This window comes from Mobula birostris, chromosome 5 (genome assembly GCF_030028105.1).
Source record: "Mobula birostris isolate sMobBir1 chromosome 5, sMobBir1.hap1, whole genome shotgun sequence".
NCBI classification, from domain to species: domain Eukaryota; kingdom Metazoa; phylum Chordata; class Chondrichthyes; order Myliobatiformes; family Myliobatidae; genus Mobula; species Mobula birostris.
The window spans coordinates 102,233,173-102,498,613 of NC_092374.1; the positions used below are offsets into that span (position 1 = coordinate 102,233,173).

The following is a 265,441-nucleotide window of genomic DNA, read 5'->3' on the forward strand; positions in this document are numbered from 1 at the left end:
ACTACCGTTAGCATTAATGAGTTACCACATGCAGACTAATCGGATGACGTGTCTAACACCACATGAAATGCTAACCAGAAGGCCCATGCCAGTGCCCCAGTGGAGAGGACCATATAAAGGGCCTAGTTTGGAACAATTGGAGTTGGAATTAAAATAATACATGCGGCAATTAACTATGATACATAAGTCTATTTATGCAGAGGAAAAACAGAAAGAGCCAGAGATTGATCAAGGGGAAGGACCGATCAAGCCAGGCGATCAGGTCTACGTGCGAGCATTTTGAAGAAAGTGGAACGAACCCAGAAGGGAAGAGCCCTTTACAGTAACCAAAGCATCACCCACCGCAGTTCAAGTGGAAGGACGCTCCACCTGGTATCATCTCACTCACTGCTAGAGCAGTCCCGCAGGTACAGTCAGGTGGGCCACCTGAGGTAAGTGGTGAAGAGGAACAAACAGTAGGGGGCAGGCAAGAGCAACAAGAAGCTGACACTGAACCGCAGGAACTTGACCAAGTAATAAGGGAAATTTTTGATCCTGAGGACAGGCCCGAAGACCCTAAGGGTGGGGTTATGGATGGTAGTACTCTTTCAGATAATGGGGACGACTTGGGGGCGACCAGTCTCGCCCCTCGGGATGATACACTCAGATACTCTCGTGCAGATTTGGAGACCATTAATTTGGCAGATGTGGCATGGGACTGTTAGGATTCCACAAAACCTGAGAGAAAGGAGTAAGAGGAGCACAACGGATACCTCCGTACCATGGTACCAGGACATGTGGTACCAATGGGCAAATTATACAGCAGGGATGATGAAGAGACAGAATTGTTATCTATGCTCAAGGGCAAGTCCGGTGCAACACATAGCCCCCATGCCTTATAACTCTTCCACCTGCACGCAGTGGTGAAAGGAGCGGAGGGGGCAGTGTGCGCAGCAGTGTCCAAGTGTAGTCAAGACCTACAGCATGGGAATTTGTAGCAAGATGGATCCTTGCTATCAGAAATGTATTGATAACACACCAATGTGCCCTTATTGGTGTATGTTATACCAGGCTTCCTCACAGTTTGATCAAAACAAGCTTGCCTCTAACTGTAATTACAGCAGACCGTGGGCTATAAATAAAAGAAGCCAGACACCCACAATGGGAAAGCTTAAAATGCAGGAACATTTGAGTTATGAATGTTTCACGCGGACGGGTGACCTCTCGGTTAGGCATTTCAGCGGCAACTGTGTTAAGATTTGGGATGTAACCCCAGGCCGAAGATACCAGACAGGTACCCCTCTGCCTGAGGGTGCACTGAACTCCCAGACCATCCCGTTAGCAGATACCTGGTGGCTGTGTGGACAGGAGGGGGGTCTGAGATCCACACTTCCCCTTAACTGGGTAGGTACATGTACGCGTGTTATGCTGATTCAAGAAGTTGTAGTATCCCCTGAAATACAGTTTGACACCTCGAGGCAACAGACACTAAAATGGAGCAAGAGAAAATATGAGCCCGATCTGACGATTCGGATCGACAGTATAGGACAGCCGAGGGGTATACCTAATGAATTTAAGGCAAGAAATGAGATTGCTGCGGGCTGGGAAGCACTTATACCCGTGATAGGGGTTAGCAAAAATGTTGAATGGATAAATTATATATATTATAATCAACAAAGATTCATTAACTACACCGATGATGCACTAGAGGCTTTGGGACAGCAGCTAGATGCAACCAGTAGAGTGGCGTGGCAGAATAGACAGGTACTAGACTGGCTATTGGCGGAGAAAGGAGGGGTTTGTGTAATGTTTGGGGAACAGTGCTGTACTTTTATACCGAATAACACTAGTCCGGAGGGATCGTTTACCAGAGCAATGAATAAACTGAAAAATCTGAGAAAGGAAGTTAAACAAAATGCAGGGTTCAGACACCAATTCTTTGACTGGTTAGGTAGTAAACTAGGAGGATGGGGAGCATGGCTGACCAAGATTGCAGTAACCATTGGTATGGTATTGCTAAGCTGTGCGGTCATTCTGTGCTGTTTTTTTCCATGCCTCAAGTCGCTTGCAGTGTGTGCTGCAATGAAACGGTTTCCGATGCTGCTGGAAATTGTTGGGTCGAGCCCTACGGAGAAAGAAGCACCGATGATGTATTCATACAGTCTACGAGACACGCAAGACAAACAGGAGAGAGATGAAATATGTGGGGATTAGGCTGTGAAGGCTCCTGAGTCTTTTTTCCTGTCTCAGATACGAAGGGATGGGTTTTTGGCTCAGTGGCCTAGGGAGGTAGGGAGAGAACACTTTGAGTCCTAAGCGCAGGAAACTATAGTTTAACCCAAATTTGGGAGTAAATGCGTGGCTTTATTTGAGCTTTTGTGCATAGACTCTCAGTCCTCTCTCTCTCTGTATGAGACCCTGTGGGTCTCAAAGGGAGAGATTATATTGGAAAATGTAAACGCATACATTGTATTTTCTATGTATTACAGTATTTACTCAACAGTGTTTCAGTATACAGTATTTACTCAACAGTATTTCAGTATATGGGGTGTATGGGGTGTATGGGAGGGGTAGCATCTCTGGTGGGGGAACATGTCGTGTCCTTTTCAGGGCGGTTAGTCCACCTTTGGTCCCCACCTGGCACTCAGCTCTCACCTGTGGCTCCCCGTAGCTGTTTGCATGCGACAGCGGCCACACCCTGGGCAACGGCTTCGACAAGCCGGCTAAACCAGGTGAGGGTAGCGATGGGTCTCAAACCCTCGGTGAGATAGGGAGTTGTCTATCCCAGCATGTGAAGACAGACTCTGGAGGACTGAGCGGACGAGACCAGCGGAAGGTCCAACGGTCAAGAAGGCGGTCTCTGCAAGCATCGTGGAACGTGTAGAGCAGGACAAGACACAGAAGACGTCCTGGTCATCCACTGCGCCTAGTCCCATCTCCAGCCGTCTCGACTCTGTCTTGCCACTGGATCCAGAAGGGAATTGGGAAGAGAGAGTGAGGCTGACGCTGCGCAACTCTCCCTCACTTAAATCCAAATCACGCGCTAGTCTCAACACCATCATTATGGTGTCGAGGTCCTCATCGATGTCAACGATGGACGAACAACCAACCAACCATTTCAGTGTACAGTATTTACTCAACAGTATTTCAGTATTTACTCAAATGCATACATTGTATTTTCTATATTTACTATGTAACCACTGCTAGCTGAATAGAGGGTATTCACTATGTAGCCATGACTTTTGACCTAATCACTATTAATTCATGAAGAGAACTAGAATGAAACCAAGTAGGAAGATAACGGTGGCGAGTAAGGTGATGAAATATGTGGCAGTATTTCAACACAAGACTAATTAAGAAATAACTGGTTAGGGACGAGAGGACACCTGGTCTAAAATGTAAACTAGAACATAATTAAGTTGGGGAGTAAAACAATAGTGGAAAGTCGAGAGCGGATATATTGATGATATGTAATCACAGGCCGACTGGATATGATAATGTAGCTAAGATAGGAAATTGCTATAAAAAGTGTTGTATACAAGCCTCGATGGGCAGTCAGCAACTAGCTTTCTGATTGTCTCAACTTTGATTTGCAAATTAAAGTTTAAAACTTCTTGAAGGATTTTCTGCGTCTCCTTGTCGTTTGTGAGAAACGAGAAACCACGACACTACCTACAAGAAAGATGTAAATAAGGTTGAAAGAGCACAGAGAATATTTACAAGGATGTAGACAGGACTGGAGGACCTGAAGTACAAGGAAAGATTGAATAGGTTTGAACTTTAATCTCGAGAACATAGAGGATTGATGGGACACTGGAGAGAGTTATAACAAATTACGATGGGTGAGTGCAAGCAAGCGTTTTCCAGTGAGGTTGGGTGGCACTACAGCTAGAGGCCATGGGTTAAGAGTGAAAGGTAGAGGGTTCCGGTGACATCATCATCCAGAACGGCAGCTTAAATCAACAGCCCCTCTGGAAAAACGCATATTTTGCCCCGTTAATCCATCAAGTATAAGATCTTTTGATGATTATGAAGACACGCAGTCCTCTTTTATTGTCATTTAGTAATGCATGCATTAGGAAATGATACAATATTTCCTCCAGTGTGATATCACAAAACTCAGGACAGACCAAGACTGAAAAATACTAACAAAACCACATAATTATAACATATAGTTACAACAGTGCAACAATACCATAACTTGAAGAAGTCCATGAGCACAGTAAAAAGTTCAAAGTCTCTCAAATATCCCACATCTCACGCAGACGGGAGAAGGAAGAAAATCTCTCCCTGCCATGCCCGGCCACAGTCCGACTCTGAGTCATCCGAAAACTTCGAGCCTCTGATCAGCTCTCCAACACTGACTACTGAGCACCATCTCTGTCTGAACGATTTGACCTCAATCGGTCGTCAACAGCAGGCAAAGCCGGGGATTTTGAGGCCTTCCCTCCGGAAGATTCCCGACTGCGCAGTAACAACAGCAGCGAACTGGCATTTCAGAAATTTCTCCAGATGTTCCCCTGTACTTTCACGTCTGTCTCCATCAAATCAGAGTTGTCCACGGCCCCTATTTAATGGATGCGATATCATTTTTCACCGGAGGGCTACACACTGCTCATGTGCGCTGCTCTCTCTCCTCCTGCCGTTCAGATCTTTCAAAAATACCTGAATTGATAAGGGGGGCAAGAATGGGGAAAAAGAATGGAGATTTAAAAAAAGCACCACTGCGGAGCCTATGGAAGAGAGAAGTGCAACGTGCGCGTGGCGGCGAGGCTGACGCTGGGCCTCATTCAGGCGAAGCGGCAAATATGATAAGGATTCTGGAAGAGATAAGGGCAGTCCAAAAGGATATAAAGCAGCAACTCAATGATATAAAGTCAGAGCTTGCCAACATCAATCAGAAAATAGCGGTGGCAGAGACTCGAATTGAGAAGATGGAAGATCACGTCCAAAACGTGGAACAGATACTAAGTAAGACGATAAAAATATTAAATCAACAGGAAAGTAAATTGCTTGACCAGGAGGGAAGATCGCGACGGAAAAATGTCCGGATTTATAATGTTCCTGAAGGAGCGGAGGGATTGTCGATGATGGACTTTGTAGACAAGCTGCTGCAGGAAGCACTGCAGATTCCCCAGACTATGGAGATTGAAATCGAGAGGGCGCATCGTTCGCTCGTTCCAAGGCCTCCCGGAGACAGAGAAAGTAAGCCGTGCTCAATAGTACTTAAATTCCTTCGATTCAAGAGCAAGGCGGAGATTCTATGAAGGGTCTGGGGTAAGAAGAGGGTGTTTTGGAATGGGAAGTTAATATACTTCGATCATGATTACCCCTCGGCGGTCCTACAGAAACGGAAGGAATATTCCGAAGCAAAACGAATATTAAAACAAGAAAAGATTAAATTCCAAACCCCGTACCCTGCTAAACTGAGGGTATTTTACCAAGTGATACAGCTATATCAGATGGTGTAAGAGGCGACTACAGACATGAAGAACAGAGGACTGCCCATTAGCGTGGTCAAACAAAAGGAAAGTCTGGCTGAGCAGTTGTCCCAATCTGCTTGGAAGATAGTAAGAGAACTGAGAAAACAGGGGACAGGAACAGGACGAGAGAAGGATATTAGGAAGAGACTGTGAGTTCTCTGAGGACAGCCCTCACCTCCTCCAGAAGAGCAATAAGATTTGGCTAACTTTAAAAGTGCTGAGAAACTAAATGGAAGCAAAAATAGATGGTGATATACCTATATTGAGAAATACGTATTATATTGTGGATTTTATATTACTCAATTTTTAAAAAATTCATTCATTCATTCCTTTTTCCCCACCTAAATGAGAATATATACATGGGAGGAATACACAGGGAAATCATTTCTGTGTAATGGACATAGATTTTTTAACTTACTTTTATAGGTACTGCAGCGGGGGCCCTCAACTCACAGGTAGGAGGGGCTATACCCCATGGCTAGACCCTTCTTCTAGCTCAACCCAGGGTCATCTGGAGACCCCAGCCTTGGAATCACACCTTCGTTACCTTGTTTTTATTATTCATGCTTCGTGGCTCTTATTTGTTCAGGGAGTAGATCAATTAAATTATATTCTGCAAATTTCAATGATATACTAACAGATAAATACACATAGCGAAGAACAAAGTAAAATTCATTTCTTTTAATGTCAATAGGCTGTTGAATCCAGTCAAGCGCAGTAAAATTCTATCAAAAATGGAAAAAGAACAAGTCCATGTAGTATAATAGGGACCAGGGGAACCCTATTCCTAGTGGGGTGATTGGAATAGGGTTCCCCTGGTCCTCACCTACTACCCCACCAGCCTCCGGGTCCAACATATTATTCTCCGTGACTTCTGCCACCTCCAACAGGATCCCACCACTAAGCACATCTTTCCCTCCCCCCCCCACTTGCTGCAGGGATCGCTCCCTACGCGACTCCCTTGTCCATTCGTCCCCCCCATCCCTCCCCACTGACCTCCCTCCTGGCACTTATCCTTGTAAGCGGAACAAGTGCTACACATGCCCTTACACTTCCTCCCTTATCACCATTCAGGGCCCCAAACAGTCCTTCCAGGTGAGGCGACACTTCACCTGTGAGTCGGCTGTGGTGATATACTGCGTCCGGTGCTCCGGATGTGGCCTTCTATATATTGGCGAGACCCGACGCAGACTGGGAGATCGTTTTGCTGAACACCCACGCTCTGTCCGCCAGAGAAAGCAAGATCTCCCAGTGGCCACACATTTTAATTCCACATCCCATTCCCATTCTGATATGTCTATCCACGGCCTCCTCTACTGTAAAGATGAAGCCACACTCAGGTTGGAGGAGCAACACCTTATATTCCGTCTGGGTAGCCTCCAACCTGATGGCATGAACATTGACTTCTCTAACTTCCGCTAATGCCCCACCTCCCCCTCGTACCCCATCCGTTATTTATTTATATACACACATTCTTTCTCCCTCTCTCCTTTTTCTCCCTCTGTCCCACTGACTATACCCCTTGCCCATCCTCTGGGTTTTATTCCCCCCTCCCCCTTTTCTTTCTCCCTGGGCCTCCTCTCCCATGATCCTCTCATATCCCTTTTGCCAATCACCTGTCCAGCTCTTGGCTCCATCCCTCCCCTCCTATCTTCTCCTATTATTTTGGATCTCCCCCTCCCCCTCCCACTTTCAAATCTCTTACTAGCTCTTCCTTCGACGAAGGGTCTCGGCCCGAAACGTTGACTGTACCTCTTGCTAGAGAAGCTGCCTGGCCTGCTGCGTTCACCAGCAACTTTGATGTGTATTGAGTGAAAGGTGGAAAGTTTAAGGGAAATATAAGGGGAGACTTCTTCACTCAGAGGGCTGTGAGAGTGTGGAATGAGCTGCCAGCACAAGTGGAGGATGAGATTCAATTTCAGAGTTTAAGAGAGTTTGGATAGTGTACAAGGATGGCAGCCTACGGTCTGGGTGCAGTTTGACGGGACTAGGCAATTTAAATGGTTTGGCATGGATTAGATGGGCTGAAGGGCCTGTTTCTGTGCTGTAGTTTTCTAAGACTCAGCCACCCAAATTTAAGCAACATTCTGGTAAATCTTTTCTGCACTCTTTCCGCTTTGATAGCCTCCTTCACAGGGTGACCAGAACACATGTTCCTGTGACCAGAGAAAGTGCCTTAGAGTTGTCAGCACCAGGTGCATCATAGAAAGCTTCCTATCTGGATTATCATGGTTTGTTATGGCAACTGCTCTGCCACGACCACAAAATCAGCTGCTAAAAAAATCAGCAGCTCAGTTACAGTAAGTGTCAGTGTCAGAGTCCTACTGAAGGTTGGAAGAGAGAGCGTAAAAAAGGAGCTGCTTCAGGTAAGGCCGGTCTTTTTTTGGTGGCTCAGGTATGGTAAGTGATGGTGTCAGAGGCCTAAACTGAGTAGCAAATAAAAGGAAGGTAGAGTCAAACAGAGTGGCCGTTGTTGGAGAGTGCTAGTGTTAGAGTGGGAAGGCTTTGGCTTAACAGGCTTCAGCGAGAACAGGGAGGAATAAGAAAAGGTAAGCTTTTGTTTAGTCAGGATGGAATGCTCCTCCTGCCAGATGTGGGAATTCGGAATACCTGACAGTTTCCCTAATGATTACATCTGTGGAATGTGCACCAAACTTTAGCTCCAGACTGACCGGATCATGTAGTTGTTGCTGGAGTTGGAAGTACTTAGGATCATCCAGGAGGCTGAAGATATTATACATGAGTCTTTTGAAGAGGTGGTCACAGCCAAAGTACAGGCTTCAAACAGTAGATGGGTGACCACCAGGAAAGGTAAGGGGATTAAGCAATCATTGTAGGCTTCTCCTTGGCAACAACTAATAACCCAGCTGAAAAGTTTGCTAATACTACTCAGGAGGGTTTAAACTAGTTTTACAAGGGGCTGGGAACCAGAGCCCCAGGTCAGCATTGGACCGGAAGGTAGATGTCAGGGAATGTACTGAAAAGCAAAATCAAAGTAACCAGTATGATGGGATGGATAGTTTGAAGTGTGTATGCTTTTTAATGCTGGAAGCATTATGAATAAAGGTGTTGAACTTGGAGCATGGACAGTTCATGGAACTTCGATGTGGTGGCCATTATGAAGACTTGGTTGAGAGAGTGACAGGAGTGGGTGATTAATATGCCTGGCTTTCAAAGTTTTATAAAAGATAGAGAAGGAGGTGAAAAGGTTGGGGGGGCATTGCGGTGGGAGAATTGCACTACTAATCAGGGACAATATCATTTCAGGGGAGATATATAGAACATAGAATATTACAGCACAGTACAGGCCCTTCGGCCCACAGTGTTGTGCCGAATAATGGAGGGGTCAGACACTGAGTTCATTTGGGCAGAACTCAGGGACAGGAAGGGTGCAATCACACTGATGGGGTTGTACTACAGACCTAATAGCCACTGGGACATTGAGGAACAAATATGTAATCAGATTGAGGAAATGTATAATAATAATAATAATAATAGGGTTGCTGTCATGGGGGTACTTTAACTTCCTGAATATCAATTGGTATCTTCTTAGTGCAGGGGGTTTAGGTGGGGCAGAATTTGTTAAGTGTATCCAGGAAGGAATCAGTGTACAGATGGTCCAACAAGAGGAGAGGCTGTACTGGACCGGGTGTTGGGTAATCAGCTTGGCCAAGTGACTGACCTTTCAGTGGGTAAACAGTTAGGGAACAGTGACCACAACTCCTTAACTTTCAGGCTAGAACCATAGAACATTACAGCACAGGAACAGGCCTTTTGGCCTTTCTTGGCTGTGCCAAACCATTTTTCTGCCTAGTCCCACTGACCTACACTTGAACCATATCCTTCCATACATCTCTCATCCATGTACCTGTCCAAGTTTTTCTTAAATGTTAAAAGTGAGCCCACATTTACCACTTCATCTGGCAGCTCTATCCACACTCCCACCACTCTCTGTGTGAAGAAGCCCCACCTAATGTTGCCTTTAAACTTTTCTCCGTTCAACCTTAACCCATATTCTCTATTTTTTTTCTCCCCTATCCTCAGTAGAAAAAGACTGCTTGCATTTACTCTATCTATACCCATCATAATTTTATATACCTCTATCAAATCTCCCCTCATTCTTCTACGCTCCAGGGAATAAAGTCCTAACCTATTCAACCTTTCTCTGTAACTGAGTTTCTCAAGTCCCGGCAACATCCTTGTGAACCCTCTCTGCACTCCTTCAATCTTATTAATATCCTTCCTGTAATTTATAGGATAGCCCTAGATGAGGATAGGTATTGTTATTGAGGGACAGTCTCAAATTGGAATAGGGCAAGTTGTGAGGGTGTTAGACAGAAAAATAAGCAGAGCTAATTGGGATTGCCTTATTTTTCTGGCAAAGTCCACATCAGACAAGTAGAGGGTGTTTAAAGAGCACAGGAAGGGTAACATAGATAGAAGGACAGGGATCCCAGATCCCATTCAACCCCATACATCTGCCTTCTAGCCATAACCTTTGATGCCCTGACCAATCAGGAACTACCAATTTTCGCTTTAAGTATACTCACAGTCTTGGTCTCTACCGCAGTCTGTGGCAAAGCATTCCAGAGGTTCACTACTGTCTGGCTAAAATAAATTCCTCCTTACCTCTGTTCGAAAGGGTCACCCCTCAATTTTGAGGCTGTGCCCTCCAGTTCTGGATACCCCCACCAGAGGAAACATCCTCTGCGCATTCACCCAGACTCACCCTTTCAACATTCGGTAGGTTTCAATGAGATCCCTCCACATTCTTCTAAATTCCAGAGAGTAGAGACCCAAAGATGCCAAATGCTTCTCATATGTTAACCCCTTCATTCCAGGAATCATCCTCGTGAACCTCCTCTGGACTCTCTCCAATGACATCTCATCCTTTCTGAGATATGGGGTCCAAAACTGTTGACAGTACTCCAATTATGGCTTGACTAGTGTCTTATAAAGTTTTATCTCCTTGCTTTAATATTCTATTCTCCTTGAAATAAATGCCAACATTGCTTTTGCCTTCTTTACCACACACTCCACCTGTAAATTAAACTTCTGGGAGTCTTGCACAAGGACTCCTAAGTCCCTTTGCACCTCTGATGTTTGAATTTAGATAATAGTTTGCACTATTGTTCCTGTTACCAAAATGCATTAAACATTTCCCAACACTGTATTCCACCTATCACTTTTTTGCCCATTCTTCCAAGTTGTCTAAGTCTTGCTGCAGTAACATTGCTTCCTCAGCACTACCTACTCCCTCCATCTATCTTTATATCATCTGCAAACTTTGCCACAAAGCCATCAATTCCATTATCTAAATCATTAACAAACACCACTAGTCACTGGTAGCCAACCAGAAAAGACTCCTTTTATTGCCACTCACTGCCTCCTGCCTGTCAGCCATTCCTCTATCCATGCCAGTATCTTTCCTGTAATGCCATGGGATTTTCCACCCTGCTTGTTATTTCCTCAAAGAACCCTAACAGATTTGTCAGGCAAGATTTGCTTTTACAGAAACCATGCTGACTTTGACTTATTTTATCATTAGTCTCCAAATACCCAGAAACCTCATCCTTAATAATAGACTCCAACACTTTCCCAACCACTGAGGTTAAGCTAACGGGCCTATAATTTCCTTTCTTTTGCCTTCCTCCCTTCTTGAAGAGTGGAGTGACACTTGCAATTTTCCAGTCCTCCAGGACTATCCCAGAACTGGGTGATTCTTGAAAGATCATGACAGATGCATCTGTTACCTCTTTAGCAATCTCTCTCAGGACTCTGGGATGTAGTCCATCTGGTCCAGGTGTCTTATCCACCTTATGATCTTTGAGTTTGCCTAGCACATTATCCTTTGCAATAGCAATGGCACTCACTCCTGCTCCCTGACACTCACGGACCTCTGGCACACTGCTAGTGTCTTCCACAGTGAAGGCTGATGCAAAGTACCCATTAAACTCATCTGCCATTTCTTTGTGCCCCGTTAGTACCTCACCAGCATCATTTTCCTGTGGTCCAACTCTCACCTCCCTTTTACTCTTTATATAACTGAACAAACTTGCGGCATCCTGCTTTATATTATCGGCTAATTTACCCTCGTATTTCATCTTTTCCCTTCTTAAAGCTTTTTAGTTGCCTTTTTTTGATTTAAAAAAACTTTCCAATCATCCAACTTCCCACTCACTTTTGCTACCTCATATTCCCTTTCCTTGGCTTTTATGCATCCTTAACTTCCTTTGTCAGCCAAGGTTGCCTATCCCTGCCATTTGAGAACACCTTCTTCTGTGGGACACATCTATCCTGCACCTTGTGAGCTATTCCTAGAAACTCCAGTCACCTCTGCCCTGCCGTCATCCCCATGTGTCCCCCTCCAATCCACCTGGGAAAGCTCCTCTCTCATCCCTCTGTAATTCTCTTTATTGCATTGCAATACTAATACATGTGACTTCTGGATCTCCCTCTCTTATTGCAGTGTGAATTCAATCATATTATGATCACTGTCTCCTAAGGGTTCCTTCACCTTAAGCTCCGTAATAAAATCTAGATTATTACACAATACCTAATCTAAGATGGACTTTTCCCAAGTAAACTCAAGCACAAGCTGCTCTAAAAAGCCATCTCGTAGGCATTCAACAAATTCCCTCTCTTGCGATCCGACACCAACCTGATTTCCCAATTCCCTTACATATTGAAGTCCCCATTACAATTGTGACATTACCTTTATTACATCCCCTTTCCAGCTCCCTTTGCAATCTCAACCCTGCATCTTGGCAACTACTTGAAGGCCTATATATGATTCCCATAATGTTTTTTTTAACCTTTGCAGTTCCTTAACTCCATCCACAAAGATTCGACATTCTCTGACCCTATGTCACCTCTTCCTGAAGATGAAATTCCATCCTTCACCAACAGAGCCACACCACCACCTATGTCTTCCTGTCTGAGCTTTTGATACAATGTATATCCTTTGATATTAAGCTCCCAATTATGGCCCTCTTTCAGTCATGACTCAGTGACTCATACTGACTAATCTCTAACTGTGCCAAGAGTATTATTCTGAATACTATGTGCATTTAAGTACAGCACCTTCAGTCCTGCCTTCTCAGCCCTTTTCAATTTTGCTTTTGTGGTACAATTTAACTCTTTGCTCCCTCTGTATTTGTACCCAGTCATTGGCTTATATTTCCTTTCATTCATGTTACATCCACCATCTACTTGTAAACCTGCTGGCTGACCCTCAGCTCTACTGTCCTCGTTGCCATCACCCTGCCATATTAGTTTAAACCACTGCAGACACCTGCCCACAAAGTAATGAGTACTTTGCTTCAGTATTTACTAAATCAAAGGACACAGAGGACAAGGAGATCAGAGCTGAATACCTAAATATGTTTGGGCGTTTAGAGGTTGAGGAGGAAGTGTTGGGTCTCCTCATGAGATATGTCCCCAGGTCCTGATGGGATTTCCCCAGGTTATTGAAGGAGGCGTGAAACAAGATTGCTGGGGCCTTGTTTAGTATCTTTGTGTCCTCTCCTGACACAGATGAGGTCCTGTATGACTGGTCAGCAGCTAATCTCTATTTAAGGGGGGTACAAAGGAAAATTCTGGGACTATAGACCAGTGAGTCTCACGTCAGTTGTTGCGAAATTGCTAAAGAAAATTATGAGGAATAGGATAGGTGAGCACTTGGAAACCCAGGCCTAATTAGGGAGAGCCAGCATAGCTTTGTGTGGAGCAAATCATGTCTTACCAACTTGACTGAGTTTTTTTTACAAGATGACAAGAGATATTTATGAAAGTAGAGCAGTAGATATTGTCTACATAGATTTTAGAGAGGTGTTTGACAAAATCCGTCATGGGAGACAAAAGTGCATCGGGTCCATGGCGGATTTGCTGTTTGGATTCGGAACTGGCTTGCTCATAGAAGTCAGAGGATAATGGTTGAAGGGACTTATTTGAGCTGGAAGTCTGTAATTAGTGGTGTTCCATGGGGATCTGTGCTGGACCCTCTGCTATTTGTGATGTATATTAATGACCTCGGTGAAAATGTAGATGGGTGTGTCAGTAAATTAGCATACAATACAAAGATTGGTGAAATGGTAGATAGCACTGAGGACTGGCAAAAATTATAGCTGAATCAATCAAAGATATGGGCAAAGAAATGCAGACAGAGTTTAACCCAGGTAAATACAGTGTTGCCCTTCAAGTAGGACAAATGCAAGGAGGCAGTACACTGATAAAGGCAACACTTGAGCGTTGCTGAGCAGAGAGATCTTGGGGTCCAAGTTCACAGCTGCTTGAAAGTGGTCAATAGGGTGGTTAAGAAGGCTTATGGAATTCTTGCTTTGATTCATCGAGGCATTGAGTTAAGAAGTCAAGAGGTTATGTTACAACTTTATAAAAGTCTGGTTGGGCCACATCTGGAGTACTGCACACTGTTCTGGTCACTCCACTATAGGATGGATGTGAGACTCTGGAGAAAGTGCAGAAAGGTTTACCGGGATGCTGCCTTGGTTTAGAAGGCATTTGTTATCAGGAGAAGCTAGACAAACTTGTGCTGTTTTCTCTGGAGCGGTGGAGGCTGAGGGGAGATCTGACAGAGGTTTATAAGATTATGAGAGGCACAGATACAGTAGACAATGACTACAGTAGAAATGTCTACGGTAGGGCATGCATTGAAGGTGAGGGAGGTAGGTTCAAAGGGGATGTCAGGGGTCAGTTTTTCACTCAAAGTGGTGGATGCCTGGAATGTTCTGCCTGGCACGGTGGTAGAGGCAAATACATCGAGAGGTGTTTAGCCAGGCACATGACTATGAAGAAGATGGAGAGATATGGATGTTGTGGGGATTCGTTTTCAGGTTTTTAAAAAATTTACTTTCTAGCTGTTTCAACACAGTATTGTGGGCCAAAGGGCCTGTACCTGTGCTAAACTGTTTCATGTTCTATAAGTTGTGCACACAGGTCAGCACATCACAGGAACCGGTCTTCCCTCTGTGGACTCTGTCAACATTTCTCACTGCCTCGTAGAGCAGCTAGCATGATCAAAGACCCCACCCACCCCAGAGATTCTCTCTTCTCGCCCTTCCTGTTGGGCAGAAGATACAAAAGTCTGAAAGCATGTATCCAGCAGACTCAAGAACAGCTTCTAATCCACCGCTATAAGACTCTTGACCAGACCTCCAGGATGATAAAATGCACTCTTAACCCCACAATTTGCCTCATTATGGCCTTGCACCTCATTGTCTACTTGCACTGAACCTTCTCTGTAGCATTCTGCATTCAGTTATTGTTTTGCCTTGTTCTACCTCAATGCACCTTAGTACATGTGAAAACAGTAAGCCAATTTCAATTCACCAATATCATACATAACAAAGTAAGGTGACAATGCCCTTTGAATTGAAGTCAACAAGTAACCTCCTGAATTAACTGCAGAGCATGACAAGACCCCACAGGGATCTACTGATCAGTGTGCAAGTGCAGGAGTTGTGTAGAAACAAATTATTTGTGCACAGCAGGTTCTCACCAGAGCACTTGTTTTGTGGGATTGGTTGAAATATCGATCCCTGGATATGGGGCAGACTTCATCAGAGTAGCAGCTTCTGTGAAGTAGTAGGTCTGCAGTATACCCTCCCCAAAAGTACATAGTCCCTCACAGTATGTACTCCCACAGTGGGGAGAGAGCACCCTGTGTCTGTGTACAGCTACATATCAATGAAATAAAAGTACAGTGATGGGAGATGGCTTTAACTGGTGTATTCACGTTGCAGCGAGAGAGAAATAAAACAATGGCTGTACATAGACAACAGATCAATACATTGTGCCAAGGCGGGGTGGGGGGGGTGTGGTCATTGACCTAAAAGAAATAGATCCATACATTACACTTCATCCCCCTTCAGATCAATGCAACATAAAACTGTATATGTACAAAGTATTCAATTTCCCTTTCAGAAACACATATTCCATAAACGTGTTAGAAGGGGTCATCAACAGAGCTATCATGCAACACCTATCGGCAATAACCTGCTTACGGATGCCCAGTTCAGCATCAAGGTGCCCTAGCTAAAGTGGAGTCAATGGGAATTAGGGGGAAACCCTCCACTGGTTGGAATCATACCTGACACAAAGGAAGATGGCTGTGGTGGTTGGAGGTCAATCATCTCATCCTCAGGACATCACTGCAGGATTTCCTCAGGGAAGTGTCCTAGGACCAACCATCTTCAGCTGCTTCATCAATGACTTTTGTTCCGTCATAAGTGTTTGTAGATGACTGCACAATGTTCTGCGCCATTTGTGACTCCTCAGTTAGTGAAGCAGTTCATACCCAAATGCAGCAGGACCCGGACAATATCTAGGCTTGGGCTGACAAGTGACCAGTAACATTCAAGCCAGGCAATGACCATCTCCAACAAGAGAAATTCTAACCATCGTCCCTTGACATTCAATGGCATCGCCATCACTGAATCCCCTACTATCAACATCCTGGAGGTTACTATTGACAGGAAACTGAACTGGTCTAGCCATATAAACACTGTGGCTACCAGAGCAGGTCAAAGGCTAGGGATCCTGTGGTGTATAACTCACCTCCTGACTCCCCAAAGCCTGGCCACCATCTACAAGGCTCAGGTCAGGAGTGTAATGGAATACTCACCACTCCCCTGGATGAGTGAAGCTCCATCAGCACTCAAGAAGCTTGACGCCATCCAGTACAAGGCAGCCCACTTGATTGGTACCCCTTCCACAAGCATCCAATCCCTCCACCATCAATGAACAGTTGCAGCAGTGTGTACTATCTACAAGGTGCACTGCAACAACACGCCAAAGTTCCTAAGGCAGCACCTTCCAGACCCACGACCACTACCATCTAGAAGGACAAGAACAGCAGATACCTGAGAACACCACCACTTGGAAATCCCTCTCCAAGTCAATCACCATCCTGACTTGGAAACATATCACCATTCCTTCATTGTCACTGGGTCAAAATCATGGAACTCCCTCCCTAACAGCACTGTGGGTGTACCTACACCTCAGGGACTGCAGCATTTCAAGAAGGCAGCTCATCACCACCTTCTCAAGGACAACCAGGGATGGGCAATAAATGCTGGCTTAGCTGGTGATGCCCACATACCATAAGTGAATAAACAAAAAAAATTCCAAATAAACATGTTTCCGCACTAACAGTCCATAACAACTTCACAGTTCTAAAAGTTAGTCTTTCGGGTGGCACTCTGTGTCTTTCAGGATAGCACCTCTGGACCTGTGGAGTGGCATCAGGTCATGCAGGTGTCTTGTCTAAGACAACGTTCTCAGTTTCCGGTGTCACTTTGCTGTCAGTGACATGATCATTACTGAGTTGCAAGTCTGATGGCTGTAGTGGGTCTGTCTTGTTGGACGCAGTCAACTCAGGTCTGTTCTTCGGTTGAGCATGCAGTATCTGGTCCACATGACGTCTCCATGTCTGATCTCCAACATCTACTGTCGTCCAGTTTTTGTAGCTATCCTACCAGGTGTCCACTTGTCTTCTCAGTAATCACATGCTAGGACTTCCTGCCCAACCTCGAAGCTCCTTGCCGCTTCACTTGGCTACTGGCCAAACTGTTTATTCTGCATTTCCCTCCATTCCATGTGACATCTCAGATTCCTGTTCATGAACAACACTGCAGATATTTGATTTGTTGTCACATGAACAGAGTTCCGAGACACAAAAAGGAAGTTGTCCACCTTGTGCTGTAGAGAAATGTCCTCCTTGTCCATCGCTTTAATGGACTTTTCAAGATTTGGAAAAACCTTTCAGCTAATCCATTCGCTGCTTGGTGGAGATAGCTGACTTGAAATGTCTGATGCCATTTTACTTCATGAACAGTTGGAATTCTTCTGATGTGTATTGTGGTCCGTTGTCACTCACAATTTGTTCTGGTAAACTGTTTCTGGCGAGGATAGTCCTCAGAGTGGAGACAGTCTTTGCTGAGGTGGTTGACTTCATTGGTATAACCTCCGTCCACTTTGAATGAGCATCCACAGCAATCAGAAACATGGAATCCGTGAATAGCCCAGCAAAGTCAGTATGTACTCTTTGCCATGGTGACAAGGGTGCCTGTGGGGTGCATTTTGAACTTTTTGGCATCCTGAACAGCTTTTGGTCAAGTCTTCAATCCATTTATCTATTCTCAGCCACCATAGGCTCCAGGTAAGGCTCTTCATCTTGACTAAACCCAGGTGTCCTTCATGCAGATTCTCTAACACTCTGGTGTGCAGGTTAGAGGGAACTACAACACAAGATCCACACATCAGCATTCATTGACATGGTGAAGTTGGTTTCATCTTGCTGCGAACTCTGGAACCACAGGATTACCATGAGCTGGCCATCCTTGCACGGTGATTTCATAGACTTTTGAGAGTGTCGGGCCATTCCTGGTTTCTCTTTGTATTTCTGAATCTGTTACAGGCAACTGGCCCATTAATGCTGTGTGGAACACTTCTGCTGGGCCACAAAATGAAGATTTTTCTTCAGTTGCTAACAGTGGAAGATGTGACAAGCCATCAGTGGTGGTACCCTTGAACTCTGCATCACAAGAGTGGGCTCCTCGGAACAGTGCCAATGTTATAACTGGATAGCAGACATCACTGCAATTCCCTTCCTGGATTGAAAATGGACGCAAGGGGCTGGTGATCTGTCACTGGCATAAACTTTTGTCCGTAGAGGTAGTGGTGAAACTTCTTTATTCCCCTTAATAGACTAAGGGCCTCTTGTTGATCTGTGTGTAGTTGCGTTCTGGGCTCATCAGTGATCATGAAGCAAACACAATTGGACATCCAGATCCATCTTTCATAATGTGTGACAAAACCTCTCCAATGCCATAAAAGGACATATTTCACACCAGTCTAATGGGCAGAGATGGGTCATAATGAAATGAGTGAGCAGTTCTTTGGATGTTATTAGCCTCTTTGTTTCCTTGCATGCTCTGTCACATCTGTCTGACCATTCCCGCTTTGTTCTTGCCTGTAACAGTGCATTCGATGGATGCAGTACTGTAGCAATGTTTGGGAGAAACCGGTTGTAGTGGCTTACAAGGCCCAAGAGTGACCTGAATTGTGTCACATTTTCCAGTTTGAGTGTCTGCAGCACTGCTTCAATCTTCTCTGGTGACTTATGTAAGCTGTGCTTGTCAATGACATGTCCACAATATGAGATTTTACTCTTGAGAAGCTCGCATTTCTCTCTCTTTGCGCACAGACCATACTCACTCAGCCTGGTAAGCACTTTACTGAGGTTCTGGAGGTGCTCTTCATCACTCTTGCCATTCATGATGATGTCATTGTGTTCTTGGGCTGTGTACTTGGTCCATTGATCTTTGCCAAGTTACTGGAAATGGAAAAATGCCAAAGACGAGACAATTATACTGGAACAGTCCCTTGTGAGTGTTGATTGTGAGGAATTTCCTGCTTGACTCCTCAATCTCCATTTGCAGATAGCCTTGTGACAAGTCAATCTTTGAAAACCTCTCTCTGCCCACCAAGGTGCAAAAACCTGTTCTGTTTATGGCAGGGATACTGCATGGTAGGCAGCACTGGGTTGATGCTCACCTTGAAATCCCCACATATGCAAATGGCTCCAGCCCTCCCTTTCTTGATCACTGGGACAATGGGCATGGCCCAATCGCTCAACATTGAGAGAATTTCAGATGTCTCCAGGCTTTGAAGTTCAGCATCCACTTTAGGAGATAGTGTGTAAGGTTCTAGATGCACTTTATGGAATCTTGGTGTTGCTGTTTCATCCAGTTCAGTTCTGGCCTTCATGCCTTTGAGCTTACCAATCCCCTTCTCAAACACCTTATTAGTGTTAAGCAGCTGTGCCAGTTTCTGGTTATTGCTCCCATTTGGGCTGCCATTGAGAGATTTGATTGTGTGCCAGTCTAGTTGGATTTTTCTCAATCATTCACATCTGGCCTTCTACAACACATAAAGCTCTAACTGCTGTGTTCGGCCTCCAAATGTCACGCTCACTTTCAGTTTGCCTTTGGAAGACACTTTTTCAGCAGTTGGTCTTTAGCATCACTGAGGTCTTCTCTAATAGTACTTTAGAAAGTAATCTGTTGTAGTCAGCCTCTGGAATTATAAACAAAGCTGTCCCTGTATCCAGCTCCATTTTCAGTTTGACACCAGACACATCTATTATGATCCAGACGATTTTGTAATACTATGCAGTTCTGGGCATGACAGCTCACCTTTGTCAGTCTGTATTGTCTGATTCTGTTTCACATTCAGTCACTTTATGCATTTGCTTAGTTTTGTCTTTAAAACTTTTCACTCAGTTGTGCTTCTCATCTGCCTTGCACATTCTTTCTGTGTGACCTTGTCTGTGACACTTCCTGCAGTTCTTTTCTTTGAATTAATAGTTATTTCCATCATGAGAGGATTTGCACCATTCAGGGACATTCTGTGTGTTTCACATTCCAACTACTTTTCTCTAGTTTTGCTTCATCCTTTGCTGTATTCTCCAATGGTATTGAAATGGTCAATGTCTGTTCTAAGGTTAGGTCTCTTTCGGGTAGCAGCCTCATTTGAATGCTTTGTCTATGAATGCCACATACAAGCCTATCCCTTAATGCATAAGAAAGTCCATTTCTAAAGTCACAGTACTGGGAAAGTTTGTAATGTATTCAGACAGGCTTTCTTCTTTCGACTGATCCCTTTTGTAAAATCTAAATATCTCAGCTATTACCTGCGGTTTAGGGCTCAAATAATTTTATAAAATTGGAACAATTTCGTCGAACTTCCTGCTTACAGGTTGTGTAAGAGTGTACATTCTTGGGCCCACCAAGCTGAGAAGTGTAGGGCTTTCTTCTGTTGCTCCACGTTGTTCGCTTTACCATATAATTCAACTCTCTTGATGTACTGTCTCCATTAGCACGATCAAATTTTCCAACTTTTCTGACTGAGGGCATCACTATGTTAATTTCACTAAATTCAACATGCCTTCCACTGTTACCATGCAGTGTACTCATGCATTTGTAAGTGTCTGTGATGGCTTTCTCATGTCGTTTAACTCTTGTTTTGTCCCGTGACTGTTGGTGCAGTCGGTGACATTTTCCAACATTCAGTTTCGAACTCGTCTCCCATTTGTCGTGTTTATGCCCAGCTACATATCAATTAAACAAAAGCACGCACGTGGGAGACGGCTTTAACTGGTCTATTCACTTGGCAACCAGAGAAAAAACAAATGCACCTGCACAGACAACACATCAACATGTAGTAACAAGGGCGGGAGATATTGATCTAAAAGAAATAGATCAATATATTACAGGACCTTCACCTGCGTCTGACCCCAGGAGTGTGTGATGGGATAGGTAGGAGGAAACTTCACTTGGTGACAGACCCCAGGAGTGTGCAATGGAATGGTATGAAAGGAGGTTCATCCTGTGACTCAGCATAGAAGTGTGTGATGGGACGGTATACAGGGAGCCGCACTTTGTGCCCAAGGACTGTGTGATGGTTCAGTGTACAGGGAGCTACACTCTGTACACAGACTGTGTGATGGGACGGTACACAGGGAGCTACACTCTGTACCCAGGCAGTGCGTGATGGGACGGTATACAAGGATCTACACTCTGTACCCAGGGACTGTGTGATGGGATGGTATACAGGGATCTACACTCTGTGCCCAGGGACGGTGTGATGGGAGGGTATGCAGGGATCCATACTCTGTACACAGAGACTGTGTGATGGGATGGTATAGAGGGAGCTACACTCTGTGCCCAGGGAGTGTGTGATGGGAGGGTATACAGGGATCTACACTCTGTGCCCAGAGACTGTGTGATGGGAGGGTATATAGGGAGCTACTTGCTGTGTCCAGGGACTGTGTGATGGGAGGGTATACAGGGATCTACACTCTGTGCCCAGGGACTGTGTGATGGGAGGGTATACAGGGATCTACACTCTGTACACAGAGACTGTGTGATGGGATGGTATACAGGGAGCTACACTCTGTGCCCAGGGACTGTGTGATGGGACGGTATACCGTGAGCTACACTCTGTGCCCAGGGTGTGTATGATCTCTCAGCCTGGTCAATACCACAATTCCTGACACAATCACCACTCAGTATAAAATCCCTGATGTAAACAGGAAGGACTCTCTATTTGCGGGTCACTTACTCTCGGTGATGTATTCCTCTTCAAAAGTGGGCTTCACCACGGGGGCTGCCACTGCTGTAGAGGAAGCAAGGTGTTCATTTGAAAGTTCAAAGTAAATTTATTATCAAAGTGTGTATATCTCACCGCATAGAACCCTGAGATTCATTTTCTTGCAGGGAAAAACAGATGCACAATAGAATTGATGAAAAAACATGCACAAATAAAGATTGATAATATTCAGAGGACAAAGTTTGCAAATGGAAAATAGTGGAAACATGAAGTATAAAGATCCTGTCAGCTGTATAATCAGTTCGACATGGTGACGATTGATGTTCTCCCTGGTTCAGAAGCCTGATGTTTATTGGTAATGACTGTTTCTGAATATGTTGATATGGGACCCCAGGCTCTTGTACCTCCCGCCCGACGGGAACAGTGAGAAGAGACCATGGGTGATAACAGCAACAAAAAACAACAGCTAGAGAAGTTCCTTTTTCCCTCCTTCCTACCCGCCCACCCACCCACCCACACTCAGGGTGTTCGGCTCCTCAATCCATTTCAACATTCATCAGTATCCGTAATGACCATTTTCCAGCAGGATCCTATTGTCCGGAATTTTATCACTCTTTGTTCGGAATGCAGATCCCATTATTCTTTCGCAGAGAAATCTCTGCACCACTCTCACCTCAATCCCAACAGCTCTGCCCTTACTCCAGTGACCCAACAGTCCTCAGACAAGAAGGGACAAAACTTCCAACTCTTCAGTCTCTTGAGGAATATTGCCCATGAGACATAGGAGCAGAATGAGACCATTCAGCCCACTGAGTCATGCTGTGCGTACGATCAAGGCAGATTGATTTTCCTTGTCAACCTTATTCTCCTGTCTTCTCCCCATAACCCTTGACACCCTCACTAATCAATAACCTATCAACGTATACTGTACCTCCACTTCCATCTATGGCAGTGAATTCCACAGATTCTCCGCCCTCTGGCTAAAGTAAGGTTGACAAAGGTAATGGCAGATGGCAAGAAAATGAGGTTGAGGGGGAGAATAAGTCAGCCATGATCGAATGGCATAGCACTCAATGGGCCAAATAGCCTCATTCTGTTTCTGTTTTGTGACTGAGATCAGGGTTTGTTGGTTGAATGGAATAAAAGTTTCAACTATTTACTTCCCCTCTATAGATGTTGCCTGACTTGCTGAGTTCCCCCACCATTTTGAGCGTGTGCTTAAATTCTGTGAAGGGTTACAAGGCATCATTAGTCAGTAAGTTGACCAAAACCCCTCAAACCTACCACACCCTTCAACGAGACCACGACCATTTCATTCCTGCTCCTTTTCCAATACTTTCTCCATATCCACCAATTTCTCCAACATCTGCAAATGTTTGGATGTGTCTGCAATGAGCTCCATGTCACTCTGAAACACAGAATCTAAACCGAAAATGGCTCATTCATGGGAGCATAACTTTAAGGTGCTTGGAGGAAAGTATAGACGAGATATCAGAGAAAACAATGATGGAGATTGAAGCATCAAAGTGAGTGAAGAGGGTGAATGCCATCTGCCTGCCTACAGATCGGTTGCTCTGTACCGGAGAGGGGAGAGCCTGAGAGTGTTATCCAGGATTTTTCTGCATTTCGGGTGTGGGCTTGGTCTATAGACTCTTCCTTTCAGTCTTATTATCTTTATTTCTGTGTTTTTTCACCTGATCTTTTCATTTTTTTTGTGTGGGAGGAAGGCTTTGGGGGTCGATGTGTCTGATCCGTTTTGCTCAGTTTTTGTGTGGAAGGAGAAGTTAGGGGGTTGGTGTGCTTGGCATAAATGGCGTAATTGTGTGATCAACACAGAAGCCTACAGCACCTTCAACTCGGTCAGTTCTGACCACAGAGTAGCGTCAATGCAAGTGAGACTGAGCCTGCGACAACCCAAAGCCACAGGTCCCAAGGAGAAGATAGACTTGAAGGCATTCTCCTCACAACCTATTCTTCAGCCCAGTACACAGTGGAAGTGAGAAATCGCTTCGGCTCACTGGAAAGGGAGGAGGAAGACACTGCCACTGACCGCTATCGACGGCTCATAGACGCACACATAGATGCAACAAAGAGTTTGCCTACTGTGAAGTGAATCTAGAAGAGCTGGATCTCGAAACATCCTGACATTGTCGCAGCAAAAAGTGTGGTCAATGCTTGTCATGCTGAACTTAGAAGGAGCAAAACAGAAGAGCTAAGAGACAAGTTCAAGACAACAAAGAAGAATCTCTTTGCTACCTATGACCGACTGAAGGAAGAGGGACTAGCTGAGAGGATTAGAGAGGTAGAGGCTGCTAATGAAGACAAGCAGCATGGAGAAGCATGGCACCTAGTCAACGAGATCAGCATATGGAAAAGGCCCATCAGGTCAAATAAGTGGTAAAACAGCAGAGGACCGTGTCCTGACATGCTTTGGACAGCATCCATGGAAACGATCAGTCAACATTTCAGGCTGGAACCCTTCGTCAGGACTGAAGAGGGAAGGGGTAGAGGCCCTATAAAGAAGGTGGGGGGAGGGTGGGAAGGAGAAGGCTGGTAGGTGCCAGGTGAAAAACCAATAAGGGGAAAGATAAAGGGGTGGGGTGGGGAAGCAGGGAGGGGACCCCTCCCTTCCCCCATCCCAGTTTCACTCTACCCCCTTCCCCCAGCTGCCTATCACCTACCTCATGGTTCCACCTCCTTCCACTACCTATTCCTTCTTCACCTTTCCTGCCTATCACCTCCCTGCTTCCCCTCCCCCACCCCTTTATCTTTCCCCTTACTGGTCTCCTTATCCCTGATTATTATTTCTCTAGCCTCATTTCTAATAATCCTATATCCACTTTCATCTCTTCAATTATTTTTTACATACTTCAGAAAGCTTTTACTGTCCATTTTGAGCAACACACACAAAAAATGCCGGTGAACGCAGCAGGCCAGGAGCATCTATAGGAAAAGGTATAGTCGACGTTTCAGGCCGGGACCCTTCGTTAGGACTAACTGAAAGAAGAGCTAGTATGAGATTTAAAAGTGGCGGGGGAGAGGGAGATCCGAAATGAGAGGAGAAGACAGGAGGGAAGGGGTGGATCTAAGAGCTGAGAAGTTGATTGGCCAAAGGGATACCAGGCTGGAGAAGGGAGAAGATCATGGGATGGGAAGCACGGGGAGAGAGAGAAGGGGGGAAGGGGAGCCCAGAGGGTGGAGAGCAGACAAGGAGTTATAGTGAGAGGGACAGAGGGAGAAAAAAGAGAGGAAAAAAGGGGAAAAAGTAAAAAATATATTTAAAAAATTAAATAAACAAATAAGGGATGGGGTGTGAAGAGGAGGAGGGGCATTAACGGAAGTTAGAGAAGTCAGTATTCATGCCATAAGATTGGAGGCTACCCAGATAGAAATATAAGGTGCTGTTCCTCCAACCTGAGTGTGGCTTCATCTTGACGGTAGAGGCGGCCGTGGATAGACATATCAGAATGGGAATGGGACATGGAATTAAAATGTGTGGCCACTGGGAGATCCTGCTTTCTCTGGCAGACAGAGCATAGGTGTTCAGCGAAATGGTCTCTCAGCCTGCGTCAGGTCTTGCCAATATATAGAAGGCCACACTGGGAGCACTGGACACAGTATATCACCCCAGCCGACTCACAGGTGAAGTGTCGTCTCCTTCGTCCTGGAATGAAAAGCCTCATCCTGAGAGCAGATGCGGCAGAGATGGTGGAATTGCGAGAATGTCTACTATAAGCCTACGGACTCTCACAGCTACCTGGACTATTCCTGTTCCCACCCTGTCTCTTGCAAAAATGCCATCTCCTTCTCGCAATTCCTCCATCTCCGCCGCATCTGCTCTCAGGATGAGGCTTTTCATTCCAGGACGAAGGAAATGTCTTCCTTTTTTAAATAAAGGGGCTTCCCTTCCTCCACCATCAACTCTGCTCTCAAATGCATCTCCCCCATTTCATGCACTTCTGCCCTCACCCCATCCTTCCGCTACCCCACTAGGAATAGGATTCCCCTTGTCCTCACCTACCACCCCACGAGCCTCCAGGTCCAACATATAATTCTCCGTAACTTCCACCACCTCCATCGGGATCCCACCACCAAGCACATCTTTGCCTCCCCCACTCTTTCTGCTTTCCGCAGGGATCACTCTCTACGCGACTCCCTTGTCCATTCGTCCCCCCCATCCTCCCCACCGATCTCCCTCCTGGCACTTATCCTTGTAAGCAGAACAAGTGCTACACATGCCCTTACACTTCCTCCCTCACCACCATTCAGGGCCCCAGACAGTCCTTCCAGGTGAGGCGACACTTCACCTGTGAGTCGGCTGGGGTGATATACTGCGTCCGGTGCTCCCGGTGCGGCCTTCTATCATATTTATACTTTATTGATCCCGGGGGATATTGGTTTTTGTTACAGTTGCACCATAAATAATAAATAGTAATAACACCATAAATAGTTAAATAGTAATATGTAAATTACGCCAGGAAATAAGTCCAGGACCAGCCTATTGGCTCAGGATGTCTGACCCTCCAAGGGAGGAGTTGTAAAGTTTGATGGCCACAGGCAGGAATGTCTTCCTATGACGCTCTGTGTTGCATCTCGGTGGAATGAGTCTCTGGCTGAATGTACTCCTGTGCCCACTCAGTACATTATGTAGTGGATGGGAGACATTGTCCAAGATGGCATGCAACTTAGACAGCATCCTCTTTTCAGACACCACCGTCAGAGAGTCCAGTTCCATCCCCACAACATCACTGGCCTTACGAATGAGTTTGTTGATTCTGTTGGTGTCTGCTATCCTCAGCCTGCTGCCCCAGCACACAACAGCAAACATGATAGCATTGGCCACCACAGACTCGTAGAACATCCTCAGCATCGTCCAGCAGATGTTAAAGGACCTCAGTCTCTTCAGGAAATAGGGACGGCCCTGACCCTAGACAGCCTCAGTGTTCTTTGACCAGTCCAGTTTATTGTCAATTCGTATCCCCAGGTATTTGTAATCCTCCACCATGTCCACCCTGACCCCCTGGATGGAAAGAGGGGTCACCGGTACCTTAGCTCTCCTCAGGTCTACCACCAGCTCCTTAGTCTTTTTCACATTAAGCTGCAGATAATTCTGCTCACACCATGTGACAAAGTTTCCTACTGTAGCCCTGTACTCAGCCTCATCTCCCTTGCTGATGCATCCAACTATGGCAGAGTCATCAGAGAACTTCTGAAGATGACAAGACTCTGTGCAGTATTGGTGAGACCCAACGCAGACTGGGAGACTGTTTCGCTGAACACCTACGCTCTGTCCACCAGAGAAAGCAGGATCTCCCAGTGGCCACACATTTTAATTCCACATCCCATTCCCATTCTGATATGTCTATCCACAGCCTCCTCTACTGTCAAAATGAACCCACACTCAGGTTGGAGGAACAACACCTTATATTCCGTTTGGGTAGCCTCCAACCTGATGGCATGAACATTGACTTCTCTAACTTCCGTTAATGCCCCTCCTCCCATTCTCACCCCATCCATTATTTGTTTATTTAATATTTTTTAGTATATTCTTTATTTTTTCCCCCTTTTTTTCTCTTTCACTTTTTTCTCCCTCTATCCCTCTCACTCTAACTCCTTGCCTGCTCTCCACCCTCTCGCTTGAATTTCCAGCATCTGCAGATTTCCTCGTGACTGTCCATTTTGATATTGCTTGCTAGTTTGCTTTCATATGTCATCTTCTCCTTTCTAATGATTCTTTTAGTTGCTCTTTGTAGGTTTTTAAAAGCTTCCTAATTCTCTATCTTACCGCTAATTTTTGCTCTGTTGTATGCCCTCTCTCTTGCTTTTACATTAACCTTGACTTCTCTTGTCAGCCACAGTTATATTATTTTGCCATTTGAGTATTTCTTCATTTTTGCAGAACATGTGTCCTGCAACCTTCCTCATTTTTCCCAGAAGCTCACACCATTGCTGCTCTGCTATCATCCCTGCCAGCATCTCCTTCCAGTTTACTTTGGCCAGCTCCTCTCATACCACTGTAATTTCCTTTTCTCAACTGAAATACTGCCATTTCAGACTTTACTTTCAAATTTCAAGTTGAACTCAATCATATTGTGATCATTGTCTCCTAATGGTCCCTTTACCTAAAGCTCCCTAATCGCCTCTGGTTCATTAAATAACACCCAATCCAGTATAACTGATCCCCTAGTAGACTGGACAATAATCTGCTCTAAAAAGCCATCTCATAGGTATTCGACAAACTCACGCTCTTGAGATCCATTACTAACCTGATTTTCTCAATCGACCAGCATGTTAAAATCTCCCATGACGACCATAATATTGCCCTTTTGACATACCTTTTCTATTTCCCGTTGTAATTTGTGGTCCACCTCCCAGCTGGTGGGAGGCCTGTATATAACTGCCATCAGGGTTCTTTTACCCTTCCAGTTTCTTAGCTTAACCCATAAGGATTCAACATCTTCTGATCCTAAATTACATCTTTCTAATAATTTGATGCCATTCTTTACCAGACAAGTCATGTCACCCCATCTGTCTACCTTCCCATCCCTCTGATACAATGTGTAACCTTGGACATTCAGCTCCCAACTTCAACCATCCTTCAGCCACGATTCAGTGATGGCCACATCATACCTGGCCATCTGTAATAGTGCAACAAGATCATCCACCTTATTTCTTACACTCCGTGCATTGATATATAACACTTCGAGTACTGTATTTGCTACCCTTTTGATTTTGCATCCCTAATCTACTGGTATTCACCCTGCTGGCTGCAATTTGTTCTATCATCTGCCTGCCTATCCTGACAGGCGGACTGCATGCGAACTTTGCTTTTTTACCATACGTCCTATCCTGAGTTCATTCACTCCCGTTCCCACCCTCCCTGCCAAATTAGTTTAAACCCTCCCCAATAGCTCTAACAAACCTGCCCACGAGAATATTGGTTCCCCTTGGGTTCAGGTACAACCGATCTCTTTTGAGCAGGTCATATCTCCCCCAGAAGAGATCCAAGAACTTGAAGCCCTGCCCCTGGCACCAGCTTCTTAACCACGCATTAATCTGCAAAATCATTCTGTTTCTACCCTCACTGGTGCATGGCACAGGCAGCAATCCAGAAGTTACTACCTGGGAGGTCCTGCTTCTCAACTTTCTGCCTAGCTCTCCAAATTCTCTCTTAGAACTTCTTTGCTTTTCCTTCCTATGTCATTGTTACCAATATGTACCAATATATCTAGCATGCTGTCCCTCCCCCTCCAAAATGCTGTGGATGCAATCTGAGATGTCCCTGACCCTGACACCTGAGAGGTAACATACCATCCAGGTGTCCCGTTCATGCCCACTGAACCTCCTGTCTGTTGCCCTCACTATTGAGTCCCCCATCACTACCGTTCCCCCCTTCTCCCTCTTTCCCTTCTGCACCACAGACCTACGCTCAGTGCCAGTAACCCAGTCACCATGGCATTCCCCTGGGAGGTCATTCTCCACAACAGTATCCAAAATGGTATACTTGTTTTTGAGGGCAATGGCCACAGGGGTGCTCTGCACTAACTGCCTCTTCACATTTCCATTTCTCTCCCATACAAGCTGAAAGTCATCCAGTTGCTACTCCGGATCCCTAACACGGTCTTCGAGGAGCTGCAGCCGGATGCACTTCACACAGATGTAGTTTCCTGGGAGACTCTGGGTCTCCAGGCTCCAACATCCAGCAGGAAGCACACACAACAGCCATTTACTACACTGGTTACAGCAAGAGAGAAAAAAAAGGAACCTTAACAGAAGCATACCCAGATCCAACACCTCTTTCGGGCTGAAGTCCCTTGGAGCCAAAGCCTGACACTGCTACTCTTAACGCTGGCCTACTCCCAACAATGGCCGACCTGCCTGTCCCTTCTGTACTTCTATTTAATTCACTAAGCTCTGCTCCTGTCGCCGATTGAGCCTCTAGAATGTCCGAATACCCGCAAAGCTCGCCTTTCAAACAAGCGTCGCTGACCTGCGAGAAACCGCGTCGCTGACCTGCGAGAAACCTCGTCGCTGTGCTCTGGCCCACTGCTGACTGGGCTCCATTAATTATTGACACAGTTTGTTGTTTTCTGCACTCTGGTTTATCTGTCATTGAGTTACTATTCTATAGACATGCTGAGTGTGCACAAAGACAATGAATCTCAGGGTTGTACATGGTGACATACTGTATATGTAACTTTGATAATAAAATTTACTTTGAACTTTGAAATGCCTTACTAAAGTCCGTGTAGACAAACAACATCCACTGCCTTGCCTTCATCAAATTTCCTAGTAACTTCCTTGAAAAACTTCATAGGATTGATTAGACAAGACCTACCATGCACAAAGCCATACTGACTTTCCCTAATCAGTCCACGTCTATCCAAATATTCACATATCCAGTCTCTTAGAATATCTTTAATAACTTTCCCAGTACTGATATCAGGCTCACTGGCCTATAATTTCCCGGTTTTTAGAACCTTTCTTGAACAACAGAACAACTTTGGCTATCCTCCAATCCTCTGGCACCTCATCTGTTGCTAAGAATGATTTAAATATCTCCGCTAGGGCCCTGGCAATTTCTGCAGGTGCCTCCTGCAGGGTCCGAGGGAACAGCTCGTCAGGCTCTGGGGATTTATCCACCCTAATTTGCCTCAAGATAGCAAACACTTCTTCCTCTGTAATCTGTATGGGGTCCATGACCTTGCTGCTGTTTTGCCTCACTTCGACAGACTCTGTCTGTCTCCTGAGTAAATAGAGATACAAAAAGTCCACTTAAGACCTCTTCTGGCTCCATGCATAGATTACCATCCTGATCTTCCAGTTTTGTCCCTTGCAATCTTTTTCTTCTTAACATATCCTTTAGGATTCTCCTTCGCCTTGTCTGCTAGGGCAACATCATACCTTCTTTTAGCCCTCCTGATTTCTTAAGTGTTCTGCATAAGTACCTCATTTGTTCCTACCTGCTATGCTCCTCCCCTTTTCTCTTAACCAGGGCCTCAATATCTCTTGAAAATGAAGGTTCCCTTCACTTGTTATCTTTACTTATTGTTTTGACAAACTTTGTACTCTCAAAATTTCACTTTTGAAGACCTCGCACTTACCAAGTACACCTTTGCCAGAAAACAGCCCGTCCCAATCCACACTTGCCAGATCTTTTCTGATGCCATCAAAGTTGGCCTTTCTCCAATTTAGAATCTCAACCCACAGACCAGACCTATCTTTTTCCATATTTACATTGAAACTAATGACATTATGATCACCAGATACAAAGTGTTCCCAAAAACATACTTCTGTCACCTTTCCTATCTCATTCCCTAACAGGAGATCAAGTATTACACTATCTCATTGGGACTTCTATGTACTGATCAGAAAATTTTCCTGAACACATTTGACAAACACTATCCCATCTAGTCATTTTACAGTGTGGCAGTGCAGTGGAGCTTTAAAAACCCGGTCTCTATAAAAGAGAGGTACCACTCAGCAGAGTGGTCATCGTGGGAGCAGTCGTCGTCGGAGGAGGAGTCTGAAGCAGAGTAGTAAGGCTTTGGGTCAACAGGTGGAGGCAAGCTAAGTAGGTAAGTTCATTCCTTATTTCTTATTTAACTCTTGAGAGTGGGTAGGTCTACTGAGCCAGTGTTCTGTTGTGTGTGTCAGATCTAAATTTCTGGGAGACTTCCAGCCTCCCTGATGGCAACATCTGCACCAGGTGCATCGAGATACAGCTTCTTAGAGACCGAGTTAGGGAACTGGAGATGCAGCTTGATGACCTTCAGCTTGTTAGGGAAAGTGAAGCAGTGATATTCAGGAGTTACAGGGAGGTAGTCACCCCAAGGCTTCAGGAGACAGATAAATGAAGAGGGAAGGGAGAACATCAGATGGTGAAGAACACCCCTGTAGGTTGTCCCTCTCAAAGACAAGTACTCCATTTTGAGAACGGTTGTGGGGGAGGGGGGGAACCTACCTGGCTGTGCCTCTGGCACTGAGTCTGGCCCTGCGGGTCAGAAGGGCAGGGGACTAAAGAGGATGACAGCAGTGATGGAGGACTCTATAGTCAGGGGGACAGACAGGTGATTCTGTGGATGCAAAAAGGAAACACGGATGGTAGTTTGCCTCCCAGGTGCCAGGGTCTGTGATATTTCTGAACACGTCCACAATATCCTGAAAAGGAAGGGTGAGCAGCCAGAAGTCGTGGTACATATTGGTACCAATGACATAGGTAGAAAAAAGGAGGAGGTCCTGAAAAAAAGAAAACAGGAAGCTGAGAAGTTGGGCCTTAAAGGTAGTAATCTCAGGATTGCCGCCTGCTGCCTGCTGCCTGAGAAAGATTGCTGAAGAGATAACAGATGCATTGGTCATGATCTTTCAAGAATTACTTGATTCTGGAATGGTCCCAATGGACTGGAAGATTTCAGATGTCACTCCACTCTATAAGAAGGGAGGAAGACAAAAAACAGAAATTATAGGCTAGTAAGCCGAACCTCAGAGGTTGGGAAAGTGTTGGAGTCTATTATTAAGGATGATGTTTCTGGGTACTTGGAGACTAATGATAAAATAAGTCAAAGTCAGCATGATTTCTGTAAAGGGAAATCTTGCCTGACAAATCTGTTCTTTCAGGAGGTAACAAGCAGGGTGGACAAAGGAGAGGCAGTGGATGTCATTTACTTGGATTTTCAGAAGGCGTTTGATAAGGTGTCACACATGAGGCTGCTTAACAAGATAAAATCCTATGATGTTACAGGAAAGATACTGGCATGGATAGAGGAACGGCTGACAGGCAGGAGGCAGTGAGTGGGAATAAAAGGGCCTTTTCTGTTTGGCTGCCGGTGACTATTGGTGGTCCTCAGGGATCAGTATTGGGACCGCTACTTTTCACATTGTTTCTCAATAATTTGGATAGGGAATTGGTGGCTTTGTGGCAAAGTTTGTGGATGATATGAAGACAGGTGGAGGGGTAGGTAGTGCTGAGCAAGTAAAGCGATAGTAGCAGGACTTAGACAAATTGAAAGAATGGGCAAAAAAGTGGCATATGGAATAGTGCTGCGAAATGTGTGATAATGCATTTTGGTAAAGGGAACAATAGTGCAAACTATTATCTAAATTCAAACATCAGAGGTGCAAAGGGACTTAGGAGTCCTCGTGCAGGACTTCCAGATAATCCAAATACTATTCTTCTTAAAAACCCTGTCTCTTGCAAAAATACCATCCCCTTCTCGCAATTCCTCCGTCTCCACCGCATCTGCTCTCAGGATGAGGCTTTTCATTCCAGGACGAGGGAGATGTCTTCCTTTTTTAAAGAAAGGGGCTTCCCTTCCTCCACCCTCAACTCTGCTCTCAAACGCATCTCCCCCATTTCACGTACATCTGCTCTCACTCCATCCTCCCGCCACCCCACCAGGAATAGGGTCCCCCTGGTCCTCACCTACCACCTCACCATCCTCCGGATCCAACATATTATTCTCCGTAACTTCCGCCACCTCCAACGGGATCCCGCCACTAAGCACATCTTTCCCTCCCCCAGCTCTCTGCTTTCCGCAGGGATCGCTCCCTACGCGACTCCCTTGTCCACTCGTCCCCCCCATCCCTCCCCACTGATCTCCCTCCTGGCACTTATCCTTGTAAGCGGAACAAGTGCTACACATGCCCTTACACTTCCTCCCTTACCACCATTCAGGGCCCCAGACAGTCCTTCCAGGTGAGGCGACACTTCACCTGTGAGTCGGCTGGGGTGATATACTGCGTCCGGTGCTCCCAATGTGGCCTTCTATATATTGGCGAGACCCGACGCAGACTGGGAGACCGCTTTGCTGAACATCTACGCTCTGTCCGCCAGAGAAAGCAGGATCTCCCAGTGGCCACACATTTTAATTCCACATCCCATTCCCATTCTGATATGTCTATCCACGGCCTCCTCTACTGTAAAGATGAAGCCACACTCAGGTTGGAGGAAAAACACCTTATAGTCCGTCTGGGTAGCCTCCAACCTGATGGCATGAACATTGACTTCTCTAACTTCCGCTAATGCCCCTCCTCCCCCTTGTACCCCATCCATTATTTATTTTTATACACACATTCTTTCTCTCTCACTCTCCTTTTTCTCCCTCTGTCCCTCTGACTATACCCCTTGCCCATCCTCTGGGTTCCCCCCCCCCTTGTCTCTCTCCCCGGGCCTCCTGTCCCATAATCCTCTCATATCCCCTTTGCCAATCAACTGTCCAGCTCTTGGCTCCATCTCTCCCCCTCCTGTCTTCTCCTATCATTTTGGATCTCCCCTCCTCCTCCCACTTTCAAATCTCTCACTAACTCTTCCTTCAGTTAGTCCTGACGAAGGGTCTCAGCCTGAAACGTCAACTGTACCTCTTCCTAGAGATGCTGCCCGGCCTGCTGCGTTCACCAGCAACTTTGATGTGTGTTGCCTCAATCGGCCTGTGTTTGACCATAACCCTCTACCCGTGGTGACTATGTTTACCATTGGCCTGCGTTTGACCATAGCCCTCTACCCATGTACATATTGAGATGGCTTTTAAATATTATTAATGTCTCTGGCTCAACCACTGTTTCTAACAGCTCATTCGAAATACTCACCAGCCTTTGTGTGAGAATGCTGCCCATGATTTCCTTTTAGATCTCTTGCCCCTGATCTTAAACTGATGCCCTCATTTTTAGTGCCCTCTGTCAGGGAAATTTACTGTATTCTTTCACCTTGTCTATGCTCCGTGTGATCCTCTGTCTGTCAGGTCACCAACTTTCCAGGGAACAAAGTTCTAAACTACAAGGTGAAAGAGAATCCCGAGGAATTTTATAGATATCTTAAGAGCAAAAGGATTTCAAGTGACAAAGCTGGTCCACTGGAAGATCCGAACGGTAATCCATGGGTGATGCCAAAAGAGATGGGGGAGAGCTTCAATAGATTATTTTTTCATCTGTATTTACTCAGGAGACAGACACAGTCTATCGAAGTGAGGCAAAGCAGCAGCGAGGTTCTATGAGATAACAGAACTGTGTGCCGTACTCCAGACACGGCCTGACCAGAGTTTTATAAAGTTGCAACATAACCTCTTGACTTTTGAACTCAAAGCCTCGACTAGTAAAAACAAGCATTCTATAAGCCTTCTTAACCACCCCATTGACCCGTGTAGCAGCTTTCATGGAGCTATGACCTTGGACCCAAAAATCCCTTTGCTCAACCACTGGTAAGGATCTTGCCCATATTTGCCCTACCAAGGCGCAACACCTCACATTTAGCTGGGTTAAGCTCTACCTGCTATTTCTCTGCCCATATCTGCAACGGATCTATATCATGCTGTATTCCTTGCCAATCCTCAATGCTATCTATAACTCCACCAATCTTGATACCATATGCAAACTTATTAACCCACCCATCTCCTTTTTTATCCAGGTCATCGCAAACAGCAGAGGTCCCAGCACAGGTCCCTGCAGAACTCTACTCATTATAGTCCTCCAGCTCAAATAAGTCCCTTCAACCACTATCCTCTGACTTCTATGCGTGAGCCAGTTCCAAAACCACGCAGCCAATACACCACGGACATGATGCATCATAACTTTTTTGGATTAGTTCTCATAAAGGACTTTGTCAAATGCTAGACTAAAATCCAAGTAGATAAGATCCCCCGCTCTACCCTCATCAATTTCTCTCTTCACCTTGTCAAAAAAACTCAATTAAGTTGGTTCTTACTGCCTCGTAGAGCAGCTAGCATGATCAAAGACCCCACCTACCTCAAAGATTCTCTCTTCTCGCCCCTCCTGTTGGGCAGAAGACAGAAAAGTCTGAAAGCATGTATCCAGCAGACTCAAGAACAGCTTCTAATCCACTACTATAAGACTCTTGACCAGACCTCCAGAATGATAAGATGCACTCTTTCTTTCTTTTTAAATCTTTTTATTAATTTTCCCAAGATTATAAACAAAATAACAATGTTGATACAAAGAGAATGGAATAATTAATAAAAAGATTAATTATTTAACATATACAGAAAAGATTTCAGATAACACAAGTATAGTAGACTTCCAAACTCATGATGTAATTAATCATAGAAAAAAAGTAATAAAAAGAAAAAAAATAATAAGAAACCTTCCCCCCAAAAAAAACAAAAAAAAACTAAATACTAAACCCAAAAGAGCAAACAGAACAAAACAAGGCTAGACCAATATCTTAAATCAAACAGGTTCAGTAATGTCGTCAACTCCACTCCTCCATTCATATATTTAAAGTTAATACGAAGGATTCGGAAAGGTCAAATTACATCATATGAAAATGTTGAATAAATGGTTTCCAAGTCTCTTCAAATTTAACTGAAGGATGAAAAATATCACTTCTAATTTTTTCTAAATTTAAACATAATATAGTTTGGGGAAACCATTGGAATGTAGTAGGAGGATTGGTCTCCTTCCAGTTCAATAAAATAGATCTTCTGGCCATTAAAGTAACAAATGCTATCATCCGACAGGCTGCAGAAGATGAAGATCTATGTTCTACCATTGGCAATCCAAAAATTGCTGTAATAGAATGGGGTTAAGATGCACTCTTAACCCCACAATTTGCCTCATTATAGCCTTGCACCTCATTGTCTACTTGCACTGAACTTTCTCTGTAGCTGTTACACCTTTTTTTATAGATTATTCTGCATTCAGTTATTGTTTTGCCTTGTTCTACCTCAATGCACCTTAGTACATGTGAAAACAGTAAGCCAATTTCAATTCACCAATATCATACATAACAAAGTAAGGTGACAATGCCCTTTGAATTGAAGTCAACAGGTAACCTCCTGAATTAACTGCAGAGCATGACAAGACCCCACAGGGATCTACTGATCAGTGTGCAAGTGCAGGAGTTGTGTAGAAACAAATTATTTGTGCACAGCAGGTTCTCACCAGAGCACTTGTTTTGTGGGATTGGTTGAAATATCGATCCCTGGATATGGGGCAGACTTCATCAAAGTAGCAGCTTCTGTGAAGTAGTAGGTCTGCAGTATACCCTCCCCAAAAGTACATAGTCCCTCACAGTATGTACTCCCACAGTGGGGAGAGAGCACCCTGTGTCTGACGCCGGAAGTGTGTGTTGGACGGTGTGAAGGAAGTTTCACTCTTTGTCTGACCACAGGAGTGTGTGATGGGACGGGATACAGGGAACTACACGCTGTACCCAGGGAGTGTGTGATGGGACGGTATACAGGGAGCTACACGATGTACCCAGGGAGTGTGTGATGGGACGGTATACAGGGATCTACACTCTGTGCCCAGGGACGGTGTGATGGGAGGGTATGCAGGGATCTATACTCTGTACACAGAGACTGTGTGATGGGATGGTATAGAGGGAGCTACACTCTGTGCCCAGGGAGTGTGTGATGGGAGGGTATACAGGGATCTACACTCTGTACACAGAGACTGTGTGATGGGATGGTATACAGGGAGCTACACTCTGTGCCCAGGGACTGTGTGATGGGACGGTATAGAGGGAGCTACACTCTGTGCCCAGGGAGTGTGTGATGGGAGGGTATACAGGGATCTACACTCTGTACACAGAGACTGTGTGATGGGATGGTATACAGGGAGCTACACTCTGTGCCCAGGGACTGTGTGATGGGACGGTATACCGTGAGCTACACTCTGTGCCCAGGGTGTGTATGATCTCTCAGCCTGGTCAATACCACAATTCCCGACACAATCACCACTCAGTATAAAATCCCTGATGTAAACAGGAAGGACTCTCTATTTGCGGGTCACTTACTCTCGGTGATGTATTCCTCTTCAAAAGGCATGGGCTTCACCACGGGGGCTGCCACTGCTGTAGAGGAAGCAAGATGTTCATTTGAAAGTTCAAAGTAAATTTATTATCAAAGTGTATATATCTCACCGCATAGAACCCTGAGATTCATTTTCTTGCAGGGAAAAACAGATGCACAATAGAATTGATGAAAAAACATGCACAAATAAAGACTGATAATATTCAGAGGACAAAGTTTGCAAATGGAAAATAGTGGAAACATGAAGTATAAAGATCCTGTCGGCTGTATAATCAGTTCGACATGGTGACGATTGATGTTCTCCCTGGTTCAGAAGCCTGATGTTTATTGGTAATGACTGTTTCTGAATATGTTGATATGGGACCCCAGGCTCTTGTACCTCCCGCCCGACGGGAACAGTGAGAAGAGACCATGGGTGATAACAGCAACAAAAAACAACAGCTAGAGAAGTTCCTTTTTCCCTCCCTCCTACCTGCCCACCCACCCACCCACCCTCAGGGTGTTCGGCTCCTCAACCCATTTCAACATTCATCAGTATCCGTAATGACCATTTTCCAGCAGGATCCTATTGCCCAGAATTTTATCACTCTTTGTTTGGAATGAAGATCCCACTATTCTTTGGCAGAGAAATCTCTGCACAACTCTCACCTCAATCCCAACAGCTCTGCCCTTACTCCAGTGACCCAACAGTCCTCAGACAAGAAGGGAAAAAAACTTCTAACTCTTCAATCTTTTGTAGAATATTGCCCATGAGACATAGGAGCAGAATGAGGCCATTTACCCCATTGCGTCATGCTCTGCCGTTCGATCAAGGCAGATTGATTTTCCTTGTCAACCCTATTCTCCTGTCTTCTCCCCATAACCCTTGACACCCTTACTAATCAATAACTTATCAACGTATACTGTACACCCAATGACATGGCCTCCACATCCATGAATTCCACAGATTCACTACTCTTTAGCTAAATCAATATCTCTTCATCTCTGTTCTAAAGGGATTCCCTTCTATACCGAGATTGGGCCCTCTGGTCCTAGACTCTTGCACTACTGAAAAGATCCTCCGCACGTCCACCCTATCTAGGCCTTTCAACAGGACTAACTGAAAGAAGAAATAGTAGAGATTTGAAAGTGGGAGGAGGAGGGGGAGATCTGAAATGATAGAAGACTGGAGTGGGAGGGATGGAGCCAAGAGCTGGAAAGTTGATTGGCAAAAGGGATACAGAGCTGGAGAAGGGGGAGGATCATGGGACAGGAAGCCAAGGGAGAAAGAAAGGGGGAGGGGAGCCCAGAGGAAGTTGGAGAGCAGGCAAGGAGTGATTGTGAGAGGGACAGAGAGAGAAGGAAAAAAAAGGGAGGGTATAAAAATAAATAAATAAATGATGGATGGGGTACGAAGGGGAGGAGGGGCATTAACAGAAGTTAGAGAAGTCAATGTTCATGCCATCAGGTTGGAGGCTACCCAGATGGAATATAAAGTGTTGCTCCTCCAACCTGAGTGTGGCTTCATCTTGACAGTAGAGGAGGCCATGGATAGACATATCAGAATGGGAATGGGATTTGGAATTAAAATGTGTGGCCACTGGGAGATCCTGCTTTCTCTGGCAGACAGAGCATAGGTGTTCAGTGAAATGGTCTCCCAGTCTGCGTCGGGTCTCGCCAATATATAGAAGGCTACACTGGGAGCACCGGATGCAGTATATCACCCTAGCCGACTCACAGGTGAAGTGTCACCCCACCTGGTCTGGGGCCCTGAATGGTGGTGAGGGAGGAAGTGTAAGGGCATGTGTAGCACTTGTTCCGCTTACAAGGATAAGTGCTGGGTGGGAGATCGGTGGGAAGGGATGGGGGGGACGAATGGACAAGGGAGTCGACCCCTGTGGAAAGCAGAGGCGGGGGGAGGGAAAGATGTGCTTGGTGGTGGGATCCTGTTGGAGGTGGCGCAAGTTACTGAGAATTTTATGTTGGACCCGGAGGCTGGTGGGGTGGTAGCTGAGGACAAGGGGAACCCTATCCCTAGTGGGTTGGCCGGAGGATGGGGTGAGAGCAGATGTGCGTGAAATGGGAGAGATGTGTTTGAGAGCAGAGTTGATGGCGGAGGTAGGGAAGCCCCTTTCTTTAAAAAAGGAAGACATCGCCTTTGTCCTGGACAAAGTGGAGATGGAGGAATTGCGAGAAGGGGATGGCATTTTTGCAAGAGACAGGGTGAGAACAGGAATAGTCCAGGTAGCTGTGAGAATCCGTAGGCTTGCAGTAGACATCAGTAGGTAGGCTGTCTCCAGAGACAGAGACAGAAAGATCAAGAAAGGGGAGGAAGGTGTCCGAAATGGACCAGGTAAATTTGAGGGCAGGGTGAAAGTCGGATGTAAAGTTAATGAAGTCAACGAGCTCAGCATGTGTGCAGGAAGCAGCGCCAATGCAGTCGTCGATGTAGCGAAGGAAAAATGGGGGACAGATACCAGAATAGGTTTAGAACATAGATTGTTCCACAAAGCCAACAAAAAGGCAGGCTTAGCTGGAACCCATACGGGTGCCCATGGCTACACCTTTAGTTTGGAGGAAGTGGGAGGAGCCAAAGGAGAAATTATTAAGAGTAAGGACTAATTCCGCTGGACGGAGGAGAGTGGCAGTAGAGGGGAACTGGTTAGGTCTGGAATCCAAACAGAAGCGGGGAGCTTTGAGACCTTCCTGGTGGGGGATGGAGGTATATAGGGACTGGTATCCATGGTGAAAATAAGGCGGTGGGGGCCAGGGAACTTAAAATCATTGAAGAAATCCGGAGCGTGAGAAGTGTCACAAATATAGGTAGGAAGGGATTGAACAAGGGGGGATAAAACAGTGTCGAGCTTTGCAGAAATGAGTTCGGTGGGGCAGGAGCAAGTTGAGACAATGGGTCTACCTGGACAGGCAGGTTTGTGGATCTTGGGTAGGAGGTTGAAACGGGAGGTGCGGGGTATGGGAACTATGAGGTTGGTGGCATTGGATGGGAGATCCCCAGAGCTAATAAGGTCAATGATGGTGTGGGAGACAATGGCCTGGTTCTCCTTAGTGGGGTCATGATCGAGGGGGAAATAAGGGGTATCCGCGAGTTGTCGCTGTGCCTCAGCAAAGTAGAGGTCAGTGCGCCAGACTACAACAGCGGCGGGTTTTATAGTAAGGTTAGGATTAGTGCGGAGGGAGTGGAGAGCAGAGCGTTCGGAAGGAGTGAGGTTGGAATAGGAACAAGGTGCGGTGAGTTCGAGACGGTTGATGTCGCGTCGGCAGTTAGCGATAAAGAGATCCAGAGCAGGCAGAAGACCAGAGCGAGGTGTCCAGGAAGAGGTGGAGGGTTGAAAACAGGAGAAGGAGTCATCGGTGGGGGTAGGAGAGTCCTTGCCGAAGAAGTAGGCTCGGAGAGGGCGGAAGTGGAGTTCCGCGTCATGGTGAACGCGGAGCTCGCTGAGGTGTGGGCGAAGGAGGACAAAAGTAAGACCCTTATTGAGGACAGAGCGTTCTTACTAGCTCCTCTTTCAGTTAGTCCTGACGAAGGGTCTCGGCCCGAAACGTCGACTGTACTTCTTCCTATAGATGCTGCCTGGCCTGCTGCGATTCACCAGCATTTTGTGTGTGTTGCTTTAATTTCCAGCATTTGCAGATTTTCTCATGTAGGCCTTTCAATAGTCGGTAGGTTTCAATGAACTCCTCCCTCCCACCTCCCATTCTTCCTAGCTCCAGCGAGTACAGGTCCAGAGTTACAAGTTAACATGCCTCAGCCCTAGCCCTCCCATCCTCCCTACAAGCAACTGACACCCACAGCTGGCCAAAGCCCCGATAATCTTGTTTGGACCCCCATTAGTTCGGAATGGGAGCACCGGTCGCCGGCACTGCAGATATGGCCGGGCCCCTGACAGTGGACTTGTTACTTAATCAGGAGCCAGGAATATCCCGTTTCACTGAGAAACTTTCCTGAGTAACATACACAAACTGCTGGAGGAACAAAGCAGGTTAGGCAGCATCTATGGAATGGAATATACTTTCCCGGCCGAAACCCTTCATCAGTTTTGGTCCAAAACATCTTGTATATTTTGCTCTGGATTTCCAGCATCTTGGGCACCGGAAACCCGAAACCCAAGAGGCAGACCTCTCGCTGAAGTTTACATTGCACCCACCTCCTTCGGTACCCACTTATTTTCGAAAGAGATCACATTAGAAGAGGGCGCCCGTTCCCGAACCGAGCTCCCACCTGAGTCTCGCCGAGGGTCCTTACCTAGAGGGGGGCTGAAGACGAAGTTGAACAAGACGAGAATGGGAAGGGGACCGGTGGCCCACGCCGAAGGATTAAACATTGCCCCTTGCCCGTCCCGATTTGAAAAGAAAGCGGAATTCTGAGAATGGGTGGTCTTGATCTTACCCACGCCCCTGCCTTCTCCCAAAGATTTGGCTAAACTATGTTGGTGGGATCGCTGGGCATCTCACAATGGGACAGGAAGCGTCACAAGGCCGTCTCCAGGGGGGAGCAACTATTCGTCACTTAACTTTTCACAAAACAAACTTTTGTCTATTTGACGTCACCCCAACCCCTCGTGGCTTTTTTTTTCTCTGTTCTGACACGGGAATGCCCTCTTACCCCCAAAGTCGAGTCCTGAAAAGGGTCTCGGCCGAAAACGTCGACTATCTATTCATTTCCATAGCTGCTACATGACCTGCTGAATTCCTCCAACATTTTGTGTGTGTTACTTTGGATTTCCAGCATCTGTTGGAAATTTCTGGTGTTTATCGCTCTGCTAAACCATGGAATTATCTGCAGATGATAAGGCATCTGGAATAAAAATCAAACTACTGGCATAGAAGAGGGCGCCCGTTTCCGAACCGCAGCGGAATTCTGAAAATGGGTGTTCTTGACCTTACCCACGCCCTCTTCTAACGTGATCCCTTTCGAAAACCTTTGTGTCGTCTGCAAACTTGCCAACACACCCTTCTACCCCCACATCCAGGTTGTTAATAAAAATCACGAAAAGTAGAGGTCCCAGAACAGATGCTTGTGGGTAACCACTAGTCACAATCCTCCAATCCGAATGTACTCCCTCCACCACCACCCTCTGCCTTCTGCAGGCAAGCCAATTCTGAATCCACCTGGCCAAACTTCCCTGGATCCCATGCCTTCTGACTTTCTGAATAAGCCTACTGTGTGGAACCTTGTCAAATGCCTTACTAAAATCCATATAGATCACATCCACTGCACTACCCTCATCTATATGCCTGGTCACTTCCTCAAAGAACTCTATCAGGCTTGTTAGACACGATCTGCCCTTCACAAAGCTATGCTGACTGTTCCTGATCAGACCATGATTCTCTCAATGCCCATAGATCCTATCTCTAAGAATCTTTTCCAACAGCTTTCTCACCACAGACGTAAGGCTCACTGGTCTATAATTACCCAGACTATCCCTACTACCTTTTTTGAACAAGGGGACAACATTCGCCTCCCTCCAATCCGCTGGTATCATTCCTGTGGACGAGGACATAAAGATCCTAGCCAGAGGCTCAGCAATCTCTTCCCTTGCCTCGTGGAGCAGCCTGGGGAATATTCCATCAGGCCCCAGGGACTTAGCCGTCCTAATGTATTTTAACAACTCCAACACCTTCTCTCCCTTAATATCAACATGCTCCATAACATCAACCTCACTCATATTGTCCTCACCATCATCAAGTTCCCTCTCATTGGTGAATACCGAAGAGAAGTATTCACTGAGGACCTCGCTCACTTCTACAGCCTCCAGGCACATCATCTTCCCGCCTTTATCTCTAATCGGTCCTACCTTCACTCCTGTCATCCTTTTTTTCTTCACATAATTGAAGAATGCCTTGGGGTTTTCCTTTACCCTATTCGCCAAGGCCTTCTCATGCTCTCTTCTTGCTCTTCTCAGCCTCTTAAGCTCCTTTCTTGCTTCTCTATATTCCTCAATAGATCCATCGCTGCCAAGAGATATTTGCAGTAGCAGAGGGTGTAGATTCAGCATCTCCTTCATGAACACTAACCTTCCCACCATCAGGACAATTTCAAAAGCCAATGCCTAAAGGCGGCAGCACCTCTCATGAAGGACCATCACCACCCAGGACATGCCCTTTTCTCATTACTACCATCAGGGAGGAGGTACAATAGCCAGAAGACTCACTCAGCAGTTCAGGAACAGTCCTTCCCCTCTACCAGCAGATTTTTGAACAATGAACCCATGAGTACCACCTATTTCACTTTTTAAAAAACATTATTTAGCTGTTTAAAATATTTTATTGTTTGGTAATTTTTTTATGCATTTCACTGCTACTGTCACAACACGTCAGTGATGATCCTGACTAGCTTTTAACTGTATCCCTGTGACAATAAAATAATACTTTTTAAAAATAAAAAATTACACTAGTGAATGGAATGACAAGACATTGTAATTATTTTCACTTTCTTCGTGTATTTATATCATGATTTTGTTTTTGAATCAGAACTCCCACACCTTGCTGCTCCACGAGGGGCAGTCATCACCAGAATGGGAGTCAACAATCTGCCCTTCGTTGCCTGCACCTAAAACCACCCCTCAGTCTGTTGCTATTTCTAATCTCCCGTCTATCTGACCACCACTACTACTCACCTGGATCCACCCATCACCACTCCCCAGGCTCTCCCACAATTCCCTCCTCTATCTGGATCTATCAATCACCATTCCACAATCCTCCCCTCTTCCCAGTGCAAGTGGTCTGGACCCCCGCTTCCCTCCAGATGCAGCCTGACCCGCTGAGCTCCTCCAGTAGTTTTTTATTTTTGCTCTAGAGGGCCCCTCTTTCTCCAGTTGTACACTGTATGATCAGTATTGACCGAATCTGCCCTTAGTCACACACTGTAATGCTTTGGCTGAGCTCCAAGCTTTGTAATTCTACAAGACATGGGAGCAGAATTAGGCTATCAGGCTCATCAAATCCTGCTCCACCACTCAATCATGACTATTATCCCTTTCAACCCCATTCTGCCTTCTCCCTGTAACCTTGGATGCTGCAACTAATCAAAAACCTATTCACCTGTGTTTTGAAATATACCCAATGACTTGGCCTCCACAGCCATCTGTGGCAATGAATTCCACAAATTCACCACCTTCTAGCTACAGAAATTCCTTGTTTTGGAGGGACGTCTTCTACCCTGGAGCCATGCCTCCCCCCCCCCCCAGTGCTAGACTAGACTCTTCCATTATTATTGGAAGCAGCCTCTGTGTGTCTACTCTAAGCCTTTCAAGGATTGGTCTTTTATCAATCTCTCAATTCTATCTCCAGTCCTGCCTCCCCCCTCAATCTTTCCGCCCCAGCCAGTTACAACATGGTATGCTATCTAGACCTCTTTTTAGATGCTTCTTAGAACTTACCTCCTTAATCACAGGTATGTACTGCAGCTTCACTGAAACGTTGAACATCACCACACAGGTATTAGGAATGCTGCTGAGTTTACAGCCCTGTAATCCCAGAGAGGCTCCCTGGTTCTATTTTGGAAAAAAGGGGGAGGCACAGCAGCATGAAGGTTAGCACAATGCTTTACGGTACAGATGACCCAGGTTCATTCGCTGCTGCTGCCTGCAAGGAGTTTTGTGTTCTTCCTGTGTCTGTGTGGGTTTGCTCCCACAGTTCAAAGACGTACTGGTTGGTAGGTTAATTGGTCATTGTAAATTGTCCCGTGATTAGGCTAGGACTAAATCAGGGTGTTACTGAGTGGCTTGTCTTGCAGAGCCAGAATGGCCTATTCTGTGTTGCAGCTCTTAATTACAAAAAACAGGCCTTTTTTATTGCATTGAATTTACAGGAAGACATATACATAATAGCCACTTCATTAGGTACACATGCTTGTTAATGCAAATATCTAATCAGCCAATCATGTGGCAGCAACTTGATGCACAAACAAATGCAGACATGGTCAAGAGCTTCGGTTGTTCAAATCAAACATCAGAATGGGGAAGAAATGTAATTTAAGTGACTTGACTATGGAATAATTGGTGCCCCATTGTGGCTTGAGTGCATCAGAAACTGCTGATCTTCTGGTGTACGGTGTATTGGCCTTCATCAATCGTGAAATTGAATTTAGGAGCCGAGAGGTAATGTTGCAGCTATATAGGACCCTGGTCAGACCCCACTTGGAGCACTGTGCTCAGTTGTGGTTGCTTCAGTACAAGAAGGATGTGGAAGCCATAGAAAGGGTGCAGAGGAGATTTACAAGGATGTTCCCTGGATTGGGGAGCATGCCTTATGAGGAATAGCTTGAGTGAACTCGGCCTTTTCTCCTTGGAGCGATGGAGGATGAGAGGTGACCTGATTGAAGTGTGTGAGATGACAAGAGGCATTGATTGTGTGGATAGTCAGAGGCTTTTTCCAGGGCTGAAATGGTTGCCACAAGAGGACACAGGTTTAAGGTGCTGGGGGGGGGGGGGGTAGGTACTGAGGAGATGTCAGGGGTAAGTTTTTTTTTAAAACTCAGAGTGATGAGTGCGTGGAATGGGCTGCCGTCAACGGTGGTGGAGGTGGATACGATAGGGTCTTTTAAGAGACTTTTGGATAGGCACATGGAGCTTAGAAAAATAGAGGGCTATAGGTAAGCCTAGTAATTTCCAGGTAGGGACATGTTCGGCACAACTCTGTGGGCTGAAGGGCCTGTATTGTGCTGTAGGTTTTCTATGTGTGTGTGTTTCTGGGATTTTCACACACAAGACTCAGGAGTTTACAGAGAATAGTGTGGATAAACAAAAAGCACCTTGTGAGCAGCAGTTCTCTGGGTGAAATTACCTTGTTAATGAGAGAGGTCAGAAGAAAATGGCCGGACTAGTTCTCTGACAGGAGTGCAACAGTAACTCAAATAACCACGCATTACAACAGTGGTGTGCAGGAGAGCATCTCTGAATGCATACAGTGGTTGTGGGCCTGAGTTCTTGAGTACCATAAGGCTAGATCTCTTGGTGAGGTCCAGCTTTATCCATCACTGCTTCTAGAATACGGAATGCATTAACTAAACCACATTCTCATGAGGTATGGGCTGAGGTACCAGATTGCATCTAATTACATAGCAAAACACCTAATTGCAAGCTCAATAAAAATTGAAGAACCGTCAGCCTTTTAGAAGATGGAAGATCACACTTTATTTCTGAACTACTTGCATACAAAAAAACATATTGCACATCAACCAAAGAAAATAAAAAAAATAGAAAAACAAAACTAAAAGACAAACATAGTTTGGGATCTCATACACAAGACAGTTGGAGACAGGAAACCTGCGGCTCAGATGACTTCTGGGTTTCCAAGTGTTTAAAACAGCCAGAGTGTACAGAACAGATCCAAACCAACACCACAGAGCAGGCTCACACATCCTTTGAACTGTCCAAGATGCACAGTGGGTGAAATAAAACAAAGGAACTTGGACACTGAGAAAGAAAATTACTTCATTTGTGGTTCCAACCTTGCCACCCAGACCACACAGGTGGGAAGGTCGTAATATGGGCCATACCCACCCAAAATCAACGTGACCCACTCCTGTCTCTCTGGGCAGCCGGTCACTCGGCAGACAACTGCCCAATGGGCGAGGCACCAAGTACAAGCTGCACACTCCCTCCTCTCGAACCTCAGACTCCAGACCACAGCCAGCATCGTTCATCACCTCAAGGCAATGCCAGTAACAGATCTCTCGACAGTCAAGTGGTTTACTCCTGCTAGATGGTGGCGGTCTCAATACCAGAGTCATGCACAGCTGTCCTTGGGGTCTTTTGTAAGTAGGGTCGGGTTCATGAAGTAATTTATAAAGGAAAATGGGGAAAAAAGTTTTAAAATTAGAAGTTTTTTTTGCTGCTTATGACGGTCTCATGTTCACACACACCCCCATCTGTCCACCCCTGCAGACATAGTGGGTTAACAGTATCAAAAACTGCTGCAGCTCACAGTTATACATCTCTACCAGACACTGGGCGTTAGGTTAGTGTGATGAAAACAGCTAGGCTTAGAGTGTGTTCTTTTAAATACTGACCTTTTAAATGAAGCTGCTTTGTCCTACCTCTGACGTCCCAGATAATCTCCTTTCTGCTGCTGTCCCTGGAGCCCTTGTCGATCCATTCATCTCTCTCTCTCTCTCTCTCTCTCTCTGCATCCCTTCTTTCCAGTGTTTCTACAGTTCTAACCAGCAATGATCTGACTCACATTTTACCATTATGATTCCCCCCTTGTTTATATTAGTTGTTTTTTTGATTTACTAATCAGTGCAAGTAATACAGACTGCATTGGTTTTTTTTTCCAGTGTCTCCTCACCACAAGTGTTGCATACTCATTTCCTATGTTGCTTTTCTTTTTTAAAAAAGTTTATTTTGTCTTAAACAGTTTTAAGTAACTGACATCTTTCCCTCCACTCTCTACCAAGACTTTATTTTTTTTAAAAACTGATCTATCCACCTTCTAGAACCAAACCTCTGAAGATATCTATCAGTCACTGACCTCTGCCATCGAAACTTCGGAAAACAAAACCCCACTTTTCGTTCATACTGTCAGAAGGCACAACATCTTTATTTAAATGTGTTTTTTTGTGTGTGTTTTTTTTTAATTTCCTCGAACTTTTTAATTAAATCTCAAAAAACAGATACACATATACGTCAGAACTCCTCCCCTCAAACCTCCGTCCGGTGCGGAGCTAAGGAGCGGGCCAGTGATGTGTCGAGTCGGGTAGTAAGTAGTATTCAATTTCTATCTTTGGCAAGCTTTGACAAGCACTATTGAATAAACATGATGCAAGCGGGACTGAGATTCACGGATGGAGGCTGCGGCGTTTTACGAAACACCGTTGACCACAGCCTGCTGCTTCATGGTGGGGCCAGCTTGCTCGTGCTCCTTGGTTGCGCTGCCGTTTGGGCTAGTGACAGGGCCATTGGGGACAGCGTTGGACTCCTCTCCAGGGTCTGCTCGCTCCTGGGGGGGGGGGGGCGGGGGGGGAGAAGAGGGGAAGGGTCCAAGCACAAACATACCAGGACTGAATGTCAGCTTCCACTCCCCACTTTCCGGCACCTTCTTTCTTCCCCACCAGTGAGCAAAAACTCATCACTCACGAGAACAAGATCTGCCTTGCTCACCACCCAATACTGTTACTTATTCAGCACCCCTGTAACCCAAGCTAGTACCATTTACCCAAGTCTGGACCACATCGCTCTAAGCATTTTCCATCCACATATTTGCTCAAATGTCTTAAATGTAATTGTATCTTCCTGGACCACTTTCGCTAGAAGCTTGTTTATTAAACGCCCAATACTCTGTGTGGTAAAAGTCCCCCTTAAATCTTTCCTCTCTCACCTTTAACCTATGCCCTCTAGTTCATGATCCCCAACCCTGACCTTATCTACGCCTCGTGATTTTCAATACCTCTAAGGTCACCCCTCAGCCTCCTGTGTTCTAGGATAAAAACTCCAGCCTATCCAGTCTCTCCATCATCCCGGTATTTTTCTATACCTTCCAGCTTCATACATAGAACATTACAGTAAAGACACTTCAGCTTACGACGTACTGACCTTTCAACCTATGCTAATCAATCTAACCCTTCCCTCCTACATAACTCTCGATTTTTCTTTCATTGATGTGCCTAAGAGTTTCTAAAATATTCCTAATGTATCTGCCTCTACCCCATCCTAGCAAGGTATTCCATGCGCCCCCACTCTGGAAAAAATTCCCATGCTTTCCTCCAATCAACAAATACGCCCTCAGATATTAGACATTGCCACCCTGGGTAAAAGGCACTGGCCGTCCTCTCAATCTATGCCTATTATCTTGTACATCTCTATCAAATAGCCTGTCACCCTGCGTTGCTCCAAAGAGAAGAGCCTTAGCTCTCTCAACCTATCCTAATAAGACATGCTTTCTAATCCAGGCCGCATCCTGGTAAATCTCCTCTGCACCCTCTCTAAAGCTTCCACATCTCTCCTATTATGAGGCAGCCAGAACTGAACACAATACTCCAAGTATGGTCTAAACAGAGTTTTATAGAGCTGCAACATTACCTCATGGCTCTTGAACTCAATCTCCAACTAATGAAGGCCAACATACCATACGCTGTCTTAAACACCCTGTCAACTTGTACAGCAACTTTGAGGGATGTGTGGTTGTTGATCCCAGATCCTTCTGTTCCTCCACACTGCCAACAACCTTGCCATTAATCTTGTATTCTGTCTTTAAGTTCAACCTTCCAAAGTGAATCACGTCACACTTTTCTGGGTTGAACTCCATTTCCAACTTCTCAACACAACTCTGAATCCTGTCAATGTCCCGTGTAACATATGATAACCTTCTACACTATTCACAGCACCGTCAACCTTCAGGTCATCTGCAAACTTACTAACTCACCCTTCTACTTCCTCATTCAAATCATTTATAAAAATCACAAAGAGCAGAGGTCACAGAAGGGATCTCTGGAACACAATGGTCTCCAAACTCCAGGCAGAATACGTGCCATTTACTATCACCCCCTCCTGTGTAATCCATTAAGGAATCCTTCCTTTAGAAAGGTGATCAGGGTAGCTGACTGGAGTCTTGTATAGTTGTAACCTGACAGTCCAACTCCTGTACTCACTGACCCAAATAGATGAAGGTAACTGTGCCAGACACCACTTTCTCCACCCTGTCTCGGTTGCATGTTATAGGAGGCAAGTTTGGATGCTGTCCAGCTCCGTCTGCCAGTGCAGGTAGTTTCCAGTTAACCTCAAGGCTCCACAAGCTCTGCAATCTTAGCTCACATTAACACTGACCACTGCTTGGTACAAAAAATGCATATTCATGCATCCATCTGACAGCCTCTATCATGTCTGCTTCCATCACTACCCCAGAAACCTGCTCCACTCACCTATCACTACAACACAAAAATTACCACTTACATCTCCCTGAAACTTTCCCCCACTCACTTGAAAACTATGCCCTTTAGTATTTGACAATTCTACCCTGCAAACAAGGCCATCTACCCCAGTCACTTTTATAAACTTCAGTCAGGTCTCCCCTCGGCCTATGAAACTCCAGAGAAAATAACTCAAGTTTGCCCAACCTCTCCTTATAGCACGCACCCTCTAATCCAGGTAGAACCTCTTCTGCATCCCTCTGAAGCTTTCACGTCCTTCCTGTAATGTGGTGAACTGAAATTTTATTTTTCCTGACTCTGCTGCTTAGTGCCGTGATCGATGAAGGTGTGCCATACACCCTCTTTACCACCTTTTCCTTACCAGTTGTTTCTCCGACTCTGGCTGGGGAGTTTTCTCTGATCGTTCCTTCTGCGAGATGCGTTGTCGGCTTTGAGACTCAGCACGGGAAATGTAATCGGCCACTGTAACTGAGGTAACAAACACGTCAAGGACTGGGGTGCAGTCGATGCCCAGTGCTGGCACAGACTCTGAGCAGGACAGGAATGGAGCTTTTGTCAGTGGCCACCCACTCTAATTTGACTTCTGTTTCCCATTATGACATGTTTGCCAATGAGGCCACACACAGGTAGGAGGCGTAGTACCTCATATTCCAACTTGATGGTGTGAACACCAATTTCACCAACTTATGGTCAGTTCTCCCCTCCACTTTCTCCTTTTTCAGTCCCCATTCTGGTTCCCCTTCCACCCCCTCTCTTCTCCTCACCTGCCCCATCATCTCCCTCTGATTCCCTTATTATCATTTGTTTTGTTTGTATTTGAACAATTTGTCTTCTTTTGCATATTGGTTGGTTGTCAGTCTTGGTTTGTGTGTAGTTTTTCATTGATTCTATTATATTTCCTTGTTCCACCATGAATGCAAGAAAATGAATCTCCAGGCAGTATATAGTGACTTTGATATGTCCTTTAGTAAATTTACTTTGAACCTCCTCCCTTTTGGCCCACTCTCCTCCCCCATCAGATTCCTTTTCTTTCAGCTCTTTACCTCTTCCACCTATTCCATCCCAACTTCTTAATTCACCCCCCACCAATCCTGGTCTCACCATTCACCTGCCAGCTTGTGCTCCCCCCACTCCTGCCCACCATCATATTCTGGCTTCTGCTCCCTTCCTTTCCAGCCCTGATGAAGGGTCTTGGCCCAAAATATTGACTGCTTATTCCCCTCCATAGGTGCTACCTGACCTGCTGAGTTCTCCAGCATTGTGTGTCTGTTGCTCTAGATTTTCAGCATCTACAGAATAAGACTGTAAAACATAGAGGCAGAATTATGTCATTTAGCCCATCAAGTCTGGTCCACTATTCCATCTTGGTTGATAAATTATACCTCTTAACCCCATTTCCTGCCTTCTTCCCGTAACCTTTGACACCCTTACTAATCAAGAACCTGACAACTTCCACTTTAAAAATACCCACTTATTCTCCACAGCTAGCTGTGGCAGTGAATTCCCACAGATTCACATGTTCTACCTAAGGAAATTCTTCATCTCTGCTCTAAAGGGCTGTCCTTGTATTCTGAGGCTGTGCCCTCTGGTCTTAAGACTACTCCCACTCCTGTAGAAAACTCACTCCATGTTCACCCTGTCTAGGCCTCCGATTATCTGTACACAACTTGTTCAGAGGTCAGAGGCCTGATGTCGGTGAGTCTGGGGCTGAAGATTGGAGGCTTATAGGCAGCACGTCCTGGGGTTGAAGGCCTGCATGTGAGAGTCGACGGTGGGAAATGGGCTTGATTTGCTGTTCATCTTTTGTTCAATATAAAAATCAGAGAATGTTTACAATATGCAACCTGAATTTCTTACATTTGGTGCTTGTTGTGTTATCTTTTTTGCTGGTCTTGTTCTGTGGCATGCTATGTCATCATTGTAATGTGTGGTAACACTTGTGCACTGTCCCAGCACACCCTTAGGTGTTTTGGTGTTAAAACAAATGATACATTTCACTGTACATGATAAACGTTAACCTGTACTGCCAGGCAGAGGAACCAGAGGGGAGAGGTGGGACAGCTGGATGATCGGAAATGCTGCTGGAGGGGCCAGGGGAGCCAGGTCAACACGACCTTGATGAAAAGAACTGGAAAAGTTCAGGCAGCCAGTGCCTTTTTCCCAGAGCAGGAATGGCTAATGTGAAGGGGCACAATTTTAAGGTGACTGGAGGGAAGTATTGGGGGGGGGGGGGGGGGGAGTGATGTGGGGAGAGATGTCAGAGGTAAGTGCGTGGAACATGCTGCCAAAGGCAGATACATGAAGGACATTTAAGAGACTCTTGAATGAAAGAAAAATGGGAGACTATGGGGGAGAGATGGGTTGGACTGGAGTAGGTTAAAACGTTGCCAGCACTGTGGGCTGGAAGGGCCTGTTCTATGCTGTTGTGAAGGATGCCCAGTGGTATTAAGACTGTGTGTAGCTCCAGCACTGTAGCTGATGGGAGTGACTGTATGTATTCACAGGAGGTCTCCGGATACATCCTGCCCCATTCTGCCACCAGACACCTCACCTGGTTGCCGGTCTCGGCTCAGTGAACTGTCCAGTCTGCTACCACGGTTGCGACGTCGCCGACTTCTGTTACGTCGTGGGGGTCTCCCCTCGATCTCATCTTCGGGAAGGAAAAGAGAGCAATGTCTTCACTCTGGGTTTATTCCATCACAGAAAGCCTATTATATGGGGGGGGGGGGGGAGGAACTAAACAGCTTTAACAGCTGAAAACTGATAAATTGTCAATAGATTACTTAATTTGTCATGTCAGTAAAACTCCTTAGAGAATGCAGCAGCAATTGAAGCCCAACTTTATGCTAAATGCCTTGCATTTACAGAAATAAGCAGGATTTCAATTATTATTGTGAATTGCTTAGCACAGATAGTTTTGATTTCTATATCCAAGTACAGGTTGGTACACCGGAGGGTGGAGATCACTGTTACTTTGAAAGCAGATGCAAATAACTCATACTGCTAAAATAATGCCCTCAACATCTCTGGTAGAGAAGGAAACTTTTCATTAATGCAATATAACACTTGTGAAATGGATGATGCTTCTGAAGATCACCCAAGGGTAGAAATAAGGATTTTTACCACCCTTCTCATGCTGTTTCAAGAAGGCATTGTCTAAAGAGCCCCAGCATCCGGGTCACGTTCTCACAGCTACCATTGGGCAAGAGGTACAGATACCTGAAGTCCCACACCGGGCTCAGGAACAGCTATTTTCCCTTCAACTATTCAGTTCTTGAACCAACCGGCACAACCGTCACTTTAGTTAAGCAGCACTTAGCGCTAAAATGCAGTTTTTTGTTGTAATTGTTTTCTCTGGTTAAAAAAAAAGTATAAATTCTACACAAATGATGCATTTGATGTACATTTTCATAAATGAATCAGGAGATACAGGCTGTGAAGCTGCTGCAAATAAGTTTTTCACTGTGCTTGTGTTCAGAATCAAGTTTATTATCTCCGGCATGTGCTGTGAAATTTGTTAACTTAGCAGCAGCAGTTCAATGCAATACATAATATAGAAAGAAAAAAAGATAAACTCAACTTTGACCTCAATTAATGTAGAATTCTTACTAAGTTCCCCCCACCCCTCACACGGTCAACACTCTACATGAGATGTCCATCAGGAGATGTGGAAAGGATGTTTCCCGTGGTGGGGGAAGTCTAGGACAAGATGGCACAGCCTCAGGATAGAGGGGTGTCCATTTAAAACAGATGCGGAGACATTTCTTTAGCCAGAGGGTGGTGAATTTGTGGAATTTATTACCACAGGCAGCTGTGGAGGACAGGTCATTGGGTGTATTTAAGGCAGAGCTTGATAGGTTCTTGATTGGACACGGCATCAAAGGTTATGGGGAGAAGGCTGGTGAGTGGGGCTGGGGGGGATGGGAAAACAATCAACCATGATTGAACTCAGCAGACTTGATGGGCCAAATGGCCTAACTGCTCCTATGTCTTTATGGTCACCTACCCAAACCATTCTCATTGATGGATGCACTGTCAGACTCTACAACCCCGTCCATCATCGTGACATCGTCATCAGTGCGTCGGCGGCGGGACCGCCGGCGCCGGCTGGTGTTAGCATGGGAGTCACTGGCGTCCGTGTCCCCCGTTTGATCCGTTTCTGCATTCTCCAGCAGGCTGTAGGGGTTGCTGTCTGGGTCCTTCAGCACTGGAATGTAATCAGACAACTAATTACCAATAAGAACAGTACTCGGGGTACAGGGGTATATTGGTCAGGTTATTACGTTAAGCGGCACAACCTGATTTGGGGTGTAAAGTCTAGTACAGACCAAATTATCAGCTCCAGAGCTTGCCAGCATCAAGCCACAAATGGTCACTACTCTGACCAAAAGCACTGCAGTATGAGGGGAGAAATGCTACAAGTATAAATTTGGGGCACACACAGGGTAGAAATGTTAAATTCTAGATGACATGAGAAAGGGAACATTTAAAGGCAGATTGTGGTGCAAGTTTCTATTTTGACAAGAGTGGTGGGTGCCTGGATTGGGCTGTTGAGGAATGGTAGTGGAAACATATGCAATAGTGGTGTTTAACAAACTGTTGGACATGTGAGTGTAGAGAACTACAGTGCAGAACTGGCCTTTTGGCCCATCTTGTCCATGCCAAACTTATTCTGCCTGGTTCCATCAATCTGCACCTGGACCATTGTCCTCCATACCCCTCCCATCCATGTACTTATTCAAACTTCTCTTAAATGTTGAACCAGATCCACCATTTCCACTGTCAGCTTGTATTACACCTGCACCACCTTCTGAGTGAAAATGACCCCCCTTAAATATTTCACCCTTAATCTATGACCTCTAGTTCTTACCTGAACAGAAAGCCTGCTTGCATTAACCCTATCTGCGTCCCTCACAACTTTGTTTCCCTACACTCCATGGAATAAAGTCCTAACCTATTCAACCTTTCCCTATAGCTCAGGTCCTCAAGTCCTGGGCAAATCCTTGTAAAGGTAAGGGCCTCACCTTTGTCCCCCTGCGTCCACACCTCAGTGAATTCCGTGCCCGCCACGACGTTGAGCTCTTCTTCTGCCACCTTTGTTTCCAAGCCTATTTCTTTGGCAAGGATTCCCTACACCACACCAACAACCCTTTCTCTTCCTGGATACCTCACCCTGGTCTTCTGCCTGCTCTGGACCTTTTCATTGCTAACTGCTGATGAGACATTAACAGTCTAAACTTTAACACTTCTCTCTCCCATTCCAACCTCACTCCATCCGAATGCTCTGCTCTCTATTCCCTCCGCACTAATCCTAACATCACAATCAAACCTGTAGACAAGGGAGGTACTGTAATAGCCTGGCATGCTGACCTCTGCCTTGCCGAGGCCCAGCGCCAACTCTCAGACACCTCCTCTTACAGGATCCACTAAGGAACACCAGGCCATCATCTCCCACACGATCACCAACCTTACTGACCCTGGGGATCTCTCATCCACTGCCACCAAACTCAGTTACTGCACTCCGCATCTCCCGTTTCTACCTCCTACCCAAGGTCCACAAACTCACTTGTCCAAGTAGACCCATTGTCTCAGCTGCCCCACTGAACTCATATCATGGACTGTCTTATTCCCCCCTAGTTCAGCCCCTCCCTAACTACATCTGTGACACCTCACATGCTCTGGATCCCTTCAATGATTTCAGGTTCCCTGGCCCCCATCATCTTATTTTTACTATGGATATCCAGTCCCTATACACCTCCATCCCCCACGAGGAAGGTCTCAAAGCTCTCCATTATGTTCTGAACACCAGACTTAACCAGTTCCCCTCCACCACCACTCTCCTCTGCCTCGCAGAATTGTCCTCACTCTCAATAATTTCTCCTTTGGCTCCTCCCACTTCCTTCAAACAAAAGGGGTAGTCATGGGCACCCAGCTCTGCCTGCCTGTTTGTCAGCTACGTGGAACAGTTTATGTTCTAAGCCTACTCTGGTGACCATCCTGCACTTTTCCTACCCTATATCCTACCACTTTTCCTTTCTGCACCTGTGCTGAACTTGTCGACTTCATCCACTTTGCCTCCAACTTCCACCTTGCTCTCAAATTCACCTGGTCCATTTCTTTCCTTTCTCAATCTCACTGTCTATCTCTGGAGACAGCTTATCCACCATTGTCCCACTGACTCTCACAGCTACTTAGACTACACCTTGACCCACCCTACCACTTGTAAAAACACCATCCCCTTTTCTCAATTCCTCCATCGCCACCATATCTGCTCTCAGGATGAGGCTTTTCATTCTAGAACAAAGGAGACGTCCTCCTTTTTCAAAGAAAGAAGCTTCCTTTCCTCCACCATCTCTTCCATTTCACTCACATCCGCTCTTACCCCCATTCTCCTGCCACCCTACGAGGGATAGAGTTCCTCTTTTCCTCACCTACCACCCAACCAGCCTCTGCATCCAGCACAGAATTCTCTGAAACTGCTGCCACCTCCAATGGGATCCTACCACCCCCCACCCAATTTCTGCTTACCGCAGGACTCCCTTGTCCATTCGTCCCGCCCAACTGATCTCCCTCCTGGTACTGAATTGAAATGAATTGAATTGACTTTATTTCTTACATCCTTCACATACATGAGTAAAAATCTTTACATTACGCCTCTGTCTGAATGTGCAATGTGCAATCATAGTAATATATAATAATCTATAAATAGAACAGTCAATGTAACATAGAAATACACTCAGATCAGCGTGAATTAATCAGTCTGATGGCTTGGTGGAAGAAACTGTCCCAGTGCCTGTTAGTGCTGGCTTTTAAGCTGTGATACCATTTCCCATTTGGTAGCAGCTGGAATAGATTGTGGTTGGGGTGACTTGGGTCCCCAAAGATCCTTTCACACCTGTCTTTGTAAATATCCTGAATCACGGGAAGTTCAACCACAGATGCACTGGGTTGTCCGCACCACTCTCTGCAGAATCCTGCAATTAAGGGAGGTACAGTTCCCATACCAGGCAGTGATGCAGCTAGTCAGGATGCTCTCAATTGTGCCCCTGTAGAAAGTTCTTAGGATTTGGGGGCCCATACCAAACCTCCTCAACCGTCTTGAGGTGAAGGAGGTGCTGTTGTGCTTTTTTCACCACACAGCTAGTGTGTACAGACCACGAGGTCCTCTATGATGTGGATCCTTGCAAGCAAAACAAGTGCTAAACTAGCACCTACATCTCCTCCCTCACTACCATCCAGGGCCCTAAACAGTCCTTCAAGGTGAGGCAACACTTCACCTGTGAGTCTGTTGGGGTCATTTACTGTGTTTGGTGCTCCCAGTGTGACCTCCTGTACATTGGCGAGACCCGATATAGACTGGGAGACCACTTCGCTGAGCATCTACGCTTCTTCCGCCACAACAAATGGGATCTCCCAGTGGCCACTCATTTCAATTCCGCTTCCCATTTCATTATGTCCATCCATGGCCTCCACTGTCAGGATAAGGCCATACTTAGTTTGGAAGAACAGCACCCTATATTCCGTTTGGGTAGCCTCCAACCCGATGGCATGAACATTGATTTCTCTAACTTCTGGTAAAGCCCCCTACTCTTCCTCCCACCCCACTAACTTCTTCTCCATTTGCCATCTCCTTTTTCCTCTCACTTCATCAATCAACTTCCCATCTCTTTACTTCATCCTTCCCCCTCCAAGTTTCACCTTGTGTTTCTCTCCTTCCAAATCTTCTCAGCTTTTTTCTCTCCAGTCCTGCTGAAGGGTTTCAGGCCGAAATGTAGACTGTACTTTTTCCCCATAGATGCTGCCTGGCCTGCTGAGTTCCTCCAGCATTTTGTGTGTTGTTCGGATTTCCAGCATCTGCAGATTTTCTTTGCACTATTTCAATCTAATCAACATCTTTCTTAGGTAAGTGACCAGAACTTCACAAACATGCCACATTTGGCTTCAACATAACATAGCAACTCCTGAATATGCAAGGAATTGAGGAATGCAGATCATGCGCAAGCAGAAGAGATTTAGAGATGTTTCACACAGGCATCATGAAGGGCCTATTCCTGACTGTTCTAAGTACTCAAATATCAAATCCACAAAAACCTTGGACGCCCCTGTCCAACTGATTAAAATCCAACTCATGCTTCTTTTTGAATCTCTCTGACAATCTGCCCACCTGGCCCTCTGGTCATGGGCTCTGGCCTCCAGCTCCCTCTGTTTCTGTCATAATCAGATCCACGGGCCTGTAACTCAGAAGGTCATCAGCTTGAAACTAACGTTTTCTCTGCAGAGATCGGGCAGCAACAAGGACATCTTCAAAATGTGACCCCACAAAAAGGTGCCATCCATTATGAAGGACCCCAGTCACCTTGGACTTGCTCTCTTCTCATGAGAGAGGAGATACAGGAGCCTGAAGAGAGACCCATGAAGCTTCTTCCCTTCCATCATCAGATTTCTAAACAGACAATGAATCAACCTATCTTTGCTTTTTTTTGCACTAATTTAATGTTTTAATTGTAATTCATAGTATTATGTATTACACTGAAGTGCTGTTGCTAAATAACAAATCTCATGACATGTTAGTGTATTAAAGCTGATTCTGAGATGCTGCCTGCTTCCAACATTTCATATATACAGTGGGTTATTGTTAATTCGATTATTTGGGCACCCGTTTATTTGGGATATGATGCCACTTAATTGAGATAGGAGACTTGCTGAACAGTTTCTACCTAGTGTCAGTCATGCACACTTGCGTGGCTGTTAAGACACTACACCGTCCTTATAGTGAACAGTTTTTAAATAGCATCAGTTGTGTGTTTGTGTTTAAGTAGCAGTGATTTTTGTCGCTGATGGCTGCCAAGAAATAAACAGCAAGACAATTCAGAACTATTTGCTCACTGCAAAACAGCATTCAGTCTTCAAGATGCCAGAAACAGCTGGCAGTGAAAATGAAATGATTTCACTACTTCAGCAAGTTAGGAGGTACAAAGAATTTGAAGGTATAAAGTACTGTATGAAGGCAGAACATTATTTGCACTAGGTGCCTGCATTGATCATCTTCCTTTAATCAAAAGAACACATCAAAAGTGCAATAGATAAATTTCTCTGTGAATATCTTTTTTTTTTTGGCATCCGTTAGTCTTGCGAGACCATGGATCTGCGCCTGGAAAGTCTTCACTCTCCAGGGCGCAGGCCTGGGCAAGGTTGTATGGAAGACCAGCAGTTGCCCATGCTGCAAGTCTCCCCTCTCCACGACACCAATGTTGTCCAAGGGAAGGGCATTAGGACCCATACAGCTTGGCACCAGTGTCATCGCAGAGTCTGATTAAGTGCCTTGCTCAAGGACACAACACGTTCCCTTGGCTGGGGCTGTGAATATCTATAAGGAACTAAGACTGTTTTATACTACTGTGGTAGTATTAGTAGTGTTTCAATTCATTCTGTATTTTATTTAAATACATAATTTGCTTCTCATCAGTTAAACTGCAGTTTGTTTTTTTTTTAAATATACCTTTTTAACTATTTCCATGAAACTTTGGCTAATTGGGGCAGCCAAAATGCACTGGTACTGATGTGTCTCAATGAACCAGAATCCACTATTTCAGAATTCCAACTGGCTGCCATTGTTGTTTGTGGGAAGTTGAGTGTGCATCAGCTTCTAACATGGCAACTGGATACATGCCAAGATGTCCTTGCAAAAATTTTATACATTTCAATAAAACCACACACATTTCACGGTTTAAAAAAAATGCTGACAGGTGTTTGAGTTGGAAGCCAGAACCACTGGTTTTCCTTATAAAAGAGGGTTACAATGAAATTACCTGCACTGATTGAGGAAGTGCCCCCTCGCCCTGCACCGCGACCCCTCGGGTTCGGGGCACCCCCTCGTCCACGACCTCCAGTTGGCCTCCTGCGGTTGGTATCCGAGCCCTGCCGGCGTTCCCGGTCTTCCTCTGCCTGGCCAAGTGACCAATCGCTCGTCTCATCCCGACGCTCCGATTCCGTTTCGGAAGCATTGGAGAAGTCAGAGTTGTTGTCTGGAGCAAGGAAAGCACCAACATTAGGGAAGAATGTCCTGTTGTGATGGTAATTACAGCAAGTATTGAACTGGGATATTTATATCATATCTGTCATCTCTATGCTTGGTGGGTCAAGGACACCAGTGATCAGGGTTCAATTCCTGCCACTATCTGTGAAGAGTTTGTATACCCTCCCCATGACTGTGAGAGTTCCCTCCACGTGCTCCAGTCTCCACCCACATTCCAAAGATGTACAGGTTAGGGCTAGCAAGTTGTGGGCACGATTGGAGTTAGTCTGAGAAAAGTTATAGGTACTCAGGCTGTCTGTGGTATATTTTATTTTTCATCCAAGCAGACTCTTAGGTCAAGCAGTAGAATTCAGATTTACATCTTGCCTTCTCCTTCCATTGTGACTCAGAAAGTGGCACTCACAGCCCAGAGGCAGGCCAAGTTCAAGTTTCAAGGGGTTTTGTGTGTGTAAGCCAGACCCACATACCAGTGCAGCTTCTTTATGTGAAATGCATTCAGCCACATCAAGCTGTTGTGCAAATCGATCGGGCTGTTAAGTAGGTGTATTCTTCATTAGGCAGGAAACCGAGTTCAAGAGCTGTGAGCGAATGCTGCAGCTCTATAAAACCTTGGTTATATCTGAGTGTTGTGTCCAGTACTGGGGTATTGGAGGAGATGAGGGATTAATACCAGAATCTGAATGCAGAACCACAAATAGCACAGCAAGGAAACACAAAACTAATCGATAAGCTTCTTGACCTTGGCTTCAATACCTTCTTGTGCGCCTGGATGTTTGGTTCCCTCATTTACAGACCCCAGTCAGTTTGGATTAGCAACAACATCACCACCACAATCTCCATCAACACAGGTGCACGACAAGTCAGTCTGCTTAGCCCCCTGCTCTACTGGCTTTACACTGATGACTGTGTGGCTAAGCACAGCTCCAACGCCATATTCAAGTTTGCCGACATCAGCACTGTGGTAGGCCAAATCAGCATATGGAAGGGTGATTGAGAATCTGGCTGAGTGGTGCCACAACAACAACCCGTACTCAGTGTCAGCAAGTCAAAGGAGCTGATTATTGACTTCAGGAGGAGGAAACCAGAGGTCCTTGAGCCAGTCCTCAAAGGTGGGGAGAGTCAGCAACTTTAATTTTCTCGGTGTTATAATTTCAGGAAGATCTGTATCTGGCCCAGCATGCAAGTGCAATGACAAAAGAAAGCATCGCATCTCTACCTCCTACTCTCCGTGTGGTGGAGAGCAAATTAACTGGCTGTATTACCGCCTGGTATGGTGTGGCCCAGCTCTCCTCACCATTGAGCACATCTACATGGAGCATTGTCACAGGAAAGCAGCAGCCAGCATCAGGGACCCCACCACATAAGACATCCTCTCTTCTTGCTGAGCCATCAGGAAGGTGGTGCAGGAGTCTCAGCACTCATACCACCAAGTTCAGGAACAGTTATTACCCCTAAACCATCAGGCTGTTGAACTCACTCAACTTCACTTGCCCAATCATTGAACTGTTCCCATACCTATGGACTCACTTTCCAGGACTCTTCATCTCTTCCCCTTGATATTTATTGCTTATTTATTATCTTTCTTTTTGTATTTGTACAGCTTGTCATCTTTTGCACACTGTTTGTACACCCAGTTGGTGTGGTCTTTTATTAATTCTATTGTGGTTATCGAGTATGCCTGCAAAAAATGCATTTGAAGGTTGTATATGCTGACATACATGTACTTTGATAATATATTTACTTTGAACTTTGAGTTCACAAGTAGCGAATAATGAATACCTGTATTAATCTATTAACAAAGCTGAATTTGACTGTAAATGTTTGGAATGATAAACAGCAGCAAGCTGGAGGACACAAACCTCGCCGGCCTCTCCCCCGGCCACTGTAAGAGCGCGAGCTATGCATGGAGGAAGCAGTGCTGTCATCTGTGGCATATCCACGCTCCTTGTCAGCGCGACTGGACAGTGGCCGGTACCCCACGCCGATCTGACGGAGCTGCTCGTCGATCTGCAGCCTCTCCAAACGCAGCTGCTCTACCTCCTGGTTTGGGGAAGGAGAGACAGGAAGGGATTAGGCTTCTACCACACTGTTCCATCATTTTCCCTCTTTTCCTAAATGCAAGGTACCACAGGGCAGCAAAGAACTCACACATTGCCCTCCCCACCCCCCAGCTTCACCTATCAGATATAAAAAAACAAAGCCTTTGACCTCAGGACCCTAGGCACTGTAACACCAGTCCTTTCTGAAGTCAGTCTGTTTGGGTCCTCACAAAGAAAACTAGGGCAGTGTTGGATCCAACCAAGGAATAAAACCTGTTGTGGCTGATGAAAGGGTATGGGACATCCTGAATCTGTCCCATTGAAACTACATAACGGAAGACAATAGGTGAGGCAAAAGTCTGAGGCACATATATAGAGCTGGGGCTGGGGGAGGGCTAAGACTTTTGCACAGTACTATAGTAATTTATGCATTACACTATATTGCTACTGTAAAAAAATGTGAGTGATGATGTGAGTGAATCACCTGATTCTGATATGGTTCTCTACTATGGACTACTACTATGGGAAGGGGGCAGGGAGAGGGGAGGGAGTGCGAAGCAGCAGAGAGACATTCTGTAATGATCAATAAATGGAATCGAATGACCTTGGCTGATGTCTCAGGGCTGGGTGTGTCTGCACCTGAGACCTCACCCCCCACACTCCTCCTCTGCCACCTGACCCACATCCCTCCCATGGTGCTCCACCTCACTATTCCCAACAACCTTGGTTCCTGCCAGATTTACAAACTCACTCCTCACTTCATGTTAACAAATGTGCAAAGGTTGTGGGCATCCTAGCTATGTGCCTGAAACTTTTGCACTGTATGGTATATTGTTCCTCAGCAGCTCCAGCACGCCTACTGGGACACAGGTCGCCAACAGTAGCTTGCCAGAGTATTCTGCCCTGGACTAGTTTTTCATGTTGTCTCAAGGTGTAGCCCATCATCTTCCTTCCTCTGACAAGGACGAGGTCTTTTGAGCTTCTGTTGGTGTTTCTGTAGGCTCTGGATTTTTACTATGCTAGCCCCATACCGAACCCTCCTCTTTTGGTGGTCAGGTTTGGGACCGTCCATGGTGGAGATGTTTGTTAAAGGTGCATTCCTGTCATTGAAGGCACATATCAAGAAAGATCTATTTCGTCCCTTAACCTTCTGGTTAGTTGTACATCCATGGAGCCATCCTTCAACACTAACAGGGAGCTATATATTGGATATCTGGAGTTTGGAACAGACACCAATATTGAATATTCAAAGCAGTTCTGCTAGTTGAGATGTGCTGCCATGTAAATCTGTCAATTTCGCTGACTTTATTCCCAATGTCAATGTAGATGAGCATAGCAATTGAAGCTATATTTAATAATTTATTGTTTTCTTTGAGGTTGAAGTATAAAACATTGTGTCAGGAGAGTGAGATTCTCTTGGACTCTCTCTCTCCTGGTGGTTTGCTGTGTAAATAACTTTTATATTTTCCCTTTACAGTTTGTGTGGGGCTCAGTTACAATCTGGTTGAATTCCCTTCACTCTCAGGCTGTTACATTGGATCCTGGCAATTCTTGTATAGCATTTACCCATCCAAGCAAACAAAATTCTGGTATTCTAGCAAGATGGTGGCGTGCTTGGTCGCAGTGGCCTCTCTGGGCCCAACAAATGGTGCAAATGTGTGACTCTGTTGAATAGTGGCAATAAAAAAATATTTCATTGATGAGAACACCAGAGGGGGAGCTGCATCACCTCAGTGTTGCATGGTCCAGACCCCAATGCTGCTGCGTCGCCTGCTGCAGCCACCCAGTGGAGGAAGTACCAGAGGCAGGGTGAGAGCAGAGGTGCAGTGGGCATACTGGAATCCATGCTAGGTTGGGGGATTAACCTCTGCAGGCCAGCCCTCCCACCGGTACTGCTCTCCAGTGTTTGCTCCCAGGCAGACAAGTTGGATTGCCTTCATCTGTAGCTGACTACATGAGTTGAGCTACTGCAGTGTGCTGCTTCTTGCAGAAACATGGCTCCAGGACATATCCCATGCCATGCCACTCAGGGACTGGTGCTGATATTATTTTGCAACTGTACGTGCTATCATAACTATGTGCTGTGTGTGACTATATATACTGTGTTTTTTTTTCTACCTTGGCCTGGGAAGAACACTGGTTCATTTAGCCGTATATGCATACGGTTGGATGACAATTAAACCTGAACACCCTAGGTAAGGGTCTCAAACTGAAACATCGACTGTTTCTTCCCTTCAGTTGCCTAACCTGCTGAGTTTCTCTAGTACTTTTGTGTATTGTTACACAATATTTACTGGAGGCATTAACATATGGCCTGTGCTGAGTAAAATTTCACATATTTTGTTTTGTATAGTGGTGAACCTCTGTCCCAGAGGTTGGAGAGACTGGATAACTAAAAGTATAATGGTGGAGGTAGGTGACTCCTTGGAGGATTGGAGAACTGAAAGCAATTGGGTCAATCATGACCATACTGAATGGTGGATCAGGCTTGAGGGGCCGAGTGGCCTCCTCCTGCTCCTATTTTAAAGATTAGTTTTATTTGTCATGTGTACATCCAGTGAAGCAACCTACAGCCTGAGGATGTACTGGGGCAGCCCACAAATGTTGCTGTGCTTCCAGCACCAACATAGCATGCCCACAACTCACTAACCCTAACCCTTAGGAATGTAGGAGGATACCAGAGCACATGGAGGAAAACCAGAGGGTCATGGGGAGAGTGTACAAACTTCTTACAGGTATTTGAACCTGATCTTCAGATTGCCGGCACTATAAAGTGTTATGCAATGCATTATCCTACTGTGCTACTCCCACTTTCTTTTGCACAGCAAGATTGCACACTGCTAAACTGGCTGCATTGTGATGACACTTCAGCACGCAGTTCTCTTGGATTCTGTAGCATGAAGCAGGCTGTAGCATTGGTAGATGATTAGGACCCACGATGTGAAGTACAGACAAAGCCACAGGGCATTGCACTAGGTTAAAGTCCAAGCAAAGTTTGCTGGCAAAGCATAATCCCAGAATTTACAGGTGTGATTAACTGGCTCAAGCCACCATGTAGGGAGAGTGAGACCAAGCTGTCAGCGAATGCTGAACTATAGGAGCAGCTGAATGCTTAAAATACCTCAGCCTTACAGGGACTGGCAGAAGGCTGCATGCCTGCAGTTCAGTGTTGTCAGGAGGGTGGGTGAAGATGTGACTTCCTGAGGGGCTGCACAAAGCAGCGCGCTCTCCCTGCAGAGCTTGGCCAGAACAAGACACTTCACCACCGCTGGCAGCACAGCTAAGGGTCATGACATCAGGACAAATTTAGACAAGTGATGAGCTCGGAAAAATCTATTCCCAGGGTAAGAAAGTGCCAATAATTAAATTAACAAATGTCACAAAAGATATGCATGTGGAGTGGACAGCTGTACGTTATGACCTCTGCCCACCAATACATGGTCAAGAGACATTGCTAGCCTCTTGTACAAGCTGGATTCTCTTGAGCATGTATAATCCACACCATGTAATCTCACTGCTGCAGTGTCTGTCCCTTGGAGTTGTGTTCCAAGACTAACCAGCCCTACAGCTCACCAGAACACACCATTTCTCAGAGGGGTCAGAAGTAGAAAGGGTGAGCAGCTTCAAGTTCCTGGGTGTCAACATCTCTGAAGATCTATCCTGGGCCAACATATTGATGAATTTAAGGTGGCATGCCAGTAGCTACGTTTCACTGAGTTTGAGGAGATTTGAAATGTCACCAAATTTCTACAGATACAACATTGAGAGCATTCTGACTATTCCATCACTGTCTGGTATGGAGGCTCCAATGCACAGAATCGGAAAGGGTTGCAAACTCAGCCAGATCCATCATTGATTTTAGCCTCCACAATATCAATGACATCTTCAAGATACAATGCCTCATGATGGTGACATCCATCATTAAGGGCCCTCAGTATCCAGAATGTCCTCTTCTCATTGCCACCAGCAGGGAGAAGGTACAGGAGCTTGAAGACACATTCAATGCTTCTTCCTCTCCAAATTTCTGAAAGGTTCCTGAACCCAAAAACACTACCTACCCAATTTGCACTCCTTTTCCATTATTTAAAATGTATTTCTTGCTGTAGCTTCTAGTTTTTAATGTATTGCACTATACAGCCGCACAAAAGAAGTCAGGACAAATGTCAGTGATAGTAAACAAGGTCATTAGGCCCACCAGTTCAGCGATGGACTAATGTCCCCTCTCTGCTTCCCTTTTTTGTGAAGATATCAATAACTTTTCAGAAGTACTCAATTTTTATCACCAATGCTCTTTTACACGCTAACTCTCCTGTTAAGGTTCTGACTGTTGCAGGTTACATTCATTGTAGTTATAAATACATGTATGATTCTGCATAGAAGAGCACACTGGTTACTGTTTGGCTCCCCACATAGCGGCAATAACATATCCCAAAGGCAGAAAACCACATGACCCCTCCCCTGCTCTGCCTCCCCCCACACTGCCAGCCCCATAAGGTGAGATCAACCCATGGCCAAAAATGCGTTACCGTCAGATAGGACAGGTGATACTCCAGGAGTACTTGTGCATTGATGAGATTCTCCTTAGTGCCAACGAATGTGAACGGAACCATTCCCTGTGGAAACGAGAGACACATTACAGATGACCTGTTGCCTCTCACGCAAAGCGAGGATGCAGGGATGTGTGCGTGACCACAACCAACCCAAAACCCAGATTAATGGTGTTCCGCAGGGATCTGTTGTGTGATTTTTATAAATGGCATGGATGAGGAAGTGGTTTACAGATGACACCAATGTTGGGGGTGTTGTGGATAGTGTACAGGTTGCCATATGTCTATCAGGAAATTGACAGGCATTAAGCTGAGCAGCAGCAGCGGATGGAGTTCAGTCTGGAAAAGTGTGAAGTGATGTGATTCACTTTGGAAGGTTGAACCAGAAGACAGGTTACAGGATTAGTAGCAGGATTCTTAACAGTATAGAGGAACAGAGGGATTGTAGGTCCATGTCCATAAATCCATATGCCTTAACCACCCTGCAAATTAGCAAGGTGGTTAAGGCGTATGGTGTGTGAGTCTCATTTAGTGTGGGGATTGAGTTCAAGAGTCATGAAGTAATGTTACAGCTCTATAACACTCTGGCTAGACCATATTTGGAATATTAAATTTTGGTCACTTCATTATAGAAAGAATGTGGAACCTTTAGAGAAGGTGCAGAGGAGATTTACCAAGAATTTGTCTGCATTACAAAGCATGTCTAATGAGGAATGGCTGAGCGAGCTAGGGCTTTTCTCTTTGGAGTGAAGGAGGATGACAGGTGGCTTGTCAGAGGTGTACAAGATGACAAGAGCCATAGATTGAGTGGATAGCCAGAGATATTGTTCCCCCTCTCCAGAGCAGAAATGTCTAATACAAAGGTCACTAAGGTGTTTGAGAAAAAATATGGGGGCGAGAGGGTAGTGATGTCAGAGGTGCTTTTTCAAAAACCAGAGTATGTGGAACACATTGCCAGTGGTGGCGGTAGAGTGGGCCAGGTAGTGGTTAGGATGGATCTATCCAGGATCTATCCACGGAGGCTGGTGGGGTGGTAGCTGAAGACAAAAGGAACCCTTTCCCTGCTGGAACAAGGGTAGTGAGACGACAGAATATTGGTTCTGCATCTGGATCTAGAAAAAGAACACAACTTAAGAGTCAGAAAAGTACAGCACAGAAACAGGTCCTTTGGCCCAACTAGTCCATGCCGAAACATTTTAAACTGCCTACTCCCATTGACCTGCATTAGGACCATAGCTTTCCATATTCCTACTATCCATGTACCTATCCAAATCTCACTTAAACGTTGAAATCGAGCTTGCATGCACCACTTGTACTGGCAGCTCATTCCACACCCACAAACCTATGTGCAGAAGTTTCCTCTCGTTCCCCTTAAGCTTTTTGCCTTTAATCCATGATCTCTGCTTGTAGTGGAATTCAAATGGGTGGCCACTGCGAGATCCCACTTGGTCTGGCGAACAGAACGTAGATGCTCGGTGAAGCAGTCTTCCAATCTGCATCGGGTCTCACCGATATACACAAGGCCGCACCGGAAGCACCAAACACAGTAAATGACCTCAAAAGACTCACAGGTGAAGTGTCACTTCACCTGGAAGGACCGTTTAGGGCCCTGAATGGTAGTGAGGGAAGTGGAGGGGCAGGTATAGCACTTGTTCCGCTTGCAAGGATAAGTACAGGAGGGAGATCGGTGGGGAGGGATGAACGGACAAGGGAGTCATGTAGGGAGCAATCCCTGTGGAAAGCAGAAAGTGGGGGGGGGGGGGGGGAGGGAAAAATGTGCTTAGTGGTGGGATCCTGTTGGAGGTGGAGAGAATTATGTGCTGGACACGGAGGCTGGTGGGGTGGTAGGTGAGGACAAGAAGAACCCTTTCCCTGGTGGTGTGGCAGGAGGATGGGGTAAGAACAGACGTGCATGAAATGGAAGAAATGCAGCTGAGGGTAGTGAGATGGTAGATGGTGGAGGAAGAGAAGTCCCTTTCTTTGAAAAAGGAGGACATCTCCCTCATTCTAAAATGAAAAACCTCATCCTGACAGCAGATCCTTCTAAATTTTCTCTGTACTGTCAATTTTATTTACATCTTTTCTGCAGGTAAGTGACCAAAACTGCACACAAAACTCCAAACTAAGCCTCACCAACGTCTTATACAACTTCAACATCCCATCTCTTGTACTCAGTATGTTGATTTATGAAGACCAATATACCAAAAGCTTTCTTTTCGACCATACCTACCTGTATGCCACTTTCAATGAATTATGGACCCCTATTCCCAGATCCCTTTGTTCAGCCGCACTCCTCAGTTCCCTACTGTTCACTGTGTAAGATCCATCCTGGTTGGTCCTACTGAAGTACAACAACTCACACCCTTCAGCAATAAATTTCAGCTGCCAATTTTCGGCCCATTTTTCCCAGCTCATCCAGATCCTGCTGCAAGCTGCAATAGTTTTCGTCACTGTCCAATACACCTAATCCTGGTGTCATCCGCATATTTGCTGATCCAGTTAATCACATTATCATCGATTGTTGCTACAGATGACAAACAACAACGAGCCCAGCACTGATCCCTGCAGCACCCTAGTTACAGGACTTCAGTCAGAGAGGCAACCATCCACTACCACCCTCTGGCTTCTTCTACAAAGCCAATGTCCAATCCAATTTACTACTTCATATCATCCTGAATGCTGAGCAACTGAACCTCCTTGACCAACCTCCCATGCAGGACCTTGTCAAATGTTTTACTGAAGTTCACATCCACAGCCTTGCCTTGCATCAACTTTCCTGGTAACTTCCTTGAAAAACTAAGATTGATTATACATAATCTGCCACGCACGAAGCCATGCTGACTATTCTTAATCAGTCTATGGCTATTCAAGTACTCATATCTGGGCCATAGAAAACGTAGGAAACCTACAGCACAATACAGGCCCTTCGGCCTACAATGCTGTGCCGAACATGAACTTACTTTAGAAATTACCTAGGGTTACCCATAGCCCTCTATTTTTCTGAGCTCCATGTACCTATCCAGGAGTCTCTTAAAAGACCCTATTGTATCTACCTCCACCACTGTTGCTGCCAGCCCATTCTATGCACTCACCACTCTGTGTAAAAAAAAAAAAAAAAATTACCCCTAACATCTCCTCTGTACCTACTTCCAAGCACCTTAAAACTGTTCCCTCTTGTGCTAGCCATTTCAGCCCTGGGAGAAAGCCTCTGATTATCTACATGATGAATGCCTCTCATCTTATACACCTCTATCAGGTTACCTCTCATCCTCTGTCGCTCCAAGGAGAAAAGGCCAAGTTCACTCAACCTATTCTCGTAAGGCACGCTCCCCAATCCATAGTAGTGGGAAAGTTATTGGATGGTATTCCGATGTCAGACTCACTGCCGATAATGTCCTAGTTTATTTTTAGAACCTTTCTTAACAGTGGAACATCACTGGCTAGCCTCCAATCCTCTGGTACCTCACCTGTTGCCAAGGATGATTTAAATATCTCCACTAAGGCCTCTGCAATTTCTGCACTTGCTTCCTGTAGGGTCCAAGGTAACACCTTGAGGGGCCCTGGGGATTTATCCATCCTATTTGCCTCAGGATGGCAAACACCTCTTCCTCTAATCTGGAAAGGGTCCACGAAGTCGATGCCGCTTTGCCTCACTTCTATAGACTATGTCAGTCTTCTGCGTAAATACAGAAGCAAAAATTCATTCTAGATCTCTCCCACCTCATTTGGCTCCACACAAGAATTACCATTTTGATCCTCTGAACTTATTTTGCCTATAATTAGACCAGTTCCTGAACCTGGCACCTGTTGGTCATACTGGACAGAACTTTTGAGGCGAAGCACTACCCAAGAGTTCTGAGGAGGCCTTCAACAAGCAACGAGCTAACTAACACTGCTTTATCGTAATTTCACTGTTTCCCTTTAGACTCAGAGTACTCACCTCCTCCCGGGGCAATTTCTTATCATTGTCTCCTTCAATTCGAACCCTCACGACACCGGACTTATCCACAATCTCCTGAATCACTTTCCCGTTCTTACCGATAACTTTGCCTGTATTGCAGACAGTACAGACACATATGAATGGTTAGCTAGGATAGAGGCATGTAGCACAGAAAAAGAACCTTCACCCACTGAACCATGCCAGCTATCAAACACTTTATTTGCCATGTACATTTACATGTATTAGGAATTTGCTGTGGTGTGTTGGTCAGGGTGTGACATGCAAAAAAGTTCAAAAATTATAAAAAATATTAAAATTAAGATTAAAGTACAAATGCACCAACACATAAATACCAGCATGTAACAATATAAACAGCAAGGTAACAAACCAGGTAAGGTCACAGATCTCTCAGTGGGTGAGCATCTGGGGGACAGTGACCACCGGTCCCTGGCCTTTAGCATTATCATGGAAAAGGATAGAATCAGAGAGGCCAGGAAAATTTTTAATTGGGGAAGGGCAAATTATGAGGCTATAAGGCTGGAACTTGCGGGTGTGAATTGGGATGAAGTTTTTGCAGGGAAATGTTCTATGGATATGTGGTCGATGTTTAGAAATCTCTTGCAGGACGTTAGGGATACATTTGTCACGGTGAGGAAGATAAAGAATGGTAGGGTGAAGGAACCATGGGTGACAAGTGAAGTGGAGAATCTAGTCAGGTGGAAGAAGGCAGCATACATGAGGTTTAGGAAGCAAGGTTCAGATGGATCTATTGAGGAATATAGGGTAGCAAGAAAGGAGCTTAAGAAGGGGCTGAGAGCAAGAAGGGGGCACGAGAAGTCCTTGGCGAATAGGGTAAAGGAAAACCCCAATGCATTCTTCAATTATGTGAAGAAAAAAAGGATAACAGGAGTGAAGGTAGGACCGATTAGAGATAAAGGTGGGAAGATGTGCCTGGAGGCTGTGGAAGTGAGCGAGGTCCTCAATGAATACTTCTCTTTGGTATTCACCAATGAGAGGGAACTTGATGACGGTGAGGACAATATGAGTGAGGTTGATGTTCTGGAGCATGTTGATATTAAGGGAGAGGAGGTGTTGGAGTTGTTAAAATACATTAGGATGGATAAGTCCCCTGGGCCTGACGGAATATTCCCCAAGCTGCTCCATGAGGCAAGGGAAGAGATTGCTCAGCCTCTGGCTAGGATCTTTTATGTCCTCGTTGTCCATGGGAATGGTACCGGAGGATTGGAGGGAGGCGAATATTGTCCCCTTGTTCAAAAGGTTTCAGACAGTAGGCTTATTCAGAAAGTCAGAAGGCATGGGATCCAGGGAAGTCTGGCCAGGTGGATTCAGAATTGGCTTGCCTGCAGAAAGCAGAGGGTCATGGTGGAGGGAGTACATTCAGATTGGAGGGTTGTGACTAGTGGTGTCCCACAAGGATCTGTTCTGGGACCTCTACTTTTTGTGATTTTTATTAATGACCTGGATGTGGGGGTAGAAGGGTGGGTTAGCAAGTTTGCAGATGACACAAAGGTTGGTGTTGTGGATAGTGTACAGGATTGTTGCAGATTGCAGTGAGACATTGATAAGATGCAGAAGTGGGCTGAGAAGTGGCAGATGGAGTTCAACCCGGAGAAGTGTGAGCTGGTACACTTTGGAAGGACAAACTCCAAGGCAGAGTACAAAGTAAATGGCAGGATACTTGGTAGTGTGGAGGAGCAGAGGGATCTGGGGGTACATGTCCACAGATCCCTGAAAGTTGCCTCACAGGTGGCTAGGGTAGTTAAGAAAGCTTATGGAGTGTTTGCTTTCATAAGTCGAGGGATAGAGTTTAAGAGTCACGGGGTAATGATGCAGCTCTATGAAACTCTGGTTAGGCCACACTTGGAGCACTGTGTCCAGTTCTGGTCGCCTCACTATAGGAAGGACGTAGAAGTATTGGGAAGGGTACAGAGGAGATTTACCAAAATGCTGCCTGGTTTAGAGAGTATGCATTATGATCAGAGATTAAGGGAGCAAGGGCTTTACTCTTTGGAGAGAAGGAGGATGAGAGGAGACATGATACAGGTATACAAGATATTAAGAGGAATAGATAGAGTGGACAGCCAGCGCCACTTCCCCAGGGCACCACGGCTCAGTACAAGAGGACATGGCTTTAAGGTAAGGGGTGGGAAGTTCAAGGGGGATATTAGAGGAAGGTTTTTTACTCAGAGAGTGGTTGGTGCGTGGAATGCACTGCCTGAGTCAGTGGTGGAGGCAGATACACTAGTGAAATTTAAGAGACTACTAGACAGGTGAAGGAGTAATGCGGGGATTGGCTGAGAAGGAGCAGCTGATTTAAAAAGCCGGTCGTGAGCATCGAGGAAAACAGACCTTCCAGGTCAGAGGAGGCGTGGCAGGTGAAGCTAATTACTCAAGTTATCAGCTAATATAAACAAGGTTTGCTGTAAGGGAGCGGCCTTGTCGAGGGAAGTGCCTTGTGAGAAAAGTGCAAGTCTTTGGCTCAAGAGTCTTCCGCCAGGAGGCGGAGAGAGGAGAGTACACCACAGTTGGAGATGGTGAGAAGTGGTGAAGAGATGACCGCTAGGTTGATTCAGTGTGCTGTGTGCATGATGTGGGAGGTCAGGGACACTGATAGTGCCTCTGGCTCCTACACCTGTGGAAAATGTGTCCAGATTCAGCTTCTGAAGGATCGTGTTGCAGCACTGGAGAGGCAAATGGATGACCTTAGGTTCATCCGGGAAAACAAGAGTTTTCTGGACAGGACCTACAGTGAGGTTGTTACACCGAGGATACTGGAAGAGAGAAGAGGGGGCGACGATGAGCAAGGAAAGGATGCTTGAAGTACAGGAGACCCCGGGGGATGTGCCTCTCATAAACAGGTTCACCCTCTTGGAAGCTGTTGGGACAGAAGATGATGCCAGCCTGAGAGGCGGTCAGGTCTGCGAGTCAACAATTGGCGCTGAAGCAAAGCCCAGGAGACAGACGTCAGGGAGAGCTGTGGTAGTAGGGGACTCCATAGTGAAAGGTACAGAAAGGAGATTCTGTGGCAACAGGTGAGATTTAAGGATGGTGTGTTGCCTTCCTGGTGCTGGGATCCAGGATGTCACGGACCCATTGCAGGGAATCCTCAAGAGTGAAGGTGAACATCTGGAAGCGGTGGTGCATGTCGGCACAAATGACGTGTGGAAGAAGAGGAAAGACATTCTACAGTGTGACTTCAGAGAACTCAGAAGAAGGCTGAAAAGCAGGACTTCCAGGGTGGTTATCTCCGGTTTGCTTCCAGTTCCTCGTGCTGGAGTGGGCAAGAACAGGGAGATAATGGATCTGAATGTGTGGCTGAGGAACTGGTGCAGGAAGCAAGGATTTACATTCTTGGACTATTGGGGTATGTTTCAGGGTAAGGATGAATTGTACAAAAGGGACGGGTTGCACCTTAATAAGTGGGGCACCAGCATTCTGGCAGGCAGGTTTGCCTCTGCAACACGGGTGTGTTTAAACTAAGTAGTGAGGGGACGGGGACAAACTGGAAATATAAGGATGGAGATAAAGGGAAAGTGAGAATAAGAAAAGTTAAGAAAGACAGCAGAATCAACAGAGCAGAAAGCTCAAGAAGGGATCGTACAGTATGGCCAAGTGAAATAGGAATTGATATGGGAGGTGAGGGGAGTAATGAATTAAAAGTATTGTATATGAATGCATGGAGTATAAGAAATAAAGTAGATGAGCTTGAGGTACAGTTGGAAATTGGTAAGTATGATGTTGTGGGAATAACAGAGACATGGCTTCAAGTGGACAGGGCCTGGGAAATGAATATTCAAGGGTATACGTCCTATCGAAAGGATAGACTGATGGGCAGAGGGGATGGGGTGGCTCTGTTGATGAGGAATGATATTCAGTACCTTGCAAGGGGGGACATGGAATCAGGAGACGTAGAGGCAGTATGGATAGAACTGAGAAATTCTAAGGGTAGAAAGACTCTAATGGGAGTTATCTACAGGCCCCCAAACAGTAGTCTGGATGTAGGGTGTAAGTTGAATCAAGAGTTAAAATTGGCATGTCGCAAAGGTAATGCTACAGTTGTTATGGGGGATTTCAACATGCAGGTAGACTGGAGGAATCAGGTTGGTACTTGACCCCAAGAAAGGACGTTTGTGGAGTCCCTCCGAGATGGATTCTTTGAACAACTTGTACTGGAGCCTACTAGAGAGTATGCAATTCGAGATTTAGTGTTGTGCAATGAACCGTATTTGATCAGGAACCTCAAGGTAAAGGAGCCATTAGGAGGTAGTGCCCATAATAAGTTTTAATCTACAATTTGAGAGGGAGAAGGGAAACTCGGAAGTGTCAGTATTACAGTTGAACAAAGGGAACTATGGTGCTATGTGTGAGGAGCTGGCCAATGTTCAATGGAACAATACCCTAGCAGGGATGACAGTGGAACAGCAATGGCAAGTGTTTCTGGGAATAATGCGGAAGGTGCAGGATCAGTTCATTCCAAAGAGGAAGAAAGATCCTAAAGGGAGTAAGGGGAGGCTGTGGCTGACAAGGGAAGTAATGGACAGTATAAAAATAAAAGAGAAGTATAACATAGCAAAGACGAGTGGAAAGCCAGAGGACTGGGAAACTTTTAAAGAGCAACAGAAGGTAACTAAAAAGGCAATACGCGGAGAAAAAAATGAGGTACGAAGGTAAGGTAGCCAAGAATATAAAGGAGGATAGTAGAAGCTTCTTTAGGTATGTGAAAAGGAAAAAAATAGTTAAGACCAAAACTGGGCCCTTGAAGACAGAAACAGGTGAATTTATTATGAGGAACAAGGAAATGGCAGATGAGTTGAACAGGTACTTTGGATCTGTCTTCACTAGGGAAAACACAAACAATGTCCCAGATATAATAGTGGCCAAAGGACCTAGGGTAATGGATGAACTGAAGGAAATTTATATTAGGCAGGAAATGGTGTTGGATAGACTGTTGGGTCTGAAGGCTGATAAGTCCCCGGGACCTGATGGTCTGCATCCCAGGGTACTTAAGGAGGTGGCTTTTCGTGGACGCATTGGTAATCATTTTCCAACGTTCTATAGATTCAGGATCAGTTCCTGTGGATTGGAGGCTGGCTAACATTGTCTCTCTCTTCAAGAAGGGAGGAAGAGAGAAAACGGAATTATAGACCTGTTAGCCTGATGTCGGTAGTGGGAAAGATGCTGGAGTCAATTATAAAAGATGAAATTACAATACATCTGGATAGCAGTAATAGGATCGGTCCAAATCAGCATGGATTTACGAAGGGGAAATCGTGCTTGACTAATCTTCTGGAATTTTTTGAGGATGTAACTGTGAAAATGGACAAGGGAGAGCCAGTGGATGTAGTGTACCTGGACTTTCAGAAAGCCTTTGATAAAGTCCCACATAGGAGATTAGTGGACAAAATTAGGGCACATGGTATTGGGGGTACAGTACTGACATGGATTGAAAATTGGCTGGCTGACAGAAAACAAAGAGTAGCGATTAACGGGTCCCTTTCGGAATGGCAGGCGGTGACCAGTGGGGTACTGCAGGGTTCAGTGCCGGGACCGCAGCTGTTTACAATATATATTAATGATTTAGATGAGGGAATTAAAAGTAACATTAGCAAATTTGCCGATGACACAAAGCTGGGTGGCAGTGTGAAATGTGAGGAGGACGTTATGAGAATGCAGGGTGACTTGGACAGGCTGGGTGAGTGGGCAGATGCAGTTTAATGTGAGGTTATCCACTTTACATAGAACATAGAATAGTACAGCACAGTACAGGCCCTTCGGCCCACAATGTTGTGCCGACACTCAAACCCTGCCTCCCATATATGCCCCACCTTAAATTCCTCCATATACCTGTCTAGTAGTCTCTTAAACTTCACTAGTGTATCTGCCTCCACCACTGACTCAGGCAGTGCATTCCACGCACTAACCACTGAGTAAAAAAAACCTTCCTCTAATATCCCCCTTGAACTTCCCACCCCTTACCTTAAAGCCATGTCCTCTTGTATTGAGCAGTGGTGCCCTGGGGAAGAAGCGCTGGCTATCCACTCTATCTATTCCTCTTATTATCTTGTACACCTCTATCATGTCTCCTCTATCCTCCTTCTCTCCAAAGAGTAAAGCCCTAGCTCCCTTAATCTCTGATCATAATGCATACTTCCTAAACCAGGCAGCATCCTGGTAAATCTCCTCTGCACCCTTTCCAATGCTTCCACATCCTTCCTATAGTGAGGTGACCAGAACTGGACACAGTACTCCAAGTGTGGCCTAACCAGAGTTTTATAGAGCTGCTTCGCGACTCTTAAAGTATATCCCTCGACTTATGAAAGCTAACATCCCATAATCTTTCTTAACTACCCTATCCACCTGTGAGGCAACTTTCAGGGATCTGCGGACATGTACCCCCAGATCCCTCTGCTCTTCCACACTACCAAGTATCCTGCCATTTACTTTGTACTCTGCCTTGGAGTTTGTCCTTCCAAAGTGTACCACCTCCCACTTCTCCAGGTTGAACTCCATCTGCCACTTCTCAGCCCACTTCTGCATCCTATCAATGTCTCTCCGCAATCTTCCACAATCCTCTACACTATCTACAACACCACCAACCTTTGTGTCATCTGCAAACTTGCCAACCCACCCTCCTACCCCCACATCCAGGTCGTTAATAAAAATCATGAAAAGTAGAGGTCCCAGAACAGATCCTTGTGAGACACCACTGGTCACAATCCTCCAATCTGAATGTACTCCCTCCACCACCACCCTCTGCCTTCTGCAGGCAAGCCAATTCTGAATCCACCTGGCCAAACTTCCCTGGATCCCATGCCTTCTGACTTTCTGAATAAGCCTACTGTGTGGAACCTTGTCGAATGCCTTACTAAAATCCATATAGATCACATCCACTGCACTACCCTCATCTATATGCCTGGTCACCTCCTCAAAGAACTCTATCAGGCTTGTTAGACACGATCTGCCCTTCACAAAGCCATGCTGACTGACCCTGATCAGAACATGATTCTCTAAATGCCCATAGATCCTATCTCTAAGAATCTTTTCCAACAGCTTTCCCACCACAGACGTAAAGGCTCACTGGTCTATAATTACCCAGACTATCCCTACTACCTTTTTTGAACAAGGGGACAACATTCGCCTCCCTCCAATCCTCCGGTACCATTCCCGTGGACAACGAGGACATAAAGATCCTAGCCAGAGGCTCAGAAATCTCTTCTCTCGCCTTGTGGAGCAGCCTGGGGAATATTCCATCAAGCCCCGGGGACTTATCTGTCCTAATGTATTTTAACAACTCCAACACCTCCTCTCCCTTAATATCAACATGCCCCAGAACATCAACCTCACTCATATTGTCCTCACCATCAAGTTCCCTCTCATTGGTGAAGAGAGGGGGGATCTGATTGAAGCGTATAAAATCCTAAAGGGATTGGACAGGCTAAATGCAGGAAGATTGTTCCCGATGTTGGGGAAGTCCAGAACGAGGGGGTCACAGTTTGAGGATAAAGGGGAAGCCTTTTAGGACCGAGATTAGGAAAAACTTCTTCACACAGAGAGTGGTGAATCTGTGGAATTCTCTGCCACAGGAACCAGTTGAGGCCAGTTCATTGGCTATATTTAAGAGGGAGTTAGATATATGGCCCTTGTGGCTAAAGGGATCAGGGGGTATGGAGGGAAGGCTGGTACAGGGTTCTGAGTTGGATGATAAGCCATGATCATACTGAATGGCGGTGTAGGCTTGAAGGGCCGAATGGCCTACTCCTGCACCTATTTTCTATGTTTCTATGTTTTAAGTATTCATTGAGGACCTCGCTCACTTCCACAGCCTCCAGGCACATCTTCCCACCTTTATCTCTAATCTGTCCTACCTTCACTCCTGTTATCCTTTTTTTCTTCACATAATTGAAGAATGCCTTGGGGTTTTCCTTTACCCTACTCGTCAAGGCCTTCTCATGCCCCCTTCTTGCTCTTCTCAGCCCCTTCTTAAGCTCCTTTCTTGCTTCCCTATATTCCTCAATAGACCCATCTGATCCCTGCTTCCTAAACCTCATGTATGCTGCCTTCTTCCACTTTGGTGGTAAGAACAGGAAGGCAGATTATCTAAATGGAGTTAAGTTAGGAAAAGGGGAAGTACGACGAGATCTAGGTGTTCTTGTACATCAGTCACTGAAAGCAAGCATGCAAGTACAGCAGGCAGTGAAGAAAACTAATGGCATGCTGGCCTTCATAAGAAGGGGAATTGAGTACAAGAGCAAAGAGGTCCTTCTGCAGCTGTACAGGGCCCTGCTGAGATCACACCTGGAGTACTGTGTGCAGTTTTGGTCTCCAAATTTGAGGAAGGACATTCTTGCTATTGAGGGAGTGCAGCGTAGGTTCACGAGGTTAATTCCCGGGATGGCGGGACTGTCATATGTTGAAAGATTGGAGTGACTGGGCTTGTATACTCTGGAATTTAGAAGGCTGAGAGGGGATCTTATTGAAACATAAAAGATTATTAAGGGATTGGACACGCTGGAGGCAGGAAACATGTTCCCGCTGATGGGTGAGTCCAGAACCAGAGGCCACAGTTTAAGAATAAGGGGTAGGCCATTTAGAACGGAGTTGAGGAAAAACTTTTTCACCCAGAGTGTGGTGGATATATGGAATGCTCTGCCCCAGAAGGCTGTGGAGGCCAAGTCTCTGGACGCTTTCAAGAAAGAGATGGATCGAGCTCTTAAAGATAGTGGAATCAAAGGTTATGGGGATAAGGCGGGAACTGGATACTGATTGTGGATGATCAGCCATGATCACAGTGAATGGTGGTGCTGGCTCGAAGGGCCAAATGGCCTACTCCTGCACCTATTGTCTATATATAGAGGAATTTAAAGTGGGGGGGGTTATATGGGAGGCTGGGTTTAAGGGATGGCACAACATCGTGGGCCGATTGGCCTGTACTGTTCTATGTTCCATTATAAAAGGTGGTTTAAAGTATGTACACTGTAATGACAGGGGTAGGTGATAACTGGAATGGTTGATCAGATTAACTGAAGAAACTTCTAAGATGGTGAGGTGTTTTTTTTTTAAAAAAAAAAAACCCTATAGTGCTTTCCAGAAGGGAGATTTTGGAAAAGGTGTTGGCAATGATTTTTCCTGCATTTAATGCTAATTACATTTATTCTGTCTACATTCCCAGCAGTTGCTCTGGATTCTACTCCTCAGCTGCAATGTAGAGCAGCCAATTAACCCATCAACCCCACACGTCATTGGGATGTGGGGAGCCCTGAGCACCTGTAGGAAACCACGGGGCCACACGGAGTCACTCAAACTCTACTTGGATAGAGCAGGAGGTGAGGATTGAAACTGGGTCACTGGATCTGAGGCTGCGGCTGTACCTGCTGTACCATTCTCTTCCATCCAGCACTGTCGTATACAGTGAAATGTGTTGTTTGTTGCAATGACCTTGTAGAGCAGCGGTTCCCAACCATTTTTGTTGCCATGAACCAACCATAAGCAAGGGGTCTATGGACATTAGGCTGGGAAGCTCTGCTGCAAAGCATTACACTATCAGCTACGCCACCGTGCCACCCTTTGAAACATCTGATGTCCCACAGTAGAGGCCAAGGAAAATCTTTATATTCTTCAAAGCAAACCCAATGGACTGTTCCTGCACTAGTGCTGTGGCCAGTAATCAATGGCCTATGGTCATGTGCTGGACTCAAACGCACTCCTCCTTCCCTTTCTCCCACGGTCTACTCTTCTCTCCTTTCACATTCTTTCAAGTTCTTTACCACTTTCACTTATCACCTCAGTTTCTCACTTCATACCCCTTCCCCACACACCCACTTTCCCCCTCACCTGGTCACCTTCCAGTTTGTATTCCACCCCATCCCCCACATTCTTATTGTGGCCTTCGCCCCCTTCCCTTCCAGTCCCGATGAAAGGACACAGTCCAAAATGTTGACTGTTTATTCCCTCTCCATAGATGCTGCCTGATCTGCCACGTTTTGTGTGCCGCTCTGCAGAATTTATTGTTTAAGTTAAATCTACTGTTGGGTCTAGAAGCACAGGTACAGGCCAGGTAGAGTGTCTTCTCAGAACCAGATGGCTTTTCCAATAATAGTGGTCATTACTAATGACTACTCTACTGCCCTCAAGAGTACATTGCGTAGAAAGCTAGGCAGGGAGTTAAATGCCGTCTTAAAAATCACCCCAGCCAGAAGCTCTTCAGGGTTTTTAAATGAGAAAACCTTTGTAAAAAGATAGTGCTGTTTAAAGGGCAAAAAGAGTGGATGGAGATTGATGTCTTTCTACCATGTTTGCTCCAAGTCAAAATCCAAATTAACCCACACAGGAAATGATGTAAAAACAGATAATGAACAGGAAGTGACATATGTACAAAAATAACTGGATACCAAACGAATGACACCTCTAAAAGCAGAGTACTCCCTGCCTGACATTCATGTCAAGCTTAACTAGTGAAACTAAAAGTCAAATGATCATTTCAATAAGTCTTTAGCAAAAGTCTCAGACTGATCTTGAAAACAGCCTTACTGCAGTTCTCACTTCAAAAATGTGGTTCTTGATGACACATTTGCTCGTGGTAATTTCTGATGAGCAGAGCAGTCACACCCAGAATGATGAATGTGAGGTACCTCTGAAGTGAGTTGTGCTCTCTTGATATGTCTTCGAGCTCACTGTAGTCCTCACAGTCAAGAAAGAACAGAGTTCACTTTGGAACTTTAGCTGGGGAGAAGTACCTGCCTTATCATGAACTGCGTACCTTCTGCATTCACCTGTCTTTGACAAAGATTCAGTTTGCCTGATTCAGTTGTACTGCTGTGAGATTGCTTACAAATGTGTTACCACTACAAAGGCCATCTTTGGCTACTCCTACAGTCTTCTCTTTCATAGGGTCTGAAATGACTGACACAAATTCTTCAGGACATTAGTCTTAAATGCACAGACAATGGGCTGATGAGCACCAGAGGCAGGCTTCACCCAATATGATGCAACCTAGGTCCAGTCGTTGTGCATAGGGTACATTATGCCAACCATTGTGTATACCTTACCTGCACAGATGGTGCCTCTGCCAAGTTACAGGGGAATTTCAAGAGCCAAGGGGGATCTTGTCAGTTATGTCCTTAAGTTGCAAATGATTGTGTACTGCTCCAAGGCTTGGGAATTCATTCCTGTTCTTGTGAATATAGTTGAAGTTAATGAGCAGATCTCCCCTCCTATTGACTCCACGACAAATCCACCGGCTCTGCTTCTGGTAACTTCTGATGTTCCAGAACGTGTCCTTAGAGGTACTGGGAAGTAGCTACATCTGTTGGATGCTCAGCTGGCTTCCGCCCTGCTCTGGGTATGCTGGAAGCAGTAGCCCAAGGTGCTGGGCCAGAATTTACAGCTGTATCTGGCTATAAGTCATCTGAAGTGTCAATAGGTTCTTGGCTCAGTTTCCTAGAGAGCACTGGTGCTTGCTACATCATGCCTATTTGTGTACAACAAAAATATTGTTACTATTTCTCCAGTTCTCCTTGCTACCCTCCCCAGATTCTCCACCACTATCCTGGTGATTGTCTTGTCCACATTTGGACCGATTCTGCCTCATGGAACCTCTGGTCACTCAGCATCTCACTCAAACTATTGTCCAATGGTGATTTATCACCGAGGCTTGGTGCAGCTGGTTCTGTTACAGATAGCTTCTGTTGAAAGGTGAGCCACTGAAGCACCTGGCGCACCGTTGAGCCCTGGTGTGTGGTGAACACCCATGCACTTCTCAATTTCTACATTAAATGAAGGCTCGTCTTTCTTTGGGTTTGAATCTGAAACAGAAGGTGCAGGTTCAGAAGGACTGGGGAAAATATTTGGTGTGAAGCATGACAGGAAGCTGTTTCCAACCTTTGCCTGCTGCTTTGATTTTATCCTCTGACAAGCAACCATGTTGTATTAAGAGGACTTGCACCAAAAGGTCGGTTCTTCAGTCACACCTTCCAAAAGAGATGATCACCAATGCAAGTCAGCTGCTGCTTCATTCACCTTTGCCTCCGCTACTCCTTGAGTGGACTCAATGTAGCTTTCCACGCTTAGCGCACACAGCTCTCATTCCTGCCGCTTCAGCTCTGGAACACCTATGCTAGGCGTGGTTTTACTTGAGCACTTGGCAACCAATATTGCTGGGGTCAGAAACTGACATTGTAGTACGCGGCGTTCAGATGCATCTCCAGTCTGATGATGATTTATCTTTTTACTCTTTTGTCTTCGCAGTACATTGCGTACAAAGCTAGGCAGGGAGTTAAACACCTTCTCAAAAATTACCCCAGCTGGAAATTTACTTCGAGGTTTTTAAATAGGCAAATTTTTGTTGAAAGACATTGCTGTTTCAAAGGCAAATAAAGAATGGATGACGATGGATGTCTTACGACTGTTTACTCCGTCAAAATTCAAATTAACCCGCACAGGAAATGTAAAAAGAAACTTACCAACAGGAAGTGATGTTTGTACAAAATGAGCTGCATAGAAAACAAACAGAGCCTAAACAGGTAGAACAACTATACTGTAAAATGACTCCTTATTAACCAAATTTAAATGCATAGTGGAGGATTTTAAATTTGGTTGCTGGGTTGTTTGCCCAGTGCTCTGGATTACCTGCTTGTACATTATTGTACCACCGCTTCTGACTGGGCAGAAGCTTCACTCCTGCAGTCAGGTAAAGCTCCCCCAAGCAGGCAAAACCTGGTGCAGATTGTCAGTGGGTAAAACCATGGCAGATAGACAAAAGCTCATCCATCTTATCTCAAGAATTACAGAGAATTTAAGATGGAAATTAAGCAGAGGACTGGACACTGATCACAGAGTTAGGGGGCAGTTGGCAAAAAGAAGCAATGTTGGCCTTCCTGAGAAAGCTGGAATACAAAGACCTAGAAGTTATACTTCAGTTAGGAGCCTGAATGGGCCACATATGGGGCATCATTTAATCCTGAGCATTACACCCTAGAGGGGCAGAGTGAACGTTCACCTGAATGCTTAAATGAAGGTTTATCTGCGTGCGAGGACAGGTTTAATTGGTGAACTGATGATGAGGCAGGAAGTGGGTTAAAGTTGGTGAAAGGGGAAGAAACAGAGTTTAACATTAGAGCAGACTCTTCAGGCGTAATTGTCAAAGTGATGTCAGGGTGGTAAGGTAGCACAGCAGTTAGTGTAATGCTTTACAGCACCAGTGATCGGGGTTCAATTCCCACTGCTGTCTGTACGGAGGTTGTATTTTCTCCCCGTCTCCCCGTGGCTGTATGTTTCCTCTGAGTGCTCCAGTCTCTTGCCACATCCCAAAGGTGTACGGGTTAGTTAGTGAGCTGTGGGATTGCTATGCTGGTCACAAAAGCATGACAACACTAGTGGGCTGTCCCCAGCACACTCAGACTGTGTTGGTTATTAACACAAACATTTCACTGTGTATTTTGATCTACAAGTGACAAAGCAAATTGATATGTCTGTCTATAAGCAGACAAATTTAAAGTGTAAAATTTATACATTCTTTCATAATAAATGTGCCTAGAATCTTGAATCTTTGAATCCTCCCAATTATAATCAGTGGAAACCTGGACTATCCCTCAAAGGGCTGGAAATTTCAAACCAAACTTGGAAGATGTTTGCTTCAAAGCAGAGTTGGAAGATGTTATATGACCCCAAGTGTTAAGAGCATTAGGGGGCATATAGCAAAGAGAAAGCATCTCTGAATGAAAGAGGGGGCTGAAAGAGCTGAATAACAGATCACAGCAATAAAGAGTGCTCCAAAAGGTCACCAGTGTGTTTTCTGAAAACAATGGAGGTTTGGGAACATAGGAGAGAATCATCTCCACTTCCTACTCTAACTCCCTGACAAAAGACAAGCCTTCCATCCAGTTTATAAAGCGTGAATGATTACCGATGGAGCGAAGAAATGGGTTTTGAGAAACACTTACCAACCAGGCTGCGTGGCACTTGGACCGAATTTTCCGAGAATTCTAGATAGCCTCTAGCCTGTTTCACTGCTTCGGGTGTCTGGGGGAAGATAGGAAAGTCTTTTAGAGCACTACAGCAAACAGAGACCTCATCTAGTCCATGCAGAACTACTCTGCCTAGCCCTACTGACCTGCAACTGGACCATAAGCCCTCCATATTCCTCCCATCAGAAGACCACAAGACATAGGAGCAGAATTAGGCCATTTGGTCCATCGACTTTACTCCGCCAATCAAGGGTGATCCTTGACTCCCTTCCTTAGCCCCACTCCCCAGCCTTCTCCCCGTGACCTTTAAAGTTGCAGCCAATCAATAACCTATCAATTTCCACCTTAAGTACACCCAGTGAGCTGGCTTCCACAGATCCATGTACTTATCTAAACTTCTCTTAAATGCTGAAATCAAAGCTGCATTTATCACTTCAGGTTCTCTATTTCACCTTTCATCTTTAACCCATGGCCTAAGTAACCTCAGTGGAAAAGGCATACTTGCATTTATCCTATCTATAGCCCTCATGATTTGGTATACCTGTTGCAACACTGTAGTAATTGGGGCATTATTGTGGTAATTGAAGGGTGCTGTGGGGCCATGGGGATGAGAGGAAGATACAACGCGGTAGTGGTCATTAGACAATGATTAGGAGTTTCATCCAAAACCCTTCCTACTTCCCAATACAGGAGCAGCTGGAAGCAGAGTGATGCCAGATCTGAATTACTCTGATCAGACTTCCATAAAAGAATGGAGAGAGTTAACATGGGCAAAGTTGTTTTTAAAATATCAAACCTGACCTGATACACATTCCCAATAATAGCTCCAATTCAGGAGGAATCTACAAGAGGTTGTGAGGGGTTAAGACTGAATGGTGAAGCAGACTCGATAGGCTGACTGGTCTTGTGCTCCTGTGCGGAGATGTACGATATGCTCTTATAAGGAGTGAATGAGGTGAGTAACAGGTACATTTATTGGGAAGCTGAATACATTAAAGGAATTGTGATGGAGGTCAAGGGTGGGGGACAGCTAGTAAGAAAGTAAGGGCTGAAGACTAAGGTCTAACCTGTAAAATAACTTATCAATTATTGCCACAGATCATATCCCTGGGACTGTGTTGCTAAAAGACTTAGAATGACTAGCAATTCTAATCGGATTTTACAAGTAAAGTGCAAACTTGACAGCTGATGGGTTACAGACGTAGACAACCTGCTGCCTCACCTCTCCATAAATTCGGAACGTGCAAGTGTCTTCGTCGAGTTCAATTGCAGTCACCCCAGGAACCTTCCTGGCCTGCTGAATGTTGGCACCATGTGTTCCGATGGCAAGTCCCATCAAATCCTCGCGGACACTGAACTCCTCCTGGAATGCAGCTGCCAGTTGCTTGGTGGTCTGCAGGAGGCGAGAGTGAGATATTACTCATATTAAGTCAATATACTAGCCCATGGAGTCACATGTCTTTGGGATGTGGAAGGAAGCTGGAGCACCCAGGAGAAACCCATGTACCCAAAGGGAGACAATGAAAACTCCACATGCACTGCTGGAGGTTGGGATTGAATCTGCTAATTATGGGAATGGACCCTGTTTCATCAGGACTGTAAAGTGTTAGGCTAAACGCAACACTATCGTGCTCCCTTTTGTCTTGGCAGTGTACTGCTGCTTCACGCAACCACCTTCCTGCAAGGTTACCAATCCCCAAGCATCAGATCCAGTTCCTCTTCTCACCTCAAGGTGTTTAGTGGCCTCCTCATTTCGAGACATCAGCATCAGTTTGGTACGAATACTGCGGAAGTGCATGTCGCTCAGCAAGCCTGCACGCTTCACGGTCGACTCATTTATGGACTGAGGGATTGACAAGATGCACGTTACGTCAAAGACACACAGAGGCAGTTTCCCCCATTTGCTTACGAATGGGGTACAAGAATACAAAGGAAGTGGCAAACAAGAAGAAACCCAAAGCTTAGCTCTCATTTATCCTGCACTTGAGTTCTTTTAACCTCAGATCGCCAATGTCCACTTTCACCCTCAGAACTAAAAAAAACAGAAATGCTGGAAACACTCAGGACAAGCAACACCTTTGGAGGATGTAGAGGGAGAACATTCCAGGTCATTGACCTTCCAGCCAAAATTCCTTTTTCACAGATGTCACCTTTTCCACTTGCCAAGTGCCGCCAATAATTTCTGCTCAGTTCCAGCACCTTCAGTAAAGATTCTGTGGCAGCTATTTACACATCCCAAGAGCCCATTTTTGCTCATTACAAAATGTTGTGGGTACTATAGTCTGAAATTAAACAGAATTAACAATTCAGAAAAGTTTTTTTTTGGAGCTTGCAGACCTGAAACACCGCTATCTCTAGAAATCATAAACACAAGAGATTCCGCAGTTGCTGGAGATCCAGAGCAACACACACAGAATTAAACAGTCTACCCTTAGACCATAATACACAGGAACAAAATTAGGCCATTCAGACCACTGAGTCTGCCCCACCATTCCATCATGGCTGATTCCAGATCCCACTCAACCCCATACACTTACCTTCTTGCCACATCCTTTAAAATGCCCTGACCAATCAGGAAAATAGCAACTTCCGCCTTAAATATACCCATGGACTTGGCCTCCACCGCAGTCGGTGGCAGAGCATTCCACTGATTCACTACTGTCTGGTTAAAAAAATTCCTCTTTACCTCTGTTCTAAAAGGTTGTCGCTCAATTTTGAGGCTGTGCCCTCTAGACCTGGATAACCCTACCATAGGAAACATCCTCTCCACATCCACCCATCTAGTCCTTTCAACATTCGGTAGGTTTCAATGAGATCCCTCCGCATTCTAATTTCCAGTGAATACAGGCTCAATGCTGTCAAACGCCTCTCACAGGTTAATCGTTTCATTCCCGGAATCATCATTGTAAATCTCCTCTGTATTCTTTCCAATGACAGCACATCCTTTCTGAGATATGCGGCCCAAAACTGTTGAGAATACTCCAAGTGCAGCCTGACTAGTGTCTTATAAAACCTCAGCATTATCTCCTTGCTTTTATATTCTATTCTCCTTGAAATAAATGCCAACATTGCATTTGCCTTCTTTACCACAGACTCGACCTGTAAATTAACCTTCTGGAAGTCTTGCATGAAGACTCCTAAGTCCCTTTGCACCTCTGATGCTTGAACCTTCTCCCCATTTAGTTAATAGTCTACAGTATTGTTCCTTTTACCGAAATGCATTATCATACATTTCCCAACACTGTATTCCAGGGGTCCCCAACCTTTTCTGCATTGCGGACCGGTTTAATATTGACAATATTCTTACGGACCAGCCGACCGTGGGGGGGGGGGGTAGGGTTGCCAATGGATAAGAGTAGCAGTCAAATGCGTTTTTTACCCGGGAAGACTACAATGGCCATGAAGCCTTGCGTGGGCACCAGTGCATGCGCGTCGTGACCCGCTGATTCCCGCCCTGCAGCAAATCCTTTTTGGCGATTCTGTTCGTGAGGGTGGGTATTAATCACTACTGGAATATAGGCGATAAGTGGGTAATACACTCAATTTTGTTTCTAAAAGGGCTTATCTAACGAATTTAATATTAAACACACAGCGCGTATTTTCCTCACATGAATACAGTGATAAGTCAATTATCAGGGGAGAACAGGGGAGCTTGAAGTGTTGAACGAACTTCCAGTAGAAGTGGTAGAGGCAGGTTCGATATTATCATTTAAAGAAAAATTGGATGGATATATGGACAGGAAAGAAATGGAGGGTTATGGGCTGAGTGCAGGTCGGCGGGACTAAGTGAGAGTAGCGTTCGGCACGGACTAGAAGGGCCGACATAGCCTGTTTCCGTGCTGTAATTGTTATAGGGTCACTTATAAGTCAATAGTATCATAATGTTTTAAGTAACATTTGAATATTAAACACACAGCACATATTTTCCCCGTATAAATATATAAAATCATTGCAACACACCAATATCGCTGAATCAGTGGGAGCCCTGGGATTGTTTCCCTGCAACAACACCGTCCTATTGAGGGGTGATGGTAGACAGCGATTCTCGAAGGGGGTTCCATGTGTCCAGTCTATTCCGCAATTTAGTTTTCGTTGCATTCATTGCAGAAAACTCCACTTCGCAGAAAAATGTTGGAAATGAAAGCAACGTTTTCAGTGCTTTCGTAGCTATCTCAGGATATTTAGCCTTGACTTTGATCCAAAGTGCCGACAGAGATATTATGTCAAACATACTTTTCACCCCGTCGTCATTTACAAGCTCGAAGAGTTGATCTCCTTCCCACCCTGACACAGAAGACGCGCGGGTCACAATCTCGCATGCGTAATGGCTGATCAGTGGCCGTGACAGGGAATGAGGAAAGGTGCAGCTGACTCATATCGCCAAATCAGATTGCTTCCCCGGTAGCGCACGCTCCGCGGCCTGGTGGTTGGGGACCGCTGCTGTATTCCATCTGCCACTGTTTTACCCATTCTTCCAATTTGTCTAAGTCATTCTGCAATCACATTTTTTCCTCAGCACTACCTACCTCTCTACCTATCTTCAAAGCCATCAATTCCATTCTCCAAATCATTGACAAACAATGTGAAAAATAGCAGTCCCAATACTGACCCCTGAGGAACATCATTAGTCACCAGCAACCAACCAGAAAAGGCTCTTTTATTCCTACTCGCTGCCTCTTGTCTATTAGCCATTCCTTTATCCATGCCAGTACCTTTCCTGTAATGCCATACAATTTTATCTTGCGAAGCAGCCTCAAATGTGGCACCTTATCAAATGCCTTCTGTAGATCCAAGTAAATCCAAGCATCTCGGTTTGAAACGTCACGTTTAGTCCCTCCCATAGATGCTTCCTGACCTGGTGAATTCCTCCAGCATTGTCTGTTGCATGAAAATAGTTTTGTTTTACGCAGAGAGTGGTGGCTATTTTAGCAATTTCTAAATTGCTTAATCAGACAGATGAAGTATCCTGATGGGGATCTCAGCCTGAAACATTATATGTTTATTCCACTTCGTAGATGCTACCTGACCTGCATTTTGTGTGAATCTCAACACGTTTGCCCCACAAAGTTGCTGCATTGCCTGTTTCTTCACCTATCTCATTAGCACCCTCTCTCTGTATTTTACCCAACGGTAGTCTCCATCCTGCACAACTGTTTCCTCCCTAATTTTATAACTTATCATTTGTGCCACTACCTCCCTGTCATGGTGACAGAACTTCACCGACCTGAAACTTTCAATGTTTATCTCTACAAAATGAGCTGGTCCTCCTGCAGCCTCACAATTTTATTTCCATTTCTCTGGGTTAATCTCCTGTACAGATAATCAGATAGACAGATAATCCACTAGGTTTCTGCTGCTCTTGAACAGAATGCCTGAGGCCACTCTGCATAAACTTATTTTCTTGCAAAAGGGCCAGGATGTATTACAGCACAAACCACACTTGGTCATTTAAAGCCCAAGGCATACAGATCCTCAATGGATGGAAGACCAACACCCTCGGGAATATACACTCAGTTGCCACTTTTATTAGGTGGACCTGTTTGTTAATAAAATAAGATATAGGAGCAGAATTAGGATATTCGGCCCATCGGGTCTGCTCCGTAATTTCACTTTCAGCCCCATTCTTCTACCTTCTTTCCGTAACATTGTTACCTCAGCACTACTACCTACCCCTCCACCTGTCTCCATATCATCTGCAAACTTTGCCACAAAGTACCATTAATCTAAATCATTGACAAAAAATGTGAAAAGTAGCAGTCCCAATACTGACCCCTGAGGACTACTAGTCACTAGCAAGCCAATGAGAAAAGGCCCCCTTTACTCCCACTCACTGCCTCCTGCCCATCAGCCATTCCTCTACCCATGCCAGTATCTTTCCTGTAACCCCATAGGATTTTATCTTATTAAGCAGCCTCATCTATGACACCTTATCAAATGTCTTCTGAAAATCCAAGTAAATGACATCCACTACCTCTCCTTTGTCCTCCCTGCTTGTTACTTCCTCCAATAACAAATTTTTCAGCAAAATTTTCCTTTACAGAAACCATGCTGACACACAAGCAGGTACCATCTACAACTTGGCCGGGGGTGACATCACAACTGAACACAGCCCATGTGCTTCAGCACAAGGAAAATTCTCTGTGGGGAAAATGGCAAAGGTCCGCAGAGAGCAGGCATCAAACTGTACTCCCTCCACGGAGTCTATATCACTGCTCTGTGCTGTATAAACATCTAACCATGGGAAGATCTCAACCTGCTCATTCAATAGTGCAGCATAGCAACAGGCCATCCAGCCCATGAGATCAATGGCAAATTACGCTCATGCTACTTTCCTACAGATAACTGACACCCCTCTATGCCCTGTATTCTACATGCCCATCTAAATTAAATTTAATGCCATTATTGTGTCTGCTCCCTAAATTTCCCTGGCAGCCCACTCCAGGCACCAATAACTAACCAAATGTATAGGACATTGCAGCATCGTACATCCTTCAGCCCACAAAGGTGTGCTGATCTTTTAACTTATTCCAAGGTCAATCTAACCATTCCCTCCAACATGACCCTCCATTTTTCTATCATCCATATGCCTATCTAAGAGTCTCTTGAATGTATCTGCCTCTACCACCGCCAATGGGAGCGCATTCCACACACCCACAACAGTGTAAAGTACCTCTGACATCCGCCCTAATACTTTCCTCCAATCACTTTAAAATTATGCTCATATTAGCCCTTAATGCCCCTGTCTCACACATCCTTTAAAGTTCACCCCCCCCCAACTTAAAGTCATGGTCTCTAGTATTTGATATCTACCTATTTATTCATTGAGAGAGTGCTGAATAGGCTCTTTGAGCTGTGCTGCCCAACAATTCCCTGATTTAACCCCAGACTAACCACAGGACAATTTACAATGACCAATTAACCAATTAGCATCTTTGGACTGTCAAAGGAAACTAGAGCACCCAGAAAAAACCCACACTTTCACAGGGAGAATGTACTACTCCTTACAGACAGCGGTGGGAATTGAAGCTGGTTGGTGGTACTGTAAAGTGTCATACTAAGGACTACGGTATCATGCTGTCCCACCTAGGGAAAAGCTTCTGACTTCCTCTTTTATTAACCTGTATCAGGTCTTCCCCCTCAGTCTCTGACACTCCGGAGAAACCAGCCCAAATTTATCCAACCTCTCCTTGCTCTAATTCAGGCAGCAACCTGGTGAATGTCCTCTGCATCCTCTCCAGAGCTTCCACATCCTTCCTGCAATGAGGTGACCTGAGTGGCACACAATTCTCCATATGCAGCCCAATCCAAAGTTAAAGGAGAACTAATCCATGCTTGTTGGCCAAAAGAAAGGAGCTGGTCAGCACACAACTTGAGTAGTCAGTGGAATTAAATCAACATGCTCTTACCAGCAGGACCAGCTCGTTACTGGCAGTGTTGTACACGATGGAGTGTGCTCCAACAGCCTTCTTGAAATCCTTGTGGGCATTCTCATTTGCGCAGCTGTAAGAGTAACCAGACTGGATGGGCAGTGAAGTTCAAAAACAAAAATATCCCGTTCCACAGCATCACTCCAGATCTACAAGACCATAACTCTAAAACATAGGAGCAGAATTAAGCCATATGGCCCATTGAGTCTGTTGCTCCACTGTATCATGGCTGATCTATTATCTCTCAGCACCATTCACCTGATTTTTCCCCAGAACCTGCGACACCCTGACTAATCAAGAACCCACCAACATCCCCTTTAAATATACCCAATGAGTTGGCCTCCACAGCCATCAGTGGCAATGAATTCCATAGATTCATTGAAAAGAAATACCTCTCATCTGTTCTAAAGGGATGCCCTTGCATTGTGAGGTTGTGCCCTTTGATCCTAAAATCCCAATATAGGAAACGTCCTCTCCATGTCCATTCTGTCCCTGGGCCTTTCAATATTCAAAAGTTTCAAGTATTCACCCTGTGAAACTCCACCATAGAATCTGAAGCTCTACCCTAATTGCTTTGAAAGGTAGCAAGATGATAGGAGAGGTAAAACAAAATTGGTTTAAACACCCTTTTATGTCAGCCCATGTATCAGGGTCCTACTGCAAGGTCTCAACCCGAATGTCCATTTCCCTCCACAGATTCTGCCTAACTTGTGTTCCTTAGTTTGATTGTGCAGAGACAGAGGCACTGGGGTGAAATAGCAGTTTTAGAGCTTCCCAGTCACCCAGGAAACCAACAGCAACATATTACCTTCCCATAGTTCAAAGGCCAACACACCATTAGCCCTATGGTTGAGCTTATTACAGTGTGGTAAAATCACAGGAACAAGCTCACCCAGGAGGCTAACAGTACAGTGGCCATTGTTATCGTGTGGGAAAATCACTACGACCAATTTTAAATGAACTTAACGAACTACAGATTTCATGATCTTCTGAAGGACTTGACGGACTTAACTCTCAAGCAAACAGGTATGGCACCTTTAAGCAGACGAAGGTTCATGGCCATGGACGGAAGTGAGGTGGGGAGTCCACGTCAGGCTGAAACACAGAAGAATGAGAACCCCTCGACCCAGCATCTTGTTACTAAGTGTGTAGTCACTGGAGAACAAAATTGAGGGCATTTTTGCTTTATGAAATGTAAATGAGAAATGTGTTTTATGCTTTACTGAAACATGGCTTACTCCCAGCATGCCAGATACAGCGTTCAGACCAGAAGGCTTCTTGATACACAGGATGAAGTGAACTGCTAACTTGGAAAAGCAAATGGTGGAAGCGTGTTTCATGATAAGCACTTTGTAGTGCTCCGATGTGGCAGTTTTGTTGAACTCACGTTCCTGCAACCTTGAACCCCTAATGATCAAATGCCGTCCATTCTATTTATAAAGAGTACTCTGGGATCCTGACTTTAGTTTACGTACCACCAGTGTCCGACTATAATCAAGCACTTGAGATACTGCATGATGCTGTCACCAAACAAGAAACAGTCCATCCCAATGCATTTCATGTAATGAAGGGGATTTCAATCAGGCTTCTTGAAAGGACTGCCCAATTACCATCAGCATATAACCTGTAGCACCAGAGGTTCCAACAGACTACACCACTGTTATACTAAGATAAGGAACACCCAGACCACATTTCAGGAAAGCTGATCACTTGGCTGTCCTTCTCCTACCTGCATACAGGCAGAGGCCAAAGAGCAAAGTCCCAGCGATTAGGACAATAAAGAGGTGGTCGCAGGAGGCTGTAGAGTGGCTACAGGATCGCTTTGAGTCGGTAGATTGGGCCGTGTTCAAGGACTCAATTGTGGATCTGAATGAATACAACACGGATGTCAAGGACTTTATAGAAACTGTTATAGACGAGTGTGTTCCCACAAAATCTTTCAGAATCTTCCTCAACCAGAAGCCCTGGATGAACCATGAGATCGGCAATCTTTTGAGGGCCAGATAAGAAGCAATCAAGTCTGGCAACCAAGTTAGAGATGTCCAGGTACAATCTCTAGAAAGCCACCTCACAGGCAAAATGGCAATACCGGACTAAGCTTAATCAATTGTGGCAGGGCTCAAATACTATCACCTCTTAGAAAGTGAAATCAAGCAACATAGGTGACAACTAGGCTTCACTTCTAGGTGAGCTTAATGCCTTCTGTGCTCGCTTGGACCATCAAAATATGAAGGAAACGTCATGAACTCCCACATCCCCCGCTGATCCTGTGATTTCAATCTCTGAGATGTGCGAGCATCCTTCAGGAGGATGAACCTATGGAAAGGATCCAGCCCGGATGGGGTAACCTGGCTGGATACTAAAGACCCATACAGATCAACTCACTGAGATCTTTAACCTTTTGTTTTGCCAGTCTGAGGTACCCGCAGGCTTCACTTACAGTTGAAGTCAGAAGTTTACATGCACCTTAGCCAAATACATTTAAACTCAGTTTTTCACAGTTCCTGACATTTAATCCTGGAAAACATTCCCTGTCTTAGGTCAGTTAGGATCACTATTTTAAGAATGTGAAATGTCAGAATAGTAGAGAGAATGATTTATTTCAGCTTTTATTTCTTTCGTCACTTTCCCAGTGGGTCAGAAGTTTACATACACTTTGTCAGTATTTGGTAGCATTGCCTTTAAGTTGATTAACTTAGGTCAAACATTTTGGGTAGTCTTCCACAAGCTTCTCACAGTAAGTTGCTGGAGTTTCGTTCCATTCCTCCAAACAGAACTGGTGTAACTGAGTCAGGTTTGTAGGCCTCCTTGCTCGCACACGCTTTTTCAGTTCTGCCCACAAATTTTCTATTGGATTGAGGTCAGAAAATGATGTCAAGTCTGGTTCATCCTTGGGAACAATTTTCAAACGCCTGAAGGTACCATGTTCATCTGTACAAACAATAGTACAGAAGTACAAACACCACAGCACTACGCAACCATCATACTGCTCAGGAAGGAGACGCATTGTCTCCGAGAGATGAATGTACTTTGGCACGAAAAGTGCAAATCAATCCCAGAAGAACAGCAAAGGACCTTGTAAAGATGCTGGAGGAAACAGGTAGACAAGTATCTATGTCCACAGAAAAACGAGTCCTATATCGACATAACCTGAAAGGCTGCTCAGCAAGGAAGAAGCCACTGCTCCAAAACTGCCATAAAAAAGCCAGACTACAGTTTGCAAGTGCATATAGGGACAAAGATAAGCGGAAGGAGAAGATGGCAGCGTGATGCAGCTTGCAGTGGCCACTCTGGTGAATGGTATCTGTTATCTGTCAAATAGGGTGCCGTGTACAATCCTGATTTGATGGAAACAGAGGTGAGAGCACGGAGGAACATCTGGTGAAACTTCTGAAGTGCCTGCTTCACTGCCGCTGCTACTGTGTGATCCAGGATCTCCGGAGGGGAAGGCCCCGAGTCCTCGGTTTTGCTTGTAGCGGCCGGGGTGGGGTCGAAGTGCTCGGCGGTGGATGGTGTTCGGTGTCGGAGGGCTGGGTGGAGGCTCGAAGTTTTCGGACGGACTCAAGAGTTGGCTGCGGTCAGGTACTTCCAATGCATCAGCAAGTTTGTGGCGCTTGGGGGTTCATGGCAGGGTGAGTTTCTCCTTTCTACCGTCCGCGTGAGACAATGGGTCTATCGGGACTTGAGACTTTTTTTTTACCGTGCCTACGGTCTGCTCTTTATCAAATTACGGTATTGATTTGCACTGTTGTAACTATATGTTATAATTATGTGGTTTTGTCAGTTTTAGTCTTGGTTTGTCCTGCGTTTCTGTGATATCTTTCTGGAGTAACATTGTATCATTTTTTAATGCATGCATTTCTAAATGACAATAAACAAGGACTGAGTGTCCTCATAATCTAATCTAATCTAATATTACTTTTTGGAGAAATGTCCTCTGCTCTGATGAAACAAAAATTGAACTGTTGGGCCATAATGACCGTCGTTATGTTTGGAGGAAAAAGGGTAAGCCGAAGAACACCATCCCAACCATGAAGCATGGGGGTGCTTTGCTGCAGGAGGGACTGGTGCACTTCACAAAATAGATGGCATCATGAGGAAGGAAAATTATGTGGATATACTGAAGCAACATCTCAAGACATCAGCCAGGAAGTTAAAGCTCCGTCGCAAATGGGTTTTCCAAATGGACAATGACCCCAAGCATACCTCCAAAGTTGAGGCAAAATTGCTTAAGGACAACAAAGTCAAGGTATTGGAGTGGACATCACACGGCCCTAACCTAAATCCCACAGAAAATTTGTGGGCAGAATTGAAAAAGCATGTGCGAGCAAGGAGGCTTACAAACCTGACTCAGTTACACCAGTTCTGTCTGGAGGAATGGAACAAAATTCCAGCAACTTACTGTGAGAAGGCTACCCAAAACGTTTGACCCAAGTTAAACAATTTAAAGGCAATGCAACCAAATACTAACAAAGTGTATGTAAACTTCTGACCCACTGGGAAAGTGATGAAAGAAATAAAAGCTGAAATAAATCATTCTCTCTACTATTATTCTGATATTTCACATTCTTAAAATAATGTAGTGATCCTAACTGACCTAAGACAGGGAATGTTTTCTAGGATTAAATGTCAGGAACTGTGAAAAACTGAGTTTAAATGTATTTGGCTAAGGTGCCTGTAAACTTCTGACTTCAACTGTATACCAGTGCCCAAGAAGAATGTGGTAACCTGCCTCAATGACTATTATCCAGTATCAACTATATCAGTGATGAAATGTTTTGTGAAGTTGGTGATGAAACATTAACTCCTGCCTGAGAAGTGACTTGGATCTGCTCCAATTTTCCTACCCATGTAACAGATCAATAGCAGGTGCCTTCCCATTGGCTCTTCTCTCAACGCTGGAATATCTGGACAGCAAAGTTGCATACATCTTTATTGACTACAGCTCGGCATCAACTTCACCATCCCCTCAAAACTAATCAATAAGCTTCAAGACCTTGGCCTCAATACCTCCTTGTGCAATTGGACCCTTTATTTCCTCACTTGCAGACCCCAGTCAGTTTAGATTGCAACATCTCCTCCACAATCTCCATCAGAAGTGCACCACAAGGCTCTGTGCCATATTCAAGTTTGCTGACGACACCACTGTTGCTGGCCTAATCAAAGGTGGTGGTGACTCAGTGTACACGAGGGAGATTGAAAATTTGGCTGAGTGGTGTCACAACAACCTCTCCCTCAAAGTCAGCAAGACCAAGGAGCTGATTACTGACTTTATGAGGAGGAAACCAGAGGTCCATGAGCCAGTCCTCAAAGGATGACAAGTGGAGAGGGCCACCAACTTTAAATTCTTCGGTGTTATTATTTTGGAGGACCTGCCCACCACACATGTGCAATACTGCAGCACATCTACTTCCTTATGAATTTGCCAAGGTTTGGCATGACACCTAAAACATTGACAAATTTCTATAGATGTGTGGTGGAGAGTATGTTAACTGGCTGCATCACAGTCTGGTATGGAAACACCAAAGCCCTTGAACAGAAATCCTACAAAAGGTAGTGGATATGGCCCAGTCCATCACAGGGAAAGCCCTCCGCACCATTGAGCACATCTACATGGAGCACTGTCACAGGAAAGCAGCGTCCATCATTGGGAAACACTAACACCCAGGACATGCTCGCTCTCTTTCTGCTGCCATAATGAAGGTGGTATATATAGGAGACTCAGGACTCACACCACCCGGTTCAGGAAGTTATTACTCCTCAACCATCAGGTTCTTGAACCAAAATGGATGACTTCACTTGTCCCATCACTGTTCCCACAACCCAAGGACTCATTTTCCAGGACTCTTCATCTCATGTTCTTGATATCAATTGTTTATTTATTATCATTTCTTTTTGAATTTGCAGTTTGTCATCATTTGCATACTGGTTGTATGCCCGCTTGGTGCAGTCTTTCATTGATTCTATATGGTTAATGGATTTTTTGAATATACTTGCAAGAAAATGAATCTCAGGGTTGTACAAAGGTGACACACATATAGTTTGATAATGAATTTAATTTGAACTTTGATGACTGGTTGGATAGATTGCCAGGTCTCCTCCTGTTCCTACTTCTCATCAATCCATTCCAAACAATGGCACAGTCACTTTAAGGACCAAATTGAAAAGTAATTTCTCACCGCTTTCACAGTAATACAGCTTAAAGAAATGCAGAGCTAAATATCTCACAGTTCTTTCTGCTATGGGGATAGACAGTTAAATATCTCACACTGTTCTTTCTGCTATGGGGATCGACAGTTAAATATTTCACAGTTCTTTCTGCTATGGGGATAGAGTTAAATATCTCACACTGTTCTTTCTGCTATGGGGATAGACAGAGTTAAATATCTCACACTGTTCTTTCTGCTATGGGGATAGACAGAGCATGACAGGACAGAAACGGGCCCTTTGGCTCATCTAGTCTGTAGCAACATGCTTTTCTGCTGCTCCCATCTACCTGCAATTGGATCATACCCAATCATATCCACCTGTCAATATACCTCTACAACGTCTTTTAAATTTTGCAATTAAACCACATCCACCACTTGCCATGCCGGCAAGAGATGCTTTGAATTTTCAAACAAAACTCACGCTTCTTTGAGATCATCTGGCACAGGAATGGTGTGTTTGTAGAACAGGTTCTTGGTGGCAGTCTTGTTGGGATTGACCGGGCGAAGTCTCTCCATCGTGACTATTTCATTGTAAGTGGCATCACAGGCGGCATACTCTATGACATAAAACTGGAAAATAAACAGGAATCCTCAGCAAAACTCATGTTAGATTGGGGAGAGTGTTTGTGTAAGATTTTGAGCTAGTTACAATAGGTCTACACATGTTCTCATTCCTCTCTTTTTCCCCATTTAAGCTTTTGGTTTACATTCCCTTTTGAGGAAGTTAACAGGAAAGGTGATGAAGGCAAGGCAGTGGATGTTGTCTACATGGACATTTGACAAGGTCCTGCATGGGAGATTGGTCAAGAAGGTTCACACGCTGCACTCAAGATGAGGTAACAAATTGGATTAGACATTGACTTTGTGGAAGAAGGAGAGTGGTAGATGATTTCCTCTCTGAATGGAGGCACGTGACTAGTGGAATGCCACAGGGATTGGTGCTGGGTCGGTAGTGTTGGTTATCTATGTCAACAACCTAAATGATAATGTGGTTAAGTGGATCAGTAAATTTATGGATGACACCAAGACTGGTGGTGTAGTGGACAGCGAGGAAGCTAACAAGGCTTGCAGTGGGATCTGGACCAGCTGCAAAAAAATGGGCTGAAAAATGATAGATGTACCATAAGACATAGGAGCAGAATTAGGCCATTTGGCCCATCAAATCTGCTCTGCCATTTCATCACAGCTGATCCAATTTTCTTCTCAGCCCTGACCAATCAAAAACCTATCAGCCGCTGCCTCAAATATACATAAAGACTTGGCCTCCACAGCTACCTGCAGCAAAGAATCACAGATTCACTACTCTTTGGCTAAAGAAATTCCTTATCTTTGTTCTAAAAGGATACCCCTGTTCTGAGGTGGTGTCCTCTGGTCCTAGACTCTTACCATAGGAAGAATCCTTTCCACATCCACAATCAAGGCCTTTCACCATTTGATAGGTTTCAATGAGGTCACCCTTTATTCTTCTGAATTCTAGTGAATACAGGCCTGGAGCCAAACACTCTTCATATGACAAGCCATTCAATCCTAGAATCATTTTCATAAACCTCCTTTGAACCCTCTCCAGTTTCAGCACATCGTTTCTAAGGTAAGGGGCCAAAAACTGATCACAATACTTCACCACCAGTGCTTTATAAAGTTTCAACATTACATCCTTGCTTTTATATTCTAGTCCTCCTGAAATTAATATTAACATCACATTTTCCTTCCTCACCACAGACTCAACCTGCAAACTTACCTTTAGGGAATCCTGCGTAAGGACTCCCAATCCAGAATAGCAGATTCCCTGGTAAGTTCAATCACAAGCTGCTCTAAAGAGCCATCTTGTAGGCATTTTACATTCTTCCTCCTGTAATTCAGCACCATCTTGATTTTCCCAATCTACCTGCATACTGAAATGCCCAATGACTATTGTAATATTGCCCTTTTGGCATGCATTTTCTCTCGTTGTAATTTGCAGACCACATCCTTACTATCCTTTACCCTTGCAGTTCCTTAGCTCTATCCACAATGATTCAAAACCTTCCAACCCTATGACACCTCTTTCTAATGATTTGATTTTTTTTTAAACAACAGAGCAACACCACCCCTTCTGCCTTCCTGCCTGTCCTTTTGATAAAATGTGTATCCTTGGACATTAAGCTCCCAACTATAATCTTCTTTCAGCTATGATTCAGCGATGCCTACATCATATCTGTCAATCTGTAACTGTGCTGCAAGTTCATCTACCTTATCCTGTATACTGCATGCAAATATAATACCTTGAGTCTTGAAATCACCCTTTTTGATTTTGTCTGCCCTTCATGTTGACTGTAATTCTACCCTATTGTCAGCCTCTCCTCACTATAACATTGCCCCTGTTTGTAAACTATTTACTTCATCTTCGGCACTGTCATCTGCCTGTGGAATTCAGAGTGTGAAGTGTTCTATGGTAGGACCAATCAGGGTAGGTCTGATGCAGTGAATGGTAGGGCAATGTGGAATGTGGTAGAACAGTGGGATCTGGGAATACTGGCCCATAATTTGTTGAAAGTAGCACCACAGGCAGATAGGGTTGTGAACAGCTTTTGGTACATTGGTCTTCATAAATCAAAGTATTGAGTATAGGAGATGGAATGTTATGTTGAAGTTGTACAAGACACTGGTGAGGCCTATTTTGGTGTATTGTATGCAGTTTTGGTCACCTATCTGTAGGAATGATGTAAATAAGAAAATTTACAAAGATGTTGCTGAGTCTGGAGCACCTGAGTTATATGGGAAGACTGAATAGGTTATGACTTTATTCCTTGGAATGTAGAAGATTAAGGGGAGATTTGATAGAGGTATACAAAATTATGAGGGGTATAGATAGGGTAAGTGCAAGCAGGCTTTTTCCAGAGGTTGGGTGGGACTACAATCAGGGGTCATGAGAATGTGGAATGAGCTGCCAGCACAAGTGGTGCATGCAAGCTCAATTTGAATGTTTAAGAGAAGTTTGGGTGTAAGGGTATGGAGGTTTATGGTCCTGGTGCAGATCAATGGGAGAAGGCAGTTTAAATGGTTTTGACACCAACTGGATTGGGCCTAAAGGCCTGTTTCTGTTCTGTACTTTTCTATAACTCTCAGAAGAGGACATATGGCACAGTGCTGAATTAGAGGGGTTGAGAATGGCTCCTTCGGCAGTGAAATCTAGGCACTGAGCAATTCGCCGGAGGCTGGGCCTGGGTCCTAGTTCAAGGTTCAGACAATTTAAATGCCGTCTGGATAGTCTCGGGGCTTCTCTCTCCATGACACTAGGCTGTAAGACTGCCCCCGGCTGCTGGGCTTAGTGTCTGTGAACTTTGCGGCAATTTACTCTGCTAATATGATGAACTGAATACCAAGGCTTTGGGCTCCAGGAATTTGGATCCAAGGTACAATTTAGTTTGGAATGCTGTAGTTGTTGCTCGCTTCTATTGTTTACGATTATTTTGTATTTCGCCCCTCTTTCTTTGCGGGCACTAGGGGTTTTGGTCTCCTTTTGTTTAATTGGGTTCTTTTAGGTTCCTTGTTTTGTGACTGCCTGTAAGTAATCAAATCTCCAGGTAGTATCATTTATACTTTCTTTGTTAATAAATGCACTTGAAGCTTTGAAATTCCCTATTCTCGACTCAGTCCTCAGTCGCTGACTATAGGATAACACAGTATGAGAAAAAGCCCCATGGCCAGATTGACTTAGTGGCGCTAATGCTCCACGCCAGCCTCTTCACACCTCTAGTCCTTTTGATCCCAACAATCATCTTCCACAAGTGTGCTCACATCTTCCCATTAAATAGTCATCATTCCTTAATGAAAAGGTCACAAATAATCAATATATGCTCATTCCACACCTCTATGATTGGAGATCTAGTCTTATGAGTTAGGGCTTTTCTCTTTGGAATGCAGGATGAGAGGTGACTTGATGGAGGTGTACAAGACAATAAGATACATAGATAGTTAGAGTGGATAGCTAGAAGCTCATTTCCAGAGCAGCAATGGCATAATTTCTGAATGGAAAGAGTTAAGTTTTTTTTTAAAATAAGAGTTGTGGGTGCATGGAATGGGTGGTGGTAAAGGCAGATACATCTGAGGGACTTCTTTTGTACATGTGCAAAAGAAAAATGGAGGGATATGTAGGAGGAAAAGGTTAGTTGATCTTAGAGTAGATTAACTGGTCGCCAGAACATTGTAGGCCTAAGGGCCTGTACTGTACAGTTCTATGTCCTATGATCATATAGAGACAGGAGTTTTGAACACTGACCATTGTTAAAACCAGTGGATATGGGAAATGAAGGAGTTAAATCTGAAGGTAGGTTGCCTGTATAATGTACATTTTTGATTAAACCTAGCAAGTCGATGCACAACTTCACAAATTTATTTACTTTATATTATTGAACAAATGGATCACTTGGACAACACACACAAAATGCTGGGATCTTTATGAAGGGCCTCAGCCCAAAACATTGACTATTTATTCCTCTATAGATGCTGCATGACCTGCTGAGTTCCTCCACCACTGTGTTTGTGTTGCTCTGGATTTCAGAACCTTGCCCTTAAAAAAAACATTCAGGAGAGTATGTGCTTTGGTTGAAAGTCAGTGCAAATAAAACCCCTATTGACATCAATGGATCTGGGGTTGAGAGGGTAACAGCTTTAGGTTCCTTGGCATAAGCATCACTGAAGCTCTCACATGGTCTGTAAATACCGGCTGAGTGGTGAAAAAGGCACGACAGCACCTCTTTCACCTCAGACGGTTGAAGTAGTTTGGTATGGGCCCCCAGATTCTAAGAACTTTCCACAGGGGCACAACTGAGAGCATCCTGACTGGCTGCATCACTGCCTGGTATGGGAACTCTACTTCCCTCAATCACAGGGCTCTGCAGAGAATGGTGTGGACAGATGTGAACTTCCCACTATTCAGGACATTTAGAAAGACAGGTGTGTAAAAAGGGCCCAAAGGATCACTGGAAACCCGAGTCACCCCAACTACAAACTGCTTCAGTTGCTACCATCTGGGAAACAGTACCGCAGCATAAAAAGCAGGACCAACAGGCTCTGGGACAGCTTCTTCCACCAGGCCATCAGACTGCTTAATTCATGCTGACACAACTGTATTTCTATGTTATATTGACTATCCTGTTGTACATGATATTATAAATTACTATAATTGCACATTTAGATGGAGACGTAATGTAAGGATTTGTACTCCTCACATATATTAACTATGAGAGGAAGCTAGCAAAGAGGATACTCAAAGCTTTTTCAAGTATATAAAGAGTAAAAGACAGGTGAGAATAGATATAGGACCGATAGAAAATGATGCTGGAGAAATTGTAATGGGAGATAAGGAGATGGCAGAGGAACTGACGAGTAATTTGCATCATTCTTCACTGAGGAAGACATCAGCAGTATACCGGACACTCAAGGATGGCAGGGAAGAGAAGTGTGCGCAGTCACAATTACGACAGAGAAAGTACTCAGGAAGCTGAATAGGCTAAAGGTAGATAAATCTCCTGGACCAGATGGAATGCACCCTCGTGTTCTGAAGGAAGTAGCTGTGGAGATTGCGGAGGCATTAGCGATGATCCTTCAAAAGTCGATAGCTTCTGGCATGGTTCCGGAAAACTGGAAGATTGCAAATGTCACTCCACTATTTAAGCAGCAGGCAAGGAAGCAAAAAGGAAATTATAGACCTGTTAGCTTGACATCGGTGCTTGGGAAGTTGTTGGAGTCGATTGTCAAGGATGAGGTTACAGAGTACCTGGAGGCATATGACAAGATAGGCGGAACTCAGCATTGATTCCTTAAAGGAAAATCCTGCCTGACAAACCTATTACAATCTTTTGAGGAAATTACCAGTAGGCTAGACAAGGGAGATGCAGTGGATGTTGTATATTTGGATTTTCAGAAGGCCTTTGACAAGGTGCCACATATGAGCGTTGTGTGGCATCTTGTTATCTTTAACAAGATAAGAGCCCATGGAATTACGGGAAAGTTACATACGTGGATAGAGCGTTGGCTGATTGGCAGGAAACAGAGAGTGGGAATAAAGGGATCCTATTCTGGTTGGCTGCCGGTTACCAGTGGTGTTCCACAGGGGTCTGTGTTGGGGCCGCTTCTTTTTACATTGTACATCAACGATTTGGATTATGGAATAGATGGCTTTGTGGCTAAGTTTGCTGACGATACAAAGATAGGTGGAGGGGCCGGTAATGCTGAGGAAACGGAGAGTCTGCAGAGAGACGTGGGTAGATTGGAGGAATGGGCAGAGAAGTGGCAAATGAAGTACAATATTGGAAAGTGTATGGTTATGCACTTTGGCAGAAAAAATAAACGGGCAGACCATTATTTAAACGGGGAAAGAATTCAAAGTTCTGAGATGCAACCGGACTTAGGAGTCCTCGTACAGGATACCCTTAAATTTAACCTCCAGGTTGAGTCAGTAGTGAAGAAGGCGAATGCGATGTTGGCATTCATTTCTAGAGGAATAGAGTATAGGAGCAGTGATGTGATGTTGAGGCTCTATAAGGTGCTGGTGAGACCTCACTTGGAGTACTGTGGGCAGTTTTGGTCTCCTTATTTAAGAAAGGATGTGCTGACGTTGGAGAAGGTACAGAGAAGATTCACTAGAATGATTCCGGGAATGAGAGGGTTAACATATGAGGAACGTTTGTCCGCTCTTGGACCGTATTCCTTGGAGTTTAGAAGAATAAGGGGAGACCTCAGAAGTATTTTGAATGTTAAAAGGCATGGACAGAGTGGATGTGGCAAAGTTGTTTCACATGATGGGGGAGTCTAGTACGAGAGGGCATGACTTAAGGATTGAAGGGCGCCCATTCAGAACAGAAATGCGAAGAAATTTTTTTAGTCAGAGGGTGGTGAATCTATGGAATTTGTTGCCAAGGGCAGCAGTGGAGACCAAGTCATTGGGTGTACTTAAGGCAGAGATTGATAGGTATCTGAGTAGCCAGGGCATCAAGGGTTATGGTGAGAAGGCAGGGGAGCGGGACTAAATAGGAGAATGGATCAGCTCATGATAAAATGGCGGAGCAGACTCAATGGTGTGAATGGCCTTCTTCTGCTCCTTTGTCTTATGGTCTTATATGACGGATGTAAGTAATAAAGTCAATTCAATTCAATGTCAGGTTTTATGATCCAGACAGACCAAAGCCAAGGTCTGGACAGTAAGTGTACACTTAAAGCACATTACAGTCAAACTGGATTGGCCATTTGCAGGCATGTAACAAGATTTTCAAAGCACTCATTAAATTGTATAATTGAGGATCTGGTACTTAATACTTCACGGATTCTTATTGTTTGCAAATTCCCTACAATCGTTAATTTGGTGATTCTACCTGCAATGTTTGCTTCCCCAAAGAAAACAAGTTTGGTTTTCTTTTGGGTAGCATAGTCGGATGTTGATGACTGTGATGCAAGGTTCCTCAGAAGTCAAGAATGAGGCATTAAAACTTGCTGCTTACAATAGTTTTATTAAGTGTTATAAGAACTAATGAAATGAGGGGAAGTAAGAGAGCAGAGATCAAAAGAGCAAGGAGTACAGTGGCAGAAGAAAGAATGCGATTTGGTCTTCTTATACCAGACCACTGATTCCATAGATAACAGTGAACCGATAAGATAACCCTATTCAAGCAATGCAATACCCACCATTGACACTAAAAATACACAAAGGCATCTGCAATCATACAAACACTGAACTATAACATGTATACAGGAACATACAGTAGTTTGTGAACCCTTTCCAGCACCTGGCTTTCTGCATTACGGATCTTAATCCAAATCACAGTAACAGACAAACACAGTCTGCCTAAACTAACAACACAAACAATTGTACTTGTTCTTGTCAATGTTGAGTAAACCATTTAAACAATCAGTCTAGGTTAAAAAAAAGTATGTGAACCTCTGGGGTAATGCCTTCTACAAAAGCTATTATTTGGAGTCAGGTGTTCCAATCAATGAGGTTGGAGGAACACACACAAAATGAACTCAGCAGGCCAGGCAGCATCAATGGAAACAAAGTACAGTCGACATTTTGGGCAGGACTGGAGAGAGAAAAAGATGAGGAGGAGATTTAAAAGATGGGGGAGGGGAGAGATAAACACAAGGTGATAGGTGAAACCAGGAAGGAGAGGGATGAAGTAAAAGCTGGGAAGTTGGTGGAAGAGACAAGGCTGGAAAAAGGGGAGTCTGATGGGAGAGAACAGAAGGCCATGGAAGCAAGAAAAGAAGGGAGACCAGAGAAGCGATGGGCAGGCAAGGAGATAGATGAGAGGGGAAAAAGGGGATGGGGAATGGTGGGGGGGGGGGGGGGAGCATTGATGGAAGTTCGAGAAATCGCTGTTCATGCTATCAGGTCAGAGGCTACCTAGAAGGAATATAAGGTGTTGTTCCTCCAACCTGAATGTGGCCTTACTGTGACAGTAGAGGAGGTCATGGATTGACATATCGGAATGGGAATGGTAAGTGGAATTAAAATGTGTGGCCACTCAGAGATCCCGCTTCTTCTGGTGGACAGAGTGTAGGCAATCAGTGAAACAGTCTCACCGATGTACAGCAGGCCACACCGGAAGCGCGGCGAAATGGTCTCCCTATTTGTGTTGGGTCTCACTGACATACAGAAGGCCACACAATTCCCTCGTCCGTTTGTCCCTTCCCGCTAATCTCCCTCCTGGCACTTATCCTTGCAAGTGGAACAAGTGCTACACCTGTCCCTGCACCACCTCCCTCACTACCAATCAGGGCTAAACAGTCCTTCCAGGTGAGGCAACACTTCACCTGGGGTCATATACCGTGTCCAGTGCTCCCGGCATGGCCTCCCACCAGAAGAAGCAGGATCTCCCAGTGGGCACAAATTTTAATTCCACTTTCAATGGCCTCCTCTACTGCTGCAATGAGGCCACTCAGGTTGGAGGAACAACCCCTAATATTCCAGCTGGGTACCCTCCAACCTGATGGCATGAACATCGATTTCTCAAACTTCTGGTCATGCCACCCACCCATCACCATTCCTCACCCCCTTTTCCCTCTCACCTTATCTTACCTTATTTGCCCATTGCCTCCCTCAGGTGGTCCTCCTTCTTCTTCTTGCTTCCATGGCTTTCTGTTCTCTCCTATCAGACTCCTCCTTCTCCAGCCCTGTATCTCTTCCAACTTCCCAATGCTTTACTTCACCCCCTCCCCTCCCGATTTCACCTATCACCTTGTGTTTCCCTCTCCCCTCCCCCACCTTTTAAATCTACTCCCATCTTTTTTTCTCCAGTCCTGCCAAAGGGTCTCAGCCCGAAACTTCGACTGAACTTTTTTCCATAGATGCTGTCTGGCCTGCTGAGTTCCTCCAGCATTTTGTGTGTGTTGCTTGGATTTCCAGCATCTGCAGATTTTCTCTTGTTTGTAATGAGATTGGAGGTGTGGGCTGTAGAGGTGCCCTGCCCTATAAAAAAGACACACAAAGTCAGGTTACTGACAGAGCTTACTCTTCTCAAGAAAGGTCTGTTTATATGCACCACATCTCAACAAAACAACTTTCAGAGAACCTTAGAATAAGAATTATGGAGGTGCATAAAGCTGGAAAAGGCTACAAAAGCACTTTCAAAGACCCAGATGTTCATCAGTCCACAGTAATTGTCCGCAAATGGAAGAAATTCAGTACTGTTGCTCCTCTCCTTAGGAGTGGGCATCCATCAAAGAGCACAACATGCAATGCTGAAGGAGGTGAAAAAGAACTGAAGGGTAACAGCAAAAGACCTGCAGACATCTCTAGAACTTACTAAATCTCTGTTCATGTGTCCATTATAAGAAAAACACTGAACAAGAAGGGTGTTCATGGAAGGACACCACAGAGGAAACCTCTGCTCTCCAAAAAAAAATTGTTGCCTGTCTCAAGTTTGCAAAAGACGACCTCTTTCACAACATTTCTGGGACAATGTTTTGTGGACAGATAAGACAAAAATTTAACTTTCTGGCAGAAATGTACACTGCTATGTTTGGAGGAAAAAGGGCATTGCACACAAACACCAAAACCTCATCCCAACTGTGAAGACTGATGGAAGGAGCATAGTAGTTTGGGGCTGCTTTGCTGCCTCAGGGCCTGGACAGCTTGCAATAGTTCAGGGAACAATGTTTTCAAAATTGTATCAAGACATTTTACAGGAGAATGTCAAGGTAGCAATCTGTCACCTGAAGCTTAATAGAAGTTGGATAATGCAACAAGACAATGGTCCAAAGTGTAAAAGTAAATCAACATTAGAATGGTTTAAAAAGAAAATTCATGTTTTGGAATGACCAAGTCAGACTCCAGACCTCAACCCAATTGAGATCTTGTGGCATGGCCCGCAAGGTATCCCAGAAATATTGATGAACTGAAACAGTTTTGGATGGAGGAATGATCTAAAATTTCTCCTTGCCATTGGGCAAGTCTGATTAGCAGCTACAGGAATTATTTGGAGGAGGTTATTACAGCTAATGGAGGTTCTACCATTTATTAAATATATGGGTTCACATACTTTTTCCAGCCTAGACTGTGTTCAAACCAGGTAATTGCAAAGGGTTCACAAACTTTCTCTTGGAACTGTATAAAGATACAAACAAGCAAATGAAAGTAAAACTACAAGGAAAATAGCAATCCTACAAACCAATCCAACACATACTTACATCTCCTTTCATCATCCGGACCCTGGCCAGCCACCATCCACAGGGCTCATGTTCATTAGCTCTCGAATATACCTAGGACATTGACAAAAAAATCATGTGGTGATCTTGGGACAGGGCTGTTTTGGAAAAACTGAATCTCATCATTCCAACAAAGCACTTAGACAATAGACAATAGGTGCAGGAATAGGCCATTCGGCCCTTCAAGCCAGCTAGCCATTCATTGTGAATCATCCACAATCAGTACCCCGTTCCTGCCTTCTCCCCATATCCCTTGACTCCGCTATCATTAAGAGCTCTAACTCTTTCTTGAAAGCATCCAGTGAATTGGCCTCCACTGCCTTCTGAGGCAGAGCATTCCACAGATCCACAACTCTCAGGGTGAAAAAGTTTTCCCTTAACTCCATTCTAAATGGCCTACCCCTTATTCTCAAATTATGGCCTCTGGTTCTGGACTCCCCCATCATCGGGAACATGTTTCCTGCCACTCCTCATCACAAGGCCTCATCACATAACGAGAAGCTGCCAGCTGACTTGTGAAGATAGATTTTCAACAATCACTCAGTTTTCTCTACAAATTGGAGTCCCATTTCTTCCCCCTCCACTACTAAGGGACCACCGTGGACTAAAGCGACCTTGAAATCATCCACCTCCATGTCACTTGAGCAAGAAAGTGAGAACAGCTAGTCAGGATGTCAGTATAGTGCAACCCGAAAGATTTGGCTTATTCACGTTGAATGCAAGTTGTGTCACAAAGTGGCCAATATCGCCAGTGTAACTCTACCCCTTGAGGTTCATTCTTTGGGCTATAGGAGCAAAGCAATAAGCTGACACCAAAGCTGCAAATTTATGTATTGGATTATGGCACAAATGGTGCGCATCAGAACACATGGGAAGACCATAACCAGACTGCAAAGTGGAAATCAATAAATCAAGGTCAATTATGGAGATATATATAGCTCACCCAGAGCAAAGCAAGTTCCCCTCAATAAGAACACAATGGTGACCAATCCAGTGAATAGCACTGGATCAATTGTGAGAATGCAGCAGGCTGATTGATCGCTCAGTGAATCCATTGGGCCTCCTAGGAGCAGAAGGACCCTCTCTTTTTACGCGGGCTTTTAAGTGCACACGTTTTTCATCTAAGCAGGTCCAGTTTGTCACTCCACACTGCAAGTTGCCCTTGGCTAACATGACTCAGTAAAAATGTTTAATTATATTGTTCTGTTGTCGTTCTTGCTCCATGCATATGTGTTACGTTCCAAAGGAAACATGACACATTTTTAACCAAATGCCACGTACTGTAATGAGTGATGGTACACTGTCCTCTCTGCCATGGTTACATAGCATAACTACAGGCAAAGAACATTATAGATGTCCAGTACAGCAGGCACCTACCTTTACACTCACTGTTGTATTGCAAAAGCTCCCTGGCATATGTGGAAAGATACTGCAATTCAGGTTTTTCCCTTCAGCCTCCCAGTTTCAGATTTCAACATTTTCAAATTCAAAGTAAATTTATCAAAGTACATGTACGTCACCATATACTACCGCGAGTTTCATTTTCTTGCAGGCATTCACAGTACAACAAAGGAATAGAACAGAATCAATGAGGCAGCGTAGCAGTTAGCACGACCCAAAGGCAGAGTTCGATGGTTTAAATGTACTGATGAGGTGTCCATGATATTATCGAGAAGGGATGGCTGATTTTAAACTTATCATGGAATAAAATACAATTTAACATTAATAATGGAGACTATAAAGGGTGCAGAGGAGATTTACAAGGATGTTGCCTGGATTAGGGAGTATGCCTTACAAGAATAGGTTGAATGAACTTGGTCTTTTTTTCCTTGGACCGACGGAGGACGAGAGGTGACTTGATAGAGGTGAAAAAGGTGGTGTGAGGCAATAATCGTGTGGATAGTCAGAGCCTTTTTCCCAGGGCTGAAATGGCTAACACAAGAGGGCACAGTTTTAAAGTGCTTGGAAGTAGGTACAGAGGAGATGTCAGGGGTAAGGTTTTTTTTTAAAAATGCAGAAGACTGGTGAGTGCGTGGAATGGGCTGCCGGCAACAGAGTTGGAGGTGGATACAATAGGATCTTTTAAGAGGCTCCTGGATAGGTACATGGAGCTTAGAAAAAAAAAAGAGGGATATGGGTAACCCTAGGTAATTTCTAAAGCAAATACATGTTCGGCACAGCATTGTGTGCTGTAGGTTTTCTATGTTTTTAATTCCAGTGCCTGCTGTAAGTTTGCATGTTCACCGTGACCACGCAGGCTTTCTCCGGGGGTTCTGTTTTCTTCCCAGTCTAAAGACATACAAGTTGGTAGATTAATTGGTCATTGTAAATAGGTGGGATGCTGGGTGGCACAGCTTATAGGGCCAAAAGGGCGTGATCCGCACTCTCTAAAATAAGATAAAAATAAACGACAAAGACCAACAAGCAACCGATGTGCAAAAGACAAGCATTACAAATACAAAAAGGGTAATAATAAATACTGAGAACATGAGTTGTCGAGTCCCTGAAAGTGAGTCCATAGATTTGTGTTCAGTGTTGGGATGAGTGATGTTATCCAAGCTGGTTGAGGAATCTGATTGTTGCTGGGTAATAACTGTTCCTGAACCTGGTGGTGTGGCACCCAAGGCAGTGCTTCCTTCCCAATAACAGCAGTGAAATAAGTATGACCTGGATGGTGGTGATAGGGGGGTGGGGATGGGGGAAGAGACGTCCTTAATTAATGTTAGATGCTGCTCTCTTGTGGCAGCACTTCTTGTAGATGTGCTCATAGGTGGGAAGAGCTTTCCCTGGGATTGGCTGCACTGTAGGTCTTTTCTGTTCTTCGGCACTGGTGTTTCAATACCACACCATGAAGCAACAACTGGATAGGTTCCTGTCAATTCTCCTGGAAAGACTCAGCACATCCTCCAGCTTCTAAAGGAAAAACCAATCTGGAACAGAGCAGCACTGGGTACAGCCACGTCCTCACCTTCAGCACCGAGTTCCTTGTGCCTCGTGGAGTTTGCCTGTTCTCCCAGACCACATAGGGTTCCCCGAGTCCTCTGGTTTCCACATTAAATTACTCCAAGTATGTAAGTGAGTACAGGTGTTCCCCGCTTTTCGAACGTTCACTTTACGAAACCTCACTGCTACGAAAGACCTACATTAGTTCCCTGTTTTCGCTTTCAGAAAGTGTTTTCACTGTTATGAAAAAAAAAGTAGTGCGTGATAAAAGGCATCTCGTGCCCCGAGCAGCCGCTCTCCCCAGGAACGGCATTCTAGCCAGCATTGCTTAAACACGTGCCTGTGAGCAGCCGTTTGCAAGATGAGTTCTATGGTATCGGAAACGCCTAAAAGAGCTTGTGAGGGTGTTACACTTAGCGTAAAACTAGACATAACTAAGCATTTCGATCGTGGTGAACGAAGTACGGACGAAGTGAGTTTGGCTTGTGGAAGCTGACAAACATGATGTTGAAGAGGTTTTGGCATCCCATCACCAAGAACTGATAGATTAAGAGCTAATGCAATTGGAAGAAGAAAGGATAACAATCGAAACCGAATGCAGTAGCGAACTGAACGTGAAGCAACTGCATGAGATTTTCGCTGCAATGATAAAGTACGACTTTAATTTTGGAAGGGTACGTAGGTTTAGGGGATATTTGCAAGATGGCTTGAGTCCTTACAAAGAACTGTATGATAGAAAAATGCACGAGGCTCAGCAGTCAAGCAAGCCTTGCACATCAGTCACAGCAGACGACGAACCTCGACCTTCGACATCGAGGCAGGCAGTCACAGGAGAAGATGAGCTGCCTGCCCTAATGGAAACAAGACGACGACGAGATGACACCCCAGTGTCACTTGCAGGGAGTCCCTGGGGATTGTCCCTCCACTGTCGCAAATGTGGATGAGGCTGATGCGACGGTGGAGCGGGCAGGTAAGAGCGAGGTGCCCGCTGCGCGGTATGGGTCACAAGCGCAGCCATCTATTGGAACATGCGGGGAGGCCGATGGGGATTCTGTCTGCAGTGACGGGTTGGAGGGGGACTCTTTCGATAGTGAAATAATGGACAACCTCACCCCTCCTGAGAAGTCCCCATTGATACCTGTAGAGGAAATTAAGCATTTTATTTTCACCTCTGAGGGTGCCAAGCACCGGCCTCAACTAGCCTCGCTTCGCTGGCCCAGCATGCCGAGGCTGGTGAGGTCCCTGCGAGTCATCCTCGGACGAAAAGGAAAGGGAAAGAGGAATGCGGTGGCGGGGAACGACAGACGGCAACTAAAATCTTTCCTAGATGACCTAGTAAGGGACATCAGAGGGAGAAGCAGCCTCGCTCCTACGGGGGATGGTGGGTCACAGGGTGTCGCTGGTACCGCTCGAGCCCGGAAGGCAAAAAGTAACCTTGCTTTCTTTCCGGACAGTGTGGTGGAGGGCGCCTCCGCTCTCACCGAAATGGGCACAGCTGCTGAGACCTAGTGTGCTCCCGCCATGAAGCTTACCATAGCTAGTCTCAATGTAAACGGCAGCAGGGGTCCTCTTCGCAGGCATAACAATCTCTCAGTCCTCAGGGATGGGCGGTATACAGTGAGTTTCCTGCAGGAAACCCATACCATCCCTGGGGACGAGTCTGCTTGGCTCCTGGAGTGGCGGGGCGGGATCTACATGAGCCACCTCAGCTCCATTTCTAGCGGGGTGGCGATCCTGTTGGCCCCGACCTTCCAGCCAGTAATTGAAAGAGTCCAGGACGTTGTGCCCGGCCGTCTGCTCCATCTGGTTGTGCGCCTGGATGGCGTACCATTGCATTTTATCAATGTGTATGCTCCCAGGCGCGGTGTGATGCAGACGCGCCTATTCTGCCAGCTGTCCACCCTGCTGAGCTCCATCGATCCTGGGGATTGCGTCATCCTCGGGGGAGATTTCAATTGTACCCTCGAGGCGGAGGACCGTTCGGGCCTCCAACGCGACCCAGCATCGGCAAAAAAGTTAAAGGAGCTAGTCGGCTCCTTTGACTTGGTGGACAGCTGGCGGAATTTTCACCCCAACTCTAGCGCCTTCTCGAGAAGGTCTAGAGAAGGAGGTTCCAGGATAGACCGCATTTACATCTCTCGGGCCTACGTCTCCCGCGTGTCGGCGTCCTCCATGCGGTCGGTGTCGTGCTCGGATCATCACCTTGTGTGGATGGAATTTATTCCACTACACCCTCGGGTGGGATCCGGGTATTGGCATTTTAACAACCGGCTGCTGGAGGACAGCCGATTCCGGGATTCGTTCCGAGCTTTCTGGGTCTCCTGGAAGGAGAGGCGGAGAGAGTTCTGCTCCCTACGGCTATGGTGGGATGTGGGAAACAACTTTGCCACATCCACTCTGTCCATGCCTTTCAACATTCGAAATGTTTCTATGAGGTCTCCCCTCATTCTTCTAAACTCCAAGGAATACAGTCCAAGAGCGGACAAACGTTCCTCATATGTTAACCCTCTCATACCTGGAATCATTCTAGTGAATCTTCTCTGTACCCTCTCCAACGTCAGCACATCCTTTCTTAAATAAGGAGACCAAAGTGAGGTCTCACCAGCACCTTATAGAGCCTCAACATCATATCCCTGCTCCTATACTCTATTCCTCTCGAAATGAATGCCAACATTGCATTCACCTTCTTCACTACTGACTCAACCTGGAGGTTAACCTTAATGGTATCCTGTACGAGGACTCCCAAGTCCCGTTGCATCTCAGAACTTTCAATTCTTTCCCCATTTAAATAATAGTCTGCCCGTTTATTTTTTCTGCCAAAGTGCATAACCATACACTTTCCAACATTGTACTTCATTTGCCACTTCTCTGCCCATGCTTCCAATCTATCCAAGTCTCTCTGCAGACTCTCCGTTTCCTCAGCATTACTGGCCCCTCCACCTATCTTCATATCGTCAGAAAACTTAGCCACAAAGCCACCTATTCCATAATCCAAATCGTTGATGTACAATGTAAAAAGAAGCAGCCCTAACACTGACCCCTGTGGAACACCACTGGTAACCGGCAGCCAACCAGAATAGGATCCCTTTATTCCCACTCTCTGTTTCCTGCCAATCAGCCAACACTCTATGTAACTTTCCCGTAATTCCATGGGCTCTTATCTTGTTAAGTAGCCTCATGTGTGGCACCTTGTCAAAGGCCTTCTGAAAATCCAAATATACAATATCCACTGCATTTCCCTTGTCTAGCCTACTGGTAATTTCCTCAAACATGCTAATTAATTAGGTGCGGCCCGACACGTAATTGTCGGCCCAGATCAGAGACGACGCAATCGGAAATCGGCACTGATCTGGGCCAACAATTACGTGCCGGGCCGCACCTAATTAATTAGCATGTTTATTTCGGCTTTTTTCTTAAAGATGTGTTGGGTGCCTCCCGGCTAACGCTGCATGCTTCGCGGCAATGTATCGGTTAGCGGCCTGGAGGGTGGGGGCCACTGCAGCACCCAATCTGCGACGACTCAGTCTAACATACCATCAGTGTGCTCCGCGCTTTCCCAATTCCAGTAAGTGAAACTACACTGTACATACATTATTTCTACTTTATATAGGCTGTGTATTTTTACGTGTTATTTGGTATGATTTGGCAGCTTCATAGCTTAAAGGTTACTGGAGAGAGTGTTTTTGCCAACAGTGCTTGCTTGAGATTTTCTGCCGACGGCGCTTGCGTGAGATTTTCACTGCGGAGAGCAGTGCAGTAATGATTGCGGAAAAGTATTTCTACTTTATATAGGCTGTGTATTTATCATATCATTCCTGCTTTTTTATATGTTACTGTTATTTTAGGTTTTATGTGTTATTTGGCATGATTTGGTAGGTTATTTTTGGGTCTGCGAACTCTCACAAAATTTTCCCATATAAATAAATGGTAATTGCTTCTTCGCTTTACGACATTTCGGCTTATGAACCGTTTCATAGGAACGCTCTACCTTCGGATGGCGGAGGAAACCTACATAAAGTCTGAGGGGAGTTCAGACTCAATTATTTATCACATACACATAGAAGCATTCCATGAAATGCATCGTTTGCATCAACAACCAACACAACCCAAGGATATGCTGCAGGCAGCCTGCAAATGTCACCACAAATTCTGGCATCTACATAGCATGTCCACAATGTTCAGCAGAACACAAAACAGTAAAACAGAGCATTTCCCACCCACACATACAGACAGGCCCCTGCCTCTCAGACATCAAGTTAATGGGAACATAGGAAGAATAAAATGAGACTTGGTGGATAGGAAGAGCCTATTTTCATGCTGTTCTCCGATTACAACTATTAAATGCTTCTTGCCAGAGATGCTTATTTATTTACTGACTTTAAGAGTTTCTGTAGATGCTCATGTTTCAATAGCTTACTGCTCTGCAGCTGGGTAAGCATTCAATTCAGAAACGCAGCCAAATGGGGAAAAACTAACCCTGTAAGTATCAACACAAGTTGCCAGCAAACAGGCAGTTGCTAGCACTAAAGTTCAGAGTCCAGCAGCTTCAACTGAGTTTGACCCAAGAAAATTACTTGTGTGAATGGAGCTATTGTGAGGGGGAAAAAAATCCAGCAAGGATAAACGGATACTTTAGTCATAAAGTATAAAATAGATGTAGATTAGATTCTTGCAGATTGATTTACTACAGTACACAACAGTACAATACAGGCCCTTCGGTCCATGATGTTATGCCAAACTTTTAAGCTACTCCAAGGTCAAATGTTACCCTTCCGTCCCACATAGCCCTGCATTTTTTTCATCCATGTGCCTACGAGTCTCTTAAATGCCCCCAGTGTATCTGCCTCTACCACTAATCCGAGCAGGGCATTCTATGCACTCACCACTCCCTATGTAAAAAAAAGCTTACCCCGACATCCTCCCCTATACTTTTCTCCAGTCACCTGAAAATTATTTAGACCCTGGCTCTGGGCTTTAGTGCTCTCTATGCCATAACTGTAATATCATTACAGCAACATGCGCAATTCATAGGAGTTGGCCAAGGAGAAGAAATATCACAAACTTGAGAAAATCTACAGCTGCTGGAGATCCGAGCAACACACAAAATGCTGGAGGAACTCAGCAGGCCAGGCAGCATTTATAAAGAATAAACAGTCGACGTTTCAGGGCAAGACCCTTCATCAGGGCTGGAAAGGGGAAGGAAAGGTGGGGAAGGGAGGAGGTAGTACAAGGTGGCAGGTGATATGTGAAATCAGGAGGGGAAGGGGTGAAGTAGAGAGCTGGGAAGTCAATTGGTGAAAGAGATAAAGGGATGGAGAAGGGAGAATCTGATAGGAGAGGACAAAAGACCATAGGAGAAAGGGAAGGGAGAGGAGCACCAGAGGGAGATAAGACATAGGAGCAGAATTAAGCCATTTTGCCCATCCAGTCTGCTCCTTTTTCCCCTCCTCAGCGCATTCCTTGGTCTTTTCCCCATATCCTTTGATGCTGTGTCCAATCAAGAACCTATCAAGCACTGCCTTAAATACACCCAAAGACCTGGTCTCCACAGCTGTGATGAATTTCCACAAATTCATCACTCTGGCTAAAGAAATATTTCTGCATCTGTTTTAAATGTTTGCCCCTCTATCCAGAGGCTGCTCCCTCTTGTCCTAGACTCACCCACCATGGGAAACATCCTCTCCACATTTACTCTGTCTAAGCCTTTCAACATTCTAAAGGTTTCAATGAAATCCACCCTCATCCTTCTAAATTCTAACGAGTACAGACCCAGAACTATCAAGCGTTCCTCGTATGATAACCCTTTCATTTCCAGAATCATCCTTGTGAACCCTCCTCTAAACCCTCTCCAATACCATCACATCTTTTCTTAGATGAGGAGCCCAAAACTGTTCACAGTATTCAAGGTGAGACCTCACTAGTGCCTTATAAAGCCTCAGCATCACATCCCTACTCTTGTATTCCAGACCCATTGCAATGAATGCTAACATTGCATTTGCCTTCTTCATCACAGACTACCTGCAAGTTAATGAACAGGTAAGGAGAGAAGGAGAGAGAGGGAAACAGGAATGGGGAATGAAGGGGGTGGGCTATCAGGTTGGAGGCCACCCAGATGGAATACAATGGGGTTGACAGGGGTAATAAATCAGCTGTGATCAAATGGCAGAGCAGACTTGATGGGACAAATGGCCTAATAGAGGGCTTCCCAGCACAATCCTTACCAAACAATTCATTTCATTCTATGTTCCAATGTATATGAGATAAATAAAGCTCTTTAATTCTGCTCATGCTTATGAATTAAAGCAAAGATGACTAGACACACAGCTGAAACACCTGATAGATGCCTCCTCCCGGTCTGAAGGGGGTGAAAAGGTTTAAGGATCCAGTGAGACTACATCATGAGTAGCAGCATTTGATTTTGAACTGGGAACTTGAAGGCCAATCTCCGACTACCCAGCCAAAGGCTAGATTTCTCATATAATCCCCTCACTGAGGGGAGTCAGCATACAGAGGAGGTGCAGTGGCTAACGGACTGGTGCAGAGCCAACAACCTGTCTCTGAATGTCAACAAAAGAGATGGGTTGTTGACTTCAGGAGGACATGGAGCGACCACTCTCCGCTGAACATCAACGACTCCTCCGTAGAAGTCGTTAAGAGCACCAAATTTCTTGGTGTTCACCTGGCGGAGAATCTTACCTGGTCCCTCAACACCAGCTCCATAGCAAAGAAAGCCCAGCAGCGTCTCTACTTTCTGCGAAGGCTGAGAGATGTCCATACCCCTCACCACATTCTACAGAGGTTGTATTGACAGCATCCTGAGCAGCTGCATCACTGCCTGGTTTGGAAATTGCACCATCTCGGATCGCAAGACCCTGCAGTGGATAGTGAGGTCAGCTGAGAAGATCATCAGGGTCTCTCTTCCTGCTCTTACAGACATTTTCACCACACGTTGCATCCGTAAAGAAAACAGCATTATGAAGGACCCCACCCACCCCTCATACAAACTCTTCTCCCTCCTGCCATCTGGCAAAAGGAACCAAAGCATTCGGGCTCTCTATGTAACAGTCTATGTAACAGTTTCTTCCCCCAAGTCATCAGACTCCTCAATACCCAGAGCCTGGACTGACATCAACCTACTACCCTCTGCTGTGCCTAATGTCTTGTTTATTATTTATTGTAATGCCTGCACTGTTTTGTGCACTTTATGCAGTCCTGGCTCTGTAATCTAGTGTAGTTTTTGTGTTGTTTTTACATAGTTCAGTGTAGTTTTTGTATTGTTTCATGTAGCACTATGGTCCTGAAAAACGTCTTGTTTTTACTGTGTTCTGTACCAGCAGTTATGGTCGACATGACAATAATAAGTGACTTGACTTGACTAAATTCATGCCAGTTTTCAGAGTATTCTACTCTGTCTCATCTCCTCACATTTCTCTGTAATATCCCACATGTTCATCCCCACTTATTTTCTTGTCACCCACCTATATCATTTACCGACCAAAGTATCAACCAGGTGGGAGGAAAATGGAACAGGCAAATTCATTTGTTACAGGGAAAATAGAATAACACTATAGACAGCATCCATGGTCAAATTCTGGTTTCTGGTGGTGTAGAAGCTGGAATTAGCAGGTTTCCCAGTCAGAGCCTCGATGGATTATGTTGTATCGATATCCAAAAACAATAAATCTTGCTGTTTACACTGACCACTCAGGAACACCACCATTGGTGAAGGGACTCATGTCCAATCTGGGGCAGCTCACTCACCTTGACCCCCACCAAACCCTGAGCTCTCAGCTGTGACTCCAAGCAGCTGTTTGCCAGAGACAGTAAGGTGCACCACTTTGACAGGTGAGCTAGACCACTTGAGGGTTGCAGGTGGGCCTAATATGCAAAGTCAGATGAGATCAACACTGATATCCAGTGTGAAGGTGGGTCTGCAATGCTTCATGGAGAGCAAAGGGCATGCCAGCCATAATCATCCAGTGCAACCACAACCCCAGTTGCGACAACTACTCGTGCTACTGGACCTGGAATTCCGAGGTCAACAGCGGAACTGTCCCAGTAGGCTTTTCCACTTTTAAAAACTCCCCTACACAGGTTTCTTCATGCAGTTCAGAACATCTGCAGCACAACTCCGAACTGATTCTACAAGCTACAGACTCACTTTGAAAGACTCTTTACAACTCACGTTCTCAGTGTTATTTTTAATTTGCACAGTTTTTCTTGTTTGGCACATTGCTTGTTTATCAGGCTTTGTCTGTTTATGTACAGCTTGTTGCAACTTCGATTGTATTTTTTGCTGTAAATATCTGCAAGAAAATGAATCTCTCAGTAACATGTCAGTCTTTGTATTGCTTTTCATAAATTCTATTGTTTTTTTTTCCTCTAAGTGCCAGCAAGAAAATGAATCTAATGTATGGTAACAAATACATCCTTGGACAATAAATTCACTTTGAACTTTAGTGTTAGCATGAAGATGCTCATCTCCCAATGTCTGACAGTCAGTAATCAGCAAGCTTCAAGTGCAGGCTATGTGACAGCACAGAAAATTGGCACCCATCTTACCTCGACCTCATCTCCTTCGCTGATCTCTTTGTTGAAGTCCGCGGGTGGGGGCAAGCGCACATCACTGAAGGGAAGCTGTTGTTCAGGTTGCCAGCTGGGGAGAATGCAAGAGCAGGATTAATGCAATGAGCTGGAAGGAGCAACTTTATTGGCTTACATGGATTAGAGATGTGTTGGTCAGAGGTAACTTGCAACAAAAACACTTGGCTATGGACCCACTGAAGCTGGTGTCTGCTCCCAGTCTCCAACACTGATCGAACAGTTTCAAAGACGGGGGCCGATGACTCTGGAGAGGGTAATGTTGTCACATGTAATGAGATACAGTGAAAAACCTGTTGTGCGTACTGTTCACACAGATCAGATCATTACACAGCAACAAAGATCAACTTTATTCACCATATACATTTACGGGTATTAGGAATTTGCTGTGGTGTGTTGGTCAGAGTGTGACACGCATCAGAAAGTTAAATTATGGGTTAAATTACGGATATGGAATAAAATGTGCATAAATATTGTCATATATTTATCAAATATTAAAAGACCTTGATAGAGTGGATGTGGAGAGGATGTTTCCTACAGCAGGGAAATCTAGGATCAGAGGGCACAGTCTCTGAATAGAGACATCCATTTAGAACAGTGAATCTGTGGAAATCATTGCCACAGACGGCTGTGGAGGCCAAGTCACTAGGTATATTTAAAGCAGAGGTTGATAGGTTTTTGATTAGTCAGGGCATCAAAGGTTACATGGAGAAGGCAGGGAAATGGGCTTGAGAGGGATACTAAATCAGCCATGATAGAGTGGCAGAGTAGACTCTACAGGCAGAATGTAATCAATATCATAACAAGTGGTTTAAAATGCGCAGTTATGGGGATAATAGGTAAGAGGGGTGGAGGGACGAACTAAGAATGGCTGTTCAGATTAGATGGCATGGTTTTTGTTTTAATAACCCATTGGCACTTTCCAGACAGGAGCTCTTGGAAAAGCTAATTTACAGGGTGAGTAGATTTTTCATGCACACTCCTTTGTCCTGGACACATGCACAAGTCCTACAATGATGGTAGACTGCAGGACTGCCATTACTGTAGGAAAAAGATCCCAGCTCTTTCAGCAAACACCCAGCCCAAGAAAGATTGTGGGGATTATTGCACATCTTTCAAACTCAATGCCCAAATGACAGGCCTCCATCACAATCAAAGTGTTTACCACACTCAAGGAATCTCAGCCACTTTTGGACCCACAGAGTGGTAGTGTGAATCCAGAGTCCTGCAAAGGTCACAGCAATGCAGACTCCTCATACAAGGAAGGATTATTAGGATGATGAACACCATTTCTAATCTTGAGCTCCGATGACTCAGCAGGGCTTGCCTGTGCTGTACAGATCTTGGATTGGATGTGTACAGTACATTTCAGACTGGTCAGCATTTACACCATTAAAACTGGCTGTCAAACAAAAATGGACAAGACTTGTATATCTGTACTGTTTCATTTAATGCTTCACAATACAGGTACCACAGGCCAATTCTGTTACTGGAAAGCACAGAAATAGCACGACCAAAGTGCATCTGAATTCTTTCTCTCTAACCCTCCATAGTAAAATGCATCAACCCCAATTTAAGTAAGATGAGGTTCCTGGGAACCTTTATCACACACAGCTCCAAAAAGCAGCAGCATTTATGGAAGGAGGCACCCTGACCATCATCTCCCACCCCGGTCAAAATTCTAGTCTCTTGTTTTGCCTCTGTGCAATTTAAAGGCTGAAGCAGCTGCCATTATCACCAACCCCACCTTGCTCTACACAAATGTGGTGGTTTAGGAGGCATATGAGACACTCGATACTTGTCATCGTCCTAACATGAAACAACTAAACTGGAAGAGGTTTAATGCAAGACCAGACCAGGTGAGATTTACCAGGATGCTGCCTGGATTAGAAGGCATGTCTTACAGGATAGTTTGGAGTTGCTCTTTGGAGCAAAGGAGGATGAGAGGTGACTTGATAGAGGTGTACAAGATTAAGAGGCATAGGAGGAGTGGATAGCTAGAGACTTTTCCCCAGGGTGGTAGTGGCTGATACAAGGGGTCATAATTTTAAGGTGATTGGAGGACAGTATGAGCTGGGGGAGAGGAATGTCAGAGATAATTTTTAAAAACAGAGTGGTGGGTTCGTGGAATGCACTGCCAAGACTGGTGGTAGAGACAGCTATATTATAGGAACACTTAAGAGACTTAGCCACATGGAATAAAGAAAAATGGAGGGCTACGTGGGAGGGAAGGGTTAGATTGATCACAACACTAGGCCGAAGGGCCTGTACTGTTCTATGTTCCTATTTTACAACCGTCTTTTATTTGGTTCTCTGCAGGATTTAGTGTTTGACTCACACGTCAACGTAGTAATACATTTGCCAAACAGGGACAGCCACCGATTTTCACCAATCAGCAATCCAGTTTCCATGACTGTGGCAACTATCACACTTGCTGCCTGCAATCCTGAGAGTATTCAACTGCACGAGACACCGTTAGTAACCAGCCTCTTAGCAGATCCAATCTTGTGATTTAGCAAATTCTGACTTTGGGCATTTAGCCAATTGTCAATCAACTGCAGCACAGCATTGGAATTGGTTTATTATTGTCACATGCACCAAGACACAGTGAAGAGTTTGTCTTGAATATTATTCATACAGATCAGATCATTACACAGTGCATTAAGGTAGCACAAGGTAAAACAAAGTGCAGTATCATAACGAGGTAGATTGTGAGGCTAAGAGTCCAGCTTATCATACAAAAGATCCATTCAAGAGTGTTTACAGTAGGATAGAAGCTGTACTGGTACTATGTGTTTTCAGGCTTTTTTAAATTTTCTGCCCAATGGGAGAGAGAAGAAGAGAGAATCTCTGAGATGGGTGGGGTCTTTGATTATGCTGGCTGCTTTCCTGAGGCAGTGAGAAGTGTAGACAGAGTGCATGGAGGGGAGGTTGGTTTCCGTGATGTGCTGAGCTGTGTCCACAACTCTCTGCACTTTCTCATGGTCACGGGGACAGCAGTCGCCATAACAACCTGTAATGCATCCAGAAAGAATGCTTTCTATGGCGCATCGATAAAACTTGCTAAGAGTTGACAGGGAAATGCCAACTTTCTTAGGCCCCTAAGGAGTAGAGTTTTTTTGGTTGTGACGTCGATGTGGTTGGACCAGGACAGGCTATTGCAAGGACATTACCAAGAACTCCACAAGATTTCCTATTGTGTAGAAGGCTTTTGCATGAATTTTTAATCAAAATCTCAAGTCTGCATAGTTACTCTACTAATTTGCTCCCATGCACTCATCCCATGTAACCAGAAACACAGAAATCTGCAGATGCTGGAAATTCAAGCAACACACACACACACACACACAAAATGCTGTAAGAGCTCAGCAGGCCAAATAGCATCCGTGGAAAAGAGTAAACAGTCGATGTTTTGCATCGAGACCCTTCACTTGGACAATGTAACCACAGCAATGTTCTGTGATCCTGAAGAGAGGCAGGGATGTAAAAGAGAACCCCATCCTTTGAATCAAAGCTGAACTTTCTCAACATCTCTTGGATAATTATGAACTTGTGTAGCTGTTGTAGAATATCTGGCAAGTAAACATCTTGCATTATATTGTCTATCTGCACTGCACTCTTTCGGTAGCTTTTACACTTTATTCTGCATTGTTTTACCTAATTCTGGCTCAATGCACTGAGTAATGATCTGATCTGTATGACCAGTGTGCACAAGAGTTTCACTATCTTGGTATATGACAATAATAAACCAATATCACTATCACAGCTTCAAAACACAAACAGGTCTCCAAGTCCTCTGTATCCAATCATCACATGGTCATTTATAGGAAAGGTATGTCACATCTGGAGTTTCTCCGGTTAGCGGACTATTTCCCTCCATGCCTGACATAGTGGGGAACCGCGTACGAGGCAAGTTACTGCAGTGGTTTGCCATTGCCTTCTGCTGGGTGAGTTTCCAAAGAGATCACCAGCTCGTAACCCAGCACAGATAGAAAGCATGCAGGGGAGCCTGCTGGATTCGAACTCGACCTTTCGTCCCGAAGTCTGACACTAATGCCACTATGCCACCAGCTGGGTTATCTATACTCATCCCATTTTCCCCTCTCATTCCCCACACTCACGACAATTGCGTGATTCAGGTTTTTTAAGATGGAACAGTGATCAGTCACGCTGATGTCAGCCTACATTGCTACATTTAAATAACTAAGACAGCATCTTCAGTGATATGGGGACACAATCATTTGATCAAACTCAGTGATGTCGTATCCCCTTCCCAATCCTAAGCTTTCAGCCAGAGTCAGAGAATGTAGAACAGACCCATAATGTCTGTGCCAATTCACACTGATCCCCTCTGTATACTCATGCTCCCTCCCTGCTCATCTGTTCGTCTAAATGCCTCTTAAATATGGCTAACTTAACTGCTTTCACCACTTTCCCAGCAGTTATCATTCTTCTTCTCACCTGAATGCTATGCTCTCCTGTACTTGACATTTCCACCCTGGGAATAAGAACGATGTACCTTGTCTATCCCTCTCAATTTTATGAACTTCTATCAAGGCACTCCTCAGCCTCTGATACTACAAGTTTGTCTGACCACCTCATAGCCGAAGTCATTGGCTAGACCAATTTAAGCTACCTTCATGGATGAACAATGCCCCTGCACCTTTCATTCTTTCCTGTTTCTGCAGCACCTCATTCCCCAAAGTACCCTTCAGAAAAACATCCTAAGACATCGAAATCAAATGAAGTTCAAAGCATACAGAGTAACTCAGCTCTGAACTGATTGTACTGATCTGAACGTAACCCTCATGTGGACGTTTCTGACATTACAGATCCGTAACCCTAATGTGGACGTTTCTGACATTACAGATTATGCTGTCATGTTACAGGCAAAGCCTCTCCACCATTGAGCACATCCACAAGGAGTGTCACAAGAAAGCAGGTTCCATCAAGGACATCCACCATGCAAGGCCATGCTCTCTTCTTGCTGCCGTCAGGGAGGAAGCACAGGAGACTTGTGCCCAAACCACCAGGTTCAGGAACAGTTATTACCCTACAACCATCAGGCTCCTGAATCAGTGTGGATAACTTCACTCACCTCAACTCTGAACTAGACACTAGAATACTACAACACAGTACAGACCCTTCAGCCCTCGATGTTGCGCTGACCCATATATTCCTAAAAAAGTACTAAACCCACACTGCCCCATAACCCTTTCTTTCATCCATGTGCCTGTCCAAGAGGCTATTAAACACCCCTAATGATTTAGCCTCCACCACTATCCCTGGCAAGTCATTACAGGCAACAACAAACCTCTGTGTAAAAAAAACTTACCCCTGATATCTCCCCTAAACTTCCCTCCCTTAACTTTGTATATATGCCCTCTGGTGTTTGCTATTCATGCCCTGGGAAACAGGTACTGGCTATCCACCCTATCTATGCTCGTATTCTTGTAGACCCCCATCAAGTCCCCTCTCATCCTTCTACGCTCCAAAGAGAAAAGTCCCAGCTCTGCTAACCTTGCCTCATAAGACTTGTTTTCCAATCCAGGCAACATCCTGGTAAACCTCCTCTGCACCCTCTCCATAGCTTCCACATCCTTCCTATAATGAGGTGACCAGAACTGAACACAATACTCTAAGTGTGGTGTCACCAGAGATTTGTAGAGTTGCAATATGACCTCTTTACTCCTGAACTCAATCCCTCTATTAATGAAGCCTAGCATCCCATAGGCCTTCTTAACTATCCTATCAACTTGTGCAGCGACCTTGAGTGATGTATAGATTTGAAACTCTGTTCATCCACACTCTTAAATAACCGACCATTAACCCTGTACTCAGCCTTCTGGTTTGTCTTTCCAAAATGCATCACCTCACACTTATCTGGATTGAACTCCATCTGCCACTTTTCTGCCCAACTCTGCAATCTGTCTATATCCTCTTGTAACCTTTGACAACCCACAGCTCCATCCACAACTCCTCCAATCTGAGTCATCCGCAAACTTACTCATCCATCCTTCAGCCTCTTCATCCAGGTCATTTATAAAAATCACAAAGAGCAGGGGTCCCAGGACAGACCCTTCCGGCACTCCACTAGTCACCGACCTCCAGGCAGAATACTTTCCTTCCACTACTACCCTCTGCTTTCTTCCTGTAAGCCAATTTTTTAATCCAAACAGCCAAGGTTCCACTGATCCCATGCCTCATGACTTTCTGGATGAGTCTCTCGTGGGGGACCTTGTCAAATGCCTTGCTAAAATCCATGTAGACCACATCTACCGCCCTACCCTCATCAACTTCTTTTGTTACCTCTTCCAAAAACTGATTCTACAACCTACAGACTCACTTTCAAGGACCCTACAACTTGTTCAGTATTATTTATTTTTCATTTGTATAATTTGTCTTTTGCAAAGTGATTGTTTACAAGTCTTTGGAAACACTGATTTTGATAAATTTTATTGAATTTCTTTATTTTCCTGTGAATGCCTGAAATAAATAAATCTCAGGGTTGTCTATGGTGACATTTGTATTTTGTAATAAATTTACTTTGATTTTGAGTCTTGCCTTTTCTACTGTACATCTGCAGTGAAATTAGTCCTTTCTGCCCCACATAAATACCAACAGTAAAATCAGGGTAAGAATGGAGATTTGAGCAGAATCTTTGTCTACTGAACACTGCAGGCTTGTGGACACACTCAGGAAGTTTGGGGAAGTAAAAGCCACAAGGTCTAAAGGTCAGGGGGAAACTGCTGTTGGACTAATGGACATTTACAAAACAGAAAGCAGCCTAATCCATTCCTCATGGCTCAGAGAATTCAGAAGTTCACGTCCAAAAATAACAGGTTGACCCCTGGAAATGGCATTTAGGAGATTACAGATTAGCTGTGTCACACATACATCAAGATGCATTGAAATGCATCAACAGCCAACACATCTGAGGATTGAACTGGGGGCAGCACACAAGTATCACCATGCTCCTGGCACCAAAGCACACCCATAACTTACAAAGCCTCATCTGTACATCTTTGAAATGTGGGAGGAAACCACAGCACTTGGATGAAATTCATGCCATCATGGGGAGAACACACAAAATTTGGCCTGTCCCCTAAAACCCTCGCTAATTTTTATAGATGCACCGTAGAAAGCATTCTTCTAGGGTGCATCACAACCTGGTATGGAAGTTGTCCTGTCCAAGACTGGAAGAAGCTGCAGAAGATCGTGAACACGGCGCAGCACATCACACAAACCAATCTTCCGTTTTTGGACTCACTTTACACCGCACGCTGTCACAGCAGTGCTGCCAGGATAATCAAGGACACGACCAATCCAACCAACACACTTTTTGTCCCTCTTCCCTCCGGGAGAAGGCTCAGGAGCTTGAAGACTCGTACGGCTAGATTTGGGAACAGCTTCTTTCCAACTGTGATTATACTGCTGAACGGATCCTGACTCGGATGTGAGCCGTACCCTCTAAATATCCAGATCCGCCTCTCGGTGTTTTTGCACTACCTTACTTTCGATTTTTCTATTTTCTATTTATGATTTATAATTTAATTTTTTAATATTTACTATTTTTAATATTTAATATTTGTAATCCAGGGAGCAGGAAGTGCAGAATCAGATATCGCTGTGATGATTGTACATTCTAGTATCAATTGTTTGGCGACAATAAAGTATAAAGTATCAACTATAAAGTAAATCCTTAGACAGCAGCAGGAAATAAAGACTGATCACTGATCAACGGCGCTGTAAAGCATTGTGCTAACCATTACACTACCGTACAGCCCATACAGTGAACGTACTGTAGCCTAATGGAAACTGAAAACACTTGACCCTGAGTTGACTGGCCCCGGTCCATAGGAGGCTTATGTTCCTAGGAGGAAAGGGTTAAATACACCCAATGACCACTATTAGATACAAGAGTGGAACCTGGTGTGGTCTTCTACTACTGTAGCATATACACTTCAAGGTTCGATGTGTCAGAGACGCTTTACTGCACACCACTGTTGTAACACATGGTTATTTGAGTTACTGTCCCTTGCCTATCAGCTTGACAAACTCCAAAACTCCTCTGACCTCTCATTAACAAGGCATTTTTGCCCACGGAATTACCACTCTCTGGATGCTTTTTGTCTTTTTGGCGCCATGCTCTGCAAACTTGTGCATGAAAATCCTAGGATATTAGCAGTTTCTGAAATGCTCAAACCACCCCATCTGGCACCAACTATCACTCCACAGTCAAAGGCACTTAGATCACAGTTCTTCCCCATTCTGATGTTTGGTCCGAACAACTGAACGTTTGACCATGTCTACATGTCTTTATGCATGGAGTTGCTGCTACATGACTGGCTGATCAGATATTTGCATTAACAAACAGATGTAAAGGTGTTCCTAATAAAGTGGCCACTGAGTGTTTATGAAGAGTGTTTTGGTTCTGTACTTGGAGTTCAGAAGAATGAGGGGGGGATCCTCTTGAAACCTACTGTATGTTGAACTGAAGTGCAGAGTATGTACTAATGGGGGAGTTTAGGACCAGAGGGCACAGCCTTAGAATAAGGCTACATCCACACTACGCTGGATAATTTTGAAAACAAAGCCTTTTCTCTTCATTTTGACCTTCCGTCCACACTGAAACGGCATTTTCAGCCTCTGAAAACAGAGATTTTCAAAAACAGTCTCCAGCGTGAATAATATCCGTTGCAGTGTGTACGGGGTAACTGGAGCTTTTTAAAACCGCTGTCATGACATGCTGCAACAGATGGCGGTAGCACAACATTTCATTGTTTTATTATTACTTCATCGTCGCCAAACAGTTGATACTAGAGTGTACAATCATCACAGCGATGTCTGATTCTGCGCTTCACAGAACCTAACTATTTCAGAACAGACGGCAACAAGACTGAAGCTAGAAGAGTTAGAAATGTACTCACCAAATACTTCGACCCATAGCTTACTGAATAAGTAAGTATACTCACTTTGCCCTGTTTTCTGTCCTTGCTTGTATGAAGGTAAGAACAGAAAACACCCTCTGCCACCTCCAGCTTAAATTCCATGCGGAATATTTTGGAGGACCAAGAACCAAGGTTTACCTATTTATGCAAGTACTTCAATGACAATAGATGTGTAACAACCTAATGTAACATTGTATGGAAATACAAGATAACACTGATGCAGACATGTTTTTATACATTTAACAAGGTACTTTATTAATGCAACAGAGTCAGTCAGTTTTTCAATGTTCGTTGTCAGCCGGGTCATACTGTCCGTTGCCTCCATACACTCCAGTATTTGTTTTTTTTTAAGTTTTAAGTCCTCCTGCACGAGAGCCAAGAGCAAATCCTTTTAATTTTTTCTACTCTGTAACTGGACAAACGCGCACCAAGTATACCCTTTCCTCTTCGCTTGTTTTCTGTGTGTCCTGCGCATGCCCAGTAGGAGATTTGCCCAAATACCCATTTTAATGTAGATGGAGGTATTTTGAAAAACGCTTAGCGTGGACGCCTGTCATTTTTACTCAAAACCGGCGTTTTCAAAATTATCCGGCGTAGTGTAGACGTAGTGTAAGGAGGATGTCTCTTTAGGACAGAGTCGAAAAGCTATTTATTTAGCCAGAGCATGGAGAATCTGTGGAATTCATTACCACAGATGTCTGTGGAGGCCAAGTCATTGGGTGTATTTAAAGCAGAGGTTGATTAGCAAGGGCAAAGGTTACAGGGAGAAGGCCAGAGAATGGGGTGAGGAATAAGAAATCAGTCATGATTGAATGGCAGAGTAGACTTGAATGAGCCAAATAGCCTACTTTTACTCCTAAATCTTGTCCAAAGCTGTGGCTGACAATGAGCGGCGGGGGGCGGGGTAGGGGAGAGTCAGCATTGGTACAATGTACACCATTGGCTAAAAGTGCAAATTTGTCTGAAATCATCAAATCAACAGACAAGAGGTGCAGGAGTAGGCCATTCAGCCCTTTGAGCCAGCACCACCATTCACTGTGATCATGGCTGATCATCTACTATCAGTATCCAGTTCTGCCTTATCCCCATAGCCTTTGATTTCGCTATCTTTAAGAGCTCTATCCATCTCTTTCTTGAAAGCATCCAGAGACTTGGCCTCCACAGCCTTCTGGGGCAGAGCATTCCATATATCCACCACTCTCTGGGTGAAAAAGTTTTTCCTCAACTCCGTTCTAAATGGCCTACCCCTTATTCTTAAACTGTGGCCTCTGGTTCTGGACTCACCCATCAGCGGGATCATGTTTCCTGCCTCCAGCGTGTCCAATCCCTTAATAATCTTATCTGTTTCAATAAGATCCCCTCTCAGCCTTCTAAATTCCAGAGTATACAAGCCCAGTTGCTCCAATCTTTCGACATATGACAGTCCCGCCATCCCGGAAATTAACCTCGTGAACCTACGCTGCACTCTCTCAATAGCAAGAATGTTCTTCCTCAAATTTGGAGACCAAAACTGCACACAGTACCCCAGGTGTGATCTCAGCAGGGCCCTGTACAGCTGCAGAAGGACCTCTTTGCTCTTATACTCAATTCCCCTTGTTATGAAGGCCAGCATGCCATTAGCTTTCTTCACTGCCTGCTGTACTTGCATGCTTGCTTTCACTGACTGATGTACAAGAACACCTAGATCTCGTCGTACTTCCCCTTTTCCTAACTTGACTCCATTTAAATAATCTGCCTTCCTGTTCTTACCACCAAAGTGGATAACCTCACATTTATCCACATTAAACTGCATCTGCCCACTCACCCAGCCTGTCCAAATCACCCTGCAGTCTCATGACATTCTCCTCACATTTCACTGCCACCCAGCTTTGTGTCATCAGCAAATTTGCTAATGTTACTTTTAATTCCCTCATCTAAATCATTAATATATATTGTAAACAGCTGCGGCCACAGCACTGAACCCTGCAGTACCCCACTGGTCACCGCCTGCCATTCCGAAAGGGTCCCGTTAATCGCTACTCTTTGTTTTCTGTCAGCCAGCCAATTTTCAATCCATGTCAGTACCCTGCCCCCAATACCATGTGCCCTAATTTTGCCCACTAATCTCCTATGTGGGACTTTATCAAAGGCTTTCTGAAAGTCCAGGTACACTACATCCACTGGCTCTCCCTTGTCCATTTTCATAGTTACATCCTCAAAAAATTCCAGAAGATCAGTCAAGCACGATTTCCCCATCGTAATTCCATGTTGACTCGGACCAATCCTGTTACTGCTATCCAGATGTGTCGTAATTTCATCTTTTATAATCGACTCCAGCATCTTTCCCACCACCGACGTCAGGCTAACAGGTCTATAATTCCCTGTTTTCTCTCTTCCTCCCTTCTTGAAGAGAGGGACAACATTAGCCAGCCTCCAATCCACAGGAACTGATCCTGAATCTACAGAACGTTGGAAAATGATTACCAATGCATCCACGATTTCTAAAGCCACCTCCTTAAGTACCCTGGGATGCAGACCATAAGGTCCCGGGGACTTATCAGCCTTCAGACCCAACAGTCTATCCAACACCATTTCCTGCCTAATATAAATTTCCTTCAGTTCATCCATTACTCTAGGTCCTTTGGCCACTATTGTATCTGGGAGATTGTTTGTGTCTTCCCTAGTGAAGACAGATCCAAAGTACCTGTTCAACTCGTCTGCCATTTCCTTGTTCCCCATAATAAATTCACCTGTTTCTGTCTTCAAGGGCCCAATTTTGGTCTTAACTATTTTTTACCTTTTCACGTACCTAAAGAAGCTTTTACTATCCTCCTTTATATTCTTGGCTAATTTACCTTCGTACCTCATTTTTTCTCCGCGTATTGCCTTTTTAGTTACCTTCTGTTGCTCTTCAAACGTTTCCTAATCCTCTGGCTTCCCACTCGTCTTTGCTATGTTATACTTCTCTTTTATTTTTATACTGTCCATTACTTCCCTTGTCAGCCATGGCCTCCCCTTACTCCCCTTAGGATCTTTCTTCCTCTTTGGAATGAACTGATCCTGCACCTTCCGCATTATTCCCAGAAACATTTGCCATTGCTGTTCCACTGTCATCCCTGCTAGGGTATTGTGATAAGACTGCTGAATGGATCCTGACCCGGATCTGGGCCGTACCCTCCAAATATCCGGACCTGCCTCTCGGTTTCTTTTTTTTTTGCACTACCTTACTTCCCATTTTTTTATCTTCTATTTATGATTTATATTTAATTTTTTAATAGTTACTAATTTTAACTATTTTTAATATTTAATATTTGTAATCCAGGGAGTGTGAAGCTCAGAATCAAATATCGCTGTGATGATTGTACGATCTAGTACCAATTGTTTGGTGACAATAAAGTATTGTTCCATTGAACTTTGGCCAGCTCCTTCCTTATAGCACCATATTTCCCTTTGTTCAACTGTAAAGTTTCCCTTCTCCCTCTCAAATTGTAGATTACAACTTATCATATTATAGTCACTACCTCCTAATGGCTCCTTTACCTCGAGGTCCCTGATCAAATCCGGTTCATTGCACAACACTAAATGTAGAATTGCGTTTTCTCTGGTAGGGTCCAGTACAAGCTGTTCTAAGAATCCATCTCGGAGGGACTCCACAAACTCCCTTTCTTGGGGTCCAGTACCAACCTGATTCCTCCAGTCTACCTGCACTTGAAGTTCCCCATAACAACTGTAGCATTACCTTTGTGACATGCCAATTTTAACTCTTGATTCAACTGACACCCTACATCCAGACTACTGTTTGGGGGTCTGTAGATAACTCCCATTAGAGTCTTTCTACCCTTAGAATTTCTCAGTTCTATCCATACTGACTCTACATCTCCTGATTCTATGCCCCCCCTCGCAAGGAACTGAATATCATTCCTCACCAACAGAGCCACCCCACCCCCTCTGCCCATCAGTCTATCCTTTCGATAGGACGTATACCCTTGAATATTCATTTCCCAGGCCCTGTCTGCTTGAAGCCATGTCTCTGTTATTCCCACAACATCATACTTACCAATTTCCAGCTGTGCCTCAAGCTCATCCACTTTATTTCTTATACTCCGTGCATCCATATACAATACTTCTAATTCATTACTCCCCTCACCTCCCATATCAATTCCTACTTCACTTGGCCATACTGTACGATCCCTTCTTGAGCTTTCTGCTGTGTTGATTCTGCTGTCTTTCTTAACTTTTCTTATTCTCACTTTCCCTTTATCTCCATCCTTATATTTCCAGTTCATCCCCTGCCCCCCACTACCTAGTTTAAACACACCCGTGTTGCAGAGGCAAACCTGCCTGCCAGAATGCTGGTGCCCTGCTTATTAAGGTGCAACCCGTCCCTTTTGTACAATTCATCCTTACCCCGAAATATACCCCAAACAACAGGAATTCTGCAGATGCTGGAAATTCAAGCAACACACATCAAAGTTGCTGGTGAACGCAGCAGGCCAGGCAGCATCTCTAGGAAGAGGTGCAGTCGACGTTTCAGGCCGAGACCCTTCGTCAGGACTAACTGAAGGAAGAGTGAGTAAGGGATTTGAAAGTTGGAGGGGGAGGGGGAGATCCAAAATGATAGGAGAAGACAGGAGGGGGAAGGATGGAGCCAAGAGCTGGACAGGTGATTGGCAAAAGGGATATGAGAGGATCATGGGACAGGAGGTCCGGGAAGAAAGACAAGGGGGGGGGGGACCCAGAGGATGGGCAAGAGGTATATTCAGAGGGGCAGAGGGAGAAAAAGGAGATTGAGAGAAAGAATGTGTACATAAAAATAAGTAACAGAAAGGGTACGAGGGGGAGGTGGGGCCTAGCGGAAGTTAGAGAAGTCGATGTTCATGCCATCAGGTTGGAGGCTACCCAGACGGAATATAAGGTGTTGTTCCTCCAACCTGAGTGTGGCTTCATCTTTACAGTACAGGAGGCCGTGGATAGACATGTCAGACTGGGAATGGGATGTGGAATTAAAATGTGTGGCCACTGGGAGATCCTGCTTTCTCTGGCGTACAGAGCGTAGATGTTCAGCAAAGCGGTCTCCCAGTCTGCGTCGGGTCTCGCCATATATAAAAGGCCACATCGGGAGCACTGGACGCAGTATATCACCCCAGTCGACTCACAGGTGAAGTGTCGCCTCACCTGGAAGGACTGTTTGGGGCCCTGAATGGTGGTAAGGGAGGAAGTGTAAGGGCATGTGTAGCACTTGTTCCACTTACACGGATAAGTGCCAGGAGGGAGATCAGTGGGGAGGGATGGGGGGGACGAATGGACAAGGGAGTTGTGTAGGGAGCGATCCCTGCGGAATGCAGAAAGGGGGGGGGAGGGAAAGATGTGCTTAGTGGTGGGATCCAATTGGAGGTGGCGGAAGTTACGGAGAATAATATGTTGGACCCGGAGGCTGGTGGGGTGGTAGGTGAGGACCAGGGGAACCCTATTCCTAGTGGGGTGGCGGGAGGATGGAGTGAGAGCAGATGTACGTGAAATGGGGGAGATGCGTTTAAGAGCAGAGTTGATAGTGGAGGAAGGGAAGCCCCTTTCTTTAAAAAATGAAGACATCTCCCTCGTCCTAGAATGAAAAGCCTCATCCTGAGAGCAGATGCGGCGGAGACGGAGGACTTGAGAGAAGGGGATGGCGTTTTTGCAAGAGACAGGGTGAGAAGAGGAATAGTCCAGATAGCTGTGAGAGTCAGTTGGCTTATAGTAGACATCAGTGGATAAGCTGTCTCCAGAGACAGAGACAGAAAGATCTAGAAAGGGGAGGGAGGTGTTGGAAATGGACCAGGTAAACTTGAGGGCAGGGTGAAAGTTGGAGGCAAAGTTAATAAAGTCAACGAGTTCTGCATGCGTGCAGGAAGCAGCGCCAATGCAGTCGTCGATGTAGCGAAGGAAAAGTGGGGGACAGATACCAGAATAGGTACGGAACATAGATTGTTCCACAAACCCAACAAAAAGGCAGGCATAGCTAGGACCCATACGGGTGCCCATTGCTACACCTTTAACTTTAACTACGACTTCTCTAACTTCCGCTAGGCCCCACCTCCCCCTCGTACCCCTTCTGTTACTTATTTTTATGCACACATTCTTTCTCTCACTCTCCTTTTTCTCCCTCTGTCCCTCTGAATATACCTCTTGCCCATCCTCTGGGTCTCCCCCCCCTTGTCTTTCTTCCCGGACCTCCTGTCCCATGATCCTCTCATATCCCCTTTTGCCAATCACCTGTCCAGCTCTTGGCTCCATCCCTCCCCCTCCTGTCTTCTCCTATCATTTTGGATCTCCCCCTCCCACTTTCAAATCCCTGACTCACTCTTCCTTCAGTTAGTCCTGACGAAGGGTCTCAGCCTGAAACGTCGACTGCACCTCTTCCTAGAGATGCTGCCTGGCCTGTTGCGTTCACCAGCAACTTTGATGTGTGTTGCTTGAATTGGCTTTGCTTCAGCGCCAATTGTTGACTCGCAGACCTGACCGCCTCTCAGGTCGGCATCATCTTCTGTCCCAACAGCTTCCAAGAGGGTGAACCTGTTTACGAGAGGCACATCCCCCGCGGTCTCCTGTACTTCAAGCATCCTTTCCTTGCTCATCGTCGCCCCCTCTTCTCTCTTCCGGTATCCTCGGTGTAACAACCTCACTGTAGGCCCTGTCCAGAAAACTCTCGTTTTCCCAGATGAACCTAAGGTCATCCATTTGCCTCTCCAGTGCTGCAACACGATCCTTCAGAAGCTGAATCTGGACACATTTTCCACAGGTGTAGGAGCCAGAGGCACTATCAGTGTCCCTGACCTCCCACATCATGCACGCAGCACACTGAATCAGCCTAGCGGTCATCTCTTCACCACTTCTCACCCTCTCCAACTGCGGTGTACTCTCCTCTCTCAGCCTCCTGGCGGAAGACTCTCGAGCCAGAGACTTGCACTTTTCTCACAAGGCACTTCCCTCGACAAGGCCGCTCCCTTACAGCAAACCTTGTTTATATTAGCTGATAATTTGAGTAATTAGCTTCACCTGCCACGCCTCCTCTGACCTGGAAGGTCTGTTTTCTTCGCTCCTCACGACCGGCTTTTTAAATCAGCCGCTTCCCCTCAGCCAATCCCCGCACCTACTCCTTCACCTGCCTTCAAGTGATAATGTGCTGATTCAGGCCACTCTCCATACCAGCATTACACCCATCTCAGTCAGCACCTTCCAGCCTAAGCAGAGTATTCATATTTTCTATCACACATGGGTGTCATCACTCTCAGGGAGAAATTCACTGCTTTGACACAGTTAGCTACCAGTCACCATTCTCCCCTTTGCTGCCCCGCACCACCCCAAATATACTGGTAGAGAAGCAGTTCAGAGATTCCCTTTTGCATATTGTAAATGAATCTATTACCACCATGCCTTTTCAATCAGGGCCTCATATCAATTCACAACACAGAAGGATTTATTCTCCCTCTTCCCACCTAATTCTTTTGCCAATCATCTTAGACATGTACCTACAACAGACATTAGTGCAGTGCTTTACAGTGTCAGTGACTAGGGATTCAATTCTCACCACTGTCTGTAAGGAGTTTTCTCCCCCCATTCTCTCTGAACCCCCACATTCCAAACATGCATGGGTTAGTAGGTTAAGTGGACTTCACAAGCTATTTGGGTCAGAAGGGCCTATTTTTGTGCTGTATCTCTAAATTAAAACAGTACAGGCCCTTCAGCCCCCAATGTTGTGCCAAACTTTAAACCTACTTTAAGCTCTCCAATTTTCTTTCATCAATGTACTTGACTAAATCTCTTAAATCTCCCTCATGTGCCAGCCTCGACCACCACCCCGGCAGTGCGTTCCACACAGCCACCACTATTTTCCACCTATACTTTCCTCCAATCACCTTAAAATTATGCATCCTCGTATTAGCCATTTCTGCCCTGAGGAAAAGGTCTCTGGCTGTCCACTCGATCTATGCCTCTATCTTGTACACCTCAAGTCACCTCTCATTTTCTTTCACTTCCCAAAAAAAAAAAGCTCACTTAGTAGCCTTTCCTCACAAGACATGCTCTCTAATCCATGCAGAATCCTGGTACATCTCCTTTGTACCCTTTCTAAAGCTTCTACATCCTTCCTGCAATTGCTACCGATGGATGTGGAGGCCAAATCACTGAGTATATTTAAAGCAAAGGTTGATGGGTTCTTGATTAGTTTGGGTATCATAGATTACAGCAAGAAAGCAGAATAGGGTTGAGAAGGAAAACAAATCAGCCATGACTGAATGACAGAGCAGCCGTGCTGGGCCAAATGGCCTAATTCTCTGATGTTTTATGGTGTTATAGTCTATAATCAGGGGACCAGAACTGAAAAGAATACTCCAAGTTTGGTCTAGCCAGCATGTTATAGCGCAAACTATATAAAACAGAACAGCTGAGCACAATATGGGTCCTATAACCCACTTTTAGTCTGCTCTATCAACCCTTCTCTCCAACAAAGTCAAGCTGCTGTTGTAGGCCAATCAAAGGTGGTGATACATCAGCACAGAGGAGGGAGATTGAAAATCTGGCTGAGTGGTGCTATAACAACCTCAATGTTGGCAAGACCAAGGAGCTGATTATTGACATCAGGAGGCGACCAGGGTTGGAGAATCAGCAGCTTTAAATTCTTCAGTGTTATTTCAGAGGACCTGTCCTGGCCCCAGCACGTTAGTGCAATTACAGACATCCCACCCTGCAAAAACTCATTTCAGGGAGGTATCACCACCATTTCAGGGAGGTAGCACTCCCACCTCCCCCGCAACACCATATACCGCCCCCCCACCCCCGTCGACCTCCAAGGGTGTATATAATACTTTGTTTAGTGATTTTGTCTAATCTGTAAACCAAGTTGGGTATATGCAGAAAATGTGACATTAAAATATGTACTTATATTATATCATGTTTATTCTGTTAAAACTTTAAGTCTACAGGGAGTTTGGCCTCATCACGTAGGATATCAATAGCGTAGCTCCTTAGCAGCTAGCCAGCTAGTTTAAATAACATTAGCTATGCTGTAATGACACCTGTTAAACTCACCTCAACATGTCTTTTACATTTTAACCCACCATGGGCAATACCGTCATTATTTTTGAGGTCGACTGTAAAGCCCACCCACAGAGAAAACTGATAGGTCTACTTAGCAGGGGTCCCCAACATTTTTTGCACCGCAGACCGGTTTAATTACGACTGGAATATAGGTGATAAGTCATATCATTTTAAGTAACGTTTGGATATTAAACACATAGCGTATATTTTCCCCGTATGAACATACAAAATCATTGCAACACACCAATATCGCTGAATCAGTGCGAGCCCTGGGCTTGTTTCCCTGCAACAAGACAGTCCCATTGAGGGGTAATGGGAGACAGCGATACTCGAAGGGGGTTCCTTATGTCCAGTCTACTCCGCAATTCAGTTTTCGTTGCATTCATTGCAGAAAACTCCGCTTCACAGCGATATGATGTTGGAAATGGAAGCAACGTTTTCAGTGCTTTCGTGGCTATCTCAGGATATTTAGCCTTGACTTTGATCCAGAATGCTGGCAGGGATGTTATGTCAACAAACTTTTCAGTCTGCCGTCATTTGCAAACTCGAGGAGTTGATCTCCTTCCCGCGCTGACACGGATGACACGCGGGTAATGACCTTGCGTGCGTTCAAGTTCAACAGTGCATGACAGGGAATGAGGAAAAGGTGCAAATGACTCATATCGTTTCATATCGCCAAATCATATTGTTTCCTCACGGCCTGGTGGTTGAGGACCACTCTTAGCACGAAGAGAGACCAATCAGGATGCTCGCATCCCTCTCCCTCTCAAAGAAAAATCTATTTCCGGGATATTGTATATATTTTCCGGGCATCAGGGAGCCACTATCGATATGCGGGAGACTCCCGGATCTTCCGGGAGAGGTGGGATGTCTGCAATTACAAAGAAAGCATGACACAGTGTCTCTACTTTTGTGAAGATTCAGCAGGAAATCTAAGACTGACTAACTTTTATACATGTGTAGTGGCGAGTATATTGAATGGCTGCATCACAGCCTAGTATGGAAACACCCCTGCCCTTGAACAGAAAATCCTACATATTATCCTAGTAGTGGATACAATCCAGTCCATCATGGAGAAAGCCCTCCCCACCATTGAGCACATCTACACAAAGTATACAAAGATGGACACTGCTTTCCTACAAGGACCCTCACCATTCAGGGCATATTCTCTTCTCATTGCTGCCATCAGGAAGGTGGCACAGGAGGCCCAGGACCCGCACCACCAGGTTCAGGGACAATTAACCCCTCAACCACCAGGCTCTTGAACCAGAGGGAATAGCTTCCCTTGACCCGTCATTGAAATGTTCCCACTATGGACTCATTTTCAAGGACTCTTCATCTCATGTTTGATACTTATTGCTCATTTATTATTTCTTCTTGTAATTGCAGTTTGTCTTTTGCACAGTGGTTGTTTGCCCAATTTGCAGTTTTTCCAATTGATTCTATTATAGTTTATTGATCTATTATGGTTTTTCTACTTTGGATTTATTGAGTACGCACACAAGAAAATGAATCAGTTTTGCATATAGTGACATATTTACTTTGAAAATGAATTTACTTTTGAACTTCTGAACATAGCTCTCCATTTTTTCTTTCATATGATTTTTTCCACACATCAACCACTCTGTAAATAACTTACCTCTGACATCCTCCTATACATTCCTCCAATCTTAAAAATTTCCCCCTTGTATTGGCCATTTTCACCTTTGGGGAAAAGGCACCAGCTGTCCACACTATCTATGTCTCTTATCTTGTTCACCACTTCCTCCTCTGCACCAAAGAGAAGAGCCCTAGCTTGCTCAAACATTCCTCACGACATGCTCTCTAATAGAGGCAGTTACTGACCTTCCTTAAGGTTGTTATAGCCGGGGGTAGTAATGGGGACAAGCTCCCACTACCTATTAAATGCTCCCAATGGCATGCGCCTCAGATAGGCTCTGACAATCAAGTTCATCTTCTGGCCTTCATGTGTGGCTTAGCTACTAAGCCCAGCCAGACCATTTCTACTGACAGGAGAAGCAGCAAAGGCGAATTACAGACATCTTAAAACCACTTTGGAAAGATGGGCTTGTCAGGTGTGGTTGGCAGCGTACCTAGAAGGAAACCTCTGTTCTCAAATTTCCTCTGCCATGCTATATACCCACTCACGGGGAAGGCTTCGGAAGGGGAAATTCTGGAGCAGGAGTCCGTAAGGCAGTCCTGTATTGAGTTCACCGTGACTGGCAACTCCTGCCACGCTGCTGGTACCTGACTGAATCAATCTCTGCCGTTCCTTTGGGTTCATCAGATGCTTGGAGCTTGCTCTCCATATCGTACTGCCCAGGCTTGCATATCTAGACAGCTGGGATGCAATATCCATTGTCAACTCTGACCAACAGAGACCTTGGACTCAGACTGACCTCCCTAGAAATGGATCCCATTTTGTCTTACAGGTGAAGTCATTAAAAAATATGCAAGCCTACCAGTGAGTATGCGCAAGGCTGAGAAGAGCAAGAGCAGGAGCAGCTGTGGTAACCGCAGCTGTCTTCAGCATTCCCAGCTCTCTGTGAGCCCTTGCCTGAGCTAAGAACAAAGGGCACTGCAAGCACGTTGGGAAAAAGAGCACTTCAAAAGGAATGCTTCTACATCCCTGACCTTCTTACAACAGGGATCTGCACTGAAGGTTCAATTAAAGGTGACAAAATGAGTAGACGGTTAAAGTCATATCACATGGGGTAATATATAGGTCTTGCTCACAGTTTAAGATAGGTACTTAACTGGCATCAGTGTTGTAATCCCTCAACACTCAAACCAGTAAAGCAAATGAAATTAAACCCTTTCCTAGACCTCTCAATTAATGCCATAAATTTTGTTGTGATTATAGAATGCCTTTCGTCTCAATGTCATCGAGTGCCTTCTTTTGGGGTGGAGTCAGCAAAGGGGGAAGCCAAGGTTGAATGGCTGAACAGCAATTTAGCAGCAATAATGCAGGAACATAGACATTAGCAGCAAGTCAGATTACAACCCTGCACCATTCACAGGTCAAAGGACACCGTGCCTTTGAAATGGAATGATTGATTTCTAAAGCCCCTCACCATGGGTTAGCCCTTCTGTCTCACTAAGGGCCCAACACTGCATGCAAGGGCTTTTCTCAGTAATCAAGTCTATTACAAACAATTGCTGGCTGCTGGCAGGAGTACATGAAATGTTTTGCAGCAACATAAAAGATAAAAATAAATTAAGTGGTGCAAAAAGAGGTAGTGTTCAAGAACTACCCAGAAATCTGATGAAGGAGGAGCTGTTCCTAAAGTCACAAACACGAGAAAATCTGCAGATGCTGGAATTTCGAGCAACACACGTAAAAGTTGCTGGTAAACGCAGCAGGCCAGGCAGCATCTCTAGGAAGAGGTACAGTTGACGTTTCGGGCCGAGACCCTTCGTCAGGACGGACGCCTCGGCCCGAAACGTCGACTATACCTCTTCCTAGAGATGCTGCCTGGCCTGCTGCGTTCACCAGCAACTTTTGTGTGTTGCTGTTCCTAAAGTGTTGATTTTGGGTCTTCAGGCTCCTGTACCTCCACAGTAATGAGAAATGGGCATGTTCTGGATGGTGGGGGTTCTTAATGGTGGATGCCACCTTTCTGAGGCATTGCCTTTTGAAGACGTTCTCGATGGTGGGGAGGTTAATGCTCATGATGAAGCTGGCTAAGTCTGCAACCTTCTGCAGCTTTTACCAGTCCTGTCTGATATGGAGGCAGCAACCAGTTAGAATGCTTTCCATGGTAAATCTGTAAAAATTTGCTGGAGTCTTTGCTGACATAGCAAATCTCCTCAAACTCCTAATGAAATATAGCCATTGGTGTGCCTTCTTTGATTGTATTAGGCCCAGGCTAGATGTTCAGAGACGCTTGATGGCTAGGTACTTGAAAACAAGCCTCCAATGGTTACCAAACATCACTTCTAAAGTCTGAGCCAGGAAGGGAGAATTCAGCACAGTAAGCAGCAAGAGAAAGTGATCACTTAGAACGCAGATCACTTCAGCTTCCGAAAGAAGCAAAGACTTCCCTGAATGGGAAGAACTGTTAATCACAACATTTTATTAGGTAGAGACCGAGCTCTACAGAAATTAGAGATTCTTAATTAACATTTTTTCAGCCTTTTTGAAGCCTAATTTGCATTACATTGATAAAGGATTCCTCCTGCAGTTATTTCTGTCTGGGTGTACATGCCAAAAGTAGTTTCAGGAACATAAGTCTGGAGCCAAGCCAACCAGAACACCAGGCATTGCTCATCAAGCTGCAGCAATATTAGGGACTCCGACATACAATGTGGCACTTCATTCTCCTCCTTTCTCAGAGACAACAGACCATGAGCTGGACTATAACAGCTCATGGCCACATGCAAAAACGTGGAAGATCTGGATGAATTGGATAAAATCTGCTCTACCAACTATTTGCAGAACTTGCAGCAGAGAAACAGGCTGGTTTAACATTGACTTTGTTTAGAGATACAGCACAGTACAGGCCTGTGTCACCCAGTTACACCAATGTGACCTACTAACCTGTCTACCTTTGGAATGTGGGAGGAAACTGGAGCACCCAGGGGAAAGTCAGAGGCCACGGGGAGAATGTACAAACTCCTTACAGACAGCAGTGGGTACAGATCCCAGGTCAATGGGACTGTGATAGCAAAACCCCCTCTTTAATGTTTACTTTCCTTTCAGTTTCTAATTTTCACACGCTCATTGAAACAGTGAAAAGCATTGTTTGTGCTGAGGGCTGCCTGCATTGACCTACCCCCCTCATTCACTTATCCAGCTCCTTTGTCAAGGCATCATATTCTCATCACAAGTTCAATTCTGAGTCAAGAACTTGCGTCTTTTTGGATACGAGTGGCCATTCTGGGAGTCAGGACCCAGGAACTGCAAGTTGGAGGTCCAGAGGCAGCCTGTCCTGGGGTTGGATGCCCGTCTGTGCATGAGTGGGTGGATGAGAAGGAGAAGAGAGGCTTGTTCTGTTGCTGCTGCTTTGCTGTGTTGTGTTGAACATTGTAGGCATGCTACATTGGCACTGGAAACATGGCGACACTTGGGGACTGCACCACCCCCACCCCCTAGCACACCCTCAGACTTGCTTGTTTACGCAAATGACACATTTTACTATGCTTCAATGTACACGTGATACATCTGAATCTGGTGGGCATGTTTTGTTGGTGGTGACACGTGCAGTCTGTCCCTAGCACATCCTTGGGTGTGCTTGTTGATTCACTCTAGCTTCGATGTACATGTGCTAAATAAGTGAATCTGAACCATACAACGGATCCAGGTGTTTGTTCCTGCCAGTCACCCCTCCCCCCCCTCACATCTGGAAATCCTCCACTGTAATTATATGATATAAATTCATTCTCAGAGGGAAACTACCTTATATAGTACGGTGCTCCAAAGGTTTTAGTCAGTGGTCAGTGCATATTTTAAGGACTTTAAGACAACGGTTTTACTGATCAAACACAACCAGGACAAACACCAATAAAAGCTGAACTCATTTACCATTTCAAGATTCCCATTTCAAGATTCCCAGAGAATACATAAATTAGTTCGAACTTTACTGTGCTCAGATTAAATTTAACAACCACACAATAAGTTGATCAATTTCCCTATACCAACATGATCAAAGCCTAAGATCTGTTCTTTATCTGAGTGGGTTAGAGACGGGAGGTCTTGGCCCAAAATGTTGACTATTTATTCTCCCTCCATGGAATCCATCTAACTTGCTGAGTTCCTTCAGCATTTTGTGCATATTGATAGGAGTAAATGATGCTTTTCACATCCCTGGCCACTACAGAATCAAGTCAGGAGGACTAATTCATTACTTAAATGGCATGTTTGGCTTCACGGCAAGGATGGAAGAAATAGCAATAATGTCAGTGAGAACACAACTGGCAGGTCTGTTTACAGACATTTTTAATCTCTCCCTCTCCCAATGTCGAGTGCCTTCCTGCTTCAAAACATCCACTAATGTTCAGGTACCTAAGACCAAGGTAACATGTCTGAACGACTGGCATCCTGTCACACTCACCTCAATAAGCAAATGCTTTGAGGGGCAGGTCAAGAACTACATCTGTAGCATGCTGCCACCCACACTGGACCCCCTACAATTCACCTACTGACACAACCAATCGACAGATGACGCAATAGCCACAGCTCTACACACCGTCCTCACACATCTGGAGAACAGGGATGCTTATGTGAGAATGCTCTTCTTGGACTGCAGTTTAGCATTCAATTCCAGGCTCGACAAGAAGCTCAGAGACCTCGGCCTTTACCCTGCCTTGTGTAGCTGGATCCTGGACTTTATGTCAGATTGCCGACAGGTGGTAAAAGAGTGGACACCCTCACCTCTACCTCTCTGACCCTCAACACAGTTGACCCTCAGGGCTGTGTACTAAGCCCCTTCCTTTACTCTCTGTATACCCATGACAATATTGCCACTCACAGCTTCAATCTGGTATTATTAAATTTGCTGACGATACCGCACTGATTGGCCGAATCTCAAATAATAATGAGGCAGCCTACAGAGAAGTCATCACCCTGACACAGTGATGTCAAGAAAACAACCTCTCCCTCAATGTCGCAGAAACAAAGTAGCTGGTTGTGGATTACAGGAGGAATGGAGACAGGCTAGCTCCTATTGACACCAATGAACCTGGGGTTGAGAGGGTGAACAGCTTTAAGTTCCTTGGGCATACACATCACTGAGGATCTCACATGGTCTGTAAATACTAGCTGTGTGGACAAAGAAACACATCAGACGCAAGCACAACAGAAGAACCTCAGACGGTTGAAGAAGTTTGGTGTGGGCCCCCAAATCCTAAGAACTTCCTATAGGGGCACAATTGATGGCATCCTGACTAGCTGCATCACTGCCTGGTATGGGAACTGTACTTCCCTCAAGCGCAGGACTCTGCAGAGAGTGGGGCAGACAGCACAGCTCACCTGTAGATGTGAACTTCCCGCTATTCAGGACATTATTTCAGGAGAACGCCCCTCTCCCGCAGAGTCACATCTGCCAGAACTGCATGCAGCTGGGCGATCTGGAAGACCATGTAAGGAATCTGGAGCATCAGCTGGATAACCTTTGACTCGTAAGGGAAAATGAGGCATTCATAGATGAGAGCTACAGGGAGGTAGTCACACCTAGGCTGTCGGAAGCAGGTCGTTGGGTGACAGTAAGGGGGGGGGGGGGAGAGTGAAGGTGAGCAGACAGGTAGTGCAGAGCACCCCTGTAGCCATTCCCCTGAATAATAAGTTTACCATCCTGGATACTGTTGGCAGGGATGACCGACCAGGTGTGAGCAACGCAGCACTGAGTCTGACCCGGTGGTGCAGAAGGGTGGGACAGAGAAGAGGAGAGCTGTCATCATTGGAGACTCTATAGTCAGGGGAGCAGACAGGAGATTTTGTGGACATGAGAAGGGCACCCACATGGTTTGTTGCCGCCTAGGTGCCAGGATCCCGGATGTCTCTGACCGGGTGCACGACATCCTGGTACGAGAGGGAAAGCAACCAGAAGTCGTGATACACGTTGGTACCAACAACATAGGCAGGAAGAGGGATGAGGTCCTGAAGTATGAGTTTCGGGAACTAGGGAGAAGGCTGAAGAACAGGACCTCAAGGGTGGCGTTCTCAGGATTGCTGCCAGTGCTACGTGACAGCGATGGTAAGAATTGGAGGAGATGGCAATTGAATGCGTGGCTGAGGAGTTGGTGCAGGGGGCAGGATTTTAGATTTTTGGATCATTGGGATCTCTTCTGGGGAAGGTGGGACCTGTACAGATTAATGGGTTGCACTTGAACTCGAGGGGGAGCAATATCCTTGCAGGTAGGTTTGCTAGCATGGTTCGGGAGGGTTTAAACTAACTTGCAAGGGGGATGGGACCCAGAGCGATAGAGCAGTGAAAGAAGTGCATGGAGTAAAGCCAGATCTAACATATATAGAGGCTTTGAGGAAAGAGAAGCAGAATAAACGATGAAAAGACAGTAAGGTAGAAGGGCTGAAATATGTTGTACCTCAATGCAAGGAGCATCAGGAACAAAGGTGATGAACTGAGAGCTTGGATACATACATGGAATTATAATGTAGTGGCCATTACAGAGACTTGGCTGACACCAGGGCAGGAATGAATTCTCAATATTCCTGGATTTCAGTGCTTTAAAAGAGATAGAGAGGCGGGGAAAGGGGAGGAGGGGTGGCATTACTGGTCAGGGATACTATTACAGATACTGAAAAAGTGGGTAATGTAGCAGGATCCTCTTTTGAGTCAGTATGGGTAGAAGTCAGGAACAGGAAGGGAGCAGTTACTCTATTGGGGGTATTCTATAGGCCCCCTAGTAGCAGCAGAGATACAGAGGAGCAGATTGGGAGGCAGATTTTGGAAAGGTGCGAAAACAACAGGGTTGTTATCATGGGTGACTTTAATTTCCCTAATATTGATTGGCACCTGATTAATTCCAAGGGTTTAGATGGGGCAGAGTTTATTAAGTGTGTCCAGGACGGATTCCTGTCACGGTATGTGGATAGGCTGACCAGGGGGAATGCCATACTAGATCCAGTACTAGGTAATGAACTGGGTCAGGTCACAGATCTCTCTGTGGGTGAGCATCTGGGGGACAGTGATCACCGCTCCCTGGCCTTTAGCATTATCACGGAAAAGGACAGGAAAATTTTTAATTGGGAAATAGCAAATTATGAGGCTATAAGGCTAGAACTTGCGGGTGTGAATTGGGATGATGTTTTTGCAGGGAAATGTACTATGGACATGTGGTCGATGTTTAGAGATCTCTTGCAAGATGTTAGGGATAAATTTGTCCCGGTGAGGAAGATGAAAAATGGTAGGGTGAAGGAACCATGGGTGACAAGTGAGGTGGAAAATCTAGTCAGGTGGAAGAAGGCAGCATACATGAGGTTTAGGAAGCAAGGATCAGATGGGTCTATTGAGGAATATAGGGTAGCAAGAAAGGAACTTAAGAAGGGACTGAGAAGAGCAAGAAGGGGGCATGAGAAGGCCTTGGCAAGTAAGGTAAAGGAAAACCCCAAGGCATTCTTCAATTATGTGAAGAAAAAAAAGGATGACAGGAATGAAGGTAGGACCGATTACAGATAAAGGTGGGAAGATGTGCCAGGAGGCTGCGGAAGTGAGCAAGGTCCTCAATGAATACTTCTCTTCTGTATTCACCAATAAGAGGGAACTTGATGATGGTGAGGACGATATGAGTGAGGTTAATGTTCTGGAGCATGTTGATATTAAGGGAGAGGAGGTGTTGGAGTTGTTAAAATACATTAGGACGGATAAGTCCCCAGAGCCTGACGGAATATTCCCCAGGCTGCTCCACGAGGCGAGGGAAGAAATTGCTCAGCCTCTGGCTAGGATCTTTATATCCTTGTTGTCCACGGGAATGGTACCGGAGGATTGGAGGGAGGCGAATGTTGTCCCCTTGTTCAAAAAAGGTAGTAGGGATAGTCCGGGTAATTATAGACCAGTGAGCTTTACGTCTGTGGTGGGAAAGCTGTTGGAAAAGATTCTTAGAGATATGATCTATGGGCATTTAGAGAATCATGGTCTGATCAGGGACAGTCAGCATGGCTTTGTGAAGGGCAGATCGTGTCTAACAAGCCTGATAGAGTTCTTTGAGGAGGTGACCAGGCGTATAGATGAGGGTAGTGCAGTGGATGTGATCTATATGGATTTTAGTAAGGCATTTGACAAGGTTCCAGACGGTAGGCTTATTCAGAAAGTCAGAAGGCATGGGATCCAGGGAAGTTTGGCCAGGTGGATTCAGAATTGGCTTGCCTGCAGAAGGCAGAGGGTGGTGGTGGAGGGAGTACATTCAGATTGGAGAATTGTGACTAGTGATGTCCCACAAGGATCTGTTCTGGGACCTCGACTTTTCATGATTTTTATTAACGACCTGGATGTGGGGGTAGAAGGGTGGGTTGGCAAGTTTGCAGACGACACAAAGGTTGGTGGTGTTGAAGATTGTGTAGGGGATTGTCGAAGATTGCAGAGAGACATTGATAGGATGCAGAAGTGGGCTGAGAAGTGGCAGATGGAGTTCAACCCAGAGAAGTGTGAGGTGGTACACTTTGGAAGGATAAACTCCAAGGCAGAGTACAAAGTAAATGGCAGGATACTTGGTAGTGTGGAGGAGCAGAGGGATCTGGGGGTACATGTCTACAGATCCCTGAAAGTTGCCTCACAGGTAGATAGGGTAGTTAAGAAAGCTTATGGGGTGTAAGTCGAGGAATAGAGTTTAAGAGTCGTGATGTAACGATGCGGGTCTATAAAACTCTGGTTAGGCCACACTTGGAGAACTGTGTCCAGTTCCGGTCACCTCACTGTAAGAAGGATGTGGAAGCATTGGAAAGGGTACAGAGGAAATTTACCAGGATGCTGCCTGGTTTAGAAAGTATGCATTATGATCAGAGATTAAGGGAGCTGGGGCTTTACTCTTTGGAGAGAAGGAGGATGACTGGAGACATGATAGAGGTGCACAAGATAATAAGTGGAATAGATAGAGTGGATAGCCAGCGCCTCTTCCCCAGGGCACCACTGCTCAATACAAGAGGACATGGCTTTAAGGTAAGGGGTGGGAAGTTCAAGGGGGATATTAGATGAAGGTTTTTTTACTCAGTGGTTGGTGCGTGGAATGCACTGCCTGAGTCAGTGGTGGAGGCAGATACACTTGTAAAGTTTAAGAGACTACTAGACAGGTATATGGAGGAACTTCACATGACTGTACAAAAGTCACTGACAGTTGGTTACTCAGCACTGTATAAAGTACAACTCTATCATTGTTGGTTCAACCAAGCCACACACACTGCACCATCTCCACCCCAAAAGGATCCAGTTTTACCTGGATCACAGGCATTGAGCACGGATGCACCATGCAGATCCTGGTCTCAGATTCAGATTTATTATGCTCATTGAAACATATAGTGAATTGTGCCATTTACATAACAACCAACACACACAAGGATGTGCCGAGGCAAATGTTGCCACACATTCTGGTGCTAGCATAGCATGCCCACAATATTCTGCTGAACAAAGCAAGCAGCAACAAAACAAGACAGCTAAACAACACCCTACCCCCCACCTTCACACTCAGACAAGCCTCCAGGACCCAGGACAGGCTGTCTTCAGTCTTTGGCCCCGGATTCACAGACATCAAGCTTCCAACCTGCAGTCCCTGTCCCAGACTCCACTTTCAGGCCTCCAAATTTCACTGATCTCTGGGTATCAATTCCAGAATTTACCTATCACAGGTCTGATCTTTGGGCTTTGACCCCAGGACACTTCATATTCCAACAAGTCGATCAGCAGTTACTCGAAGAGGAGCACATTGACTAGTCTGGACAGACTGCAGGTGCACTGCACAGCCGGGCTATTTATGTAGAGATACAGTGCAGAACACGCCTTTCTGGCCTAACAAATCAGCGTTGCCTAGAAACCCACCAACCTAATCACAGACCAATTTACAATGACTAATTAGCCTACTAACAGGTACATCTCTAGACTGTGGGAGAATACTGGAGCATCCAGAGGGCTGTTTTCAAGAGAGTGAATCCAAGGAAAGCATCCGGTCTGGATGTAGTACCTGGCCAAGTACTGAAGACCTAGGCCGATTAACTGGCTGGTGTTTTCATGGATAACTGTTGTGATGGAAATCAGACAGATTCTTTGGGTCTCAAAGGCAAGGACTCTGGACACACAGTTTTAACAATAAGGAGTTTATTTACAAGGGGAGAAGAGCTTGGGGACAACAGAAGCGGCTACAATATTCGCACAAACAACTACGATACCTGCCACCCCTTGACTATGGGCAGGCACGGCTCTCTGCTACAGGGACAATAAACTCTCCCAAAACCCCATTCAATGCACAGCTCACCACTTGTCTCCAGCACTGTTCTGCAGTCTTCAGCCTGGAGTGAAGCAGGGTGGTCCCTAAAGGATGGCAAAAAAGAGAGAAACATATAGCACCCTTTATAGGTCAGGGGGCTGGAGGGTCCAGCCCAGGTGAGTCACCAGGGGGCCAACGGCTTGGTGCTAGATGGGTTAATCCAATTAAGGTGGCCAATGGTTAAGTGTGCATTAATTAGTTGGGAGGGTGAAATGTTGACTGGCATGTGGTGTGCCTTCTGACCAGGTAGAGGGCAGTGCTGAGCCCTGACAGGCACGGCTCTCTGGATATAATAACTTCAACCAGGCTGTGCCTGGGATCCACTCGCTTCAAGCAATTTTCAATTGTACCGGAGACCAAGAGCATGGTAATCTGTCTAAACGACTATCGCCCAGTGGCAGTTGCAGCCAGTGTTTTGACAGGCTGGTTTATGAAGCATATCAGCTCCTGATAGTATGGTGACTTGGATCCACTCCAATTCACCTGCTGAAGCAACAGGTCTACAGCAGTTACCATCTTGTTGGGTCTCACTCAACCCTGGAACATCTGGGCAGCAAAGGTGCATATATCAGGATGCTCTTTATCGATTACAGATTGGCACAGCACCATCATCCCCTCAAAATTAATCAGTGAAGAGGGCAGTGCTTAATCATGATGGCACTGAATGGCTACTCCTTTGCTTGCATCTTTGAAAAGAGCTCTATTTCCATCTTTAATATCTCTATTTTTCCCTCTCAGGTTTCTTTTGAAGTGAAATGGACACATCTTTTTCCCTTATTAGGGAGAGAGTGAGTGGCTGTGCTACGTCGAATTACCAGGTGAATGAGTAGTCTGTGGGGTACTGGAAGTCTGTGTCTTTGCTGCTGCTTTGCTGAACGCTTGAGTGCTTGGTGGTGGGTACCAATGCGCTTTTTTTTGCTGATGGGGAAGGGGGATCGTTGTTTGCTGCCGCTTACACGCAGGAGGGTGGAGAGCTAGGAGGGACTTTGGGGTTCTACCATTTAACTGTATTCATTCTTTGGGGGCACTCCTGTTTTTGTGGATGGTTTTGAAGAAAAAGTATTTCAGGATGTATATTGTATAGTCATAGTCATACTTTATTGATCCCAGGGGAAACTGGTTTTCGTTACAGCTGCGCCATAAATAATTAAATAGTAATAAAACCATAAATAGTTAAATAGTAATATGTAAATTATGCCAGGAAATAAGTCCAGGACCAGCCTATTGGCTCAGGGTGTCTGACCCTTCAAGGGAGGAGTTGTAAAGTTTGATGGCCACAGGCAGGAATGACCTCCTATGACGCTCTGTGTTGCATCTCGGTGGAATGAGTCTCTGGCTGAATGTCCTTCTGTACCCACCCAGTACATTATGTAGTGGATGGGAGACATTGTCCAAGATGGCATGCAACTTGGACAGCATCCTCTTTTCAGACACCATAGAAACATAGAAAACAGGTGCAGGAGTAGGCCATTCGGCCCTTCGAGCCTGCACCGCCATTTATTATGATCATGGCTGATCATCCAACTCAGAACACCGCCCCAGCCTTCCCTCCATACCCCCTGACCCCCGTAGCCACAAGGGCCATATCTAACTCCCTCTTAAATATAGCCAATGAACTGGCCTCAACTGTTTCCTGTGGCAGAGAATTCCACAGATTCACCACTCTCTGTGTGAAGAAGTTTTTCCTAATCTCGGTCCTAAAAGGCTTCCCCTCTATCCTCAAACTGTGACCCCTCATTCTGGACTTCCCCAACATCGGGAACAATCTTCCTACATCTAGCCTGTCCAATCCCTTAAGGACCTTATACGTTTCACCACCGTCAGAGAGTCCAGTTCCATCCCCACAACATCACTGGCCTTACAAATGAGTTTGTTGATTCTGTTGGTGTCTGCTACCCTCAGCCTGCTGCCCCAGCACACAACAGCAAACATGAGTGCACTGGCCACCACAGACTTGTAGAACATCCTCAGCGTCGTCCGGCAGATGTTAAAGGACCTCAGTCTCCTCAGGAAATAGAGACGGCCCTGACCCTTCTTGTAGACAGCCTCAGTGTTCTTTGACCAGTCCAGTTTATTGTCAATTCGTATCCCCAGGTATTTGTAATCCTCCACCATGTCCACACTGACCCCCTGGATGGAAACAGGGGTCACCGGTACCTTAGCTCTCCTCAGGTCTACCACCAGCTCCTTAGTCTTTTTCACATTAAGCTGCAGATAATTCTGCTCACACCATGTGACAAAGTTTCCTACCGTAGCCCTGTACTCAGCCTCATCTCCCTTGCTGATGCATCCAACTATGGCAGAGTCACCAGAAAACTTCTGAAAATGTCAAGACTGTGTGCAGTAGTTGAAGTCCGAGGTGTAAATGATGAAGAGAAAGGGAGACAAGACAGTCCCCTGTGGAGCCCCAGTGTTGCTGATCACTCTGTCGGATACACAGTGTTGCAAGCACACGTACTGTGGTCTGCCAGTCAGGTAATCAAGAATCCATGACACCAGGAAAGCATCCACCTGCATTGTTGTCAGCTTCTCCCCCAGCAGAGCAGGGCGGATGGTGTTGAACGCACTGGAGAAGTCAAAAAACATGACCCTCACAGTATGTATTTCTCTGACAGTAAACGTACCTTTGAAACTCCAAGAGGGCCTCAATACCCCGTTGTGGAATTGGATCCTGGATTTCCTTACTTGTAAACCCCAGTCAGTCCAGATTGGCAAAAAACATCTCTTCCACAATCTCCATCAGCACAAGAGCACCACAGGGATGTCTAGTTAGCCCCCACTCTACTCGCTTTGCACCTATGTCTGTGTGGCTAAACACAGCTCCAACACCATATACAAGTTTGCCAATGACACCACTGTTGTGAGCTGTAACAAAGGGGGTATACAGGAGGGAGATTGAAAACTTGGCTGAGGGGTGTAATAACAATAACCTCTCACTCAATGTCAATAAGATCAAGGAACTGATTGTAGACTTCAGAGGGGGAAACCAAAGTCCATGAGCCAATAATCAAGAGGATCAGAGGTGGACAGGGCCAGTAACTTTAAATTCCTGGGTGTCACCATCTCAATGGATCATCCCTGGACACATCATATAGAACTATAGAAACCATAGAAACCACAGCACAGAAACAGGCCCTTTGGCCCTTCTTGGCTGTGCCGAACCATTTTCTGCCTAGTCCCACTGACCTGCACACTGACCATATCCCTCCATACACCTCCCATCCACGTATCTGTCCAATTTATTCTTAAATGTTAAAGAAGAACCCGCATTTACCACCTCCTCTGGCAGCTCATTCCATACTCCCACCACTCTCTGTGTGAAGAAGCCCCCCCTAATGTTCCCTTTAAACTTTTCTCCCCTCACCCTTAACCCATGTCCTCTGGTTTTTTTCTCCTCTTGCCTCAGTGGAAAAAGCCTGCTTGCATTCACTCTATCTATACCCATCATAATTTTATATACCGCTATCAAATCTCCCCTCATTCTTCTACGCTCCAGGGAATAAAGTCCTAACCTATTCAACCTTTCTCTGTAACTGAGTTTCTCAACTCCCGGCAACATCCTTGTAAACCTTCTCTGCACTCTTTCAACCTTATTTATATCCTTCCTGTAATTTGGTGACCAAAACTGAACACAGTACTCCAGATTCGGCCTCACCAATGCCTTATACAACCTCATCATAACATTCCAGCTCTTGTACTCAATACTTCGATTAATAAAGGCCATCGTACCAAAAGCTCTCTTTACGACCCTATCTACCTGTGACGACACTTTTAGGGAATTTTGTGTCTGTATTCCCAGATCCCTCTGTTCCACTGCACTCCTCAGTGCCTTACCATTAACCCTGTATGTTCTACCTTGGTTTGTCCTTCCAACGTGCAATACCTCACACTTGTCAGTATTAAACTCCATCTGCCATTTTTCAGCCCATTTTTCCAGCTGGTCCAAGTCCCTCTGCAGGCTCTGAAAACCTTCCTCACTGTCTACTACACCTCCAATCTTTGTATCATCAGCAAACTTGCTGATCCAGTTTACCACATTATCATCCAGATCATTGATATAGATGACAAATAACAATGGACCCAGCACTGATCCCTGTGGCACACCACTAGTCACAGGCCTCCACTCAGAGAAGCAATTCTCTACCACCACTCTCCGGCTTCTTCCATCGAGCCAATGTCTAATCCAATTTACCACCTCTCCATGTATACCTAGCGACTGAATTTTCCTAACTAACTTCCCATGCGGGACCTTGTCAAAGACCTTACTGAAGTCCATGTAGACAATATCCACTGCCTTCCCTTCATCCACTTTCCTGGTAACCCCCTCGAAAAACTCCAACAGATTGGTCAAACATGACCTACCACGCACAAAGCCATGTTGACTCTCCCTAATAAGCCCCTGTCTATCCAAATGCTTGTAGATTCTGTCTCTTAGTACTCCCTCCAATAACTTACCTACTACTGACGTTAAACTCACCGGCCTATAATTTTCCAGATTACTTTTCGATCCTTTTTTAAACAACAGAACAACATGAGCCACTCTCCAATCCTCCGGCACTTCACCCGTAGACAGCGACACTTTAAATATTTCTGCCAGGGCCCCCGCAATTTCAACACTCGTCTCCTTCAAGGTCCGAGGGAACACTCTGTCAGGTCCCGGGGATTTATCCACTTTAATTTTCCTCAAGACAGCAAGCACCTCCTCCTTTTCAATCTGTACAGTTTCCATGGTCTCACTACTTGATTCCCTCAATTCCATAGATTTCATGCCAGCTTCCTTAGTAAATACAGATGCAAAAAACCTATTTAAGATCTCCCCCATTTCCTTTGGTTCCGCACAAAGCCGACCACTCTGATCTTCAAGAGGACCAATTTTATCCCTTACAATCCTTTTGCTCTTAATATACTTGTAAAAGCTCTTTGGATTATCCTTCACTTTGACTGTCAAGGCAAACTCATGTCTTCTTTTTGCCCTCCAGATTTCTTTCTTAAGTATTTTCTTGCACTTCTTATACTCAAGCACCTGATTTACTTCCTGTTTCCTATACATTTCATACCACTCCCTCTTCTTATCAGAGTTGCAATATCCTTTGAGAACCAAGGTTCCTTATTCCTATTCAATTTGCCTTTAATCCTGACAGGAACATACAAACTCTGCACTCTCAAAATTTCCCCTTTGAAGGCTTCTCACCTACCAATCACATCTTTGCCAGAGAACAACCTGTCCCAATCCACAATTTTTAGATCCTTTCTCATTTCTTCAAATTTGGCCGCCTTCCAGTTCAGAACCTCAACCCTAGGACCAAATCTATCCTTGTCCATGATCAAATTGAAACTAATGGTGTTATGATCACTGGAACCAAAGTGCTCCCCTACACAGACTTCCGTCACTTGCCCTAATTCGTTTCCTAACAGGAGATCCAGTATTGCATCCCCTCTAGTTGGTCCCTCTATATATTGATTTAGAAAACTTTCCTGAACACGTTTTACAAACTCTAAACCATCTAGACCCCTAACAGTATGGGAGTCCCAATCAATGTATGGAAAATTAAAATCCCCTACCACCACAACTTTGTTTCCTGCAGTTGCCTGCTATCTCTCTGCAGATTTACTCTTCCAAGTCTCGTTGACTATTGGGTGGTCTGTAATACAATCCCACTAATGTGGCCATACCTTTCCTGTTTCTCAGCTCCACCCATAAGGACTCAGTAGACAAGCCCTCTAATCTGTCCTGCCTGAGCACTGCTGTAATATTTTCCCTAACAAGCAATGCTACTCCCCCACCTTTCATTCCTCTGCCTCGATCACATCTGAAACATCGGAACCCTGGAATATTAAACTGCCAGTCCTGCCCCTCCTGTAGCCAAGTTTCACTAATTGCTACAACATCATAATTCCACATGTCAATCCACGCCCTCAACTCATCCGCCTTCCCCGCAATACTCCTAGCATTGAAATATATACACCTCTGAAGATTTTTACCACCACTCACAACCTTTCTATCAGCGGATTTGCTTAAACTTTCAACATCATTTATTTTCACCCCAGCCACACTGTCAGCTCTGGCACTCTGGTTCCCATCCCCCTGCAAATCTAGTTTAAAGCCTCCCCAATAGCACTAACAAACCTCCCTGAAAGGATATTGGTCCCCCTGTGGTTCAAGTGTAACCCGTCTCTCTTGTACAGGTCCCACCTGCCACAGAAGAGGTCCCAATGATCCTGAAATCTGAAACCCTGCCCCCTACACCAGTTCCTCAGCCACCTGTTCCTCCTCCAGAGCATCCTATTCCTACCCTAATTAAATATACATTTAATTACGAAGAAAGTACAACTGCGCCTCTACTTCCTCAGGAGTCTGCAGAGATTTGGCATGTCATCAAAAACACTGGCAAACTTCTATAGATGTGTGGTGGAAAATGTGCTGTCTGGCTGCATTACGGGAACACCAATGCCTTTGAGTGAAAAATAAATTAATGCAAGAAGAGAATAAAGTGAGGTAATGTTCATGGTTCATTCAGAAATCTGATAGCAGAGGGGAAGCAGTTGTTCCTAAAACATTCAGTGTCTCTTCAGGCTTCTGTACCTCCTCCTGATGGTAGTAATGAAAGGAAGGCATGCCCTGGAAAATGAGGATCCTTAGAGATGGATGCCACCTTCTTGTGGCCTTGCTTGAAGTTGTCCTTGGTGGCGGGGAGGCTAGCGCTCAAGATGGAGTTGGCTGAGTATGCAACTTTTTTTTTTAAGATCCCATGCATTAGCCCCTCCATATCAGGCAGTGGTGCAGCCATTTAGAAAGCTGCCCATGATACATCAGTATATATTTGCTGCAGTCTTTGGTAATCTCAAACTCCTAAAGAAATAAGGTAATTAGAGCAAAGCCATTTTAAAAATGTCCATCTTTGCATCCAAATTCAAGCCCCACAACTGTTGGTTAGGTGTCAAGCAACATACAATGCTGGAGGAACTCAGCAGGCCAAGCAGCATCTATGGAGGAGTACAGTTGACGTTTCGGGCAGAGACCCTTCATCAGGACTGGAGAAAGATGATGAGGAGTCAGAGTAAAAGGGTGGGGAGGGGAGGGAGAAACACAAGGTGATAGATGATACAGAGGGGGTGCAGGGGGAATGAAGTAAGGAGTCGGGAAGTTGATTGGTGAAGGAGATGCAGGGCTGGAGAAGGGGGAATCTATAGGAGAGGACAAAGGAAAAAGGGAAGAACCACCAGATGGGCAGGCAAGGAGATAAGATGAGAGGAGGAAATGGGAATGGGAAATAGAGACATTGACGCTACATCAACGACTGCATTGGTGCTGCTTCCTGCATCCATGCCGAGCTAGTCAACTTTAACTTCGCCTCCAAATTCCATCCTGCCCTCAAATTTACCTTGTCCATTTCCAACACCTCCTACCACACCCACCACTCTCTGCATCCACATATAATTCTCCACAACTTCCACCATCTCCAACAGGATCCCACAACCACATATTTCTCTCCCCCCACTTTCTGCAGGGATTGCTCCCTTGTATATTCATCCCTCCCTCCTGGCACTTATCCTTGCAAACAGAACAAGTGCTACACCTGCCCCTAACACCTCCTCCCTCACTACTATTCAGGGCCCCAAACAATCCCTCCGGGTGAGGCAACATTCACCTGCCTATCTGTTGGGGTCATCTATTGTATCCAATGCTCCTAGTGTAGCCTCTTGTATATCGGTGAGACCTGACATAGATTGGGAGGCTGCTTCACCGAGCACCCACACACTGTCTGCCAGAAAAAGAGGGATCTCACAGTGGGCACCTATTTTAATTCCACTTCCACTCCGACACATTCATCTACGGCCTCCTCTGTTGCAATGAGGCCACACCCAGGACTGAGGAGTAGCACCATATATTCTGCTTGCGTAGCCTCCAACCTGAACATCAATTTCTCAAACCTCTGGTAATGCCCCCACTTCTCTATTCCCCATTCCTATTTTTCTCTCTCACTTTATCTTCTTACCTGCCCATCGCCTCCCTCTTCTGCTCCTCCCCCTTTTACTTTCTTCCATGGCCTTCTCTACTCTATTAGATTCCCCATTCTTCAGCCCTGTATCTCTTTCACCAATCAACTTCACAACTCTTTACTTCACTCCCCCCCACCTCCCCCGGTTTCATCTATCACTTGTGTTTCTCCCTCCCCTCCCCCCCATCCTTTGACTCATCTTTTTTCTCCAGTATTTTGCGTGTCACACTTGGATTTCATGCACCTGCAGATTTTCTTGTATGTGATTAAGTGTCAAACATCCTGATTTCACCCTTCTACAATTATCAGTGCTGGCTTTGGAACAGAATAGAACTTTGTCATTGCTCAAGACAACTGGGCTGTATCCCAAACAAAAGATGCAAAGGCAGGAGAAGAGAAGAGAAGCAGCACGCCGCGCGTGCGCAGCCCTCCGATGAAAAATGATATTGCATCTGTTAAATAGGGGCTGTGGACAATTCTGATTTGATGAAGATGGACGTGAAAGCACAGGAGGAACATCTGGAAAAATTTCTGAAATGCTCGTTCGCTGCTGTCGTTACTGTGCGGTCGGGAATCTTTCGGAGGGTAGGCCTCAAAATCCCCGGCTTTGCCTGCTTTTGGCGACCGAGAAGGAGGTTGAATTGTTCGGATAGTGATGGCGCTCAGTACTCGGTGTCAGACAGCTGATCAGAGCTCGATGTTTTCGGATGATTCAGAGTCGGACCGTGGTTGGGTATGGCAGGGAGAGTTTTTCTTCCTTCTTTCCGTCTGCGTGAAATGTGGGACATTTGAGAGACTTTGAACTTTACTGTGGTCATGGACTTCTTCATCAAGTTATGGTATTGTGGCACTGTTGTAACTATATGTTATAATTATGTGGTTCTGTTAGTTTTTTTCAGTCTTGGTCTGTCCTGTGTTTTGTGATTTCACCCCAGAGGAAATAGTGTATCACTTCTTAATGCATGCATTACTAAATGACAATAAAAAAGGACTGCGTGTGTTCATAATCTATATCTAAAAAAGGATGCTGGTAATCTGAGCAACACGCAAAATCCCGGAGGAACTCAGCAGGCCAGGCAGCATCTATGGAAAAATAAAATACAGTCAACATTTCGAGTGAAACCCTTCAGCAGGACTGGAGAAAAAAAAAGCTGAGGAGTAGATTTGAAAGGAGAGAGAAGCATTAGGTGATAGGTGAAACTTGGAAGGGGAGGGATGAAGCAAAGAGCTAGGAAGTTGATTGGTGAAAGAGACAAAAGGCCACGGAAGAAAGGAGGAGGGGGTGGGGGGGAAGGGAGGAGCACAATAGTGAGGCAATGGGCAAGCAAGGAGATAACATGAGAGGACAAGGGGTTGAAAAATGGTGAAGGGAGTGGGGTGGAGGCATTACTGGAAGTTTGAGAAATCGATGTACATGCCACAAGTTTGGAGGCTACCCAAACAGAATACAAGGTGTTATTCCTCCAATCTGAGTGTGGCCTTATCCCGATAATGGAGACGGCCACGGATGGACATATGGGAATGGCTGGAATTAAAATAAGTGCCACTGGGAGATCCCACTTGTTCCGTCAGACGAAGTGTAGATGCTCGGCAAAGCGGTCTCCCAATCTACATTGGGTCTCACCGAGATACACGAGGCCACACCGGGAGCACCGAACACAGTATATGACCCCAGACTCACAGGTGAAGTGTCGTCTCACCTGGAAGGACTATTTGGGGCCCTGAATGGTAGTGAGGGTGGAGGTGTAGGGGCAGGTGAAGCACTTGTACCAGGAGGGAGATCAGCAGGGAAGGACAAATGGACAAGAGTCCGGCAGAAAGTGGGGTGGGGGGTGGAGGGAAAGATGTGTTTGGTGGTAGAATCCAGTTGGAGGTGGCAAAAGTTTAGAAGAATTATGTACTGGACGTGGAGGCTGGTGGGGTGATAGGTGAGGACAAGAGGAACCCTATCCCTGGTAGCGTGGCAGGAGGATGGGGTAAAATCAGACGTGTGTGAAATGGAAGAGTTGTGGTTGTGGGCAGCGTTAATGGTAGATGAAGGGAAGCTCCTTTCTTTGAAAAAGGAGGACAGCTCCTTTTTTCTAGAATGGAAAGCCTCATCCTCAGAGCAGATGAGACAGACATAGGAATTGAGAGAAGATGATGGTGTTTTTTCCAAATAGTAAAGTGGGATAAGGTATAGTCCAGGTAGCAGTGAGAGTCAGTTGGTTTATAATAGACATTTTTCCAGAAAGTGGTGGATAGGAAGGATGCGAGAGAGGATGCAGAAAAGATTAAGACATTGCCTAGACTGAGAGCTTGAGTTACGAGGATGAATTGGATATGGATAGGCTGGACAACACACACAAAATGCTGCAGGAACTCAGCAGGCCAGGCAGCATCTATGGGAAAAAGTACAGTTGACATTTCGGGCATCATTTTTTCCATAGATGCTGTCTGGCCTGCTGAGTTCCTCCAGCATTTTGTATGTGTTGCTCAGATTTCCAGCATCTGCAGATTTTCTCTTGTTTGGATAGGCTGGAACTGTTTTCTTGGAAGTGAAGGCAGCTAAGTTATCTTATAGAGAGCACAGGCTTCAGGATGGGAAAGAAATTGAAGATTTTCACTGATGTTGGTAGGTGTATGGAATGAGCTACCAAAATGGTAGTATAGTAGGTACAATTACATTTTAAAAATACATAGATAGGAAAGTTCAAAGTAAATTTATTGTCCAAGTACATCAACTATCCCAAGATTCATTCACTCGAGGGCATTCACAGAGGAACAAAAATACAACAGAATCAATTATACGATAAGACTGGCAAACTAATGTGCAAAGGACAAACTGTGCACATACAAAAGAAAGTAAATAAATAATACTGAGAACACAAGTTGTAGAGTCCTTAGATTAGTTAGTGCGTATGTTGTGGAATCAGTTCAGAGTTGAGGTGAGTGAAGTTATCCATACTGGTTCAGAAACCTGACGGTTGAAGGGTAATAACTGTTCCTGAACCTGGAGGAAGATGGATCAAATGCAGCCAAATGGGATATGCTCATAGGTGCTTAGGTTGGTATGAACAACTTGTGCTGAAGGGTCTGTTCCATGTGTATAACTATCAATCTATACTAGAGATTTGGGCCCAACAAGCATTGGTCAAAGCTACAATACCAATGATGTTAACCTTGAAAGTCGATAAACCCCACAGGTTGATAAGCAATGGCAGAGCAAAGCCAAAGTATCTGATGGCCAATTCCTGTCTTAGGTTCTTATGGATTGCTTCAGAGAACATTTATGCATTGCTTTCACTGCCAAAACATTCAAATCTGACCAGCCGAAGTATTTGCTCCTGGAATCTCCCAATGTCAATTAGTGCTAATTGTGTCAAAGTAAAAACCTGCCTGATGAAGTTGAACAAAACATTGGTTAGATTGCACTTTATACAGTATTGTGTACAATCCTGATTACCATGCTATAGGAAGGACACTATAGAGGACATTGTCTAGACTGGAGGGCTTGAGATGAGGATGGATTGGACAGGGCTGGGACTGTTTTCCCTAATGTGAAGTCAGCTATCAATTATAAAATTATGAGGGGCACAGATCCTGAAGGATTGCATTATGTTTCTCCACACAAAAACATTTTTGTTACTTATCTCTGTATCACCCAACCTTGTGTTTTTTTTTAAAAAAAGTACTTTCTTTAAAAATCATTTCCTTGGCTCAGACCAAAGTTCAGAGTTAATTTATTCTCGAAGTATATTTGTCACATTCATAATTTGTCACATAACACTTCATTTTCTTGTGGGCAACCACAGTAAATACAAGAAACAAGAGAATCAATGAAAGGCCACACCTAACAGGACAAATGGTCAATGTGCAAGAGACATTAAACTGCAAGAGCTACAAGAAAAAATATAGAAATAAGAATAATGACTATTCAATACAATACTATTAATGACTACTCAATAAACTGAGAACATGAGATGAAGAGCCCTTGAACACAAGTCCATAGATTGTGGAAACAATTCAGTGAAGTTATCCCCTCTGGTTAAGGGGTAACAACTGTCTCTAAACCTGCTGGTGCAGATCCTGAGGCTCATGTATCTTCTTCCTGATGGCAGCACTCCGTGCAGATGTGCCCGAAGGTTAAGGAGCACTTTACCCATGATGGACTCAGCTGTATCCACTACTTTCTGTAAGCTTTTCTGTACAAGGGCATTGGTGACTCCATAACCAGAACATGATGCAATTAGTCAATATACTCAATGCAATACACAAAATTCTGGAGAAACTCAGCAGGCCAGGCAGATCAAACACCAGCAGATTTAATCTTATTTGTCGTCAATATACACTCCACCACACATCTATAGAAGTTGGTCAAAGTTTTAGATGACATGCCGAATCTACGCTAACAGCTAAGTAGAAGCATTGCTATGTTGTCTTCATTTGCAGGACCCAGGACAGATCCTCAGAAATAACACTGAGCTGAACCTCTCCACCTCTGATCTCCCTATGAGGACTGACTCATGGCCCTCATGAAGTCAATTATCAGCTCCTTGGTCTTGCTGACATTGAGAGAGGGGTTGTGGTACCACTCAGGCAGATTTTCAATATCCCTCCATATATGATTCATCGCTATCTTTGATTCTGCCAACAGTGTCGTCGGCAAACTTAAATGTAGCAACTTTGATAACAGCTGTGTGGTAGGATAGTTTCCTAAATTCAAACTTTGGAGTAAATAAAAACTAAAGGAGAGCAGGACTTCCAGCTACAAGACAAAATCCAATGCATTTGTTCTTGTTTTAGTGGAGATTCAACTATTTAAAACACAGCTCCATCGCAATATGAAATGCCCTCCTTAAAATAACTATCCAACATAAGTGACAATAAACTATGCAGAAATAATTGACACCAGCTTAATGTCATTTCCATGCCGTCTGCCTCCTGTCTACAACAATCAAAACTATGGCTTTAAGAGTAATGCTGAATAGACAACTGGAAATGCCAATCTCACATTCTGAACAAATAACAATGCCAATTTAATGATCCCAGAGGCCACGCTGTGATCCCTGAAGCCCACATTTTTAAGCTGAGCACCCAGCACCACATGGAGAACATTCCACACTGTTGCCATGGAAGTCTGGGATAAGGACAATTGGTTATGGCTGGGTTATTACTCTTCAGGGCAGATCAGTGGAAAGAAAGACTCCTTAATTGCATTAGCCACGTAATAAAATCAGTCAGCATTGTGGTTGACCTCCTCCAAAACCCCCAACCCTTGCATTCATGCAGGTCTTGATTCACAATCAGATTTAACATCACTGACATGTATCATGAAATTTAATCTCTTTTTCTACCTGATGGAAGCAACCAATAAAAGGGACAGGCAGATGGAGAGAGCTTAAAACCAGGTGAGTTCCTCAGTTACTAGGGGTATCAGAAGGCTAGGTTTGCACTAGTGTTTTTTTAAAATTACCAAACATAACAAGAACAATTCTGGAAAGCAAGGTGAGTCACAACCATAGCTCAGTGCTGGTTTGTGTGTAGATTAAAGAGGACAAAAAAAATGACACTTACTTATTTTCAAATGCGATGGTGATGGAGTCTTCGTGCACATCTTTCACAAACCCCTGAGAGGAAAATACATAGAGAATTACCCAAAGGATAAAGAAGACAAATTATACTTAAGACTATAGGCAACATCAGTATCCATCCCAAATCTTCGACTCAGTATAGCTGATACAGATTTCAGGCTGGAGGACCAGAGTTTATAAGGAAAGATTGAATACGTTCAGACTTTATTTCTTGGAATGTAGAAGATTGATGTAAGCAGACTTACAGATGGATGGGACTACAACTAGAGGTCAGGGTTAAGGGTGAAAGGTGATGAGTTTAAGGGGAACAGGAAGAGAAATTTCTTTAGTGTCTGAGTGTGTGGAACAAGTTGCCAAGGCCTGGGATTCCTGGGTTGTGGTAACATTTCAGTGACGGGGCAAATGAAGTAGAGTGAAGTTACCCCTCTGGCTCAACAGCCTGATGGGTCAAGGGGTAATAACTGTGCCTGAAACTGGTAGTGAGAGTCCCAAGGCTCCGGTACCTTCTTCCTGATGGCAGTAGCAAGAATAGTGCATGGCCTGGGTGGTGAGGGTCCTTGATGAAGGCTGCTTTCCTGCAACTGCACTGTGTGTAGCTGTGCTCAATGATGGGAAGGGTTTTACCTGTGGTGGACTGGGCCATATCCACGACTTTTGGTAGGATTTTCTGTTCAAGGGTATTGGTGTTTCAATGCGAGGGTGTGATGCAACCACACATATATAGAAGTTTATCAAAGTTTTAGATGACATGCTGAATCTTTGCAAAATAATTGCACTTGCATGCTGGGCCCAAGACAGATCCTCTGAAAGGAATTTAAAGTTGTTGACTCTCTCCACCTCTGATAACCCGATGAGGACTGGCTCATGGATCTCTGGTTTCCTTCTCTTGAAGTCAATCAGCTCCTTGGTTTTGCTGTCATTGGCTGAGTGGTGCTACAGTAACAACCTCTCAGATTTTCAATCTCACTCCTATATGCTAGTTTGCCACCACTTTTGATTGGGCCTATGACAGTGGTGTTGTCAGCAAACTTAAATATCCTTTCTTCCCCGCTACTATCAAATTTCTAAACTGACAACGAGCCCATCAACACTACCTCATAATATTTACTCCTTTTGCTCTACTTATTCAATTATTTTATTTATTGTAAATTATAGCATGTTTTATGTACTGCACTGTGCTGCTGTCATAAAACAAAGTTTACAACATTTATCATGAAAATTATAGTGCTACATTTTACCCAGCAGAGTCTATTTATAAGCCAGGCTGATCACCATTCATGTGATATAAAAGTTAACTGCAGTCCCAAATACAGGAGCAAAGACTACTACCTGTCATGGGCCCACACTGAGGCAATGGAACTGTCAACTGCCCCCACAAACTTATTAGCAGGCTACAGCACACACCACACTTTAAACTAATACCCACTTCAAATCAATAGAATAAGATGAACTCAACCTCACAATTTACCTCGTTATGATCTTCCACCTTGTTGCTTACCTGCACTGCAATTTCATTGTCGCAGTTGCACATATTTAGTCTTTTAAACGACCCTTAGATACACACATAGATGAGAAAAATGGAGGGTTATGTAGGAGGGAAGGGTCAGATTGGTCTTAGCACTACTTTGTGGGCCGAAGGGCCTATACTGTAGTGTTCTATGTTATTGTTTTCCCTTGTTCTATCTCAATGCACTGTGTAATGATTTGATCTGCGAGAACAGTATGCCAGATGGGTTTTCATTGATCATTGATCATTTTCATTGCTGGCTCTGTAAAGGCATTACAGTAATTGCTACATTACTCCATCTTACCACACCTCCTGGAACCTTTGTGGAACCCAGGTCACTTTGCTGGAGTTCCGACTTGATTCACATCTCCCTCCACCCACCCTGCCAGTCGAGACACCAGGAATTATACAGGACCCTAAAACACAGGGAAAACATATGTACAGTGAAACCTTCCACCCTCCTGCCTTCTCACACCTTTAGTTTGGCATCACTGAATTCATACCTGACTGGTCAGGACACCGAGTAGAGAAGCTGGGACGTTATGCTGCAGTCGCACAAGATGTTGGTAAGAACATGGCTCAAAGTAAGTTATCAAAGTACATTTATGGCATGAGATTCATTTCCTGTAAATGCCTGCTAGAAAAAGTAGACTGCATCTCTGTAGATCAGCGATCCCCAACCACCAGGCCGTGGACTGGTACTGGGCCGCAAAGCATGTGCTACCGGGCCGTGAGGAAACGATATGAGTCAGCTGCACCTTTCCTCATTCCCTGTCACGCACTGTTGAACTTGAACATAGCATTGCCAACTGTCCCGTATTTGCCAGAACATCCCATATATTGGGCTAAATTGGTTTGTCCTGTATTTCCCCTGCTAAGGTAGAGCGTTCCTATGAAACCTTTCATGCCAAAGTGGTGTGAAGCGAAGAAGCAATTACCATTAATTTATATGGCAAAAATTTGAGCGTTCCCAGACCCAAAAAATAACCTAACAAATCATACCAAATAACACACAAAACTGAAAATAAATAACACTAACATATAGTAAAAGCAGGAATGATATGATAAATACACAACCTATATACAGTAAATAATCGGGAAGATGAAGACAAAACTGATTTGTGGGGGGGGGGAGAGAGAGAGAGAATCGGCACGTACGCGCATGCACACACAGGTGCCCACGCAAAGCTTCATGGTCATGGTAGTCTTTCCTGGGGTAACTCTTCTTTCAGTTAGTCCTGAGGAAGGGTCTCGGCCTGAAATGTCGACTGGACCTCTTCCTATAGATGCTGCCTGGCCTGCTGTGTTCACCAGCAATTTTTGTGTGCGTTGCCAGGATTTGACTGCTACTTTTGTCCTTTATTTGGGAGTGAGAAAGTTGGCAACCCTAACTGTAAAAGACATGAGTTTAACGCTACTTGAACACCACCCCCCCCACCCCGCCCCGGTCGGCCAGTCCGCAAGAATATTGCCAATATTAAACTGGTCTGCGGTACAAACAAGGTTGGGGAACCCTGCTGTAGATGTACAAGAAACTAACACCACACTTACATTCATGAATGGTCATCTCTGCATTAATGGTGCTTAAAAGCAACCTGTACCAAACCCTTGGGCTAGTGTCATGCAGGGCACTATCTCAAAAACCCTACAAAATGCTTGTGATAAGGTTAGATCACCAAGAGCACTTAATCCTCATGTATAAATAATCTTATTCCTTGAGCTCAAACTACTGAAGGCAAGCTCATTCTCTGCAGCAGAGATGCACAACCTCAGCCAAATAGCATTTCATCTGACAACAATGCCACATTTAGCCTGGAGGAAGTCTGTCATTGGAGGGTATTTTCTGCAACAGACCTTCTTGGCTGACATTAGTCAACACGCTGAATGGTGGACCACTGCCCTGCACCAACATCTGACATTGGAATGAACAGGGATTTCAACCCAAGTATTTCAGATGACCAGAGTTTCCATTCACATTGATAAAGATCTTTATCTCCCAGAATGTTATCCTGCAGTTTTACTAATTAAATTAAAACCCTAACTGTCATGTCAATCCTTACACGCTGTGCTCGTAAAATGCTGGAGGAACTCAAGTCAGGCAGCATCTATGCAGGGGAATAAAACAGTCAATGTTTCAGGCAGACCATTAATCAGGACTGACCCGAGTTCCTCTAGCACTTTGCATGTTGCTCTGTATTCCCAGCATCTGCAAAATCTCTTGCAATTAGGCTGTAATGCAGAACATGCTTCTCTCCTTTTCTTCCCAGCATATACCACCATATCCAATGACATCTACAAGCTACATCAAAAGGATAACATCTGCCACGCTATCCGCATTGTAAAGCTCTCCAGTCCATTAAAACCTGCTAACCAAGACTGCACGATTTCCATTATCCTCCACTGATAATTATGCAAAGGCCCAATATGAAGGAAAATTAAGGAATCACAGCGGCCACTCCGGTGGTGATGTCTGTTATCTGTCAAGTAGGGTGCCGTGCACAATCCTCATTTGATGGAGACAGACGTGAGAGCACGGAGGAACATCTGGAGAAACTTCTGAAATGCCTGCTTCGCTGCCGCTGCTACTGTGTGATCCAGAATCTCCGGAGGGGAAGGCCCCGAGTCCTCGGCTTTGCTTGTTGCTTGGCAACCAGGGCGGGGTCGAAGTGCTCAGCAGAGGATGGTGCTCGGTGTCAGAGGTTCGAAGTATTCGGACAGACTTAGAGTCCGCCGCAGTCAGGTGCTTCCAATGGTGCGGCATCGGCAAGTTTGCGGCGCTTGGAGGCTCATGGCAGGGAGAATTTCTTCCTTCTGCTGTCTGCGTGAGATGATGAGGCTATCGGAACTTTGAGACCTTTCTTTTTACTGTGCTCATGGTCTGCTCTTTATCAAATTACGGTTTAGCTTTGCATTGTTGTAACTATATGTTATATTATGTGGCTTCGTCAGTTTTAGTCTTGGTTTGTCTTGTGTTTCTTGTGATATCATTCTGGAGGAACATTGTATCATTTTTTTAACGCATGCATTTCTAAATGACAATAAACGAGGACTGAGTGTCCTCATAATCTAATCTAATAAATTCCTTCTTCCACGGTCCCAAGCTGTATGCACTGTTTACAACTTATTTTCCCTCCAACTGCATCGCGCATTAGCCCAGGACGAGGAGCTTTAGCTCCATAATGATGTGTCTTTTTTTTAAAAAAAAAAGGAGCAATAACAATCAGTAAAATAAATGTCCAGGACCAAAGCTCAGATCGGGACTGAAGCTACATGAGCTTGCCAAATACATGATGCCTCAAGCTCCAAATGAACAGGCACTCAAAAATTCAAACAGGATATTCAAAACTGAAGAGTGAAGCAGCTGTAATAAATCACTGCCATAAAGATGCTAAAATGTGATGTCACCTATTTAAGCCTTATGGAATATCAACATTTGGAAGTGGAGAGGATGTTTCCTGTGATGGAGAGTCTAAGATCAGTGAACACAGCCTTAGAATAAAGGGATATCCTTTTAGAATTGAGATGAGGATTTTTTTTTAAATGGAGCATAGAGAATCTGTGAATTCTTTGCCACAGGCAGCTGTGGAGCCCAAGTCTTCATGAATATTTAAGGCACACATTGATAGATTCTTGAATGGTCAGGGCTTGAAACGATATGGGGGAGGGGGGAGGCAGGTGATTGGGCTGAGGGGAAAATTGGATCTGCCATGATGAAATAGCGGAGCAGACTGGATGGGCCAAATGGCTAATTCGGCTCCAATATCTTATGATCTACTACCTTGGGTTTCGTTTTGTTGCAGGCATTTACAGGGAAGAAATACAGAGTTCATGAAAAGCTATACACTTGTCCAACAAGCATCCAACATGCCAATAATAAAAATACTAAATACTGACATGAGTTGTAGAGTACTACAGGTTGTGAAATCAGTCCAGCATTTAGAATTTAGTTCAATTCTAACTCAAACAAAACCATTCAGATAATATTACATTTATTTGTTACATGTACATTGAAACATTCAGTGGAATGCAGCATTATCAACCACAGCCCAAGGATGTGCTGGGGACAGCCCGCAAAGTTGCCACACTTCTGGCACCAACATAGCATGCCCACAACTTAATAACCCTAACGTGCCTAAAATGTAAGAGAAAACTGGAGCACCCAGAGGAAACCTACACAGTCAGAGGTAAGAGTACAGACTCCTTAAAGACCGCGGGAATTGAACCCCAATCTTAGAGCTGGCACGACAAAGCATTACGCTAGCTGCTACACTACCATGCCAAAACAAGTGAAACCTATTTGATTAGTTAGACCAGTCTAACCGTCCATTTCATCCACAACTGGCAAACTGATTGCCAAAGCTACAGTAAATTTATCAAAGTACATATGTCACTATATACTACCTTAGATTCATTTTCTTACAGGCATTTACAGGAAAATAAAATACAATGGAATTTATGAAAAACTAGACATGAACAAAGACAGACAACCAATGCGTAAGTAATGACAAACTCCAAATATTAAGAGAGGGGTTTAGGAATAGTTATTACCCTACAATCATTGAGCTACTGAACTGACGTGGCTCCTACATCTCCTTCCCGCTGGCAGCCGTGAGCTAAATAGTGGGGAGGACTTTGCCTGTGATGAATACTATAAACTAACTGGAGGTCATGAAGGTACAATTTAAGGCAAAATAACTAAGACTAAAATTGTCCTGAATGGTCTTGGCCTGAAATGACTGTTCACTCTTTTCCATAGACGCTGCCTGACCCGCTGAGTTCCTCCAGCATTTTGTGTTGCTTTGGATTTCCAGCATCTGCAGATTTTTTTTTTTTTATTAGTGTTTTTGAAGACTAAAATTCACTTTATTTGTCCCTCATACATTTAAAGGTGTTGTCTGTATTGAAGATGTGCTGGGGAAGCTGGCAAGTGTTGCATGCCTCTGGCACCAGCAGAGCATGCCCACAACTGACTAACGCTAACCCAAACTCATGTCTTTGGAACGTGGGAGGAAACCAGAGCAACTGGAAGAAACCCACGCAGTCACAGGGAGGAGAACAAGTTTCTTTCAACAAATTAAGCCACCTGATCGAGGCAAGAGTCTATATTTAATACAGTTATCTACTTGGAGGCCATGAAGGAATGCCAGGCAGAACAAAATCAGCATTATCAATAGGCCAAAATACAAGGACACACATTAAAGAGTTTTGATTAGTTATAGAATTCAAGAGCAGTTAGACAGCAGTCCTGCTAGGTAACAATGGAATTCAAACTTCCAATATCAGCACTGATTTCAGTCAGGGTGCTCTCAAAAATCACCAATTTCAATCGCTTAACAACTGTGTAGTGCACCGTTCAGAGAACATAAGACCATAAGACATAGAAACAGAACTAGGTCATCATGGCTGATTTACTATCCATCTTAAACCCATTCTCCTGCCTTCACCCCATAACCTTGATGGCTTTACTAATCAAGAACCTATAAACTTGTTTTAAATATATCCACTGACTTTGCCTCCACAGCTGTCTGCAGCAATAAGCTCCACAGATTTGCCACCCTCTGGCGAACGAAATTCCTCTAAAATAACTAAAAAAAAATAATCAAGTGCTAAAATTCCTCTCAAATGGCTTTGAAAAAAAGGCTAGAGTAGGAGCAGAGTTTTGATTAGTTATAGAATTCAGGAGCAGTAAGATTGTGGAGACCTGCTAAATAATAAAGGAAACTTCCAACACATCAGCTCCGCTTTTAATTAGATTGCCCTCATATCACCAATTTCAGTTGCTGCACTGTTAGCAACTGTGCAGTGTATCCTGTTCAGAGCTGCGGGATGAGGAAGACCCTCAGAGCTCACTTGCCCAAATCTACCAATGACTACACCAGGGATGTAAACTCAGCAACATGGAGATGGAGTACTGAAAAGGAGGACGAGGACATTTTCTGCAGCCCAAGTCACCTGCGACTGTCACTGATGAATTATCAGCTGGACACAGCTTGGAAAGGTAATCTTACCAGAGAGGCGGCAGACGCCAGAGTCTGTGACAAATCCTTATTAGGGATTGCTTACACGCACAGCTCAGCCTGTGCCCTTTTGCAGGATCATTTCAAGTATGGAGTTTTCTTTAAAGCTGACAAAATACAGGATCGAATTTCACACTCCTCTGCGCACACAGCACCCCCCCCCCCCACCACAAGGATTCCACTACCACACGGTGTACTAACACCACCTCAGCTGGCATTGAGTGGTTTCCCCTGATAACTGCTGCTATTGTCACTCATGCTGCCAATGGGAATAAACAGCCTTGGGGTAAAAATACTCAGCACTATCAGTGTTCAGCACTCCGAGTTAAACACAGATCCCCAGAATTCCTCCACCAAACTTCACATGTTTCTATAACTGCTTCACAGCAAGCGCTCCACTCCAAAGCCAGAACTCTTGAACTCAGTAAAACAGCAGAAAACAATTTCATTCCTCTTGCTGCACAACATCAGATCTCAGAGTATGAGCCAATTAAAAGTTGTAAAAAGCAGCTGACAATTGTAAGCAGAAAATGCTGAAAACACCCAGGACGGGGAACAGAGTTAACATTTCAGGTACATGACCGTTCATCAGAACTGGGTGAGATCAGAAAACCAACAGCAATTAAATTTACTAACATCTTTCTCAGAAGTCTAAAGAAATTCACTTTGTCCCCATCTATCATTACCAACTTATTTTTTTTAAACCGATGCACCATGGAAGGTATCCTATTTGGATGCAATACAGCTTGGTACGGTAACTGCTCTGTCCATGACAAGAAGCTACAGGATTTTGTAGATAGTGCAGCACATCACAAATATCAGCCTCCCCTTGATGAACTGTCTATCCTTCTCATTGCCTCAGTAAAACAGCCAGCATAATCAAAGATCCCAAGTACACCCTGGACATCCTCTCTTCTCCCCTCTTCCATTGCACAGAAGATACAAAAGCCTGAAAGCATGTACCACCAAAGCTGAAGGACAGATTTTACCTCATTCTTATAAGACTTTAATAGTTCCTTCTACAAGAGGAGAGGCTGTACTTGATTTGGTATTGGGAAATGAACCTGGTCAGGTGTCAGATCTCTCAGTGGGAGAGCATTTTGGAGATAGTGATCACAATTCTATCTCCTTTGGAATTGGAAAGAGATAGGAACAGACAAGTTAGAAAAGCGTTTAATTGGAGTAAGGGGAATTATGAAGCTATCAGGCAGGAAATTGCAGGTTTAAATTGGAAACAGATGTTCTCAGGGAAAAGTACGGAAGAAATGTGGCAAATATTCAGGGGATATTTCTGCATAGGTACGTTCCAATGAGACAGGGAAGTTATGGTAGGATACAGGAACCATGGTGTACAAAGGCTGTAATAAATCTAGTCAAGAAGAAAAGCTTACAAAAGGTTCAAAGAGCTAGGCAATGTTAGAGACCTAGAAGATTATAAGGCTAATAGGAAGGAGCTTAAGAAGGAAACTAGGAGAGTCAGAAGGGGCCATGAGAAGGCTTTGGTGGGCAGGATTAAGGAAAACCCCAAGGCATTCTACAAGTATGTGAAGAGCAAGAGGATAAGACGTGAAAGGATAGGACCTATCAAGTGTGGCAGTGGGAAAGTATATATGGAACCGGAGGAAATAGCAGAGGTACTTAATGAATACTTTACTTCAGTATTCACTATGGAAAAGGATATTGCAATTGTAGGGATGACTTACAGCAGACTGAAAAGCTTGAGCATGTAGATATTAAGAAAGAGGATGTGCTGGAGCTTTTAGAAAGCATCAAGTTGGATTAAGTCGCTGGGACTGGATGATATGTACCCCAGGCTACTGTGGGAGGTGAGGAAGGAGATGGCTGAGCCTCTGGCGATGATCTTTGCATCATCAATGGGGACGGGAGAGGTTCCAGAGGTTGTTCCTTTATTCAAGAAAGGAAGTAGAGATAGCCCAGGAAATTATAGACCAGTGAGTCTTACCTCAGTGGTTGGAAAGTTGTTGGAGAAGATCCTGAGAGGCAGGATTTATGTTTGGAGAGGTACAATATGATTAGGAGTAGTCAGCATGGCTTTGTCAAGGGCAGGTCATGCCTTATGAGTCTCATTGAATTTTTTGATGTGACTAAACACATTGATGAAGGAACAGCAGTAGATGTAGTGTATATGGATTTCAGCAAGGCATTTGATAAGGTACCCCATGCAAGGTTTATTGAGAAAGTAAAGAGGCATGGGATCCAAAGGGACATTGCTTTGTGGATCCAGAACTGGCTTGTCCACAGAAGGCAAAGAGTGGTTGTAGACAGGTCATATTTTGCATGGAGGTTGGTCACCAGTGGAGTGCCTCAGGGATCTGTTCTGGGGCCCTTACTCTTCGTGATTTTTATAAATGACCTGGATGAGGAAGTGAAGGGATGGGTTAGTAAGTTTGCTGATGACACAAAGGTTGGAGGTGTTGTGGGCAGTGTGGAGGGCTGTCAGAAGTTACAGTAGGACATTGATAGGATGCAAAACTGGGCTGAAAAGTGGCAGATGGAGTTCAACACAGATATGTGTGAAGTGGTTCATTTTAGTAGGTCAAATATGATGGCAGAATGTAGTATTAATGGCAAGACTCTTGGCAGTGTGGTGGACCAGAGGGATCTTGGTGTCCAAGTCCATAGGACGCTCAAAGCAGCTGCACAGGTTGACTCTGTGGTTAAGGCGGCATACGGTGTATTGGCCTTCATCAATCGTGGAATTGAATTTAGGAGCCAAGAGGTAATGTTGCAGCTATATAGGACCCTGGTCAGACCCCACTTGGAGTACTGTGCTCAGTTCTGGTCGTCTCACTACAGGAAGGATGTGGAAGCCATAGAAAGGGTGCAGAGGTGATTTACAAGGATGTTGCCTGGCTTGGGGAGCATGCCTTATGAGAATAGGTTGAGTGACCTCAGCCTTTTCACCTTGGAGCGACAGAGGATGAGAGGTGACCTGACAGAGTAGTACAATGACTTTTTTTAGCCTGTCGCATCAGTCAGCCATTCTGTCTGGCGCGTAGTGTCAGGATTGGTCTCCTTTCGGATTAACCAGGTCACGGTATAAATGTTCCTGACTCGACCCTTTTTTTTTTAAAATGAGGCCGTGTGGCTAGCTCGATGCTCAACCTGGCATGGATGGAAAGCGTGCTCCGGGGGGCGTGACTTGGATTTGACTACAGGAGTCTTCACTCCAGAGTCCGGCGCTGATGTTACTGCGCCACCAGCCGGCCTGTAAGATGATAAGAGGGATTGATCGTGTGGATAGTCAGAGGCTTTTTCCCAGAGCTGAAATGGTTGCCTCAAGAGGACACAGGTTTAAGGTGCTGGGGGGTAGGTACAGAGGAGCTGTCAGGGGTAAGTTTTTTTTTTTACTCAGAGTGGTGAGTGCATGGAATGGGCTGCCGGCAACGGTGGTGGAGGCAGATACGATGGGGTCTTTTAAGAGACTTTTGGATAGGTACATGGAGCTTAGAAAAGTAGAGGGTTATGGGTAAGCCTAGTAATTTCTAAGGTAGGGACACGTTCGGTACAACTCTGTGGGCCGAAAGGCGTGTATTGCGCTATAGGTTTTCTATGTTTATGTTTCTAATAACTTGGACACCTGACCTCATACTACCTTATGACCTTACACCTTATTGCACCACACACCATAATTGTTACACTTGATTCTGCATGGTTATTGTTTTACCTTGTTCTACCTCAAAGCATTGTGTAACGATCTGATCTGTATGCAATGCAAGTTTTTCACTATTTTGTGCATAATACTTTACAAAATTGTAGGAGACCAATAATTTTTGTTCTTTTAAAAAAATTTAGAATGTATCTTCCTCAAACACCACTGCTGGCAGTACTTTCAATGCACCAAGCACTCAAAACTCCTCTGATATCCCTTCTATACCGCCCTCCAATCATAAAATTATGAAACCTCTTATTAGCTATTTTTGACCTGGGGGGTGGGGGGTAAATTGCTGGCTGTCCATTCGATCAGTGCTTCTATTTATTGTGATACAACACAGAAGAGGCCCTTCACCTCCGAGCCATGCTGTCCAGCAATCCCGATTTAATCCTAGCCTACTCCGAACAATTTACAATGAGCAATTAACTGGCACAACTTGACTGTGGGAGGAAACCAGAGCACTTGGAGGAAACCCATGCAGTTATGAGGATAACGTACAAACTCCCTAAAGTTGCGGCTGCAGTAACAATCATTCTGTTTTCCTTTACACTCAGATTGCATAGAAATGACAATGATCTTGAATCGTACACATTACAATAAACCAACACCAAAACGTTTCAGGAACTCTTACCAGGTATGTCACAACCATAACTTTGCTGTTCTGATGACAAATTGACCCTCTAGGTCAGGGATTCCCAACTTTTTATATGTCATGGACCCCAGGTTGGAAAGCCCTGCTCTAGGTTAAACCAACTCTACAAAGACAGGTCATTCTACCAAAAGTTATGATGCACTTCTTGCCTACCTCTGGCTTTACAGCCATATCTTTTTTAGAACTAGATTATTTCACTCCTCTCATGGGTCACTCACCTTCTACCCACAAACAATGTCATCCAAAGCTTCTTTTAAGCTTGTGACCATTGTTACACTGATCCATCACCCTGTGCCCTCATCATTCTTTTTAATTTTCAGCTTTCATAGACACGCAGAAGAGTAGCATTTCGTATTAAATTGTTGTCACTGATAGAACATAGAATAGTACAGTACAGGTCTTTGGGCCCACAACATTGTGCCAACCCTTTAAACTACTCCAAGATCAGTCTAATCCTTCCCTCCCACACGGTCTGCGATTTTTCTTTCGTACATGTGCCTGAGAGTCTCTTAAATCATCCTAATGCATCTGCCTGAAACACCACCCCTGGCAGCACTTTCCATGTATCGACCACTCTAAAATCGAACATCCCCTCTATACATTCCTATCATAAAATTATGTCCTCACATGTTAGTGATTTCCACCCTGGGGAAAAACTCTTTGGCTGTCCGCTTCATCCATGCCTCTTATCACCTCTTACCCTCCTTCACTTCAATGAGAAAAGCTCTAGTCTGTCTATCCTCATAAGACATGCTCTCCAATCCAGACAGTATCCTGGTAAATCTCCTCTACATCCTTTCTAAAGCTTTCACATCCTTCCTACAAGGAAGCGACCAGAAATTCCTGCCCCATTTTTAGGCGTTCAATTTTCAAAGATACGTGTTCAGATTTTTGCCTGACACATAAGCAATATGAAAGGTCTCTCAGCCTGAAAGTTTCTCTATAATCGATGCTGCCGAGCTGAGCTGCTGCGACATTGTGTGTGTTTTGTTCTGGATTTCCAGCATCTGCAGAATCTCTAGTGTACATGAGCAACTTCTCCCCTTTCACTATCAGTGGCCTGGCCTTCAACTGCAAGGTATCAATCTCTAATTTCATTCATAAATCCTCACTACCGTCTTAAGATACAACATTGGCCATGCTTGGCACCCACAAATTTCTGTTTAAAAATTTTCCTGTGAAATGTCTTGGGGTGTTTTGCTACATGAGTCACAGCTGCCAAACTGTCAACAAGACTGAAGAACTTTCTGGTTTTTTGGTGGCCCAAGTCATCATGAGCACTCTCACATGCTTTAAAAAAGTTTGGGGCTTCTCAGGACTTTTCAGTGAGCTTCAATCATTGCAAGCATTTGCTTTTGGGAGAAGCCATGTGAGGTTTAAAAAAACAATGCCTGTGGCATTTTGGGGCTTTTCGGTGGTTCGTGGTTCATGATTCACAGTGATTATTTTAGGTACTCGGCAAAAGTAAGAGTAGTCAGGCCTTGGCTCAAGAGATTTAGGATCGAAGGCTCCGAGTTTCAGGTCAAGTTTTTTTTCTTTGTCTACAAGTACTAGTACAGCGAGAATGGATTCAAGGTTGGTTATATGTTCGTGTGAGATGGGGGAACTCTGGGATGCATCAAGCTGCAGCTCCTTACAGACGTAATGAATTGGAATTGCAGCTGGATGAAACTCTGCTCACATGACAGAATGAGCTGGTGACAGATAGAAGCAACAGGGAGGTTGTCACGAGGCAGGTAGCTGGGTGACTGTCAGGAGAGGGCAAGGGAGTAGACAGCCAGTGCAGAATACCATACCTCTGTGGTCATTCCCCTCAATAATACGTATACCACTTTGGATACTGTTGGGGGAGGGGAGGGTGTGGGTGGAAGACAGTCAGACTCTGTGGCTTAGAAAGGAAATGGGTAGATGAGGAGTGCAGTAATGACAGGGGATTCTATAGTTAGGCGAGCAGACAAAAGATTCTGGGGATGCAAAAGACACTCTCAGATGGTATGTTGCCTCCCAGTTGCCAGGGAAATCTCTGATTGGGTCCACAGAATATTAAAGAGGGAAGGTGAACAGCTGGCAGTCAGGTAGGGGGAGCATTTGCTACTGTTGTTCAAGAGGATTTAAACTAATGTGGCAGGGGGATGGGAACAAGTGTAGAGAGACAGGGGTGTAAAATGAGGGTAGAAGCAAAAAGTAGTAAGGTGGAAAGTAAAAATGGCAGGCCGGCAAATCCAGGGCAAAAATCAAAAAGGACCACTTTTCAACATAATTGTAGAAGGGCTAAGAGTGTTGTAAAAGCAAGCCTGAAGGCTTTGTGTGACAATGCAAGGAACATTCATAACAAGGTGGATGAATTGAATGTGCAGATAGTTATTAATGAATATGATATAGTTAGGATCACAGAGACATGGCTCCAGGGTGACCAAGGATAGGAGCTCAACATTCAGGGATATTCAATATTCAGGAGGGATAGACATGAAAGAAAAGGAGGTGGGTGGCATTGCTGGTTATAGAGGAGATTAACGCAATAGAAAGGAAGGACATCAGCCGGGAGGATGTAGAATCGATATGGGTAGAGCTGTATAACACTAAGGGGCAGAAAACACTGGTGGGAGTTGTGTACAGGCCACCTAACAGTAGTAGTGAGGTTGGGGATGACATTAAACAGGAAATTAGAAATGTGTGCAAAAAAGGAACAGCAGTTATAATGGGTGACTTCAATCCACATATAGATTGGGTGAACCAAATTGGTAAGGGTGCTGAGGAAGAGGATTTCTTGGAATGTATGCGGGATGGTTTTCTGAACCAACATGTTGAGGAACCAACTAGAGAGCAGGCCATTCTAGATAGTTAGCAATCTTGTCATGCAAGGCCCCTTGGTGACCATAATATGGTGGAATTCTTCATTAAGATGAAGAGTAATATAGTTAATTCAGAAACAAAGGTTCTGAACTTAAAGAAGGGTAACTTTGAAGGTATGAGACGTGAATTAGCTAAGATAGACTGGCAAATGATACTTAAAGGGTTGACAGTGGATATGCAATGGCAAGCATTTAAAGATCACATGGATGAACTACAACAATTGTTCATCCCAGTTTGGCAAAAGAGTAAACCAGGGAAAGTAGTGCACCCGTGGCTGACAAGGGAAATCAGGGATAGTATCAATTCCAAAGAAGCATACAAATTAGCCAGAAAAAACAGCACACCCAAGGACTGGGAGAAATTCAGAGTCCAGCAGAGGAGGACAAAGGGTTTAATTAGGAAAGGGAAAAAAGATTATGAGAGAAAGCTGGCAGGGAACATAAAAACTGACTGTAAAAGCTTTTACAGATATGTGAAAAGAAAAAGATTGGTTAAGACAAATGTAGGTCCGTTACAGTCAGAAACAGGTGAATTGATCATGGGGAACAAGGACATGGCAGACAAATTGAATAACTACTTTGGTTCTGTCTTCACTAAGGAGGACATAAATAATCTTCCAGAAATAGTAGGGGACCGAGGGTCTAGTGAGATGGAGGAACTGAGGGTAGGGAAGTGGTGTTAGGTAAATTGAACAGATTAAAGGCAGGTAAATCCCCAGGGCTTAAGGAAGTAGCCCAAGAAATAGTGGATGCATTAGTGATAATTTTTCAAAACTCTTTAGATTCTGGACTAGCTCCTGAGGATTGGAGGGTAGCTAATGTAACTCCACTTTTTAAAAAAAGGAGGGAGAGAGAAACCAGGGAATTATAGACCGGTTAGCCTGACATCGGTGGTGGAGAAAATGCTAGAGTCAGTTATCAAAGATGTGATAACAGCACATTTGGAAAGTGGTAAAATCATCTGACAAAGTCAGCATGGATTTGTGAAAGAAAAATCATGTCTGACGAATCCCATAGAATTTTTTTGAGGATGTAACTAGTAGAGTGGATAGGGGAGAGCCAGTGGATGCGGTATATTTGGATTTTCAAAAGGCTTTTGACAAGGTCCCACACAGGAGATTAGTGTGTAAACTTAAAGCACACAGTATTGGGGGTAAGGTATTGGTGTGGGTGGAGAATTGGTTAGCAGACGGGAAGCAAAGAGTGGGAATAAACGGGACCTTTTCAGAATGGCAGGCGGTGACTAGTGGGGTACCGCAAGGCTCAGTGCTGGGACCCCAGTTGTTTACAATATATATTAATGACTTGGATGAGGGAATTAAATGCAGCATCTCCAAGTTTGCGGATGACACGAAGCTGGGGGGCAGTGTTAGCTGTGAGGAGGATGCTAAGAGGATGCAGAGTGACTTGGATAGGTTGGGTGAGTGGGCAAATTCATGGCAGATGCAATTTAATGTGGATAAATATGAAGTTATCCACTTTGGTGGCAAGAACAGGAAAACAGATTATTATCTGAATGGTGGCCGATTAGGAAAAGGGGAGGTGCAACGAGACCTGGGTGTCATTGTACACCAGTCATTGAAAGTGGGCATGCAGGTACAGCAGGCATTGAAAAAGGCGAATGGTATGCTGGCATTGATAGCAAGAGAATTCGAGTACAGGAGCAGGGAGGTACTACTGCAGTTGTACAAGGCCTTGGTGAGACCACACTTGGAGTATTGTGTGCAGTTTTGGTCCCCTGATCTGAGGAAAGACATTCTTGCCATAGAGGGAGTACAAAGAAGCTTCACCAGATTGATTCCTGGGATGGCAGGACTTTCATATGATGAAAGACTGGATCGACTAGGCTTATACTCGTTGGAATTTAGAAGATTGAGGGGGGATCTTATTGAAATGTATAAAATTCTAAAGGGATTGGACAGGCTAGATGTAGGAAGATTGTTCCTGATGTTGGGGAAGTCCAGAACGAGGGGTCACAGTTTGAGGATAAAGGGGAAGCCTTTTAGGACCGAGATGAGGAAAAACTTCTTCACACAGAGAGTGGTGAATCTGTGGAATTCTCTGCCACAGGAAACAGTTGAGGCCAGTTCATTGGCTGTATTTAAGAGGGAGTTGGATATGGTCCTTGTAGATAAAGGGACCAGGGTATGGACAGAAGACAGGTACAGGGTTCTGAGTTGGATGATCAGCCATGATCATACTGAATGATGGTGCAGGCTTGAAGGGCCGAATGGCCTACTCCTGCACCTATTTTCTACACTTCTAGGTACACATTAGTACCAAGGACAGAGACAGGAAATACAGATGAGGTCTTACAGAGGATATAGGGAATCAGGTAGAAAATTGAAAATCAGAACCTCAAGAGCAGTAATAAAAAATCAAATCAAATCATTAGAAAGTAATGACATTGGGATGGAAGGTGTTGAATCATTGTGGATAGAGCTAAGAAACTGCAAGGATAAAAAGACCCTGATGGGAGTTATATCGAGACCTCCAAACAGTAGTTAGGATGTGGTCTACAAATTACAGTGAGAGATAGAAAATGCAGGCCAAAAGGGAAATGTTACAACAGTCATGGGAGATTTCAATATGCAGGTAGATAGGGAAAATCATGTTGGTGCTGGATTCCAGGAGGGGGAATTTCTAAAATGCCTGTGAGATGGCTTTTTACAGCAGCTCCTGGTTGAGCCCACCAGGGGATCAGGTATCCTATATTGGGTATTGTGCAATGAACCAGAATTGATTAGGGGGCTTAAGGTAAAAGAACCCTTAGGGGCAGATGATCATATGACCAAATTCACCCTGAATTTTGAGAAGCTAAAGACAGATGTATCAGTATTATAGTGGAGTAAGGGGAATTACAAAGGCATGATAGAGGAGTTAGCCAGAACTGATTGGTAAGGAACACCAGCAGGGATGACAGCAGAACAGCAATGGCTGGAATTTCTGGAAGTAATTTGGAAGGCCCAGGATAAATACACCCCAAAGAGGTAGTAGTATTCTAAAGGCAAAATTAACACAATTGTGGCTAACAAGAGAAGCCAACATAAAGCCAAAGAAAGTGCATATAATAGAACAAAAATTTGTGGGAAGTTAGAGGATTGGGAGCCTTTTAAAAACAGGCAACTATAAAAGTCATTATGGTAAAGATGGAATATGAAAGTAAGCTAGCCGGTAATATTAAAGAGGATACCAAAAGTTTCTTCAGATAAATAAAGTTGAGAGTGAGAGTGGATACTGGACTGCTGAAAAACGATGCTGAAGAGGTAGTAATGGGGACAAAGAAATGGTGGACGAACTGGATAAGTATTTTGCATCAGTCTTCACTGTGGAAGACATGAACAGTACGATGGAAGCTCCAGGTGTCAAGGGTCATGAAGTGTATAAAATTACCATTACTAGGGAGAAAGTTCTTGGAAACTGAAAGGTCTGAGGGTAGATAAGTCACCAGGACCAGATGCACGGTTGTGGAAGAGGTAGCTGAAGAATTTGAGGCATTAGTAATGATCTTTCAAGAAACACTAGATTCTGGAATGGTTCCGGAAGACTGGAAAATTGCAAATGTCACTCCACTCTTCAAGGGAGAGGGGCAGAAGAAAGGAAATTATAGAATTAGAATCAGTTTTATTATCACCGGCATCTGCAAATTTTCTCATTTGTTATCACTGGCATTTGTTTGAAATTTGTTAATTTAGCAGCAGTACAATGCAAAACATAATATAGAAAGAAAAAAAGTAAATCAATTACAGTAAGTATATATAATAAATTAAAAACAGTACAAAGTTAGTAATATATAAAAAAGTGAGGTAGTGTTCATGGGTCCAATGTCCATTTAGGAATCGGATAGCAAATTGGAAGAAGTTGTTCCTGAATTGCTGAGTGTGCGCCTTCAGGCTTTGTACAGGTACACTACTTTCTGACTGTCACAATGAGAAGAGGGCATGTCCTCGGGATGTGGATGTCGCCATTCTGAGGCTAGTACCAAGATGAAGCTGACTAATTTTTATGATTTTCTGCAGCTTCTTTCGGCTGTGCAGTAGCCACCTACACTACTCTCTCCCCATACCAGACAGTAATGCAGCCTCTCAGAATGCCCCCCACAGTACATCTGTCGAAGTTTTGAGTGTTTTAATTGACAAATCAAATCTCAAGCTCATGAAATATAGCTGCATTGATATGTTGGGACCAGGTGAGATCCTCAGATCTTAACACCCAGGAACCTGAAATCACTCACTCTCTCCACTTCTGATCCCTCTATAAGGATTGGTTCATTTCCCTCATCTTACCCTTCCTGCTGCACAATCAGCTCTTTTGTATTACTGACATTGAGTGCAAGGCTATTGCTGCGACACCAACTAGTTGGTAATCTTGTTCCTGTACACTCTCATCTACATCTCAGATTGTACCAACAATGACTGTATCATCAGCAAATTTATAGATGGCATTTGAGCTACAACTAGCCACAGTCATGGATACAGAGTAGAACAGTGGGTCAAGCACACCTGAGGTGCTTCAGTGTTGATAGTCAGAGATATAGTTACCAATCCACTCAGACTGTCATATTTCGGTTAGGGAGTCAAGGATCCAATTGCAGAGGAAGATACAGAGACCCAGGTTCTGTAACTTATCAATCAGGATTGTGAAAATGATGGTGTTAAACATTGAGCTATAGTCAGCTAACAGCATCCTGACATAGGTGATAGGCTCATCTCAGTGGTTGGGAAGATGTTGCAGTCAATTAAGGATACGATTTTGGGATACTTGGAGGCACATGACAAAATAGGCCGTAGTCAGCATGGTTTCCTCAAGGGAAAATCTTACCTGACAAATCTCTCAGAATTCTTTGAAGCAGGATAGACAAAGGAGAATTGGTTGATGTTGTGTATTTGGATTTTCAAAAGGCCTTTTACAAGGTGCCACACGAGCCCATGGTATTACAGGGAAGATTCTAGCACGGATAAAGCAGTAGCTAACTGGCAAGAGGCAAAGGGTGGGGGGAAAAAACTGAAATAAAGGAAGCCTTTTCTGGTTGGCTGCCAGTGACTAGTAGTGTTCTACAGGGGTCCTTGTTGGGACCAAATTGATGGCTTTGTTGCAAAGTTTGCAGATTATACTAAGATAAGTGGAGGGCCAGATAATTTTGAGGAAATAGGAAGGCTACAGAAGGACTTGGACTTGCAAAGAAGTGGCAGATGGAATAGTATCATGAAATGTATGGTCATGCATTTTGGAAGAAGAAATGAAAGGGTTGACTATTTTCTAAATGGAGAGAAAATAAAAAGCTGAGACACAAAGGGATTTAGAAGTGCGTGTGCAGGATTCCCTAAAGGTTCATTTGCAGGTTGAGTCCGTGATGAGGAAGGTAAATGCAATGTTAACATTCATTTCAAGAGGACTAGAATATAAAAGCAAGGATGTAATGTTGAGACTGTACAAAGCATTGGTAAGGCCTCACTTGGAGTATTGAGAGCAGTTTTGGACCCTTTAACTTAGAAAGGATGTGCTGAAACTGGAGAGGGTTTTAGGGAGGTTCATGAAAATCAACAGCTTCTCATATGAAAAGTGTTTAATGGCTCTGGGTCTGTATTCACTGGAACTCAGAAGAACATATGGTGACCTTATTGAAACCTACCGAATGGTGAAAGACCTTGATAGAGTGGATGTGGAGAGGATGCTTCCTGAGGTGGAAAAGAAAAGAGGGGTGTCCTTTTAGAGCAGAGATGAGGAGGAATTCCTTCAGCCAGACTAGTGAATCTGTGTAATTTGTTGCCACAGGCAGCTGTGGAGCCCAAGTTTTTAATGTATATTTAAGGCAGAGGATGATGGATTCTTGATTGGTCAGGACATGAAGGGATACAGAGAGAAGGCAGGAGATTAGGGCTGAGAGGAAAATTGGATCAGCCATGATGAAATGGTGGAGCAGGATCGATGGGCCAAATGGCATAGTTCTGCTCCTCTGTCTGATGGCAATCTCTGGATTGTTGCTTATGCCACGCAGTGAGCGTAAGAACATAGAAATCTACAGCACATTACAATTCCTTCGGCCTACAATGTCGTGCTGAACATGTAACCGACTCTAGAAACTGCCTAAAATTTCCCTACTGCATAGCCCTCTTTTTTCTAAGTTCCATGTACCTATCTAAGAGCCGCTTAAAAGACCCTATTGTATCCGCCTCTACCACCATCACTGGCAGTGCATTCCACACACCCACCACTCTCGGTGTGAAAAACTTACTTCTGACATCTCCTCTGTACCTACTTCCCAAGCACCTGAAAACTATGCCCTCTCGTGCTAGTCACTTCAGCCCTGGGAAAAAACCTCTGGCTACGCACAGGATCAATGCCTCTCATCATCTTACAACACCTCTATCAAACCACCTCTCATCTTCTGCCACTCCAAAGAGAAAGGGCAAAGTTCTCTCAACCTATTCTCATAAGGCATGTTCTCTAATCCAGGCAACATCCTTGCAAATCTCCTCTGCACTCTCTATAGTATCCACATCCTTCCTGTAGTGAGGTGATCAGAACTGAACACAGTACTCCAAGTGGGGTCTGCCCAAGGTCTTATTTAGCTGTAACATTACCTCATGGCTCTTGAATTCAACCCCACGGTTGAAGGCCATCACACCATATGCCTTAAAACTGTTAACCTGCACAACAGCTTTGAGTGTCCTATCGATACAGACCCCAAGATCTTTCAGATTCTTCACATTGCCAAGAGTCTTACCATTATTATATTGTTTTCAAATTTGACCTACCAAAATTAACCACTTCACACTTATCTGGGTTGAAGTCCATCTGCCACTTCTCAGCCCAGTTCTGCATCTTATCAATGTCCCACTGTAACATCTGACAACCCTCCAGACTATCCACAACACCACCAACTTTTGTGTCAGCAGCAAAATTACTAACCCACCCTTCCACTTCCTTACCCAGATCATTTATAAAAATCACAAAGAGGAGAAGTCCTAGAACAGATCCCTGAGGCATACACTGGTCACCGACCTCCATGCAGAATAGAAACCATCTACAACCACCTTTTGCCTTCTGTGGGCAAGCCAATTCTGGATCCACAAAGCAAGGTCTCCTTGGATCACATGCCTCCTTATTTTCTGAATGAGCCTTGCATGGGGAACCTTATCAAATGCCTTGCTGAAATCCATATACACTACATTCACTGCTCTACCTTCGATGTATTTTGTTACATCCTCAAAGAATTCAATTAGGTTCATAAAGCTCGAGTTGCCCTTGATAAAGCCAAGCTGACTATCCCCAATCAGATTATGTCTCCCCAAATTGTTCATAAATCCTGCCTCTCAGGATCTTCTCCAACAACTTGCCCACCACTGAAGAAAGATTCACTGGTCTACAATTTCCTGGGTTATCTCTACTCCCTTTCTTGAAAAAGGGAATAAATTTGCAGCCTTCCAATCCTCTGGTACTTCTCCCATCCCTATTGATAATGCAAAGATCATCGCCAGAGGCTCAGCAATCTTGTCCCTCGCTTCCCATGGTAGCCTGCAGTATATCCCATCCAGTCCCAGTGACTTATCTAACTTAATACCTTTCAAAATCTTCAGCACATCCTCTTTCTTAATGGCTCAAGTGTTTCAGTCTGCTATAAGTTATCCCCACAACTGCCAAGGTTCTTTTCACTGATGAATACTGAAAAAAAGTATTAAGTACCTCTGCTACCTCCTCTGACTCCATGCACATTTCCACTATCGCTCCTATTCTCACACGGCTCAACCTCTTGCTCTTCATACTTGTAGAATGCCTTGCAGAATTAAGGAAAACCAAGGCCTTCTTATGGCCCCTTCTAGCTCTCATTTCATTCTTGAACTCCTTCCTGGCACCCGTGTAGTTTTCTAGAGCTCTAACAGTACCTAGGTTCTTGAACTTTTCATGAGTATTTCTTTTATTAACTAGATTGCTACATCCTTTGTACACATTTCTTTTATCCTACCATCCTTTCCCTGCCTCCACGGAACATACCTATGCAGAAATTTGCCATATTTCTGCTGTGCATTTTCCTGAGAACATCTACTCCCAATTTATGCTACCAAGTTAAATGTTTTCCAATTAGTGTTTTCCCAAATGTCTGCTCATATCTGTCTCCAGCGCTATGTAAAAGAGATAGCGTTATGATCACTACCTCCAAAATGCTCTCCCACTGAGATCTGACACAGGACCAGGTTCATTTTCCCAATACCAGATCAAGTACAGTCTCTCCTCCACTCGTCTTATCTACATATTGCGTCAGGAAACCTTCCTGAACACACCTAACAAAATCCACCCCATCTAAACCCGTTACTCTATGGAGATACCAGTTAACAGTAGGAAAGTTAAAATCAACCATAACAACTGTATTATTATTGCACCATTCTAGAACCTGCCTCCCTACCTTCCCTCCGATGTCTCTGTTACTACTGGGAGGGGGCAAAAAAAAAAACACATCCAGTAGAGTTATTGCCTCTTTCCTGTTTCTGACTTCCACCCATACTGACTCGGTAGAGAATCCCTCTATGACTTTCTGCTTTTCTGCAGCCGTGATACTATCTTTGATTAGCAATACCACTCCCCCACCTCATTTGCCTTCCTCCCTGTACTTTTTAAAACATCTAAAGCCCAGCACACTCATCAGCCATTCCTGCCCAAGACATCCAAGTCAACACAGAACTATGACATTGTAGTTCCACCTACTGATTGATTCACACTCTAAGTTCATCTTCCTTGATTATGATACTCCTTGCATTAAAGTAGGCACATCTCAAACCATCTGGCTGAGTGCATCTTTGCTCCATCACAAACTCCCTGCAAGTTGTCTCTACCTGTGCACCAACCGCCCCATCCTCTGCCTCTTCTCTTCAGTTTCCACCCCGTTGCAAATCTAGCTTAAACCCTCCCCAATAGCATTTGCAAAACTCCCTCTCAGGATATCAGTTCCCCTCCAGTTCAGGTGCAACCCATCCCACTTGCACAGGTCATCCCTCCCCCAGAAAAGGTTCCAGTGATTCAATAACTTGAAACCCTGCCCACTGTATCATCTCCTCAGCCACATTCATCTACGCCCAAAAACTGTCCTGAACTTCCCTAATCCAGAGATTACCACCTTGGAAGTCCTGCTCTTCAGCCTCCTTCCTAACTCCCTAAACTTACTGCGCAGGACCTTTACCCCTCTCCTGCCAAAGTCATTGGTACCAATATATACCACAACCTCCAGCTGCTCACCCTCCCCTTCAAGAATATTCTACAACAGTTCAGAGACAGAGACAGAGACCCTAGCACAGGGAGGCAACACAATATCCTGGCGTCTCTTTCGCTGCCATAGAATCTCTTATCTGTCCCCCTATCAAGTCCCTATGACTTTTGCTCCGCCTGACTTCACCTTACCCTTCTGACCACAGTGCTATTGGTCTGGCTGCTGCTGCCTAGGTCATCCCCTTCAGCAGAATCCAAAGGGGCATACCTGTTGCTGAGCAGAATGGCCACAGGGGGACCCTGCACCAACTTCTTTCTCCCTTTACCTCACTCAGTGTTCCATCTACTCCTTGAATTCTGCACTCTGGGTGTAACCACCTGCTCAAAAGTCTTATCTATCAAATGCTCTGCCTCCTGGATGATCCTTAATTCACCCAACTCCAGCTCCAGTCCCTTAACACGTTCTTCCATGAGCTGGAGTTGACTGCACTTTCCTCAGGTGTAGTCATCAGGGAGACCAACAGGTTCCATGAATTCCCTCATCCTCATTCCAATGCCATATCTGCCATCCTGTCTGCACTGTACAATGGGCAACCAAGATCAAACTAGCAATAACGAAAGGAAAAACTAACCCTCCTAACCTGTTTCTTTGGCCTCAGCTTCCTCTTGTCAAAGCTTACTGAGTCTGAGAAGCTCCTACCCCCGACAATGGCCACCCCGCTTGTCCTTTCTGTACTTTTATTTAATTTGCAGTGCTCTGCTCCCACCGCTGATGGGACCTCCAAAATATCTGAACGGCCGCAAAGCTCTCCTTTATACAAGCTTCGCCGACCTGCGAGTAACCTCGAAGTGCTCAACTCCTGCTGCTGGTTGGGCCTCCGGAATCGAGAACAGGATAATTTGGCAGATAAATTTGTGGCTCAGGGATTGATACGGGGGCAGGGTTTCAGGTTTCTGACCATTGCGATCTCTTCTGGGGCAGAGACCTGTACAAAGGATGGGTTACACGTGTACAGAGTGAAGAGGAATTTCTTTAGCCAGAGGGTTGTGAATTTGTGGAATTCATTGCCACAGTAGATTGGGGAGGCAGGGACATTGGGTATATTTAAAGCGGAAGCTGACATATTCTTGAAGGGCATCAAAGGTTACAGGGAGCAGGCAGGAGAATGAGGTTGAGAGGGATAATAAATCAGCCATGATGGGATGGCTGAGTTAATGGACTGAATGGCCTAATTCTGCTATGTTTTATTGTCTAACAGAAACCTTGTCATGTAACAAAGACAAGGAATTGGGAGTTGTGCTTGTCTGACGAATGTCAGAAGTTTAAGATTCCTAATCAGAATTTAACACTCAGTACTCAACGAGCAATGTCTTAACAGTCAGTGGGAATCTGTAGTCACTCAAGATGATTTAATGAATGAATTAAATTTGTTATACAAGTACAGGGGTGAGAGGCTATAGCATACTTTCACTTTTTAGGTAATTGCTTGAGATACAGAATGACTTCACTCCAGCTCTGCGGGTTCTGAGGTGATAAATGAGGCTAATGTGGGATCCACAGAAGGAAGTTTTAAACCTGATACACTCCTTCCACTGGGCTAAGACCCCTAATGAATGCCACCTAATGTCCAGTCCTCCATTTTGAGTGGATATAGGCCAGGGAATCTCAAAAGTCTGCTGAGATGCTATGCTTTAAGATGATTCCCAGGCCACTTGATAATCTCGTATTGCAAATGAGCAGAGGAGTGTCCTTTTCAGGAATCTGGTATTAGGCATTTGAAGCAACACAAAAAGGGGGTCATGCTTCAAATAAACAGGTCACCAGGCCAAGACCCTTCATCAGTAAGGAAAGAGGGCAGAAGCCAGAACAAAAAGGTGGGGGAGGGGAGAAGTATGACCTGACAGTTAATAGGCCAATTCAAGTGAAGGGGGAAGGTGGGTTGGTGGAGGGATGGGGGAAATGATGAGATAAACTGGGAGATGGGTGAATCCAGGTGAGGGGGAAGGTGGGTAGGTGGAGGGATGGGGAAATGATGAGATAAACTGGGAGATGGGTGAATCCAGGTGAGGGGGAAGGTGGGTAGGTGGAGGGATGGGGAAATGATGAGATAAACTGGGAGATGGGTGAATCCAGGTGAGGGGGAAGGTGGGTAGGTGGAGGGATGGGGAAATGATGAGATAAACTGGGAGATGGGTGAATCCAGGTGAGGGGGAAGGTGGGTAGGTGGAGGGATGGGGAAATGATGAGATAAACTGGGAGATGGGTGAATCCAGGTGAGGGGGAAGGTGGGTAGGTGGAGGGATGGGGAAATGATGAGATAAACTGGGAGATGGGTGAATCCAGGTGAGGGGGAAGGTGGGTAGGTGGAGGGATGGGGAAATGATGAGATAAACTGGGAGATGGGTGAATCCAGGTGAGGGGGAAGGTGGGTAGGTGGAGGGATGGGGAAATGATGAGATAAACTGGGAGATGGGTGAATCCAGGTGAGGGGGAAGGTGGGTAGGTGGAGGGATGGGGAAATGATGAGATAAACTGGGAGATGGGTGAATCCAGGTGAGGGGGAAGATGGGTAGGTGGAGGAATGGGGAATGGTGAGATAAATTGGGAGATGGGTGAATCCAGTTGAGTGGGAAGGTGGGTTGGTGAAGGGATGGGGGAACGATGAGATAAATTGGGAGATGGGTGAATCCAGGTGAGGGGGAAGGTGAGTAGGTGGAGGGATGGGGGAAATGATGAGAAACTGGGAGATGGGTGAATCCAGATGAGGGGGAAGATGGGTAGGTGGAGGGATGGGGAATGATGAGATAAATTGGGAGATGGGTGAATCCAGTTGAGTGGGAAGGTGGGTTGGTGGAGGGATGGGGGAAATGATGAGATAAACTGGGAGATGGGTGAATCCAGGTGAGGAGGAAGGTGGGTAAGTGGAGGGATGGCGGAATATTGAGATAAGGTGGGAGATGAAGGGTCAGCGTGGGAATGGGAAATTGGAAAAGGCTTGCAGCTCATACTCAAGCGTGTACTGCAGGTTGATGTGAAGGTTGGCACTTTGGACCACACAGTGGCCACTTTATTAGGTACACCTGCTCATTAATGCAGGTATCTAATTAGCAGTAACTCATTGTGTAAAATCATGCAGACATTGCCAAGAGATTCACATTCAGAAATATGATCTAAGTGACTTTGACTGTGGAATGATTGTTGGCACCAGATGAGTTGTTTTGAGTACCTCAAATTGCTGATCTCCAGGGATTTTCACGCACAGTCTCTAGAGTTTACAGAGAATTGTGCAACAAGAAAAAATCTAGTGAGCAGCAGTTCTGTTAATGAATGCCTTGTTAATGAGAGGTCAGAGGAGAATGGCCAGACTGGTTTAAGCCAAAGTCGACAGTGACTCAAATAGGCACGTTACAAAAGTGGGGCGCAGAACAGCATCTCGAAACAAACACATCAAACTTTGAAATGGATGGGCTACAGCAGAAGCCCACACTGGACCACATTCCTGTACCTAATGAATGCAAAGTGAAAAAAATATTGAAGCATCTCCTAATTAATGGCCTAATTCTGCTCCCATGTCTGATGGTCTTGTTAATTGGTCACTGTAAATTAATTCTAGGTATAATCAGATGGGAGTGCAGGAGGATTGTTGTGAATGTGGGAGGAATTGAAAGCAACTTTAATAAACATATGTTGGCAGTCAGGCTGAAGGGTGTGGTTCTGTGCTTTCTCCGTGACTATGACAATAATGTAAATTCAATTAACTCGCAAGCCTTTAATTATATCTTTCAGCTTTCCTTGGTCACCAGCACATCTGGACCACAAATGGACAAACTGAAGGGCAAAGCAGGTGTTAGCTTAGTGAGACAGACTTGGACAAAAACTTGAGTTTTCCTTTAAGCAAGATGTACAGGATTGAAAGAGGCCCACACCATGGCAAAATATACAATTACTAAAGGAATTGTAAGCATTTTGGGACATACAGTGAAGTAATAAATCTTTGTGACAGATCAGTTGGAAGCTGATGCCATCATGTAAACAGCTGGGGGGGGGGATATTTTGTTCCTCTTTCTCCTCCCCAGTGAACACCCACTGCAGAACATGACAAATATGGCATCTAGCAGTCAGCTAGTCTTCAATTAGACAATGCATCACAAGCTATTTTGATCATGAAGTTCTACAAGGGATGATGACTAAAACTTTCAGTACTTCGGACAGTGAATTCTTTCAAGTTTGACGTGGCACAAAGAAATTCCAATTTTTTTTACACGTTGGTAAACATGAAGTAACTTTGTAAACTTAGTCTCAAGGATCAAAGCACATGTGTTACAATTTTTTTTTTAGCAAAGAAAGCCTTTTTGAGCAAAGAAGCCATGCTGGAATTTTTAAATGGACTACAGATACAGTATAGTTCATGTCAGTTGGCAAAATTTAGAGATTTAAAGATGAGCTTTATTTGTCACAAGTACATTGAAACAGTGAATTGTGTCATTTGTATCAATGACCAGAGTCCAAGGATGTGCTAGGGACAGTCTACACTCATTCTGGCGCCAACAAAGCATGCCCAAACTAACCCTAACCCACATGCCTGGACTGTGGGAACCAGAAAACTCATGTTTTCATAGAGAGAACTTACAGACAGCAGTGGAAATTGAAACCAGATTGGTGGCTCTGTAAAGCATTATCCCCTGAGTTCTGATCATATGACACAAGGTGTGAGTGAACTGTTGCAGTGATGTGGGTTGGATCAAGAATTTCAGCTATGAAGAAAGAATAGCAAAGCTCAGGTTATTTCCTTTGGAGCTAAGGATATGGAGAGATTTGATAAAAAGAACATAGTTAAAGGTACAAGAAAACAATGTAAAATTGTTATATAGCTGGAAGATGTAAATTACTGCTGAATGGGTGGAAGCAGAAATACACAATATTTAAGCACCATGAGGTCAAGTTGCAGCTCTGTAAACCGCTGTCTAGATCACACTTAGAATATTGTGTTCAGTTCTGGTCATCTCATTATGAGGAGGTAGAAGCTTTAGAGAGGTGCAAAGGAGATTTACCAGGATGCTGTTTGGATTAGAGACCACGTCTTATAATGTTGAGCGAACTAGGGTTTTTCTTAGGGTTAAACTCTTAGATAGCCACATAGATGAAAGAAAAATGGGGGGAGGAGGGGGGAACTATGTGGGAGGGAAGGTTTAGATTGATCTTCGAATAGGTTAAAACAGCGTTCCTCAACCACCGAGCCGCGGAGCAGTACCGGGCCGCGAGGAAACGATATGATTTGGCAATAGGAATCAGCTGCACCTTTCCTCATTCCTTGTCACGCCCACTGTTGAGCTTGAACGTACGCGAGGTCATTACCCGCGCATCATCCATGTCAGCGCCGGAAGGAGATCAACTCCTCAAACTTGCAAATGACGGCGGGCTGAAAGGTATGTTTGACATAACATCTCTGCCGGCATTCTGGATCAAAGTCAAGGCTGAATATCCTGAGATAGTCAGGAAAGCACTGAAAACTTTGCATCCATTTCCAACATATCTCTGCAATGAATGCAACGAAAACTAAATTGCGGAATAGACTGGACATAAGGAACCCCCTTTGAGTATCGCTGTCTCCCTTCACCCCACGATGGCACCGTCTTGTTGCAGGGAAACAATCCCAGGGCTCCCACTGATTCAGCGATATTGGTGTGTTGCAATGATTTTATATGTTCATACGGGGAAAATATGTGCTGTGTGTTTAATATCCATACGATACTTAAAATGTTATGAAGATATTATAAGTGACTTATATAACCATGTAACAATTACGGCATGGAAACAGGCGATCTCGCCCCTTCTAGTCCGTGCCGAATGCTGCTCTCACCTAGTCCCATCGACCTGCACTCAGCCCATAACCCTCCATTCCTTTCCTGTCCATATAGCTATCCAATTTTTCTTTAAATGATAATATCGAACCTGCCTCTACCACTTCTACTGGAAGTTCCTTCAACACTTCAAGCTCCCCGTCCTCCCCTGATAATTGTCTTATCGCTATATACATGCGAGGAAAATATGCGCTGTGTGTTTAATATTAAATTTGTTAGATAAACCCTTTTAGAAACGAAATTGAGTGTATTAGCCACTTATCACCTATATTCCGGTCATGATTAACACCCCCCCCCCCACCCCGCTGCCAACAGAATCAGTAAAAACAATTTTTAAGAAATCCGCACGTAAACGCATGCGCAAGTTACGCATGCGCACTGGTGCCCGCGCAAAGCTTCATGGTCATTGTAGTCTAACCCGGGGTAAACCCAACGTATTTGACTGCTACTCTTGTACGTTAGCAACCCTACCCACCCCGCGCCCCGGTTGGCCGGTCCGCAAGAATATTGTCTATATGAAACCGGTCTGCAGTACAAAAAAGGTTGGGGACCCCTGGGTTAAAAGATTGGCACAACATTCTGGGCTTAAGGGCCTGTACTGTTCTATGTTCTCCTTGAACACTAATTTATTTGATCTTTCTGCAGCTTACAAGCTTTTTTTTTAGTGTACTGCACTGTACTGCTGTCACAATGCAACAAATTTCATGACTTATGTCAGTGATAAACTGATTCTGAGCAACTCAGGTCAGACAGCGTCCATGGAGAGGAGTAAACAGTTGACATTTCAAGCCAAGACCCTTCATTGGGACTGGAAAAAGGGGACATAAGCACCACCTGGTCTCACTGATACCTGCCAGCTTGTACTTCTTCCCCCATTCCCACCTTTGTATTCTGGACTTTGCCCCCTTTCCAGTCCCGATCCCAAAACACCAACTGTTTATTGATGCTGCCTGACCTGGTGAGTACCTCCAGAATTACGTGTGCATGTTGCTCTACCAAAGGCTACAATGACTGAAACAGTCTGCCCTAGGGCTGGTTACTGGGGGTAAATCACAATACCATCTGAAACACCTTGTACTAGACAGAACACTGCTGCTCTGCCTGAATGCCACTCACTTTGATCACAGTACAATGTATGTCGCTGTCACAACTGTCACAACATTGACAAATCCAAAATAAAAAGGAACTTACACAAGTCTGCTATAAATCTTAGTGGATACATCCCAGCCCATCACAGGCAAAGCCCTCCCCACCATTGAGCACATCTACAAGCAGCCAAGCCATAAGAAAACAGCATCTTTCTTGGACCCTCATCATTCAGGCCATGCTCTTCTCAATACTACCATATGATAGGAGGTACAGAAGCTTCAGGTCCCACACCACCAAGTTCAGGAACAGTTATTACTTTACAACCATCAAGTTCCTGAACCAGCATGAATAGCCTCAACTATGAACTGATTCCACAACCTTATAGATTCACTTTCAAGGACTCTACAACTCATGTTTAGCATTTACTTAACCAACACACATCAAGGTTGCTGGTGAACGCAGCAGGCCAGGCAGCATCTCTAGGAAGAGGTACAGTCGACGTTTCAGGTCGAGACCCTTCATCAAGACTAACTGAAGGAAGAGTTAGTAAGACATATGAAAGTGGGAGGGGGAGGGGAGATCCAAAATGATAGGAGAAGACAGGAGGGAAAGGGATGGAGCCAAGAGCTGGACAGTTGATTGGCAAAGGGGATATAAGAGGATCATGGGATAGGAGGCCTGGGAAGAAAGACAAGGGGCGGGGAGAACTAGAGGATGGGCAAGGGGTATAGTCAGAGGGACAGAGGGAGAAAAAGGAGAGTGAGAGAAAGAACGTGTGCACAAAAATAAATAACAGATGGGGTATGAGGGGGAGGTGGGGCATTAGCAGAAGTTAGACAAGTCAATGTTCATGCCATCAGGTTGGAGGCTACCCAGACGGAATATAAGGTGTTGTTCCTCCAACCTGAGTGTGGCTTCATCTTTACAGTAGAGGAGGCCGTGGATAGACATGTCAGAATGAGAATGGGATGCGGAATTAAAATGTGTGGCCACTGGGAGATCCTGCTTTCTCTGGCAGACAGAGCATAGGTGTTCAGCAAAGCGGTCTCCCAGTCTGCGTCGGGTCTCGCCAATATATAAAAGGCCACATCGGGAGCACCGGATTTACTTTTTTTGTATTTTCACAGCCTTTTACACATTGGTTGTTTGTCATTGAATGCATTTTATTTTTGTTCTACGGTGAATACCTACAAGAAAATTTTTCAAGATAGCATATAGAATAATGTATTGATAATAAAGATGTAATACTGAAACTTTATAAAGCACTGGTGAAGCCTCACTTGGAAGTATTGCGAGCAGCTTTGGGTCCCTTATCTGAGAAAGGGTGTGCTGAAATTGGTGAGGGCTCAAAGGAGGTTCACGAAAATGATTCCGGGATTAAACGGCTTGTCACATGAGAAGTGTTTGATGGCTCTGGGCCTATATTCACTGTAATTTAGAATGAAGGGTGACCTAATTGAAACCTATCAAATGGTGAAAGGCATTGACAGACTGGATGCAGAGATGTTTCCTATGGTGGGAGTGTCTAAGACCAGAAATTCACTACTCTGGCTAAAGAAATTCCTCATCTCTGTTCTAAAAGGATAGCCTCAAAATAGAGGGGTATCCTATTAGAACAGAGATGAGGAGGAATTTCTTTAGCCAGTGAGTAGTGAATCTGTGGAATTTGGTGCCACAGGCAGCTGTGGAGGCCAAGTCACATAGGTTGATAAATTCTTGATTGGTCTGGGCTTGAAGGGATACTGGGGGGGGGGGGGGTGAAGAAAGAAGACAGGAGATTGGGGCTGAGAGAAAAAAAATGGATCAGCCATGATGAAATGGTAGAGCAGACCTGATGGGCCTACAAGTTTACTTTGAACTTTGATAACCCACACCACTAAAGTGAGCCTGTCAGGGTTTCGACCTTAGACATCTCACACAGTTGCCAACTAAAATCTGGATAATTTAACTGGGACAGATGTCTGCATCTCTTCAACTACATTCTCCCTTCTCCAAGCAACACTACAAATGCAGCCCCACAAGTGCCTGACAGACCCCAGTGTTCCACTCGCTTACAAGGTTGAACAGCAACTGCTGAAAGCTATTGAATCTAAGCAAGCATCAGCACATGCCTGATGCTGTCCTCGGCCACCGGCCAAACTACTTGGCAGAAAGATGATACTGGAGCTAGAAAATCGACATCATATCAACCTATTCAGTTCCAGAATGGCATCTGCAATTGGAGCAATTTTCTGGGGGACTTACAGTGCTGATTTTTCTGGTTTTTGATTGTGGCTTTTTCCTTAATGCTGTTGAGCAGGAATCACCCAGCTAAACAGCAGTACTCCACTTCCCCTACTCTTGCACCTCTTTAGGTAACAATGATAGTCTATCCTGGTCTGTTATTTTTTGTATTTACAGTTTATATTTGACACACAGGTTGCTCGTCAATGTGTGCAGTTCTGTTTGATTCTATTGAATTTCTTTATTTTCCAGTAAATGCCTGCAAAAAAATGAATCTCAATGTAGAATATGGTGATACACATGTACTTTGATAATACATTTACTTTGAGCTTTGGCTCTGATCTGCAACTCAAATCTATTCAATTGACTTGGATCAAACATGTGTCAAGATCAGTAGGTAAATCTGAGGTTTTAAGGCAGGGGTTTACAGAGCCCTTGGTTAATGGTAGGAGTCCCTGTTTTAAATTGTGTAATTGACTTCCAACCTCAGCTTTTTGGGGGTAGAAGTGGGAAGGAGAAATCTTTCCAGATTACTATTACTGTTATGTAAAACATATACAGTAACTGGCCTTATTTCAGACTTCAGCACCAGGTTATCCATCTAACCCATCAAGTCATAGGTCTCTCCTTACCCTTCAGTTTGGACATTTGAATCACTTCAGCCCTCACCTGGGTCCCCATGAACTTAGTGATGCATGGAAATCTAAAACACACTGGATTCTGCAGATGCTAGATATCCAGAGCAACACTCACAAAATCGCAAGAACTTAGGTTACCCCAACTCATTCCCCACCATCTTATTCTGGCTTCTGCTCCCTTACTTTCCAGCCCAAAACGTTGACTGCTTATTCCTTTTCAGAGATGCTACCCGACCTGCTCAGTCAAAAATTTTAACATGGAAATCCAGAATTAGAATATATATTGATAACTATTTCTTCAAGCTTGGCTTCTCACATCTTCACATTGAATCTGAACTGCCCTAGTGTTGGGCACACTCAGCAGAACACATCCTTTTGAGAAAGAAAACTGATGTCAGCAAGAGAACATAATTTTAAAACTGGTAAGAATTCACACATTCAGAGACAGTCAGTACCAGCCTTCTTGTACTCAAGCATGAGTGATTAAGTGTTCTTTAATCAAATAAAGAGGCAAGCTGAGAATAGCAACACGGTTTCAAACTCTTGGGCGTGCACATCTCACAAAACCTCTCTTGGTCTCAGAACATGTCCTCCACAGTCAAGGAAGGTCACCAACACCTCTACTTTGAGGCTGAAGGGAGCTGGACTATACACATCAATACTCACGACCTCTACAGTTACAGAGTAGAGAGCATCCTAACATGGCGCATCACTGCATGGTACAGACAGGACAGTTCTACAACAGGTAGTCAAAACTAATCGCTGCTACCACCAACAGGGGTGCAAGGACGTAGAAAGGTACCAGCAAAAGGTCACAATATCACAAAGTATCTCATCCACCCTGCTCATGGACTGTTTGCCCCACTCCCATCAGGGAAGAGGCTATGCAGCATCCATGCCAGGGCCACTAGACTCAATTACTTCCCCTAAACCATCAGGCTGATCAACACCTCCACATTTTAACCCACTCCCCCCAACACCACTACTTTATCACTTCCTGTCAGAATCATCTTATGCAAGGTACTTCTATATCTAGTGTCACTTTATATACATACAAGTGTGAGCTAATCTTATGCATTTGTGAGACCTGCTGCGTTCACCAGCAACTTTTATGTGTGTTGCTTATGCATTTATATTTGTGTTATTGTGTTCTTTATGCTTTTTTTTTTATGGTGCATCAGCTCCGGGGTACAATCATCTTTTATACTCATACACTGAAGAATGACAATAAACTCTTGAATTTAAGCAAGCTAGGCAACAAGGTAACACATTTAATAAGATGACAATGACTCGTTCTGTGCCATTAAATGAATGAAATTGTCAATGGCTTCACCACTGGTTTACTTCCCTGTCTAGACAGAGGCACCCTTCAATACAAGGGCAATGAAAAAGAGTGTGCGTTAACATGCCACTGAATGACAGACAGGTGAATCATTCCCCAACTCAGGTGATGAGAATGAGATGCCCACAGTTTCAGATTCATAAAGAAAATCACTGTAGCTCTAGGTTATCACAGAAGTTCCTGACAAACAGTACCACAAGCACAAACATCTTTAGTCGCTTTAGATTTCCCTTCCACAATGTCAGAAGTAGAGATACCCAGTAACGACTGGACAAGGTTCAATTCGTTCACAACTCAGCAAAACTCGCTACCACAGAATATTGCATTATCCTTTTAGATTCAGACTTGGGCTGGTAATGGCAAGTGAAGTTCATACTATAGAAATACCGGGGGTGGCCATACCCTACAGGAGAATCCAGCACCCATAACGCTCAATGGCACACAGTACCTTACTATTGCTGGACTGGTGTGCAGAACTGTTAATTTTCTTGTGGTTTAACTTTCTCTTGCATGTTGTTATTTTTATATAATCATCTATGTAACTGCATTTTTCAGTGGTGACATTTGCCTCTATTTTTCTGGAAATGCCTTGTTTTCAGTGGCAAGTGTTACTTTAATTGAATCTGACTATTTAATTGGTTATCTGTTACAAATGGAATTTTCTGTTATCAGACCACAGAGCAGTCTTTTTCCTTACTCTTCCCTTTGTCTGCACACTCTATCTATTTGCTTTGTCTCTTGCCGTGCCTCTTCTCCTTAACTCTTACTAAAATGATTGTATAACAAGCTTTATACCTCATTCTTAACTTCAGAAGAACCTTTGTATTGCAAAAGCGATAAGATCTAGCACCAACAGCCTGGAGTTCACTACTGATCAGGAACTCATCTGGACCAATTGCAATCACAGGTTACAAAAGCAAGTCATTGCCTGGGTATTCAATGGGGAACAACTCATCTCAAAGAATAAACAGATGTTACATGTATTTACAATGAAAAACAGAATAAAGAATGGTTTAAAGTATTTACAGTGCAGTGACAAGGGTAAGAGAGTAACCTAATACCTAATAGGTGGGGATTCCATGATGTATAAGGAACAATGGGGAATGTGATGGGATGAGGAGCGATCCAACAAGCTGAAATGACAGCTTGTTTAGCAGCAAACCCACTCACCAGAGTAGTATTTGGAATATACACCATCTGCAAGATGCAGTTATTCACCTAAACTATTTCAACCATCAAGAAGGCTTCAAGCACAGGGAGAAAATATCACTATGCTTCCTCCAACTGATTGGAAATACTTGATAAACAAGAGATTCTGCAGCTAATGGAAATCCAGAGTTACACACACACACACACAAAATGCAGGGGAGCTCTGCAAGTCAGGTAGCATTTGTGCCAGTGATGTTGTGGGGATGGAACTGGACTCTCTGATGGTGGTGTCTGAAAAGAGGATGCTGTCCAAGTTGCATGCCATCTTGGACAATGTCTCCCATCCACTACATAATGTACTGGTTGGGCACAGGAGTACATTCAGCCAGAGACTCATTCCACTGAGATGCAACACAGAGCATCACAGGAAGTCATTCCTGCCTGTGACCATGAAACTTTACAACTTCTCCCTTGGAGGGTCAGACACCCTGAGCCAATAGGCTGGTCCTGGACTTATTTCCTGGGATAATTTACATATTACTATTTAATTATTTATGGTGCAACTGCAGCAAAAACCAATTTCCCCCAGGATCAATAAAGTATGACTATGACTATTTATGGAGAGAGAAAACAGTCAATCCTTCATCAGGACTATATGATTAGTCTCTACACAAAACATCAACTACTCATTCTTCTCCACAGATGCTGTGCTCTGTGTTGGAAATACGCAGGCCCCCATTCAACACTGTAATTGAAATCCGGACAGCTTAATGATTCAAGGCATGTCACTTTGGAAGAGGCAATAATGGATGGCTACATCACCAAACAAATTCTAAACAGCACTTTAAAGCCACAATTAGGGCTACTCCTACAGTTCAAAACAACTGGCATCTATAATTGAATGCATTACACTACTACTGGATGAGAAGTTAAACAGTCTGCATACCTCTCAGTGAGGTATTAAAAATCCTACAAAATCCCAAAATTTCCTCAGTGTTCCAATTTAAACTTCAACTTTAGAAAAATGAGGGGAATCTCATTGAAACCTACTGAATATTGAAAGGCCTAGAGAGGACGTGGAGAGGATGTCTCCTATAGTTGTTGAGTCTATGACCAGAGGGCATCACTTTAAAACAGATGAGGAGGAATTTCTTTTACCAGAGGGTGGTCAATCTGTGGAATTCATTGCTACAAACTGCTGTGGAGGCCAAATCGTTGAGTATATTTGAAGCAGAGGTTGATCGGTTCTTGATTAGTAAGGGCGTCAAAGGTTACAGAAAGTGGGAAGGAGAGTGGGGTTGAGAGGGATAATAAATCAACCATGATGGAATGGTGGAGCAGACTCAATGGGCAGAATGGCCTAAATCTGCTCCTATCACTTATGTTTGACTTCAGCAGCACTGCTAGTAGTAGTAGTAAAATATTATAAGAGGTTTCATGAAGTAACTGAAGGAGATGGATCAAAACCTCAGTCAAGGAACAGGACTTTCAGGGATGTACTCAGTGGAGGACACTCAGTGGTGGTAAGGAGGGAGTGCCAAAGATTTGTTCCAGTCTACCAGTGACCTAATTAAATTTAGCATGTTATTCTCTGACCATGATCTACTCGCCCCAAGTTCATGATCTCACTTCTAAAGAGTCACTTCCATTTATCACACAGTTAATTGACATCTTGTAGATTGATGTTTTTTACCCCTCCAACCACATTGTCAATTTTGTGATGAAGGTTCTTGATTACGGCCCAGAATCGTCTCAGTCACTGATACCACATAAAGGGATCTTCACAAACCCACTGCCATCCCATGTACTCAACACTAAAGCCAAAGGAGAGCTTGAAGGGGCTGCAGCTTATCTTCAACCAGGTATTCAGCAATTTCAATTCACCCCAACGCATCTCAATTGAAGTTGAGTTTATTGTCACATGCACAAGTATATTGAGTACAATGAAAAACTTGCAGCAGCAAAACAAGTATATAGATTCAGACAACAGCATACAAGAGGTGACTTGATAAAGGTGTATAAGATAAGAGACATAGCTGGAGTGGACAGCCAGCACCTTTTTTCTGCAGGGTGGGAAAGGCCAATACTGAGGATAACATTTTGTGGTGATCGGAGGAAAGTAAAGAGATGTATGTCAGAGGTAGGTGATGTTACAAACATAGAAACACAGAAAACCTACAGCACAATACAGTCCTTCGGCCCACAAAGCTGTGTCGAACATGTCCTTACCTGAGAAATTACCTAGGGTTACCCATAGCCCTCTATTTTTCTAAGCTCCATATACCTGTCCAGGAGTCTCTTAAAAGACCCTATTGTTTCCGCCTCTACCACCATTGCTGGCAGCCCATTCCACACTCACCACTCTCTACGTTAAAAAACTTACCCTGATATCTCCTCTGTACCTACTTCCAAGCACCTTAAAACTGTGCCCTTTCTTGCTAGACACTTCAGCCCTGGGAAAAAGCCTCTGACTATCCACATGGTCAATGCCTCTATCAGGTCACCTCTCATCCTCCGTTGCTCCAAGGAAAAAAGGCTGTGTTCACTCAACCTATTCTCATAAGGCATGCTCCCTAATCCAGGCAACATCCTTGTAAATCTCCTCTAAACTCTTCCTATGGTCTCCACGTCCTTCCTGTAGTGAGACAACCAGAACTGAGCACAGTACTCCAAGTGGGGTCTGACCAGGATCCTATATAGCTGCAACATTACCTCTTGGCTCCTAAACTCAATCCCACAATTGATGAAGGCAATGCACCGTATGCTTTCTTAACCACAGAGACAATCTGCGTAGCAGCTTTGAGTGTCCTATGGACTCTGACCCCAAGATCCCTCTGATCCTCCACACTGCCAAGAGTCTTACTATTAATACTATATTCTGTCATATTTGACCTACCAAAATGAACCACCTCTCATTTATCTGGGTTGAACTCTATCTGCCACTTCTCAGCCCATTTTTGCATCCTATCAATGTCCTGCTGTAACCTCTAACAACACCTCCAACCTTTGTGTCATCAGCAAATTTACTAATCCATCCTTCCACTTCTTTATCCAGGTTATTTATAAAAATCACAGAATAGGGGTTCCAGAACAGATCCCTGAGGCACAGCACTGGTGACTGACTTCCATGCAGAATATAACCCATCTACAACCACTCTTTGCGTTCTGTGGGACCCCTACTCTTTGTGACTTAGAGGCAAGTTTTTTTTTTATTACATACAGTGGTACATGCATGAAATGTGCTGGCAGGGATGGTGGGAAAAGCAAATACATTTGGAATATTTAAGAGACTTAAGCAGACAGATAGATGAAAGAAAAATGGAGGGCTGAGTAGGAGAAACAGGTTAGATTGATCTTGGAGTAGATTAAAAGGTTGGCACATGAGCTGAAGAGACTATACTATGTTCCATGTCCCCTCTAGTCAAACTCATTGAGCACAATGAGTTTTCACCCACTGAGTATTTTTTTTATATACAACTAATCATGTCCCCTTAGACATCTTGAGCTATTAATTTCCATATCAACTCATGTAGGACTGTGCCAAATTCCTATTAATATTAAAGGCACTATCCTTATCCACAAACCTGGAAAGTGTCAGAATAGCACACAGCTTTAGAGGAGAGGGTGCAGATAGCACTCCCATGTACTGATGGCCCTGCACCGATTCCAAAATGTTCAGCTGTCAAGAGCTTGAAGTTGCCAGAATAGCCTAGATGGCACACACTTGTGACACGGATTAAGAGAATGTCTAGGGTCAAGGATAAATAATCAAGAAAATTGCTGGGTCTTGGAATGCTATTTGGTTTCTTAAGCATTATTAAGGCCTTCACTCAGCCAAGGCAAATGCAAAGTATTCCATTCTGCTCCCGGCTTGTGCCTACAAGGGAAGTCTTTGCTGTGACGGAAACAGACTATAGGATACCCAGCTCTAACCTGCCCTTGCAGCCGAGTATATGCTTGGAGCGCCGAGTTGAATTTTGAGTGAATAGCAACCCTGAGTTTTAAATGCTACTGAATCTGAAGGCTAGGGGATTAGCTTGATTCTTCACATTTATTACTGGAATATTTTTAGTAAGATGTTACCATCATTTATCAAAGCTAGAGCTGAATGCTCATTAGATCAATTGCTATGGATCCACCAGTAACTAATGCTAGGTTATACTGTCCCTGGAGTTTTGTTCAATAACTTGTGCATTCGCAATGTTAACAGGTCTGGAATTACAATGGCACCAGATGAACCTTCTAGTCTTCAGCAGTAGCCAAAGACAAAAGTCTTCAGCAGTAGCCAATGACAAAATCTCAGGTTACTTCTCCTTTAAGCAATCTGTGACACATTATCCCTGATGCTGGGGATTTACCCACTTTCAATTAACCTAGACCTTTGTTTAGTAAGATGGGAGGAGATTGACTAGTTCAGCCATGCATAACCAAATCTGTGTGTAACCCTGACGTGGATGTTTCTGGCAGTATCACAGATTATGCAGTCATTATCACAGGGAAAGTGACCAGGTATTTCAGCAATTTCAACATTTACAAGGAACACTGTCACAAGAAAGTAGCATCTTTAATGACTCCACTATCCAAGCCATGCTCTCTTCTCACTACTATCACTGGGTAGGAGGTACAGTAGCCTTTGGTCCCAAAGCCACCAGGTTCAGGAACAGTTATTACTCTACAACCATCAGGCTCCTGAACCAGCGTGGATAACTTCACTCACCTCAACTCTGAACTGATTTCACAACTTGCACTATCAAGGACTCTACAACTCCATGTTCTCAGTATTTATTTATATATTTATTCTAATTTGTTTTGTATTTCCACAATTTGTCAACTTATGCACATTAGCTGTTTGCCAGTGTATTTTTGATTGATCATTGTATTTCTTTGTTTTACTGTGAATGCCTGCAAGACAATGAATCAAGGTAGGATATGGTGACATAATGTATGCATACTTTTATAAAAAATTACTTTATGCATGTGAGTACTCACAGGAAGTTGTCTGAATTTTGTGACACCAGGGACATACTGCTCTAATAGCAAGGGATATAAACCATAACCGATTACAAGTCCACCCTATGCATCAACGGAAGCAAGGCATGACTTCCTGATTGGCCTATGCATGATTTGACACACTGAATGTGAGATTGAGGAAAGCCCCATCTCTCTGTGAGGGAACAGGCATCCTGTCGGGCTGGAGCCAAGGTGAGAGGATCCCAACCAGGGTAAACACGCACAAAGCTGTGGGGCCAGACAACATACCTGAGGGATGGTGGATAAGTAAGAGGTCTTAACGGACATCTTTAAAATAGTCTATCCCGCCTGCAGGCTTTAAGGCAGCCACCCTCATTCCGGTGCCCAAGAGCGACGATAACTGGCCTAAGTGGTTGCTCCCAATGATATTGACCTCAACAATAACGAAGTGCTTTGAGTGGCAGATAATGTCCTGTATAAAATTGCATCTACCAGCTACAGTGGACCCTTTCCAGTTCACCTGCTGCTCAAACCGTTCCACTGATAATGCTCTGCTGACTATGATAGCACTGCCAGATCAAGTTCAACAGTGGTTGGCATCATCAACAATGAGTTGCATAGAGGTGGGAGAGAGACTGGCCAAATGGTAAGAGAACAAAAACCTTCATCTCAGCGTGGGCAAGACAAGAGATGACTGCGGACTTCAGGAAGGTCCATGTCAGCCACTTGCCATCGTACAAAGGCTCTGCACTGGACAGAGTGAAAAGCAGTTTCTTGTGCACATAACAGATGACCTCACTTGGACCCACAACACCTCACCAGTCAAGGCCCAGCAGCATTTGCAATTTGAGGAGATTGAGGCATGCAAGGCTCCCCACCCCCATAACTTTCTACAAGAACAGCATTGAGAGCATCTAGTCTGACCGCTTCATTGTGTGGTACAGAAGCTGCAAGGCATTAGACCGTAACACCCTACAGAGGACAGTAAAAATATGTTGAGGGGATCAATGGGGTCTCCCTCCCCCAGGTAATATTTAGAACACAAGACCACAAGACATAGGAGAGTTAGGCCAATCGGCCCATCAAATCTGCTCCGCCATTCCATCATAGTTGATTTATCGTGTCTCTCAACCCCATTCTCCTGCCTTCGCTCTGTAACCTTTGACACCCTGATTAATCAAGAATCTATCAACCTCTACTTTTAATATACTCAAACACTTAGCCCACAAAGCAGCCTGTGGTAATGAATTCCAAAGATTCACCACCATCTGGCCAAAGAATACTGTCTCATCTGTTATTAATGGATGTTCCTCTATTCTGAGGCTGTACCCTCTGGTCCTAGAATAGACTTCCAACACAATACGCAGATAAGCCTACAAGAGGAGAGGCTGTACTTGACCTGGTATTGGGAAATGAACCTGGTCAGGTGTCAGGTCTCTCAGTGGGAGAGCATTTTGGAGATAGTGATCACAATTCTACCTCCTTTACTATAGCATTAGAGAGGGATAGGAACAGACAGGTTAGGAAGAATTTAATTGGAGTAAGCGGAAATATGAAGCTATCAGGCAGTAGCTTGGAAGCATAAATTGGGAACAGATGTTCTCAGGAAAATGTACAGCAGAAATGTGGCAAATGTTCAGGGGAACTGGGCTGAGAAGTGGCAGATAGAGTTCAACCCAGATAAGTGAGAGGTGGTTCATTTTGGTAGGTCAAATATGATGGCAGAATATAGTATTAAAGGTAAGACTATTGGCAGTGTAGAGGATCAGAGGGATCTTGGCATCCGAGTCCACAGGACACTCAAAGTTGCAGTGCAGGTTGACTCTGTTAAGAAGCCATACAGTGTATTGGCCTTTAGCAACGTGGGATTGAGTTTAAGAGCAGAGAGGTAATGTTACAGTTATATAGGACCCTGGTCAGACCCCACTTGGAGTACTGTGCTCAGTTCTGGTCACCTTGCTACAGGAATGATGAACAAACCATAAAAAGGGTGCCTGGATTGGGAAGCATGCCTTACGAGAATAGGTTGTATGAACTTGGCCTTTTCTCCTTGGAGCGACAGAAGATGAGAGCTAACCTGATAGAGGTGTATAAGAGGCTTTTTCCCAGGGCTGAAATGGCTATCATGAGAGGACACAGCTTTAAGGTGCTTGGAAGCAGGTAGAGATGAGATGTCAGAGGTAAGTTTTTTTTTAAAAAACGCAGAGAGTGGTGAGTGAGTGGAATGGGCTGCCGGCAATGGTGGTGGAAGCGGATACGATAGGGTCTTTTAAGAGACTCCTGGATTGGTACATGGAGCTCAGAAAAAATAGGGGGCTCTAGGTAACTTCTAAAGTACATGTTCGGCACAGCATTGTGGGTCTAAGGGCCTGTATTGTGCTGTAGTTTCTGTTATTATGAAACATCTTCTCCAAACTCTATCTATAATTGGCCTTTTAGTATTCAATAGATTTCAATGAGATTTCTTCCCCCCACATCAATCTAAACTCGAGCAAGTACAAGCCAAGGCCATCAAATGCTCATGTTAACTCTTTCATTCCTGGGATCATTCCCGTGAAACTCCTCTGGGCACCCTGCAATGCCAGCACATCCTCTCTTAGATAAGGGACCCAAAATTGCTTACAAAATTCCATGAGGTCTGACCAAAGCCTTACAAAGCCACAGCATTACATCCTTGCTTTGTATACTAGTCCTCTTGAAATGAATGCCAGCATCCCATTTGCCTTCCATACCACCTGCACGACCTGCAAGTCTTTTTGCACCTCTAATTTTTGAATTGAGGAAATAACAGCATAGACAAAGGAGAGTCAGTGGATGGTATTTTCGGTACACCTTTATTCTCTCTACCCAAGTGCATGACTGTGCACTTCCCAATACTATATTCCATCTACTACTACTTTGCCTATTCTCCCAATCTGTCCTTGTTGTTTTGCAGATGCTCTGCTTCATCAACACAACATGCCCTTCCACGAGGAATTCTGCAGATGCTGAAAATTCAAGCAACACACATCTAAGTTGCTGGTGAATGCAGCAGGCCAGGCAGCATCTCTAGGAAGATCTCACGCACATCTGCTCTCACTCCATCCTCCCGCCACTCCACCAGGAATAGGGTTCCCCTGGTCCTCACCTACCACCCCACCAGCCTCCGGGACCAACATATTATTTTCTGTAACTTCCGCCACCTCCGACGGGATCCCACCACTAAGCACATCTTTCCCTCCCCACCGCCCCCCCCCCCCCCCGCTTTCTGCAGGGATCAGTCCCTACGCGACTCCCTTATCCATTTGTCCCCCCGCCATCCCTCCCCACTGATCTCTCTCCTGGCACTTATCCTTGTAAGCAAAACAAGTGCTACACATGCCCCTATACTTCCTCCCTTACTACCATTCAGGGCCCCACACATCCTTCCAGGTGAGGCAACACTTCACCTGTGAGTCAGCTGGTGTGATATACTGCAGCCGGTGCTCCCAATGTGGCCTTCTATATATTGGCGAGACCCGATGCAGACTGAAAGATCATTTTGCTGAACACCTACGCTCTGTCCGCCAGAGAAAGCAGGATCTCACAGTGGCCACACATTTTAATTCCACATCCCATTCCTTTTCTGATATGTCTATCCACGGCCTCCTCTACTGTGAAGATGAAGCCAGACTCAGGTTGGAGGAACAACACCTTGGATGGGGTAGCCTCCAACCTGATGGCATGAACATTGACTTCTCTAACTTCCGCTAATGCCCCACCTCCCCCTCGTACCCCATCCTTTATTTATTTATATACACACACATTCTTTCTCTCTCTCCTTTTTCTCCCTCTGTCCCTCAGACTATACCCCTTGCCCATCTTCTGGGTTTCCCCCCCTCCCCCCTTTCCTTCTCCCTGGGCCTCCTTCCCATGATCCTCTCATATCCCTTTTGCCAATCACCTGTCCAGCACTTGGCTCCATCCCTCCCCCTCCTGTCTTCTCCTATCATTTTGGATCTCCCCCTCCCACTTTCAAATCTCTTACTAGCTCTTCCTTCAGTTAGTCCTGATGAAGGGTCTCGGCCCGAAACGTCGACTGTACCTCTTTCTAGAGATGCTGCCTGGCCTGCTGCGTTCACCAGCAACTTTGATGTGTGATGCCCTTCCACCTAGCTTTCAAGATTGCTACCTGTGCCACGTGCCAGTAAGGGTAAGAATAGGACGCTCTGGCGGATGAACACGTGGTTGAGGAACTGGTGTAGGGGGCAAAGTCACAAATAGAAGGGTTGTGTGTGGTGGTAATAATCTTCTGAGGTGTGTCTATTTCAATGCAAGGAGTATTGTGGGGAAGGCTGACGAGCTGAGGACATGGATTGACACATGGAATTACGACATTATAGCCAATAGTGAAACTTGGCTGCAGGAGGGGCAGGACTGGTAGCTTAATGTTCCAGGGTTCAGATGTTTCAGATGTGATAGAGGCAAAGGAATGAAGAGTGGGGGGTGGGGGGCAGGTGGCATTGCTAGTCAGGGAAAATGTTATTGCAGTGCTCAGGCAGAACAGATTAGAGGGCTTGTCTACCGAGGCCATATGGGTGGAGCTGAGAAGCAGGAAAGGTATGACCACATTAATGGGGTTGTATTGTAGACCACCCAATAGTCAGCAAGAATTGGAGGAGCAAACCTGCAGAGAGATAGCAGACAACTGCAAGAAACAAAGTTGTGATAGTAGTGGATTTTAATTTTCCGCATATTGATTGGGATTCCCATACTGTTAAAGGTCTAGGCGGGTTAGAGTTTGTAAAATGTGTGCAGGAAAGTTTTCTAAATCAATATATAGAGGTAGCAACTAGAGAGGATGCAATAGTAGATCTCCTATTAGGAAACAAGTGAGGGCAGGTGACGGAACTTTGTGTAGAAGAACACTTTGGTTCCAGTGATCATAACACCATTAGTTTCAACTTGATCAGTCCTGACGAAGGGTCTCGGCTCGAAACGTCGACTGCACCTCTTCCTAGAGATGCTACCTGGCCTGCTGCATTCTCCAGCAACTTTGATGTGTGTTGCTTGAATTTCCAGCATCTGTAGAATTCCTCGTGTTATGGATAAAGATAGATCTGCTCCTCAGGTTGAGGTTCTAAACTGGAAAAAGGCCAAATTTGAAGAAATGAGAAAGGATCTAAAAAGTGTGGATTGGGACAGGTTGTTCTCTGGCAAGGATGTGATTGGTAAGTGGGAGGCCTTCAAAGGAGAAATTTTAGGAGTGCAGAGTTTGTATGTTCCTGTCAGGATTAAAGGCAAAGTGAATAAGAATAAGGAACCTTGGTTCTCAAGGGATATTGGAACTCTAATAAAGAAGAAAAGAGAGATGTATGACATGTATAGGAAACAGGGAGCAAATAAGGTGCTTGAGGAGTATAAAAAGTACAAAAAATACTTAAGGAAGAAATCAGGAGGGCTAAAAGAAGACATGAGGTTGCTTTGGCAGTCAAGGTGAAGGATAATCCAAAGATCTTCTACAGGCATATTAAGAGCAAGAGGATAGTAAGGGACAAAATTGGTCCTCTTGAAGATCAGAGTGGTCAGCTATGTATGGAACCAAAAGAAATGGAAGAGATCTTAAATGTGTTTTTTGCGTCTGTATTTTCTAAGGAAACTGGCATGGAGTCAATGGAAATAAGGCAAACAAGTAGTAAAGTTATGGAAACTATACAGATTGAAGGGGAGGTGGTGCTTGCTATCTTGAGACAAATCAGAGTAAATAAATCCCCAGGACCTGACAGGGTATTCCCTCGGACCTTGAAGGAGACTAGCGTTGAAATTGCAGGGGCCCTGGCAGATATATTTAAAATGTCGGTATCTACGGGTGAGGTGCCGGAGGATTGAAGGATAGCTCATGTTCCGTTGTTTAAAAAAGACTCAAAGAAATCCGGGAAATTATAGGCTGGTAAGTTTGATGTCAGTAGTAGGTAAATTATTGGAAGGAGTACTAAGAGATAGGACCTACAAGTATTTGGATAGACAGGGACATATTAGGGAGAGTCAACGTGGTTTTGTGCCTGGTGGGTCATGTTTAACCAATCTATTAGAGTTTTTCGAGGAGGTTACCAGGAAAGTGGATGAAGGGAAGACAGTGGACGTTGTCTACATGGACTCCAGTAAGGCCTTTGACAAGGTCCCGCATGGGAGTTTAGTTAGGAAGATTCAGTCGCTAGGTATACATGGAGAGGTAGTAAATTGGATTAGAATTGGCTCAATGGAAGAAGCCAGAGAGTGGTAGTGGAGGATTGCTTCTGAGTGGAGGCCTGTGATTAGTGGTGTGCCACAGGGATCAGTGCTGGGGCCTTTGTTATTTGTCATCTATATCAATGATCTGAATGATAATGTGGAAAGTTGGATTTGCTGATGATACAAAGATTGGAGGTGAAGTGGACAGTGAGGGAGGTTTTCAAAGCTTTCAGAGGGATTTGGACCAGCTGGAAAAATGGGCTGAAAAATGGCAGATGGAGTTTAATACAGACAAGTGTGAGGTATTGCACTTTGGAAGGACAAACCAAGGTAGAACATACAAGGTAAATGGTAAGGCACTGAGGAGTGCAGTAGAACAGAGGGATCTGAGAATACAGATACAAAATTCCCTAAAAGTGGCGTCACAGGTAGATAGGGTCGTAAAGAGAGCTTCTGGTACATTGGCCTTTATTAATCTAAGTATTGAGTATAAGAGCTGGAATGTTATGGTGAGGTTGTATAAGGCATTGGTGAGGCCGAATCTGGAGTATTGTGTTCAGTTTTAGTCACCAAATTACAGGAGGGATATAAATAAGGTTGAAAGACAGCAGAGAAGGTTTACAAGGATGTTGCCGGGACTTGAGAAACTCAGTTACAGAGAAAGGTTGAATAGGTTAGGACTTTATTCCCTGGAGCGTAGAAGAATGAGGGGAGATTTGATAGAGGTATATAAAATTACGATGGGTATAGATAGAGTGAATGCAAGCAGGCTTTTTCCACTGAGGCTAGGGGAGAAAAAAACCTGAGGACATGGGTTAAGGGTGAGGGGGGAAAAGTTTAAAGGGAACATTGGGGGGGGAGGCTTCTTCACACAGAGTGGTGGGAGTGTGGAATGAGCTGCCAGATGAGGTGGTAAATGCGGGCTCACTCTTACTATTTAAGAAAAACTTGGACAGGTACATGGATGAGAGGGATATGGTCCAGGTGCAGGTCAGTGGGACTAGGCAGAAAAATGGTTCGGCACAGCCAAGGGCCAAAAGGCCTGTTTCTGTGTTGTAATGTCCTATGGTTCTACCTTCATTATCCACAATCTTAACCACAGGGCCATCAGTTCTTGCATCCAAGAATATGAAAAGAAGTGTTCCCAACACCAACTCCTGCTGCTCACTAGTCACCATCCAGTCAGAACAGGCTCCATTTATTCCCTCTGTGCCTCCAGCCAGTCAGCCAATCTTCTATCCATGCTGGTACCTTTCCTCTAATACCAAGGGCTCTTATTTTGTTAAGTAGTCTCATGCGTGGCACCCTGTCAAAGGCCTTCTGAAAATGCAGAAAACAACCACTGATTTCTCCTTTGTCTATCCTGCCTGTTATTTCGTCAAAGAATTTCAACAGATTTGTCAGGAAAGATTTCCCCTTAAGGAAACCACGCTGACTTTGGCCTATTTTATCATGTATCTGCAAACTTCAGCTTTAATAGACTCCAAGATCTCTCCAACCATTGAGTTCAGGCTAATTGGCCTATAATTTCCTTACTTCTGCTCCCCTCCCTTCTCGGAGAGGAGTGACATTTGCAATTTTCCAACCCTCCAGAATCATTCCAAAATCTAGTTATTCTTGGAAGATCATTTCATTACTAATGTTTCCACACCCGCTTCAGCTACCTCTTAAAACCCTGAGGTGTAGTCCATCTGGTCCAGGTGACTTACTCATCTTCAGACTTTTCAGCTTTCCAAGCACCTTCCCCTTAGTAGTTAGCATCGACACTAATTTTTGCCTCCTCACACTTTCATTTCTGCCATTCTGCTAGTCTTCCACAGTGAATACCAATGCACCATTGCTTTATCCCCCCATTATGACCTCCCTAGAGTCATTTTCCTGTTGTCTGTTATCCACTCTCATCTCTTTCACTATGTACCTGAAAAACATTTTGTATCTTCTTGTATTGGCTGGCTTATCTTCGTATTTCATCTTTTCTCTGTACAGCAGTTTCAGTTGTCTGCTGGTTTTTAACAACTTCCTAATGCTCTACCTTCCCACTAACTTTTGTGATATTACATGCCCTCTCCTGCTTTTTTTGCTGTCTTCGACTTTTCTTGTCAGCCACAGTTGCGTCATCCTCCCTTTAGAAGACATCTTTGGGATGCATCTTTCCTGCACCTTCTGAATAGCTCCTAGAAGCTCCAGGCATTGTTGTTCTGCTTTCAATCAAATTTGGTCACTTCCTCTCCCATGCCTCTGTAATTCCCTTCACTGTAACAATTTTAGCTTCCAAGACTGCAGGGTAAATTCTATGATCACTGCCTCTTTAGGGTTCCTTTACCTTGAGTTACCGCATCAAATTTGGGTCATTACATAACACCCAATCCAGAATTACCATTCCCCTGGTGGACTGAACTACAAGCTGCTCTAAAACACCATCTCTTAGACATTCTACAAATTTCATGAACTCTTAGTATCCAGCACCAACCTGATTTTCCCAATCTATTTGCATATTGATTAACACAACAATGCTTTTTTACATGCCTTTGCTATCACCTGTTGTATTTTTTAACCAACATAAGACCATAAGACAAAGGAGCAGAGGTCGGCCATTCGGCCCATCGAGTCTGCTCCGCCATTTTATCATGAGCTGATCCATTCTCCCGTTTAGTCCCACTCCCCCGCCTTCTCATCATAACCTTTGATGCCCTGGCTACTCAGATACCTTTCAATCTCTGCCTTAAATACACCCAATGACTTTGCCTCCACTGCTGCCCCTGGCAACAAATTCCATAGATTCACCACCCTCTGACTAAAAAAGTTTCTTCGCATTTCTGTTCTGAATGGGCGCCCTTCAATCCTTAAGTGATGCCCTCTCGCACTGGACTTCCCCATCATGGGAAAACAACTTTGCCACATCCACTCTGTCCATGCCTTTCAACATTCAAAATGTTTATATGAGGTCTCCCCTCATTCTTCTAAACTCCAAGGAATACAGACCAAGAACAGACAAACGTTCCTCATACGTTAACCCTCTCAATCCCGGAATCATTCCAGTGAATCTTCTCTGTACCCTCTCCAACGTCAGCACATCCTTTCTTAAATAAGGAGACCAAAACTGCCCACAGTACTCCAAGTGAGGTCTCACCAGCACCTTATAGAGCCTCAACATCACATCCCTGCTCCTATACTCTATTCCTCTTGAAATGAATGCCAACATTGCATTCGCCTTCTTCACCACTGACACAACCTGGAGGTTAACGTTAAGGGTATCCTGTACGTGGACTCCCAAGTCCTGTTGCATCTTAGAACTTTGAATTCTTTCTCTATTTAAATAATAGTCTGCCCATTTATTTCTTCTGCCAAAGTGCATAACCGTACACTTTCCAACATTGTATTTCATTTGCCACTTCTTTGCCCATTCTTCCAATCTATCCAAGTCTCTCTGCAGACTCTCCGTTTCCTCAGCACTACCGGCCCCTCCACCTACTTTCGTATCGTCAGCAAACTTAGCCACAAAGCCATCTATTCCATAATCCAAATCGTTGATGTACAATGTAAAAAGAAGCGGCCCCAACACGAACCCCTGTGGAACACCACTGGTAACCGGCAGCCAACCAGAATAGGATCCCTTTATTCCCACTGCTTCCTGCCAATCAGCCAATGCTCTATCCACTTATGTAACTGTCCCATAATTCCATGGGCTCTTATCTTGTAAAGTAACCTCGTGTGTGGCACCTTGTCAAAGGCCTTCTGAAAATCCAAATATACAATATCCACTGCATCTCCGTTGTCTAGCCTACTTATAATTTCCTCAAAAAATTGTAATAGGTTTGTCAAGCAGGATTTTCCTTCAAAGAATCCACGCTGAGTTCTGCCCATCTTGTCATATGCCCCGAGGTACTCTGTAACCTCATCCTTGACAATCGACTCCAACAACTTCCCAACCACCAATGTCAAGCTATCAGATCTATAATTTCCTTTTTGCTTCCTTGCCCCCTTCTTAAGTAGCGGAGTGACAGTTGCAATCTTCCAGTCCTCCGGAACCATGCCAGAATCTATCGACTTTTGAAAGATCATCGCTAATGCCTTCGCAATCTCCACAGCTACTTCCTTCAGAACATAAGGGTGCATTCCATCTGGTCCGGGAGATTTATCTACCTTTCACTATTCAGCTTCCTGAGTATTTTCTCTGCCGTAATTGTGACTGCGCACACTTCTCTTCCCTGCCACCCTTGAGTGTCCGGTATACTGATATCTTCCTCAGTGAAGACTGATGCAAAATACTCGTTCAGTTCCTCCGCCATCTCCTTATCTCCCATTACAATTTCTCCAGTATCATTATCTATCGGTCCTATATCTACTCTCACCTGTTTTTTACTCTTTATATACTTGAAAAAGCTTTTAGTATCCTCTGATATTATTTGCTAACTTCCTTTCATAGTTAACCTTTTCCCTCTTAATGTCCTTCTTGGTTTCCTTTTGTAAGGTTTTAAAAACTTCCCAATCCTCTGCCTTCCCACTAATCTTCGCTTCCTTGTATGCCCTCTCCTTTGCTTTAACTTTGGCGTTGACTTCTCTTGTCAACCACAGTTGCATCCTTTTTCCATTCGAAAATTTCTTCTTTTTTGGAATATACCTGTCACTTCTTTTTTGGAATATACCTGTCACTTCTTTTTTGGAATACACCTTCCTCACTTCTCGCATAAACTCCAGCCACTGCTGCTCTGCCATCTTTCCCGCCAGTGTCCCTTTCCAGTCAACTTTGGCCAGTTCCTCTCTCATGCCACTGTAATTTCCTTTACTCCACTGAAATACCGACACATTGTGGCGACCCACTTTCTGGCACACACGAACCGGCTCACAACAGCGTGCACAGGCAGAGGGCCGGCCCCAAAAAGGGCGCCAGGCCATCTTCACCAGCAGGGGGAAAATCCCGCGCGCAGAAAGAGTCTGGGAATATGCATTCCCCACAGCAGTCCCGCCCCAGGGAGGGTGGGAACGGGAAGGCTTTAAAGCAGGCCGCGAAGTTTGAATAAATCTCTTTCATCGCAACTCTAACTCACCAACTCCGTGTGGTTATTCTAGCGCTGTGTGTAGCACACCGCTACAACATTAGATTTCGGCTTCTCTTTTTCAAATTTCACAGTGAACTCAATCATGTTATGATCACTGCCTCCTAAGGGTTCCTTCACCTCAATCTCTCTAATCACCTCCGGTTCATTAAACAATACCCAATCCAGTACAGCCGATCCCCTAGTGGGCTCAACAACAAGCTGTTCTAAAAAGCCATCTCGCAGACATTCTACAAATTTTCTCTCTAGAGATCCAGTGCCGACCTGATTTTCCCAATCCACTCGCATGTTAAAATCCCCCACAATTATCATTAACACTGCCCTTCTGACAAGCCTTTTCTATTTCCTGTTGTAATTTGTAGTCCACATCACTGCAGCTGTTTGGAGGCCTATAAATAACTGCCATCAGGGTCCTTTTACCCCTGCGATTTCTTAGCTCAACCCATAAAGATTCTGCACCTTCCAATCCTATATCACCTCTTTCTAATGATTTAATATCATTTCTTACCAATAAAGCCACGCCTCCCCCTCTGCCTACCTTCTTATCCTTCCGATACACCGTGTATCCTTGGACGTTCAGCTCCCGGAGACACGCATCCTTTAGCTACGTCTCAGTGATGGCCACAATATCATACCTGACAATCGGTAGCTGTATGACAAGATCATCCACTGTGTGGATTTAAGTATAACACCTTAAGACCAGTATTTGGTACTTTTCGCTTTGATTTCACTGCAAACTTTATTGCACTGCAACTCATCCCAATGGCTACAAATTTGCCCCATCACTTGCCTGTCTTTCCTGACATCTTTACTGCTCACTATCTTAGATTTATTTCTGTTTTCCCCTTCCTCTGCTCTATCATTCCGGTTCCCATCCTCCTGCCAAATCAGTTTAAACCCTCCCTAAAAGCTCTATTAAACTTTCCCGCCAGGATATTGGTCCCCTTTGGGTTAAGGTGTAACCTGTCCTTTTTGAACAGGTCATACTTCCCCCAGAAGAGATCCCAATTATCCAAGAATCTGAAGCCCTGCCCCCTGCACCAGTCTCTCAGCCACACATTCATCTGCCTGATCCTACTATTATTGCCCTCACTAGCACATGGCACAGGTAGCAATCCCGAGATTACTACCCTGGAGGTCCTGCTTCTCAGCTTCCTTCCCAACTCCCAGAAATCTCTCTTCAGGACCACCTCCTTTGTCCTATGACATTGGTACCAACATGTACCAAGATAACTGGCTGCTCACCCTCCCCATACCCTGGCACCTGGGAGGCAACACACCATGCAGGTATCTCTATCAGGCTCACAGAATCTCCTGTCCATTCCCCTGACTATGGAATCCCCTATGACTACCGCATTCCTCTTCATCCTCCTCCTGTCCTGCACAACTGTGCCAGAGACCTGGTCACTGTGGGCATTCCCTGTAAGGTCATCCCCCTCAACAGCATCCAGAACAAAATATTTGTTGCTGAGGAGGCCAGCCACAGGTGTACTCTCCACTATCCGGGCACCTCCCTCCCCTCTCTTGACAGTGACCCAGTTTTCTGACCCCTGTAGCTGCTGTCTATCACCTCTTCACTTTCCCTGATAAGCATTAGGTCATCAAGCTGCAGCTCCAAATCCCTAACACGGTCTCTGAGGAGCTGCATCTCAGCGCACCTGGCGCAGATGTGGCCATCAGGGAGGCTAGAGGTCTCCCAGGATTCCCATTCTGATCATTGTTTGAGGGCCTGCATACAACTCCCATCAAGCCATTTTAACCCTTACAATTTCTTAATTCTATCCACAGGATTTTACATATTCTTATCCCATGTCACCTAAGGATTTGATTTCATTTCTTTACCAGAGTCACCTCACCCCCTCTGTCTTCCTGCCCTTTTGGACCTTTCATACCACAATCTCTGACCCACTACCATCAAGGTGGTGGTACAGGAACATCATGACCAGGACTGCCAGACTGGGTAACAGTTTCTTTCTTCAGGCTGAGACTAATGTATATCCTGCCACTATTAAACTTTCATCACTAGGATCTGTTTACCTCTGCCATGCACTTTGAATTAGATTTTATTGATGGTAATATTGTGTGCTCTGTGTGATATATGTGCACTATGCTCTGGAGGAATGTTGTTTCATTTGGTTGCATATACAATCAAAATAGGACATACATGGTAAATGGTAGGGCATTGAAGAATGCAGTAGAACAGAGGGATCTAGGAATAATGGTACATAGTTCCCTGAAGGTGGAATCTCATGTGGATAGGGTGGTGAAGAAAGCTTTTGGTATGCTGGCCTTTATAAATCAGAGCATTGAGTATAGGAGTTGGAATGTAATGTTAAAATAGTATAAGGCATTGGTGAGGCCAGATTTGGAGTATTGTGTACAGTTCTGGTCACCAAATTATAGGAAAGATGTCAATAAAATTGAGAGAGTACAGAGCAGATTTACTAAAATGTTGCCTGGGTTTCATCTCCTAAGTTACATAGAAAGGTTGAACAAGTTAGGTCTTTATTCTTTGGAGCATAGAAGGATGAGGGGGGACTTGATAGAGGTATTTAAAATTATGCGGGGGGGGGGATTGATAGAGTTGACGTGGATAGGCTTTTTCCATTGAGAGTGGGGGAGATTCAAACAAGAGGACATGAGTTGAGAGTTAAAGGGCAAAAGTTTAGGGGTAACATGAGGGGGAACTTCTTTACTCAGCGTGGTAGCTGTGTGGAATGAGCTTCCAGAAGAAGTGGTTGAGGCAGGTTCGATGTTGTCATTTAAAGTTAAATTGGATAGATATATGGACGGGAAAGGAATGGAGGGTTATGGGCTGAGTGCAGGTCGTGGGACTAGGTCGGAGTAAGAGTCTGGCACGGACTAGAAGGGCGGAGATGGCCTGTTTCCGTGCGGTAATTGTTATATGGTTATATATGTACAGTCATATGACAAACTTGAACTTTATCTTACCTTTTTATTTTAAATGGGTGCCTGCAAATGCCAAACTTTCTACACAGCTACAAATACAAGATACTCATGGTACTGAAAGGTACCGATACCCTACCCGGCAAATGAATACTAAGTTGGGCAGTGAACACCAAGTCCCCAGTAAACCCATTAGAATAAAGCTATTGAATAAATTGTAAGATTATCCTGGCTTCAGCAACAACAAAACACGTTTGGGAGGTGCAGACAGAGAAAGAGCACGCGAATGATAAAAACAAAAGGAAATTAATATTTAACATGCCTATCAAGTGGCAAGGCTCACCTATGAGGGCGAAACAGCTCAGTGCCAGTGCTATTGTGAAGTGAAAATTCATGCTATGACAGGGATAATCTGAGCCACTGCTCCAAAGTAATTCTCTCTAATAATGTGATGGACGATGTGAATAAACCAGTAAAGCAACCTCAAAAGGCAGCAGAGTCTTATTGCAGATTACGGCTGTGTTGACTCACTAAACAAAATATTTGGGATATTATTTTGGTGCTTACAATGAGCATGGCCTGTACACATCTGTCTCAGGTTGACTGCTTACTCTGTGTACCTTGTTCTATAGTGTCAGACCAACACATCACCATGGTTACAGATAAGACTTTACAGCAGATGGAAAATGGGTGAAGAACTTTAACGACAATATCTTTTGAATACGTGTTTGGATTTACATGTTTAAAATGTTTTTGTACTTTCCTCACTGAAAGGTCAAACCAATCCTCAAGATGACTGGGCCTTTAATCTATCTCACTTATTAGAACCTGGTTTACTTACTATCCAATATTAGCCTTGGCCATCTAAAGTTGCAACCTGATGAGGCCCAGTCCAAAAATTCAGCATCCACATGAGTAAACAAGTTCAAATGTTTCCTAAACATTTACTGGAATACCACTTCAAGATCTCCTGATGGACACTATTTTTCAACCTTATTAAGTGAACAAATAGCAGTTTATTCAATTTTGGAAGGAAAACTATGTCTTCACTGCTTCTCACACCACAGACAGAAACTTAATTCAGGCCCTTTCCTCTCCAAATGATCAAACTGTACAAATGGGTTTCAATTCACTCACTGACGTATGCATCCTTAAGTCCACAGTCATTACTCCTCTTACTCATTCTCAAAATGAGGGGCTTGTTCGGTCACCAAAGCAGTTCGGAACCACCTGCTGTGATGTGGGTCGGAAGTGATGTTTGACCAACAGCAGGTAATCACACTCTCAAGCAGGAAACCTGAGGCAAGTATTGCAGGGATTTGAAGGTGGGAAGGTGGGGGGGGGGGGGGGGGGCAGAATTACATCAAGGACAAAGTCCAAATGAGACTGCTTACTGGAGCAAGTGTAGGATATATAGAACATAAAACAATACAGTACAGGCTCTTCTACACACAACATTGTGCCGACCTTTTATACACTCCAAAATCTCTAACCTCCCCTCCCACATAACACGAGGAATTCTGCAGATGCTGAAAATTCAAGCAACACACATCAAAGTTGCTGCCTGGCCTGCTGCGTTCACCAGCAACTTTGATGTGTTTTGCTCCCACATAACACTCCATTTTTTTAATATCCATTTGCTTAAGAGTCTCTTAAATGCCCCTAATGTTTTTTAGAATATTATCAATGACATAAGTCATGAAATTTTGTTCCATGTACCTGCCATTCTAAAAAGATGTACCTCCGACATCCCACCTATACTTTCCTCCAATTTTCTTAAAATTATGTCACCTCCTGGCGGGAAAGACGGCAGAGCAGCAGTGGCTGGAGTTTATGCGAGAAGTGAGGAAGGTGCAAGACAGGTATATTCCAAAAAAGAAGAAATTTTCGAATGGAAAAAGGATGCAACCGTAGTTGACAAGAGAAGTCAACGCCAAAGTTAAAGCAAAGGAGAGGGCATACAAGGAAGCAAAAATTAGTGGGAAGACAGAGGATTGGGAAGTTTTTAAAACCTTACAAAAGGAAACTAAGGTCATTAAGAGAGAAAAGATTAACCATGAAAGGAAGCTCGCAAATAATATCAAAGAGGATACTAAAAGCTTTTTCAAGTATATAAAGAGTAAAGGACAGGTGAGAGTAGTTATAGGACCGATAGAAAATGATGCTGGAGAAATTGTAACGGGAGATAAGGAGATGGCAGAAGAACTGAATGAGTATTTTGCATCAGTCTTCACTGAGGAAGACATCAGCAGTATACCAGACACTCAAGGGTGGCAGGGAAGAGAAGTGTGCGCAGTCACAATTACAACAGAGAAAGTACTCAGGAAGCTGAATAGTCTAAAGGTAGCTAAGTCACCCGGACCAGATGGAATGCACCCGCGTGTTCTGAAGGAAGTAGTTGTGGAGATTGCGGAGGCATTAGCGATGATCTTTCAGAAGTTGATAGATTCTGGCATGGTTCCGGAGGACTGGAAGATTGCAAATATCACTCCACTATTTAAGAAGGGGGCAAGGAAGCAAAAAGGAAATTATAGATCTGTTAGCTTGACATTGGTGGTTGGGAAGTTGTTGGAGTCGATTGTCAAGGATGAGGTTACAGAGTACCTCGAGGCATATGACAAGATAGGCAGAACTCAGCATGGATTCCTCAAAGGAAAATCCTGCTTGACAAACCTATTACAATTTTCTGAGGAAATTACCAGTAGGCTAGACAAGGGAGATGCAGTGGATGTTGTATATTTGGATTTTCGGAAGGCCTTTGACAAGGTGCCACACATAAGGCTACTTAACAAGATAAGAGCGCGTGGAATTACGGGAAAGTTACATACATGGATAGAGTGTTTGCTGATTGGCAGGAAACACAGTGGGAATAAAGGGATCCTATTCTGGTTGGCTGCCGGTTACCAGTGGTGTTCCACAGGGGTTCGTGTTGGGGCCGCTTCTTTTTACATCGTACATCAACGATTTGGATTATGAAATAGATGGCTTTGTGGCTAAGTTTGCTGACGATACAAAGGTAGGTGGAGGGGCCGGTAGTGCTGAGGAAACGGAGAGTCTGCAGAGAGACTTGGATAGATTGGAAGAATGGGCAAAGAAGTGGCAAATGAAGAACAATATTGGAAAGTGTACGGTTATGCACTTTGGCAGAAGTAATAAACGGGCAGACTATCATTTAAATGGGGAAAGAATTCAAAGTTCTGAGATGCAACCGGACTTGGGAGTCCTCATACAGGATACCCTTAAAGTTAACCTCCAGGTTGAGTCAGTAGTGAAGGCGGCGAATGCAATGTTGGCATTCATTTCTAGAGGAATAGAGTATAGGAGCAGGGATGTGATGTTGAGGCTCTATAAGGCGCTGGTGAGACCTCACTTGGAGTACTGTTGGCAGTTTTGGTCTCCTTATTTAAGAAAGGATGAGCTGACATTGGAGAGGGTACAGAGAAGATTCACTAGAATGATTCCAGGAATGAGAGGGTTAACATATGAGGAACGTTTGTCCGCTCTTGGACTGTATTCCTTGGAGTTTCGAAGAATGAGGGGAGACCTTATAGAAACATTTTGAATGTTGAAAAGGCATGGACAGAGTGGATGTGGCAAAGTTGCTTCCCATGATGGGGAGTCTAATACGAGAGGGCATGACTTAAGGATTGAAGGGCGCCTATTCAGAACAGAAATGCGAAGAAATTTTTTTTAGCCAGAGGGTGGTGAATCTATGGAATTTGTTGCCACGGCCAGCAGTGGAAGCCAAGTCATTGGGTGTATTTAAGGCAGAGATTGATAGGTATCTGAGTAGCCAGGGTATCAAAGGTTATGGTGAAAAGGCAGGGGAGTAGGACTAAATGGGAGAATGGATCAGCTCATGATAAAATGGCGGAGCAGACTCGATGGGCCGAATGGCTGACTTCTGCTCCTTTGTCTTAAGGTCTCATATTAGCTTTGTCTGCCCTGGCTGATCCATCTTTCCCCTCAGCCCCAATCTCCTGCTTCCCCCTCCCCCGCATCCCTTCAAGCCCAGACCTATCAAGAATTTATCAACCTCTGCCTTAAATATACATGACACCTCATATACCATCTAGGTAGCCTCCAGACCCTTGGTATGAACATTGAATTTTCCAACTTCTGGTAATTCACTCCCCCTCCCTTCCCCTATCCCTATGTCACTCTGACCCTCCCCCAGCTGCCTATCACCTCCCTCATGGTTCTGCCTCCTCCTACTACCCATTGTGCTTTCCCCTATTCCTTCTTCACCTTTCCTGCCTATCCCCTCCCTGCTTCCCCTCCCCCACCTCTATCTTTCCCCTTACTGGTTTCTCAGCTGGAACCTACCAGCCTTCTCCTTTCCACCTTTCCCCCATCTTCTTTATAGGGCCTCGGCCCCTTCCCTCTTCAGTCGTGAGGGAGGATTCCGGTCCGAAACACTGACTGATCGTTTCCACAGATGCTGCCTGACCTGCTGAGTTCTTCAAGCATGTTGTGAGTGTTACATGAGACTTGGCCTCCACAGCTGCCTGTGGCACCAAATTCCACAGATTCACTACTCACTGGCTAAAGAAATTCCTCCTCATCTGTCTAAAAAGATACCTCTCTATTTTGAGGCTGTGTCCTCTGGTCTTAAGACACTCCAACCATAGAAAAAATATTCTCCACATACACTATCAAGACCTTTCACCAGTCAATAAGTTTCAATTAGGTCACCGCCTATTCTTCAAATTCCAGTGAATACAGGCCCAAAGCAATCAAACACTCTTCATATGTGGTTTTAGGGTACTTGGAGACACACAAAATGGACTGTAGTCAGCATGGTTTGCTCAAGGGAAAATCTTATCTGACAATCTAATGGAATTCTTTGAGAAAATAATGAGGAGGATAGACAAAGGAAAATTAGCTGATGTTGTGCACTTGGATTTTCAGAAAACCTTTGATAAGTTGCTACACACAATGCTGCTTTACAAACTACAAACTCATGGTATTACAGAAAGATTCTAGCATGGATAAAGCAGTGGCTAATTGGCAGACAGCAAAGAGTGGGAATACAGGGAGCCCTTTCTGGTTGGCTGCCAGTGACTAGTGGTGTTCTAGTGGGGTCTGTGTTGGGCCCGATTCTTTTTAGGTTATATATCAATGATTTGGATGATGGCTTTGTTGCAAAGTTTGCAGATGGTACAAAGATAGATGGAGAGGCAGGTAATTTTGAGGAAACGGGGAGGCTACAGGTTAGGAGCATGAGCAAAGTGTCAGGAAGTGTAAGGTCACGAACTTTGGTAGAAGAAAAGAAACGGTTGACTATTTTCTAAATGGACATAAAATACAAAAATCTGAGGTGCAAAGAAATTTGGGCATCCTTATGCAGGATTCCCTAAAGGCTAATTTGCAGGTTGAGTCTTGGAGTATTGTGAGCAGTTTTGGACCTTATCTACGAAAGGACATGCTGACATCGGAGGGTGTTTAAAGGAGATTCACGAAAATGATTCAGGAACTAAAAGGCTTGTCGTGAGGAACGTTTATTGACTCTGGGCCTCTACTCACTGAAAATCAGAAGAATGAGGCATGCCCTTATTGAAATCTATCCAATGTTGAAAGGCTTTGATAGAGTGGATGTGGAAAGGATGTTTCCAAAGGTGGGGCAGTCCAAGACCAGCCACAAAATAGAGGTACGTCCATTTAGAACAGAAGAGCAATTTTTTTAGTCAGATGGGCAAATCTGTGGTGGGCAAATCTGTGGAATTTGTTTCCACAAACGGTTCTGAAGGCCAAGTCATTGGGTACATTTGAGGCAGAGGTTGATAGATTCTTGATTGGTCAGGGCATGAAGGGGTATGGGGAGAACGCAAGAGACTGGGGTTGAGGGGGAAAATGCATGAGCCATGGTGAAATGGCAGAGCAGACTTGATGGGCCGAATGGGTTAATTCTGCTCCTATATATTATGGCCTTAATCTGCAGATCTGAACATTTAAACACTTCAATGCAAAACACGATCAAGTACTTTGGTGCCTTTCAAAGCACCTTGCCAAAGTTGTTTGAGTTTCCTTGCTGCAGTTGATTTCATTTTCACCCCTCTCCACCTCCATTTGCTTCAGAGAGTCTGGGCATGTGCTCACCCCAAGTTGATTCACCCTCTCCTTTTCCAGCAAATACTTGTAAAGGCTTTAAAAGAAATTACATTTAGTTACTGTGGTAACCTATCAAAAGGTCTCAATGTACTTTACCCACACACTCACCACATACCAGGTGTCGAAGATGGTAACATTTGTTGGGGAATGGAGTTTAGGAGCCACAAGGTAATGTTGCAGCTCTTTCACTCCCTGATTAGAGTACATGGAAGTATTCTGCTCAGTTCTGATCACCCTAAACTTTGGAGAGTGCAGATTTCTCAGTAAACTGCCTGGATTAGAGCATGCCTTATGGGGAAAGGTTAAGCGAGCTAGGGCTTCTCTCTTTGGAGTGAAGGTGACTTGAAAGAGATGTCCCAGATAGAGTGGATACAGTTATAGTTATAGAATAGTACAGCACAGTACAGGCCCTTCGGCCCACAATGTTGTGCCAACCCTCAAACCCTGCCTCCCATATAAATTCCTTAAATTCCTCCATATACCTGTCTAGTAGTCTCTTAAACTTCACTAGTGTATCTGCCTCCACCACTGACTCAGGCAGTGCATTCCACGCACCAACCACTCTCTGAGTAAAAAACCTTCCTCTAATATCCTTCTTGAACTTCCCACCCCTTACCTTAAAACCATGTCCTCTTGTATTGAGCAGTGGTGCCCTGGGGAAGAGGCACTGGCTATCCACTCTATCTATTCCTCTTAATATCTTGTATACCTCTATCATGTCTCCTGTCATCCTCCTCCTCTCCAAAGAGTAAAGCCCTAGCTCCCTTAATCTCTGATCATAATGCATACTCTATAAACCAGGCAGCATCCTGGTAAATCTCCTCTGTACCCTTTCCAATGCTTCCACATCCTTCCTAAGGTGAGGCGACCAGAACTGGACACAGTACTCCAAGTGTGGCCTAACCAGAGTTTTATAGAGCTGCATCATTACATCGTGACTCTTAAACTCTATCCCTAGACTTATGAAAGCTAACACCCCATAAGCTTTCTTAACTACCCTATCCACCTCTGAGGCAACTTTCAGGGATCTGTGGACATGTACCCCCAGATCCCTCTGCTCCTCCACACTACCAAGTATCCTGCCATTTACTTTGTACTCTGCCTTGGAGTTTGTCCTTCCAAAGTGTACCACCTCACACTTCTCCGGGTTGAACTCCATCTGCCACTTCTCAGCCCACTTCTGCATCTTATCAATGTCTCTCCGCAATCTTTGACAATCCTCTACACCATCTACACCACCAACCTTTGTGTCGTCTGCAAACTTGCCAACCCACCCTTCTACCCCCACATCCAGGTTGTTAATAAAAATCATGAAAAGTAGAGGTCCCAGAACAGATCCTTGTGGGACACCACTAGTCACAATCCTCCAATCTGAATGTACTCCCTCCACCACCACCCTCTGCCTTCTGCAGGCAAGCCAATTCTGAATCCACCTGGCCAAACTTCCCTGGATCCCATGCCTTCTGACTTTCTGAATAAGCCTACCGTCTGGAACCTTGTCAAATGCTTTGCTAAAATCAATATAGATCACATCCACTGCACTACCCTCATCAAAATGCCTGGTCACCTCCTCAAAGAACTCTATCAGGCTTGTTAGACACAATCTGCCCTTCACAAAGCCATGCTGACTGACCCTGATCAGAACATGATTCTCTAAATGCCCAGAGATCCTATTTCTAAGAATCTTTTCCAACAGCTTTCCCACCACAGATGTAAGGCTCACTGGTCTATAATTACCCGGACTATCCCTACTACCTTTATTGAACAAGGGGACAACATTCGCCTCCCTCCAATCCTCCGGTACCATTCCTGTGGACAACGAGGACATAAAGATCCTAGCCAGAGGCTCAGCAATCTCTTCCCTCGCCTCGTGGAGCAGCCTGGGGAATATTCCATCAAGCCCCGGGGACTTATCTGTCCTAATGTATTTTAACAACTCCAACACCTCCTCTCCCTTAATATCAACATGCCCCAGAACATCAACCTCACTCATATTGTCCTCATCGTCATCAAGTTCCCTCTCATTGGTGAATACCGAAGAGAAGTATTCATTGAGGACCTCGCTCACTTCCACAGCCTCCAGGCACATCTTCCCACCTTTAACTCTAATCGGTTCTACCTTCACTCCTCTCATCCTTTTGTTCTTCACATAATTGAAGAATGCCTTGGGGTTTTCCTTTACACTTCTCACCAAGGCCTTCTCATGCCCCCTTCTTGCTCTTCTCAGCCCCTCCTTAAGCCCCTTTCTTGCTTCCCTATATTCCTCAATAGACCCATCTGATCCCTGCTTCCTAAACCTCATGTATGCTGCCTTCTTCCACCTGACTAGATTTTCCACCTCACTTGTCACCCATGGTTCCTTCACCCTACCATTCCTTATCTTCCTCACCGGGACAAATTTATCCCTAACATCCTGCAAGAGATCTCTAAGCATCGACCACATGTCCATAGTACATTTCCCTGCAAAAACATCATCCCAATTCACACCCACAAGTTCTAGCCTTATAGCCTCATAATTTGCCCTTCCCCAATTAAAAATTTTCCTGTCCTCTCTGATTCTATCCTTTTCCATGAGAGCAGTGGTCACTGTCCCCCAGATGCTCACCCACTGAGATCTGTGACCTGACCTGGTTCATTACCTAGTACTAGATCTAATATGGCATTCCCCCTAGTCAGTCTGTCCACATACCGTGACAGGAATCCATCCTGGACACACTTATCTAAACCCTTGGAACTAATCAGGTGCCAATCAATATTAGGGAAGTTAAAGTCACCCATGATAACAATCCTGTTATTTTTGCACCTTTCCAAAATCTGCCTCCCAATCTGCTCCTCTGTATCTCTGCTGCTACCAGGGGGCCTATAGAATACCCCCAATAGAGTAACTGCTCCCTTCCTGTTCCTGACTTCCACCCATATGGACTCAAAAGAGGATCCTGCTACATTACCCACCGTTTCTGTAGCTGTAATAGTATCCCTGACCAGTAATGCCACCCCTCCTCCCCTTTTTCAACCCTCTCTATCCCTTTTACCACCTTCTCTATCCCTTTTAAAGCATTGAAATCCAGGAATATTCAGAATCCATTCCTGCCCTGCTGCCAGCCAGGTCTCTGTAATGGCCACTACGTCATAATTCCATGTAGGTATCCAAGCTCTCAGTTCATCACCTTTGTTCCTGATGCTTCTTGCATTGAGGTACACACATTTCAGCCCTTCTACCTTACTGTCTTTACACCGTTTATTCTGCTTCTCTTTCCTCAAAGCCTTTTTCCCAGAGACTTTTTCCACAGAACAGAAATAGCTAATACGAGGGGGCACAATTAAGGTGATTGGAGGAAAGCACAGGAGGGGGATGTCAGAGATAGTATTTTAATACACATTTGTAGGTGCTTGAATTTCTCACCAAAGGTGGTGGTAAAGGCAGATACATTAGGGACATTTAAGAGACTCAGATGGGGAGATGGATGATTTTAAAAAAATAGAGGGCTATGTAGGAGGGATGGGTTAGATTGATTTTAGAGATGTTTAGAGACATCATGGGCAAAGGGGGCTGTACTCCGCTGTAGTGTTCAATGCTCTGACTGGGCTGGTGTCCCAGTAGTTGGTCTGAAGTAGGTGTCAGGAAGTTGGAGGAGGGAAATGGGAGCAAGAGAATTCAAGAACTCTGGGTCTGTGCAGGTAAAGCCATGATTGTCACAACAAAGGAAATCAAGAATGTGAAATGGTCAGAATTGGAAGCAAGAAACTGCAGAGGTGAAAAGTTATTGAGACGTGGATAGGGCAGTGCAAAAGAAATGTCAAAAACCAGGTGTGAAATGTGCAATTGGAGGCAGAGGAAAGAACTGGACAGAGCAGCTCACCTGTAGGATGAACGAACATCGCATCACTGAGTGTGATCTCAGCACAGCGAAGGCAATGTGGCAAAATCCTAGCAAGTCATGGCATTGGCTGTAATACAGAGGCTGGACCAGGAGTAACACTGGCCTTTTCCCCATCCCAAACCAATACGACAACTTTGGCAAATTCTCAGAAATAGAAATGCAAGCACATTTGCCCATTCAGAAAGCCAGTGTTAGTAATGCCAGTTACAGAGTATGAGAGAATACTACAAATTAATGGAGTTCCATCAACCTGTACTTACAGGCCAGCTCTTCCCTGGAAAGCCAACCTTGTTAATGCACATGGGGACAACATGAATAAAACATGGTTCTCAGGAAAATTTCATGTCACATTAAAACAAGGGAAAAATACCAGAATACCTGGCACACTTCACAGCCTGGCCATTACAGGCTCATTAACCATGAATGAATTAAGGGAGAACTGATAACAATAAAGAATTTAGCAGAATGCTTTGAGGCTACAAGCATCCCCCAATTCTTTCAGAAACAACTGCTCCTTGTAGTCAATACCCTCCATTCCATGACACAACCTGAGGAACTTTCCTTTTCATGCTTTTTGTTACAGCTTTGTGGACAACCATTGCTCTGAACAGAATTGTTTTTTTAAGGCCTGAAAACTGCGCAGCACTTTATATTAACAGTATATAAAAGAAAATTCCAGCTGTGTGGCAACGAAGGCTATGTGCACAGGAGCATTTCAGTCACTGCATGGCTGAGTAGCTCAATGGGAACAGTGATGGTGAATCACCTGAGTGTTCTCCAAAATCTCTCGTACAGTGACTAGAACTGCACACAATGCTCCAAACGTCGCCTAATCAAAGATGATGAGAGGCATTGATCGTGTGGATAGCTAGAGGCTTTTTCCCAGGGCTGAAATGGGTGCCACAAGAGGACAAAGGTTTAAGGTGCCTGGGAGTAGGTACAGAAGAGATGTCAGGGGTAAGTTTCTTATGCAGAGTGGCGAGTGCATGGAATGGGCTGCCGGCAACAGTGGTGGAGGCGGATACGCTAGGGACTTTTAAGAGACTTTTGGATAGATACATAGAGCTTAGAAAAATAGAGGGCTGTGAGTAATCCTAGTAACTTCTAAGGTAGGGACATGTTTGGCACAACTTTGTGGGCCGAAGGGCCAGTATTGTGCTGTAGGTTTTCTGTTTCTATTTATTCAGCGATGACTACCTTACTTTTATAATCAAAAAGGAATAAAGAAACTGTACCACGCACAACATGCTACTGGAACTCAGCAGGTCGGGCAGCATCCGTGGAAATGAACAGTCAACATTTCAGGCCGAGACCCTTCATCAAGACTGAAGAGGGAGGGGGCAGGGGCTCTATAAAGAAGGCTGGTAGGTGCCAGGTGAAAAAGCAGTAAGGGGAAAGATCAAGGAGTGGGGGAGGGGATAGGCAGGAAAGGTGAAGGAGGAATAGGGGAAAGCACAATGGATAGTAGAAGGAGGCAGAACCATGAGGGAGGTGATAGGCAGCTGGAGGAGGGGGCAGGAAATTACCGGAAGTTGGAGAATTCAATGTTCATGCCAAGGGGCTGGAGACTACCCAGATGGTATATGAGGTGTTGCTCCTCCAACCTGAGTTTGGCTTCATCATGGCAGTAGAGGAGGCCATGTATGGACATACTCGAATGGGAATGTGAAGCAGAGTTGAAGTGGGTGGCAACCGAGAGATCCTGTCTGTTGTGGCATATCTGTGTCGGGTCTCACCGATGCAGAGGAGGCCACACCGGGAGCACCGGATGCAATAGATGACCATGTACCATCTGCCCTCTAGCCAACTGTGTCGCCACTTTCAAGGAGTTGTAGACTTGCACACTAATATTCTTCTGTACAAAGCTCCTTATGATCCCGCCATTAACAAGGCACAGAAACAGAATTAGGCATTTGGCTCCTCCATTCGATATTGGCAGATTTAGTTTGCATCTTAGCCACAACACGAGTAGAGTAAGCCATTCAACCCATCAAGTCAGTTTCACCATTCGACCATGGCTGATTAATTTTTCATCTCAACTCCATTCTCCAGCCTTCTCCCCACAATCTTTGCCACCCTTACAAAACAACTTATCAAAATCAACTTTAAATACATCCAATGACTTGGCCTCCATGTGGTAATGAATTCCACAGACCTCATCTGGCTAAAAAAATTCTTTGTCTTTTCAAAAGGCTGTGCCCTCTAGTCCAAGACACTCAACAGCTCACTTTTCTGGGTTAAACTCTATCTGTTATTTATAGAGACAGAGAGACAGAGAGACAGAGAGACAGAGAGACAGAGAGACAGAGAGACAGAGAGACAGAGAGACAGAGAGACAGAGAGACAGAGAGACAGAGAGACAGAGAGACAGAGAGACAGAGAGACAGAGAGACAGAGAGACAGAGAGACAGAGAGACAGAGAGACAGAGAATGCAGGACTGGAGCCCCTTTTCTCTTTATTCCATGGCCTTCTGTCTCTTTCCCCAATCAACTTCCTAGATCTTTGCTTCATCCCTCCCCATCCAAGTTTCACCTATCGTCTGGTGTTTCTCTCTTCTTTCAAATTTAGTCCTCAGCTTTTTTCTCCAGTCCTGCCTAAGGGTTTTGGCCCAAAATGTCAACTGTGCTTTTTTCCATAGATATTGCATGGTCTGCTGAGTTCCTCCAGCATTTTGTATTGCATTATTTGATATTGCTGATTTCAATAGCTTTGAATATGACAACATATGCAGCCTTTTAACTGGGAAAGAACATGAAAGCCCACCACAGATTTCAACTTTGTTCATTGAAAAAAAATCAGGATATAAAAAAAAAATCAGCTACAACAAAAATAAACTCCAGATTTATTTTCTTGCAGGCACCTACAGGAAGCCATACATAACAAAGACTGACAAACTTCCAATGTGCATGCAAATAATTCAAAAAGTAATTAAAAATACCGAGAACATGAGCTGCAGAGTACTTGACAGTGAGCTTACTCCTCCTCTCCCCTACCTTCTTGTTCTGGATTCTGCAGTCCTGATGAAGGGAGTTGTTTACAATTTATATTAATGACTTAGATGAAGGAATTAAATGCAGCATCTCCAAGTTTGCGGATGACACAAAGCTGGGCAGCAGTGTTAACTGTGAGGAGGATGCTAAGAGGATGCAGGGTGACTTGGACAGGTTGGGTGAGCGGGCAAATTCATGGCAGATGCAACTTAATGTAGATAAATGTGAGGTTATCCACTTTGGTGGCAAAGTCAGGAAAATAGATTATTATCTGAATGGTGGCCGATTAGGAAAAGGGGAGGTGCAACGAGACCTGGGTGTCATTATACACCAGTCATTGAAAGTGGGTATAGCAGGCGGTGAAAAAGGCAAATGGTATGCTGGCATTCATAGCAAGAGGATTCGAGTACAGGAGCAGGGAGGTAATACTGCAGTTATACAAGGCCTTGGTAAGACCACACCTGAAGTATTGTGTGCAGTTTTGGTCCCCTAATCTGAGGAAAGACATTCTTGCCATAGAGGGAGTACAAAGGTTCACCAGATTGATTCCTGGGATGGCAGGACTTTCATATGATGAAAGACTGGATCGACTAGGCTTATACTCGTTGGAACTTAGAAGACTGAGGGGGGATCTTATTGAAACATATAAAATCCTAAAGGGATTGGACAGGCTAGATGCAGGAAGATTGTTCCCAATGCTGGGGAAGTCCAGACAAGGGGCCACAGTTTGAGGATAAAGGGGAAGCCTTTTAGGACCAAGATTAGGAGAAACTTCTTCACACACAGAGTGGTGAATCTGTGGAATCCTCTGCCACAGGAAACAGTTGAGGCCAGTTCATTGGCTATATTTAAGAGGGAGTTAGATATGGCCCTTGTGGCTAAAGGGATCGGGGGTATGTGGGAAAGGCTGGTACAGGGTTCTGAGTCGGATGATCAGCCATGATCATACTGAATGGCGGTGCAGGCTCGAAGGGCCGAAGGGCCTACTCCTGCACCTATTTTCTATGTTCTATTCAGCCTGAAACACCATCCGTTTATTTCCCTTATATTGCTCTCCACCTGACCTGCTGAGTTCCTCCAGCATTTTATCTCCATTGACCCAATACCCAAATATTATATCCAGGAGATGCCTCAACACCAGCTGGGAAGAGATGGATGTCACTCTGCCGGCTGGGATGAGATTCCACCTGAGGATATGGGACTACCTTGCCCCAGTACAGCATTATGCATTCAGTTGCTGTGAAGTTAAACAGAACCAAAGGACTTCAGCTGCCACAAAGATCTGAACTTTGCTTAAATGTTCAAGTTTGTTATACCAAATCTCATGGAAACTTGTTACATATTGAAAGGCCTAGATGAAGCGGATGTGGAGAGGATGTTTCCAGTACAGGGAGAGTCTAGGAGCAGAGGGCACAACCTCAGAATAGAGGGATATCCATTTAGAGTAGAGATGAGGAAGAATTTATCTAACCAGAGGTAGCAAATCTGGGGAATTCATTGCCATAGATGGCTGGGGAGCCCATCAGTGGGTATATTTAAAGTGGAGATTAATGAGGTACCAGTTTTAGTAAGGGCAAAGGTTACATGGAGAAGGCAGGAGAATGGAGTTGGGGGAAATGAATGTTGAAGCAGACATGATGAGACAAATAGTCTAATTCTGCCTGTGTCTTATAGTCTGAAAAACAAAGGCACTGGTGTAAAAAGCCATAGTTACTGTGTAAGGCAATGCCTTCTCCGCCAAATTGTCCCATTGAAAACTAAGAAAAAATTGTTTAAGTACACAGATTGTAAACTGCATACCACTTCTTTATTATAAATTACAATAAGAAATAAAATAGTAAGTATTGCAAAAACAAAGCAAGGTGGTGTACATGGACCACTCAGAAATCTGATGGCCAAGAGGAAGAAACTGTTCCTGAAACGTTGAGTGTCTCTTTAGGCTCCGGCTACCACTGAGGTGGTATATTGAGAAGGGAGCATGTCCTAGGTGATTGGGGGGGGGGCGGGCCCAAATGCATGGTCAAATGGACAATTTAGTGCTATAGCTGAAGCAACGAAGTACAAAACCTATATCAGAAGGCTTAAAATACTTATCCATGATGTGTCACACTATCATAACAGTTAGAGTGATGCTTCACAGCACCAACAACCCAGGTTCAATCCCTGCCACTGTCCACAAGGACTTTGTGACTGCATGGGTTCTCCACAGTCCAAAGACATACAAGTCGGGGTTAGCAAGTTGTGGGCATTGTGTTGGCACTGGATACATGGTGGTAGTAACAGGCTGTCCCACAACCTCCTCAGACTGTCACAAGTGACACGCTTTGTGTATCAATGTACTTATGATAAACAGGCTAATTTATTAAAAACATTACAAAGCAGGACTGGGGAGTAAAAACATCAGAGTGTTGCCCTGACACCTAGGCAGCCTATGTCCAAATCCAACCAGCCTATTCACCCATCATCTACACTCACAGATCTGCATTGCAACGCCTCAAATGCAATAACCCCCATGGCTGCACCCACTATCCCCCTCACATTCCTCCAGGTCTGTAGGCTCACCCAGCTGTGATTCCTCACAAGCAACACTTTGTTGGATCCTGGTGATTTTGCAATCAAGAGGTTTTTCAAAAGTACGGGAATTATTTCTGTCAATTTAATGAACCTAGAATGTAACAGCACAGATCAGACCCGTCAGCTAATGATGTTGCACTGCTTACCTACACTAAAGTCAATATAACCCTTCCTTCCTACATAGCCTACCATTTTTCTATCATCCACATACCGGTGTCAAAGTTTCTTGAATGTACCTAATGTATCTCCCTCTACCACTACCTCAGCAGCACATTCCACATACCCACCACTAAACAAAAACTTCTGACAGCTCACCACCCTCTGGCTAAAGAAATTTCTCCGCATCTGTTTTAAATGGATGTCCCTCTATCCTGAAGCTGTGCCCTCTTGTCCTCGACTCCCCCACCATGGGAAGCATTCTTTCCATTATCTACTCCATCTAGGCCTTTCAACATTCAAAAGGTTTCAATGAGACAACCCCCCCCCCCAGCAATCCTTCTAAATTACAGTGAGTACTGATCCAGACGTTCTCATATAACCCTTTCATTCCCAAAATCATCCTTGTGAACCTCCTTTGAACCCTCGCCAATGCCAGCACATCTTTTCTTAGATAAGGAACCCAAAACTGTTTGCAATACTTAAAGTGACGCCTCACCAGTGCCTTATAAAGCCTCAGCATCACATCCCTGCTCTTGTATTCTAGACCCTTGAAATGAATGCTAATATTGCATTTGTCTTTGATTTCCTCACCAGCGGCTCCACCTGCAAGTTAGGGTGTTCTGCACAAGGACTCCTAAGTCCCTTTCCATCTCAGGTTTTTGGATTTTCTCCATTTAGAAAATAGTCTGCACATTTATTTCTATGAGCAAAGTGCATGACCATGCATTTTCCAACATTGTATTTCATTTGCCACTTCCTTGCCCATTCTCCTAATCTGTCTAAGTTCTTCTGCATTCTTCCTGTTTCCTCAACACTACCTGCCTCTCCGCCAATTTTTGTACCATCTGCAAACTTGGCAACAAAGCCATCTATTCCATCATCTAAATGATTTATATACAGCATAGAAAGAAGTGGTCCCAACACCAAGCCCGGCAGAACACCATTAGCCACTGGCATCCTTTATTCCTACTAGCTGCCTCCTATAAATCAGCCACTGCTCTAACCATACTAGTAACTTTCCTGTAATACCATATTTTTTAAGCTTGGTAAGCAGCCTTATGTGTGACACCTTGTCAAAGGCCTTCTGAAAATCCAAACATACAACATCAACTACACTCCTTTTATCTATCGTACTCAATCTCCTCAAAGAATTCCAACAAGTTCGTCCCCCAAGGAAGAACCTTCTCCCTTGTAATAGTAACTGTACTCACTTCTCTTCCCTCACACCCTTCAACATCTGGTCCCTATACAATATACTCTCTAACCAGAATGAAGATGAAGAACAAGATGGTTGTGGTCATCTTCTACTAAACCCCCGATGAATCCAGAATAACAAATACTATCATGACAAATAACCCATGAATTAGCCAGATTTAATGGTGTGACACCTGCTACAGAGAAACTGAGACTTCCAGAAAATCTACTGAATTAGCTAACTTCTCTGAACAATTATGTACAGTGGCATGCAAAAGTTTGGGCACCCCCGGTCAAAATTTCTGTTCCTGTGAATAGCTAAGCGAGTAAAAGCTGACCTGATTTCCAAAAGGAATAAAGTTAAAGATGACACATTTCTTTAATATTTTAAGCAAGATTACTTTTTTATTTCCATCTTTTACAGTTTCAAAATAACAAAAAAGGAAAAGGGCCCGAAGCAAAAGTTTGGGCACCCTGCATGGTCAGTAGTTAGTAACACCCCTTTGGCAAATATCACAGCTTGTAAACACTTTCTGTAGCCAGCTAAGACACTTTCAATTCTTGTTTGGGGGATTCTCGCCCATTCTTCCTTGCAAAAGGCTTCTAGTTCTGTGAGATTCTTGGGCTGTCTTGCATGCGCTGCTCTTTTGAGGTCTATCCACGGATTTTCGATGATGTTTAGGTTGGGGGACTATAAAGGCCATGGCAAAACCTTCAGCTTGTGCCTCTTGAGGTAGTCCATTGTGGATTTTGAGGTGTGTTTAGGATCGTTATCCCGTTGTATAAGCCATCCTCTTTTCATCTTCAGCTTTTTTACAGACGATGTGATATTTGCTTCCAGAATTTGCTGATATTTAATTGAATTCGTTCTTCCCTCTACCAGTGAAATGTTCCGCGTGCCACTGGCTGCAACACAAGCCCAAAGCATGATCGATCCATCCCCGTGCTTAACAGTTGGAGAGGGGTTCTTTTCATGAAATTCTTCACCCTTCTTTCTCCAAACATACCTTTGTTCATTGCGGTCAAAAAGTTCTATTTTAACTTCATCAGTCCACAGGACTTGTTTCCAAAATGCATCAGGCTTGTTTAGATGTTCCTTTGCAAATTTCTGATGCTGAATTTTGTGGTGAGGACGCAGGAAAGGTTTTCTTCTGATAACTCTTCCATGAAGGTCATATTTGTGCAGGTGTCGCTGCACAGTAGAACAGTGCACCACCACTCCAGTGTCTGCTAAATCTTCCTGAAGGTCTTTTGCAGTCAAACGGGGATTTTGATTTGCCTTTCTAGCAATCCTACGAACAGGTCTCTCGGAAAGTTTTTTTGGTCTTCCAGAACTCAACTTGACCTCCACCGTTCCTGTTAACTGCCATTTCTTAATTACATTACGAACTGCGGAAATGGCTACCTGAAAACACTTTGCTATCTTCTTACAGCCTTCTCCTGCTTTGTGGGCATCATATATTTTAATTTTCCAGAGTGCTAGGCAGCTGCTTAGAGGAGCCCATGGCTGCTGATTCTTGGGACAAGGTTTGAGGAGTCAGGGTATTTATAAAGCTTTGAAATTTGCATAACCTGGCCTTTCCTAATGATGACTGTGAACAAGTCATAGCCCTAACAAGCTAATTAAGGTCTGAGACCGTGGTAACAGTTATCTGAGGGCTCAAATCTCTCCGGGTGCCCAAACATTTGCATGGTGCTCCTTTCCTTTTTTTCACTCTAAAATTGTACAAAACAAAAATAATACACCAATCTTGCTTAAAATGTTGAAAAGAATGTTTCATCTTTAACTTTATGACTTTTGGAGATCAGTTCATCTTTTACTCGCCTAGCTATTCACAGTAACAGAAATTTTGACCAGGGGTGCACAAACTTTTGCATGCCACTGTGCATACGTAATACAAAAGTACAGCGTACAAAGTTAAGCTACAAGAAAAATTTTACTTTAATCCAACATGCTTTCAAATCTGTTCTCCTTTGAAATCTGCTACGGCACCCACCCACCTCAAAGACTGACAAGAGCCTCTCTCAAAGGAGCAGGAGGAAGGGGATCCACCCCTTCAAAGGAGCACATCGACCTACCATCTAGCCCTGGTGCTGGATGACCCGTACTATAATTTCAAGCTATGGTGATAAGTATCCTTGGACTTCTTTTGAAATTGGCCTTGAAATTTGAAGTTTTGAGTATCCACTTTTACAGAAAACTAATTAAGCACAGGGAATAGGCAAGCTAGTCCAGAGACTCCTGACAATGACACTCCCATCTATTAACACTTCCCACTTCAGCATGAAGAGTGGGGGCCATTGCAACTCCCTAACCAACTCAAGCCTCTTCTGCTACACTGCATAACATTAAAGATTTGCTTTTATTTGTTACAAGTACATTGAAACTGAAAAGTATTGTTGGGATCATAGCCAAACAGCAAGGACAATGCTGGGGGCAGCCTGTAAGTATCGCCACATTTCCAGCACCACAGCATGTATACTTACAGACAGCAGCAGGAATCAAGCCCTGACTGATAATCACTGGCACTATAAGCTTCCACCTCATTGCTGCTCTAATGAAACCCGAAGATAGAGGCAGAAAGCTAAAAATCATTTGTCCTTCAATTCAGTGCGCAGCTGCTCCAGTCTGCAGTCCCCACCACAACCATCTGCTAAAATTTTCACAGGAGAAATGATCTGGTCACTATACAATGAAGGCAGTATTCGTACTGAGAATGTGTCACAAAGATCATTTGCAAGGATTCACAAACAAGGCCTGAGACGACTGCAAAAGATAGGAAAGGAAGGCCCCTTGAAATCTACCATTCAAGTTTACTACTGAGCTGCAAGGGGAAACCCACTCATCCTCTACGGTAAAGCACACCTCTCCCCAACCATTATCAAACCCAATTCTCAGGGACTAGTAAAGAAATATTTCCGCCAAACATTGTGGCATGCCATGTCAGCACCAGAATGTGTGGTGACACTTGTGGGCTTCTCCCAGCACATACTCAGGTTGTTCTGGTTGTTAACACAAGAAACACATTTCACTGTAGGTTTCGATGTACATCCGATAAAGAAATGAATCAATCTTGAGAGTGTTGCAAAAACTTTTCTTTAAGAAAAGGGGGACACAAAATAGGAGTGATGGAGTGAATTCAGAATATTAAAGTTCAAGTCAGTCAATCATACAAATGTATGGAGCTAAATGATATATGAAAGTGCTCCTCCAGGGTCAAGATGCAAAACAGTATGTAGTCACACACAGCACATATAGTTACTATATCAGTTTCAAAATATTAGCACAGTACTGATAGTGCATGGGATGTTGTCCTGGAGCTAATCACTTCAGTTCTTCATCTGACAAAGGCAATCCAGCTTGTCCTCCAGGGAGCAAACAGCACTGAAGAGAAAGTCGGCCTGCAGGAGCCAGTCCCCAACCCAGCACACCTGCCGCGTCTGCTCTCTCCCACAACATGAATGGCACTTCTTCCCCAGCATGAGGATCTGGTCCACAAAACAACTGAAATTCCCCCGTCATTGGTCTCACCAATGAACCAGACCTGCAGTACTTTGCATTACCAATGTCCATCAGGATCTTGTAATCACAAGAGAAAAGTTGGACCCAGAGAGGTTGCTGCAACCAAGCATGCTACTATCTTACCGAAAGATCCAAGTTGAGGAACTTAACTGCTAGAGTCATGCCCTGCAGAAATCGCCTGGGTCATGCACAATCTAATGCGGGAATCTATCAATCTGGAAAAATTATACCACACTCACTCCAAGGTTAAAAATAGTCATCCTGAAAAATGGAGCATAACATTGCACACATGGTCTAACCATGAGATTGCAAAGTAGTTGCACAAATTCAATCCCTCTTACATACAAAATTGGAAGGCCAACATTCCATCTGCACTCACTGATTTATTTTCTGCGCCTGCTCATGTTATTTTAATGATCTGTACAAATCCCCAATCAGCTTTGTAATTCCGACTGAGTCTTGGCCAACCTTTACTTGCCTTGATTGCATTTGCCTATTCAGTAATACATGTGCCATGGCTAACAGTGATAAATACATAATTTTATGTTTCAGCCTCTACTGTCAAAAAGGAAAGGGCATCTTCAGGACCACCCAAAACATTTCTTTCAGACATTCTTACTACAGAAGTCAATGCAGTGGGTAATTTGTGGCTGCAAAGCCTTATTAACAGGAAAAAAATAATACCCTGGTTAGAAAGGACATTCAGAATGCTCAGCTTAGAAAGAGGCAAGCAAGGGCTCAACCTCAGAACTCACTTGAAAAATATCAGCTCCAATAGAGTAAATCCGCTCTCAATACACAGAGATTTTCCCTGTTTTTCCACAAGAAGGCTGGTTTCAACTGCTCATGAGTGAAGCCATTACCAAAACCCTAACAGTTGAACGTTTAGTTTTTTAATTCAGTCGGAGATTAAACATGGTAACAAGACATCCCACACCACCCAGTTACACCCATGTGACCAATTACCCTACTGTCCTGTAGGTCCTGTGGGAGGAAAGCCACGGAGTCACAGGGAGAAGGTACAACCTCCTTACAGACGGGGAATTGACAGCAAGCAATACCACTCGAAGTTAGACCAGTCCCACAGTAGAAACAGGTCCCTCAGCCCATGCCGAACTACTGGTCTGTCCAGTCCCATCGACTTGCACGTGGACCACTGCCCTCCCTCCATACCCCTCCCATCAAATGTCTCTTTAAATGTTAAAATCAAACGCACATCCAAACACTTGCCACTGGCAATTCATTCCTGAGTGAATTAGCTCCACTTGAGGTTCACTTCAAACATTTCACCGTTCACCCTTAACCAGTCGATCCCTCCTATCTCAACTTCCTGCAGTATCCCTGCTGCCTCATACAGAACTCGATGCAGTATAGTGGGAGAGAAGTATGTGAACTCCCAACTGCAGCTGGTTGCTGAGATGGGAGTTCGAAGCGAAGACTTGTACAACGCTCGACCCATGTTACTGCGAATGTCACTGTATACTCAAATGACTGACAAAGGTGTGGGGTGACTTGGACGCTTCTGAAATAGTATGACAACCTAACTCAAAGGAAAGACTGTGACAGTGTCAGACCAATTAGGATGTCGGGGGAGGGGAGGGCCGGGGGGGGGGGGGAGGGGTGCCGGGGTGGAGGGGACGCCAGGGGGAGTGCACATGGCTTAGAAAGGCAAAGCAAGAGGGGTTGCCGTGGGATAGTGGGACAAGTGGAAAGTGTAGGTGTAGCGAAGGTGGGATTGGAGGAACGGGGTGAAAGGAAGGAGGAAAAGCGAGGGAGCAGGTGATGACAGGGGCAGGGTTGGTGTAGGGGGTGTGGCCGGGGGGGGCATGAAGCCAAGGCGGGGGATGGGATTAGGCTGCAGAGGGAGGTGTCAGAAAACAAGAGGTCGCAGTCGTCGGCCTGGGAGGCCTCTTCTCCCGGCCCGACCTAGAGCCGTTCACCGGAGCTGAGGGAGGGAAGGGTGTTGGGGGCAAGGCCGAGTTTCGCTCTCAGCTCTCCTCACCTTGTAAAAGGCGCCGTTGGAGCCGCGGACCTCCACCGCCAGTCCATCCATTGCTGAGCTCCCGCCACAGCCCGGAGAGCCCCGCCGCGCCGCAGCCACCGACCAAAAAGCCCTTTCGGCGTCTCAGCTCCGGCTATTAACAATGCCCCGCCCTCTTACCTATTGTCACGCCTTCTTTGCCGCCGCCGATTGGTCCACTTTGGCCAATGGTGTAAGGTGGCCCAGGTGCCTTAACACCAATTGGTCTCAACAGTACGTCAATCCTACAGCTATTCCAACGCTGACTGGCCTTTCCGCCCGTCCATCTTCCGCAACCAAAGCCCCGCCTTCCACTTCAAGGCGAACAATATTTTACACCCATTGGCTGCTCCGCATAATAGGCTTGCCTTTCGCGCGCTGTCATTGGGCAAACATCCAGCCTGCTGATTGGTTGCTCCAACATTCCCAAAATTATTGTCTGCGAAATCCAGCGCAACGAGTTGATAGGTTTAGCGCTCGCCTTTTGAACATTCTCATTGGATTATTTTCATGTCAATCTTCTTTTTTATAGAATGTCACGGTTATCGATCAAGGGCGTTTGTCTTAACGGTTGGGTTTGATGTCCTGTCGCGATCCTGGCCATGGCTTTAATAATTCTGCGTTCTAATTGGGTCGAAGGCCTGTCAGTTACTAATAGCCGCACCCGCTGTCACAATAGTCTCAGACGCCAATCACAGCGAGCGGTTCCCATCGATTCTCTTTTGATTCGTCATTGCCTATTGTCACCGCCAATAGACAGCCACCGCCTCAAACCGCACGTGCTCACTGTCTGAGCCCTGATTGGACAATGGTTAAAACGGGCTGGGTCTTTGTGAATGGACTGCAGAGGGCGGTGTTAATACAGGCGTGTGTTACATAGCATGCTGGAGGCACTCAGCAGGCCGAGTACAGGTACTGTCCACTGTACTCTTCTCATAGATGCTGCCTCGCCTGCTGAGTGCCTCCAGCATTGTGTGTGTGTTGCTCGGACTTCCAGCACCTGCAGATTTTTTAATTATTTATTGAGATACGGGGTGGAATAGACCCTTCGAACCGCACCGCCAAGCAACCCCAGCCGAATCACGGGGCAATTCACAATGACCAATTAACCTACCATGCGCTGAGAGGAAACTGGAGCACCAGGAGGAAAACCACCGGTGGCGGGGAGAACGTACAAACTCCCTACAGGCAACAGCGGGAATTGAACCCGTATCAGTGTATGAACCAGGACGCTGCCGCGCCGCGCCGCGCCGCGCCGTGGGAAGGGTGCTTCTGAGGCAGGGTGACAGTGTGGGAGGGATAGTACTGAGGGAGGGTCAAATTTCAAAATAAATTTATTATAGAAGTATTTATAATACTCAATATAATGGTATCTTGACCATATTTCAAAGAACAGTTGCTACCTTTCAACCTTCAGGCTCTTGCACAAAAGATTTCATTTATTGAGATGTTCCCACAACCAATGAATTTGATTTAATTATTTCATACTCATATTTATTGCTATTTATTTATATTTGCATTTGCACAGTTGTCTTCTATGCTCTTGCTCTTTCAATGATCCTGTATACAGTAAATATTCAATAGATTTGCTGTATGCTGCAGGAAAAAAAAAATCTCAGTGCTGTGATATATACTCTAACAATAATTTACTTTGAACTTTGATATCTTACCCTGAGATTCATTTTCTTGCAGGCATTCACACTAAGGGAGCCTCACACTGCAGAAGGGCAGTAATGCAGAAGCACTACAATATGAGAGGGCTGGTAGAGATGGTGATGGGGATGGGGATGAAACATTAGACCAGAGCTAACTTCCCCATCACAACTAGAAACAGATAGAAATTGGCTCTGGGCCATCCTGAGTACACATCCATTCCTCTGCAGATCCTGCTGACCTCGCTCCACACTCACTGTTTTTTATAGGCATCCGTTAGTCTCATAAGGCCATAGATTTGCGCCTTGGAAGGTTTCCAGGAAGACCAGCAGTTGCCCATGCTGCATGTCTCCCCTCTCCACGACACCAATGTTGTCCAAGGGAAGGGCATTAGGACCCATACAGCTTGGCACCAGTGTCATCGCATTGCAATGTATGGTTAGGTGCCTTGCTCAAGGACACACACGCTGCCTCAGCCAAGGCTTGAACAAGTGACCTTCAGATCACTAGACGAACACCTTAACCACTTGGCCGCGTGCCAACACATACTCCTTTACGTAGCCAAAAAAAGCCAGGTCAGATGTTTCTCCTCTTTACCCAACTCCACCAATCAAACGGCTGCACTTTTCCCTTCACCAGACACGCGGCAGAAAGAAATCCACATCAGGTTGGATGTGGAGAGGAGGAAGGAGAATGGGGTTGTGATGGAATGACAGGACAGACATGATGGGCTGAAAGGCCTAATTCTGCTCCTATGTATTCCGTTGTCAATGAGCTAACTCAGGTCAGTTCCATGTGACCAGAGTAGTTCACGGCAGTGGACTCCCTAAAGTTTACCCTTGAAGTCCATATATCATTCTAGCAGTTCACAAGAATGCTGGTAGAACTGCTACTTCACAGCCTTGGAGACCCAAGTTCAATCCCAACCTCTGCACTTTCCAGGTGGAGTTTGCATGCTCTTCTCTGTGACTGTGCAGATTTCCCCTGAGTAGTCCGGTGTCTTCCCACATCCCAACGACATGCAGAATCCTGGGCTCAGTTGGCCACTGTGAATTGACCCTAATGTGGCAGATGGTTAGAATCAGGTTTAGTATCATCAGTATTGTTAACAGCAGCAGCTGTACACAGCAATGTGATTGTAATAGGCTGAAGGGTCTGTTTCCTTTTGAGTGAATCTACATTCTTCATTGCATTTGGGTTGGTCTCTGGATTTCATTTGCCACAGACATTGGAGAAGGTCCAGAGCATGTTCACGAGAATGGTCCCAGGAATGAAGGGTCAATCTATGAGGAGTGTTTGATGGCACCAGGCCTGTATTTACTGGAGTTCAGATGAATGAGGTGGGAGCTCATTGAAACCTACTGAATCTTGAAAGGCCCAGATAGAATGGACGTGCAGGGGATGTTTCCAACAATCTAGGGCCAGAGATTACAGCCTCAAAATAGGGATGAGGAGGGAATTCTTTAGCCATAAGTAGGAGCATGTCCCTCTGAAGGCATAGATAAGACAGTCAGAACAGGCTGCCAGAGCGGTGGTAGAAACAGATACCATGGAGTCATTTAAGAGGCAGGGAGAATGGGTTTGAGGGGGAAAATAAACCAGCCATGATCACAGAACAGACTTGATGGGCCAAATGCCCTAATTCTGTTCCTATATCTCATGGTCTTATGATTATTAACTGCTGTACCACTCCCCATCCCTGCTCTTTCTGCGGTGAATGAAGCAGTGAACAGAGATTCAGGTACACACACTCACACATACATGCACAAACACACAGGCATGCACACTCACACACAAAATGATGGAGGAACCCAGCAGGTCAGGCAGCATCTACAGAGAGGAATAAAGAGTCAACCCTTCTTTAGGACTGGAAAGGAAGGGAAAAGTAGTCAGAAAAAGGAAGGTCTTCTTCCTCCATTCCTCTGCATAGATGCTACTTGACCTCCCAACACTTTATGTGTTACTCTGGATTTCCAGCATCTGCAGAATCTCTTGTCTAGAAGTGAGATTTTTGCCTTTCATATTCAAACCTGTAAACTAAAAGCAAAACCTTCTGTTTCGTTTTCCTTCAGTTATTTTTCTTGCTTCTGTTTCGTTTTCCTTCAGTTATTTTTCTGAAGTTAGATTTAGTTTCACTTTCTGAAACCCTTGTTTATCTCCCGTAGTCACGAGGACTCTAATCCAGTCTGGTGGTAAACTTCAGGTTAATCGACAGGGTATGTCATCGCATTGAACAGGTTAACTCACATCTCCCTTCTCTCACTTTGGTATTGTGGTTCCTGACACTTGTTCCACATTTCTCTGGGGGGGGGGGAGAGGGGGTGGGGGGGGGGGGGAGAGAGAGAGGAGAGAGAGAGAGAGAGAGAGAGAGAGAGAGAGAGAGAGAGAGAGAGAGAGAGAGAGGAGAGAGGAGAGAGAGAGAGAGAGAGAGATGTTAATAAAATTCTGAGGGCGTAGATAGACAGTCAGAACAGGCTGCCAGGGTGGTGGGAGAAGCTGATGCCATAGAGTCATTTAAGTAATAAAACACTACAGTACAGAAAGGTATTGTTATTCTGGCTAGTCCCATCAACCAACAGCCCTCCCTTCCATCGGTGTTCTTATCCAAATTTCTCTTCAATGTTGAAATTGAACTTCTACTGACAGCTCATTCCACACTCCCTCCACCCTGAGTGAAGAAGATACCCCTTACGTTTCTCTTAAATACTTCACTTTTCACCCTTAACCTCTGACGAGTTCTAGTCTCACCCAACCTCAGCAGAAAAAGCCTGCAGTACTCAATATATACCCTCCATAATTTTGTATACCTTGTATAATTTTGTATTGCACTCATTCTCCTATGGTCCCGGTGCAGGTTGATGGGACTAGGCGGGATAACAGAATAGATGGGCTGAACAGCCTGTTTCTGCACAGTAGTACTTTTTAAGACCCAATGTGACAATGCTGAATTAAACAAATATTTTCAGACAGGCAAGGCAAGCTAGGTGTGGCAGCTCAGAGCTGAATGGAAATGTAACCCACTGCCCTGTGTATCAGAGTAGCATGGGACATCTCTCCCTCTCCCATCGGATCGTGACTTGTTCTATAACAACGGTATAAGGATATGCTCGGAGACACAGTTACACCTGGAAATGAGCCTGGCTTTTCATTTAGAGATACAGCACAGTATGAGGTGCATCTGGCCCAACAAGCCTGTACCACACAACTAACCTACTAATAAGTCATTAGTATGTGGGAGGAAACTGGAGCATCCAGAGGAAACCTGTGCACGCAAATTCCTTACAGATAGCAGCAGGAATTGTCGCTGGATCTCTGGCACGAATAAAGTATTACACTAACTGCTAGCATGCTGTAGAAACTGTGCGCATAGGGAACACACGGTAACCTTTCCACCAATGGATGTGATGGCAACTTGCTAGTGCTGTCACATTCAGTCGTGGTGGACAATTGACAAACTGACTCCAACAATGTCTCTGTCCTCACTGACAGCAGTGTCCATTGCATTGTCCATCTCAGATACAATGTCTCTGTCCTCACTGACAGTATCCATCACATTGTCCGTCTTAGATACAATGTCTCTGTCCTCACTGACAGCAGTGTCCATTGCATTGTCCATCTCAGATACAATGTCTCTGTCCTCACTGACAGAATCCATCGCATTATCCATCTCAGATACAATGTCTCTGTCCTCACTGACAGGATCTATTGCATTGTCCATCTCAGATACAATGTCACTGTCCTCACTGACAGTATCCATTGCATTGTCCATCTCAGATACAATGTCTCCGTCATCACTGACGGTATCCATCGCATTGTCCATCTCAGATACAATGTCTCTGTCATTACTGACGGTATCCATCGCATTGTCCATCTCAGATACAATGTCTCTGTCATTACTGACGGTATCCATCATCGCATTGTCCATCTCAGATACAATGTCTCTGTCATTACTAACAGTATCCATCGCATTGTCCAGCTCAGGTACAATGTCTCTGTCCTCACTGACAGTATCCATCGCATTGTCCATCTCAGATACAATGTCTCTGACCTCACTGACAGTATCCATCGCATTATCCATCTCAGGTACAATGTCTCTGTCCTCGCTGACAGTATCCATCGCATTGTCCATCTCAGGTACAATGTCTCTGTCCTTACTGACAGTATCCATCGCATTGTCCATCTCAGATACAATGTCTCTGTCCTCACTGACAGTATCCATCGCATTGTCCATCTCAGATAATGACCCCGTCCTCACTGACAGCAGTATCCATCGCATTGTCCACCTCAGTTACTTGGCTCCCCTCCTTCAAAATCACCAGTTTCCAGATAACACGCTCTCTCGCCCTGCTTAAGTGATGGTGAGGGCTGAACACAGCTCCACGGGGAGCTGAGGAAAGGTGAGAAGGGAGTGTCACTCCATGGGAGGGGAGGGGAGGGTCGCTCCATGGGAGCGGAGGGAAGGTGGGGGGGGGAGTCTCGCTCCATGGGGAGGGGACGGAAGGTGAGGGGGGAGTGTCGCTCCATGGGGGGGAGGGGAGTGCCACTCCATGGGAGGGGAGGTGAGGTGAGGGGGGAGTGTCGCTCCATGGGAGGGGAAGTGAGGGGGGAGTATCGCTCCATGGGAGGGGAGTGAAGGTGAGGGGGGAGTGTCGCTCCGCGGGAGGGGAAGGAAGGTGACGGGGGAGTGTCGTTCTGTGGGAGGGGAGGTGAGGGGGGGAGTGTCGTTCTGTGGGAGGGGAGGTGAGGGGGGGAGTGTCGTTCTGTGGGAGGGGAGGTGAGGGGAGGAGTGTCGTTCTGTGGGAGGGGAGGGAAGGGAAGGGGGGGGAGTGTTGCTCCATACAAGGGGAGGGGAGGGGAGGGGAGGGGGGAGTGTCGCTCCATGGGAGGGGACAGAAGGTGAGGGGGGAATGTTGCTCCAGGGGAGGGGAGGGGAGGTGGGGTGAGGGGGGTGTCACTCCATGGGAGGGGGAGGGGAGGTGAGGTGAGGGGGGGAGTGCTGCTCCATGGGAGGGGAGGTGAGGGGTGCTGAGGGGTGAGTGCCGCTCCATGGGAGGGGAGGGAAGGTGAGGGGGGAGTGCCACTCCATGGGAGGGGAGGGGAGGTGAGGGAGGTGGAGTGTCGCTCCATGGGAGGGGACAGAAAGTGAGGGGGGAGTGTCGCTCCATGGGGGGGGGGAGTGTTGCTCCATGGGAGGGGAGGTGAGGTGAGGGAGGAGTGTCGCTCAATGGGAGGGGAGGGGTGCTGAGGGGTGAATGCCGCTCCATGGGAGGGGAGGGGAAGTGAGGTGAGGGGGGAGTGCGGCTCCATGGGAGGGGAGGGAATGTGAGGGGGGAGTGTCGCTCCATGGGAGGGGAGGGGAAGTGAGGGGGGAGTGCCACTCCATGGGAGGGGAGGGAAGGTGAGGGGGAGGAGTGTCGCTCCATGGGAGGGGATGGATTGTGAGGGGGGAGTGTCGCTCCATGGGAGGGGATGGATTGTGAGGGGGGAGTGTCGCTCCATGGGAGGAGAGGGGAGTGCCACACCATGGGAGGGGAGGGGGAGGTGAGGGGCGAGTGCTGCTACATGGGAGGAGAGGGAAGGTGAGGGGAGGAGTGTCGCTCCATGGGAGGGGACGGAAGGTGAGTGGGGAGTGTCGCTCCATGGGAGGGGAGGGGAAGTGCAGGGGAAGTGCCTCTCCGCGGGAGGGGAGGGGAGGTGAGGGGAGGAGAGCCGCTCCATGGGAGGGGAGGGGAGGTGAAGGGTGGAGTGTTGCTCCATGGTAGGGGAGGTGAGGGGGGAGTGTCGCTCCATGGGAGGGGAGGGGAGGTGAGGGGGGGTGTCGCTCCATGGGAGGGGAGGGGAGGTGAGGGGGGAGTGTCGCTCCATGGGAGGGGAGTGTGAGGTGAGGGGGGAGTGCCACTCCATGGGAGCAGAGAGCAGGTGAGGTGAGGGGAGAGTGTCGCTCCATGGGAGGGGATGAGAGGTGAGGGGCGAGTGCCGCTACATGGGAGGGGAGGGAAGGTGAGGGGAGGAGTGTCGCTCCATGGGAGGGGACGGAAGGTGAGGGGGGAGTGTCGCTCCATGGGAGGAGAGGGGGGAGTGCGGCTCCATGGGAGGGGAGGTGAGGTGAGGGGGGGAGTGCCACTCCATGGGAGCAGAGAGCAGGTGAGGTGAGGGGAGAGTGTCGCTCCATGGAGGGGATGAGAGGTGAGGGGCGAGTGCCGCTACATGGGAGGGGAGGGAAGGTGAGGGGAGGAGTGTCGCTCCATGGGAGGGGACGGAAGGTGAGGGGGGAGTGTCGCTCCATGGGAGGAGAGGGGGGAGTGCGGCTCCATGGGAGGGGAGGGGAGGTGAGGGGGGAGTGTCGCTCCATGGGAGGGGAGGGGTGCTGAGGGGTGAGTGCCGCTCCATGGGAGGGGAGGGGAGGTGAGGGGGGGAGTGCCACTCCATGGGAGGGGAGGGAAGGTGAGGGGGAGGAGTGTCGCTCCTTGGGAGGGGATGGATTGTGAGGGGGGAGTATCGTTCCATGGGAGGGGAGGGGAGTGTCACTCCATGGGAGGGGTGGGGAGGTGAGGGGGGAGTGTCGCTCCATGGGAGGGGACGGAAGGTGAGGGGGGAGTGTCGCTCCATGGGAGGGGAGGGGGGAATGCGGCTCCATGCGAGGGGAGGGGAGGTGAGCGGGGAGTGTCGCTCCATGGGAGGGGAGGGGTGCTGAGGGGTGAGTGTCGCTCCATGGGAGGGGAGGGGGGGGACGGGGGGGGAGGGGGGGGGAGAGGTGAGGAAGGAGTGTCGCTCCATGGGGGGGAGGGGAGTGCCACTCCATGGGAGGGGAGGGTGAGGTGAAGGGGGAGTGTCGCTCCATGGAGGGGAAGTGAGGGGGGAGTATCGCTCCATGGGAGGGGAGTGAAGGTGAGGGGGGAGTGTCGCTCCGCGGGAGGGGAAGGAAGGTGACGGGGGAGTGTCGTTCTGTGGGAGGGGAGGTGAGGGGGGGACTGTTGCTCCATGGGAGGGGAGGGGAGGGAAGGGGGGGAGTGTTGCTCCATACAAGGGGAGGGGAGGGGAGGGAAGGGGGGAGCGTCGCTCCATGGGAGGGGACGGAAGGTGAGGGGGGAATGTCGCTCCAGGGGAGGAGAGGGGGGAATGTCGCTCCAGGGGAGGGGGAGGGGGAGGTGGGGTGAGGGGGGAGTGTCACTCCATGGGAGGGGAGGGGAGGTGGGGTGAGGGGGGAGTGTCACTCCATGGGAGGGGAGGGGAGGTGAGGTGAGGGGGGGAGTGCTGCTCCATGGGAGGAGAGGTGAGGGGTGCTGAGGGGTGAGTGCCGCTACATGGGAGGGGAGGGAAGGTGAGGGGGGGAGTGCCACTCCATGGGAGGGGAGGGGAGGTGAGGGAGGGAGAGTGTCGCTCCATGGGAGGGGACGGAAAGTGAGGGGGGAGTGTCACTCCATGGGAGGGGAGGGGAGGGGAGGTGAGGGGGGAATGCTGCTCCATGGGAGGGGAGGGGAGTTGAGGGGGTAGTGTCGCTCCATGGGAGGGGAGGAGAGGTGAGGGGGGAGTGCCGCTCCATGGGAGGGGAGGGGAGGTGAGGGGGGAGTGCCTATCCATGGGTGGGGAGGGGAGGTGAGGGGGGAGTGTCGCTCCATGGGAGGAGAGGGAAGGTGAGGGGGGGACTGTCGCTCCATGGGAGAGGACGGAATGTGAGGGGGGAGTGTCGCTCCATGGAAGGGGAGGGGAGGTGAGGTGAGGGGGGAGTGCGGCTCCATGGGAGAGGAGGGGAGGTGAGGGGGTGTGTCGCTCCATGGGAGGGGACGGGAGGGGTGCTGAGGGGTGAGTGCTGCTCCATGGGAGGGGAGGGAAGGTGAGGGGCGAGTGCCGCTACATGGGAGGAGAGGGAAGGTGAGGTGAGGGGGGAGTGCCACTCCATGGGAGCAGAGGGCAGGTGAGGTGAGGGGAGAGTGTCGCTCCATGGGAGGGGATGAGAGGTGAGGGGCGAGTGCCGCTACATGGGAGGGGAGGGAAGGTGAGGGGAGGAGTGTCGCTCCATGGGAGGGGACGGAAGGTGAGGGGGGAGTGTCGCTCCATGGGAGGAGAGGGGGGAGTGCGGCTCCATGGGAGGGGAGGGGAGGTGAGGGGGGAGTGTCGCTCCATGGGAGGGGAGGGGTGCTGAGGGGTGAGTGCCGCTCCATGGGAGGGGAGGGGAGGTGAGGGGGGAGTGCCACTCCATGGGAGGGGAGGGAAGGTGAGGGGGAGGAGTGTCGCTCCTTGGGAGGGGATGGATTGTGAGGGGGGAGTATCGTTCCATGGGAGGGGAGGGGAGTGTCACTCCATGGGAGGGGTGGGGAGGTGAGGGGGGAGTGTCGCTCCATGGGAGGGGACGGAAGGTGAGGGGGGAGTGTCGCTCCATGGGAGGGGAGGGGGGAATGCGGCTCCATGCGAGGGGAGGGGAGGTGAGCGGGGAGTGTCGCTCCATGGGAGGGGAGGGGTGCTGAGGGGTGAGTGCCGCTCCATGGGAGGGGACGGAAGGTGAGGAAGGAGTGTCGCTCCATGGGGGGGAGGGGAGTGCCACTCCATGGGAGGGGAGGTGAGGTGAAGGGGGAGTGTCGCTCCATGGGAGGGGAAGTGAGGGGGGAGTATCGCTCCATGGGAGGGGAGTGAAGGTGAGGGGGGAGTGTCGCTCCGCGGGAGGGGAAGGAAGGTGACGGGGGAGTGTCGTTCTGTGGGAGGGGAGGTGAGGGGGGGGACTGTTGCTCCATGGGAGGGGAGGGGAGGGAAGGGGGGGAGTGTTGCTCCATACAAGGGGAGGGGAGGGGAGGGAAGGGGGGAGCGTCGCTCCATGGGAGGGGACGGAAGGTGAGGGGGGACTGTCGCTCCAGGGGAGGGGAGGGGAGGTGGGGTGAGGGGGGGAGTGTCACTCCATGGGAGGGGAGGGGAGGTGAGGTGAGGGGGGGGAGTGCTGCTCCATGGGAGGAGAGGTGAGGGGTGCTGAGGGGTGAGTGCCGCTACATGGGAGGGGAGGGAAGGTGAGGGGGGAGTGCCACTCCATGGGAGGGGAGGGGAGGTGAGGGAGGGAGAGTGTCGCTCCATGGGAGGGGACGGAAAGTGAGGGGGGAGTGTCACTCCATGGGAGGGGAGGGGAGGGGAGGTGAGGGGGGAATGCTGCTCCATGGGAGGGGAGAGAAGGTGAGGTGAGGGGGGAGTGCCACTCCATGGGAGGGGAGGAGAGGTGAGGGGGGGAGTGCCGCTCCATGGGTGGGGAGGGGAGGTGAAGGGGGAGTGCCACTCCATGGGAGCAGAGGGGAGGTGAGGTGAGGGGAGAATGTCGCACCATGGGAGGGGAGGAGAGGTGAGGGGCGAGTGCCGCTACATGGGAGGGGAGGGAAGGTAAGAGGAGGAGTTTCATTCCATGGGAGGGGACGGAAGGTGAGGGGGGAGTGTCGCTCCATGGGAGGGGAGGGGGGAGTGCGGCTCCATGGGAGGGGAGGGGAGGTGAGGGGGTGTGTCGCTCCATGGGAGGGGAGGGGTGCTGAGGGGTGAATGCCGATCCATGGGAGGGGAGGGAAGGTGAGGGGAGGAGTGTCGCTCCATGGGAGGGAACGGAAGGTGAGGAGGGAGTGTCACTCCATGGGAGGGGAGGGGAAGTGAAGGGGAAGTGCCTCTCCACGGGAGGGAAGGAGAGGTGAGGGAGGAGTGCCGCTCCATGGGAGGGGAGGGGAGGTGAGGTGAAGGGTGGAGTGTTGCTCCATGGGAGGGGAGGTGAGGGGGGAATGTCGCTCCATTAGAAGGGAGGGGAGGTGAGGAGGGAGTGCCGCTCCATGGGAGGGGAGGGGAGGTGAGGGGGGAGTGCCACTCCATGGGAGGGGAGGGGAGGTGAGGGGGGAGTGTCACTCCATGGGAGGGGAGGGGAGGTGAGGGGGGGAGTGCCACTCCATGGGAGGGGAGGGGAGGTGAGGGAGGAGTGCCACTCCATGGGAGCAGAGGGGAAGTGAGGTGAGGGGGAGTGTCGCTCCATGGGAGGGGATGAGAGGTGAGGGGCGAGTGCCGCTACATGGGAGGGGAGGGAAGGTGAGGGGAGGAGTGTCGCTCCATGGGAGGGGACGGAAGGTGAGGGAGGAGTGTCGCTCCATGGGAGATGAGGGGAGGTGAGGGGCGAGAGCTGCTACATGGGAGGGGAGGGGAGGTGAAGGGGGAAGTGTTGCTCCATGGGAGGGGAGGGGAGGTGAGGGGGGAGTGCCACTCCATGGGAGCAGAGGGGAGGTGAGGTGAGGGGGGAGTGTCGCTCCATGGGAGGGGATGAGAGGTGAGGGGCGAGTGCCGCTACATGGGAGGGGAGGGAAGGTGAGGGGAGGAGTGTCGCTCCATGGGAGGGGACGGAAGGTGAGGGGAGGAGTGTCACTCCATGGGAGGGGACGGAAGGTGAGGGGGCAGTGTCGCTCCATGGGAGGGGAGGGGGGAGTGCGGCTCCATGGGAGGGGAGGGGAGGTGAGGGGGGAGTGTCGCTCAATGGGAGGGGAGGGGTGCTGAGGGGTGAATGCCGCTCCATGGGAGGGGAGGGGAAGTGAGGTGAGGGGGGAGTGCGGCTCCATGGGAGGGGAGGGAATGTGAGGGGGGAGTGTCGCTCCATGGGAGGGGAGGGGAGGTGAGGGGGGAGTGCCACTCCATGGGAGGGGAGGGAAGGTGAGGGGGAGGAGTGTCGCTCCATGGGAGGGGATGGATTGTGAGGGGGGAGTGTCGCTCCATGGGAGGGGATGGATTGTGAGGGGGGGAGTGTCGCTCCATGGGAGGGGAGGGGAAGTGCAGGGGAAGTGCCTCTCCACGGGAGGGGAGGGGAGGTGAGGGAGGAGTGCCGCTCCATGGGAGGGGAGGGGAGGTGAGGTGAAGGGTGGAGTGTTGCTCCATGGTAGGGGAGGTGAGGGGGGAGTGTCGCTCCATGAGAGGGGAGGGGAGGTGAGGGGGGAGTGCCGCTCCATGGGAGGGAAGGGAGGTGAGGGGGGAGTGCCACTCCATGGGAGCAGAGGGCAGGTGAGGTGAGGGGAGAGTGTCGCTCCATGGGAGGGGATGAGAGGTGAGGGGCGAGTGCCGCTGCATGGGAGGGGAGGGAAGGTGAGGGGAGGAGTGTCGCTCCATGGGAGGGGACGGAAGGTGAGCGGGGAGTGTCGCTCCATGGGAGGGGAGGGGGAATGTGGCTCCATGAGAGGGGAGGGGAGGTGAGGGGGGGAGTGTCGCTCCATGGGAGGGGAGGGGTGCTGAGGGGTGAGTGCCGCTCCATGGGAGGGGAGGGAAGGTGAGGGGGGAGTGTCGCTCCATGGGAGGGGAGGGGAGGTGAGGTGAGGGGGGAGTGCGGCTCCATGGGAGGGGAGGGAAGGTGAGGGGGAGGAGTGTCGCTCCTTGGGAGGGGATGGATTGTGAAGGGGGAGTATCGTTCCATGGGAGGGGAGGGGAGTGTCACTCCATGGGAGGGGTGGGGAGGTGAGGGGGGAGTGCGGCTCCATGGGAGGGGAGGGAAGGTGAGGGGGAGGAGTGTCGCTCCTTGGGAGGGGATGGATTGTGAGGGGGGAGTATCGTTCCATGGGAGGGGAGGGGAGTGTCACTCCATGGGAGGGGAGGGGTGGTGAGCGGGGAGTGTCGCTCCATGGGAGGGGAGGGGTGCTGAGGGGTGAGTGCCGCTCCATGGGAGGGGACGGAAGGTGAGGGAGGAGTGCCGCTCCATGGGAGGGGAGGTGAGGTGAGGGAGGAGTGTCGCTCAATGGGGGGGAGGTGAGGTGAGGGGGCAGTGTCGCTCCATGGGAGGGGAGGGGAGGTGAGGTGAGGGGGGAGTGTCGCTCCATGGGAGGGGAGGGGAGGTGAGGTGAGGGGGGAGTGTCGCTCCATGGGAGGGGAGGGAAGGTGAGGGGGAGGAGTTTCGCTCCATGGGAGGAGAGGGGAGTGCCACTCCATGGGAGGGGTGGGGAGGTGGGGCGGGAGTGTCGCTCCATGCGTGCGGAGGGAAGGTGAGGGGAGGAGTGTCGCTCCACAGTAGGCGAGGGATGGTGGGGGGGGGAGTCCCGCTCCATTTGAGGGGAGGAGAGTGGAGGTGAGGGGGGAGTGTCTATCCATGGGTGGGGAGGGGAGGTGAGGGAGGAGTGCCAGTCCATGGGAGCAGAGGGTAAGTGAGGTGAGGAGGGAGTGTCGCTCCATGGGAGGGGAGGGGAGGTGAGGGTGGAGTGTCGCTCCGTGGGAGGGGAGGGGAGGTGAAGGGGGAAGTGTTGCTCCATGGGAGGGGAGGGAAGGTGAGGGGGGAGTGCCACTCCATGGGAGCAGAGGGGAGGTGAGGTGAGGGGGGAGTGTCGCTCCATGGGAGGGGATGAGAGGTGAGGGGCGAGTGCCGCTACATGGGAGGGGAGGGAAGGTGAGGGGAGGAGTGTCGCTCCATGGGAGGGGACGGAAGGTGAGGGGAGGAGTGTCACTCCATGGGAGGGGACGGAAGGTGAGGGGAGGAGTGTCACTCCATGGGAGGGGACGGAAGGTGAGGGGGCAGTGTCGCTCCATGGGAGGGGAGGAGGGAGTGCGGCTCCATGGGAGGGGAGGGGCGGTGAGGGGGGAGTGTCGCTCCGCGGGAGGGGAAGGAAGGTGACGGGGGAGTGTCGTTCTGTGGGAGGGGAGGTGAGGGGGGTGACTGTTGCTCCATGGGAGGGGAGGGGAGGGAAGGGGGGGAGTGTTGCTCCATACAAGGGGAGGGGAGGGGAGGGGAGGGGGGAGTGTCGCTCCATGGGAGGAGAGGGGGGACTGTCGCTCCAGGGGAGGGGAGGGGAGGTGGGGTGAGGGGGGACTGTCGCTCCAGGGGAGGGGAGGGGAGGTGGGGTGAGGGGGGGAGTGTCACTCCACGGGAGGGGAGGGGAGGTGAGGTGAGGCGGGGAGTGCTGCTCCATGGGAGGAGAGGTGAGGGGTGCTGAGGGGTGAGTGCCGCTACATGGGAGGGGAGGGAAGGTGAGGGGGGAGTGCCACTCCATGGGAGGGTTGGGGAGGTGAGGGAGGGAGAGTATCGCTCCATGGGAGGGGACGGAAAGTGAGGGGGGAGTGTCGCTCCATGGGAGGGGAGGGGAGGGGAGGTGAGGGGGGAATGCTGCTCCATGGGAGGGGAGGGGAGTTGAGGGGGTAGTGTCGCTCCATGGGAGGGGAGGAGAGGTGAGGGGGGAGTGCCGCTCCATGGGAGGAGAGGGAAGGTGAGGGGGGGAGAGTGTTGTTCCATGGGGGGGGGAGTGTCGCTCCATGGGAGGGGAGGTGAAGTGAGGGAGGAGTGTCGCTCAATGGGAGGGAGGGTGAGGTGAGGGGGGAGTGTCGCTCCATGGGAGGGGAGGGAAGGTGAGGGGGGGACTGTCGCTCCATGGGAGAGGACGGAATGTGAGGGGGGAGTGTCGCTCCATGGAAGGGGAGGGGAGGTGAGGTGAGGGGGGAGTGCGGCTCCATGGGAGAGGAGGTGAGGTGAGGGGGTGTGTCGCTCTATGGGAGGGGACGGGAGGGGTGCTGAGGGGTGAGTGCTGCTCCATGGGAGGGGAGGGAAGGTGAGGTGAGGGGAAAGTGCGGCTCCATGGGAGGTGAGGGAAGGTGATGGGGGAGTGTCGCTCCATGGGAGGGGAGAGAAGGTGAGGGGGGAGTGTTGCTCCATGGGAAGGGAGGGGAGGAGAGGTGAGGGGGGAGTGCCGCTCCATGGGAGCAGAGGGGAGGTGAGGTGAGGGGGGGAATGTCGCACCATGGGAGGGGAGGAGAGGTGAGGGGCGAGTGCCGCTACATGGGAGGGGAGGGAAGGTAAGGGGAGGAGTTTCATTCCATGGGAGGGGACGGAAGGTGAGGGGGGAGTGTCGCTCCATGGGAGGGGAGGGGGGAGTGCGGCTCCATGGGAGGGGAGGGGAGGTGAGGGGGTGTGTCGCTCCATGGGAGGGGAGGGGTGCTGAGGGGTGAATGCCGATCCATGGGAGGGGAGGGAAGGTGAGGGGAGGAGTGTCGCTCCATGGGAGGGAACGGAAGGTGAGGGGGGAGTGTCGCTCCATGGGAGGGGTGGGGAAGTGAAGGGGAAGTGCCTCTCCACGGGAGGGAAGGAGAGGTGAGGGAGGAGTGCCGCTCCATGGGAGGGGAGGGGAGGTGAGGTGAAGGGTGGGGTGTTGCTCCATGGGAGGGGAGGTGAGGGGGGAATGTCGCTCCATTAGAGGGGAGGGGAGGTGAGGAGGGAGTGCCGCTCCATGGGAGGGGAGGGGAGGTGAGGGGGGAGTGTCACTCCATGGGAGGGGAGGGGAGGTGAGGGGGGAGTGCCACTCCATGGGAGGGGAGGGGAGGTGAGGGAGGAGTGCCACTCCATGGGAGCAGAGGGGAGGGGAGGTGAGGTGAGGGGGAGTGTCGCTCCATGGGAGGGGATGAGAGGTGAGGGGCGAGTGCCGCTACATGGGAGGGGAGGGAAGGTGAGGGGAGGAGTGTCGCTCCATGGGAGGGGACGGATGGTGAGGGGAGGAGTGTCGCTCCATGGGAGGGGACGGAAGGTGAGGGAGGAGTGTCGCTCCATGGTAGGGGACAGAAGGTGAGGGGGGAGTGTTGCTCCATGAGAGGGGAGGGGGGAGTGCGACTCCATGGGAGGGGAGGGGAGGTGGAGGGGGGGAGTGTTGCTCCATGGGAGGGGAGGTGAGGTGAGGGAGGAGTGCCGCTCCATGGGAGGGGAGGTGAGGTGAGGGAGGAGTGTCGCTCAATGGGGGGGAGGTGAGGTGAGGGGACAGTGTCGCTCCATGGGAAGGGAGGAAAGGTGAGGTGAGGGGGGAGTGTCGCTCCATGGGAGGGGAGGGGAGGTGAGGTGAGGGGGGAGTGTCGCTCCATGGGAGGGGAGGGAAGGTGAGGGGGAGGAGTTTCGCTCCATGGGAGGGGAGGGGAGTGCCACTCCATGGGAGGGGTGGGGAGGTGGGGCGGGAGTGTTGCTCCATGCGAGGGGAGGGGAGGTGAGGGGCGAGTGCTGCTACATGGGAGGGGACGGAAGCTGAGGGGGGAGTGTCGCTCCATGGGAGAGGAGGGGATGTGAGGGGCGAGAGCTGCTACATGGGAGGGGAGGGAAGGTGAGGGGCGAGTGCCGCTACATGGGAGGAGAGGGAAGGTGAGGTGAGGGGGGAGTGCCACTCCATGGGAGCAGAGGGCAGGTGAGGTGAGGGGAGAGTGTCGCTCCATGGGAGGGGATGAGAGGTGAGGGGCGAGTGCCGCTACATGGGAGGGGAGGGAAGGTGAGGGGAGGAGTGTCGCTCCATGGGAGGGGACGGAAGGTGAGGGGGAGTGTCGCTCCATGGGAGGAGAGGGGGGAGTGCGGCTCCATGGGAGGGGAGGGGAGGTGAGGGGGGAGTGTCGCTCCATGGGAGGGGAGGGGTGCTGAGGGGTGAGTGCCGCTCCATGGGAGGGGAGGGGAGGTGAGGGGGGAGTGCCACTCCATGGGAGGGGAGGGAAGGTGAGGGGGAGGAGTGTCGCTCCTTGGGAGGGGATGGATTGTGAGGGGGGAGTATCGTTCCATGGGAGGGGAGGGAGTGTCACTCCATGGGAGGGGTGGGGAGGTGAGGGGGGAGTGTCGCTCCATGGGAGGGGACGGAAGGTGAGGGGGGAGTGTCGCTCCATGGGAGGGGAGGGGGGAATGCGGCTCCATGCGAGGGGAGGGGAGGTGAGCGGGGAGTGTCGCTCCATGGGAGGGGAGGGGTGCTGAGGGGTGAGTGCCGCTCCATGGGAGGGGACGGAAGGTGAGGAAGGAGTGTCGCTCCATGGGGGGGAGGGGAGTGCCACTCCATGGGAGGGGAGGTGAGGTGAAGGGGGAGTGTCGCTCCATGGGAGGGGAAGTGAGGGGGGAGTATCGCTCCATGGGAGGGGAGTGAAGGTGAGGGGGGAGTGTCGCTCCGCGGGAGGGGAAGGAAGGTGACGGGGGAGTGTCGTTCTGTGGGAGGGGAGGTGAGGGGGGGACTGTTGCTCCATGGGAGGGGAGGGGAGGGAAGGGGGGGAGTGTTGCTCCATACAAGGGGAGGGGAGGGGAGGGAAGGGGGGAGCGTCGCTCCATGGGAGGGGACGGAAGGTGAGGGGGGACTGTCGCTCCAGGGGAGGGGAGGGGAGGTGGGGTGAGGGGGGAGTGTCACTCCATGGGAGGGGAGGGGAGGTGAGGTGAGGGGGGAGTGCTGCTCCATGGGAGGAGAGGTGAGGGGTGCTGAGGGGTGAGTGCCGCTACATGGGAGGGGAGGGAAGGTGAGGGGGGAGTGCCACTCCATGGGAGGGGAGGGGAGGTGAGGGAGGGAGAGTGTCGCTCCATGGGAGGGGACGGAAAGTGAGGGGGGAGTGTCACTCCATGGGAGGGGAGGGGAGGGGAGGTGAGGGGGGAATGCTGCTCCATGGGAGGGGAGAGAAGGTGAGGTGAGGGGGGAGTGCCACTCCATGGGAGGGGAGGAGAGGTGAGGGGGGAGTGCCGCTCCATGGGTGGGGAGGGGAGGTGAAGGGGGAGTGCCACTCCATGGGAGCAGAGGGGAGGTGAGGTGAGGGGAGAATGTCGCACCATGGGAGGGGAGGAGAGGTGAGGGGCGAGTGCCGCTACATGGGAGGGGAGGGAAGGTAAGAGGAGGAGTTTCATTCCATGGGAGGGGACGGAAGGTGAGGGGGGAGTGTCGCTCCATGGGAGGGGAGGGGGGAGTGCGGCTCCATGGGAGGGGAGGGGAGGTGAGGGGGTGTGTCGCTCCATGGGAGGGGAGGGGTGCTGAGGGGTGAATGCCGATCCATGGGAGGGGAGGGAAGGTGAGGGGAGGAGTGTCGCTCCATGGGAGGGAACGGAAGGTGAGGAGGGAGTGTCACTCCATGGGAGGGGAGGGGAAGTGAAGGGGAAGTGCCTCTCCACGGGAGGGAAGGAGAGGTGAGGGAGGAGTGCCGCTCCATGGGAGGGGAGGGGAGGTGAGGTGAAGGGTGGAGTGTTGCTCCATGGGAGGGGAGGTGAGGGGGGAATGTCGCTCCATTAGAAGGGAGGGGAGGTGAGGAGGGAGTGCCGCTCCATGGGAGGGGAGGGGAGGTGAGGGGGGAGTGCCACTCCATGGGAGGGGAGGGGAGGTGAGGGGGGAGTGTCACTCCATGGGAGGGGAGGGGAGGTGAGGGGGGAGTGCCACTCCATGGGAGGGGAGGGGAGGTGAGGGAGGAGTGCCACTCCATGGGAGCAGAGGGGAAGTGAGGTGAGGGGGAGTGTCGCTCCATGGGAGGGGATGAGAGGTGAGGGGCGAGTGCCGCTACATGGGAGGGGAGGGAAGGTGAGGGGAGGAGTGTCGCTCCATGGGAGGGGACGGAAGGTGAGGGAGGAGTGTCGCTCCATGGGAGATGAGGGGAGGTGAGGGGCGAGAGCTGCTACATGGGAGGGGAGGGGAGGTGAAGGGGGAAGTGTTGCTCCATGGGAGGGGAGGGGAGGTGAGGGGGGAGTGCCACTCCATGGGAGCAGAGCGGAGGTGAGGTGAGGGGGGAGTGTCGCTCCATGGGAGGGGATGAGAGGTGAGGGGCGAGTGCCGCTACATGGGAGGGGAGGGAAGGTGAGGGGAGGAGTGTCGCTCCATGGGAGGGGACGGAAGGTGAGGGGAGGAGTGTCACTCCATGGGAGGGGACGGAAGGTGAGGGGGCAGTGTCGCTCCATGGGAGGGGAGGGGGGAGTGCGGCTCCATGGGAGGGGAGGGGAGGTGAGGGGGGAGTGTCGCTCAATGGGAGGGGAGGGGTGCTGAGGGGTGAATGCCGCTCCATGGGAGGGGAGGGGAAGTGAGGTGAGGGGGGAGTGCGGCTCCATGGGAGGGGAGGGAATGTGAGGGGGGAGTGTCGCTCCATGGGAGGGGAGGGGAGGTGAGGGGGGAGTGCCACTCCATGGGAGGGGAGGGAAGGTGAGGGGGAGGAGTGTCGCTCCATGGGAGGGATGGATTGTGAGGGGGGAGTGTCGCTCCATGGGAGGGGATGGATTGTGAGGGGGGAGTGTCGCTCCATGGGAGGGAGGGGAAGTGCAGGGGAAGTGCCTCTCCACGGGAGGGGAGGGGAGGTGAGGGAGGAGTGCCGCTCCATGGGAGGGGAGGGGAGGTGAGGTGAAGGGTGGAGTGTTGCTCCATGGTAGGGGAGGTGAGGGGGGAGTGTCGCTCCATGAGAGGGGAGGGGAGGTGAGGGGGGAGTGCCGCTCCATGGGAGGGAAGGGAGGTGAGGGGGGAGTGCCACTCCATGGGAGCAGAGGGCAGGTGAGGTGAGGGGAGAGTGTCGCTCCATGGGAGGGGATGAGAGGTGAGGGGCGAGTGCCGCTGCATGGGAGGGGAGGGAAGGTGAGGGGAGGAGTGTCGCTCCATGGGAGGGGACGGAAGGTGAGCGGGGAGTGTCGCTCCATGGGAGGGGAGGGGGAATGTGGCTCCATGAGAGGGGAGGGGAGGTGAGGGGGGAGTGTCGCTCCATGGGAGGGGAGGGGTGCTGAGGGGTGAGTGCCGCTCCATGGGAGGGGAGGGAAGGTGAGGGGGGAGTGTCGCTCCATGGGAGGGGAGGGGAGGTGAGGTGAGGGGGGAGTGCGGCTCCATGGGAGGGGAGGGAAGGTGAGGGGGAGGAGTGTCGCTCCTTGGGAGGGGATGGATTGTGAAGGGGGAGTATCGTTCCATGGGAGGGGAGGGGAGTGTCACTCCATGGGAGGGGTGGGGAGGTGAGGGGGGAGTGCGGCTCCATGGGAGGGGAGGGAAGGTGAGGGGGAGGAGTGTCGCTCCTTGGGAGGGGATGGATTGTGAGGGGGGAGTATCGTTCCATGGGAGGGGAGGGGAGTGTCACTCCATGGGAGGGGAGGGGTGGTGAGCGGGGAGTGTCGCTCCATGGGAGGGGAGGGGTGCTGAGGGGTGAGTGCCGCTCCATGGGAGGGGACGGAAGGTGAGGGAGGAGTGCCGCTCCATGGGAGGGGAGGTGAGGTGAGGGAGGAGTGTCGCTCAATGGGGGGGAGGTGAGGTGAGGGGGCAGTGTCGCTCCATGGGAGGGGAGGGGAGGTGAGGTGAGGGGGGAGTGTCGCTCCATGGGAGGGGAGGGGAGGTGAGGTGAGGGGGGAGTGTCGCTCCATGGGAGGGGAGGGAAGGTGAGGGGGAGGAGTTTCGCTCCATGGAGGAGAGGGGAGTGCCACTCCATGGGAGGGGTGGGGAGGTGGGGCGGGAGTGTCGCTCCATGCGTGCGGAGGGAAGGTGAGGGGAGGAGTGTCGCTCCACAGTAGGCGAGGGATGGTGGGGGGGGGAGTCCCGCTCCATTTGAGGGGAGGAGAGTGGAGGTGAGGGGGGAGTGTCTATCCATGGGTGGGGAGGGGAGGTGAGGGAGGAGTGCCAGTCCATGGGAGCAGAGGGTAAGTGAGGTGAGGAGGGAGTGTCGCTCCATGGGAGGGGAGGGGAGGTGAGGGTGGAGTGTCGCTCCGTGGGAGGGGAGGGGAGGTGAAGGGGGAAGTGTTGCTCCATGGGAGGGGAGGGAAGGTGAGGGGGGAGTGCCACTCCATGGGAGCAGAGGGGAGGTGAGGTGAGGGGGGAGTGTCGCTCCATGGGAGGGGATGAGAGGTGAGGGGCGAGTGCCGCTACATGGGAGGGGAGGGAAGGTGAGGGGAGGAGTGTCGCTCCATGGGAGGGGACGGAAGGTGAGGGGAGGAGTGTCACTCCATGGGAGGGGACGGAAGGTGAGGGGAGGAGTGTCACTCCATGGGAGGGGACGGAAGGTGAGGGGGCAGTGTCGCTCCATGGGAGGGGAGGAGGGAGTGCGGCTCCATGGGAGGGGAGGGGCGGTGAGGGGGGAGTGTCGCTCCGCGGGAGGGGAAGGAAGGTGACGGGGGAGTGTCGTTCTGTGGGAGGGGAGGTGAGGGGGTGACTGTTGCTCCATGGGAGGGGAGGGGAGGGAAGGGGGGGAGTGTTGCTCCATACAAGGGGAGGGGAGGGGAGGGGAGGGGGGAGTGTCGCTCCATGGGAGGAGAGGGGGGACTGTCGCTCCAGGGGAGGGGAGGGGAGGTGGGGTGAGGGGGGACTGTCGCTCCAGGGGAGGGGAGGGGAGGTGGGGTGAGGGGGGAGTGTCACTCCACGGGAGGGGAGGGGAGGTGAGGTGAGGCGGGGAGTGCTGCTCCATGGGAGGAGAGGTGAGGGGTGCTGAGGGGTGAGTGCCGCTACATGGGAGGGGAGGGAAGGTGAGGGGGGAGTGCCACTCCATGGGAGGGTTGGGGAGGTGAGGGAGGGAGAGTATCGCTCCATGGGAGGGGACGGAAAGTGAGGGGGGAGTGTCGCTCCATGGGAGGGGAGGGGAGGGGAGGTGAGGGGGGAATGCTGCTCCATGGGAGGGGAGGGGAGTTGAGGGGGTAGTGTCGCTCCATGGGAGGGGAGGAGAGGTGAGGGGGAGTGCCGCTCCATGGGAGGAGAGGGAAGGTGAGGGGGGGAGAGTGTTGTTCCATGGGGGGGGGAGTGTCGCTCCATGGGAGGGGAGGTGAAGTGAGGGAGGAGTGTCGCTCAATGGGAGGGAGGGTGAGGTGAGGGGGGAGTGTCGCTCCATGGGAGGGGAGGGAAGGTGAGGGGGGGACTGTCGCTCCATGGGAGAGGACGGAATGTGAGGGGGGAGTGTCGCTCCATGGAAGGGGAGGGGAGGTGAGGTGAGGGGGGAGTGCGGCTCCATGGGAGAGGAGGTGAGGTGAGGGGGTGTGTCGCTCTATGGGAGGGGACGGGAGGGGTGCTGAGGGGTGAGTGCTGCTCCATGGGAGGGGAGGGAAGGTGAGGTGAGGGGAAAGTGCGGCTCCATGGGAGGTGAGGGAAGGTGATGGGGGAGTGTCGCTCCATGGGAGGGAGAGAAGGTGAGGGGGGAGTGTTGCTCCATGGGAAGGGAGGGGAGGAGAGGTGAGGGGGGAGTGCCGCTCCATGGGAGCAGAGGGGAGGTGAGGTGAGGGGGGAATGTCGCACCATGGGAGGGGAGGAGAGGTGAGGGGCGAGTGCCGCTACATGGGAGGGGAGGGAAGGTAAGGGGAGGAGTTTCATTCCATGGGAGGGGACGGAAGGTGAGGGGGGAGTGTCGCTCCATGGGAGGGGAGGGGGGAGTGCGGCTCCATGGGAGGGGAGGGGAGGTGAGGGGGGTGTGTCGCTCCATGGGAGGGGAGGGGTGCTGAGGGGTGAATGCCGATCCATGGGAGGGGAGGGAAGGTGAGGGGAGGAGTGTCGCTCCATGGGAGGGAACGGAAGGTGAGGGGGGAGTGTCGCTCCATGGGAGGGGTGGGGAAGTGAAGGGGAAGTGCCTCTCCACGGGAGGGAAGGAGAGGTGAGGGAGGAGTGCCGCTCCATGGGAGGGGAGGGGAGGTGAGGTGAAGGGTGGGGTGTTGCTCCATGGGAGGGGAGGTGAGGGGGAATGTCGCTCCATTAGAGGGGAGGGGAGGTGAGGAGGGAGTGCCGCCCTCCATGGGAGGGGAGGGGAGGTGAGGGGGGAGTGTCACTCCATGGGAGGGGAGGGGAGGTGAGGGGGGAGTGCCACTCCATGGGAGGGGAGGGGAGGTGAGGGAGGAGTGCCACTCCATGGGAGCAGAGGGGAGGGGAGGTGAGGTGAGGGGGAGTGTCGCTCCATGGGAGGGGATGAGAGGTGAGGGGCGAGTGCCGCTACATGGGAGGGGAGGGAAGGTGAGGGGAGGAGTGTCGCTCCATGGGAGGGGACGGATGGTGAGGGGAGGAGTGTCGCTCCATGGGAGGGGACGGAAGGTGAGGGAGGAGTGTCGCTCCATGGTAGGGGACAGAAGGTGAGGGGGAGTGTTGCTCCATGAGAGGGGAGGGGGGAGTGCGACTCCATGGGAGGGGAGGGGAGGTGAGGGGGGAGTGTTGCTCCATGGGAGGGGAGGTGAGGTGAGGGAGGAGTGCCGCTCCATGGGAGGGGAGGTGAGGTGAGG

General features: G+C 46.2%; 1 protein-coding gene across 3 annotated transcripts; it reads right to left on the reverse strand.

The window, feature by feature from the left end:
* Positions 1 to 47,370: 47,370 nt before the first annotated feature.
* On the reverse strand, positions 47,371 to 242,047 carry LOC140197933 (RNA-binding protein FXR1-like). Of its 3 annotated transcripts, none has more exons than XM_072258552.1 (17): positions 241,909 to 242,047; positions 164,125 to 164,177; positions 120,594 to 120,687; positions 109,071 to 109,142; positions 98,827 to 98,975; positions 92,176 to 92,269; positions 86,496 to 86,612; positions 85,992 to 86,162; positions 84,746 to 84,824; positions 70,788 to 70,897; positions 66,827 to 66,913; positions 62,121 to 62,301; positions 60,035 to 60,250; positions 54,232 to 54,432; positions 52,777 to 52,875; positions 50,587 to 50,687; positions 47,371 to 48,298 (listed from the first exon to the last, which is right to left on the reverse strand). In XM_072258552.1, the coding sequence occupies exons 1-17, from the start codon at positions 241,957 to 241,959 to the stop codon at positions 48,161 to 48,163; spliced, it is 2,013 nt and encodes a 670-aa protein (XP_072114653.1). In that variant the 5' UTR covers positions 241,960 to 242,047; the 3' UTR covers positions 47,371 to 48,160. The 3 variants fall into 3 exon arrangements, with proteins under 3 accessions (XP_072114653.1, XP_072114652.1, XP_072114654.1); XM_072258551.1 differs by having other exon boundaries at positions 50,587 to 50,693; XM_072258553.1 differs by lacking the exons at positions 109,071 to 109,142; positions 120,594 to 120,687; positions 164,125 to 164,177; positions 241,909 to 242,047 and adding an exon at positions 106,321 to 106,719 and having other exon boundaries at positions 50,587 to 50,693.
* Positions 242,048 to 265,441: the final 23,394 nt, after the last annotated feature.

Coding starts and splice junctions, on each gene's coding strand:
- LOC140197933 (XM_072258551.1), bottom strand. CDS start 241,959: ATGGATGGACTGGCGGTGGAGGTCCGCGGCTCCAACGGCGCCTTTTAC. Junction 164,178..241,908: donor CCAACGGCGCCTTTTACAAG/GTGAGGAGAGCT, acceptor TTTTCCTCTCAG/GGGTTTGTGAAAGATGTGCA. Junction 60,251..62,120: donor CCGGGGGAGAGGCCGGCGAG/GTTTGTGTCCTC, acceptor TCCTTGCTCCAG/ACAACAACTCTGACTTCTCC.